Source organism: Salmo salar, chromosome ssa01 (genome assembly GCF_905237065.1).
Source record: "Salmo salar chromosome ssa01, Ssal_v3.1, whole genome shotgun sequence".
NCBI classification, from domain to species: Eukaryota; Metazoa; Chordata; class Actinopteri; order Salmoniformes; family Salmonidae; genus Salmo; species Salmo salar.
In genome coordinates, this window is record NC_059442.1 from 19,553,256 (window position 1) to 19,841,613 (window position 288,358).

The following is a 288,358-nucleotide window of genomic DNA, read 5'->3' on the forward strand; positions in this document are numbered from 1 at the left end:
TTGCGTATCAGACCTGCACAACGGTCAGGAGTAATTTTGGACCATTCCTCTTTACAAAACTGTTTCAGTTCAGCAATATTCTTGGGATGTCTGGTGTGAACTGCTCTCTTGAGGTCATGCCACAGCATCTCAATCAGGTTGAGGTCAGGACTCTGACTGGACCACTCCAGAAGGCTTATTTTCTTCAGTTGAAGCCATTCTGTTGTTGATTTACTTCTGTGTTTTGGGTCATTGTCCTGATGCATCACCCAATTTCTGTTGAGCTTCAATTGGCGGACATATAGCCTAACATTCTCCTGCAAAATGTCTTGATAAATTTGGTAATTCATTTTTCCGTTGATGATAGCAAGCTGTCCAGGCCCTGAGGCAGTAAAGCAGCCCCAAACCATGATGCTCTCTCCACCATACTTTACAGTTGGGATGAGGTTTTGATGTTGGTGTGCTGTGCCTTTTTTTCTCCACACATAGTGTTGTGTGTTCCTTCCAAACAACTCAACTGCAGTATCCAGGTGCACTTTTGCAAACTTCAGACATGCAGCAATGCTTTTTTTGGACAGCAGTGGCTTCTTCCGTGGTGTCCTCCCATGAACACCATTCTTGTTTAGTGTTTTACGCATCGTAGACTCCTCAGAGATGTTTGCATGTTCCAGAGATTTCTGTAAGTCTTTAGCTGACACTCTAGGATTCTTCTTAACCTCATTGAGCATTCTGCGCTGTGCTCTTAGTCATCTTTGCAGGACGGCTACTCCTAGGGAGAGTAGCAACAGTGCTGAACTTTCTCCATTTATAGACAATCTGTCTTAATGTGGACTGATGAACATCAAGGCTTTTAGAGATACTTTTGTAACCCTTTTGTAACCCTCAGCTTTATGCAAGTCAACAATTCTTAATCCTAGGTCTTCTGAGATTTATTTTGTTCAAAGCATGGTTCACATCAGGCAATGCTTCTTGTGAATAGCAAACTCAAATTTTGTGAATGTTTTTTTACAGGGCAAGGCAGCTCTAACCAACATCTCCAATCTCGTCTCATTGATTGGACTCCAGGTTAGCTGACTCCTGACTCCTCTTAGCTTTTGGAGAAGTCATTAGCCTCGGGGTTCACATACTTTTTCCAACCTACACTGTGAATGTTTAAATGATGTATTCAATATAGACAATAAAAATTCAATAATTTCTGTGTTATTAGTTTAAGCACACTATGTTTGTCTATGGTTGTGACTTAGAAGAAGATCAGATAAAAAAATGTATGACCAATTTATGCAGAAATCCAGGTAATTCCAAAGGGTTCACATACTTATTCTTGCCACTGTATATATATATATATATACAGTGGCAAGAATATATATACTGCTCTTACTGGCTGCATCATGATGCTGATTTCTAATGCAGTTGTCTTATCAAAATAAAAGATGTGAAATTCTGCATTCAGATTCTGTAAACAAGAAAGAAAAAAGTAGGCAGCCAGTATGATGTAGAAAACTGCCCACTACCCTGACCTTTCACTGCCCCCACCTTCCACTGCCCTGACCTTCCACGCCCTGAATTTCCACTGCCCTGATGTTCCACTGCCCCCATCTTCCACTGCCTTGACCTTCCACTGCCCTGACCTTCCACTGCCCCCACCATCCACTGCCCTGATCTTTCACTGCCATGACCACCCACTGCCCTGATTTTCCACTGCCCTGACCTCCCACTGACCTCAACTTCCACTGCCCTGACCTTCCACTGCCCTGACCTTTCACTGTCCTCACCTTCAACTGTCCCCTCTTCCACTTCCTTGACCTTCCACTGCCCTGATTTTCCACTGCCCTGACCTTCCACTGCCTTGACCTTCCACTGTCCCTACCTTCAACTGCCCCCCACCTTCCACTGCCCTGACCTTCCACTGCCGCCACCTTCCAAAGCCCCACCATCCACTGCCCCCACCTTCTACTGCCCTGACCTTGAACTGTCCCCACCTTCCACTGCCCTGACCTTCCACTGCCCCCACCTTCCACTGCCCTGATCTTTCACTGCCATGACCATCCACTGCCCTGATTTTCCACTGCCCTGACCTCCCACTAACCTCAACTTCCACTGCCCTGACCTTTCACTGTCCTCACCTTCAACTGTCCCCTCTTCCACTTCCTTGACCTTCCACTGCCCCACATTTCTACTGCCCCACCTTCCACTGTCCTTACCTTCCACTGCCCCCCACTTTCCACTGCCCCCCACTTTCCACTGCCCCTACCTTCCACTGCCATGACCTTCCACTGCCATGACCTTCCACTGTCCTCACCTTCCACTGCCCTGACCTTGCACTGCCCCTACCTTCCACTGTCCTGATCTTCCACTGCCCCCACCTTCCACTTCCCTGACCTTCCACTGCCCTTACCTTCCACTACCCTGACATTCCACTGTCCTCACCTTCCACTAACCCCCACCTTCCACTGCCCTATCCTTACACTGCCCCTACCTTCCACTGCCCTGACCTTGCACTGCCCCCACCTTCCACTGCCCCTACCTTCCACTGTCCTGATCTTCCACTGCCCCCACCTTCCACTTCCCCGACCGTCCATTGCCCTTACCTTCCACTGCCCTGATTTTCCACTGCCCCTACCTTCCACTTCCCTAACGTTCCACTGCCCCTCACCTTCCACTGCCCCACCTTCCATTGCCCTGACATTCCACTGCCCCGAACTTCCACTGCTCTGACCTTCCATGGCTGACTTTCCACTGCCCACCTTCCACTGTCCTTAGCTTCGACTGCCCCCCACTTTCCACTGCCCCACCTTCCACTGCCCCGAACTTCCACTGCCCCGACCTTTCATTGCCCGAACTTCAACGGCTGACTTTCCACTGCCCACCTTCCACTGCCATGACCTTCCACTGCCCTGATCTTCCAATGCCCTGACCTTCCACTAACCTGACATTCCACTGTCTTCACCTTCCACTAACCCCCACCTTCCACTGCCCTCACCTTCCACTGCCATCACCTTCCACTGTCCTGACCTTCCACTGCCCTGACTTTCCACTGCCCTCCATTCATTGCATGATGATTATAAACATTGTATGTTTTCAGTTGTAGTTATAAACTAACTGTTAAAAGAAAATATATGCAAAATAAATCCCTCTGGTCTCTCTCTCTCCAGTGTGAGGACATGTTGCAGTAGAGACCAGTGAGCTGTGAGACCATGGGGGACTGGAACCTGCTGGGCAGCATCTTGGAGGAAGTACATGTCCACTCCACCATCGTAGGAAAGATCTGGCTCACCATCCTCCTCATCTTCCGCATGCTGGTGCTGGGCGTGGCGGCCGAGGACGTGTGGAACGATGAGCAGAGCGAGTTCATCTGCAACACGGACCAGCCGGGTTGCAAGACCGTCTGTTACGACCAGGCCTTCCCCATCTCCCTCATCCGCTTCTGGGTCCTGCAGGTCATCTTCGTGTCCTCACCCTCCCTCGTCTACATGGGCCACGCGCTCTACCGCCTGCGCGCCCTGGAGAAGGAGAGGCACCGGCGGAGGGTCCAGCTGAAGGCAGAGCTGGGGGAGATGGAGGCGCTGGTGGAGGAGCACAAGCGCATTGAGAAGGAGTTGAAGAGGCTGGAGGAGCAGAGGAAGGTGAAGAAGGCTCCACTGAGAGGGTCCCTGCTGCGGACGTACGTCATCCATATCCTAACACGCTCCGTGGTGGAGGTGGGCTTCATCATGGGCCAGTATATCCTGTATGGCATCGGACTGGAGCCTTTGTATAAATGTGAGAGGATGCCTTGCCCCAACAGTGTGGACTGTTATGTGTCAAGGCCCACAGAGAAAACAGTGTTCATGGTGTTCATGATCGTCATTGCCGGGGTGTCTCTCTTCCTGAACCTAATGGAGATTTCCCACCTGGGCATCAGGAAAATCAAACAGACTCTGAAGGGAGACAAGTACCCAGCAGACAATGACAATTTGATTTACAAGCTGAAGAAGAACGCGACGATACAGCATCTGTGTGTGATGAGGAACCTGTCTCCTCACAATGCGCCCCTGACTCAGACCATCTTCAAAGTCATTCCTGAGAAGGACCTGGACCCAATGGACCCACCTCCCCACTACATACCCAACCATGAGGTGCCCAGGCACAACAGCATGGCTTCAGGCCATTATCTTGCCAACTGCACTGGCCTCCAGCCCCATCAGCAATACCAGCAGCAGCAGCATCAGCAATGTGAGCCCAGCCAGGGGATGATCCAGACCCTGCACCTCCAGGGAGCCCCAGAGAAACAAACCACCGCCATGGTGGACCAGCTCCCTCAAGCCTATAGAGGAGCTGTCTTGAATGGGGATAGTGGGCCCAGGAACCTGCAGGGCCAGTCGATCCATGAGGACCCCAACTTACACCCCCAAGACCACTACCAGCCCAGCCACATGGAAGTAGTGTCTATGGCAACGCACAGACCCAGCATCATGACAACACACAGACCCAGCTTGGCTCTGAGGGACACAGACCTGGAGGAGGAGAGGAGGGACTCCATGGGCAGCGACTTCCTCTTCCCCAACCCAGGAAGAAAGCAAAGCTTCAAATCTCGTATGCCCTCTGAGAGCATGTCCACCATCAGTGATTACAGTAGCAACTCTCCACGGAGCTCAGATTCCGAGCTGGGCGACATGGTGGACATGCCAATGATGCCACCCCCTGGAAGGAGAATGTCAATGGCAAGTAGAGCCAAGAGACAGGCAGCATCTGACCTGGTGGTTTAGAGAGCCATTACCACTGTGTAAAATGAGCTTATAACAACATTGCATAAGAGTATGACTCAAAGCATGAGAGAGAGCGAGAGAGAGAGAGAGAGAGAGAGAGAGAGAGAGAGAGAGAGAGAGAGAGAGAGAGAGATCATCACTCCACCTCCACGAACCAGGGGGGAAGACTTCACCACTGTAACTAGGAGAAACAGTGAAAAAGCGAGGGAGAAAGAGAATGCTAACATTGTGAATATTTTGTCTAGATTTGCCCAGTAAAGCTGCAATAGATACCTTTGAGAGACTGCATAGACATTTTTGAAATCTTGCAGATAGAAAGTCATGATGACTAGTGTCAATGTGTTATCTATAGCCTCTCTCAATCCCACATGTTTTCTCTCTTTCAGAGTGTATTCTTGGACATCTCCTCTATCATGAAAAAGTGAAGAGGGACGAGAGCAAAAATAGACCCAGGAGTTGCCTACGAGTGAAACAACACACAGGAGATATCAATAGCACTGCACCCATCATTGATTGGCTCTCCAGATTAAATTGGGCCAAAAACAGCCACCAACCCATGCCAAGTCACATGTGGGCATAGGCAGTGCTGTTTCCCCAGTGTATTTTAAATTCAAAGCACCTCATTAAAATGCCTACAATCTCCAAATGAGTGACATTGTATGTGGTTGATTGTGGCAGAAAGGGAAAATGATTATGCACATCAAGAGGAACGTGTGAAGTGTGAGCACTTAAAATTATTGTGATAAATGAATGTTGGTGAGCATGCAAACCATGGAAAATGTAATCTTGTCCCTGGAAAAACTTTTCTATGCTTATATAGAGCATTCACTTTTATAAACCTATTATTCAGTTTGAACTTTTTTAAGTTAAACATTCAACAATAGATTCTTATGAGTGTGTAGTTGTTTGATATACAATCTTAATTCATGACATTAAATGCTTATTTACTAAAACTGAAAATCACTTTTTTGTCATCGTCTTTGATGGGTTATTTTTTAGATATATCATAATTTTACAGTAAAAAATATACAAAGAATTGGCGCATGCTATTTGTTTTAATCCATAAACAGAAATTGCGTCTTGACAAAAAGTTTTCTTCCAAAACATTTGCATGTCAAATTAACAAAAACAACAGTTACATAATATTTACAATATAACGAACTTTGAACATTAAAAGCTAAAAAGGGAAAAGTGAAACAGCTGATATCTGTCGTCTTGCAATTTACTCAAATTACACATTAAAAATATCTCACCAAAAATCTACAAATACAATAATAACCATAGAAACAAAACCACACACAACGTATTCCAACTGTACAGTCCTTGACCCAAAATGAGAGGTATGCAGAATTGCAGGTAGATAAGTGTAAGAGTCCATTATGTTCATGAGGCATAACCTCTGCATACACTCAGGCTGGGATTCAATCAAACCTGCACTATGGAAAAATAACATTGTTAATGCACATTAAGAGAAAATGCGATTAAGTTTTTCCCCCAACAAGTAAACATTGTGGTTGTACTGAAATCAGTCATTTCTTTCATAGTATGGACAGAACGTTATTTTTCCACGGTACGGTTTTAAATTGACACCTTCCGTTCCCTTTCACGTGAGTTTGGCCTATGAAACCTCTAAGGCAAGACTTGGAGCTGCATTTGTCAAACATACGTTTAAAATCTTGTGTGAACCCATCATCCACTTACAATTGTATGTTCCATTTTAAAAATCGTTAAAAACCCAAACTTATCAATCCAATGATGCAAAGTCTCTTGTCATGGAAAAATCCTTAAAAAACACAAACATGTTACACAGACTTTTGTAAACACTTTTACCTCTTTAAACGTTTGCTTAATTTGTACTGAATAAGGACATTGTGAATCATAAAACACAGAAAAGACTTGTCTTTCATCCAAATTGTCAGTAAAAACAACAACCATTAAAAATCACAAGAATCAATGTTAGGAAATTTACAGGCCAACATTTTGTGCCAACAAATCAGCCCCACAGAAACGTTGTCAAAATAAATAACTGAACATGTTCATATTTATTTTTCAAATTCAAAAATATCAAAATGGGGTGATCGGTATATTCAGTGTACTCAGAGTAACAGTACATTCTGTGGAGCTCTGTCATTGGTACTTCATACTGTGAGGAAAACTAAAGGATGTCAATTGAAATTCCCAGAATGTGACATTGGAACGTTCCAAGAGAAAACAACAAAGAAACCACTAATCTAACCATGACACATGCTACAGAACGATCTTCCACAATGGAATCATTTGGCATTACCATGGACCAATAACTATCTAAGCATCTCTTTGAATTAGTATTCAACATTTCACATGATAATACACCATTAGGAATACTGGACAAGTTTAGAGGATAAATTGCACTCTTATATTTAAGGATTATCAAACCAGGAATATGTGGTGACTTCCACCCCAATTCTTTAATACATCTGATTTACACTAAATGTAATGGAAAATACCTCAGAACAAAATATTACATTTTCACCACGTACATTTCTACCCCTAAAAGAGCAATATGGTTTAGATAAGAATGATAGTCTTTGACACCATTCATATTTGTTGAATATAATTTAAGTAAGTACTTGGCTTGGGAGTTTTTCATTTCTAAGTGCCAATGTCAATGCATTTGCTAGTGTAAATGCATTGTTAGTGTAAATTAGATAGATTACCTCTTGAAGGTGCTGAACGGTGCAATACGATTTTGTTTTTCTTCTATTTCCCACTTTAGCTACAGTATGTTGATTCCTTTCTTTCTTTCACCATAGATGCTACTGTGTGTTAAAGGCAAAAGAGGAATGTACATAAACAATGCAGGAAAAAGAAAGTGAGAAATTAGAACTGAAGGAAACTTTGCATATGAGAGTTCATTCTACTCGCAGCTGTATAGAATAACTCTTCAGATGTACAATTTGAAATTAAATAGCTTTTTACAGAGACATTATTGAACATTATTAAACATTCAGAGGAATTCCTGAGTTTATACTCCCATGATGGGAGAGAGTGAGGGTGAGACAGAAATAGAGAGAGAAAGCTGCCAGAGCAATGTTGTATGGAGTTTGATAACTCCAAAACACCTGTTTAACAGTATTGCTGATAAGACAACTGTAGTGTCATCCTTTAAAAAACACAGAGAACAAATGTACTTCAAACTTTATACATATCAAGGTAGAGATGTGTGTCATAATAACAATAAAAACACACCCTGTTACCAGCTATTCATTTTCCATTGCTAGCTAGATACAGATCCTGTCTGGGCTGTTCTTCTGTTGTACATTTCTCAGTCATCTCCTGAGAGAAGTCCACAGAAACAGTGGGGCTACACACACCCGTAGATGCTCCAGGCTCCAGGGAAGACTCAGGGTCCTCCTGCCCTAGGACAGACACATCTATCTTCCCACCGCCCTGCCGCCTCTGCCCAGGGCCAACGGCTCTCTCCATGGGGCTTTCAGAGGGGCAGGGGGACTTGACCTGGCTGCCCTCTGAGGTGGGGGAGCCTGGGTTGGAGGTGAGGTCGATGCTGGCCGTGATGGAGATGCTGTTGGTGGTGGCAGTAGGATCTCTGGACCTGTGTGTAGGGAGCAGAGCGTGGGTCTTCTCGTGGTTCCCCTGTACCTCCCCGCACACCTCCTGGGACACAGCTTGGGACAGGTAGGAGAGGTTCTGCCACAGCTCACCCATACACACCTTCAGCTGGTTCCTCTCACTCAGCAGCTTGTCCTTGTCATGCACCTGCAAGGACACACATACAGTACATGAATGTTATGGGTACACTGAGAATACACACACAGCTTACACACATTGAATACACACATAGCTAACACACATTGAATACACACACAGCTTACACACATTGAATACACACACAGCTAACACACATTGAATACACACACAGCTTACACACATTGAATACACACACAGCTTACACACATTGAATACACACACAGCTTACACACACAGCTTACACACATTGAATACACACATAGCTTACACACATTGAATACACAACCAGCTCACAGCTTACACACATTGAATACACACACAGCTTACAAACATTGAATACACACTTAGAGAATCCATATGTACACAGTACATAACCACAAACACACAGACAGCCACATGCATAAGGAAACACAAATAAAACCTATTTTTTTAAACTGACAGTACGACAAATGCTAACAGTAGAGATTCAACTTTTTATTGTATAATAAGTAGACCTGAGTCTTGACATTTACATTTTAGTCATTTAGCAGACTAATCTAGAGTGACTTACAGTAGTGAGTGCATACATTTTCGTACTAGTCCCCCGTAGGAGTCGAACCCACAACCTTGGCATTGCAAGCGCCATGCTACCAACTGAGCCACACAGGACCGTTAAAACAGTGTATGTACCAGTCTGTGTATCTCCACCTCCAGGTTCTGGATGCAGTCCAGCTTTCTCTTGCGGCAGCGCTGGGCGGCGATGCGGTTCTTACTGCGCCGCCGGATGTCGTGGATGAACTCCAGCTGCTCTGAGGTCAGTTTGTGCATCTTTATCATGATCTGGAAGTCATTACGCGGAAGATTGGTGATCTGATCCACCGGGAAAGGAAGTTTGACCTTAACAAAACACAGAGGAATGCATTAGGGATATACAGTAGTTTCTACCTGGTGTACAACTTTCTTGTCCATGATACAGCAAGCAATGGACATTTGTCCTCTTCTCTCATTACTCAACTCCCCCAGACAGCATCCATCTCACACAGTTGTACCCACCCAGCCCACTAGGTGGCACTGTTATTCTACCTCTAGTAGATGGTCATAGCCTGTGCATGGTACTCCACTTATTTGAAATCAATCGCTTACAGTGTAATAGACAATAACTGTGGGACAAAATTATTCATTTACTTACAATTGACACAAACTATTGTAAAAAAAAAATACAGATTGACTGATGTTCTCAAATTGATGGTTGAGATACAATAAAGTTCTCAGTTTACGTCACAAGGAACTCCTCCAACGTCTGCATGATGTCCCCATTTGAAAGTGCTATCATTCAGTGTTTAATAATGGGTCAGTATACGCTGTGTGACGTTCTGCCATGTGACGTTCTGCCTTGTGTCTCACAGAGAGTTGGGTAGAGGCAGGGGACTGAGGGAGTGCTCCGTTTCAGCTGTGATCTTGGGGGGCCTTCTCTGTCTCTCTGTGTCTCTCTCTCCTCTCTCTCTCTATTGTTCTGGTTTCTCTTTTTAACTCTACATCCCTCCAGTCAGTTCATTACTCTGCTCTGTGAGTGGGCCAGCACTGACAAGATGACCTCATCTGTGTCAACTGGTGTGTGTGTGTGTGTGTGTGTGTGTGTGTGTGTGTGTGTGTGTGTGTGTGTGTGTGTGTGTGTGTGTGTGTGTGTGTGTGTGTGTGTGTGTGTGTGTGTGTGTGTGAGAGTGCGTGCGTATTATATGGGCCAGGTTCTGGCCCTGGAGGGGGCTCGCCTAGCGCACTGTCCCAGTTAGGAGGGTCTAAACTGGGGGAGGGTGCCAGATGGTGGAGGGTACAGGGACACCTGTCCGTTCTGTCTGAACCAAGTGTCAGCGCTGAGAACTGCTATGAGCATATGGAGACACATGAACACGCACACATGCACACAAACACACATTTCAGCTCCTTTTCAGACTTGAGAGAAAAAAATTGCGACCGCATTAAGCCTCATTATGAACTAAATATAATTCACTAAAAAAATGACACCTCTACGGAACTCTACCTACCTGAGCATTATATCCATTGCCTTCCATTCATCTAAAAACAGCTGTGACAAAAAGCTCAATGATTCTGTCTATCACTGTTTGTGTATTTTCAGCAGTCATTCATGTTATTACATGAATCTCTTTCCCACTCACACCGTTCCACCAGCCTCTCTCTCACTGACTCACCATCGGTTCTGAAATAAAGCTGATATAGATGAGCTAATAGAAGACGCTGCTGATTGTATGTGAGTCTCTCAGAGCGGCTGAACGACTTCAGCCCACAGTGTAGCACAAGAAGAATTGTCTAATTTCTCTCTACACAGCAACATGAGAGATGGAGTGGGCGCTTAAGCATTGCCATGGCAATCCCTGCAGTTCTCTTAAAGTAAACAAAGAGTTTGAAATCAAGGTCTTATCCTTAGAGGCTTTCGGCTGTGAATAGAGGAGGGATGTTGTATGGACGGATGGTGTGTGCATGGATGGGCCATGACTATAGCTTTAGAGGTGAACAGCATCCATGACATTTTGTCAAACAGAAATCTCACAGATGACTAAGACTACTACTGTTCTAAGCTCTCCAGGCTCTTCTTCCCCAGAACAACAGTTGTTATATACTGTACAGATAACTCGTCTATTAAATTCCCTGTCTCTCTCTCTCTTTCTGTCTTAAGTCTTCACCACTGCTTTTTTAGCAGGTCATAAAGAGGACTGGTCCTAGCTATTTGTTCAGATATTTATCCCTTTTGGTTTTAAGAAGTAACTCTGACAACCATCAAAACATAATTATTACAACACAGTTCATCTTCCCAGCCATAACACTAACCGTGTGGTATCTCTCTGACACAGTAACATTTTGTCAGAGCAATTTTAGTTGTTGGCAAACCCCATTGTGAATAGTACAGATCACAATTTCAATATGTAGTATAGATAGATAAATTATACTGACTTCGGGACCTGGCTCTCTGGCAGGGCCAGACTCACTGTCTCCCTCTGAGAAGGACCCGGATTCATCACTGGAGTTGGCCCCATACGACCGTTCACACTTGATCTTGGTGCGGCCCTGAGAGAAGATGGCTTCCCCTACCACCATCCCACCGTGCTCCCTCTGCTCCCCCACCAGGCAGCGAGCCAAGCCTGAGCCCGACACAGAGCATGGGGAAGAGGAGAACTCAAACTGGGGCAGGCTGGAGGGCGAGTCCCCACTGCCCCAGTCCTCCAGGTAGGAGAACGATGAGCAGGAGCTGGAGGTGCGTGTGCGGGTCTCGCAGGCAGGGGAGCAGGGGGAGATCTTTATGGGCAGAGGGCAGCTGGTGGTGGGCCGCGGCCGGCAGGCCATAATAGGCAGGGGGTCCTGGAGGGCCGTGGGGGGGGTGGTGGAGGAGGGTAGGGGAGAGTATGTCTGGTGGAAGGGGAAAGACTGACTAACATCTGTCCACAGGGATTTCGAGGTGATCTCCAACAGATCTTTTTCCAGAGACTTCCGGTCAGAGTAGGATTGAGACGGTGTTCCCAGATGGTCACATACCCCGAGGGAGAAAATGACGCTGCTGCGGCGATCCAACTCTACTTCCTGTTTGTTGACTCCGTCTGAGACAAGGGGCTTCATTGCCATGCCCTCTACTAGCCCCTCTATGTCTCCAACAGAAGATCCCACTGTCTCTGCAGACACCGCCCTGAGGTCCCTTCCACCCTCCGCCTGAGATGCCTCCCTGTCTCTGTCCCTGTTATGGGCTAGTGAGAGTCTGTTGGTCAGTAGCTGCTGGGTGAGAGGAGTGGAAGGTAGGGTGCTGGCTGGGTTGTTGAGATCCAGGAGGCCCCTCTGGAGGTAGGAGTGCAGGCAAGATGGAGAACCTCTGCTGGGGGGATGCGCTGAGGGCTCCGGCCTCCCCACCAACTCCATCTCCAGGACATTCTGGCTATCCTCTGACAGTCCTGGGGGGCTCTCCTCTCCCTCGCCCCCGGAGCGGGGCTCCTCTTTGATTCTGGAGGGGGAGAGGGGGTGTGTACCTTGGTGGGTGCTGCTGGTCTCTGAGCGGCCTGGGGAGGCTGAGGCATGGCATAGTGACGAGGCGGCCGAGGTGACGCTATCATCGTCCTCGTTCTTTCCGTTGTGCTTGGCGCAGGCCTGCTGGTACTTCCTGTATTTGGGGCATTGTGGGAGGTCAGAGGTCAGGCTGCTGGTGAGGGGCATGAGGGTCGAGTGATTGGGTCGCCACCTCGTCGCAGAGGATGATGTCACTCTGGGGGTTTCGGACGACGCGGAAACACCACCGTCACCGTCCTCCTCCGTGATGAGGTCATCTGTGTGCGCCGATGGCGGCAGCTCCTTGCGACAAAGGCCATTGTTGTGATCAGTCGTGTCGCTATGCAGCTGGGCCTGTAGAAAGCGGAAGCAGGAGTCTTCTAGGTTGTGAACGCCCAGGAAGTCAGCACAGCGGATCACCTCATGGATGTTCTCTCTGCTCAGAACCAGTTTGGCTGTGTAGGCAAACTGTAGCAGCGGGGCAAACCCCCTGGCTGTGATCTGATGAGAGGAGGAAACACAGTGTTATCTGTTGTGTTGTTACTGGTCCTGGGGATTTCGTGTGGGGACTGTGAGAGTTGGGAAAAATCTGCTGCTTACACACACAGTTAAACAAACCCTGGAGTGTGGACTACACATTCATGTTTTATTTTGACACATTTTGACAAAAAATTGAGATGGGAGAGAGAGCAAACTAACTGGAGCACATCCCCTCCCACTCCCACCATCATCCCAATGAGTGCCTAGGGGCGCATCCCTCTCTGAAGGTGAAAGTCACCCATCCTTAAAATATGCCTCTCACTTGTTGTCCTCTCCCCCTTCAGCTCACCTACTCCCCCATCCTCTCCCCCTCCTTTTCCCCTCCTAGCCCCCTCTATCCTCTCCTCTCCCCATCCTCTCCCCTTCATCTCTCTCCTGTTCTCTCTCTTAGTAGCTGATAGCCAGCAGGCCTGGTGTATGTGTGTGTGTGTGCCCATGTGTGTGTGTGTGTTTGTGTGCGCAGTGTGTGCTTGCCTGTGTGTGTGTGTGTATGTGTGAGCGCAGTGTGTGCGTGTGTGAGCGCAGTGTGTGCGTGTCTGTGTGTGTGCTGTGCGTGCTTGCCTGTGTGTATGTGTGTGTGTGTGTGTGTGTGTGTGTGTGTGTGTGTGTGTGTGTGTGTGTGTGTGTGTGTGTGTGTGTGTGTGTGTGTCGGTTGCTGGGGGGGAGGTAGAGTGCCGTTAGAATGCTGAGTGTTCTGAGGGTCTATTTTCAGCTAGTGTCAGCAGCTGCCTCATGTGCCTGCAGAAGCATGTCTTTATGAACACACAGAAGATTGTCTTATGAACACACAGAAGATTGTCTTATGAACACACAGAAGATTGTCTTTATGAACACACAGAAGATTGTCTTATGAACACACAGAAGATTGTCTTTATGAACACACAGAAGATTGTCTTTATGAACACACAGGAGATTGTCTTTATGAACACACAGAAGATTGTCTTTATGAACACACAGAGGATTGTCTTTATGAACACACCAGAAGCATGTCTTTATGAACACACCAGAAGCATCTCTTTATGAACACAGAAGATTGTCTTTATGAACACAGAAGATTGTCTTTATGAACACACAGAAGATTGTCTTTATGAACACACAGAGGATTGTCTTTATGAACACACAGAAGATTGTCTTTATGAACACACAGAAGATTGTCTTTATGAACACACAGGAGATTGTCTTTATGAACACACAGAGGATTGTCTTTATGAACACACAGAAGATTGTCTTTATGTACACACAGAGGATTGTCTTTATGAACACACCAGAAGCATGTCTTTATGAACACACCAGAAGCATCTCTTTATGAACACAGAAGATTGTCTTTATGAACACAGAAGATTGTCTTTATGAACACAGAAGATTGTCTTTATGAATACAGAAGATTGTCTTTATGAATACAGAAGATTGTCTTTATGAACACACAGAAACCAGACAAGCCTCTTTTAATGTTACTACTGTACCAGCCCTTCTAATGAGGACAGGGAGAGAAAGAGAAAACAGAATGAGAGAGAAAACAGAGTGAGTGAGAGAGAGAGAGAGAGAGAGAGAGAGAGAGAGAGGAAGAGATTGCGAGAGATACTACAAAGCAAAAAGGAGGCAAGCGAAAGGATGGATAGACAGAAAATTATTGTGCGTGAGAAAGAGAAAATCCACACTACAAAGAGACCGGTAGAAGGAGAGGGGATGTCTGTAGAGAAAGAGAAGAGAGAAAATAAGCAATGCTTTCTAGTCATTAGATGATGGATTTTGACATGTAAAGTCGTTGATAGTGATTACTGTATGAGGTAGAGTCAAAGAGACATACAGTATTAATCAAATTGACAGATCTAGGACATTACATGCTAATGGAGGCAGTGGAATGTGGGCCGGGGCTGTTCTGCCCACGATTAGTTACAGAGGCAGAAATATAATGTATCACTGATTCTAAAAATTCCCACAGGGTTTTCAGGAATCCTGCCAACACTATGTACACAAGCAAAGGAATGCTAAAGTGTGATAACTGAGCAAGCTACCCGGCCGCCTCACTCCATCTTACCCCCTCTTACCCCCTCGTTCTCCCCCTCTTACCCCCTCTTACCCCCTCGTTCTCCCCTCTTACCCCCTCGTTCTCCCCCTCTTACCCCCTCGTTCTCCCCCTCTTACTCCCTTTTACCCCCTCTTACCCCCTCGTTCTCCCCTCTTACCCCCTCGTTCCCCCCTCTTACTCCATCTTACCCCCTCTTACCCCCTCGTTCTCCCCTCTTACCCCCTCGTTCTCCCCCTCTTACCCCCTCGTTCTCCCCCTCTTACCCCCTCTTTCTCCCGCTTACCCCCTCGTTCTCCCCCCTCTTACCCCCTCTTTCTCCTTCTTACCCCCTCTTACCCCCTCGTTCTCCCCCTCTTACCCCCTCGTTCTCCCCCTCTTACCCCCTCTTTCTCCCGCTTACCCCCTCGTTCTCCCCCTCTTACCCCCTCTTTCTCCTTCTTACCCCCTCTTACCCCCTCTTACCCCCTCGTTCTCCCCCTCTTATCCCCTCGTTCTCCCTCTTACCCCCTCGTTCTCCCCCTCTTACCCCCTCTTTCTCCCGCTTACCCCCTCGTTCTCCCCCTCTTACCCCCTCTTTCTCCTTCTTACCCCCTCTTTCTCCTTCTTACCCCCTCTTACCCCCTCGTTCTCCCCCTCTTACCCCCTCTTTCTCCTTCTTACCCCCTCGTTCTCCCCCTCTTACCCCCTCTTTCTCCTTCTTACCCCCTCTTACCCCCTCGTTCTCCCCCTCTTACCCCCTCTTTCTCCTTCTTACCCCCTCGTTCTCCCCCTCTTATCCCCTCGTTCTCCCTCTTTCTCTTTTTCTCTCTCTTTTTCTCTCTCTCTCTCACACTCTCTCAATTTCAATTCAATTCAAATTGCTTTCAATTCAAATTGCTTTATTGACATGACATAACAATGTACATATTGCAAAAGCGTACTTTGGATATTTCATGTAAGTTATTAATTGACAATATTAACATAATTAAAATAATAATAATATTAAAGATTTTCAATGGGGCAATCATTAACAATAATAATCAAGAGTAAAAATAACCATACAATGGACAATAATAATGGCATAGAGAACATGCAGGTTGATTGGTCTGTCAGACACTGTCCCTCAACTTATGGCAGGCAGCAATGTAGTACGCTGCCAACACACAGCTCTCTGCGTCCTCCCCCAACAGGACGGGAAGCCTATTCTCATCAGAGAGGTCTTTTAAATCTTGAATATGGGTTTCAAATTTGGGGAAATTACACTCTCTAATTGTTTATATTTTTTTACATTTTGTCAGGAAATGCAGCTCCGTCTCAGGTTCTGCTGTTGTGCAGTGGTTGCACAGCCTTTCCTCTACAGGGAGCCAGGTTTTCCTGTGTCTACCCTTCTCAATGGCAAGGCTGTGCTCACTGAGCCTGTACTTTGTCAAGGTTTTTCTAAGGTTTTGTACAGAAACCCAGGTCAAATAGTTTGCCATGGTGTACTGTCCATTTAGGGCCAGATAGCACTGTATTTTGCTTTGTGCTTGTGTTTCCCAATAGGTAGTGTAGTTTTGTTTGACTGTGTTGTAATTTGGTTTTTATTCTGATTGATTGGGCTTCAGTGTGTTCAGTGTGTTAGTAGAACAGGTTTGTGAACTCAGCCCCAGGACCAGCTGGATGAGGGGACTGAGGCTTCAGTGTGTTAGTAGAACAGGTTTGTGAACTCAGCCCCAGGACCAGCTGGATGAGGGGACTGAGGCTTCAGTGTGTTAGTAGAACAGGTTTGTGAACTCAGCCCCAGGACCAGCTGGATGAGGGGACTATTTTCTTTGCTCAGCTCTTGGCATTGCAGGGCTTGGTAATGATATGAGAGGGGATCACTGTATTTTAGATGTTTCCAAAACTTAATTGCTCTTTTTTTCTGTTTTTATTATTAATGGACATTGACCTAATTCTGTCCTGCATACATTGTTTGTAGTTTTCCTCTAGACATAGGAGAACCTCTCTCTCTCTCTCTCTCTCTCTCTCTCTCTCTCTCTCATACAGACACATGAACACAAAAGAGAGTGTATTTTGAGACTCAATAAAAGTCTAGATTCTCTCTCCTTCTCTCTCTGACTGACACGCCCATTTTACCACACTAGGACGGGTCTCTGAATGTAATGGAAGGGCTGTTATAATATAGCAGCATAACAGTATAAAAATGGCCACGCCGAGGGGAGCCTAAAGTCTGTCAAGTCAAGTCAGGTAATTCATGCTTTCTCAGGGTGTTACCATAGACATACATATACAAGTGCATCATTGGTCATTACTCACCTTGTCAGACAGGCTGATGATTGGCTCCTGCTCGGGTTGTGTGTGTCCCAGCAGCACCTGTAGGAAGTATCTGCTGCTGGCAGCCAGGACGGCCCTGTGGGCCCTGATCTCTGTCCCCTCCACCACCACCGTCACATCACACAGGATGTTCAGCCGCCGCTGGTCCTCCAGACTCAGCAGCACGTTGGCACAGTGCACCGTGGACTCATACACGTACATGGGTGTCTCCCTGGACCCAGCGTGGGCCCCCTCATCCAGAGACATCCCGCTTACACCCTGCAGAACAAACACACACACACACAGAGACAAGACATTGGTTGGATGCACAGTCAATGGACGCCAAAGATGAAAAGGACCCAATTACTTGGAGGTTGTAGAAATGCCATTTCTTATATATGGAGAAAATAAAACGTTCTCTCTCTCCTCCATACGCGTACATACGTGTCCATGTGCATGCACTCGCACACAAAATTGACAGGGGACATACCACAGGAATGACAAACCTCAAACATCTTTCTATCACCTCTCCGCCAATAGCTTCAACAGAGAATCCCAGATTCAACACCTCTTCAAGGCAACCTGACACACATCATCTGGTACTTCCTAATAGGATACAGATGTAGTCTCTGTACCAGTCTCTCTTGACCCACATTCATAGCTCAGACGTTCATGGAGATTTGTAAGCAGGCTTGTGAGATTACTAGCCTACTGCACAAACAGCATTATCTTGTTGTGTGCTGATACCTAGGTAAGGACAACGATGACATTAGAGATAAAGGCTGTAACGAGCTGTTTGTTTAGAGCACATTGGAAATCATCCAATGTGACAATAAAAGTATTGAAAATTAATATATTATGTATGTGCAGGAAATCTTAGTCGGTGCCACTCAAAATGGTTCCACATTGATTCAAAGAGGTGCAATGCAAAGCCTTGCACTGTGCTCACCTCAACACTGTCCCACTTAAAGCTCCTGTAGCCTATAGTACAGACAGCTAAAGCTGCAGTCTGTCTGTCTGAGCCCAGGAGTGTGTGTGCACCTGTGGTTGTGTGTGTGTATGTGTGTGTGTGTGTGTGTGTGTGTGTGTGTCTGTGTGTGTGTGTGTGTGTGTGTGTGTGTGTGTGTGTGTGTGTGTGTGTGTGTGTGTGTGTGTGTGTGTGTGTGTGTGTGTGTGTGTGTGTGTGTGTGTGTGTGTGTGTGTGTGTGTGTGTGTGTGTGTGTGTGTGTGTGTTTGTGCATGTCCGTGTGTGTGTGTATGGACTCATCAGGCTTGGAGGGCTTTCTTTCTGCTGAGTCATAGTGTTGTAATGTGCAGAGCCTGGAGCCAGTGGCCTGCAGCAGAGGAACAGACTCCTGGTGGGAATCATCTCAGAATTCTAAATCTGCTATTCACCATCAGGTTTCCTTTATAACTAAAAGAGACCCAAACACAATCCAAATCAAAGGAATATGGGAGAGAAGGCTCACATCATCATCATCATCATAAAAGGAGGAGGATCAGACTGTAGGCCTCTTTGTATCTCAATAAAGAAACTGTGATGCTTGCAGATATTATTAATAAGACACTTTGGTGTTCCTCTCCTCATAATAGTTTAGTTATTGCAGAAGATAGATTTTAGCACTGATGCGTTTTCTCCTGGTCAACATTTAACATCTAGTGTATTTCTCTAGTGCAGTGTTGTTCAGTATGACTACAGTAATACACCTTATTCCATTCATCAGAATCTTGATTGAAAATAATCAGAACTTGATTGAACAGATTGACTGCTCTAGTCTCGAGTTTCTCTCTGTGTGCTAAACAGGCCAGCAGCAGAACATAACTAATGTCTCTGTATCAGTTTGAAATGTGGAGGACAAAACCACAAATTAGCCACAGGCAAAGAACTTGTAACACACCGATATGTCAATGGAAATTTGCCATCACTGCAACCCAGTGACAATACCTTCACAATACCTTTGTAAATTAGACTAACAAACTCCCAAGCCATACCTTTGTAAATTAGACTAACAAACTCCCAAGCCATACCTTTGTAAATTAGACTAACAAACTCCCAAGCCATACCTTTGTAAATTAGACTAACAAACTCCCATGCCATACCTTTGTAAATTAGACTAACAAACTCCCATGCCATACCTTTGTAAATTAGACTAACAAACTCCCATGCCATACCTTTGTAAATTAGACTAACAAACTCCCATGCCATACCTTTGTAAATTAGACTAACAAACTCCCATGCCATACCTTTGTAAATTAGACTAACAAACTCCCATGCCATACCTTTGTAAATTAGACTAACAAACTCCCAAGCCATACCTTTGTAAATTAGACTAACAAACTCCCATGCCATACCTTTGTAAATTAGACTAACAAACTCCCAAGCCATACCTTTGTAAATTAGACTAACAAACTCCCATGCCATACCTTTGTAAATTAGACTAACAAACTCCCATGCCATACCTTTGTAAATTAGACTAACAAACTCCCATGCCATACCTTTGTAAATTAGACTAACAAACTCCCAAGCCATACCTTTGTAAATTAGACTAACAAACTCCCATGCCATACCTTTGTAAATTAGACTAACAAACTCCCATGCCATACCTTTGTAAATTAGACTAACAAACTCCCAAGCCATACCTTTGTAAATTAGACTAACAAACTCCCATGCCATACCTTTGTAAATTAGACTAACAAACTCCCAAGCCATACCTTTGTAAATTAGACTAACAAACTCCCAAGCCATACCTTTGTAAATTAGACTAACAAACTCCCAAGCCATACCTTTGTAAATTAGACTAACAAACTCCCATGCCATACCTTTGTAAATTAGACTAACAAACTCCCATGCCATACCTTTGTAAATTAGACTAACAAACTCCCAAGCCATACCTTTGTAAATTAGACTAACAAACTCCCATGCCATACCTTTGTAAATTAGACTAACAAACTCCCAAGCCATACCTTTGTAAATTAGACTAACAAACTCCCAAGCCATACCTTTGTAAATTAGACTAACAAACTCCCAAGCCATACCTTTGTAAATTAGACTAACAAACTCCCATGCCATACCTTTGTAAATTAGACTAACAAACTCCCATGCCATACCTTTGTAAATTAGACTAACAAACTCCCATGCCATACCTTTGTAAATTAGACTAACAAACTCCCAAGCCATACCTTTGTAAATTAGACTAACAAACTCCCATGCCATACCTTTGTAAATTAGACTAACAAACTCCCATGCCATACCTTTGTAAATTAGACTAACAAACTCCCATGCCATACCTTTGTAAATTAGACTAACAAACTCCCATGCCATACCTTTGTAAATTAGACTAACAAACTCCCATGCCATACCTTTGTAAATTAGACTAACAAACTCCCAAGCCATACCTTTGTAAATTAGACTAACAAACTCCCAAGCCATACCTTTGTAAATTAGACTAGATATCATTGTTATTCATGACACTTGCTCTTGGCTGTCAAATTCCTTAACTCACCACAACACCGGATACATTTTTTTAAATAGTCTGTTTCTGTAAACAAGCGGTTGCAGATTGTTTCATCATGTTGCCTGCTGTGTGTGGGTGATATATTTCAACATCATGTTTGTCTGCCAGACAGACAGCTTATAGGCAGACAGGCAGCTATAATCTCACAAGCTGTAAACTGTATAATCATTACTCCAGGCTTCTGGGAGTCCGACTGTTAATACTTGATGAGAGTCAGGGGAGTAGAGTGTATCCTCCTACTCACCCCTCCTCCTCACCCCCTCCTCCTCACCCTCCTCCTCACCCCCTCCTTCTTACCCCCTCCTCCTCACCCCCTCCTTCTTACCCCCTCCTCCTCACCCCTCCTTCTTACCCCCTCCTCCTCACTCCTCCTCCTCACCCCTCCTCCTCACCCCCTCCTCCTCACCCTCTCCTCCTCACCCTCCTCCTCACCCCCTCCTTCTTACCCCCTCCTCCTCACCCCCTCCTTCTTACCCCCTCCTCCTCACCCCTCCTTCTTACCCCCCTCCTCCTCACTCCTCCTCCTCACCCCCTCCTTCTTACCCCCTCCTCCTCACCCTCCTCTTCACCCCCCTCCTTCTTACCCCCTCCTCCTCACCCCCTCCTTCTTACCCCCTCCTCCTCACCCCTCCTCCTCACCACCTCCTCCTCACCCATCCTCCTCACCCCCTCCTCCTCACCCTCCTCCTTCTTACCCCCTCCTCCTCACCACCTCCTCCTCACCCCTCCTCCTTCTTACCCCCTCCTTCTTACCCCCTCCTCCTCACCCCTCCTCCTTCTTACCCCCCTCCTCCTCACCACCTCCTTCTGACCCCCCTCCTTCTTACCCCCCTCCTCCTCACCCCCTCCTCCTTCTTACCCCCTCCTCCTCACCCCTCCTCTTCACCGCCTCCTTCTAACCCCCTCCTCCTCACCCCCTCCTTCTAACCCCCTCCTCCTCACCCCCTCCTTCTTACCCCCTCCTCCTCACCCACTTCTTCATATAGGGTGTGAACTGAGGATGGGTATTCACAGTATAAATCTATTAAGACTTTGCCTTGGTTTGTCTGTAGGCGACTATACTGCAATAGGATACAGTGTACCAAGACGTTGTATAGGCAAAAGCAGACACAAACTCAGTGATATACACCAGTCGTCATTTTAGAGCACAGCAGGCTGATATAGAGGACGAGAGAATCAGTCTCTCAGATGATGAGAGAGATAATCAACTGATGATAGGCTACTCTATTATATGAGCAACGACTATCAGCCAAGTGAGGAACTGTGTGTGTGTGTGGGGGGGTGACATTACAAAGGCAATAAACAAACACATTAACAAAGCCCCCCCCCCACAAATCCCCTTTGTAGATGACTTATGAATCTGTATTAGTGACAACAATTAAATATTGAACAGCTCTTCTGGGCCACACTGTCTCTGCCTGCGGTGCAAATGAACAAGATCAGCACTAGATAGCACAGCTGTGATAAAACCTCAGAAGCTCAACTCAAAGGAAAGCAGCGGTGTAAAGTACTTAAGTAAAAATACTTTCAAGTACTACTTAAGTAGTTTTTTGGGGTATCTGTACTTTACTATTTATATTTTTGATTACTACTTTTACTTTTACTTCACTACATTCCTGAATAAAATATTGTACTTTTTACTCCATACATTTTCCTTGACACCCAAAAGTGCTCATTACATTTTGAATGCTTACCAGGACAGGAAAATTGTCAAATTCACACACTTATCAACCGAACATCCCTGGTCATCCCTACTGCCTCTGATCTGGTGGACTAACTAAACAGAGAACATCCCTGGTCATCCCCTGGGCCTCTGATCTGGTGGACTAACTAAACACACATGCGTTGTTTGTAAAGGATGTCTGAGTGTTGGAGTGTGCTCCTGGCTTTCTGTAAATAAAATAAAAACAAGAAAATGGTGCCATTTGGTTTGCTTAATATAAGGAATTTGAAATTATTTAACTTTTACTTTTGATACTTAAGTATATTTTAAACCAAATAAAAATATACTTTTACTTTTACTTGAGTCATTTTCTATTAAGGTATCTTTACTTTTACTCAAGTATGACAGTTGGGTACTTTTTCCACCACTGAAGGAAAGCCACGTAGACCCACATCATCTCCCATAGTAACAATTCCCCAAAAAATCGATACAAAAAAATAATAATCACAATGTAAAATAATTATCCAGGTGAGTCACCGAAAATAAATGCTCTAGTATACATTTTTCGACCTGGAATTTCCACAGGGAATGCACGGAAACGTAGGAGTAATTTAGGGAGCAATATTATAACAATATTATAACATGATAGTTAAAAGTGAGGCTAACCTATATTCAACCTATCTGCATCCATCAAACAGCCACACATCTAAGGCTGCCCCATGAGTGAGAGGGAGAGAGAAAACACACCACTCGTGGCCATCGGCAGATCTGATAGAGATTATCAGCAAACAAACGTAAATTATTTATCACAGAGCACAGAGAGCGGGGCCACAGTCTTCCTCTGGGCTGGCAGAGAAATATTAATTAACAAACAGTAATAATTCAGGGCTCCCCACTCGAGGGCCGATAGTGGTGGTACACTATACACCACTGACAACTGTATGCCCTACTTCCCTCCCTCTTGTCTTCTCCCTGCCCTGATTATGTCTTATTTTCAACTCACCAAAATGTGTGTGTCTGCATGTGTGTGTGTGTGTGTGTGTGTGTGTGTGTGTGTGTGTGTGTGTGTGTGTGTGTGTGTGTGTGTGTGTGTGTGTGTGCGCGCTCATTGGGGGTGGGTGTGAGAGAGTATAAGAAAAGGAGGGTTTGAGAGTGGGTTTTATGTGAGACCCAGCTCGACGGCTACATCTGAAATCAATAACACAATGTTTGACTTATTTTCTTCCAAGACATAATCAGTAAACAATAGGGCCATTAGGTTGCATGAGACATCACGCAAAGAGTGACATTAAGAACGCAAAGGGATCTGGGCAACAGAGTACATTACCAGGGCCCTTTTAGTCCACCAGATCAGAGCCCAGAGCTGCTGGGCCGGAAATGCACCAGTCGCATCATCTGTGTTTAACAATACCTCTTTGTTCCAGAATCAGGGTTAGGATGTCTCACTTTCAGAAGGTCAGTGTAACCCATGATATATGTCTTCTGAGGTCATTCCTAACACTGTTTGTGCAACTCTCAATCTTCTTTACTGCTATAAGTCACCCTGGCATTGTCAAGTGAAATTGAATTTACTGCAAACGAGCTCTCCACTGGCCCTGCAGACAAGATAATGGCATATTTAAGGGTTACTCGAGAAGCAACTGAAGGGCGAGATGACCTGTGCACGGCCAGCCTGTTCAATTTAAGGGACTGATTCATTTCAAATGGACTAAGTAAGAGCATACGTCATGTGAAATGTATACATCATGAAGAATAGAGATCATACTTTATGAGTAGTTCATGATTTAACTACAGAGTAGAGAGAAAGAGCCAGCGAGAGACAAGGAAAAAGAGGGAGTGTGTGTGTGTGTGTGTGTGTGTGTGTGTGTGTGTGTGTGTGTGTGTGAGTGAGTGAGTGATTGCACAGTAGTAGTAGTGGTGTAAGTTACAATGTACTCCCATCTAGACGCTGACATGATACAGTGGCTCCCATCCCTGGTCACTCACTATCAATACTCAATTTCACCTTGTTCGCTACTTCAGCATCCACCACAACCATGACTCATGCAATGCATACCTCAGACAACTTTACAGAGAAGTATCATGATGTCTCTCTCTAGTCCACGGCAAGGTCAGTGACTCCAGTTAAATATGCCATAGTAAACCCTCTCCCTCAGAGGGCCTGGGCAGGTATTTCTCATGGCTAACAGCAGGAAGGCATCCATGCTAACCAGCCAGTCAGTGGGGAGTGCGGTCACGGTGTAGTAGGCAGTAGAGTATTTTTGCCGTATGGTGGTGACTAAACTAAAGTGAACTAAACGGAGGGTGCAGGAGGAGTGAATCATGACCTACCACAGCTAAGTGTTATGTTGGTCAGAGCCCAGCCAACCCGGGGTGATTCACAACCACAGCCCAGTTTAAAACGGTAACTGAGAGCTCAGCTAGCCCACCGGCCATGTGATAGAAACACAAAATGCTGCGCTGGCCAGGAATAACCCCAGCAGTCAGTGAGTGTAGAGAACTATTCATTCATGGTCAAACATGGACCGGCTACTGAATGGGTGTGTGTTTGTGTGTGTGTGTGTGTGTGTGTGTGTGTGTGTGTGTGTGTGTGTGTGTGTGTGTGTGTGTGTGTGTGTGTGTGTGTGTGTGTCTGCATGGCTGCTTCATGACTGACAAAAGCCAAGTCAGTACAAACAACAGATATTTTCTCTGAATGCATCAGTTTCGCCTCGCAAAATGCAAGAACCTTATAAATTGAAGATTTATACATTGAGAACGATTCCACAAATACAGTCCACACCTACGTATTTGGATGAAAACGAATGGAAAAAGAAATAATCTCAGATTCAATGGTGCATAAAACCTCAGAGTTTTCACCCTCGGCCCCCTGGGAAGTGTGTGGTCCCTGGCTGGTGCTGGCAGCACACCAGGAGATCTGTGGCTGATCATGTTTCACCCCAGAGCTGGGTGACGACCTCACAACAGCTGGTGTGTGTGTATGTGACAGAGAGAGTGAGAGGGAGAGAGAGACTTCACTTACTTTGGCAATGTTAACATATGTTTCCCATGCCAATGAAGACCCTTGAATCGAACTGAATTGAATTGAAAGAGAGAGGAGTGAGGAGAAGAAGAGAGTGAGTGGAATGTGACTTCAAAACATGAAAACATCAAATATCTGTAAATTGCAACAACAAAAAATGAAATGCCATCAGGGGTCCACTCATATCTGCAATGCCCTGTGGTTAACAAGTTAAACACAGTACAGGTCAGGAACAACAACGACATGCTTTCACAGTTTATCGCGCCTCCATTAGTATAGCATCCGTTGTCAGATCAAGTGGAAATAGTCTGGGGGAGGAAAGGAGGTTTGGGCTGTGACAGAAAGCACAACCTTAATGTCACTGTGAGGGAGGACCTGGTGAAATATCACAGCAGGGAAAGTCAAGAGGACATTAAGGGCCAAAAACGTGAAGGAAGTGAGAGAAAGTCTGTGAGACAAAACCACAGGGTGACTTTCTGTTGAATACATTCTGGTTTTGGGGTACTTTCAGAGGGAGAAGAAATACAGGGAACTGGGTCTTTGGCACCTCTGAGCGTCAGGCCAACAGCCACCGCTTCCACTTCCTCTAAAACATACATGGAAAACAGAACATCACTCAAATAATCATCTTGAATCAATATCATAATCCATAGGGACTATTAATTGGGGTGGCAGGTAGCCTAGTGGTTAGAGCGTTGGACTAGTAACCGAAAGGTTGCAAGCTTGAATCCGCCGAGCTGACAAGGTAAAAATCTGTTGTTCTGCCCCTGAACAAGGTGGTTAACCCACTGTTCCTAGGCCGTCATTGAAAATAAGAATTTGTTCTTAACTGACTTGCCTAGTTAAATAAAGGCTAAATGTATCTGGATATTTTATAATTTTGCTCATGTGGAAATGATCAGAACTAATATTGATGTATGGGGACAAAATAAATGTAAAAATAGTCAATGTAAAAATAGTTTGAGTGATTACCATGAAGGTGTAAAACCTCTCTGTTAACAAATGGTCACAAAGAGAGGAATGTTGTGCCAAACCACTTTCATGTAGGATATTTCATTCACTGGTTAACACTATCATTCTCTGCAGCTGAAAGCAAAAGTACACGAGTGGGTCGTTCCACACCTACAGTGTTTCCATAAAGGGAAATATACCTGGCCAAATCCTAACTCAGATATTTGTGTCAAATCATGCATTGACGTCAACAGCACATTTAGGTTACATGTGTGTTTAGGTTACACGCGCGTTTAGGTTACACGCGCCTTTAGGTTACACGCGCCTTTAGGTTACACGCGCCTTTAGGTTACACGCGCCTTTAGGTTACACGCGCGTTTAGGTTACACGTGCGTTTCAGCCCTAAAAAGAGAAGATGTAGACTTTTCATTTATGAAATCAGAGCGTAGTCAATTGGTGTATTTCATCCAGGGACTGAGTCACTGTGAACTGGTTACTGGATCCTAGGATATTGCTAAGAAGAGATATTCTTAAGAAGAGACACCTCACCCCCCCTCCCTCTCTCTGTCTAATCCTCCCTTCTCACATGAAGACAGTGATTATGACAACTACTGACCCTAATAAAAGCTGCAGGCTGTGGCTCAGTTGGTAGAGCATGGTGTTTGCAATGCCAGCATGGTGTGTGCAATGCCAGGGTTGTGGGTTTGATTCCCACAGGGGTCCAGTACAAGAGAAAAAATAAATAAATAATATGCATGAAATGTATGCATTCACTACTGTAAGTCTCTCTGGATAAGTGTGTCTGCTAAATGACTAAAATGTAAATGATGATCAAGTCCCAAACCAACAAGGTGAGTGTATACATTACACATGTCCTAACCCAAACAGGGGTGTTTCCATCTGTAGGGACCTACTCTTCAATGGCTATCAGTGCGTTTCCTGACCGAAGTCATCCATTCTCCTCTTCTTTCAGCTCTGCGGCTGACATCCTTTATGGCCTGGGGCTTTTGCTTCTGTCTCCATGTCGTGCACACTAGGGTTTCAGGTAAACTCAGGTGTTCCTCGAATATGATTGGATGTCTCACATCTGTGGAGTAACGCGATGGGAGAATTCTAGAGCATCTAGTGCCATCACAAAAGTTATCGGCTGGGAACCAAAATGAGTTATGGGTGATATTCAAACAAGTAAGAAAGAAAGGTTACGGATCACACGGTATCAATGTACTTCCCCAACAATCCTCAACATCTTCCCGACTAACTGTATCTTTTCGATCTCTCTCCTTCTAGCCTAGGGGTGCCAAAACTTATTTTGACCAGCGGTCCGCATTCGGTCTTCACCAAGGTCTGGAGGGCCATACTTAAAATGCAGAATATTTCCTCGCCGGGAGAAAATGGCATGTTTTTACTCAAACCTCCCACAGAACGTATTGATGTTTGACACCCCTGCTCTAGCATATGCATCAAAATATGGAATTTTCTCTATAATCGCTGTCCCTACCAAAGTCATTAGATTACGCCCAAAGAAGCGCCTTTTAGGGCCTTCACAGCTCCATCAATGTTAATGGGCCATGATGAGGAACATTAACACGAGCTCCAAAGACCAACTAACTGCCTTGTGTCATCGCAAAATGAGCAGATTATGCACCGCACACATCGCAATTAACATGACACAGCAGCCATTTCTGCATCATTATCTGTAATATATTCACAGCTGGCCAAAAGATTCCAGGCTATTTCATAGAGAAACATTAATAATGTCAATCTCTAAGGGACCTCTCAAATGTGGTTATATGTCATATATTGGATGTGTATGACAGTGCTGTGGGGGCTTGTGAGAGCTCTTACCAAGAAACTAGAAAAGAGACAATGTTTGGCGGCAGGTAGCCTAGCGGTTAGAGGTTGGGCCAGTAAACAAAAGGTCACTTTTCGAATACCTGAGCCGACAACAGTCTGTCGATGTGCACTTGAGCAAGGCATTTAACCCTAATTTGCTCCAGGGGCACCGTACTACGATGGCTGACCCTGTAAAATAACCCATTTCACTGCACCTATCCAGTGTATGAGACAATAAAAACTAATCGTGAGCATTCCAAGTAAAAGGTTAAAAAAAAATACTTGTAGGAGGATGTTGTAGGAGGATATAGCATGTTGTAGGAGGATATAGCATTTTTAACCTAAGCTTGTTTTCATATTGGAGGGTGAAAGCATGGTGGTGTATGACTGCATGCGAGTATGACCAAGTGGTTGTTAATTTACCTCCTACTGTACTATATAATCTGTCCCAGGGCTGTCGAGGCTCACAAACACTAATCCCCTCACATCAAAGACCAAACCATGTCTTGTTACAGTCACAAACATGAAAATGAATGTGAGAGCATAATAATGTGAGAAGACAGGTGTAACCACCACATAGGGCACAGTCTCACATCCTTCAGTATTGGCACATTATTCTCCACGGTTACATCAAACATTGCTATGATCCGTAGTCTTATTTCAAACCGAGGGCAGGGAGGGAGAGAAAGAGAGAGATCTTTCATCACTCCACCTCCGCTCGGCACGAACCAGGGGGAGATTTCACCACTGTGACTGTAACTAGGAGAAACAGTGAAAAGGTGACATCACATCATGGATTCAGAAAAACTAGCGGACTGAAAAATCTAAATAATTTAGCAAAGTAGTTTCAAGTTTAGTTTAGTTTATTAGGATCCTCATTAGTTACTGCACATGCAGAATCTACTCTTCCTGGGTCCACATAAAACATACAAATACATGACAAAGTACAGAACCGTTAAAGACAAGAACAACATAAGATATTACATTACATTCAAAAAAATAAAAATAAAAGAAGAGTTATATATTAGAAAGACACCAAGAGACAATTAAAATACTATTTACACAATATTCATATACGCATATTCAGATTCTTATATATAGTAAAGTTAAATTAGGCACTGTGATAAAATGTGTTTTTAAAATGTTTTTTTTAAAGCTAAACTTGCTTTTTGCCTGAGTAACCTCTGGTGGCAGAGCATTCCATGATGGCATAGCTCTATACATAACTGCACGACGCATTAAATGTGTATTTGGTTTGGGTACCGTGAAGAAACCCATAGTGGCGTGTCTGCTGGAATATGTATGTCTGTTTGAAGTGTATGCAAATATATTATACAAGAGGTTAGGCAGTTTCAATACACAAATGTTTTTTTTAAAGACTAGAAGGGAAGAAGTCAATTTCTTTTTAACCCTTAAACCATGCATGTTGTTGATGTTAGTTCTGTGTGTGTAGTTAAGGGCAAGACGTGCTGCTTTGTTTTGAGCCAGCTGCAACTTGCTAGGTCTTTCTTCGTTGCACCTGATCTTATTAACAGTTATTAACTGTAATAAAGATGGGACAAGTTCAGAACCATCTTTTTTGTAACAGACATTATAAGGGCACAAGGCGAGACCCAGATGCAGACATGGGAGGCAGATGGTTTGAGTCTTTGATATTTATTAATCAATCCAAAAGGGGTCGGCAAGAGAATGGTCGTGGACAGGCAAAAGGTCAAAACCAGTTCAGAGCCGAGGAGGTACAGAGTGGCATGCAGGCTCGAGGTCAGGGCAGGCAGAATGGTCAGGCAGGCGGGTATGGTGTCCAGAAACAGGCAAGGGTCAAAACCGGGAGGACTAGCAAAAAGAGAATAGAAGCAGGAGAACGGGAAAACACTGGTTGACTTGAAAGACATACAAGGCGAACTGGCACAGAGAGACAGGAAACACAAGGATGAATACACCAGGGAAAATAAGTGACACCTGGAGGGGGTGGAGACAATCACAAGGACAGGTAAAACAGATTAAGGTGTGACAGACATACCTCTCCCCATCTTCACAACTTTGTCAATATGACTTGACCATGATAACTGACCATCCAATGGTACTCCTAGGAGTTCAGCTACTTCCAACTTGTTCAATGGTCACACCCTTTATACACAACTCCAGTTGAGGTTTAGGTATAAGAGAATGCTTTGAACCAAATACAATGCTTTTGGTTTTAGATGTACTTAAGACCAATTTATTGTTAATTACCCATTCTGACACTGACTAACTACTTGGTAAGATTCTCAATGAACTCCCTGGCTTCAGGTGCTGATGTGTAGAGTGTGCAATTATCAGCATACATAGTCATTTTAGCTTCTTGTATGACAAGTGGCAAATAATTTGTAAAAATAGAGAAGAGTAACGGCCCAAGACAACTGCCCTGAGGGATACCACACTGTACATATCTGATGTTAGAGAAGCTTCCATTGAAGAACACTCTCTGGGTTCTATTCGATAAGTTACTCTCCAACCATGTGATGACAGGTGATATAAAGCCATAACAAGTGAGTTTTTACAATAACAATTTATAATCAATAACATAAAAAGCTGCACTGAAATCTAACAATACATCTTAAACTATCATCTTATTATGCATTTATTTTTGCCAATCATCAGTCATCTGAGTCAGTGCAGTACAACTTGAATGCCCTTCCCTATATGCATGCTGAAAATCAGTGGTTATCTTGTTCTTTGAAAAATAGCATTATATTTGTTCAAACACAATTTTGTCCATCAGTTTACTAAAAACAGGCAGCAAACTGATTGGTCAGTTGTTAGAGGCACCAAAGGGTGCTTTACTATTTTTAGGTAGTGGAATTACTTTAGCTTCCTTCCACGTCTCTTGACACACACACTCCTTTTCGCTTTCGTTAAAAACATGGCAAATAGGGGTGACAATACAGTCTTCTACCATTCTCAATAGTTTCCCATATAGGTTGACTATACCTGGTGTATTATCATTACTGATGGATAAAAATAGTTTTTCCATCTCTTCCACACAAACTTCACCAAATTCAAAACAGCAATCCTTCTCTTTCATTATTAGATCTTCAATACACAAATATGATGGTTGTCACGTCCTGGCCAGTATAAGGTTAATTGTTTTTGTAGTTTGGTCAGGACGTGGCAGAGGGTATTTGTTTTATGTGGTTCGGGGTGGTGTGTTTGTGTAAAGGGTGTTTGATTTAGTATTTCCGGGTTTTTGGTTGATGGTCTATGTGTTTGTATTCTATGGTTAGTCTAGTGTGTGTGTTTCTATGTTTGGTTAATTGGGGTTGGGACTCTCAGTTGAAGGCAGGTGTTGTCTATCTGCCTTTGATTGAGAGTCCCATATATTAGGGTGTGTTTGTGTGTGTGATTTGTGGGTGATTGTTCTGTGTTGAGCTTTGCTTTGCCAGACTGTTTGTTAGTTGTTCGTTTTTTCGGTTTTGTTATTTTGTATGTTCATTTTTGAAGATAATTAAAAATCAAGATGAGCATTCACGTACCTGCTGCGTTTTGGTCCTCCATTTCTACCAACGACAACCGTGACAGAATCACCCACCAACTATGGACCAAGCAGCAGAAGAAGGAGCAGAGGGATTTCGAGTTGGACTGGCGGGAGAAGTGGACCTGGGAGGAAGTTCTGGACGGGGCCGGACCTTGGCACCAGGCTGAGGATTATCGCCGCCCGCAGTGGGAAATTGAGGCAGCCAAGGCAGAGAGGCGGAGGTACGAGGCCATGGACGCGCTGAGGGAGAAGCACAATAATTTTTTTGGGGGGGGCACACAGGTAGTTTGGCTAGGCGTAAGAAGAGCCGGAAGCCAGCTACCCGTGGTTATATGGAGGAGCGTATGGGGTGGAGAGCGCTATAGTGCGCTCCTCAGCGCAACATCTCACCCATATGCACGCACAGTCCGGTGCGCGTTATTCCAGCCCCTCGCAGGTGCCGTGCTAGAGCGGGCATCCAGCCTGGTAGGAGGATGCCTGCGCAGCGCATCTGGTCGCCGGTACGCCTCCGAGGACCAGGCTACCCAACTCCCGCTCTACGCACGGCTACCATCAGGCCCCTGCACAGCCCAGTCTGCCCTGTACGAGCACCCCGCTCGTACAGGGCTACTAGTTCCATCCAGCCAAGGCGGGTTGTGCAGGAGGTAAGCTCTAGACCGACTGTGTGCCTCCATAGCCCTGGGTTTCCAGCTCCTGTCTCTCGTGCGAAACCCGGAAGTGCGTCAACCCAGTCCGACTCGTCCTGTTCCCGCTCCCCGCACTAGCCTGGAGGTGCGTGTTAATAATCTGGTAAGCCCAGTACCAGCACCAGGCTACAAGTGCGTAAACCCAGCCTCACCAGTCAACAGTCATCAGAGCTGCCCGCCAGTCAACAGTCGTCATCAGAGCTGCCCGCCAGTCAACAGTCGTCATCAGAGCTGCCCGCCAGTCAACAGTCGTCATCAGAGCTGCCCGCCAGTCAACAGTCGTCATCAGAGCTGCCCGCCAGTCAACAGTCGTCATCAGAGCTGCCCGCCAGTCAACAGTCGTCATCAGAGCTGCCCGCCAGTCAACAGTCGTCATCAGAGCTGCCCGCCAGTCAACAGTCGTCATCAGAGCTGCCCGCCAGTCAACAGTCGTCATCAGAGCTGCCCGCCAGTCAACAGTCGTCATCAGAGCTGCCCGCCAGTCAACAGTCGTCAGAGCTGCCCGCCAGTCAACAGTCGCCAGAGAGGTCAGACTGCGCTGAACTGCCGGAGTGGCCAGACTGCGCTGAACTGCCGGAGTGGCCAGACTGCGCTGAACTGCCGGAGTGGCCAGACTGCGCTGAACTGCCCGGAGTGGCCAGACTGCGCTGAACTGCCCGGAGTGGCCAGACTGCGCTGAACTGCCCGGAGTGGCCAGACTGCGCTGAACTGCCCGGAGTGGCCAGACTGCGCTGAACTGCCCGGAGTGGCCAGACTGCGCTGAACTGCCCCGAGTTGCCAGACTGCCCAGACTGTCCCGAGTTGCCAGACTGCCCAGACTGTCCCGAGTTGCCAGACTGCCCAGACTGTCCCGAGTTGCCAGACTGCCCAGACTGTCCCGAGTTGCCAGACTGCCCAGACTGTCCCGAGTTGCCAGACGGCCCAGACTGTCCCGAGTTGCCAGACGGCCCAGACTGTCCCGAGTTGCCAGACGGCCCAGACTGTCCCGAGTTGCCAGACGGCCCAGACTGTCCCGAGTTGCCAGACGGCCCCAGACTGTCCCGAGTTGCCAGACTGTCCCGAGTTGCCAGACGGCCCAGACTGTCCCGAGTTGCCAGACGGCCCAGACTGTCCCGAGTTGCCAGACGGCCCCAGACTGTCCCGAGTTGCCAGACTGTCCCGAGTTGCCAGACTGCCCCGACAGCCTGGAACGGCCTGAGCCGGAGCCACCTCCAGAAATAGGTGGGTTGGGGAGGGGGGGTGTAGCACAGTGCCGTCGTTGACGGCAGCCACCCTCCCTTCCCTCCCTTTAGAAAAGGGGAAACATTTTTTGGTGTTGCTTGGGGTTATTTTTTGTTAAGGTGCTTCTGGGGTAGCACCTTTAAGGGGGGGGGGTACTGTCACGTCCTGGCCAGTATAAGGTTAATTGTTTTTGTAGTTTGGTCAGGACGTGGCAGAGGGTATTTGTTTTGATGTGGTTCGGGGTGGTGTGTTTGTGTAAAGGGTGTTTGATTTAGTATTTCCGGGTTTTTGGTTGATGGTCTATGTGTTTGTATTCTATGGTTAGTCTAGTGTGTGTGTTTCTATGTTTGGTTAATTGGGGTTGGGACTCTCAGTTGAAGGCAGGTGTTGTCTATCTGCCTTTGCTTGAGAGTCCCATATATTAGGGTGTGTTTGTGTGTGTGATTTGTGGGTGATTGTTCTGTGTTGAGCTTTGCTTTGCCAGACTGTTTGTTAGTTGTTCGTTTTTTCGGTTTTGTTATTTTGTATGTTCATTTTTGAAGATAATTAAAAATCAAGATGAGCATTCACGTACCTGCTGCGTTTTGGTCCTCCATTTCTACCAACGACAACCGTGACAATGGTTCACTCTTCAATGTTGTCATTTCACTTCTGTTTGTCTACTTTACCAGTGAAAAAGTCATTGAAATGATTGGCTATATCAAAAGGTTTTGTTATAAATGACCCATCAACTTCAATGAACGATGAAGAGGAATTGGGTTTTCTGATCATAATATCATTTGAGGTGCTAAAAAGTATTTTTCCATCGTTTTTTATATGATTTATCTTATTTATGTAATATCATTTCTTATTATAAAAAGGTTTATTCACAACATTTCTCAATTGACAGTATGTCAACCAATCAGCTGAACAGCCTGACTTGACTTATAATTTCTTTCAACTATACAATTTAGCAATTCATCATCGATCCAGGGGGCTTTAACAGTTCTCTGCATGTTTGTCAATAATTGGCAAGAATAATTTGACAAATACTCCAAGTGCTGCATCTGGATTCTCCTCATAAACATCAGACCAACATACAGTACCAGTCAAAAGTTTGGACACACTTACTCATTCAAGGGTTTTTCTTTATTTTTCCATTTTCTACATGGTAGAATAATAGTGAAGACATCAAAACTATGAAATAACACACATGGAATCATGTAGTAACCAAAAAAGTGTTAAACAAATCAAAATATATTTTTGGAGATTCTTCAAAGTAGCCACCCTTTGCCTTGATGACAGCTTTGCACACTCTTGTCCAAACTTTTGACAGGTACTGTACATGTTTTACATCTTCAACAAAATAGTCCTGAGAAAACATTTTGAATGATCTCTTATGAAAACTTGGTACTTTGGCTTTCCTTGTTATTGCTACATTTGTTATGGTCACCTAAGCCAATGGGGACTGATATTGCTTTGGAGCAAAGCTCTGCAGCATTAGTGACGATATGATCTATACAAGTGGATGTCACAGATCCAACACTATTGGTATAGACTAGTTGGTTGTGTGATAACCTGGGTCCTGTTAATGGCATTAGTTACAGTAAGAAATGATAATGCAATTTTGTATTGTATTGCATTGTATTAACATGAGGTTATTCCTCGATAACTTATCAACAGTTACCACAACTCCTGTAACAATATTATTTTTAGAATAAGAATCCGTGAAGAGAAGTGGAGCTGGACAACCATGTTCTTTCCACATTCAAATAAAAGAGGTGGAGACGCTGACTAAGTGATCAAACATAACAAAGATGACCTGTGTTTGTTTACTTGATTGGACTGGTTTTCCCTCTCAATAATGTTTTATTTTTTAGCTTTATTTAAGTCAGTTAAGAACAAATTCTTAATTTTAATGACGGCCTAGGAACAGTGGGTTAACTGCCTTGTTCAGGGGCAGAACGACAGATTTTTACCTTGTCAGCTCGGGGATTCGATCTTGCAACCTTTCGGTTACTAGTCCAATGCTCTAACCACTAGGCTAACCTGCCGCCCCTCAACGACCCCTCGGTGGTCATAGAGCACATGACTCTACGTCACAGAGCCTGACTGGTCGGCTGGCTCCCAGGAGGAACCTCACAGCCCTACTCAGGTTGGTTAATAACTGACAGCATGTCGCACATAGCCACAGTTAAAGTGCATTCCAAGGACCCAGCTTATTCTCTCAAGCCCTGCCTGTGTTCCTTCCCGTGGTTCTGTAGGGTTTCCATGCCTGTCTGCCTAACTCCTCTCTCTGCATGAAGCTTCTCAAGGTTTCATCTCTCACTCTCTTCGCTCACACACTCACAAAGAGCTTGATGAGTTCTACAGGCCTCTTTCCTAGTGACATGTTCTCTGGCTTCATGCTGGCTCTTCGACTGCAAGGCCTTGTCACTGTTTTGCCCAGTGGTGCCGAGACTCATTCTCATATCAAATACGGCCCATCTGTAACTGGAGGTCCCATAGAGAATGATAGAGGATGGGGATAAACAACATGGGATTTGGCTTATCTGGAGGCTCACCCATGAAATGCATGGATTAACGCACCCCCCAAAACAACAATGACCCAGGGTATGATCATCTTACCATCTGATCCCCGGCTATACTAATCATGCCCTGCCATGCCAGATGGGTTGCCAGATCAATGGAAAAGTTATCCAACCCCAACCCAGTAGCCATGAGCTGTGCCAATATTGGGCCAGAATGCCCAGACTTGGGACATAATCGGTAAGCTTGGTGCAGTCAATGGCAGAAAGTAGCTACAATGGGGTGGAAGCCTGGTGTAAATCAGTGACGCGGCGCACAATTGGCCCAGCGTTGTCTGGGTTTGGCCAGGGTAGGCCATCATTGTAAATAAGAATTTGTTCTTAACTGAAAAATTATAAACATATCAAACCAATCAAATGCTTTGCTTGGGCGGAGCTCCAATAGTGCGTGATGGCAGGGAAATCGCAGATTCTCGATTTCCATAAATCACAGACTGTCGGCCACACTTGATACAGTAAACGTTTACCATAGCCTGTAGGTAGACATGCCATAATGTCTATATACACTACCATTCAAAAGTTTTGGGTCACTTAGAAATGTCCTTGTTTTTGAAAGAAAAGCACATTTTTTGTCCATTAAAATAACATCAAATTGATCAGAAATACAGTGTAGACATTGTTAATATTGTAAATGACTATTGTAGCTGGAAACTGATGATTTTTTTATGGAATATCTACATAGGCGTAGAGACACCGATTATCAGCAACCATCACTCCTGTGTTCCAATGGCACGTTGTGTTAGCTAATCCAAGTTTATCATTTTAAAAGGCTAATTGATCATTAGAAAACCCTTTTGCAATTATGTTAGTACAGCTGAAAACTGTTCTACTTTAGACTAGTTGAGTATATGGAGCATCAGCATTTGTGGGTTCGATTACTGGCTCAAAATGGCCAGAAACAAAAGCCTTTCTTCTGAAACTCATCAGTCTATACTTGTTCTGAGAAATGAAAGCTATTCCATGCGAGAAATTGCCAAGAAACTGAAGATTCCGTACAGCGCTGTGTACTACTCCCTTCATAGAACAGTGCAAACTGGCTCTAACAAGAATAGAAAGAGGAGTGGGAGGCCCCGGTGCACAACTGAGCAAGAGGACAAATACATTAGTGTCTAGTTTGAGAAACAGACGCCTCACAAGTCCTCAACTGGCAGCTTCATTAAATAGTACGCACAAAACACCAGTCTCAACGTCAACAGTGAAGAGGCAACTCTGGGATGCTGGCCTTCTAGGCAGAGTTGCAAAGAAAAATCCATATCTCAGACTGGCCAATAAAAAGAAAAGATTAAGATGGGCAAAAGAACACAGACACTTGACAGAGGATGGTTGCTGATAATGGGCCTCTGTACGCCTATGTAGATATTCCATTAAAAAATCTGCCGTTTCCAGTAGAGGTCGACCGATTATGATTTTTCAACGCCGATACCGATTACGATTTTTTTTCCCCCCCCGGCGGCGATACCGCTGCCGATTATTGGAGGACCAAAAAAAACGATACCGATTGAATCGGCCAATTTGATATATATTTGTAATAATTACAATTACAACAATACTGAATGAACAATGAACACTTTTATTTTAACTTAATATAATACATCAATAAAATCAATTTAGTCTCAAATAAATAATGAAACATGTTCAATTTGGTTGAAATAATGCAAAAACAAAGTGTTGGAGAAAAAAGTAAAAGTGCAATATGTGCCATGTAAAAAAGCTAACGTTTAAGTTCCTTGCTCAGAACATGAGAACATATGAAAGCTGGTGGATCCTTTTAACATGAGTCTTCAATATTCCCAGGTAAGAAGTTTTAGGTTGTAGTTATTATAGGACTATTTATCTCTATACCATTTGTATTTCATATACCTTTGACTATTGATGTTCTAATAGGTACTTTAGTATTGCCAGCCTAATCTCGGGAGTTGATAGGCTTGAAGTCATAAACAGCGCAATGCTTGAAGCATTGCGAAGAGCTGCTGGCAAATGCAGTAAAGTGCTGTTTGAATGAATGCTTACGAGCCTGCTGCTGCCTACCACCGCTCAGTCAGACTGCTCTATCAAATCATAGACTTAATTATAATATAATAACACACAGAAATACGAGCCTTAGGTCATTAATATGGTCAAATCCAGAAACTAGCATTTCGAAAACAGAACGTTTATAAAATACGGTTCCGTATTTTATCTAACGGTTGGCATCCATAAGTCTAAATATTGCTGTTACATTGCACAACCTTCAATGTTATGTCATAATTACGTAAAATTCTGGCAAATTAGTTTGCAAAGAGCCAGGCGGCACAAACTGTTGCATATACCCTGACTCTGCGTGCAATGAACGCAAGAGAAGTGACACAATTTCCCTAGTTTAATATTGCCTGCTAACCTGAATTTCTTTTAACTAAATATGCAGGTTTAAAAAAATATACTTCTGTGTATTGATTTTAAGAAAGGCATTGATGTTTATGGTTAGGTACATTCGTGCAAAGATTGTGCTTTTTTCGCAAATGCGCTTTTGTTAAATCATCCCCCGTTTGGCGAAGTTGGCTGTCTTTGTTAGGAAGAAATAGTCTTCACACAGTTCGCAACGAGCCAGGCGGCCCAAACTGCTGCATATACCCTGACTCTGTTGCACAGAACGCAAGAGAAGTGACACAATTTCCCTAGTTAAAAGAAATTCATGTTAGCAGGAAATATTAACAAAATATGCAGGTTTAAAAATATATACTTGTGTATTGATTTTAAGAAAGGTCTTGATGTTTATGGTTAGGTACAGTGAGGGAAAAAGTATTTGATCCCCTACTGATTTTGTACGTTTGCCCACTGACAAAGAAATGATCAGTCTATCATTTTAATGGTAGGTTTATTTGAACAGTGAGAGACAGATGCAAATCATTTTATAACATTTTTGACATGCGTTTTTCTGGATTCTTTTGTTGTTATTCTGTCTCTCACTGTTCAAATAAACCTACCATTATAATTATAGACTGATAATTTCTTTGTCAGTGGGCAAACGTACAAAATCAGCAGGGGATCAAATACTTTTTTCCCTCACTGTACACATTGGTGCAATGACGGTGCTTTTTTCGCGAATGAGCTTGTTAAATCACCCGTTTGGCGAAGTAGGTTATGATTCAATGATAAATTAACAGGCACCGCATCGATTATATGCAATGCAGGACAAGCTAGATAAACTAGTAATATCATCAACCATGTGCAGTTAATTTGTGATTATGTTAAGATTGACTGTTTTTTATAAGATACGTTTAATGCTAGCTTGCACCTTACCTTGGCTCCTTGCTGCACCCGCATAACAGGTAGTCAGCCTGCCACGCAGTGTCCTCGTGGAGTGCAATGTAATCGGCCATGATCGGTGTCCAAAAATGCCGATTACCGATTGTTATGAAAACTTGAAATCGGCCCTAATTAATAGGCCATTCCGATTAATCGGTCGACCTCTAGTTTCCAGCTACAATAGTCATTTACAACATTAACATTAATGTCTACACTGTATTTCTGATCAATTTCATGTTATTTTAATGGACAAAGAAACGTGCTTTTCTTTCAAAAACAAGGACATTTCTAAGTGACCCCAAAATTTTGAACGGTAGTGTATAATTCAAGAGCATTGAAACAGAGTTGTAATGCCTTTATCAACTTGATTGGTCAAAAAACACTGACGAACATTAGACTTGACGCAGCACCCATTCTACGGGCATGTGGGGGGAGGGTTCTGATGTGTTAAGAAGCACAAATATTCAACCACAATGTCAAAACAAATGTCATGCTGTGAACATGAATTGTCAACAGTTGATGACTCAACCAAAAACAATGCCTATTGAATATGATGAACTTGCAGCACAGATACAGATACGAATGCATGGAACAGCATGCATCAGGACTTTGGAGGTGCTTTAATGTCAGGAACACATACTTTCAACACATTTCTTCTGTGCAAGTGACACATTTTCCTTGTTGCAAGGTGCAAACAGATGGATTCATCAAATATTGAATGAGCAATAGTAGAAAAGGCCAACACGTTTTATCAATGTGTGCACTTTTATCAATCTTGGATTAAAATGCATAAATGTTTATGTCATATAGGAATTTGAAGGAATATAGGTTTAGATGTAGGTTTGCGGACAGTCATGATGAAAAATCAAAGGATATAGGTGTGAAATAGACAGAATCACATGACAGACCACTGCTAGAGCACCACAGAAAGATTGTTTATGGAGGAGAGAGAAAGAGAGAGTGCGAGAAAGAGAGCGAGAGAGAGATAGAGAGAGAAAGAGAGTGAGCGAGCGGGAGAACGAGCGGGAGAGCGAGAGAGCAAGAGAAAGAGTAAGAGAAAAAGAGAGAAAGAGAAAGATAGAGAAATAGAGAGAGAGAGAGAGTGTCTGTCCTTATCACCTTGGACGGGTTGATGGGAGTAGTAAAGGGGAGAGGAGAGGAGGCGAGGCATCGCTCCAATCGCTTTTCCTGCACCTCAGCAAACCTTTCAGACAAAAGGGAATCCTGATACACCCTACGCTTGACTTTCACTACACTGTAAATTATACATGCACCTCACAGTATTGTCTGTACTCTGTACATACTAAGCAGCTGTGCTTCAAAACTGCCTGCCAGACAGTGTGTGGAAAAATAACATGTGAGGTGATGTCTCATATTGATAGATTCTGTACTAAATGGGTAGATTCTGTAGTAAAATGCCAGATGTCTTTCTCTGGTTGGGTTGAATCCAATGCATTGGTTTCACTGTCTGCATCACAAAGACCTTATCCCTCTCTGTGTGACAGCACTGAGAAACACCTCACAGGGCTTCATCATACATAACGTAATGCAGAAATTAGATATGCAGAAAGCCCTCCTCAAAAAGATAGCCTTCTGAGGACGGCTATAGATATACAGTGCATTCGGAATGTGTTCAGACCCCTTCCCTTTTCCACATGTTGTTATGTATGAAATAAAACAAATCCTTATCAATCTACACACAATACCCCATAATGACGAAGCGAAAATAGTTTTTTTTATAAAAACAGAAATACCTTACTTACATAAGCATTCAGACCTTTTTCTATGAAACTCGACATTGAGCTCAGGTGCATTCTGTTTCCATAGATCATCCTTGAAATGTTTCTACAACTTGATTGGAGTCCACCTGTAGTAAATTCAAATGATTGGACATTATTTGGAAAGGCACACACCTGTCTACATAAGGTCCCACAGTTGACAGTGCATGTCTGAGCATAAACCAAGCCATGAGGTCGAAGGAACTGTCCGTAGAGCACCGAGACAGGTTTGTGTCAAGGCACAGATCTGTCTGCAGCATTGAAGGTCCCCAAGAACACATTGGCCTCCATCATTCTTAAATGAAAGAAGTTTGGAACCACCAAGACTCTTCCTAGAGCTCGCCACCCAGCCAAACTGAGCAATCAGGGGAGAAGGGCCTTGGTCAGGGAGGTGACCAAGAACCCGATGGTCACTCTGACAGAGCTCCAGAGTTCCTCTGTGAAGATGGGAGAACCTTCCAGAACGACAACCATCTCTGCCGCACTCCACCAATCAAGCCTTTATGGTAAAGTGGTCAGACAGAAGCCACTCCTCAGTAAAACGCACATGACAGCATGCTTGGAGTTTGCCAAAAGACACCTAAAGGACTCTCAGACCATGACAAACAAGATGTTCTGGTCTGACGAAACCAAGATTGAACTCTTTAGCCTGAATGCCAAGCGTCACATCTGAAGTAAACCTGGCATCATCCCTACGGTGAAGCATGGTGGTGGCAGCATCAAGCTGTGGGGATGTTTTTCAGCGGCAGGGACTGGAAGACTAGTCAGGATGGAGGGAAAGATGAACGGAGCAAAGTACAGAGAGCTCCTTGATGAAAACGTGCTCCAGAGCACTCAGGACCTCAGACTGGGGCAAAGGTTCACCTTCCAACAGGACAACGACTCTAAGCACACAGCCAAGACAATGCAGGAGTGGCTTGGGGTCAAATCTCTGAGTGTCTTTGAGTGGCTCAGCCAGAGCCCGGACTTGAACCCAATCTAACATCTCTGGAGAGACCTCATTCATCACAAAACCAACTGATGTTGCCAACTACTTTAATGATTTTTTCATTGGCAAGATTAAACAATAATTGTAATTTTAAATTCGGTAAAGGTAGTGTGGAAGAGCTGAAAAAATAATTGTTGTCTATCAACAATGACAAGCCACTTGGGTCTGACAACTTGGATGGAAAATTACTGAGGATAATAGCGGACGATATTGCCACTCCTATTGGCCATATATTCAATTTAAGCCTACTAGAAAGTGTGTGCGCTCAGGCCTGGAGGGAAGCAAAAGCCATTCAGCCACATAAGAATAGTAAAGCCCCCTTTACTGGCTCAAATAGTCGACCAATCAGCCCGTTACCAACCCTGAGTAAAGTTTTGGGAAAAATTGTATTGACCAGATACAATGCTATTTTACAGTAAACAAATTGACAACAGACTTTCCGCATGCTTATAGGGAAAGACATTCAACAAGCACAGCATTTGACTGATGATTGGCTGAGAGAAATTGATGATAAAAAGATTGCGGGGGCTGTTTTGTTAGACTTCAGTGCGGCTTTTGACATTATCGATCATAGTCTGTTGCTGGAAAAACGCATGTGTTATGGCTTTACACCCAGTGCTATATTGTGGATAACAGAGTTACCTGTCTAACAGAACATAGAGGGTGTCCTTTAATGGAAGCCTCTATAATATAATCAAGGTAAAATCAGGAATTCTCCCAGGCATCTGTCTAGGCTCCTTAATTTTTTCAATCTTTACTAACGACATGCCAATGGTTTTGAGTAAAGCCAGTTTGTCTATGTATGCGGATGACTCAACACTATACACATCAGCTGCTACAGTGACTGAAATGACTGCAACACTTAACAAAGAGCTGAAGTTAGTTTCATGCTTTGTCCCAAATAAAAGCATTGTATTTGGGACAAATCATTCACTAAACCCTAAACCTCAACTAAAACGTGTAATAAATCATGTGGAAATTGAGAAAGTTGAGGTGACTAAACTGCTTGGAGTAACCCTGGATTGTAAACTGTCATGGTCAAAACATTTTGATACAACAGTAGCTAAGATGAGGAGAAGTCTGTCCATAATAAAGTGCTGCTCTACCTTAATAGCACTATCAACAAGTTAGATCATACAGGCTCTAGTTTTGTCACACCTGGAATACTGTTCAGTCATGTAGTCCGGTGCCACAAAGACGGACTTAGGAAAATTGCAATTGGCTCAGAATAGGGCAGCACAGCTGGCCCTTGGATGAACAAGTGAGAGAAAACATTAATAATATGCATGTCAATCTCTCCTGGCTCAAAGTGGAGGACAGATTCATCACTACTTGTATTTGTGAGAGGTATTGACATGTTGAAAGCACCCAGATGTCTGTTTAAACGACTAGCACACAGCTCAGACACCTATGCATACCCCACAAGACATACCACCAGAGGTCTCTTCACAGTCCCCAAGTCCAGAAAAGACTATGTGAGGTGCACAGTACTACATAGAGCCATGACTACATGGACCTCTTTTTCACATCAGGTAACTGATGCAGGCAGTAGAATCAGATTTAAAAAACAGATAAAAATATGGAACAGCGGGGACTGTGAAGCAACACAAACATAGGCACAGACACATGCATACACACACGTACACATGTATTTTGTGTTGTAGATATGTGGTAGTGGAGTAGGGACCTGAGGGAACACACTTACTGTGTTGTGAAATTTGTTATGAATGTATTGTAATGTTTTTAAAATTGTATAACTGCCTTAATTTTGCCGGACCCCGGGAAGAGTAGCTAACGGGGATCAACAATAAATACAAATACAAAATAGCTGTGCAGCAACGCTCCACATCCAACCTGACAGAGCTTGAGAGGATCTGCAGAGAAGAATGGTAGAAACTCCCAAAATACAGGTGTGCCAGCTTGTAGCGTCATACCCAAGAAGATTTGAGGCCAGTTGTGCTTCAACAAAGGTGCTTCAACAAAGTATATATATTTTTTATTTATTTCACCTTTATTTAACCAGGTAGGCCAGTTGAGAACAAGTTCTCATTTACAACTGCGACCTGGCCAAGATAAAGCATAGCAGTGCGACACAAACAATAACACAGAGTTACACATAAACAAACATACAGTCAATAACACAAAATAAAATAAAAATAGAAAGATCTATGTACAGTGTGTGCAAGTACTGTGTGTGCAAAGTACTGAGTAAAGGGTCTGAATACTTATGTAAATGTGATAAATATATATAATTTTATATATAAATTACAAAAAATGTCCACAAACCTGTTTTTGCTTCATCATTATGGGGTATTGTGTGTTGATTGATGAGGGGAAAAAACTATGTAATACATTTTAGAACAAGGCTGTAACGTAAAACAAAATGTGGAAAAAGTCAAGGGGTCTGAATACTTTCCAAATGCACTGTAGATGTATCTGTACGCTGTATCTCTATTTTGGAGTTGAAACTAGGGCGATATGGCCTAAAACTCATATCTCAATATTTTCACATTTATTGGCAATTCACGATATACATTACCAGTCAAATGTTTGGATACACCTACTAATTTTCTTTATTTTTACTATTTTATACATGGTAGAATAATAGTGAAGACATCAACACTATGAAATAACACATAAAGAATCAAGTGATAACCATTTTTATTTTTTTTATCACAATATATTTGAGATTTGAGATTCTTCAAAGTAGCCACCCTTTGCCTTGATGACAGCTTGCACACTCTTGGCATTCGCTCAACCAGCTTAATGAGGTAGTCACCTGGAATGCATTTAAATTATCAGGTGTGCCTTGTTAAAAGTTAGTATGTGGAATATATTTTAGTCTTCAGCCAATCAGTTGTGTTGTGACAAGGTAGGGGTGGTATACAGAAGATAGCCCTATTAGGTAAAAGACCAAGTCCATATTATGGAAAAAGCAGCTCAAATAAGCAAAGAGAAGTCCATCATTACTTTAAGACATGAAGGTCAGTCAATACAGAAAAGTTTCAAGTGCAGTCGCAAAAACCATCAAGCGCTATGATGAAACTGGCTCTCATGAAGACCACCACAGGAAAGGAAGACCCAGAGTTACGACTGCTGCAGAGGATAAGTAATTAGAGTTAACTGCACCTCAGATTGTAGCCCAAATAAATGCTTCACAGATTTCAAGTAACAGATATCTCAACATCAACTGTTCAGAGGAGACTGCGTGAATCAGGCCTTCGTGGTCAATTTGCTGCAAGGAAACCCCTACTAAAGGACACCAATAAGAAGAAGAGACTTGCTTGAGCCAAGAAACACAAGCAATGGACATTAGACCGGTGGAAAGTCCAACTTTGAGATTTTTGGTTCCAAATGCTGTGTCTTTGTGAGATGCAGAGTAGGTGAACGGATGATCTCCGCATGTGTGGTTCCCACCGTGAAGCATGGAGGAGGAGGAGGTGTGATGGTGTGGGAGTGCTTTGCTGGTGACAGTGTCTGTGATTTATTTAGAATTCAAGGCACACTGAACCCGCATGGCTACCACAGCATTCTGCAGCGATAAGCCATCCCATTTGGTTTGCGCTTAGTGGGACTATCATTTGTTTTTCAACAGGACAATGATCCAGCACACCTCCAGGCTGTGTAAGGGCTATTTGACCAAGAAGGAGAGTGATGGAGTGCTGCATAAGATGACCTGGCCTCCACAATCACCCAACCTCAACCCAATTGAGATGGTTTGGGATGAGTTGGACCGCAGAGTGAAGGAAAATCAGCCAACAAGTACTCAGCATATATGGGAACTCCTTCAAGACTGTTGGAAAAATCATTCCAGGTGAAGCTGGTTAAGAGAATGCCAATAGTGTGCAAAGCTGTCGTCAAGGCAAAGGGTGGCTACTATAAAGAATCTAAAACGTACAATATATTTTGATTTGTTTAACACTTTTTTGGTTACTACATGATTCCATATGTGTTATTCATAGTTTTGATGTCTTCACTATTATTCTACAATGTAGAATATAGTAAAAAGAAAAGAAAAACCCTTGAATGAACAGGTGTGTCCAAACTTTTCACTGGTACTGTATTTCTCCATTTTTTAAAAAGTTTTCTCTAAATAAGCTTTGCTGTACAATTACAGGTAAAATACAATGCATTTCAAACAGTCAGCAATAATTTAACGAATTCAGAGCTTATACCTAGGCTGAATATATGCCTTCCACAACCATAAGATCCACTAATAATTCAATTATTTTATCAAAATAGTTGTATCTGGCTTTCAGGTCTGTCCATAAAAATGCCCTTTTTGTTACAAATGTAACCAGAACCATGCATAATGCAAATTCACTAATAATGTAGCAGGCATTATAGAAAATTAGCATCAGTCTCATAAACATTCTATCAAGCACAAGCCCACGTGCTAGTGAGTAGCCAGCTATTTTTTATATTTCAAGTTTGGAAAATGTGGATATAGGTGTAATTTCACAAGCTCTGAATTCAGCTAACAAGGCAAAATAGTTGATTGTTAAGACCTGTCTCCAACCGTCTGAACAGCATGCTTGCCGCCTACCTTATTTCTCAGAATGAGAACTAGTTGCCAATTCCTTATATAATTGTTTTACACTTATAAAACACAGTCATCCAAACAGCTAGTATAACAATCTTTATTTGACTAAAATGCTGATAGCTTTACGTGGTACCATAAAGCACGCGCGACCAAACTGCCCATACATTTTCCAGAATGAATGATCATTGACACATTCGTTTGAGTAGTGTATGCTCTGCTCGGAATTTGAGGAGTTGAAACAAACAGGGTATGGTTTGAAAGGTTAACTTCTCCTCTATTACAGTAAAAGAATGTCTCCATGTGTTTTGATGTCCATATGACCGATTCTGTTGGACCAAACGTCTAATGCAAGTAGCATGTTGAAACAGTTTGTCAGAGATGAAGAAGTGCTCTCTCATCTTTGTTGTTGTGAGTGGTAGGGGGAGGGGCTTGGGAGAAAGAAGCGGAGTGAGATGCTTCACTCAATTCAATTTCAATTCAATTTAAGGGCTTTATTGGCATGGGAAACATATGTTAACACTGCCAAAGCAAGTGAAGTAGATAATAAACAAAAGTGAAATAAACAATTAAAATTAACAGTAAACATTACACTCACAGAAGTTCCAAAAGAATAAAGACATTTCAAATGTCATTTTATGTCTATATAGTGTTGTAACAATGCGAAAATAGCCAGAATCCGTTCAAATAAAGCCCAATGCGTTTCTATGTGCTTATTTTGAACCAAAGCTTGTCGTCTGCCTTCCCGCCTTTGGGACGACTCCCATTGTTAGGGCGGAGACATGAGCATCTCGTCATTACATACAAATCTCTGGTGTAAATTGGAAGGTGCACAGCACAGAATGGGCGAACGAGACGTGACCAAAAATACACATGAGAACAAGCGGACATAAACGCTCATAAAAACAAAGAAATACACCAAAAAACTTGATTCTGCGATACAGGCATTTAGAATATCGCGCAAAAACATATTCAAATTGTAAAAAAAAAAATAAAAGTTTTTCCTTTATTTAGCTAGGCAAGTCTGTTAAAGAACAAATTCTTATTTACAATGACGGCCTACCAAAAGGCAAAAGGCCTCCAGCGGGGACCGGGAATAGGATTAAAAATACAAATACATTGAATAAAAATATTGGACAAAACACACCACGACAAGAGAGACAACACAACACTACATAAAGAGAGACCTAAGACAACAACATAGAATGGCAGCAACACATGACAACACAGCATGGTAGCAACACAACATGACAACAACATGGTAGAAGCAACATGGCAGCAGCACATGGTAGCAGTACAAAACATGGTACAAACTAGGGTTGCACATTTTGGGGAATATTCAGAGGTGGAAACTTTCTGTGGGAATTAACGGAAATATATGCAAATTAATGTAGATGTTTTTGCATTGGATATATTCACCATATCATACGGAGACAGAAACATAAACCTTTTACCTTATCATAAGTAGACATAATTGCAAATTATTAAATCCTTCCAATAGAAACTTTAATTAAATGAGTTGACTCTTCACATGGGATGATTTCACTGAACAACAAAAGAAAGGGAATAATGAATGATCCCCAATGATCCATCTCATCTCCCAAAAACGTTTTCAACATACATCTGTAAAATGATAGTCTAGAAACTAAAGCTTTGGTTGTCTTCCTCTCAGGCTTCCATGTCTTCTCCCTGGACCTCCTCAATGTCCAACTCTTGAACATCAGACTCTGAGGCCTCATCTTCACTGTCACTTTCCAACCTTGTTGAGGATGGCTCGTTGTCAGGCTCCAAAAGCCTCAAATTTGCCCGGATGGCCACCAATTTTTCAACCCTTGAATTGGTCAGCCTGTTGTGTGCTTTGTGTGTTCCAAAACAAGGACCAGTTGCGCTCTGAGGTGGCTGATGTTGGTGGGATTTGGAGGATGATGGAGGCAACAGGGGAAAGAGCCTCAGATCCACAAAGTCCATTCCACCAGGTGGCTGATGAGATATGTTGGCACGACTGCCATATCGCATCTCCATCCCAAAGCCCTTGCTTGGAAGTGTACCTCGCCAGACTGCCAAGAACCTTGTCCTCATCCAGGCCAAGGTGTCGAGACACGGTAGTGATGACACCATAGGCCTTGTTGATCTCTGCACCAGACAGGATGCTCTTGCCAGCATACTTGGGGTCCAACGTGTACGCTGCGGCATGTATGAGCTTCAGGCAGAAGTCTTCACGCTTGTTGATGTATTTCAGAACTGCAGTTTTCTCTGCTTGGAACAACAGTGAAGTGGGCAGGGCAGTATGGATTTCTTCTCTTACATCTGCAAGCAGAGTCTAAACATCAGACAGGATGACATTGTCTCTCTCAATCCATGCCATGGCTACTGCTATAAGTTTCAGGAGTTTCAGGCTGCTTACCACTCTCTCCCAAAATACAACATCCAGGAGGATTCTCTTGATGGGGCTGTCCATATCGGCAGACTGTGATATGGCCATTTCTTGGAGAGACTCCTTCCCCTCCTGGAGACTGTCAAACATGATGACAACATCACCCCAACGGGTGTTGCTGGGCAGCTTCAATGTGGTGCTCTTATTTTTCCCACTTTGCTTGGTGAGGTAGATTGCTGCTATAACTTGATGACTCTTCACATACCTAACCATTTCCTTGGCTCTCTTGTGGAGTCTATCCATTGTTTTCAGTGCCATTATGTCCTCGAGGAGCAGATACAATGCATGAGCAGCACGGCCAATTAGTGTGATGTGAGGGTAGGACTCCTCCACTTTAGCCCAAGCAGCCTTCATGTTCGCAGTATTGTCTGTCACCAGTGCAAATACAGTTGAAGTCGGAAGTTTACATACACTTAGGTTGGAGTCATTAAAACTCGTTTTTCAACCACTCCACAAATTTATTGATAACAAACTATAGTTTTGGCAAGTCAGTTTGGACATCTACTTTCTGCATGACACAAGTCATTTTTCCAACAATTGTTTACAGACAGATTATTTCACTTATAATTCACTGTATCACAATTCCAGTGGGTCAGAAGTTTACATACACTAAGTTGACTGTGCCTTTAAACAGCCTGGAAAATTCCAGTCATGAAAATTATGTCATGGCTTTAGAAGCTTCTGGCCGTCCCAGTGGGGATAGGGTGTTTATGTGGTGAGGAGAAGGGATCTGTAGCTTCAACCTCATTCTGAACGGACCTGGCCTGGGTCAAGAAATGTATGCACAAGGCAGACACGGTGACTTATTTGTTTGTTTAACCAGGACTGTGTGAAAACAAACAGACTAAAAAAAGAAAAAGATTTGTACTGAAGTTGTGTATAGTTTTCTCTGTGCGGTATAGAAAATCCCTGCTGGCACAGGACCAGTAGCTCCTGCCCGGTCTATAATGAGCCGTGTCCTGGCACTGAGCTTTTCTTTCAGCCATAACTAGCCATTTTCCCATGTCTGACTGCATATGTGTGTGTGTTTGTGTGGTGGTTCCAGACAGGCATCTGGCTCTCATCTAGGCTCTTACACACTGGATAGTAACCATTGGTGGCAGGCACACTGACAAGGTGATAAGGTATTCTGAGCCACACACACCCACATACACAAATACGGACACAAACACAAAGACAGTCTCACACACAAACAAACACACACACACACACACACACACACACACACACACACACACACACACACACACACACACACACACACACACACACACACACACACACACACACACACACACACACACACACACAAAACACCCTCTGGCGATGTTCTCACATGATGGAGCTAAGATGAAAATAGACCTGCATTCAGTTCAGCCAGTCCTAGTTATTCAGTTTACCATCAGTGACTCAATATGCTGCCACAAAATATACAGACGCAATCCACAGCCTACACTCTGTATACCAAGGGTCTCCAACCCTGTTCCTGGAGAGCTACCCTCGTGTAGGTTTTCGCTCCAACCCCAGTTGTAACTAACCTGGTTCAGCTTATCAACCAGCTAATTATTACAATCAGGTGGATTAGGGTTGGAGTGAAAACCTACAGGACCGTAGCTCTCCAGCAACAGGGTTGGAGAGCCCTGCTATACAGTATGTGACTGTCAAAATGCTTCTGTGAGATTTATTTGCTTTTCTGTAAGCTGTCCACAAATCTACAGTGTGTTGCTGATGTGACAAAAAACTAAACCTTGCACATGACTTTTCCTACTAGCACTGACTTTCCTCATTATTGAGGAAAAATGTGCTTACGACGACTGTGCTATGTGGTTGTATCACCTAGCTATCTTAAGATGCATGCACTAACTGTAAGTTGCTCTTGATAACAGCATCTGCTTAATGTCTGAAATGTAAATGACAAGGCAGTGAGAAGTTACAAGTGAATCCTGTTATTTTACTGAGAGACAGTGACAATATGCCTCCGTACATACACAGCGCAGGAAGTGTGTTTCACACCTTCCTTCTCCTCCCAACCACCTGTATGCCGGTCACAGGATGCAAACCGCCAACCAGAACCTGAACACCTCACACTCACTCACTCAAAGTCACTGAAGTAGAACACAAGCCACACATGTACATTTTAGTCATTTAGCAGACGCTCTTATCAAGAGCAACTTACAGTTAGTGCATGCATCCTAAGATAGCTAGGTGATGCAATCACATATCACAGTAGTGGTAAGCACATTTTTCCTCAATAAAGAACTTATCAGCAAAGTCAGTGCTAGGGCTGTTACGATGATCGTATTACCGCCACACCGGCAGTCAAGAGACATGACCACAGTAAAATTCTACATGACCGTTGAATCACGGTAATCTCCGCTAATGCACTCTGGACATGCCTTAGTAGTAGCCTACCCAACTTGCTAGCAATCATCAGGTCCTAATGGTCTGGTACTCAGGGATCTATTGTCCCTCCATCAGGTCTTAATGGCCTGGTACTCAGGGCTATATTGTCCCTCCATCAGGTCCTAATGGCCTGGTACTCAGGGCTCTATTGTCCCTCTATCAGGTCCTAATGGCCTGGTACTCAGGGCTATATTGTCCCTCCATCAGGTCCTAATGGTCTGGTACTGAGGGCTCTATTGTCCCTCCATCAGGTCCTAATGGCCTGGTACTCAGGGCTCTATTGTCCCTCCATCAGGTCCTAATGGTCTGGTACTGAGGGCTCTATTGTCCCTCCATCAGGTCCTAATGGTCTGGTACTGAGGGCTCTATTGTCCCTCCATCAGGTTCTAATGGCCTGGTACTCAGGGCTCTATTGTCAATGCAAATGAAAATCACATCAAACACTGGTCATCAAAACAGTATGTGCTTTTAAAACTCACCTTCCTGTGATCTATCAATTTGAAGAAAGAAGTTTAACCGGTTGAAACTGAGTAGAAAATATGGTTCTTGTGGAGGTTGTTTCAAAGCCTAACAACTAAATGGACAGTGCTTTCTAAGGTAATGATTCATTCAAAACACCCATATGCAAATTAGAGCTTATGCATAAGCATAGGCCCATACCATATATGAGCCCAAGTCCGAAAAAAACCCTGAATTAAAATAATGATTGTGCCTTTATACAATACATAGCCAACAGCATATTACACATGTCAGAAAAACATATTACTGATTTAAGATATCTTTGGTACATAATTGGTCTGGCCTAAATTCATCTAATGCAAATAAAGCCTACAATTATAGTGAATTTGTTTTAGATTTTGAATTGCCTAGTAATATGGCATTTTTATAAAATGTCATAATTAATAGACTGGCACATTACCTTTAGCTACAGAATATCTCACCACCATGAGTTTCCATCTCTTCACCTCTCTCCTTCATTCCTTTCTCCAGCACGCAGAGGGGCTGTCAACAGTTAAATTAAATATGCTTCGTTGTGAAAACATGTTACTACCGATGTTCCCGAACATATTTCACTTGGTTTCACAAATTAAGCACGGGGTAGTTGCAAGAACAGAGCCCATTGGGAGAATAGAGTTTGGGTGGAATATCACCTGTGGCACAGCGAAATTACCGGAGTAGCCCACCCAACATGAGTGAAAAACTTACCGGCAAGAAAGTGGCCTCCATTCGCTATTCCAGTGCATATGTATAACATGTATTTTTCAAATTGCCCCTGTTCTTGCCCATTTGATAATGGACCATTCTATACCGATCAAAAATATAAATGCAACATGTAACAACTTCAACGATTTTACTGAGTTACAGTTCATATAAGTAAATCAGTTAACTGAAATAAATTAATTAGGCATTAATCTACGGATTTCACATGACGCAGCCGTCGGTGGGGAGTCAGGCCCAGCCAATCAGATTGAGTTTTTCCCCACAAAAGGGCTTTATTAGACAGAAATACTCCTCAGTTTCATCAGCTGTCCGGGAGGCTGGTCTCAGACGATCCCGCAGGTGAAGACGCCAGATGTGGAGGTCCTTGGCTGGCGTGGTTACACGTGGTCTGCGGTTGTGAGGCCGGTTGGACATACTGCCAAATTCTCTAAAACGATGTTGGAGGCAGTTTATGGTAGAGAAATGAACATTCAATTCTCTGGCAACAGCTCTGGTGAACATTTCTGCAGTCAGCATGCAAATTGCACGCTCCCTCAAAACTTGACACATCTGTGGCATTGTGTTGTGTGACAACGGCACATTTTGGAGTGGCCTTTTATTGTCCCCAGCACAACGTGCACCTGTGTAATGATCATTCTTTTTAACCAGCTTCATGATATGCCACACCTGTCAGGTGGATGGATTATCTTGGCAAAGGAGAAATGCACACTAACAGGGATGTAAACAAATTTGTGCACAACATTTGAGAGAAATAAGCTTTTTGTGATTATGGAACATTTCTGGGATCTTTTATTTCAGCTCATGAAACATGGGAACAACACTTTACATGTTCTGTTTATATTTTTCTTCAGTATAAATCTAAACTAATTTTACATATTAGTAAAGACAAGATTAAATTGAGAATAGTCTGATAGGTGAAAATATGATCTCTTGATGAGAGAACAGTGTGTGCAGCCTGAGGTAAGGAACAGAGAGCAAGCTTTTTTTTGCGATTTTCTGAAATCATCAATAGCCTGTAGTCACATCATGCAGCCCATACAGTATATATTTTGATTTCTAATGCATTCTAAGGTTTGTATCATTCACAACTAAAGATGCCAAATAACTCTAAATCTAGCATATAGGACCTGTTTCAAATGATCCCTTTTACGCTCAACATAGCCACTTCATATGCGCACACTCTCACTCCGGAATGGGAAATATATCCATTCTATTTTATTCAGCTGTCCAAATATATTCTTCTTACTATAAAATTATATAATATAAAATAATGGCATGGGACTTATAAGCATATCTTGCCTGCTAAATGAACAAGCCTACAGCCTATGGCATGGTACATAACCAGATAACATACAGTAGGCCAACTCATATTCTGTTCTTCTGAAATACATTTTCTTCATATCATAATGTTTCTTTAGACCTGCCTAAAATAAATAATGAATTTATTGTGATGGTGTATATTCAATTGACTTATTAGACTTTTTAAAATGTAGATGTTACAATGGCGTGCATCAGAGGATTGTTTGCTGCTTGTATGAGTGGAGCCTAGAGATGCTAAACATGTTTATGTTAATTAACGGTCAATTACCTTGAGACCGGAAGTCTTTTGCATGACAATAACCAGCTGACAGAATTTCATGACCGCCACAGCCCTAGTTGGTGCTTGTTGGAAAAGTCAAGTGCAATGTTTTGCTTTTTTATCATATCAGCAACACACCATAGATTTGTGGAGCAAGATTGAGCTTTGACAATACGCCTTAAGGAGGATATAATTGTATCAAGTGTGGCGTGTGTTCTACTTCAGTGACTTTGAGTGAGTGAGTGTGAGGTGTTCAGGTTCTGGTTGGCGGTTTGCATCCTGTGACCGGCATACAGGTGGTTGGGAGGAGAAGGAAGGTGTGAAACACACTTCCTGCGCTGTGTATGTACGGAGGCATATTGTCACTGTCTCAGTACAATAACAGGATTCACTTGTAACTTCTCACTGCCTTGTCATTTACATTTCAGACATTAAGCAGACGCTGTTATCAAGAGCAACTTACAGTTAGTGCATGCATCTTAAGATAGCTAGGTGATACAACCACATAGCACAGTCGTCGTAAGCACATTTTTCCTCAATAATGAGGAAAGTCAGTGCTTGTAGGAAAAGTCATGTGCAAGGTTTAGTTTTTTGTCACATCAGCAACACACTGTAGATTTGTGGACAGCTTACAGAAAAGCAAATAAATCTCACAGAAGCATTTTGACAGTCACATACTGTATAGCAGGGCTCTCCAACCCTGTTCCTGGAGAGCTACGGTCCTGTAGGTTTTCACTCCAACCCTAATCCACCTGATTGTAATAATTATCTGGTTGATAAGCTGAACCAGGTTAGTTACAACTGGGGTTGGAGCGAAAACCTACACGAGGGTAGCTCTCCAGGAACAGGGTTGGAGACCCTTGGTATACAGAGTGTAGGCTGTGGATTGCGTCTGTATATTTTGTGGCAGCATATTGAGTCACTGATGGTAAACTGAATAACTAGGACTGGCTGAACTGAATGCTGGTCTATTTTCATTTTAGCTCCGTCATGTGAGGAGATTGCCAGAGGGTGTTTTGTGTGTGTTCGTCCGCCTGTGTGTCTATGTCCGTCTGTGTGTGCAAGTGTGTGTGTGTTTGTATGTGACCAGATTCCACTGGTGGCTCAGAATACCTCATCACCTTGTCAGTGTGCCTGCCACCACTGGTTGCACCCCAGTGTATTAGAGCCAAGATGGGAGCCACAACCACACACACACAAGCAATCAGACAGGGATTTTCTATACCGACAGAGAAAATTATACACAACTTCTGTACAAATCAACACATTTTCTGTTTGTTTTCACACAACACTTCTTGGGTAGCTCAAGTATTGTCTGTTAATGAGAGAACAGTCCTGGTTCAACAACCAACTAAAGCATACATTTCTTGACCCAGGCCAGGTCCATTCAGAATGAGGTTGAAGCTACAGATCCCCTCTCCTCACCACATAAACACCCTATCCCCACTGGGACGGCCTTAAAGTTAGCCTCCCTCCAAATACACTGTCCCCGAGTCATCCAAGTTCAAGTACAGAGATAAAGAGTACAGAGACACTGTACATCACAAGGGAAAGGTACAACCAAAGGGGAATTGAATGGGGGTAGGCAGTACAGTACGTGAGGGGGTGATGGGAACTGACTGGGAATGGGGATTGGCAGAAGAAGATCCACTGGTTGTTGTGGTCCTTTGTTGGGTCATCTAGTGTCACCTCCAAAATAGAGATACAGTATACTGATAAATCTATATCTATAGTGGGGAAAAAAAATCCTCAGAAGGCTATCTTTCTGAGGAGGGCATCCTGCATATCTAATTTCTTACATTATGTATGGTGAAGGACTGTGAGGTGTTTCTCAGTGCTGTCACACAGAGAGGGATAAGGTCTTTGTGATGCAGACAGTGAAACCAATGCATTGGATTCAACCCAACCAGAGAAAGACATCTGGCATTTTACTACAGAATCTATCAATATGAGACATCACCTCATATGTTATTCTTCCACACACTGTCTGGCAGGCAGTTTTGAAGCACATCCCCTTAGTATGTAGAGTACAGACAATACTGTGAGGGCATGTATAATTTACAGTGTACAGTGTAGTGAAAGTCAAGCGTAGGGTGTGACTGAGGGTGTATCAGGATTCCCGTTCGTCTGAGAGGTTTGCTGAGGTGCAGGAAAAGCGATTGGAGCTACGCCTTGCCTCCTCTCCCCTTTACTACTCCCATCAACCCGTCCAAGGTGATAAGGACAGACTGTCTCTGGGGGCGCCTTAGCGCCGGACCAAACTGTGGAGAGAAGGATGAATGTCCCTCTCTCTCCATCTATTGCTTTCATTTTCTCTCTCTTTCTGGACTCTCGCTATCTTCAGCTTTCCCTCCTTTATGCACCTTGATGCGTTCTCTCTCTCGCTCAATTCAATTCATTGGCTTTATTGGCATGGGAAACATATGTTAACATTGCCAAAGCAAGTGAAGTAGATAATAAACAAAAGTGAAATAAACAATACAAATTAACAGTAAACATTACACTCACGGAAGTTCCAAAATAATAAAGACATTTCAAATGTCATATTATGTCTATTTACAGTTTAGTAGCTATGTGCAAATAGTTAAAGTACAAAAGGGAAAATAAATAAACATAAATATGGGTTGTATTCTCTCTCTCTCTCTCTCTCAATATGTTCTCTCTCGCTTTCTCTCGCTCTCTCTCTCTCATTATGTTCTGTCACTTTCTCTCTTTCTCTTTTCTCTGTCGCTCTTTCTCTCTTTTCTCTGTTTTTTATGCCTGCTGTATTTACAACATTACATTTTACAGTAGAATTTGTGGTTTATTAGTTAAGTTGCTGAGAATATTGTTTAGAATAGTGAGGTAATATGAAACAGGTAGGTTCATTTGAGGCAAATTCCCTTCAAAACAATGATGTAAGTCTGCTTCCCGGGAATCCAGTAACTCAAGTATTTGAGTTACTGGTGCACCCAGTCACCCTTTCCCCATCATGTGAGACCTTAAACAAGGAAAGATAAGGTAAAGCAAATGACCTTATTAAGATCAGATGCAAAAAACAGGGCAGGGAGTGACACCACATTTCAGATTGAAAGATTACAATATTATTAGATGGCCAGAAGGGGTAGACCAAGAGGAACATTGAGGTTCATGCATGGCACTGAAACTAAATCCATTATATTCAATACAATTTCAATCAATCCATAGAAACATTAGGTCATTCAATCAGTAATTCAAAAAAGTATAAATAGAAATCAGGCATTCATCTGCATTTGTTAAAGACTTATTGTCAGCTGTAATTGGTGTTTGTAGCCTAACACGTGGGGAGCAGAGCGACATCTAGCCGTGACACAGTTCTCTATGGAAATTCTTATAGTAGCCTATTTCAATAGCTGAGCATATCACAGCGGTTTACTGACATCTAGCAAGCACAAAACATGTCCATGTGCAATCTATTTACCGTTTTGTGCGTTAAAATCAACACTGCATTATTCCAAGTCACTAGAAATGTCTTTCTATAGCGGCCAATGGCGGGAATACGAGCTACTCGATGAGATCCTTTGTCCCGCTCTACTCCCGCTTTCCGCAAAATGACAGTGCCCTTAACATGTCATATTGACCATGCAGCGACCACTCAGCCTCGTTCGAAAACATTCCCTGCACAACAAAGCGCACTGTCACCGTTCTGCGCAATGGGAAGACCACCTCAATGTATTTATAGCGAAACAAAGGCTATTGGTGCGCTAAGATGATAATTAAACAACAAAACACAAGCGTCCCCATGCATAATTATGTTATGCATGCATATTTACGATTTTATATCAACAAATGTATAAGAAATGTAATACATCAGCATCTAAAAATCACTGCAAATGGGAAAATGCAATAAAGGGGAAAGGGCGCACTCTAAACCAAAGCCATAATGTAATTAGATATAGGCCTAGGTAACAAAACAGTAATAAGCTCACCTTAACTTTCCTGTTTTCTTGCACGTCAGCGCTCCGTCGGTCTTACAAATTAGATTGATTCCACATGGTGACTTCAGCAGCACCCACTCCAAAGTGCTGAAAGCGCGTGTTTAGCAATAGTCATCAATATTTCGTATTATAACGTATAACGCGTGGTTATGCCTAATATGTGTTACGACTGCTCTTAAGTGAATGTTATCGTTTTTGTCTCTTTGAAAAACAGCGTGCAGCTTCCTCTGCTGTTAGTATCCCTCGTATGAAATGCTTCCGCCCAGCTCTACATTGTTGACATTCGAGCGCTGACGTCACCCTGTCCCTCATTCACAACATTGCGCTGTGCAGAAATTACACCACAGCCTCCGTACATTTGAAATTTTACTCCAAATGGTGGGCGCATTTTGGATTGGTGAATTGCCTTTGCAACCATGTCACCGTAAATTCCGTTATTATTATAGATGTGTGTGATTCACCGCGGAGCGAGGAACGGGAGAATGGCTAGAGGATAATGAAGAGCCTACAAATGATGATCCTTTGAACCACCATCAATAGGCTAAAATAACACCCTCTGGATGCATATCATCATGCCAACCCGAAGACATAAAAAAAGAAACACTATATTTTGACAGCATAATTTAAGAATATTCCATCTCACTTATGACATTTATTACTAACCCCCCATTAACTGATTATCATCACTCAGAGAAAAACAATCCCATAGTACACATCATCAGCTTCCCCTTGAGTAGATGCTCTTCAGACTCATTCACATCCCTGTTAGCCTACACCTAGGACGCTGAAAGCATAATCTCATCCTTGACTGACTGAACAGTCTCCAGCCTTTTATTGCATTTTTTAAAAAAACTTTATTTAACTAGGCAAGTCAGTTAAGAACAATTTCTTATTTACAATGACGGCCTACCCCGGCCAAACCCTACTCTGAGTCAATATTCACATCATAAAAATGAATTCCCTTCGACCACACCCACAAATTGGGGAAAACAGACATTCTTTCCCATTGAGCCCCATTGTAAAATAGCTGACTTTGTCTTCGATTTTATGTTATACAGAACTTATCAAACATTCAGAAAAGCTGCTGTGTTATTCAATGTACATGTAACCTGGTAAAATATCCAAACCTATGGTTTGCAATGCTCCCCAGTAGAGAAACAGAGCCTGCAATATGAGCCCTGTAGCTTCAGGCTATTCGGTGTGGGAGAGTTGGAAATGTGGGGATCCGGTAGGCCACACTTAGCTATGTATGAAAACGTTTCATCACAGGTAAGACATTTACAGTGTCTTCAGAAAGTTTTCATACCGCTTGATTTATTCCACATTTTGTTGTGTTATAGCCAGAATTCAAATTGATTAAATATCTGTTTTTTCTCACCCATCTACACACAATACTCCATAATGACAAAGTGAAAATATGTTTTTAGAAATGTTTGCAAATGTATTAAAAATGAAATACAGAAATATCGAATTTATATAAGTATTCACACCCCTGAGTCAATACATTGTAGAAGCGGCGATTACACCTTTGGAGGCGATTACAGCTTTGAATCGTCTTGGGTATGTCTGTATCAGCTTTGCACATCTGGTTGTTTTAGGAATTTTCTTCTATTCTTCCTTGCAGATTTTCTCAAGCTCTGTTAAATTAGATGGGAAGCATCAGTGAACAGCAATGTTCATGTCTTTCCACAGATTTCCTATGGGATTAAATTCAGGGCTTTGGCTTGGCCACTCAAGGACTTTCACATTCTTGTTCTGAAGCCATTCCAGCATTTCTTTGGCTCTATGCTTGGGGTCATTGTCCTGTTGGGACATAAATCTTTGCCCCCAGTCTAACGTCGTTTGCACTCTGAAGCAGCTTCTCATCAAGGATTTCCCTGTATTTAAATCCATTCATTGTTCCCTCAAACATTGCCAGTCTCCCAGTATCCCCATAGCATGATACTCCCACGACCATGCTTCACAGTAGGGATGGTGTTAGACGAGTGATGAGCTGTGCCTGGTTTTCTCCAGACATTGCGCTTTTCATTGAGGCCAAATAGTAAATGTTTGGTCTCAGACCACAGAATCTTTTGCCTTATGATCTCAGAGTCTTTCAGGTGCCTTTTTGCAAACTCCAGGTGTGCTGTCATGTGCCTTTTTATTAGGAGTGGCTTCCGTCTGGCCACTCTCCCACAAAGCCCAGATAGGTGAAGTTCTGTGGAGACTGTTGTCCTTCTGGCAGGTTCTTCCATCTTAGCCAAGGAACTCGGTAGTTCTGTCCCAAAAAATAATCCTCAGAGACAATTATTTGGATGTTATGTGCACAAAGGTGATGACTATAATGTCTTATTAGCAATTTTCAAATCTGACTTCTCTTTGGTCGTCTATGGAAATTGTCTTCTGCAGTTCGGAAGCAAAACTGTAGGAGCAGTCGAAACCGTGCTTCTAGACTGGAACCCTGGCCCCTTGGCGCGGTGGTCTAGGCAGATTGGTGGTGGTGCTCCTGTTCCCTATCAACACTCAGAAGTTATGTAGCAAGCTAAGGTGACAAAAAGGCCTGCCATGGACGTTACCCAGTTGCTTTGAATGTTCAAAATCATAGTGTCATTGGCAGTTTGAAGTGACTTAAATTGTTTTTCATATCCAATTCAAATCTGTTCTGCTTCCTGCAGTCTGAACAGCCAAAAAGCACAAGGAATCCGATATTTCAAACCACATTTCAAACCTCCTTCTTAAGTGGTTTGAAATCAGATTATAAATCAGATTCCTGGCCATGCAACTGATTTATTTGCTCTCAAGTGGTTTTTAGACTGCTATTTGGCATATCTTGTTGCTTGCTAGCTACTCTGTTCACAGTTTGACAAGAACATGTGGTAGCTAGCTAACTAACTTGTTAATTATTTACAGACAAATTAGTGAATGCTAGAGAGCTAAACAGCTGCTTAGCTAGCTAGTTGACTGCTGTGGCTTGTTTTGAAAATTGGATCAACGTATCCTTTGAGGCTTTAAAAGTGTTCTTACACTGTGATTTTGAACACCTAAAGCAACTGGGAAACATCCATGGCAATGTTGTCAACGTATTAGCTTGCTAGCTACCTCACTTCTGAGCGATGGGAAGCATGAGCACCACAACCAATCATCCTAGACCACTGCGCACACACCCGCCATGACAATTAGCGTAGCCATGTAAACAAATGACTGCTGGCTGAACACACACCAACCAGATTTAGTCACTTGCAGTTTGGGCAGTCAGTATTCCAAAACGGATTTCAACAACAAAACTGAGCATTTGAGCATTAAGCCTTTGATCATTAAGGCCTGTGAACAAGGCTTTAGTCACCCACAGTGAAACATCCAGACAACATATTTCAAGATAATTGTTCCAGGCTATTAGACAGAATGTGTGAGTCTCCACCAGAACAAGAATCTCACCTGGACAAACAACAGAGGTACATTTCATATGAATGATCAATTATAGACAATCATAATTTCATTCATCATTTATGGCCATATGTTACATAATTAGACATATGATTCAGAGGTTGAGAGAGTGTCCTCTCCTCTGCATTATGCAGAAACATAGGACTATTGGTCCAGTAGGGAGGCTGCATTAGTCAGGCAGAGAGAGCGTGATTTATAATATAGAGACAGCAGATCCCCAAGGAGCTGGCAAGCTATTACGTTTTATCAGGTTGCCACAGACTTGCTGCTCCTGGAGCCCATTTATTTTCCCTGGGTGGTATTCAGATCAGCCCACATTCTCAATGTCAAGTGGTATAAATAACCAAAGCTGATTCTATCTGCTCAACAGCAGGAAATGATGTACAAAGTGGTAATGCAAGGAGCCAGTGATGGGGATAATCACACAATTTACCTATGCTTTAAATGCAGTGTAAAATTGACAAGGAAGAAACACAGATTTTGCTTTGCTAGTCATGTCCCATATACGCTACTGCCAACAATGCATTTCTACAACAGATACTGCAGACAAAATAGACAGGGAGTCACAACTACACACAGTCAAACTGACAAGGCTCTCAGAAAACTAAACAACAGGAGACCATTGCCTACGTTTGAACATGACCTGATATTGAACAAGACATTTCTGCAAGTGAAAGAAAATAGGAGAGCTCTCGATAAAAGGAAGTGGAGGACTAGGCTTAGCCACACTGGGGGGCTTTGAGGAATTAGTCTGTCACCAAACCATACTGTCAATTCCCTCGTTTCCTCTACTCCTTTCTTTTTAAAGGAGAGATTACAGATGACACAGCAGTGACAGACAAGCTTGTTATTTTTCTTGATGGAAACATGTAGGCTACATTCCTGCGTGGGCAGGTTGGTGGGTGGGGCCTTGGGTTCAAACTCTGTCCAAATGTTTTGTTGAAGTGTGAATGATTGTATGGAAGCATTCATACAAAGAACTTGAAATTGAACAACCATATCAAATTATTGCATCCAAGATTATCATACTCCAATTTTGACCTAATCAAGCTACTGAAATATGATGTTAACTATTGAAACACTGTCACGGCTGTCGAAAGGATCGGACCAAAGTGCAGCATGGTTGTAGTTCCACATTTTATTAAATCCGTGAAACTTTGCAAAACATAAATAACTGAATTTACAAAACAACAAACCGTGACGCAGAGAGAAACAAACACTACTCAAAAGATAATCACCCACAAAACCCAGGAAGAAAAACCCCTACTTAAATATGATCTCCAATCAGAGGTAACGAGGACCAGCTGCCTCCAATTGGAGATCAACCACAAAAAACCCAACATAGAAATAGAAAAACTAGAACTAAAACATAGAAATAGAAAACATAGAAAAACACAAAACACCCCCTGTCACGCCCTGACCTACTCTACCATAGAAAATCACATCTTACTATGGTCAGGACGTGACAGTACCCCCCCCCCCCAAAGGTGCAGACTCCGAATGCACCTAAAACAAAAGAAACAACAAAACAAAGGGAGGGTGGCAATTGTCTATGGCGGCTCAAATGCAGTCCACATAACCTTAACCTCCGCAGAGGAGGCGGCTCCGGTGCGTACTCCCCGCTCCACCCGCTGATCCTACTGCTTTATTACCACCTGACCGTGTATCTTCGTCGAAAGAACCGGACTGTAGATCATTGCTGGAGGTTCTGGGCTGCAGGCCGCCGCTGGAGGCTCTGGGCTGCAGGCCGCCGCTTGAGGCTCTGGGCTGCAGGCCGTCGCTGGAGGCTCCGGACTGGGGAGCGTCGCTGGAGGCTCCGGACTGGGGAGCGGACTGGGGAGCGTCGCTGGAGGCTCCGGACTGGGGAGCGTCGCTGGAGGCTCCGGACTGGGGAGCGTCTCAGGAGGCTCTGGACTGGGGAGCGTCTCAGGAGGTTCTGGACTGGGGAGTGTCGCTGCAGGCTCCGTACCATGGATCATCACTACAGGTTCCGCGCCATGGATCATCACTGGAGGCTTTGTGCCATGGATCATCAATACAGGTTCCGCGCCATGGATCATCACTGGAGGCTTCGTGCCATGGATAATCTCTACAGGCTCCGGGCCATGGATCATCCCTACAGGCTTCTTGCCATGGATTATCCCTAAAGGCTCCGGACCATGGATAATCCCTACAGGCTTCTTGCCATGGATTATCCCTACAGGCTCTGGGCCATGGATTACCTCTGGAGGCTTCGTGCCATGGAACATCCCTACAGGCTTCGGGCCATGGATCATCACTGGAGGCTTCGTGCCATGGATCATCTCTACAGGCTTCGGACCATAGATTATCACTGGAGGCTTTTCTCGTCACCGGACTGGAGAGTCGCATTGAGGACCGGGTGCTCAGAGCAGGCACCGGCAGTACTGGTCTATGGAGGCACACTGGAGGGAGAGTGCGAGGAACATGCACAGGACGTACTGGGCTATGGAGGCGCACTGGAGGGAGAGTGTGAGAAGCAGGCACAGGACGTACTGGGCTGTGGAGGCGCACTGGAGGCCTGATGCGTGGGACTGGCATAGGTGGCGCCAGACTGGTAACACGCACCTCAGGGCGAGTGCGAGGAGCAGGCACAGGACAAACCAGGCTGGATAGACTCACTGAAGGCCGGGTACGTGGGGCAGGCACAGGGTATACTGGGCCGTGGAGGCGCACTGGAGGTCTGGAGCTTATTGCTGACACAACCATCTTTGCTGGATGCTCAACCCAACTCGACAAGTGCAAGGTGCGGGCACAGATCGCACCGGCCTGTGAGTGTGCACTGGCGACACAGTGCGCATCACCGCATAACACGGTGCTTGCCCCGTCACACGCTCCCCACGGTAAGCACGGGGAGTTGGCTCAGGTCTCACCCCTGACCCCGCCAAACTACCCGTGTGCCCCCCCAAAAAATTATTTGCGGGCTGCCTCTCTCGTTCTTCCCCGGCAGGCTTCGATATCTGTCCAATACCTGGTCCCCTGGGAGGCACTCTTCTCCTGCCCTTAAATCCTCCAAAGCCCTGGATATTCTCCTCCTTATCTCCTCAAATGTCCAGAGGTCCATATCGCGCTGCTTGGTCCCTTGGTGGCGGGTGATTCTGTCACGGCTGTCGAAAGGATCGGACCAAAGTGCAGCGTGGTTGTAGTGCCACATTTTATTAATTCCGTGAAACTTTGCAAAACATAAATAACTGGATTTACAAAACAACAAACCATGATGCAGAGAGAAACAAACACTACTCAAAAGATAATCACCCACAAAACCCAAGAAGAAAAACCCTTACTTAAATATGATCTCCGTTCAGAGGTAACGAGGACGAGCTGCCTCCAATTGGAGATCAACCCCCCCCAAAAAAAACATAGAAATAGAAAAACTAGAACTAAAACACATAACACCCCCTGTCACACCCTGACCTACTCTACCATAGAAAATCACATCTTACTATGGTCAGGACATGACACACTTTCAAGTAAATTGGTTTTGCAAAAAGTATGAACACAATATCTATCATACATACTTCACAAAATAATGTTGTCATTTTTGGATATAACATCATACTCGGAAACAAGTCAATGTAAGGGTTAAAGACAAAGCATATTCACCATGCAGGGTATATCCCTCAGGTTAATGTCAGGCAGCTCATCATACTGTAGCCACACATTTACCTTCCAGAGAAAAATATAACATTTACAGGAAAGAAACAAGTGAATGCTCCATGTGATGAAGATACTGTAGTAGGTTTCATACTTTAACTATATTTTCACAGTAGTTAGCTTGTAACAGGAATGCCAGGAATGACGGAGAGTGAGATCATCAGTCTTCTTAGCCAACACAAGCCAGTCATGTTAGTCACTAGTCACCTTTCCAGAAACAAGTGTTGTCGCTTGCTATAGACCTCCCTCGGCCCCCAGCTGTGCCCTCGATACCATATGTGAATTGATTGCCCCCCATCTATCTTCTGAGCTCGTGCTACTAGGTGACCTAAACTGGGACATGCTTAACACCCCAGCCATCCTACAATCTAAGCTTGATGCCCTCAATCTCACACAAATTATCATGGAACTTACCAGGTACAACCCCAAATCTGTAAACACAGGCACCCTCATAGATGTCATCCTAACTAACTCGCCCTCCAAATACACCTCTGCTGTTTTCATTCAAGATCTCAGTGATCACTGCCTCATTGCCTGCATCCGTAATGGGTCTGCGACCAAACGACCACCCCTCATCACTGTCAAATGCTCCCTAAAACACTTCTGCGAGCAGGCCTTTCTAATCGACCTGGAATGACAATGACCTCATCCCGTCAGTAGATGATGCCTGGCTATTCTTTAAAAGTGCCTTCCTCACCATCTTAAATAAGCATGCCCCACTCAAAAAATGTAGAACTAGGAATAGATATAGTCCTTGGTTCACTCCAGACCTGTCTGCCCTTGACCAGCACAAAAACATTCTGTGGCGTTCTGCATTAGCATCGAATAGCCCCCGTGATATGCAACCTTTCAGGGAAGTTAGGAACAAATATACACAGGCAGTTAGAAAAGCTAAGGCTAGCTTTTTCAAACAGAAATTTGCATCCTGAAGTACTAACTCAAAAAAGTTCTGGGACACTGTAAAGTCCATGGAGAATAAGAGCACCTCCTCCCAGCTGCCCACTGCTCTGAGGCTAGGAAACACCGTTACCACCGATAAATCCACTATAATTGAGAATTTCAATAAGCATTTCTCTACGGCTGGCCATGCTTTCCACCTGGCTACCCCTACCCCGGTCAACTGCCCGGCACCCTCCACAGCAACCCGTCAATGCCCCCACCATTTCTCCTTCACCCAAATCCAGATAGCTGATATTCTGAAAGAGCTGCAAAATCTGGACCCATACAAATCAGCCGGGCTAGACAATCTGGACCCTCTCTTTCTAAAATTATCTGCCGAAATTGTTGCAACCCCTATTACTAGCCTGTATCATCTGAGATTCCCAAAGATTGGAAAGCTGCCGCGGTAATCCCCCTCTTCAAAGGGGGTGACACTCTAGACCCAAACTGCTACAGACTATCTATCTACGCTGTCTTTCTAAGGTCTTCGAAAGCCAAGTTAACAAACAGATTACCGACCATTTCGAATCCCACCGTACCTTCTCCGCTATGCAATCTGGTTTCAGAGCTGGTCATGGGTGCACCTCAGCCACGCTCAAGGTCCTTAACGACATCATAACCGCCATAGATAAGAGACATTACTGTGCAGCCGTATTCATCGACCTGGCCAAGGCTTTTGACTCTGCCAAAAAGAATGTGGTGATTGACAGACTCGACAGCCTTGGTTTCTCAAATGATTGCCTCGCCTGGTTCACCAACTACTTCTCTGATAGAGTTCATTGTGTCGAATCGGAGGGCCTGTTGTCCGGACCTCTGGCAGTCTCTATGTGGGTGCCACAGGGTTCAATTCTCGGGCCGACTCTCTTCTCTGTATACATCAATGGTGTTGCTCTTGCTGCTGGTGATTCTCTGATCCACCTCTACGCAGACGACACCATTCTGTATACTTCTGGCCCCTCGTTAGACACTGTGTTAACTAACCTCCAGACGAGCTTCAATGCCATACAACTCTCCTTCCGTTGCTTCCAACTGCTCTTAAACGCAAGTAAAACGAAATGCATGCTATTCAATCGATCACTGCCCGCACCTGCTCGCCCGTCCAGCATCACTACTCTGGACGGCTCTGACTTAGAATACGTGGACAACTACAAATACCTGGGTGTCTGGTTAGACTGTAAACTCTCCTTCCAGACTCACATTAAGCATCTCCAATCCAAAATTAAATCTAGAATCGGCTTCCTATATTGCAACAAAGCATCCTTCACTCATGCTGCCAAACATACCCTCGTAAAACTGACCATCCTACCGATCCTCGACTTTGGTGATGTCATCTATAAAATAGCCTCCAACACTCTACTCAACAAACTGGATGCAGTCTATCTCAGTGCCATCCGTTTTGTCACCAAAGCCCCATACACTACCCACCATTGCAACCTGTACGCTGTCGTTGGTTGGCCCTCGCTTCATACTTGTCGCCAAACCCACTGGCTACAGGTTATCTACAAGTCTCTGCTAGGTAAAGCCCCGCCTTATCTCAGCTCACTGGTCCCCATAGCAGCACCCACCCGTAGCACACGCTCCAGCAGGTATATCTCACTGGTCACCCCCAAAGCCAATTCCTCCTTTGGTCGTCTTTCCTTCCGGTTCTCTGCTGCCAATGACTGCAACCAACTGCAAAAATCTCTGAAGCTAGAGACTCATATCTCCCTCACTAGCTTTAAGCACCAGCTGTCAGAGCAGCTCACAGATCACTGCACCTGTACATAGCCCATCTGTAAACAACCCATTTATCTACCTACCTCATCCCCATACTGTATTTATTTATTTATCTTGCTCCTTTGCACCCCAGTATCTCTACTTGCACATTCATCTTCTGCACATCTACCATTCCAGTGTTTAATTGCTATATTGTAATTACTTCGCCACCCTGGCCTATTTATTGCCTTAACTTACCTCATTTGCACTCACTGTATATATACTTTTTGTTTTATTTTGTTCTACTGTATTATTGACTGTATGTTTTGTTTATTCCATGTGTAACTCTGTGTTGTTGTATGTGTCGAATTGCTATGCTTTATCTTGGCCAGGTCGCAGTTGCAAGTGAGCACTTGTTCTCAACTAGCCTACCTGGTTAAGTAAAGGTTCAATTAAATAAATAAAAATATATAAAAAATGATATAGCCGTCATCCTCACTGCACTGCAGACAAAGCAAACCCCCTCTATTGTCACTGTGCTGTTTCAACTGGGAGACACAAAAACATTCTTCAGAAACATAAAAATGCTTTCAGATTTTGTTCCATACCTTCCTCATATACTTAATTTACACTGAACAAAAATATCAACGCAATATGTAAAGTGTTGGTCCCATGTTTCATGAGCTGAGATAAAAGATCACAGAAATGTTCCATACGCAGAAACCAGGGAAGCTCATCTGCATGCCCGTCGTCCTCACCAGGGTCTTGTCCTGACTGCAGTTTGACGTCGTAACCGACTTCAGTGGGCAAATGCTCACCTTCGATGGCCACTGGCATGATGGAGAAGTGTGCTCTTCACGGATGAATCCCGGTTTCAACTGTACCGGGCAGTTGGCAGACAGCGTGTTCGGCGTCGTGTGTGCAAGTGGTTTGTTGATGTCAACGTTGTGAACAGAGTGCCTCATGGTGGCGGTGGGGTTATGGTATGGGCAGGCATAAGCTACGGACAACAAACAGAATTGCATTTTATTGATGGGAATTTCAATGCACAGATACCGTGACGAGATCCTGAGGCCCATTGTCGTGCCATTCATCCACAGGTATCACCTCATGTTTCAGCATGATAATGCACGGCCCATGTCGCAAGGATCTGTACACAATTCCTGCAAGCTGAAAATGTCCCAGTTCTTCTATACTGACCAGACATGTCACCCATTGAGGATGTTTGGGATGCTCTGGATCGACGTGTACGACAGCTTGTTCCAGTTCCTGACAATATCCAGCAACTTCGCACAGCCATTGAAGAGGAGTGGGACAACAGTCCACAGGCCACAATCAACAGCCTGATCAACTCTATGCGAAGGAGATGTGTCGCACTGCATGAGGGAAATGGTGGTCACACCAGATACTGACTGGTTTTCTGATCCACACCCCTACTTTTTTTTTAAGGTATCTGTGACCAACAGATGCATATCTGTATTCCCAATCATGTGAAATCCATAGATTAGGGCCTAATGAATTTATTTCAATTGACTAGTTCCTTATATGAACTGTAACTCAGTCAAATCTTTGAAATTGTTGCGTTTATATTTGTGTTCCGTGTAGCTTTAAAGGAGTTCATAACTTTACTCAGTAGTTTTGATAAGCACACATGTGAACAGGGGCTACCAAAATGTTTTGTTATGCATCAAGCGCATGACAGAGCACAAAACTGAAATAAAGGAGATTAAAACAGTGCTCACGGGTGTCACCAAGTGGTTTAAAAAAAGGGACAAGTCAATTGAAATAAAGGACATTTGTGCAGATATTATTCTACAGAATATACAGAATATACCAAAACCATTGAAATCGTAGATATTAGGAACTGTTTTATGCACTTAGGTATACAGGCATTTCAGATACACTGAGTGACACACAAAGTGCAAATTAAATAAAAAAGATATGCTAGGGTAACTTTATATTAGCGATGTCCTTTATACAAATAATGTAAAAAATAGCCTTTTCTTGTGTGCATTACCTTTTATTTGAGTACTTTTGAAATCCTTAGATATACCGTGAGCTCCAAATGTATTGGGACAGTGACATCTTTAATTTGAGGGTAATTTCATCCATATACGGTGAACCGTTTAGAAATTACAGCACTTTTTGTACATAGTCCCCCCCATTTACAGTTCTATTGGGCACAAAATAACTATGCACTATGTACAAAAATTGATGTAATTTCTAAACGGTTCTCCTGATATGAAAATAAATAAATACCCTCAAATGAAAGCTGACAGTCTGCACTTTAATCTCATAGTCATTGTATCATTTAAAATCCAAAGCGCTGGAGTATAGAGCCAAAACAACAACAAATGTGTCAATGTCCCAATACTTTTTGAGCTCACTGTACGTTCAAAAGTGCATTGACGACATCTGGTTTTGCAAGTCAAAATGCTATTTTTAAAAATACAGTACAGAACGTGAGATATAGCCTAAGGCAACTTGTGAACATGCGCACACAGAGGGCAAATAAAGCGAACAAAAGTGTATAACACATTGGTGGAAGTGCTAGAACAAGACCAAACTCTTAGTCCACAACCAGCACATGAATACAAAAGTGAAATAATTGACTAAATTAACAAAATATAAAAACTAATATTTAGTGGTTGTGGCATTCTAAATTTAGAGAATGAGAAAAAAAATATCTAAAACCTCCAAGGCAGAAAGATTGAGAAAGATCTCAAAACAAATGTAAAACTTTACTGATTCACCGAACATGGAAAAGTATAGGCTATATAAAAATCATAAAAATTAAGATTCATTTAAAATAGTAATAATTACTTCTCAATGAGCCAGTGCATATGAAAAGGGGAAAAGATATAAGAATGCCATAGAAATGTAAAAAGACGCAAATATATATGAAATGACAGCCTTTTGTGTACATCTTAGTCATCTCCATACAAAGCTAGTGTCACAGAGAGGTCAGAGCCAGAGAAGAACAACAAGCTGAGCCACTTCTTTCAATACTAGCACCTCTACAACAGCCCTGGGGAGGGGACAGACATCTGCCACAAGACAGGAAACACCTCAAGTCGTCTGAGGTGTTACTGCAAGTCATCCAACTTAACAACACCAACAACACTCTGATACTTCCTGGATGTCACACTAAGAGCAGAAATTAAACTTAGGCACAGATCTAGGATCAGCTTGTCCTCCTCAAATCCTAACTTTAAACATTGGGGAGGGGAATACAAAACTGACCAAAGATCAATCTCTAGAGGAAACCGCATTTTATTTTGGATGTCAACAGCTACAGTAGAAGATGTTACAGGGCCTCCAGGCTTCCCTTGTTCAACGAGTCCACTGTTCGTCTAGCAGAATAGAATAACGTCTTTGCGAGACATGCGTGCAAATGAACTGAGCTGTTAATGAGACATCTTGCACAATATTATTGTTGTACTGAACGCGGCAGAGTATCTTAACTGTACAGCGCATTGGGGAGCAAGGACCTGAGGGGAGACCTGCTGTGTGCAGTCTGCTGCTGACTGTGGATCAGTTGAGGATCTACAAAACATTCATAATAGTATGGCTTTCCTCTTTGGCCAATGATCCAAGAACAGTTTAAGAGCAACAGGGAAGTGTTAACAAACGGCCAGTCTCTTTAGCTGCTCATCCGAAAACAGTTGATGAGTAATATAAAGCATTCATTACAAATATGGTAGGCATATTTGGCTGCAGCCGATCCCAAAACCGCTGAGGGTCAACAGAAGAGACATCACAAAATGGCCACTTGACAGACAGTGTCTTCGGCTGCTGCTGATCTGAGGACAGTTCTAGGGCAACAGGCACACACCAGGAGGCATTCTAACTCGTCTGTTGCTGACTCTGGATCCGCTCCAGCTTGTTCTTACAAATGTGGAAGTAGGTGGAGAGACTCTTGTTCTCGTCCAACAGTTTGGTGTGTTCCTGAATCAGACGGGACGTGTTCTGCTGCTGCCTCTCATCCTGGTGCAGCTCAGAGATCAGCTCCTTCCTACACATCACCACCACAAAGGGAGAGAGAACATGTTTAGCGTTTAGGTAGCCTATATTCACTGTAACTGTACAATAAATGACTACACAGTAAAATACTAATTCTAATGAATTTACTCATGTTATTAAGAGTAACTGGTATCACAACAGATACAACAAGTAAACCAGTAAGTCATTAGTCACACAAGAGAACAGTGCCATCTGAGGTACAGTGTCTGCAAATTGGATGAACATCTTCTCTCAAAGCATAGGGAATGCTGGATAAATATTTATTTATTTGAAATTGTGCAGGATGAAATCTCGAGATGCACCATCTCTTTTTCAAGAGTACCCCCCCCAAAAAAACTGTTCCAAGAATAATATGCAATTACTGTTTAATAATAATAACAATTAAATAATAATAATAAAAAACAGAAACTTACATTTACACTATAAAAAGTTGTTAACTACTAATAGGCCTAAAACTAATAAAAACTACTGCTACAACTACTAAGAACTAAATACCTATAATTAATATACATAAATAATGTGACTTAAGTGACTGTGAATATATACCGTGCCTTCAGAAAGTATTTATACTCCTTGACATATTCCACATTTTGTTGTGTTACAGCCTGAATTCAAAATTTGTATTTATTTATTTCACCTTTATTTAACCAGGTAGGCTAGTTGAGAACAAGTTCTCATTTACAACTGCGACCTGGCCAAGATAAAGCAAAGCAGTTCAACACATACAACAACACAGAGTTACACATGGAACAAACAAAAGTAGAAAAGGTCTATATACAGTGTGTGCAAATGAGGTAAGATAAGGGAGGTAAGGCAATAAATAGGCCATGGTGGCGAAGTAATTACAATATACCAATTAAACACTGGAGTGATAGATGTGCAGAAGATGAATGTGCAAGTAGAGATACTAGATACTATAAGATGTACTGTACAGTTGTGGCCAAAAGTTTTGAGAATTACACAAATATACATTTTCATAAAGTAGAGATACTGGGGGGAAAAGGAGCAAGATAAATAAATAAATACAGTATGGGGATGAGGTAGTTGGATCGGCTATATTACAGATGGGCTATGTACAGGTGCATTGATCTGTGAGCTGCTCTGACAGCTGGTGCTTAAAGCTAGTGCGGGAGATATGAGTCTCCAGCTTCAGTGATTTTTGCAGTTCGTTCCAGTCATTGGCAGCAGAGAACTGTAAGGAAAGGTGGCCAAAGTAGGAATTGGCTTTGGGGGTGACTAGTGAGATATATCTGCTGGAGCGAGTGCTACGGGTGGGTGCTGCTATGGTGACCAGTGAGCTGAGATAAGGCGGGGCTTTACCTAGCAGATACTTGTAGATGACCTGGAGCCAGTGGGTTTGGCGACGAGTATGAAGCAAGGACCAGCAATGGTGGGTAGTATATGGGGCTTTGGTGACAAAACGGATGGCACTGTGATAGACTGCATCCAATTTGTTGAGTAGAGTGTTGGAGGCTATTTTGTAAATGACATCGCCGAAGTCGAGGATAGGTAGGATGGTCAGTTTTACGAGGGTATGTTTGGCAGCATGAGTGAACGATGCTTTGTTGTGAAATAGGAAGCCGATTCTAGATTTAATTTACACTCTAGATTTAGTTTACACTCTAACCAGACACCTAGGTATTTGTAGTTGTCCACATATTCTAAGTCTGAACTGTCCAGAGTAGTGATGCTGGACGGGCAGGCAGGTACAGGCAGCGATCGGTTGAAGAGCATGCATTTAGTTTTACTTGCATTTAAGAGCAGTTGAAGGCAACGGAAGGAGAGTTGTATGGCATTGAAGCTCGTCTGGAGGTTAGTTAACACAGTATCCAAAGAAGGGCCAGAAGAATACAGAATGGTGTCATCTGCGTAGAGGTGGATCAGAGAATCACCAGCAGCAAGAGCGACATCATTGATGTATACAGAGAAGAGAGTCGGGCCGAGAATTGAACCCTGTGGCACCCCCATAGAGACTGTCAGAGGTCCAGACAACAGGCCCTCCGATTTGACACAATGAACTCTATCAGAGAAGTAGTTGGTGAACCAGGCAAGGCAGTCATTTGAGAAACCAAGGCTGTTTAGTTTGCTGATAAGAATGTGGTGATTGACAGAGTCGAAAGCCTTGGCCAGGTCAATGAATACGGCTGCACAGTAATGTCTCTTATCGATGGCGGTTATGATACCATTTAGGACCTTGAGCGTGGCTGAGGTGCACCCATGACCAGCTCTGAAACCAGATTGCATAGCGGAGAAAGTACGGTGGGATATCGAAATTGTCGGTAATCTGTTTGTTAACTTGGCTTTCGAAGACCTTAGAAAGGTAGGGTAGGATAGATATAGGTCTGTAGCAGTTTGGGTCTATAGTGTCTCCCCCTTGGAAGAGGGGGATGATCGCGGCAGCTTTCCAATCTTTGGGAATCTCAGATGATATGAAAGAGGTTGAACAGGCTAGTAATAGGGGTTGCAACAATTTCGGCAGATAATTTTAGAAAGAGAGGGTCCAGATTGTCTAGCCCGGTTGATTTGTAGGGGTCCAGATTTTGCAGCTCTTTCAGAACATCAGCTATCTGGATTTGGCTGAAGGAGAAATGGTGGAGGCTTGGGCGAGTTGCTGTGGGGGGTGCTGGGTAGTGACAGTGTTTCCTAGGCTCAGTGCAGTGGGCAGCTGGGAGGAGGTGCTCTTATTCTCCATGGACTTTACCGTGTCCCAGAACTTCTTTGAGTTTGTGCTACAGGTTGCAAAATTCTGTTTGAAAAAGCTAGCCTTAGCTTCCCTATTGGTTCCTAACTTCCCTGAAAAGTTGCATAATGCAGTTCGCCACAGGATGGTTTTGTGCTGGTCAAGGGCAGTCAGGTTTGGAGTGAACCAAGAGCTATATCTGTTCCTGGTTCTACATTTTTTTTTAATGGAGCATGCTTATTTAAGATGGTGAGGAAGGCACTTTTAAAGAATAACCAGACATCCTCTACTGACAGGATGAAGTCAATATCATTCCAGGATACCCCGGCCAGGTCGATTAGAAAGGCCTGCTCGCTGAAGTGTTTTAGGGCGCGTTTGACAGTGATGAGGGGTGGTCGTTTGACCGCAGACCCATTACGGATGCAGACAATGACGCAGTGATCGCAGAGATCTTAGTTGAAAACAGCAGAGGTGTATTTGGCGGGCAAGTTGGTTAGGATGATATCTATGAGGGTGCCCGTGTTTACAGACTTGGGGTTGTACCTGGTAGGTTCATTGATAATTTGTGTGAGATTGAGGGCATCAAGCTTAGATTGTAGGATGGCTGGGGTGTTAAGCATGTCCCAGTTTAGGTCACCTAGCAGCACGAGCTCTGAAGATAGATGGGGGGCAATCAAAAATGGATTCAACAGATTTTTTTCTCACCCATCTATACACAATACCCCATAATGACAAAGTGAAAACATGTTTTTAGAAATGTTTGCAAATGTATTGAAAATGAAATACAGAAATAACTCATATACATAAGTATTTACCACCCCTTTTCTATGACACTCCAAATTGAGGTCAGGTGCAAACGATTTCTAGAGTTTCCAAGAACACAATGGTGTTCTTTGAAAAAATATGGAACTACCCAGACTCTGCCTAGAGCTAGCAGAAGGAGTTCAGTCAGGGAGGTGAGCAAGAACCCAATGACCACTGGCTAAGATGGGAGAACCTGCCAGAAGAAAAGTCTCTACAGCACCAATCTGGGGTTTATGGGAGAGTGGCCAGACGGAAGCCACTCCTGAGAAAAAGGCACATGACAGCACACCTGGAGTTTGCAAAAAGGCCCTTGAAAGACTCTGAGATTATCAGGCAAAAGATGATGTGGTCTGATGAGACACGAATTGTACAATTTGGCCTGAATGCAAAGCACTATGTCTGGAGAAAAACAGCCACAGCTCTTGACCAGTCTCCCTACTGGGAAGCATGGCGGTGGCAACATCATGCTATGGGGATGCTTTTCAGTGGCAGGAAATGGAAGACGGGTAAGGATAGAGGGAACAATGAATGGAGCCAAATACAGGCATATACTTGGATAAGGACCTGCTTCAAAGTGCAAGCAACTTTATACTGGGGCGACGATTTACGTTCCAACAGGACAATGACCCTAAGCATACAGCCAAAGCAACACTGTAATGGCTTCCGCAAAAGATATGAAAGTCCTTGAGTTGCCTAGCCAAAGCCCAGACTTGAATCCCATAGAAAATCTGTGGAATGGCTTGAAGATTGCTGTTCACTGCCACTCCCTATATAATTGAAAAGATCTTGAGAACATCTGCAAGGAAGAATAGGAGAAAGTCCCCAAATTCAGATGTACAAAGCTGATACAGACATACCCAAGATGACTCAAAGCTGTAAATTTCCTACAAAGGTGCTTCTACAAAAAAAAGTATTAACTCAGGGATGTGAATATTTACAGTACCAGTCTAAAGTTTGGACAAACCTACTTATTCTAGGGTTTTTCTTTATTTTTACTATTTTCTACATTGTAGAATAATAGTGAAGACATCAAAACTATGAAATAACACATATGGAATCATTTAGTAAGCCAAAAAGTGTTAACAAATCAAAATATATTTGAGATTTTTCATAGTAGCCACACTTTTCCTTGATGAGCTTTGCACACTCTTGGCATTCTCTCAACCAGCTTCATGAGGTAGTCAAATAAAGAAAAACCCTGGAATGAGTAGGTGTGTCCAAACCTTTGACTGGTACTGTATGTAAAAAATATATATTTCTGTATTTTACTTTCTTTTAAATTTGCTAAAATGAAAAAAACATGTTTTTTACTTTGTGATTATGGGGTATTGTGTGTAGAGGGTGAGAAAAAAAAGCTATTTAATCGATTTTGAATTCAGGCTGTTCGACAACAAAATGAATAAGTCAAGCGGTATGAATACTTTCTGAAGGCACTGTATATATGGTAATATGTGACATACTTTCTTTGGGTGAGAAGGGCGATTTCAGTCTGCACTTTAAGGTACTCCTGGGCCATTCTGCAGTGCTGCTCAAACACAGCCATGGACTCTTTGGAGTTAGAGAATGGGGCCAGGGGCTAAACACAACCCAGAAACACACATCACCGTCATGCACTTACAATTTATCACATTGTTCTTATTGTACATTTCTTAACTTCTTTAACATATTTCCTATTTCAAGTAGAGGACACATAAAATCCCCAAAAAGGAAGTAAGTAAGCTTTTAGATAGTGTGTCAAATGTGACTGGTTGGTTATCAGCATCAATAGGATTTAGTATCAGTCAGCATTGAAGATGAATGGAGAAAGAACTCCCCATTCCTGCAGTACCTGCAGCTGGTGATCCAGTGTCAGATAAGCCATGGGGATGGAGCTGTCCAAACCATTCATATCTGAAGACATAGAAAACGTACTGGTAAGTATGACATGTTAACTGTATGTTGTACGGTACTGCCCCCTGGTGAACACTGCAGTGACATATTGTGTCAGACATACAGTAGATTCCGTTCATATAACATCTTTTGTAAGCTGGCTCTATTACGACAACCAAAACTAAATAGGGCCCATACCTGTGGGACTGATAGGCACCCTCAGCTCTGGCCCCGATTGGCCAGCACATTGCCCTTTGATCTCAGTGGGGGCAGGACTCTGGGTATGCTCACGATCAGGCAGGCTCTCCACACTAGCCCTTCTGGACGAGGGCAGGCTGGAGCGTAATGTTCCCCCCTGAGAAGGAACATGAACAGCATGAACATTGGTATGGATGAGATAACTTAATACTCCAACTATATCTGCATCACCTTTGATGGTTTGAACTGAAGTGGAAATCTAGCTTCAATGCTTTTCAGGGTGTCATCTCTCCCTTGACAGTTTGTTCTGTGTTCCATGTTGCTTTCAGTTCGGTAGCTGTTGATAGTGTTGTCTGCATAGGAACCTACAGAAGAGACGATGGCGTTTTCAATCTGTTTTTACAGAAACTTCTGCAATAACAGAATCTTCTGAATTTCATGAATATGCATTTTGAAAGCAATTACTACATAGCACAATGTTAGTACAATGTAAAGTGATACTTGTCAACAACTGTTTTTAAATCTATGGGACTGGCCTGTGCTTGTGGCTGAGGATGAGCCACTCCTACTGTTGCCTGGACACTGGTGAGGGTACTGGAGAGGCTCATCAGACCCTGGGAAGTACTGCATACACATGGAGGAAGAGTACACAATGCTAACAGGAATCGCAGATCTAAAATCAAACTCCCATAAACTGTGGAACAGACACCATTTGATAATAACTAAGAAATAAGTTGTTAAATTGCAGGTTTTTACTAACATCTATGGGTTATTATTAGTGCTGTGAATGTGAAGTTCTGACCCTGGGTCTGTGGGGTTTTCCAGTACTGTACCTTCATGAGGCTTGCCATGGTGTTCCTGACCTCCTCCATGGAGGGCCTCTGGGCAGGGTCTTTGTCCCAGCAGTGTGTCATCAGATTCTCAATGGGTTCCGGGAGGTCCTTTATCATGGGGGGCCGGGTCCCTGATAACCCATACAAGAGAATGGCATGTCACTGGGGGAATATCAATAGCCTAAAGTGTCTTCCTCTACTCATCTTCTTTCCTTCATCTAACAACTAGGTAAGATTTTCTTTCAAACTTATATTCCACTTCACTACACAGACATTTTGCGGTTTCGGTTTTATTCCTCTGTGTGTATGTAACTACACTAAGTGTCTATGGCTCGGTAACCTCTTACCTCTGTGCACGGCCCACATGATGCAGAAGGCCGATCCTCCAATCTCGTCAAAGGGCTTTCTACGAGTGATCCCCTCCCACAGGATGATGCCCCAGCTGAACACATCACACTTCTCACTGTAGTTACTGCCTGGACAACAAGAGTCACAGAGAGATACAGGTGAGTGAAGGAATACAGGTTAGAGTGAGATCATAGATTGTTCTATTGGCGAAACAGAGAGACTTAGTGCTTGGTCCATTTTGGTCTTCTGCTTTTGAATGAAAGGAGGAAAACCCCTTGCTAAAGGTTACTTGCCTTCAAACACTTCTGGTGCCATCCAGGCTGCACTTCCTTTGCTGTTGGTCATGTGTGTCTGGATGTCACAGGCTGTCCCAAAGTCGCAGATCTTCAACACTGTGCCACCCTGTACAAGTAGCAGACTGAAACACATTGCTATGGTTTAGGTTCAGAGAGTACAACCTCATTAACCTCTAGAAGTCTAAGCTGTTGGGGGGAATTGTTTTACGAAGGTGGTCTTAACATGGATCATTTAGCTATTTGATTTTGAATTTTGCCTTTACTACTACCACTACCACTACTACTACAGCCCATAGAAACACACTGAATAACACAGAAATAAAAAAAGACTGTCAAACAAATAAATCATAAGCAGTAAGGTTTTGAAGTGTCTGTCCTATATCTAGGATATATAAGAAAGCTCAGAAAATATTTTAGTTTTTTTTCGACACATATTTAACCCCTTATTTTTGTTGGCACAAAACTACCTCCATTTGTTTGTATGGGTTACCTTCAGACGAGTACCATGACACTTGCGGGGGTCATAGAGCAAACGTGAGTCTCTCCTTTCCATAGTGGGGTCATATTAGTTTGTAGCGCAAATGGTTCAGACGCTACAGACAGAAGTTGGCACATCAGCGTTACTGACTTCAGATGAGTCCAGTGACACTTGTGGGGGTCATAGAGCAATGAGAGTCTCCCCTTTCCATAGAGTGGTCATAATAGTTTGACGCTATAGACATTTCGGACGCTACTGACATTTTAGTGAGACTACCGATTTTCGGGATGTCTCATGATCTGAAAAACACAGCTGTAGCTCGGCCACTTTCCACCCCAGATGCAGAAGGCTGACATTGGCGGATGCAGTGGATTGAGACGCAGCCTATGCAAAAAAACTGATATCTCTAGCTTAAACTGAAGGATTCTGATGGGATTTTTTTAAATGTTACTTAGATGTGTTAATAGACTCTTCAGGATTAAATATACAGTACCATTCAAAAGTTTGGACACAGGTACTTATTCAAGGGTTTTTCTTTATTTTTACTATTTTCTACATTGTAGAATAATAGTGAAGACATCAACATGTAGTAACCAAAAAATGTGTTAAACAAATCAAAATATATTTTATATTTTAGATTCTTCAAAGTAGCCACCCTTTGCCTTGATAACAGCTATGCACACTCTTGGCATTCTCTCAACCAGCTTCACCTGGAATGCTTTTCCAACAGTCTTGAAGGAGTTCCCACATATGGTGAGCACTTGTTGGCTGCTGTTCCTTCACTCTGCGGTCCAACTCATCCCAAACCATCTCAATTGGGTTGAGGTTGGGTGATTGTGGAGGCCAGGTCAGCTGATGCAACCCTCATCACTCCCCTTCTTGGTCAAATAGCCCTTACACAGCCTGGAAGTGTGTTGGGTCATTGTCCTGTTGAAAAACAAATGACAGCCCCACTAAGTGCAAACCAGATGGGATGGCGTATCGCTGCAGAATGCTGTGGTAGCCATGCTGGTTAAGTGTGCCTTGAATTCTAAATATATCACTGACAGTATCACCAGCAAAGCACCCCCACACCGTCACAGCTCCTCCACCATGCTTCACAGTGGGAACCACACATGCAAAGATCATCCGTTCACCTACTCTGTGTCTCACAAAGACATGGCGGTTGGAACCAAAAATCTCACATTTAGACCAAAGGACAGATTTCCACCAGTCAAATATTTCTTGGCCAAAGCATGTCTCTTCTTCTTATTGGTGTTGTCATGATGTTGGTACCATCAATGCGATGACGATTATTTTATCAAATTATTTAACTATGTTTAATTATTATGGTGATTAAACTAATCATGCAACAATTAACTCATTAGCAATCTTGGGTAACCACGGAAAAAGTTTGTTTAATGAATTACCGTTTCCAAAATTAACTCTACAGATGTAATTTAATTATCATTATTACCAGTCTCATTCTGAACGTCGTTGACTTCAAATCTGCACCAACGCTAGTCTCCAGGATGAATCAGTCAGCGATACACAAATTGGCTTAATTATTTATTTACTAACTAAATAAATAACACAGGATTACATAAACACACACACAGGATAGATTATACATTGGTTACTAACATGATGCAATGAAATGTCCCGATGGACTAACCCGATATGATGGCTGGTTACACAATTTATCATTTTTTATTTAACCTTTTTTAAACTAGGCAAGTCAGTTAAAAACAAATTCTTATTTAAAATGACAGCCAACAGGGGAACAGTGGGTTAACTACCTTGTTCAGGAGCAGAACGACAGATTTTTACCTTGTTAGCTCGGGGATTTGATCCAACAACCTTTCGGCTACTGGCCCAACGCTCTAACCACTAGGCTACCTGCCACCCCAATGAAAGGGGACGGGGAATGAAAGAGCGGGAGGAGGAGAGACAAAGGAATTCAACTATCGTACATACAGTTGAATAATATGGTCATTGTAAACATGGATATTTAACACCCTAACAACCGCTCATTCGGATTTAGAAATACAAAGTACATATTTACGCTTGTATGTCTTTGTCGTCTCACTCTGGTGAAATCACTCGATCAGTCTGTGGAGAGTAATTCATCAGATAGTCTCTGGTTGTGTAAGTCTCTGGTTGTCCACCAGAGGTCACCATGTCCTTTGTAGTTGTAGTAGGTTGGTCTCTGAGTGTCTGATGGAACGCATCTTTCAGATGTGTACCACGGGGTGTTCAGCGGGCCTTATTCAACACTCTGTTTGTTTAGAATAGATACCCTAGAGCAGGTATTCCCAAACTGGGGTACGTGCAATGCCGTCGGGCGTTGGCCAAATTAAAATGTGATTCACATTTGTTTTTGTATTATTATTTCTTTTTTTTCCTTCACATTTTCAAACAGTATATTTATATTTTCCAATGGGGCTATACATTTGGGTGAGTTTTTTCTCTCTCCTGAGTAGCCTCGTTTCACTGGCAAAAATCAAATTAAACTATATAGTGTTCAGCGAAATAACAACACAATGTCAAATATAGGTAGCCTATTCAAATAATTAACATCCAATCACATTAACCGTTACTCTCTCGTGGGAAATCTTCACTCTTGCACAGACATTTAGAAACGAAACATGACAATTTTAAAAAATAAGCCACGGGAGTTTGAGTGAGAATAAAGACGACTTTCGAGTAGTCGCAAAGCAACAGATACCATTTTTGTATAGATTTTTGAAATTTAACTAGGCAAGTCAGTTAACAGTGGGATAACTGCCTTGTTCTGGGGCAGAACAACAGATTTTTACCTTGTCAGCTCGGGGATTCGATCTAGCAACATTTAGGTTACTGGCCCAATGCTCTAACCACTAGGCTACCTGCCACCCCATTAACCGAGTGGCTAGGACAGGCAAGCCCCATACTATTGTAGAGGACTTAATTCTTCCTGCTTCCACGGATATGGCTGGGTCAATGCTGGGGGAAAAGGCCAAAAAAACTATACAGACAATATCTTCATCAAACAACACTGTTTCACAACGCATCAGTGACATTGCAGGAGATGTTTTGAAACAATTACTGCTTCGCATTCAAGCCAGTGAATTATACGCATTACAGCTGGATGAGTCAACAGAAGTGGCGGACCTGGCACAGCTCCTGGTAAATGTCCGTTATGTTTATGGGGGGTCAATTAAGGAAGACACCCTCTTCTGCAAACCACTGAAAACCAGAACAACATGAGAGGATATTTTTAAAGTACTGGGCATCTTTGTGATATCAAATGGACTTTGGTGGTCAAGATGTGTTGGTATCTGTACTGATGGTACAAAAGCCATGACAGGGAGACATAGTGTAGTGGTAACGCGCATGCAAGCAGTTGCTCCCGACGCCACTTGGGTACACTGCAGCATCCACCGAGAGGCTCTTGCTGCCAAGGGAATGCCTGACAGCTTGAAAGACGTTTTGGACACTACAGTGAAAATGGTTAACTTTGTTAAAGCAAGGCCCCTGAACTCTCATGTATTTTCTGCATTTATGCAATGATATGGGCAGCAACCATGAAATGCTTTTACAACATACAGAAATGTGCTGGTTATCAAGGGGCAGAAATGTGAAATGTGCTGGTTATCAATTCTTTTTTTGCTGAGTTTAGGATTACAGGGACTCTCCACAACTATATTCAATGTGCGGGACAAAATTGAGGCTATGATTAAGAAGTTGGAGCTCTTTTCTGTCTGCATTAACAAGGACAACACACAGGTCTTTCCATCATTGTATGCTTTTTTGCTTGCAAATGAACTCAAGCTTACGGACAATGTCAAATGTGATATTGTGAAGCACCTGAGTCAGCTGGGTGCGCAATTACGCAAGTACTTTCCCGAAAAGGATGACACAAACAACTGGATTCGTTATCCCTTTCATGCCCTGCCTCCAGTCCACTTACCGATATCTGAACAAGAGAGCCTTATTGAAATTTCAACAAGCGGTTCTGTGAAAATTGAATTTAAATCAGAATCCACTGCCAGATATCTGGATAGGGCTGCGCTCAGAGTTTCTTACCTTGGCAAATTGCGCTGTTAAGACACTGATGCCATTTACAACCACGTACCTATGTGAGAGTGGATTCTCGGCCCTCACTAGCATGAAAACTAAATACAGGCACAAACTGTGTGTGGAAAATGATTTAAGACTGAGACTCTCTCCAATACAACCCAACATTGTAGAGTTATGTGCATCCTTTCAAGCACAACCTTCTCATTAACCTGTGGTGAGTTATTCACAATTTTTGATGAACAAATAAGGTTTTATATGCAAGATGGCTAAATAAAGAGCAGAATTATTGATTATTATTATATTATTATTTGTGCCCTGGTCCTATAAGAGCTCTTTGTCACTTCCCACGAGCCGGGTTGAGACAAAAACTCACACTCATTCCTATGTTTAATAAATCATATAGTGTGTGTATAGTGTCGTATAGTGCGTGTGTGTGACAGGCTTACGATGATGGCAAAAAACAACATTTGAGAGTGCGCTGACCCTGGTGCTAGAGGGGGTACGCATAAAAAGTTTGGCAACGACTGCCCTAGAGATACCTATAGTGGTGAGAGAAATTTGTTCTTTGTCTCTCGTCTTCAGTCCAGTTTCCTAGGCTAACATTGCATAAACAGCTGCAGACTGAATGCTCCTGTGTAGTCTTCTTTGAGTTTCAGAGGGTCTTACCATTTTCTGGTATTGTAGTTTCAAACCATTTTGCCATATCCAGCTTGCGCTGTACTTTGGCTGGTCTTTAGTTTTAAACCATTTTTCAGCAGTGTAGTCACCTCTTCACGCTGTCTGGTCTGGTAGAGATGTTCTTGTTCTCCATTGAAAGTTTCCGAGTTTCTAACCATTTCGTACCTTTCAGCTTACGCTGTCGGTCACGCTGGTCTAATGTAGTCTAACCATTTTACACGTCCGGCTTACCGTCCGTATACTGGTCTGTTGAGATTCCAACCATTTCAACATGTGGATGGTACTCACGTTCTCCGGTCGAATGTAAATGTTGTTAGCGGTTCTTTTATGCCTTTACCGTGGAGGGCGGTTCCATAACGGTGCTACAAGGTCTGTGCTCACGTGGGCGTGGTTACTAACTGGGTAAAACCTTACATGAACAACAACTCTCATTTAGAAGGCTAAAATCACATTTCATCTTCTCACAAATAGTTTCATATTTAATCATATATGTTCTACAACATTTAGATGTAAATCTGATAACTGGGACATATACATTTATAGAGTTACCGTTATTTGGTTATACCATCCTTAAAGATATCACAAACAACAACTTATTTGACATGATTATTGTTTCGAGCCCCACCAACTGTTTCCCACATAATTTTTGTTAGGAATATTGTGTCATTATCCACATTCGGATGTTGTAGTTTGGCGGGAGAAATCTCCTTGTAACAAAAGGGTTCTTTCCCCTCAATCCTGCAGAGCCCAAAGGCAGAGATTCTGCAAGGTAACCTCAGCAAAAAAATAAATGTCCCTTTTTCAGGACCCTGTCTTTCAAAGATAATTCGTAAAAATACAAATAACTTCACTGTAAAGGGTTTAAACACTGTTTCCCATGCTTGTTCAATGAACCATAAACAATTAATGAACATGCACCTGTGGAAAGATCATTAAGACACTAACAGCTTACAGACGGTAGGCAATTAAGGTCACCGTTATGAAAAGTTAGGACACTAAAGAGGCCTTTCTACTGACTCTGAAAAACACCAAAAGAAAGATGCCCAGGGTCCCTGCTCATCTGCGTGAACGTGTCTTAAGCATGCTGCAAGGAGGCATGAGCGACTGCAGATGTGGCCAGGGCAATAAATTGCAATGTCCGTACTGTGAGATGCCTAAAACAGCGCTACAGGGAGACAGGACGGACAGCTGATCGTCCTCGCAGTGGACGACCACGTGTAACAACACCTGCACAGTATCGGTACATCCGAACATCACAACTGCGGGACAGGTACAGGATGGCAACAACAACTGCCCGAGTTACACCAGGAATGCACAATCCCTCCATCAGTGCTCAGACTGTCCGCAATAGGCTGAGAGAGGCTGGACAGAGGGCTTGTAGGCCTGTCGTAAGGCAGGTCCTCACCAGACGTCACCTATGGGCACAAAACTACCGTCGCTGGACCAGACAGGACTGGCAAAAAGTGCTCTTCACTGACGAGTCAAGCTTTTGTCTCAACAGGGGTGATGATCAGATTCGTGTTTATCGTCGAAGGAATGAGCGTTACACCGAGGCCTGTACTCTGGCACGGGATCGATTTGGAGGTGGAGGGTCCGTCACGGTCTGGGGCGGTGTGTCACAACATCATCGGACTGAGCTTGTTGTCATTGCAGGCAATCTCAACGCATGCGTTACAGGGAAGACATCCTCCTCCCTCATGTGGTACCCTTCCTGCAGGCTCATCCTGACAAGACCCTCCAGCATGTCAATGCCACCAGCCATACTGCTTGTTCTGTGCGTGATTTCCTGCAAGACAGGAATGTCAGTGTTCTGCCATGGCCAGCGAAGAGCCCGGATCTCAATCCCATTGAGCATGTCTGGGACCTGCTGGATTGGAGCGTGAGAGCTAGGGCCAATCCCCCAGAAATGTCCGGGAACTTGCAGGTGCCTTGGTGGAAGAGTGGGGTAACATCTCACAGCAAGAACTGGCAAATCTGGTGCAGTCCATGAGGAGGAGATGCACTGCATTACTGGTGGCCACACCAGATACTGACTGTTACTTTTTATTTTAACTCCCCCTTTGTTCAGGGACACATTATTCCATTTTTGTTAGTCACATGTCTGTGGAACTTGTTCAGTTCATGTCTCAGTTGTTGAATCTTGTTATGGTCATACAAATATTTACACGTTTGCTGAAAATAAACGCAGTTGACAGCGAGATGACATTTCTTTTTTTGCTGAGTTTATTTACGACCGTCATAAAACTGCCCAACTCCATCCCTCTCCCCCTCTGTGGGAGAGAAGAGGGCTCTGTAGACCTGCCCCACTGTAACCTGATCCTTCGGATCCGCACAGGAAAGTCATGAGTGTCCTTTAGTTGTGGTTTCTTTGCAGCAATTTGACCATGAAGGACTGATTCACACAGTCTCCTCTGAACAGTTGATGTTGAGATGTGTCTGTTACTGGAACTCTGTGAAGCATTTATTTGGGCTGCAATCTGAGGTTCAGTTAACTCTAATGAACTTATCCTCTGCAGCAGAGGTAGCTCTGGGTCTTCTTTTCCTGTGGCGGTCTTCATGAGAGACAGTTTCATGATAGCGTTTGATGGTTGGTTTTTGGAACTGCACTTGAAGAAACTTTAAAAGTTCTTAATTTTCTGAATTCACTGACCTTCATGTCTTAAAGTAATGATGGACTTTGTTTATTTGAGCTGTTCTTGACATAATGGACTTAGTATTTCACCAAATAGGGCTATTTTTTGTATACCAAACCTACCTTGTCACAACACAACTGATTGTCTCAAACACATCAAGGAAATAAATTCCACAAATTAACTTTTAACAGGCACACCTGTTAATTGAAATGCATTCCAGGTGACTACCTCATGAAGCTGGTTTAGAGAATGCCAAGTGTGCAAAGCTGTCATCAAGGCAAAGGGTGGCTACTTTGAAGAATCTCAAATAGAAAATATATTTTGATTTGTTTAACACTTTTTTAGTTACTACAAGATTCCATGTGTCATTTCATAATTTTGATGTCTTCACTATTATTCTACAATGTAGAAATTAATAAAAATATAGAAAAACCCTTGAATGAGTAGGTGTGTCCAAGCTTTTGACTGGTACTGAGGTTATATATATATATATACACACACACACACATTTTATAAGTACTGTAAACAGATTGCAAAATTATGGTAACTTTGCCACAATTCCCTGGTTTTCCAGAAATCCTGCTTGGAGGACTCCTGAATTTTCTGCTTATTCCCTCGTAATTCCAGGAATCTTCCCACCAGGATTTCTGGAAAACTGAGGAAATTTGGGAAAGTTCCCGGAATTTTGCAACCCTGAAACAGGCAGTTAAGCAACAGCACAAACAAAAGGGCCATACTTGGGTGGTTTGAGGTCTCTGTGAATGAGGGCCTTGGGTTTCATGGCGTGGAGATAGGATACACCCTGAGCACACTGCAGACACCAGCTCATAGCGTGGGATGCACTGTACTGGGGCAGAGGCTCAGCTCCATGCAGCACTGGGAATGGGACAGACAACAGACAGAGGGAGGGAGACAGACAGACAGACAGACAGACAGACAGACAGACAGACAGACAGACAGACAGACAGACAGACAGACAGACAGACAGACAGACAGACAGACAGACAGACAGACAGACAGACAGACAGACAGACAGACAGACAGACAGACAGACAGACAGAGAGAGAGAGAGAGAGAGAGAGAGACAGAAAGTCGGGTGGGGCGCACAGAACAGACAATATTAACATGGTAACTGGCACAGACCCTCAAAGATCATGATTGAACAACAACATACAGTAAGAATCACTTGCACAAGACACCACACGGAACTACACAGAAATATAGTGGGAGATTGATACACTGTTAATTGCATTTCGACTAAGATGAGGGATTCAAGCTATGGTTGGCAAATAGACGTATGAACAATACACTTATTGAAATAGGTAAGAAATTACATGAAAGAAAATACTGTTGAAATGAAACTGAATTGATTTCTTACCATTGTATAAGGAGCCACCCTCAGCATATTCCATAACAAGACACACCTGTGTGAGAATGTTACAATCATTTTGATAAAAAGGGAAAAACACTTAGTGTATGAGATTGCAAATGTGGTGTCAATATAGAGGAAAATCTGTAGGCCTAGTAATGAATAATAAATAACTAATAAATGAATAATTACACATGGGCCTAAAGTATATAATTGAACACCAGGCAAATCATACTAAGACGACAACTCTCCTGAATGTACTTACTGGATTATCACATGAGCCATAGAGCTTGACAATATTTGGGTGATTTACTCTAGAAAGCTGGCGGAGCTGGGTGAAAAAGAGACATGGATAAGTGAACTCACCATCTTAACATTCATGTATTGCTTCATTTACATTGTAATTGGATATCATTTGACTGCTGCTACCTAATATCAAAAGAGTCCATAAATGTTAGTGGGAATTTTTATATTGGGATAACAAAACTTATTTCAACAATAGACTAGACCCAAAAAACAGGGTTAGACGAAAAACTATGCTTTACAGCAGGTAAGGAGAGGATGTTCCTGTACCTCTACTACAAAAGCTTTCCTTTCAGATTCACTCTCTATGGTCTTGATGGCCACATCTTTGCCTTTCCATTTGGCCTTGAAGACAACTCCAAATGTCCCTCTGCCAACAACCTGGAGAAACACAAAAAACAAATGTCACACATATAAAACACAACAGCTCTAGTCTAGTAACATGCTTTCAAGGAAAATGTTGTGTTTTCACAATCATGTATATAAACCCTGGATTGCTGATGCTATGTATTGGCCAATGATAGGCTTTGATGCTGCCAGAAGAAGCAGTCATCCATAGGAATTAATGGAATTCTACAGTATTAAATGTTAATGTTTAATTAATTAATCAATTAAATGTTTAAGGTAAAAAATATACAGTACCAGTCAAAAGTTTGGACACACCTACTCATTCAAGGGTTTTTCTTATTTTATTTTTTACTATTTCCTACATTGTAGAATAATACTGAAGATGTATAAAATGTATAAAATTATAAAAATAAAGAAAAACCCTGGAATGAGTAGCTGTCCAAACTTGACTGGTACTGTATTTTTTTATACTTTAAAGAAAATGTTTTTATATTTTGTTTAATGTTTAGCTTAGATAATATAATTTGAAACTATGCATTAAGGTGTCTGTTATAGAATAAATATGGAAAAAACAAATGAAGACATTAATAAATGCATTTCTATAACTTCCAAAATATTTTTTACAATGGTGGGGTAGTGCCAAGATGGAGGCGCGGTGGAATATATAAATAGTGTATATATAAATAATTGTGTTTTCATTTCTGTCCCTTCTGTGAGTCCTGGACAACAGGTCCCCTCCTAGGTTATAATCTGACATGTTGCTGAGTGGTGGTCGGTCTCATAATTTTCTGTATAATCTACTTAAGCAATAAGGCCAGAGGAATTATGGTATATGGCTAATATACCACGGCTAAGGGCTGTTCTTAAACTCGAAGCAACGCGGAGTGCCTGGACACAGCCCTTAGCCGTGGTGTATTGGCCATATATCACAAACCCACGAGGTGCCGTATTGCTATTATAAACTGGTTACCAACGTAATTAGAGCAGTAAAAATACATGTTTTGTCATACCCATGGTATAAGGTCTGAAATACCATGGCTGACAGCCAATCAGCATTCAGGGCTTGAACCACCCAGTTTATAAAAATCATTAGATAATGCTGGTGTTTTGAAAGAGGTAGCCTATCTTGGCTCCATAGTTGAAACTGGCACAGAAGTGACATGGATGATCACAACACTAAACTTCTATTCAACAAGGTTACTGTAATTTCCCCTCACAAAAGGCTATCATACGACACTTACCTCTTCAACTTCTATGTCCTCATATTCTATCTCTTCGAAGGGATAGCCAGGAGGTGTCTCAAGCATCTTGAAGGCTGTAAGGATTCCGCAGAGCAAGCTAGAATACAACAACAGACTGTATTAGCATACTGTCTGCCGTTAAACTGACCAGTCAGTCATTTAGACACAGGATTTACTGTCATGTTGAAGCCCTAGATATTTCATGCCACAAACTGGGTTGCACAACCCCTCCATAATAATTTCCATTCGCTGTTGAAACATACATCAGGAAGTATGAAGCTGTCCACTCCGGCGAGCCGCTGTTTCGAACACTCAGGACGAAGAGTTACATTGTATCAAAAGCGATAAACTTGGACAAGCTGTTTATCATCATTATGTATGAAGTTTTGTTACATCCAACGTGGAAAAATCAAATGGCATGAACAGCAAATTAGAACGAGTTTGAACATGTCAGAGTCAAAACAAATGCCGTTTGTTCCATGGTTTGCGCAATGAAATGTTCGCAGCCTTGGGGTGCATTCAAGAACAGTACACGGTTCATATTATGCAAAAGCCGGTGCGGTCCTCTCAAGATGCATCCCAAGTTTAAACCCCGTGTGAAAAGGCAGAACCAATAGATATCACATATTATTATTTTACTGGCACCAATGTAATGATCGATTCAAGCTTGAAGGGTAGGCGTTTTTTCTGTATTGGATTGTCAACCTTTGCTGACCTTGAACATAGCTCAATTGTATTATTTTATGCCTTCCTGAGCGATAGAGGGCGACGTACACGAAATCGTCTCTGTAAACGTGCCTCGAGATTGTATTTTATGGTTAGCGATGTGTCGTCACAATACAGTCAGTCATCGGTCATCAACAAAACACTTAAAGTAAAGGGTTGAAACGGTGCAAATATTAACGGAAACCACTGACAGCAACATCCTGTACATGTAATTTTTTTACTGACATTCTTGCAAACTATACATATTTCAACGCAAAGGATCCCTGAGGAGTCTTGTCTTCTTGATTAGCGCTAACTTCATCATACTGCAACGTTGTTGTTTCCCGTTTGGACTGCAGCTGCTAGCTAACGTTAGCTTAGCTGGCTAATTCCCTGTATCCCCTCTGCCTGGTCGGGACGGGGTCGACATGTCCTGCTGCCTGCTCGAGTTCTGCCGGGTCCAAGAACTCAAAGCAGTCCGGGAGTTCTTGTTCCAGAACCAGCAAAACAACCCTTCTTTGGAGGACAAGAAAACAGGTAAATTAACTAGCTAACGCTCAGCTCTGGGCGAGCTAAATTGCTGGTTATGACCAACTTGTTTGATTGCTTTGAAAAAAGAGACGAGGATACAAACAGCAATGTTAGAGTAGCTATGATAATTTGCTATAGACTTGTATAAAGTGTGTGTGTGTGTGTGTGTGTGTGTGCGTAAAAAAATAGAGACCAAATAATGGTTCAGAAATTGCACAACTTGTAGATAGTGTTGTTAACAATCTAGTTGAAATTAGACTGTAATTTGTAATATGGGCTACGTCACTTGTCATCTCATGCCTGCAGAATCTGACAACTCTCGAAGTGATCTAAGTGCTACAAATACCTACAAATACCAGGGAGTGTAAAGAATGCACGTATTCCTATGTCTCTTTAAATCTTTGACCTGTCACATCATGAATAATAGAATTAGAGATTATAGCAGTTGATGAGCGCAAGGTGTAGTGAAGGTGAGACCTGGAGAGCTGCAGTACCAGCGGGAGGCAGATGAGGATGGAAAGAGGGAGGGGTGATTTGCCCTTTGTCATATGAGTCATCCTACAGGAGGGCACTTGAACAGATTACCGCATGATACTGGACAAAGGAAGAGACACATAAGCATACATACTTACATACACATACTCAAAGCCCTGAGCCATTGTACATGCATGTTGCAGTCAGACTATGTCAACAGGAGTCCCACCGTCAATGTGAGTTCTGTCAATCTCTTTCCTCCTCCCACTTACTGATATTTATAGCATCTCCAACTTCATCCCTTTTCTCTTTGGGTCGGGGGAGGTCTCTTGTCCTTGATGCTCATCTTTCTCTCCGCCTTCTTGTTAGTTTGCCCCTGCCAGTCCAAAGATGTGTGTACAAGTGTGTGTGTATCATGCATCACCTGATTTTAATAAATGTTCTGCTTTATAGCCTAACTATAATAATAATATATGCCATTTAGCAGACACTTTTATCCAAAGCGACTTAGTTATGTGTGCATACATTTTACTTATGGGTGGTCCCAGGAATCAAACCCACTGCCCTGGTATTAAAAGCACCATGCTCTACCAGCTGAGTTACAAAGAACCACTAACATTTTAACTGACAATTGACTCTGGATTGCACCACCTAATAATTGTGATTGCTCTCTCTCGCTCAGAGAATGAGCTGGCCTGGGACGACTCAGACTGGGGGTCATGGGATAACCCTGAGGCCAAAGAAGATAGCAGTGGCACCACCACGGTCAGTTTGTCTGTCTCTTACACCATTTCTCTTCTTTAACTAAAGACTAGCTTAAATCAGACAGCACCCTTCCATAGCCCTCTGTGATCTATAAGGTTTTGTCCTGTTGTGTTGTGTTCCTTAGGGGGTGGAGGAGGACAGTGCTGCAGTGAGCGCCCCCTGGCTGCAGGACTGTGTGGTTTCTCTGTCTCCCTGCTCAGACTTGATGGTCGTTGCCAAAGACCACAAGGCTGTGTTTCTCTCAGGTGTCCCAAAACACAGACACGCTCTCTACCCTTATTAAAGCTACATGAAACAAAGTCAATGACCTCAAATACATAAACATCTCCCCAATGACACATACACTGCTGTTGGCGGGGTGTGTGCTGACATTGTCTCCTCTTTCTTGCAGCGAAGTGGCGGACAGATGATGGCGGCCGAGAGGAGATGACCCTGGCTGTGTCCTGGAGTGGAACTCTCAGCACTGAGGAGGGGTGAGAGAACGGGGGAGGAGGGGATGAGAAAACGGGGGAGGAGGGGTTGGAGAGAACAGAAGGAGGAGGTAGGAGAGAGAACAGAAGGAGGAGGTAGGAGAGAGAACAGAAGGAGGAGGTAGGAGAGAGAACAGAGGGAGGAGGCGGAAGAGAAAGAACAGAGGGAGGAGGCGGGGGAGAACAGAGGGAGGAGGAGGGGGGAGTACAGAGGGAGGAGGAGGGGGAGTACAGAGGGAGGAGGAGGGGGAGAGTACAGACGGAGGAGGAGGGGGAGAGTACAGAGGGAGGAGGAGGGGGAGAGAACAGACGAGGAGGAGGGGGAGAGAACGGGAGGAGGAGGAGGGGGAGAGAACGGGAGGAGGAGGGGGGAGAGAACGGGAGGAGGAGGGGGGGAGAGAACGGGAGGAGGGGGGGAGAGAACAGAGAGGAGGAGGGGGAGAGAACAGAGAGGAGGAGGGGGGAGGAGGGGGAGAACAGGAGGAGGAGGGGGAGAGGAGGGGGAGGAGGACGGGAGGAGGAGGGGGAGAGAACGGGAGGAGGAGGGGGGAGAGAACGGGGGAGAGAACGGGAGGAGGAGGGGGGAGAGAACGGGAGGAGGAGGGGGAAGAACAGAGGAGGAGGTGGGGGAGAGAACAGGAGGAGGTGGGGGAGAGAACGGGAGGAGGAGGGGGGAGAGAACGGGAGGAGGAGGGGGAGAGAACAGAGGAGGAGGTGGGGGAGAGAACAGGAGGAGGAGGGGGGAGAGAACGGGAGGAGGAGGGGGAGAGAACGGGAGGAGGAGGGGGAGAGAACGGGAGGAGGAAGGGGAGAGAACAGAGGAGGAGGAGGGGAGAGAACGGGAGGAGGAGGGGGGAAGAGAACGGGAGGAGGAGGGGGAGAGAACAGAGGAGGAGGTGGGGGAGAGAACAGGGGAGAGAACGGGGGAGAGGAGGGGGGAGAGGAGGAGGAGGAGGACGGGAGGAGGAGGGGGGAGAGAACGGGAGGAGGAGGGGGGAGAGAACGGGGGAGACGGAGGAGGAGGGGGGAGAGAACGGGAGGAGGAGGTGGGGAAGAACAGAGGAGGAGGTGGGGGAGAGAACAGGAGGAGGTGGGGGAGAGAACGGGAGGAGGAGGGGGAGAGAACGGGAGGAGGAGGGGGAGAGAACAGAGGAGGAGGTGGGGAGAGAACAGGAGGAGGAGGGGGAGAGAACGGGAGGAGGAGGGGGGAGAGAACGGGAGGAGGAGGGGGAGAGAACGGGAGGAGGAAGGGGAGAGAACAGAGGAGGAGGAGGGGGGAGAGAACGGGAGGAGGAGGGGGGAAGAGAACGGGAGGAGGAGGGGGAGAGAACAGAGGAGGAGGTGGGGGAGAGAACAGGGGAGAGAACGGGGAGAGAACGGGAGGAGGAGGGGGAAGAGAACGGGAGGAGGAGGGGGAAGAGAACGGGAGGAGGAGGGGGGAAGAGAACGGGAGGAGGAGGGGGGAAGAGAACGGGAGGAGGAGGAGGAGGGGGGAAGAGAACGGGAGGAGGAGGAGGAGAGAACGGAGGGGGGGAGAGAACAGAGGGAGGAGGGGGGAGAATGGAGGAGGAGGGGGGGAGTCAGGAGGGAAAGAAACATAAGGGTGGATGAATGAGAGAGGAAGGGGTTAGACTGAGAGAATGTGAGGAGAGGAAAGGACACAGAAAGAAGTCAAGATTAGATTCCAGATTCACTGTGTGTGTGCATGCCTGCCTCTTTACAGGGAGAGTGTGAGCAGTGTCATCTGTATACCTCTCGCCAGCCAGAAAAGGTAAGCCACCTAGTGTGTCCGACACTGTCCGTGTGTGTGTCCGTCCTCCATGTGTGTTCACTTGTGTGTACATATCAACGTGTATGTAGGTTTGTGTTCTAATGACAAGTATTAACTCTGTCTGTCTGTCTGTCTGTGTGTGTTCAGGAGTTCCACAGGTCGGCCAGACTGGACTTGTATTGTAGTGGGCTTCTCATCTGGTTATGTCCGCTTCTACACAGAGGTGCAGTACAGCAGTATTGACTTGTTACCTGGAAGTCTGGCTGGTGTGGTAATGTTATTCTAACAGTGGTGTTGTGTGTGTTGGTCAGAGTGGGGTCCTACTCCTAGCCCAGCTGTTGAATGAGGATCCAGTCCTGAGGCTCAAGTGTCGCACCTATGAGATCCCCCGCCACCCTGGTGTCACCGAGCAAGTACGGCTGTAGCACACACCAAAACACTGACAGCTGTCTGGGCCTGGGTATCAAGGTTCTTTTGATGACACTTTGTATTTATGAATTTCTCTCTCTCTCTCTCTCTCTCTCTCTCTCTCTCTCTCCTCGCTTAGCATGAGGAGCTGAGCATTCTTTACCCAGCAGCCCTGGTCACTATTGATGGATTCAGTCTCTTTCAGTCTCTACGCGCCTGCAGAAACCAGGTGGCTCGAGGTACTGCTCTGTGTGTGTGTTTTGTGTCTGTCGAGGTACTGCTCTGTGTGTGTGTGTTTTGTGTCTGTCGAGGTACTGCTCTGTGTGTGTGTGTTTTGTGTCTGTCGAGGTACTGCTCTGTGTGTGTGTGTTTTGTGTCTGTCGAGGTACTGCTCTGTGTGTGTGTGTTTTGTGTCTGTCGAGGTACTGCTCTGTGTGTGTGTTTTGTGTCTGTCGAGGTACCTGCTCTGTGTGTGTGTTTTGTGTCTGTCGAGGTACTGCTCTGTGTGTGTGTGTTTTGTGTCTGTCGAGGTACTGCTCTGTGTGTGTGTGTTTTGTGTCTGTTGAGGTACTGCTCTGTGTGTGTGTGTTTTGTGTCTGTCGAGGTACCTGCTCTGTGTGTGTGTGTTTTGTGTCTGTCGAGGTACTGCTCTGTGTGTGTGTGTTTTGTGTCTGTCGAGGTACTGCTCTGTGTGTGTGTGTTTTGTGTCTGTCGAGGTACTGCTCTGTGTGTGTGTGTTTTGTGTCTGTCGAGGTACTGCTCTGTGTATGTGTGTTTTGTGTCTGTCGAGGTACCTGCTCTGTGTGTGTGTGTTTTGTGTCTGTCGAGGTACCTGCTCTGTGTGTGTGTGTTTTGTGTCTGTCGAGGTACTGCTCTGTGTGTGTGTGTTTTGTGTCTGTCGAGGTACTGCTCTGTGTGTGTGTGTTTTGTGTCTGTCGAGGTACCTGCTCTGTGTGTGTGTGTTTTGTGTCTGTCGAGGTACTGCTCTGTGTGTGTGTGTTTTGTGTCTGTCGAGGTACTGCTCTGTGTGTGTGTGTTTTGTGTCTGTCGAGGTACTGCTCTGTGTGTGTGTGTTTTGTGTCTGTCGAGGTACTGCTCTGTGTGTGTGTGTTGTTTTGTGTCTGTCGAGGTACCTGCTCTGTGTGTGTGTGTGTTTTGTGTCTGTCGAGGTACCTGCTCTGTGTGTGTGTGTGTTTTGTGTCTGTCGAGGTACCTGCTCTGTGTGTGTGTGTTTTGTGTCTGTCGAGGTACTGCTCTGTGTGTGTGTGTTTTGTGTCTGTCGAGGTACCTGCTCTGTGTGTGTGTGTTTTGTGTCTGTCGAGGTACTGCTCTGTGTGTGTGTGTGTTTTGTGTCTGTCGAGGTACTGCTCTGTGTGTGTGTGTGTTTTGTGTCTGTCGAGGTACTGCTCTGTGTGTGTGTGTGTTTTGTGTCTGTCGAGGTACTGCTCTGTGTGTGTGTGTTTTGTGTCTGTCGAGGTACAGTGCTGTCAAGTTTTTTTATATTTTTTGATACTGAATGTTATCAGATCTTCAACCATAACCTAATATTAGATAAAGGGAACCTGAGTTTACAAATAATAACCAAAAAGTATACTTATTTTATTTATTTAATTAACAAAGTTATGAAACACCCAATTCCCCTGTGTGAAGAAGTCATTGCCCCCTTACACTCAATAATTGGTTGTGCTACCTTGAGCTGCAATGAATGCAACCAAATACTTCCTGTAGTTGTTGATCAGTCTCTCACATCACTGTGGATTAATGTTCTGCTCGTTTAAAGTCCTGCCACAACATCTCAATTGGGATTAGTTCTGGACTTTGACTAGGCCATTCCAAAACTTCAAATGTGTTACTTTTTAACAATTTTCATGTAGACTTGATTGTGTTTTGGATCATTGTCTTGCTGCATGACCCAGCTGCCCTTCATCTTCAGCTCACAGACAGATAGCCTGACACTCTCCTGTAGAATTCTCTGATACAGAGCAAAATGTATTCTTGACCGTTGGTATAAGGTTTTTACTGTGGAATGCAGTGTTTGGTTTTCGCCAGGCATAATGGGACCCATGTCATCCAAAAAGTTATGCTTTTGACTCATCTGTCCATTGAACATTCTTCCAAGTGTCTTGATGATCATCCAGGTGCTTCCAGGTGCTTTTTGGCAAACTTGAGTCAACTGTCTGGATGAGATGGGTCCCATTATGTCTGGCGAAAACAAAAAACTGCATTCCACAGAAATCAAATTGTATTGGTCACATACACATGGTTAGCAGATGTCACTGCGAGTGTAGTGAAATGCTTGTGCTTCTAGTTACGACAGTGCTGCAATATCTAACAAGTAATCTAACAATTCCACAACAACTACCTAATACACACAAATCTAAGTAAAGGAATGGAATAAATATAAATATATGGATGAGCAATGACAGGGTGGCATAGGCTAAGATGGTATAAAATACAGTATATACATATGAGATGAGTAATGCAAGATTTTTATGTATTTATTTATTTCACCTTTATTTAACCAGGTAGGCAAGTTGAGAACAAGTTCTCATTTACAATTGCGACCTGGCCAAGATAAAGCAAAGCAGTTCGACAACATAAAAAAACACAGAGTTACACATGGAGTAAAACAACATACAATCAATGTGATATGTAAACATTTTTAAAGTGACTAGTGCTCCATTTATTAAAGTGGCCAATAATTTCAAGTCTGTATGTAGGCAGCAGCCTCTCTGTGTTAGTGATGGCACTGTGTTGCCATACCAACGGCCAAGCATTGTGGTGGCTGTGTGATGGTTTGAGGATGCTTTGCTGCCTCAGGACCTGGATGACTTGCCTGAATAGAAGCAACCATGAATTCTGCTCTGTATCAGAGAATTCTACAGGAGAATGTCAGGCCATCCGTCTGTAAGTTGAAGCGCAGCTGGGTCATGCAGCAAGACAATGATCCAAAACACACAATCAAGTCTACATGAACATGGTTAAAAAGCAACACATTTGGAATGGCCTAGTCAAAGTCTAGATCTAATCCCTTTTGAGATGTTGTGGTAGGACTTGAAACGAGCAGTTTATTATTGAAAACCCACAAATGTCGCTGAGTTAAAGCAGTTCTGCATGGAAGAGTGGGCCAAAAGTCCTCCACAGTGACGTGAAAGACTGATCAACAACTACAGGAAGCATTTGGTTGGAGTCATTGCAGCTAAAGGTGTCACAACCAGTTACTGAGTGTAAGGCAATTACACACAGGGGCATTGCTTGTTGCATAACTTTGTTTATAAAATATGTATGTCATTGTTGTGTTACTTGTACACTCGGGTTCCCTTCATCTAATATTAGATTTTGGTTAAAGATCTGATAACATTCAGCATAAAAAATGAGAAAGGGGGAAATACTTTTTCAAAGCACTGTAGGTTAGTGTTAGTAGTTGTAAAACTAGTTGTAGTACCATAGTAATTGTACTATAAAGGTTGCATGATGTTTAATAGAATCATGTTCTCTATTTGCTGGCTGGGTTGACAGAGTTCGCCAGAAAGGATGCAGGTACTGACACACGCACAAAAGCTAGTATTTGACACTTAGTGTAGTACATGTAGTATTTTTTGGGGTATATTGTGTGTATTGTGGCTTGAGGTGATATACTGTCAATCTACACCATTTACTCAACTCTTTCCCTCATCTCTTCTTTCTCTGTCAACCCTCTCTTCCTTAATCTCTTCCTCCAAACCACTTCTCTTACTCATTATCCCTAACTTTCTGTGTCTTACCTCTCTCTCCCTACTCCCCTCCTCAGCGGCGGCAGCAGGCAGTGAGGTGGTCCATCCTCCTCCTCTGGCCTATAAGAAGTGGGGTCTACAGGATATGGACACCATCGTAGACCACAGCAGCGTGGGTGAGAGAGTCGTGGAGGGGCACACGGAGTGTCTGTGGGGGGGGGGGGCAGGAGGACAGGGAGTTGAGCAGGAGGACAGGGAGTGGGGCAGGAGCACAGGGAGTTGGACAGGGAGTTGAGCAGGAGGACAGGGAGTGGGGCAGGAGCATGGTGAGCAGAAGGTGGAGAAGATCATGGATACTGGTTTTAAGACAGTGGAAGTGTAGCTATGTTCTCCATTGTAACGGTGCTCTCTCTCCGTCCCTCCCTCCCTTGTCAGGTATAATGACGCTGTGTGTGTTTGACCAGATGAAGAATGCGTCTATCCTGGGGGGTTTCCATGCCTCTGTGAAGGGCAGCCCCCCAGCCATGAGTCAGTACATAACTGTGGGGGGAGGACCCTACACAGGCTTCTACTACGCCATAGAGGTGTGTGTGTTTGTGTCGGTTTGTCCATCTTTTTCTCACCTCATGCCTGTCTATCTCCTTGAGAGAATGGTAGTTACTCTTTAATAAGTGAACACAGTCGGCATTAGTTCAGACCAGTAGCAGTGATTTTTGACTTTTCTATTCCCTCTAGAGCAGGGATGGGCAATAATTTTGGCTCGTGGGCCACATCAGGATTTCTAAATTCAGAGGAGGGACGTTATTTTGAAAAAGGGCAGTTATTTGAACATTATAAAGGTCCATTATAATTTCTACATAGCCTGTAGTGTATTTTAACCCAAAATAATTTACCCCCCACCGCCAAAAAAATGTTTTTTACTCAAATCTCCCTCAGACTGGATTGGCTTATTTTGCCCACCCCTGCTGTAAACAGAGCAGAGATTTCCACCAAAGCAGCACAAAAATGTCCAGTCAGAAAATATTGTTTTTGTCTCTCTCCAGGGTAGCTCCCAGCCTCTCCTCTCCCACGTGGCTCTGGCTGTGGCGAGCAAACTCACATCGGCCTTGTTCAGTGCCGCCAGGTGCGTGTGATTTTCTTGGTGATTGTATGTATGAGTCTTTTCCCGGTTGTCAGTATCTTGGCCTGTACTCCCTTTAATCATGGTGAGTATTCCCTGAGGTGCTGTGTGAGGGTGTGTTGATACTGCTGTGGCCTTCACTGAGCCATGCTACCACTGATACAGCCACATAGGACACAAAGCAGCAAAATCAATACACTGACATATAGCCTCTCTTTCCTCACAACTAATTCATTATAACTCTGTATTCCCTCATCTCCCTCTGTCTTTCTTTTGCATTGCTTCTTTCTTTCTGTACCCTTTCTCTCCCCTCTCTCCTTTCCTTTCTTTCACACTGCTCTCTTTCGCTCTCGCGTCAGTGGGTGGCTGGGCTGGAAGAAACAGAGTGAGGAGGAGCCAACTCAGAAACAGAAGCCCAAGGTGGAGCCGGCCACGCCCCTGGCAGTCAGGTGACCAACACCATCCCTTTTGTCAGAAGAACTAGGGAACTGTTTGCTCTGCACATGCAATCTACGCAGTGAAATTGCCAAGTTAACTTATCACTTTAACAATAATCAATTAGCCTTTGTTTTTTGTTTTTTTACATTTCTCACTTAACTGATTGCCTAGCCCAAACTCACCCTTTCCTCCCTCTCGTATCCCACCCTCAGGTTTGGTCTCCCAGACTCGCGGCGTCACGGGGAGTTCATCTGTCTGTCCCCCTGTAACACTCTGGCTGGGGTCACGGACGACTTCGGCAGGGTCACGCTGCTTGACGTGGGGAGAGGCATAGCTATCCGCATGTGGAAGGGTGAAAGAGAATTCTCCCTTCAGCACTCAACAGTAGGGCCGGAACGATATCAGTATCGTTAGTATCGTGGCAAGAAAACAAAACATGAACACAGGCCTAATGTTGGAAACAAACATCATTATGATGTCATCCAGAGTCACATGTTTTTATTTCCAAGCACACAATATGTTACATTCAGCAGGTTTTTAAAGGACCAAAGAGTTTAGTCTGCTTCGTGTTTTCATTTTTGCCATAGAAAAAATATTGCGATACTGGTATCATCACAGCCCAACTCATCAGTAAATGAATTATCCTGTTTAGTATAAAGACACCTAATGTTGAGTAGGGTCTAGTTTTTGACTTGGATAAAGGCCCTACTTATATATCTAGTTATATTAACCTATTTCTGTGTGTTCCCAGGCTACCGGGATGCCCAGCTGGGTTGGGTACAGGTGTCTGAGGGGCGGGGCGAGCGCGAGTCCTCACCCTCTGCGCCCCTCCCTCGGCGCCACGCCCAGTTCCTGGTCATCTATGCACCCAGGAGAGGCATCCTGGAGGTGTGGGGCACACAGCAGGGGCCCAGAGTAGGAGCCTTCACTGTAGGGAAACACTGCAGGTACACACACACACACACACACACACACACACACACACACACACACACACACACACACTCAGTTCTAATCGTGTGTTTCTAAACCACTTGAACTACTTTAACCAGTAACCATTTCCTTCTCTCCTATGTGTGTATGTGTCAGGTTGCTGTATGCAGGCTACCGGCTGATGGGGGTGAACAGTGTGACTAGTCAGGGCTGGCTGCTCCACACACAGCAGGTGTGTCTGTTTGACCCTGCTACTGGAGCACTACGCACTGTCACTGTCCCCTTCCATCTGGCCCTCAGGTGACTTTTCACACTAACACACACACTTCGTAGTACGGTTGGGACATCTTGGGAAGATCAGGAGTACAATTATTGTATTGTGAAAGATTCTACACATACAGTGCATTCGGAAAGTATTCAGACCCCTTGACTTTTACCACATTTTGTTACGTTACAGCCCTGTTCTAAAATGAATAAAACCATTTTATTTAAATTTTAGCAAATTTATTACAAATAAAAAGCTGAAATATCACATTTACATAAGTATTCAGACCCTTTACTCAGTACTTTGTTGAAGCACCTTTGGCAGCAATTACAGCCTCAATTTTTTGGGGGGTATGACGGTACAAGCTTGGCACACCTGTATTTGGGGAATTTCTATCTTCCTTCTCTGCAGATCCTCTCAAGCTCTGTCAGGTTGGAAGGGGAGTGTCGCTGCACAGCTATTTTCAGGTCTCTCCAGAGATGTTCGATCAGGTTCTTGTCCGGGCTCTGGCTGGGCCACTCAAGGACATTCAGAGACTTGTCACGAAGCCTCTCCTGCGTTGTCTTGGCTGTGTGCTTAGGGTCGTTGTCCTGTTGGAAGGTGAACCTTTGCCCCAGTATGAGGTCCTCAGCACTCTGGAGCAGGTTTTCATCAAGGATCTCTCTGTACTTTGCTCCGTTCATCTTTGCCTCAATCCTGACTAGTCTCCCAGTCCCTGCCACTGAAAAACCTCCCCACAGCACAATGCTGCCACCAACATGCTTCACCGTAGAGATGGTGCCAGGTTTTCTCCAGGTGTGACGCTTGGCATTCAGGCCAAAGAGTTCAATCTTGGTTTCATCAGACTAGAGAATGTTGTTTCTCATGGTTTGAGAGTCCTTTAGGTGCCTTTTGTCAACTCCAAGCGGGCTGTCATGTGCCTTTTACTGAGGAGTGGTTTCCGTCTGGCCACTCTACCATAAAGGCCTGATTAGTGGAGTGCTGCAGAGATGGTTCTCCTTCTGGAAGGTTCTCCCATCTTCACAGAGGAACTCTGGAGCTCTGTCAGAGTGACCTTTCTTGGTCACCTCCCAGACCAAGGCCCTTCTCCCCCGATTGCTCAGTTTGCCCTGGCAGCCAGCTCTAGGAAGAGTCTAGGTGTTTCCAAACCTCTTCCATTTAAGAATGATGGAGACCACTTTGTTCTTGGGGACCTTCAATGCTGCAGACATTTTTTGGTACCCTTCCCCAAATCTGTGCCTCGACACAATCCTGTCTCGGAGCTCTACGTACAGTTCCTTTGACCTCATGGCTTGGTTTATGCTCTGACATGCACTGTCAACTGTGGGACCTTTATATAGACAGGTGTGTGCATTTTCAAATCATGTCCAATAAATTGAATTTACCACAGGTGGACTCCAATCACGTTGTAGAAACATCTCAAGGATTATCAATGGAAACAGGATGCATAGAGCTCAATTTCGAGTCTCATAGCAAAGGGTCTGAATACTTATGTAAATAAGTTATTTCAGTTTATTTTTTTATACATTTGCAAACATTTCTAAAAACTGTTTTCGCTTCGTCATTATGTGTATATTGATGAGGATTTTTATTTATTTAATCAATTTTAGAATAAGGCTGTAACGTAACAAAATGTGGAAAAAGTGAAGGGGTCTGAATACTTTCCGAGTGCACCATACACACAGCCTGTGTAGTTTTACCAAAGGGACGTAATGATTATGTTCCCTATGTCAGTGATAAGAAGAGTGAGAGGGCGAAGGACATGCACCTGCTGAAGAGACTGACCACACTACTGAAGAGCAGAGAGGTGGAACCAGGTACGACAGAGATGGAGGGGAAAATGAACAGATGGGAGGATACCCTTTACAGAAGTATTTGAACAGGGCAAACCAGAAGAGCTCTTTCTTACCTTTTGACCTCCTCTCCACAGATATCCTGGAGAGCGAGGCCCAGAGTGCACTGCTGGACATCAAACACCCTGCCGTTAAGAAACAGGTCAACACACACCATACATATGCTCACACATAGATACACACGCGCAGACACGCTCACACATAGATACACGCGCGCAGACACACACACACACACACACACACACACACACACACACACACACACACACACACACACACACACACACACACACACACACACACACATACATAGTGGGGTCAGCACACCCAGGGAATGTGGTGTACTACTACTTACCGCTCTCTGTCCTGTCCTTTAGGCCCTGGAGTCTTTGCTAGCCAATAAGAATGCTCCAGTCTCCTGTCTGACCAACATAACCCGAGTCTTACTGGCCAGTCTCAAAGGGCAAGGTACCGTGTATTTCTGGATACTTATTGAGGTTGAATATTATTAAACCGTGTACAAATGTGTCTTAATGCCTGTGTGGGTTGTCCCTGCAGACCCTGAGGCGGTAGATGAAGTGTTGTTCCAGATGTGTTCCTCCCAGCTGAAACTGCTGCAGCTCTACACAGACATCCAACAGCTGCACTGTACTAGGGAGGCCACCACAGACTCACACACTGAACCTGTGAGTACAACAAACACCACTGGTTGTAAAGCAGTCTGACACTGACACTTAACTAGCTACATTCAGAGCAGTAAACGGCAGGCCAATGCTGAGTTGTCAGCAACACTCACCAATTTAGAATCTAGAACCACTCTTCTATTTTCTCTCTCTTCTCTTGTTCCACATCCTCCTCTTCCTTTTCAGACGGAGGTTGCAGGTATAGAGGAGGAGCTGGCCCGTGTCTCCCCTACCCTGCAGCGCTATGCAGAGCTCACGTCCGGCTCCCGCCCCTCCGTTTCATTCGCTCAGGACTCCCCCGACGCATCACTTCCTGTGCAGAGCTTCCTGTCCCAGATGGAGTGTGAGGGAGAGGAGATCAGAGTGGTGCCAGGGCCCAACGCAGACTGGACACAGCTGGGTAGAATGAAAACGCGCACACACACACACAACACAAAGACACGCACAGACACACACACACTATTACCTATAAGTGTATTAGAGGTTAGTTTGGGTGTGTGTGTTTTTCCCCTGTAGGGAGCTTTCTGTTCTGGGGCTGTCTGACAGGAGAGAGCCCTCTACAGAAAGTCTGTAACACCCTGCAGAAGACCGGCATTAGCCCACAGCAACTACTGGTGAGGAGGGTGAAGAGGTGGTGGAGGAACAAGAGGAAGCCGATTCTAGGAAGGGATGATTTGGGTATGGGAGGAAGAATAGACTGTTTGAAATAGAATGAAATGTAACTCATCCATGTTGTCTCTCCGTGTGTGTTTTTCTTCAGTCTCTGCTGCTGAGTGTATGGCTGCACAGAGAGAAGGAAGTATTGAAAAAAACAGAGGCCGTCAGACACCTACACACACTGCTCACTGCCCTCAGCTCCATGAAAGGTGTGTGAGCACATCTTATTTCCAATGTGGTCTGTGCTGCGATGACATTGAGTTAGCTTGTGGTTAGACTCCCATTGACTTCTGTAGACGGCTGTGTTCCTCCTCTCCCTAGGTGCGGTGGAGGAGTCGTGGGACATGCAGTGTGTCTCCCCCTGGTGGCAGCAGGTGCGGTCTGCGTGTGTCCAGTCCCACAGTTCTGCTGCCGCCCTGTTGGCTGCAATAGTGGCTCACCGCGCTGCTAAGGCTAACATCACCATTCTGGCTGAAACCAAGGTCACACACCATACACACACATATACATATACATCACCTGGATATGGCAAAGAAGAGGGTGAACACACACACCCTAGCACACACACACTGATATGTGTGCTTCGTCACTGACTCTTTGTGTGTGTGTATCAGTTCCAGTCGGAGTGGGAGGCGGTGTCATTGGAGCTGGAGCAGTGGGCGGTGTGTGTGAGACAGCTGGAGGACGTGTTGTCCCTGCAGACACTGCTGTGTGTGCCTCCTCCTCAGGGAACACCAGGGAGCGCCACACCACACTGCTCAGTCAAAGCCCTGCTGGAGGGGGGCCGAGGTACTATAAGAAATAAAAAGTCCATAATCCCTGAAGGAATCTCAGATCTGAGAGGGTTGGGATTGGTGAGAGTGATACAATACAATCACATATACAGTAGATCAGTGATTACCTATGCTCTCTCCCCTTCGTCAGGTGGTATAGCAGACAGCGTGGCTAAGTGGGTGTTCAGGCAGGACTTGGCCCCTGAGCGGCTGAAGGACATGCTGCAGAGGAGGGGGGAGGCCGAGAGCACGGGACAGCCCTCTCAGCCAGAGCAGGGGAGGGAGAAAAGAGTCGGGAGGATGCAGACTTCAACAGGGCAGCAGGTGAGTGTGTACTCCTGTGGTCACTAACCTGATTCCTCCAAAGGGAAGTGTATTTGTTGTTGTTATATTAAAGTGTGTGTTCCTGTGTTCCTCCAGAGCTGCTGGTGTCTGTGTGTCAGCGTTTCCCAGACTCCCTCTCTCCTGACCTGCTGTTTGCCCACTGCTGCTGGGAGTACGTGGTGCAGTGGAACAAAGACCCAGAGGTGGGGCTCCATACAGTACCGGCACACAGACCTTCACATCCATACACACACTCACATCTATACACACAGACATCCATACATATCTATTTACACATGCACATACATGCACATCTACAGTACCAGTCAAAAGTTTGGACACTTCTTAAACAATGTTTCTTCTTTATTTTTACTCTTTTCTACATTGTAGAATAATAGTGAAGATGTCAAAACTATAAAATAACACATGGTGTTATGTGGAATCACATGGAATCATGTAGTAACCCAAAAAGTGTTTTAACAAATCAAAGTATATTTTAGATTATTCAAAGTAGCCACCCTTTGCCTTGATGACAGCTATGCACACTCTTGGCATTCTCTCTACCAGCTTCACCTGGAATGCTTTTCCAACAGTCTTGAAGGAGTTCCCACATATGCTGAGCACTTTTTGGCTGTTTTTCCTTCACTCTGCGGTCCAACTCATCCCAAACCATCTCAATTGGGTTGAGGTTGTGTGATTGTGGAGGCCAGGTCATCAGACGCAGCACTCCATCACTCTCCTTCTTGGTCAAATAGCCCTTACACAGCCTGGATGTGTGTTTTGGGTAATGATAGTCCCACTAAGCGCAAACCAGATGGGATGGCGTATTGCTGCAGAATGCTGTGGTAGCCATGCTGGTTAAGTGTACCTTGAACTCTAAATAGATCAGACAGTGTTACCAGCAAAGCACCCCCACAGCAACACACCACCTCCTCCATGCTTCATGGTGGGAACCACACATGTGGAGATCATCCGTTCACCTACTCTGCATCTCACAAAGACAAAAATCTCAAATTTGGACTCATCAGACCAAAGGGCAGACTTCCACCGGTCTAATGTCCATTGATCGTATTTCTTGCCCCAAGCAAGTCTTCTTCTTATTGGTGTCCTTTAGTAATGGTTTCTTTGCAGCAATTCGACCATGAAGTCCTGATTCACGCAGTCGCCTCTGAACAGTTGATGTGTCTGTTGCTTTTATTTTGGCTGCAACCTGAGGTGGATAATTTTAATGAACTTATCCTCTGCAGCAGAGGTAACTCTGGGTCTTCCTTTCCTGTGGTGGTCTTCATGAGAGCCAGTTTCATCATAGCGCTTGGTGGTTTTTGCTACTGCACTTGAGTTCTTGAAATTTTCCACATTGACTGACCTTCATGTCTTAAAGTAATGATGGGCTGTCGTTGAGCTGTTCTTGCCATAATATGGACTTGGTCTTTTACCAAATATGGCTATCTTCTGTATACCACCCCTACCTTGTCACAACACAACTGATTTTAGCTCAAACACATTAAGGGAAGAAATTCCACAAATGTACTTTTAACAAGGCACACCTGTTAATTGAAATGCATTACAGGTGACTACCTCATGAAGCTGATGTCCAAACTTTTGATTGGTACTGTATATACTGACAGTTTGAGGTGTACAATCAAATGTTTTGTTGTCCCCCTCTCTCTATAGGAGGGGAGATATCTTTGTTGGGCGGTGGAACACCTGAAGCTAGTCTCAAGTCCTCACATCCAGCTGGGTGAGACTATACTTCACGTTATGCAATATTCACTCAGTGTGTCCCTTCGTTTGTGCTATAAGATGGTTCTCTCTTTCTCCTGCAGGCATCTCTTCAATGATGTGGAACACGTTCATCGTTAAATGTTTCTCAGCTGCTGCTTTCCTTATAGAGAAGGTGAGCAGAATATTAGGGATTTCAACACACTAACATTTGTTGCATAAACACATACATTTTCCATTCTAAATTTAAATCTGCTGCTGATGGATCTGAGCTGTATCTGTCTGAGCTGACTTTTCTCTGTGTGTGTGTGTGTGTGTGTGTGTGTGTGTGTGTGTGTGTGCTGTATCTGTCTGAGCTGACTTATCGCTCTCTTTGTGTGTGTGTGTGGAAAGTATGTACATGTACACTGAACAAAACTATAAATGCAACAAAGATTTTAGTGAGTTACAGTTCATATAAAGGAAAATTGAAAAATTCATTAGGCTCTAATCTATGGATTTCACATGACTGGGAATACAGTTCTGCATCTGTTTGTCACAGATACACTATATGACCAAAAGTACACGTTTGTCGAACATCTCATTCCAAAACCACAGGCATTAATATGGAGTTGGTCCATTCTTCTGGGAAGGTTTTCCACTAGATGTTGGAACATTGCTGCAGGAACTTGCTTCCATTAGTGAGGTCGGGCACAGATCTTGGGCAATTAGGCCTGGCTCGCAGTCAGTGTCCAAATTCATCCCAAAGGTGTTTGATGGGGTTGAGGTCAGGGCTCTGTGCAGGCCAGTCAAGTTCTTCCACACCGATCTCGACAAACATTTCTGTATGGACTTCGCTTTCTGCACGGGGGCATTGTCATGCTGAAACAGGAAAGGCCCTTCCCCAAACTGTTGCCACAAAGTTGGAAGCACAGAATCGTCTAGAATGCCACTGGAACTAAGGGGTGTCGTGTCTTTGGGCATCATTAACTTGAAGACATGTTTATCAAATAACTCTCTAATTATTATTACGCGATTAACTGCTTAATCGTGTAACTGTAATTAACTAGGAGGTCGGGGCACCAAGGAAAATATTCAGATTACACAGTTATAATTTTCCTAATATAACTGTCAGATATTATAACATTACCGTCATTTCTGGACTATAAGCCGCTACGTTTTTCCCACGCTTTGAACCTCGCGGCTTAAACAATGACGCGGCTAATATATGGATTTTTCCCGCTTTCAAATAAAAATAATTTTAAAAAACACATTCTGTGACGTGCTCAGTTTTTTGGCGGCATGAAGCTTTCATTAGACCAATGAAATTGCCGAACGGGTTAAGGTCAAACAACTTTTTTGTTTACTGTTTAGATTAAATCGAGCGCGCTCAACCTTCCCATCATTCTGATTACGGTAGTCATTTTGTCACCCTCATCATGGCATAGACACGGAGAAATGCATATGATGCAGCTTTCAAGTTGAAGGCGATTGATCTGGCTGTTGCAAAAGGAAATAGAGCTGCTGCACGGGAGCTTGGTCTCGAGCAATGACTTTCTTGGTAGGCTACTGTTTACTGCAAATTGTTTATTTTTTGTTACAAGCCGTGTTTCGTTAAAGCCTATTTATTTTTGTTACAAGCCGTGTTTCGTTAAAGCCTATTTGTTTTTGTTACAAGCCGTGTTTCGTTAAAGCCTGTGTAAAGTTAATTTGTTTCACTGTACCGGTAGGCACCTGCGGCTTATAGACATGTGCGGCTTATTTATGTTCAAAATAAAAACATTTTTTTAATTCAGTGGGTGCGGCTTATATTCAGGTGCGCTTAATAGTCCGGAAATTACGGTATATATTATATTATAAGATCTGATATATTATCTTCTTGTTTTAATGAGGTGTTATATTCCAAACGTTATCTGCACGAACCCAGTCTTCACTAAGTCATCCATACATTAATTGTCTTAAAATCATTTATTTACTAAGCTAAGTAATTCACAGAAAGCATACAAAACAGTAGGTATCGTTACAAAGCAATGGTAGAGGAACTTTCCCTAGTGGGCTAAACCGGCATGGTGGCTTGTTAAACAAAAGATGATAAAGGGCAGCTGAGGAGGCACAACAGAGTTGATAAATATTAACAATTGATATGCTAAACCTTTGCACATGAACGCTCACTCATTCGGAAACAATTGCAATAAATATATATATTTACGCTCAGTGTGTCGTCGTGATCTTTGTTGGAGAGTTTCGTCCTCTCTCTCTCTCTTGGTTAGAATGGATCTTTCAAAGCGACATTCATTAATGTCGTTATAGAATGAATGTTTCATCGGTCTTCGCGTTCAATGATACCGAATTTCTAGCTGCAGACTAGTAATTAATATCAAAGACTTGTTATTATTCTGTTGGTATCGATAGTCTAAAAGTTTAACCACGTGGTATGGTTAAAGTTCAGTAGAGGAATGCATGGTCAAACCTTGGCTCTCTCTCTTCTCGAGGTAAGCTGGTCTGCCGAAAGAATCCCTGGGTGGGGCTTATATACTGAACGTAGAAAAGGCTGTCACATGACGCCTTGTCCTGTCTATGTCCCTGGGGGCATGCCGATGACTTAGTTAAGCTTTGAACAGACATACAATTCTCTCACATTAACATAAGTACATAGCATCTCAACATATTCCAAATAGCTTTATCCTTATTCATAAATGTTATACAACCATTAGATGTAAGTCTCATCGCTGAGGCTAGTATATAAACCTTAGTATGGTAATATGGCCATATTGTCTCTGAGTTTCACAAAATTGTACCAAACGGACCAGTTTGTAGCTGGATTCTTCACCAATCTTTTATACCTTCTCCAGAACCAAAATGTCGTTCGGTTCTCCAATCCTGTGAGGTGGAATAATCCTTTGTTCTCTATATGAAACCCACTCTGTCTCAAAACTGTGGCCTGTGAGGCAGGACATTCCCTTTGGAATTTACGACCGCCTTCACACAGCCTTGTGTCAGAATATAGAGGTCGGGGGATGGTGCATAGAAAACCCAGAGGGCAACGTCATGACAGGGGCCTAGCCTGAATCATGAAAAACAGTCCCAGACCACTATTCCTCCTCCACCAAACTTTACAGTTGGCTCTATGCATTGGGGCAGGTAGTGTTTTCCTGGCAGCTGCCAAACCCAGATACCTCCTTCGGACTGCCAGATGATGAATCGTGATTCATCACTCCAGAGAACTCGTTTCCACTGATCCAGAGTCCAATGGCGGCAAGCTTTACACCACTTACACCACAAGCTTTACACGCCCTTCTATTGCCAATGTTTGTCTATGGAGATTGCATGGCGGTGTGCTGATTTTATACATCTGTCAGTAACGGGTGTGGCTGAAATAGCCGATCCAATAATTTTGAAGGGGTGTCCACATACTTTTGTATATATAGTGTACCTTAAAAAAAGGTAGGGACGTGGATCAGAAACCAGTCAGTACAACCATTTGCCTCATGTGGCGCAACACATCTCCTTTGCATAGAGTTGATCAGGCTGTTGATTGTGGCCTGTGGAATGTTATCCCACTCCTCTTTTAATGGCTGTGCAAAGTTTCTGAATGTGGTGGGAACTGGAACACGCTGTAGTACATGTCAAATCAGAGCATCCCAAACATGCTCATGTCTGGTGATTATGCAGGCCATGGAAGAACTGGGACATTTTCAGCTTCCAGGAATTGTGTACAGGGCCTTGCGACATGGGGCCGTGCATTTTCATGCACGTGATGGCGGCGGACGAATTGCACGACAATGGGCCTCAGAATCTCGTCACAGTATCTCTGTGCATTCACATTGCCATCGATAAAATGCAATTGTGTTCGTTGTCCATAACTTATGCCTGCCCATATCATAACTCCACCGCTACCATACATGCGGTTTGCAATCTACCCGGGACAGTTGAAACCGGGATTAATCCATGAAGAGCACACTTTTCAGCGTGCCAGTGGCCATCGGAGGGGAGCATTTGTCCACTGAAGTCGGTTACGACGCCGAACTGCAGTCAGGTCAAGACCCTGGTGAGGACGCGAGCACGCAGATGAGCTTCCCTGAGACGACGGCTTCTGACAGTTTGTGCAGAAATTCTTCGATTGTGCAAACCCACAGTTTCATCAGCTGTCCGGGTGGCTGGTCTCATACGATCCCGCAGGTGAAGAAGCCGGATGTAGAGGTCCTGGGCTGGCATGGTTACACGTGGTTGTGAGGCCAGTTGGACGCACTACCAAATTGTCTAAAACAACATTGGAGACGGCTTATGGTAGATAAATTAACATTAACTTCTGGTGGACAGACATTCATGCAGTCAGCCTTCCAATTGCATTGTGTTGTGTGACAACTGCACAATTAGGAGTGGCCTTTTATTGTCCCCAGCACAAGATGCACCTGTGTAATGATCATGCTGTTTAATCAGCTTCTTGATATGCCACACCTGTCAGGGGGATGGATTATCTTGGCAAAGAAGAAATGCTCACTAACAGGGATGTAAACAATTGTTTGCACAACATTTGAGAAAAATGTTTTTTGTGCGTATGAAAAATGTGTAGGATCTTTTATTTCAGCTCATGAAACATGGGACCAACACTTTACATGGTGTGTTGATATTTTTGTTCAGTATGTATGGTGTATGTAGGGCTAAGCCACAAGGGAGACTGGGCACCTACCACCCCACTATCAGATAAGGGGGGTTTGCTTTTTGTACCCCCCATCACCCACTTATTAATTTATCATTTTTGCAGATTCAAAGTGTTTGAGCTAGTAAGCATGTGCCAATTGAATCTCAACAAAGAAAAAGTCAGTGGTTGTATTTGATTAACATTTATTGAAAATGTATGGATTTCAGCAAACAAAGGCACGCAACTACAGAGGACAAACATAGGTACAAGGTAGGCATTCGATAATTAAATGCATTTGAAGTATTGACCTTGGGTGAATCGATGTAGTTGGTGCTAGGTTCCACAAAGCCAGGTCTCTGCTCCACTGTTTGTGGAGTCATCAGAATCTTCCTTCACCATGGAGTGGAGTTTAGTCCACTATAGCCAAATGAGAGTTGTCTCCAGCGGTAGCTTAGGCTATTCCGGTAAAATGACGTTTTCAACAGCACCTTTGAAACAATAACCTTGAAATTACATTGGTTGAACTTGTTACTCAACTAATAAAGCCAAATATTGCGCAACCATTTTACAAACATTTGAATGCTGAAGGTGACAGGTGGCCTACCTCTCGTTAGGCAATGCGCAGTTTGACTAGGCTACTGATATTGCCTGGACTTGTTGATCAATGACTGTCAACACAGTTACATGCTCGACACTGAAGCAGAGGAAATAAAGTAATATGAGCCATGTTAGTGAACCGGCGATACGTAACATTTGAATCGAGTTTCTTACCGATTCAGTCGTATCTTAAACATTTGAACCTTGGATCGATGCGTATCTGTGAATCGTTACATCCCTACAGAATATGTTCATCAGAACTCTCACATACTTAACATTCTGTAGGGATGTAACGATTCACCGATTCACATCAGTGTATCCTGATTCTGATCATGATTCTCTTTATAGTGCTCCAATTGATCGTCTGTTTGCGTTTCCTCTCCACAGGTGGGGAAGGCCCCTAAGGACCGCCTGTGTCGACGGGTGAGCAGCCCTGCCCTATTCAGCCTTACAGCTACATGTTTGCCTCTCTGATTGGGACTTGTTGCGTTTTGGTTGTGAATAGACGTGTACATAACGTCTGTCTGTGTATTCAGGATGTGGGAATGGGAGACTGCGCCATGACATCATTCCTGGGCTCCTGTGTTCAGCTGCTACAGATTCTGATGGAGGTACGGATCAAAAAAGATGGATGGATGCATACAGTTGGGCAGATTAAAATGTTTCCCTGCGCTGCAGCACAGGTAAAAAGCATGTGCTGCATGCAAAGTGGGTATATGTGCATGTCACCATGCAAGAGAGTTTGTCACAGTAACGGTGTACCATTACTGCAGCACTAGGATTTAGAAAAATGTTTGAACTAAAGCATCTGTAGTTGCACAGAGACTGTGCTCTGGATGGTTTTTATAGTGATACTGGCAAGTGAGGCTGGTCCTTGGTTACTCTGAACCCATCTCCCCTCTCTCCTCCAGGCAGACTCAGGGGTAGAAGAGGTGACCCCTCCAGAGCTGTGTGTGGAGGAGGTGTGGGGGGGAGCAGAGGGACCTGCCTCCATAGCAGAGTTAGCCCTGGAGCAGAAGGGAGTTCACTACCCCCTTGTACAACACCACTATCTCCTGGCCTCTCTACTCCACACTGCTATGACCTTCAGTCTCAGGGTCAAACCACTCAGCCTGTTCGACAGCAAGGTGAGACAAACACGTAGTGTAAACCAGAGTACACACGTAACATCTACAGCAGTGTTTCCCAACCCTCTCCTCAGGCCCCCCCCAGATGTTTCACATGTTTGTTTTAACCCTAAACTGGCACACCTGATTCAATTAGTCACAGGCTTGATGATTAGTTGACTAATTGAGTCAGGTGTGCCAGTTTTTAGGGTTAAAACAAACATTTGAAACGTGTGGGAGGCCCTGAGGAGAAGGTTGGGAAACACTGACCTACACTATACACTGCAAGTCTTTCCTTCTTCCAGGGTAAGAATGCCTTCTTTAGAGAGCTGTCGTCCATCCAGCTGATGCCCAGTGGAGACATGGATCCTGGCCTGGTCTCCCTCAGACAGGAGTTCCTGCTCAGGGTGTTGACAGGCTGGGTGACGACCCAGAGGGAGGCGGTGGAGGGCCCTGGGTCAGGGGACAAGACGTGGCCCTCTCTGTGTCTGGACCTGGGACTCCTGCTGCAGGTCAACCCGGACCTCCTGCGCAGACATCTGGTGTGTGAGCTGTACAACCAGGGCCTGGACCCCCGGGCAGAGCAGGTGGGTAGTCATAAACACCAACAGGTCCCTCAATACACATCTGCTGGTAACTGGATAGAAACTGATACACTCACTGGGGGGTTTATGTTATATGTGTATTAGGTACACCCATCGAGTACCGGGTCGGAGTCCCTTATGCCTCCAGAACAGCCTGAAATCTTCATGGCATTCTACAAGGTGTTGGAAATATTCCACATGGATGTTGGTCCATGCTGACGCGATGGCATCACGCAGTTGCTGCAGATTGGACGTTGGTACATTCATGTTGTGAACAGCCCATTCTATCTCATCACAAAGATGTTCTATTGGGTTGAGGTCTGGGGACTGACCAGGCCACTCAAATAAACGGAATGTTCTTCCACTCCTCAATTGTCCAGTGTTGGTGACCGTGTGCTCACTGGAGCCCTCTTGTTTTTATCTGGTAGGAGTGGAACCCAGTGTGGTTGTCTGCTACAATAGCCCATCGGTGACAAGGATCGAGTTGTGCGTTCCGAGATGCCATTCTGCACACCACTGTTGTACTGTTCCGTTATTTGCCTGTTTGTGGCCCGCCTGTTAGCTTGCACGGTTCTTGCCGTTCTCCTTCGACCTCTCTCATCAACAAGCTGTTTTCGCCCAAAGGACTGCTGCTGACTGGATGTTTTTTGTCAGTCGCACCATTCTGGGTAAACCTGTGTGGCTGTTTCTGAGATACTGGATCACACCTGACACCGACGATCATACCACGCTCAAAGTCGCTTAGGTCACTGGTTTTACACATTCTAACGTTCAATAGAACAGCAGCTGAATGCATCGATGCCTGTCTGCTTTTTATAACAAGCCACAGCCACTGTCTGTAGGAGAGATCCATTTTCGTGAGCGGGTGGTGTACCTAAAACTATCCTATGAGTGTACATATTCATACACATGTCATATTTAATAACTTTTATACACACAATGAGTATGATCACTCACACAATATATGACATTGATGCCTGCGGTGTGTGTGTTGTCAGGTGATGTTCGAGGTGGAGGATAAGGACGTGTTGGGTTCCCAGCTGTTGGTTCTAACAGGCCAGAGGCTGAGCTACTCCCTGCTCCACACCCAGACCCAGACCCGGCCCGCCATGGAGCTACTGGCACGCCTCCCCCCCACACTCTGCACCTGGCTCAAGGCTATGGTGAGATCAACCTCTGTGTTACGTTATAACCACTGTAGAACACCTGGCTCAAGGTGCTTAAAGGCATCTGTCTCAAGCCTATAGTGAGACTTACCAGCCTCCTGAATACATGTTATGGCACCTTCATAACACCTGTCTTAAGGCCATGGTGAGACCAGCTAGTTTTCTGCATCAACCTATAACCACTGAACATCATATTGTGGAACTAATTCAACCCCCTAGTTGTGTGGGCTACTGATGCTATTCATGTGTGTGTGTTGTCCCCAGGACCCCAGTGAGCTGGGGTGCCCGTCGGTGCCCCTGAGTCAGACCAGCAGGCTGGTGAGCCGCCTCATAGAGATCCTACCTGAGAACCACGGCCAGTACAGCCTGGCACTACACCTACTGGAGGCTGTGGAGGCCCTGCAGGGAGAGGACTGAAAGAGGGGGAGGAGGAAGAGAGGACAGAGGGAACTAGATGGCTTCTGTGCATTTTCGTTCTTGCTTTCCTTGCTAGCATCCAATATAGGAGTAGTGAACTGGTATATTTACCCATCATGTACAGGAAGTAGAGGTACCCTGTTTTTATGGGAGGGAGGCTTGTGTTCAGTTGGATCTAATTAAGTGTAAATGATAGAGGGGGTAGGATGTGTTTTTAATTTAATCCAGTGCTCACTCATCTTATTCCGATTCAAATAAGTAGCATTGTATTAGGTTGATCCAATGTCCAAGTCTGTATTTCAGAATGGAATATGGTGGGCTAGATGGAGTTGGATATGTCCTGTCACTTTCTACTTGGCAATTATTTTTACTTTGTCTCCCAGCTATACCTAGCAGCCCCTGTGCTCTTCCTTTTAACATACTTAACGACCCACTCAAAGGGGGTGTGCCATATTGTTCAGTAAGCATCCCTTCCTCAGATTAGTGATGTATGATAAACAGACCTGTTATTTATACATGCTGCAGTACTACTAGCTGTGCCTGTACCCACTGTACTGTTCTGTAGTTGTAATCTAGACACTGACTGGGGGCAGACAGCAGAATAAAAAAGTTGAATGCTCAGCATGGTTTCTCTCTGGGCCTGGGGTAAGAACAGTTAACACTGGTCATTTCCAAATGGTAGCAGTACATGGCTGCGTTGAGTACGGGGGGAAAAAACTGGGGAGAGGTTGGGTTGTGGGTTCAATGCATCACTGCCCTTAATACGTCACTCTTTGCTTCAAGCCACACACCAAAAGTACTTCAATGAATGTTCAAGAACGTTTTGGGGAAACGTGGTGTTCAGTACAAACCGCCATGGGATTCTCTCTAGACCATTCAGGTAGACTCATACATTTGTACCCTACTGAATGACGCCGTGATTTCCAAAGGGTGATAGGAATCACTGGTTTAAGAGGCTTTTTAGGAATATTGCACCTACTTGGCTTCCGAGTGTATTTGAATGATAATCCTTTAATATATTTGGTACAAGTGGACAGGAGTACTATACAGATTATCATTAAACATGAATACAAATAAAAAAAACTAAGCGCTCAGTGTTGTACCTTCCCCTATATATCCTTTTAATACATACAATAATCTGACCCGATGACTTGATTCTCTTAGTAGGTATATTACTGCACTCTGTGCCTCATAGGAGGGGTCCAGGACTATCAATTCATGTCCCTTTCTAGGAAACATCACTGAAACCTTACTGAGGTGTCTTAAGGACTGCATGACAATTCCCTCTCAAAATAAAATGTGTGCTTTGTTTTACAAAGCCTGTCTTGTAAACCATCCATCCTCACTGCATGCCAGCGTCAATGTCAGTTGAAGAGCTGAAAAAAAAATGTAGGTAATGTCATTTAGGTAACTGCCAGACAGTCTGGCTGTTACCCCTCTCAGTGCGTTGCTAAGCAGGGTCTTTGTTGACCCCTGGTTGTCTGGAGTCAGTTCAGCAGACAGACCGGGTCAGAGGGCAATTTGCAGGTTGTCATGGTGACAAGGGTGCGGGTGGACGTGTCACTGCGCCCTAGCAAGGACGGTCTGGCAGCGGGGGCAGGGGCAGTCTGGAGAGTCTGAGGTGTACCGGCGGCACCTCGGGCACCGGGCCATGGAGGTGGGCACTGCCGCTACTTGGTAAGCACTGTCCTCACGGATAACCCCACCTGATTGGACAAAGAGAAAAAGGTTACTAGGGGCTATGATTAGGGAGGTTACCAAGGTCATATTCATTAGTGCACCCCAGACACCATATTAAAACAAACATTTTTCAAGGGAAAACGTTTCACAACAAAAATAAGTTTCTTATTCGACAAGTTAAGGTTTGGTGTCTAGTGAACACGACCCCGGTTACTGTATCACCCCTAAAACACTTGGGTGTTTTGAACAGACTATGATTGCGTTAAACCGGCAGCCCAATTTTGATATTCTTTACACTAATTGGTGTTGACCAATCACATCAGCTCTTTTTTTTCCTTTTTTCGAGCTGATCTGATTCGTCAAAAGACCAATTAGTGAAAACAAAGTTCAGAATTGGGCTGCCAGTTAAAAAAAAAAGCCTAAGGCAAAGATTCAATCAGATCAAGTGTTAACTGGCGATAGCAGACACTCGCATAGCTGAAGTTTTGGAGGTAGTGGTCACGATACCAGAATTGACTTAGATACCGATAACAGGTTTAGTATCACAATACAAAAACAAACCACAGTGTAAAAAAAGGCATATTAGCCAAAGTCACAGAGAGAAACTCAGCTACTGCTCTGTTCAATATTACATTAGTTTTTTTAGGACAATTGTTTTAGAGAGACAGCCATGTATACATTAATAAATCAACTACACAATCAATTTAACTACATAATGGTCATTTATTTGAACGGTAAATCAAGATGTAGCCTAGGCCTATTCAATAAGAACGTGTGCATGCATTGAGTTATTGAGCTTGTTTTGGCTGATTTCATGGTGCTACAGATTACAAATAATTTCGCCTTAATGAAAAAAAGTATATAATAATAGCCAATCAGTATTGAGAAACTGAGTGAGCTCAACTGTGAATGGTCCTGGCACACCAAAACAAAAAGTGTAAAGGGAAACCAGTTTGGACTTGGCTTCACACCAATCACATCAACCCAAACTTCATTGGCAGAATTTTTTTTAAATTGTTGCCCTCTGGTGGCTAGCTAGCTAAAATTGGACATTTCCTAAATTAGCTATGGACGGATATAGGGATTTGGACTTGTGGTTTCACTTAATTTTAAGTACTTGCCAATGAATATAACGGCAAATCTGCTCCAACCATAAATTCATACATTGTGCCTCTGGCCTGGCCAGGTAGCCTAGGACAACAAAAACTAAGTGTGTACTGTATGACAGAGTCACAAACCGTTTCGGCAACATGAGAGGATGGCATTGGCGTTTCTCTTCAAGTAGGGTAAATCAACTGTTTTTTCTACTTACGCACACACAGAAATCAGTGCCATGGACAGCCACTTGATCTTACGCTGATTGGACTAAATTGTTTTTGGAATGTTTTAGTTGTCACTGTATTAGACTGCTTTTAATACTGTTCAACATACCTTGTCTCAATTGAAGCTTATCCTCAATACTGACAAAACTAAACTAATGGTGTTTTCTAAAGCAAGAAATAGACCTCTGAACCTTTCACCTATTACTACCTGTCAGGGCAAGGAGATTGAGGTTGTAACCTCATATAAATATCTTGGAATTTTGATTGATGATGGACTCTCTTTTAAAATGCATATTCAACAACTTACAAAAAAATTGAAGCTGAAATTAGGATTTTATTTTAGGAATAAGGCTTGTTTTTCTTTTGAAGCCAGAAGGAGGCTAGTATCAGCTACATTTATGCCTTTACTAGACTATGGGGATATTTTATATATGAATGCTTCCGCTCAGTGTTTGAGATCACCCTTTACCATGGCACTTTGAGATTTATTTTAAATTGCAAAACCCTTACGCACCACTGCACTTTATATACCAGGGTTGGCTGGCCTTCTCTAGTCACTCGTAGGCTCAGTCACTGGTATACTTTTATTTACAAAGCCATTTTGGGTTTACTACCTTTTTATTTGGGCATTTTAATTGTTCAGAAATGTGGTGGGTACTCTCTTCGTTCGAGGGACTTTATCTTGCTAACTGTTCCAAATTTCCGAACTGAATTTGGTAAAAGGGCTTTTATGTACTCTGCGCCATCGTCTTGGAATGCCTTACAAAATACTTTTAAACTGGAAGAACTTGTCCCGATTGGTATTTCTAAATCACTGATGAATGATCTTGAGACTGATTCCCTGACCTGTCAATGTTTTTAATTTGCTGTTTTTGATTTTGTTATACTCTTGTGAATTCTATGGTTTTTACTAGATTACTTGTAGTTTTTCATGTTGTCTGTCTAATTTTTGTAACGACTTGGCGCTGCCTATCTTAGCCAGGACGCTCTTGAAAAAGAGATTTTAAATCTCAATGAGCCTTTCCTGGTTAAATAAAGGTTAAATAAATAAAAAATAGACTAAGCATAAGTGATTTGATAATGTTGAAATGTTCACAAAGCATTTTGCTGGAATAGTGGAGGCAGCTCCTGTTTTCTTTGTGACTTGCGGTACCTCTCCATGGTTCTAAATCAATAGTTGTTTAGTAGTCTGAACATGTTGGAAACATTAACTTGCTTGACCATGCTGTAGGTCATGTAACTGTTTGTTACATGCAATATGCTTTGCTTTGTGGACTAAACCAGATGTTGCCCTCTGGTTTTGTGATGAAACAAAGGTGTGGCTGAATTTATTCTCTCTCTTATAGTCTCTGACTTAGGCCTATATTATCACGGTGGGAAGGAATATGAACTAACAGGTTATAAAGCAAACAATGCAATTATCACAACACAGGTTGTAATCAGGGATGTAGTGGTAGAAAAAAAGGGCAGGGGTAAACTAGATAAGACTAACAACCACCGATATAAACCAAAACATGACATTTTTAGAACTGTATTGTTTGATTGCATTTTCATGCAGGTCTATTGGGAAGGCCTAAATGTAATTTTCTGTAGTAAAAAAATGACAAAAAACGCATATCGCGTTCATGTTCTTAGCATCTCATGTAATTCAGTTCTGTATTGTAAACACCTAAAGTGCACCCGTATAAAAAGCCCTTAGTTGAATCTAAAATGTTGTAGTTTAAACTGCCCTACCAAGCAAAAAGGCAGTTAACTGCTCATTTGGTCAAAAATGAGTTAGTCATTTTTGCTAAATTAAATACATGCTTAATTATGTGGACAAGTATCCTACCTCCATTGTATTGTGTTTTGGAGAAAATGGGGGTCATGTTAGCAGTAACTGCATAAAGTTACTGTGAAACCAAGGTAAATAAAAGCTATTTTTCTCATTTCCACACTATGAGCAGTTACTGCCTTTTTGCTTGGAAGGGCAGTATACCCATTTGAAGATGAACAAGTTGTGTTTGTTAAGATTAGATTCTCTGGGGACCCCATTTATATTTCAGGGGACCCCACCAACCAAGTTTGGGAACAACTGTAACCTCTGTTTGCTTCCCCTCTCTGCCTCCTGCATTGCAGCCTGCATCAGCCTCGCCACTGTTTGTGTCACTACTATCTGTAAAGCAGTTTTATATTTAAATTGTTTTTATATTTCAATCAAATTTAGGTCCCACAGGCTGTCCCAACACATAATGACATTAAAGTGCATTCTCACAGTAAAAGTTTACTCTACTCTAAAATGTTGGATTCTATACCCATTTAAAGATAAACAAGTTATTGTGTTTGATAATTTCAACTCTAGGGGACCCCATATGAATCCCCGACCCCAAGTTTGGGAACCACTGTACTACTAACCTGTCTCTGCTTGCATCCGATCTGTGTCTCCAGCACCCAAGAAAGCAAAGGTAACTGAACTAAATGACTATCGCTCCGTAGCACTCACTTCTGTCATCATGAAGTGCTTTGAGAGACTAGTCAAGGATCATATCACCTCTAACTTAGGCCGTCATTGTAAATAAGAATTTGATCTTAACTGACTTGCCTAGTTAAATAAAGGTTACACATAACTTACCTGACACCCTAGATCCACTTCAATTTGCTTACCGCCACAATAGCATCACCATCGCATCGCACTGAACCCAGCCCTCTGCAACTGGGACCTGGACTTCCTGACGGGCCGCCCCCAGGTAGTGAAGGTAGGAAACACCACCACTTCACTGATCATCAACACGGGCCCCACAAGGGTGCGTGCTCAGCCCCCTTCTGTACTCCCTGTTCACCCATGACTGCGTGGCTACGCACTCCTCCAACTCAAATCATCAAGTTTGCAGACAACACAACAGTAGTAGGCCTGATTACAAACAATGACGAGACTGCCTACAGAGAGGTGGTGAGGGCCTTGGGATTATGGTGCCAGGAAAATAAAACTCACCCAATGTCAACAAAACAAAGGAGCTGATTGTGGACTTCAGAAAACAGCAGAGGGAGCACCCCCCCCCCCATCCACATCGACGGGACAGTAGTGGAGAAGGTGGAAAGCTTCAATTTCCTCAGCGTACACATCACTGACAACTGAAATGGTCCACCAACACAGACAGTGTGGTTCTTCAACCTCAGGAGACTTTAGAAACTTGGCTTGGCACCTAAAACTTTTACAGATGCACAATTGAGAGCATCCTGTATCAACGCCTGGTATGGCAACTGCACTGCCCACAACCGCAGGGCTCTCCAGAGGGTGGTGTGGTCTACCCAATGCATCACCGAGGGCAAACTACCTGCCCTCCAGGACACCTACAACCACCTGAGCCTCTGCCTGTTCACCCTACTATCATCCAGATGGCGAGGTCAGTACAGGTGCATCAAAGCTGCGACAGAAGCTGTCTTTTAGGCTCTATCTCAAGGCCATCAGACTGTTAAACAGCCATCACTAGCACATTAGAGGCTGCTGCCATACATACACATATGACTTGAAATCACTGGCCACTTTAATAATGGAACACTAGTCACTTTAATAATATTTACATATTTTTGCATTACTCATCTCATATGTATATACTGTATTCTATTCTTAGTCTATGCCACTCTGACGTCGCTCGTCCAAATATTTATATATTCTTAATTCCATTCCTTTAGATGTGTGTATTGTTAGATATTACTTGTTAGATATTACTGCACTGTTAGAAACACAAGCATTTCGCTACACCCGCGATAACATCAGCTAAACACGTGTATGTGGCCAATAACATCTGCTAAACACGTGTATGTGGCCAATAACATCAGCTAAACACGTGTATGTGGCCAATAACATCTGCTAAACACGTGTATGTGGCCAATAACATCTGCTAAACACGTGTATGTGGCCAATAACATCTGCTAAACACGTGTATGTGGCCAATAACATCTGCTAAACACGTGTATGTGGCCAATAACATCTGCTAAACACGTGTATGTGACCAATAAAATTTGCCACTTAGAATTATCAGCCCACCAAGTGAAGCACGAGATTGAACTTCACTCAACTTTCTAGAGCAGTGAACAACCAAAAAGGTGAAAATGCTTTTTCACAAAAAAAGAAGGTGTAAACAGTATTTACCCTCCACTACATCACTGGTTGTAATATGGCTTTTTAGTTTTTATTTCTGGCTTGGCTTCCCGTGTGATTTTACCTACGCGCCACTACTGGAAAGTAACAAACATTATAGTACCGAACCCTTTTCATATTCTAGTTTCCAAAAGTACAGAAGTTTCAGTATAAAAGTTTCAGTGTAAAAGACAATTCATGCTTGCTCCGGGTTGGCGATCCAGAGGCTCCGTAAGGTGGGTGTGATGCAATTTCGGAGTCTCTGGAGCGTCATCGCCGTGCGCCTCCCAAAATTTGTAACAATGTGGAGGGCTCCTTATAGCTCCATATGTACATGATTAGTTGACGGTAGGTGGGGAGCAGTAGGTCCTGTATAAACACAATATAGGTGTAGGCCTAAAAGGTCAATCCGACGCCTGCAGTGGCTGTACAGAATATACTGCGATGCGGCCTCCGTAGAAGTAGTCAGAGCATTCATACTTCTTGAGCTTCACTGAGCAGAGCTGTTGTGAAGGAAGTTGTCAAGAAAGTGAGTGTTTTATACAGGACCTCCTGCTTCACCTACCGTCAACTGTGTCAAACCCTCCATACGGAGCCTCCGGATCGCATTGCTAGAGCAAGTAGAAATTGGCTATTAACTGTGTTGGAGCTGTCAAATTGGTGAGCAGCTTATCTTGATCAGTGTCACGAAGCCACACCCATCCCACTCGCGTTAGAAGTTCAGAATGAGAAAGTGTTGGCTATATAGAAATAATGACGCTCAAATAAAAAAAATCCTTAAACTAAATAATGAGGATTTGCATCATCTTAATAAAGGTGTAGATTACATCTCACATTCCAGTGTTCGAACTTGTAAACAAGGCTGCATGGGATTTCTTAATGGGGCTCCGTGCAGCCAATGGCAATGTCCGCTTTAGGTATAATGCCAGGAGCTGCCTGTGGATTTGACAGCTCTAACGCAGTTCTACCTCCTACTGCAGATGTAAAAAAGCGGATATGATTGTATATAAAAACATTTTTTAAAGTAACCTTTATTTAATTAGGCAAGCCAGTTAAGAACAAATTCTTATTTACAATGACGGACTACCCCGTCCAAACCTGGATGACGCAGGGCCAATTGTGCACCCCCCTATGGGACTCCCAATCACGGCCGGATGTGATGCAGCTTGGATTCGAACCAGGGACTGCAGTGACGCCTCTTGCACTGAGATGCAGTGCCTTAGACCGCTGCGCCACTCGGGAGCGCTATAGAACCCCGAGTTTTTTTTTGGATTCAGCATTGGAAATGTGCTAGTGTTAGCTTAGCTGGGACTCACCCTCAAGGTTGATGAGGAAACTGCCGTTGCTGATGAGGGCATCATTGGGCAGGTCTCTGGGCAGGGCGCTGGTCAGGGTTGTCCGCGATGACATCATCAGCTCTGTTAGCTGAGAGTAAGAGGAAGTAGGTTCTTCTTGGAGAGACTGAGAAAGAGCGAGATTAGATAGGTAAAGTTTGTGGTAGCCAACTTGGAGTCGCCTTTCTGAGACGTGAAAGACCGTCACTTCCATACAACTACATCTCAGCCATTTCTGCTATAGTGATTATGAGGACATCAGAGAGCGCATTCTGCCCCCTTACCTCAATGAGTTCAAACAGTAGGCCAGGCTCAATCTCTATGGTCAGCTCATACTCGGCTGCATTGCGTCCTGGGATAGAGGACAGGAAGGAATCCCTGATAGCGCATGCCCCCTCCACGGCTTCCTCCAATCCCGGCCTCCGCCACACAGGACTGCTCTTAATCCAGCCACTCCTGAACAGGGTCTCCCCCTCTGAAGATAGAGACTTTCAGAGTCACTGACACACACAGGTACAGGCAGGCAGGCACGCGCACACAGAAGGCCATACCGTTATGTCCTGGGGCGTGTAAGTAGACCTCTTCGGCCAGGTGAGGTAGGATAGGAGCGATGGAGCGCGTCACTCCGTCCAGAATCTCCTCTAGAACCGTCTGACAGGACCGCCGACCCAACGAGTCCTCAGGATCACAGTACAGCCTGGGAGAGGGAGAGAGTAACACATTATTAATAGTGCCATATAGTAGCAATGACATTAGTCATTATTGTGTTGTCATAAGTGTAACAGAGTAGTAGTAGACAATGTAATAACAATAGTAGTGGTGGTAGTAGTATTTAGCAAGAGTATCAGTACCTGTCCTTGATGATGCTGAAGTAGAACTTGGAGAGGTCTCTGGTGATGAAGGCTTGGAGCAGGCGGATGGCCCTGCCCGCACCAAAATCATTGTAGGCATCTGTCATCTTCATACTGTAGTTCCGTAGAAGGTGCAGTAGGTACTGGTCGATGTAGTGCATTTCTTTAGGGTCCACTGCCTGGGTACGAGGGTCAAAACCCTGCAGATTCCCTAGCAAGAACTTCAGGGTATTCCTCAACTAGAAAGAGACGAGGAAGAGTTATTACAGCAGTGTGGAGAAGCAGGTAACAAGACTTCTACACAGATATACTTTTTTTCAGACAGACTGACAAACCCACAGATAGTAGACACCATGAGACTCACCTTATTGATGCTGTCTCTGGCTGAGTTGAGCACGTTGGGGCCGATCTGGACCTCAGAGAAGACGTTGGACTCTGCCACCCACCAACGCAACACATCCACTCCATAGGCAGGAGACACACTGGGGTCCTGGGAGAAATAGAGGGAAAGAGATAGGAGAGTGGGGTAGGGTGAAAGCCTTTAAGGACTAACACTGTTGACCACCCCGGAAGTGTGTGTGTGTTTCTCCAGAAAGTTTAGGTCTCATCCACAGCCTCTCACCTCCCCCCCGTGGATGACTGTATCGGGGTCTACTACGTTGCCTAAAGACTTGGACATCTTCTCTCCTTTTTCACTTATCACAAAGTCATGTATCATGAGAGCCCTGAGAGAGAAAGTAATGCATCATCAGAGCCCTGAGAGAGAAAGTTATGAATACCGTTTCTTCACTGGCTTTCTTACAGACACATTTACAACAAGCACACATAGACATAAGAAGTATTTCACTGACTTGTAGGGTGCCCTTTTCAGCACGGCGACACTGGTGAGCAGAGACGACTGGAACCAACCGCCTATCTGGTCCTTTCCCTCCACATACACATCAGCCCTCGAGTCTGACGAGAGAGAGGGAGCGAGTGGAAAAACATGTTTAGTTCTTTGCAGTGTTTTGTTCTTAACCAATTCATGCGAACAGAGATGAAAGCCAGATGGTTAGTATCAGGGGAACATCACTGACTTTGTTCACAAGAGGTAGGACAAGTCTAGAGGGACAGAGAACACAGCCACTGCTAGTGAGGACATTGAGACAATGCATGACAAGTATACCAAGATTATGCAACCATGCCTTGACCAATGCCCTGCGTGAAAGTAGTAGCGACAGACATTCCACCTTGGCCAGCCTTGGGAGAGACAGTACAGGAACGTTACATGGCGAGGCAGCCTTCCAAAGCCACGGGGTACTGTAGAGGTTAGAGAGAGGCTTAGAGACCGTAGTGCTCCTGCCTTAGACAGTAGCACAGGTACAGTCACCAGGCTTTCAGGGGGAGATCCTCCCTTGCTGCCAAAGAGAGAGACTGCTGACTAAACAGAGAGCGCAGCCAGGGAGTGAATCTTATTGATAACCAATCTTTAAGGTGCTCAGCTCCCAAACAAGGTGCTCAGAGTCCCACATGCTGTGGAGAGAAGGGGAAGAGAGCAGGACAGAGTCAGGGGGGGAATAGTGAGAGAAAGAAACAGAAATCAATAGAAAAAAGGAAATGGAGAGAAGAGATGGAGAGGAAGTAAGAGGGATGAGCACAAGAGGGGGGAAGGAGGGATGAGTAGAAAAGGGGGGAGGAGGGATGAGTAGAAATGGGGGGGAAGTAGGGATGAGTAGAAAAGGGGGGAAGGAGGGATGAGTAGAAAAGGGGGGGAAGGAGGGATGAGTAGAAAAGGGGGGGAAGGAGGGATGAGTAGAAGAGGGGTCTGGGGGTTATTAACCTGGCACCAGGGGTTTGCGTAGGGAGGTAGGGAGCCAGCTGAGCCGTGACTCAGAGTCAGTGTCACTCTCCTCCTTCATTTCTGAAAACACAACACAACCACTCACATGGACAACATGGGTAAACCTTGGAAAATTGTGTGGCTGTATGTTGGATGTCAGTCTTGCCAAAGGCCACAACAAGAACAATATCCAAACAAATTAAAGACTTCCTCATTATCTGACTATAAAACACTTCAGTAAGGTGTCACAGCGTGTTCCAGAGAGAGATAAAGCTAATGGCTGATGTACGAGGACTAGACACGCTTCACACGAGATAGAAGTCATTTCTAATGCATAAACAATTCAAGATAAGCCATGTGCCAGAGAGAGATAGCATTACCAGGCAGTTTGTACAGTATTCAATAACTGGTTAGTGCAGTAAGGACACTTAGCAAATTGTGATTTAGCTAGGCCTAGCTAAGAAAACAACCTTCAGACACAGCCTTGAATTCGAAGAAAAGTGTAATCACTAGTGTAAGAATACTTGGCAGATGTAGTACGTAGCTTCGCCAGGTTAGCTAAACACAGAGCCTCACCTTCAAGAACAGCAGCCCAGGAGGTTCCACTGTCAAACCAGATGTCCAACACATCATCACCACGCTCGTAGTCCGTTACCTCTCCTGCTTTACTCTGACAAACACACACATACCTTAACCTTCACACAAACACAAGGTGCTAAAATCCTCTTTTAATCATACAACCAAATTCACTGACTTGTGAGTGAAAGTGCTGCGGTGACTCACCTTCTTGAGCACCTCTGGTGGCAGTAGAGATTCCAGGGGCAGCTCCCACCAGCAGTCACTGCCCTTCTCTGAGAACAGCTGGGTCACATGGGATACAGTGTGCCTTTAGGGGGAGAGTGCAGGGGTCAGAGCGGGGTGGCGTTGAGTGTGTGAATGTTTGTGGGTGTGTGTAGTTACTTGTTAATGAGAGGCTCTCCTGTCTCCTTGTGGTAGAACACAGGTATGGGCACACCCCAGCTCCTCTGGCGTGAGATACACCAGTACGGTCTTCTGTCCAGGTGGGCCAACAGACTGCCCCTCGCCGATTCTGGGATCACACGCACCTTAGCCAGCACTTCCTACACACAAAGAGTTTCTTAATTCTCTAGAGCAGGGTTCCACAACTAAATGTTTTAGTCAAATATCCTCTCTCTTTGGGCTTCTTGCAGTCTACAAATGATTTGTAATTATGTTCCGGCCCCCTGACCATCCGCTGAAGAAGAAAAAAATCATCCCGCAGCTGAATTTAGTTGATCCCCGCTCTATAAGAAGAATCATTCTCAGTTTCTAAGAGTCTAACTTAGTGAGTGGGACCTGTTCTAAGTGTATGGCAGTGAGAATCATCACCTGTTTGAAAAAATCCTTCTCAATGTATCTCAGTGAGAACTGAGATTCATCCCTGTTTGTAAGAGTTATCCTCAGTGTGTGATTCCTACCTTGGCCTTGTCTTTGAGGCTGGTGATGTTAATGAACCACTGTTTGCTGGGTCTGATGACTACAGGCTCTTTACTCCTCCAGTCGTACGGGTAACTGTGGACACACTCCTCCTCCTTCACTAGAGAACCGACAGCCTTCAGCATGGAGATCACTGACATGCACACAAAACACACACAAAAGCTTATACAAAGAGAGCAAGAAGTTGAACTAGACAAAACAAGTTAAGCATTCTCATCCCTGTCTCTCTCACAATCGTTTCTTCCTACCTGTATCGTTTCCCTCCCCCATCACAGAGAGACTCTGTAGCTCAGGCCCTGCCAGCTCAGTGAACCTGCCTTCCTCATCCACGATACACTCCTAGACCAGGGAAAATACACACACAAATAATATGACATTCAGATACACGGAGTCGAAATTGACATTGTTATTTAAAGAATTACACCAAAAAAAAATGATAGACTATCGACCAAATCAGAGCGACACAAATGCACACGGCAGGTAAACAGCAGACATGCTGCTTGACTTCAGTAGTTTGGCTAACAGCAACAGTGAAAGAGAAGTGTGACTTTCGCTAAGATATAACTGATTGTTACAAAACCTTTTTCTGGTGAGTGTTTTGCGTTGATTTGTGTCAGGTATTGTGGAAACTCTTAGATGAGCGCCTGTAATTGCCATTTGAAGTGGGGCAATAGCAATGTAACGCACCATTATAAAAACTACACTCAAAAGTTTGCAGTTTCATTAAATTAGGAATTTCAAATGTAGTGGTTATTAAACTCTTTGGTATATCATTGCAGGTAAAAATGTCACAAGGATAATGTAATTTAGACAAAGCTTTTTCATTGTTAAAATAGTCCTGAAATTTGTTCACTCTGAAAATGAACACCCACTCAAGTAATCGAATACTACCATCCGTTCGGACATTTGATTAACCCCAGGAAGAGATTGGACCCCAGGAAGAGATTGGACCCCAGGAAGAGATTGGACCCCAGGAAGAGATTGGACCCCAGGATGAGCTAATGGGAATCCTTAATAGAAATACAAACCGTGCCCATCTCTAGGACAGATGTCATTGGAAGTTCATGAAGACTTAAACTATTAGCCTGGAAGCCAGAATGTTTTTGAAGTTGGCCAACTTATATTGTTCTGTCAATCCCATTGATATATTAGTCAACTAAAGGAACGCACCACTGACAGTTTAAAGTGTGAGGCCACACTGTAGTCCTCCATCCCATGGGCAGGAGCTGTGTGGACCAATCCCGTTCCTTTGCCCATGGTCACAAAATTAGCTGGAAGCAATGGAACCTCCTTCCTGGGAATGGTGGGATGCTGGCAGACTCCTCCCTCGAGTTCTGCACCTGGAGGTGGGGATGGGAAGAGAAAGTGAGAGTGACATGACAATGTTTAGGTGTCTGTCTGAGTGTGTGTCCAGTTTACCTGTGAAAGTGCCCACATTCTCCAGCTCTGTGCTCAGCAGAGTTGCCAGGCTGGAAACACGCTCAGTGGCCACTAGGAGGAGCTGTGAGCTGTCTCTCCTCTTCACTACTGAGTACCTGTGTGTGAGATATTAGAACACATTTACAACAGATTGGAGTTATACCGTATAGTACTGAAGGTGCAGGTGTGTGTGTGGAGGGGATGTCTGTTGACAGTAGCACTTACTGGGCATTGGGCATAAAGCAGACAGCCTGGTTGGCTGGGATGGTCCATGGTTGGGTGGTCCACACCAACACAGAAATGCTGCCCAACTCCCCTACAGCTTCCGCCATCTTAGGGGGCAGAGTGGCCAGGGCGAAGGTGACGTAGATTGCTTTGCTCACGTGCTTTGGGTTATACTCCAACTCTGCCTCCGCAAGAGCTGTCCTGGGGAGAGCGAGAGGGGAAGAATTAGAGGTAAAGAGGAGGAGAATGAACGGAGGGGTGGGGGGGAGATACGCAGCAGAGATACACTACATGGCCAGAAGAATGTGTACACCTGTTTGCTGAACATCTCATTCCAAGACCATGGGCATTATTATGGAGTTGGTCCCCCCCTTTACTGCTATAACTGCCTCCACTCTTCTGGGAAGGTTTTCCACTAGATGTTGGAACATTGCTGCGGGGACTTGCTTCCATTCAGCCACAAGAGCATTAGTGAGGTTGGGCACTGTTGTTGGGCGATTAGGCCTGGCTCGCAGTCGGCATTCCAATTCATCCCAAAGGTGTTTGATGGGGTTGAGGTCAGGGTTCTGTGCAGGCCAGTCAAGTTCTTCCACACCAATCTCAACAAACCATTTCTGTATGGACTTCGATTTGTGCACGGGGGCATTGTCATGCTGAAACAGGAAAGGGCCTTTCCCAAACTGTTGCCACAAAGTTGGAAGCACAGAATCGTCAAGAATGTCATTGTATGCTGTAGCGTTAAGATTTATCTTAACTAGAACTAAGGGGCCTAGACAAACCATGAAAAACAGCCCCAACATCCTGGAAAAACAGCCTCAACATTATTCCTCCATTACAAAACTTTACAGTTGGCACTATGCTGACATCCGCCAGGAGCACGTTATTGGTGGATTCGGAAAATAGCCGAATCAACTAATTTGAAGGGCTGTTCACAATCTTTTCCATGGAGGAATAATTGTCTATGGAGATTCGTCTGTCAGAGTGCCAAATGCTGAAGCGTGATTCATTACTCCAGAAAACGTGTTTCCACTGCTCCAGAGTCCAATGGTGGCAAGATTTACATCCCCCCAGCCAATGCTTGACATTGCGCATGGTGATCATGGTTACCGATCAATTCATTTATAATTAGAAGTTTTGTTATCCGTTTTAAAAACTTTATTTTTGTACTCGTGTACGATATCCTAACCGCCATCGATAAAAGACAGTACTGTGCAGCCATCTACATTGACCTGGCCAAGGCTTTCGACTCGGTCAATCACCACATTCTTATCGGCAGACTCAATAGCCTTGGCTTCTCAAATGACTGCCTCGCCTGGTTCACCAACTACTTCTCAGATAGAGTTCAGTGTGTCAAATCGGAGGGCCTGTTGTCCGGACCTCTGGCAGTCTATGGGGGTGCCACAGGGTTCAATTCTCGGGCCGACTCCTCTCTCTGTAAATATCAATGATGTCGCTCTTGCTTCTGGTGATTCTCTGATCCACCTCTACACAGACGACACCATTCTGTATACATCTGGCCCTTTCTTGGACACTGTGCTAACAAACCTCCAAACAAGCTTCAACACCATACAACACTGCTTCCGTGGCCTCCAACTGCTTTTAAATGCTAGTAAAACTAAGTGCACGCTCTTCAACAAATTGCTGCCCGCACCCTCCCGCCCGACTAGCATCACTACTCTGGACGCTTCTGACCCAGAATATGTGGACAACTACAAATACCTAGATGTCTGGTTAGACTGTAAACTCTCCTTCCAGACTCACAATAAGCATCTCCAATCCAAAATTAAATCTAGAATCGGCATCCTATTTCGCAACAAAGCATCCTTCACTCATGCTGCCAAACATACCCTCGTAAAATTGACTATCCTACTGATCCCTGACTTCGGCGATGTCATTTACAAAATAGCCCCCAACACTCTACTCAGCAAACTGGATGTAGTCTATCACAGTGCCATCCGTTTTATCACCAAAGCCCCATATACTACCCACCACTGCGACCTCTATGCTCTCGTTGGCTGGCCCTCACTACATATCCGTCGCCAAACCCACTGGCTCCAGGTCATCTATAAGTCTTTGCTAGGTAAAGCCCCGCCTTATCTCAGCTCACTGGTCACCATAGCAACACCCACCCGTAGCACGCGCTCCAGCAGGTATATTGCACTGGTCCTCCCCAAAGCCAACACTTACTTTGGCCGCCTTTCCTTCCAGTTCTCTGCTGCCAATGACTGGAACGAATTGCAAAAATCACTATAGCTGGAGTCTTATATCTCCCTCTCTAACTTTAAGCATCAGCTAACTGAGCAGCTTACCGATCACTGTACCTGTACACAGCCAATCTGTAAATAGCACACCTGACTACCTCATCCCCATATTATTATTTACATTAATGCTAAATTGTAATTATTTTCACCTCTAGGGCCTATTTATTGCCTACCTCCCTACATTTGCACACACTGTACATAGATTTGTCTATTTTCTTTTCTATTGTGTTATTGACTGTACGTTTGTTTATGTGTAACCCTGTGTTGTTGTTTTGTCGCACTGCTTTGCTTCATCTTCATGGGCAGCAGGTAGCCTAGTGGTTAGAGCATTGGACTTGTAACCGAAAGGTCTCCGAGCTGACAAGGTAAAAAACTGTCGCTCTGTCCCTGAACAAGGCAGTTAAGCCACAGGCCGTCATTGAAAATAAGAATTCGTTCTTAACTGACTTGCCTAGTTAAATAAAGGTAAAACAAAATAAAAATAAAAAATCTTGGCCAGGTTGCAGTTGTAAATGAGAACTTGTTCTCAACTGGCCTACCTGGTTAAATAAAGGTGAAATAAAAATGTATTGTTTTTTGTGGTGTGGTTTACATTTCAGCCAATGGGCTTCCAACCACACCTGCACACCGTTTTTTTATTTCAATGTTTTTATCTGTATTGTTGACAATAAGTTGTTTCTTTGGTGCAAATAAATTAAACATAAACCTATAAGGCTTGTGTGTGGCTGCTTGGCCATGGAAACCCATTTCATGAAGCTCCTGACGAACAGTTCTTGTGCTGACGTTGCTTCCAGAGGCAGTTTGGAACTCGGTAGTGAGTGTTGCAACAGAGGACAGACGATTATTACGCACTATGCGCTTCAGCACTTGGCAGTCTCGTTCTGTGAGCCGTTGTTGGTCCTAGACGTTTCCACTTCACAATAACAGCGCTTACAATTGACCGGGGCAGCTCTAGCAGGGCAGAAATTTGACAAACTGACTTGTTGGAAAGGTGCCACTTTGAAAGTCACTGAGCTCTTCAGTACGGGCAATTCTACTGCCAATCTCTGTCTATGGATATATTGCATGGCTGTGTGCTCGATTGTATACACTGGGTGGCAGGTAGTCTAGTGGTCAGAGCGTTGGTCTAGTAACCGGACGGTTGCTAGATCGAATCCCCAATCTGACAAGGTAAAAATCTGTTTTTCTCCCCCTGAACAAGGCAGTTAACCCACTGTTCCTAGGCCGTCATTGTAAATAAGAATTTGTTCTTAACTGACTTGCCTAGTTAAATAAAGGTTAAATAAATAAAATACACCTGTCAGCAATGGGTGTGGCTGAAATTATGGAATCCACTAATTTGAAGGGGTATCCACATACACTACATGGCCAAAAGTATGTGGAAGAGCTGTGTAGCAGAGACTATATCCAGAAGTCACTAAGTGCTGCCTACCTGGAGGAAGGAGACCAGAAAACTGGCTTGTAGTCCTGGTAGATCAGACCCTAGAAATTATAACACAAGAACAAACAGTTAGCTCCTGGGGGAGAGAGAGCGAGCGAGTGAAAGAATGAGTGTCAGATCTTCTGGAGAGGCAGGCTGACCCAAATTGATAGAATATATCCCACCTTGCTGTGCATGTCCTGGAAGACCTTAAGCTGAGCTGCCTCATAAGTCCCATCAAAGGTGTAGTAGCACTTATCCCAGTCCGCCATCACGCCCCAGCGCTGGAAGGCAGCGCGCTGACGAGTGATCGCCCCCTCTGCAAACTCCCGAGCTGGAGAGCAGAGGGACCAGAGTTCATCAACAGACACAGCTGATTTTCTGGTGTTATACATACACAGGGGGATATCAGATTCTATTAAATCAATAGGCAGAGTTGTTTTTGTGTTTCAGTGAACCATAGTCATGTGATGAGTCATTTTGTCTGAGACCTGAATATTTGTATAAGATCCAAAAGCGAATGCCTACGCTTTTAACAGCCTACACTTTCAGCTCAATAGGCTAACATGATCCTAGCCAGGTCTCGCTGGTGACCTGTGTTTGATACCTAGTCAGTTCCATCCATCCACAATAAGTGTTCCCTGCCCCACTGACCTTTCTGTCTTATCTGCAGAGGGCTCAGTCCACTGGTTCCCAGCTCTCCCAGTGCCTTCAGCTCAATGGGCAGCCCATGGCAGTCCCAGCCTGGGACAAAGTGAACCTGTTTCCCCCTCAGCATCTCAAAGCGGTTCTGGATGTCTTTGAGGATCTGGAACACACAACACCAAAGAATCATTATGATAAAGGCCTTGTCTTGCCAGTGAGAGCCAGCACTGACTAATCTCTGTTCTGGTTTCAAGTCCAGTTGAGAAATATTGCACAGCTGGATTACCTGCTAAATGACTAAAATGGCAAATGTAGCAAATAACAACACCTTATTGAGGGCATGTCCCACATGTGGGTCCCCGTTGGCGTATGGGGGGCCATCGTGGAGACAGTATTCCTTCTTGGCCTTCCTCTCTCTCTGCCATGAGTAGAGTTCTGCAAAGCCACACTCCTAGACACAGAATCAATACACTGACATATTACTGTCAAGTCTGAAGTCATAACACAGGCACATAGCTGAATTTCAGACACCGTCTCATTGAGAAAGGTTAGATAGCTAACCAAAATGAGTCTTGCAGTGGCTTGTAAACCTCTTGTTTGTTTATCTGACATTCCTTAGCAATCGGTCACACGCGCCCGTTTCGAAACATGTGGCTCACTGGTAAGCTAACTAGTTAGTATGACGTTAGCAAGCTAGACTAGAGCACTCTTCTTACCTGTTGTATCTGTACCTCCCGGTCTATGAGTTTCTGTCCGGTTAGTTTCATGGGGAATTCAGTACGGGGAAGCAACACACTGTCGCGGTACGGCCCCGCACCCTGGGCGGCTGCAGGGTGAACCGTACCTTCGGTGGAGCTGACATTTTGACAACGGCTGGAGTTGAAGGAGAGTGCGGGGTGGAGAAGGGTGCCTCTCCGAACACTCGTTCCCCATCTCGCTACGCTCTGGCTCACTGCTGAAATGCGACACAGCAGCATGGAGAGGCAAACACTTCGTACTATTCCACCTACCAAAATTCTAAACCAAGTTCGTTGTTGTGATATTGTCTTCGATCTGACTGCGACCTCTTAGAGCTTTGGATTGCTTTTTTCTTGTTTTCCGGAAGTACTGGACGTAAAACACTACTACGGAAACTGTGGAGGGACAAATTAGTTGTCTTCTTCGATTAGGTTTAACAGCGGTTGGCATCCAATAAATGTTGCGTTACCGCCATCTACTACACTGGAGTATAACTCCCTTATACTTTGCAAAATGTTTTGTGTAAAACATTTATTTGGAATTTATCATCAGGATATAACATAATAGCCAATATTTTGAACATCCTAAACTAACTATAGGCCTAGTGTAGAAAATGCCCCCAATATGTTCAGGGAGGACAACCGGTGATAAACTCTGAGGAGAGATCATAATAGTATCAAGCTCTTCAAATGATAAACTTGTGAATTAATAGGCATATTCACTGACCGTGATATATAGGCATAAAAAAGACAGTGATAAAAAAAACACAAAGGCTATTATTTGAATTGCTGACAGTAAATCAAAGACGCTGTAAAGCACGTGTCAAACTCATTCCAGGATGGGGCCGAGTGTACTTGATTGATGAAATAAAGTCGCTACACTAATTAGTGATGAACTACCCTCACCTGGTTGTCTATGTCTTAATTGAAAGGCCAGGACCAAGTTGGCGAAACCATGTTTTATGGGACGCTTAGGGTAAATTGTAGGTTTCCATTGGAGGGGCAAGATAGATAGGTGGTTTTGGGGACGAGCCTGTTGACCTTGACGTCACAATCGGTGGGGGTATAAAATCCCCTGGATTTACACTCTAATCATGTACCGTGAGAGGGGAAAAAGCCATAGACAGACCGGTTACGCTACTCGCCTAATTGAGGATAAGAACGAACCCGACAAAATGACTAAAATGGCGATCACTTACATTGGCTTCCTTCTCCTTGCCATACAGTTATCACAAGTAAGAATTTTTCTTCTGTAATTATTTGCTGTTTGCCATGTTTGATTTGTGAAATATACCCACTTTATTTAATTACACTGACGTTAGGCCTACCAAACATTCTGGGGGCTAGGCATTACAAATAGCATAGGCTATTCCATATAGTTTACAAATAGACGCGTTCTATTATATAGATTATAAAGTTAATGTATGGGAAAACTGCCTCTTTCATAAGGTGATGACACTTAAATGTAATGTCTCAATTAAACATATTGCCATAGCAGAAACGTGTGAAGTTAACCCTCTTTTGATTGGTCGGACGTAAGTGAGATTTGTTAAATTGGGAAAAAATGTGTATTTCTATACGAAGTTTGTTGCCACTGACGCGACCCTATGCTCATGTTTTTTAGGTCTTCTCACAAAACATTAGGCGTAGGCCTACAACAAGGTCCCCGGCGATGACTGTGAACACTACCAAAGTTGACGGCGGCACGCGTTCCAATATGACCAAGGTACCCGATGTTGTCAGTACCACCAACATCACCATTCCCAAAGGAGCCTGCGCGTCCTTGCAGTCCAGTGCGTTCACGCTGCTCATTCTCATTGTGGCGGGCTCGCTCCTACAGGGCCGCTTATAGAGGGTTCATATGCACTAAATACACTGCCACGAATAACATCGGCGGCACACTTTGTACCTTTGTACCTTGTACGTACTTAAACAGTGACTGCGCGGAAGAGAACACCTTTCTACTCATGGGAATTATTTGGATCACACCTCCCCGGCCACTTCAACCCAGTATAGGCAGGCATACACTCCCTGCCCTATGGTGTGGTCCCCTCAATGGAGGCAGGCCATGATGAGGATGTATTAAACTCTGCTCTTTGACTGTTGGTTCCTGTGTCCAGACAGCAGGCTGTCGTTCTGTAACTTCTGAAGCGTAAATGTTGGTTGTGCCTTGGAAATCAACTGCATATAATGACATGTTGGTTGAGATGCATTCTGGAATTAACGTAACCTATATTTTGTTTTCTCTGGCACTTGAGTCCTAACTCCAACCTGGGCTTGTACCAGTGACCCTCTGAACACAACTGCCTCCCACCGTTAACCAGCTAGTCACTTCACACCTGTTACACTTGCAATTTCTACTCCTGAAACTGCATTGTATACTTTGTCAGAGGCTTGATGTAGTCTTGTGATTTGAAGAATGGCTACATTTTATAGGTCAAGTTCTCGGCCTTTCATTTTTAACTTAAGCGGTGTTGTAATATGCTTAGATTTATTTTGTATTGCCAGATTTAATAAAGCTATGATATGTACAATTAATATTCATTGTTGTACAATAAAATGAACAACCTTACTACTTTGTGTCAATTCTAAAATTAGTTTACTGTCAAATGAAGTCCTTATTTTAGCATGGTGTGGAAAACTTTTCTTCCACTAAAATGACTAGTTTTTGGTCGCTGGCTGTGAGTAGAGTTACTGTTGTGGCTGATGGCTCAAGCTTTAATTTCATGACACTTTGACCGTAGGCCTACTTAAAAGCTGCTACGCAACATGTACAAAAGTATGTAGACAAATTGGTGGATTCGGCTAGTTCAGCCACAGTGCATGCAGTCTTACTAAAACAACTTGGCAGCAGAATGATCTGTACTGAAGAGCTCAGTGACTTTGAATGTGGCACTGTCCTCGGATACCACCTTGCCGATAAGTCTTATTTGCTGCCCCGATTTTAATTAAGTGCTGTTATGGTGGCGCTGACACGTCCTAAAGCAACAATGGCTCAGTGTTAGGCCACAAGCTCACAGAATGGGACAGCCAGGTGCTGTAGCGTGTAGAAATCTTCTCAACTTCACTAGGGTTCCAAATTTCTGGTGGACAAAACGTCGGCACGAGAACTGTTCAGGCGCTAAATGAAACTAGTTCCCATAGCTGAGTAGCCGCACACGAACCTAAGCTCACTATGCTCAATGCCAAGCGTCGGCAGGACTGGGGTAAAACCTGTCATTGAACTGTGGTGCGGTGGAAAGGCGTTCTCTAAAGTGAAGAATGAGCCCCTTCAAGTGTAAGGAGATTTTAACGCTACAGCATACAATGACATTCTGGGGGAAGGCCCTTTCCTCTTTCAGCAAGTCCAGGTTTGATTATCGGTGTAGAACGTGACTGACCTCAACCCCATAACACCTTTGGGATAAATTGGAATGCTGACTAATCGCGCAAGATCAGTGCCCGACCTCACTAACGCCCCTGTGGCTGAATGGAAGCAAGTCCCCAACATCTAGTGGAGGCTGTTTATAGCAGCAAAGGGGAACAACTCGATGGCCATTATTTTGAAATAATGTTCGACAAGCAGGTGTCCACATACCATGTAATGTATCTTGGTCAATATGTTTTTACTAGACCTTAGGGAAGTGTTGCTTCCATAATGTGAGTCATGGTTCTTTGATATGAAGCAATCACATATTACAAAACAAACTCTTTAATCCCATCACTCAGCCCATCCCACCTATCACCGTAGACCACCCTCGTTTGGTTTCCATGTACCGTATTTTTCAATTGTGCTGTGATGTTTTACATTTTGAACCTTTCTAATCGTATCCAAAAATTGTGAACTAAAGATAAACCCTTCCTACGAGTGTTATTTATTCACTGTGTATTTCCAAATTACCCAACACTGCTATTTATAAGGTTCATGAATTTAATATTATGTATTAACCATTCCTCAACCTGTGACCAGAAACAAGCTACATAGGGGCAATACCAGAATAGATTTTCTTTTCCATTCATGTTTTTTTATTAATTATAGTTTAACCATAACATTTGTAATATTTGTTCTACCTTTTCTGGAGGATAAAACTGAAATTGTAACCAGCAATGTATGACTTGTTTAAGAAAGGGCGATACTTGAAACAATTAAATTTTCAATTATTCGAAAATGAGAAGTAATCTGTATAAAGGCAATTTTTAAATAAAGGATGAGCCTTAATCTACTGGAGAACCATTTTGGCTCTAAGTATAATTTATGCATGAGTGAAGCTTTTAGTGAGAGGTTTAAAGCATTAATATTTAATTTTAGCCCCCCAAACACACATTCATTATATAAATAGGCACGTTTAATTTTGTCTGGCTTAGGATTCCAAATAAAAAATTTTTTTTGCTCATACGATTAAAAAAGGAGTTGTCTGGAGTAGGCAGCACCATTAGTAAGTAAACTGTTATAGGACCAAAGAGTTCATAAATGTGATTTTCTTTCCCCCATTAATAGACAAGTATTTACCTCTCCATGGTTGCAAACTTTCTACTTTCTACTGAAATTGATTACGGTAAGTTCATTAATATTTTTTGAGATTTGAATACCAAGTATGTCTACTTCACCACCCATTTTATTGGTAAACACTGTCTTTTAACGATCCAATACGTAATATGTATTCTTCTCATAATTAGGTTTTAGTCCAGAAAGGCTAGAAAAGTGATCAAGATCTTCAATGAGACTATGCAGGGATCCAGTTTGCGGACTTAAGAAAACTTGAGTCATCGGCATACATTGACATTTGTTTTTATCCCCTGGATTTCTAATAGCAAGCATTTCAATGGCCATAATAAATAGATATGGAGACAACAGACAACCTTGTTTTACTCCTTTTTAAAAGCTCAATACTTTCTGAGAAGTAACCATTATATACTATTTTACATCTGGGGCTGCTGTACATAACTTTAACCCATTTGTATAAGAGATTCAACAAAATGAACGTAATCCAGGCATTTATATATAAATTCTAGTTGTACTGTTTTTCTTTTGATTTTCCCATGATGTCAAGTGAAGAGCCACTGAGTTTGAAGGTAGGCCTTGAAATACATCCACAGGTACACCTCCAATTGACCTCCAATTAGCCTATCAGAAGCTTCTAAAGCCATGACATCATTTTCTGGAATTTTCCAAGCTGTTTAAAGGCACGGTCAACTTAGTGTATGTTAACTTCTGACTCACTGGAATTGTGATACAGGGAATTATAAGTGAAATAATCTGTAAACAATTGTTGGAAAAATGACTTGTGTATTGCACAAAGTAGATGTCCTAACCGACTTGCCAAAACTATAGTTTGTTAACAAGAATTTAGTGGAATTTAGAATTTAGTGTACTTGATGAAGGCATGTCATCCAGCAAAGGCAGCAGCACAGTCATCAACTACATGCGCCATTTCTTCACCAACTGCGGAGTTGGGGAAACACATGTGCATCTGAATTGTGATAACTGCAGTGGCCAAAACAAGAACAAGTTTGTGCTCTGGTATTGTGTTTGGCGGACCATGCACAAGCTCCACCACAGTCTGGAACTTCACTTTCTGATCACAGGCCACACCAAGTTTGCCCCCGACTGGTGCTTCGGGCTCATCAAGCAGCGCTTCAGAAAGACCAGAGTGAACACTTTGTCTGAGATTGCTGGTGTTGTGAAAGACAGCACTGTGACGGGTCAACATCCCACAGCTGGTTGGACTGGAGGCTGGTACAGTGCTTTTGGAAAGCTATGGCTTGCAACAACACCTGACTCTGTACTTCAGGCCACTGCCACAGATCAAGCAGTACCAGCACTTCAGGTGAATATCATTTTCATTGTATTGTATGAGGTTATTCTTATCTAAACTTGGGAGGTGAATTGATGTTGGGCAAGGTTGTAATGTCTTCTCATTTTATTTTATTTTTTGTTATTTCCTGTTTTACAGCTTCAATGCTCTGGAGTCTGGTGGCGTTGTCGCCAAGGAGCATTCAGACTCAGTCGGGATCAGGTTTCAGCTGCTGCGCAATGCTGACATCCTTCGTCCCTGAGATGGTCTGCCTTTTCATGCACCATCTGGACTGGACACAGAAACCTATAGATTCCCTTGTTCATTTGTGGTTCGGACGGAACAGTCATCAGCACTATCTGCAGTGTCTCATTTCAAATGACTCTCTCCTAACACATGCCATATGTTGCTGCTATGATTTCTTTTATCCTGCTGCTCAGCCACTTTACCCCTGATTGTATGCATATAACTACCTCGTTTATCACTGATATTGTTCTTGTAAATACTGTATATTTTAGTTACATTGACACTAACTATTTCTGATACTGCTACTATGCATGTAACCATTTGGCTGTACCCGTTTACACCTTCTGCAAGACTTAGCAAAATATTGATATGTGTGATCGTAACATGATTTTGTGACATACCACAACAATATAATGTGACTGTTTCAAGTGTCCACCGCATAAATATATGGGGCATGATCTGTTTATGTACTGTACATGTGCACCTTATGCAGGTTTCAACTCAGGATGCATGGCCTTAACTTATGGATTACTATGTGATAAGTGCATGTGTAACAGTACGCTAATGTACTGGTGTGAAGGCATTTGGGCAGTGGTGTAAAGTACTTAAGTAGTATTTTAAAGTATTTTTACTTAAGTAGTTTTATGTGGTATCTATACATTACTATTTATATTTTTGGCAACTTTTACATCACTACATTCGTAAAGAAAATAATGTACTTTTTACTCGATACATTTTCCTTGACATTGTCACAAGAATTTTCAATCCCAATGATGATAACTAACAGTTATTTAAGCTTTGACCAATAATTAGGCAAAGACTCAGCTTCTGCAAAAGGTCAGTAAAGTTTATTCAGAGAACGTTCTAAAGTCAAAAATGCAAAGACATGACATTTTATAACTCCCATTTCCCCCACCTCCTTACACGCACATACAGACACACAAACAGTAGGTGGGCTGTATCTTTCCCCACAGTCCGCATTCCTCATTTATCACTACCAAGCTGGCCGTTCTATCCTCCCGAGATTAGAGGGACCTTGACAGGACTCCCTTTCCTGTTGTGAGTTCTAACCAGGTCAGGTCATGAGTAGTTTAATTGTCCTCTGTATTTTCTTAGTCACACACACACACACACACACATTTCTCTCCCTTACTAGTCTCGACCAAACCTTATTGGACTTAAGTTTATCACTCTAATTATTCATTATACATGTTACATAATCTAATAATTACTAATAGTTACGTTTGTCTAATTATTCATAATACATGTTACATAATCACATTTCAGGGTGGAATTCTTTAGTCATTACCTTAGACATATAAATTCTCACACACCTATCAAGAGAACAACCCTGGTCATCCCTACTGCATCTGATCTGGCAGACTCACTAAACATAAATGCTTTGTTTGTAAATTATGTCTGAGTTTTGTAGTGTGCCCCTGGTTATCCGTCAAAAAAAAAAATACAATTGTGACGTCTGGTTTAATAGAAGGCATTTGAAATGATTTATACTTTTACTCAAGTATGACAATTTAGTACTTTTTCCACCACTGGATGTGGCTGGGGGTTATAGCATTTCTTTCACACGACCCATCAATTTAGACAAGTGTGTCTGGGTAAGTGTCATCTAATATTTATAACATATTGTTATCTGGACACTTTCTGTTTACATGGAAGTGCTCCTTATTGTAGGCTAATACCACTTTTAGTCTTAATCTTTACTACACTATTCACTGTTTAGCACATGACCTCACATGTGAACCCTTAAAGAGTGTGTGTGTGGGGGGGGGGCTGGCTTAAGAGGGTGTGAACAATGCTGAATGGGTGTAGACAAAGGAGAGCTCATCAGTAGATACCTAAACTTTCAAAGGCCCTTTTCTCAAAAGTGAGTTTAAGTTGATCAGCTTTCAAAGCAGAATTACTTTCCCATTGTTCCTCAAAATGCATTGTATGATATACAATTTCGTAGCTCTGAGTCTCTGCTTTTATCCAATGTAAAAAAAACGATTTCAAATTTAGCTTCATAAGACCGATTTGAGCTGGTCAGTCACATATGCTTTTTGCCCGTCTCTCTAACAAGGGTTAGTCCTATATCCTCACATACCCCCTCAATTCGAACCCTGCTTTTAACCGAAATAAATCTCCACAGAAATGTATAGCCAAAGGATTGTATGGTGACTGATTGTGTCTGTTAATCCGGTGAAGTGGGGAAAAAACGAGGTCAAATCATGACATCAGTGATTTTCAGGTCAGAGAAAGATGCCAGAGTTTCTGAATTGGAATTCCGAGTTGGATGAGCGTTCAAAACAAAAACAAAAAATCCCAGCCTAAGCTCGCTTTTATCCAGAGTTCTCAGTTGTCTTGAACGCACTGTCGGAAGTCAGAGATTACCGACTTCCAAGTTGTTTTGAATGCTCCACTAGAGACCAAGGCTACCTCTTGTTTCTGAATAGGGCTACCTCCAACAAAGAAGCCCTTGTGTCTGTATTGATGTGAGAAATAGGCATATCTACACAGTAATGATGGCTGGCTGCGATATCAACTAGCCTAATAAGTTTTGTACTGAGGTGATAGCCCTAATTTAGCTAAAACGACTAATGAAATTCATTAGATTATCTGGCAATGAAAAATATGTACAAAAATGTACATGTGGAAGTTTCAAATCAAATTTTACATTTTACATTTACGTCATTTAGCAGACACTCTTATCCAGAGCGACTTACAAATTGGTGCATTCACCTTATGATATCCAGTGGAACAACCACTTTACAACAGTACATCTATATCTTTTTTGGGGGGAGGGGGTTAGAAGGATTACTTGATCCTATCCCAGGTATTCCTTAAAGAGGTGGGGTTTCAGGTGTCTCCGGAAGGTGGTGATTGACTCCGCTGTCCTGGCGTCGTGAGGGAGCTTGTTCCACCATTGGGGTGCAAGAGCAGCGAACAGTTTTTACTGGGCTGAGCGGCAACTGTGCTTCCGCAGAGGTAGGGAGGCGAGCAGGCCAGAGGTGGATGAACGCAGTGCCCTTCTTTGGGTGTAGGGACTGATCAGAGCCTGAAGGTACGGAGGTGCCGTTCCCCTCACAGCTCCGTAGACAAGCACCATGGTCTTGTAGCAGATGCGAGCTTCAACTGGAAGCCAGTGGAGTGTGCGGAGGAGCCGGGTGACATGAGAGAACTTGGGAAGGTTGAACACCAGACGGGCTGCGGTGTTCTGGATGAGTTGTAGGGGTTTAATGGCACAGGCAGGGAGCCCCGCCAGCAGCGAGTTGCAGTAAACCAGACGGGAGATGACAAGTGCCTGGATTAGGACCTGCGCCGCTTCCTGTGTAAGGCAGGGTTGTAGTCTGCAAATGTTGTAGAGCATGAACCTACAGCATTGGGTCACCGCCTTGATGTTAGCGGAGAACGACAGGGTGTTGTCCAGGGTCACGCCAAGGCTCTTAGCACTCTGGGAGGAGGACACAATGGAGTTGTCAACCGTGATGGCGAGATCATGGAACGGGCAGTCCTTCCCCGGGAGGAAGAGCAGCTCCGTCTTGCCAAGGTTCAGCTTGAGGTGGTGATCCGTCATCCACACTGATATGTCTGCCAGACATGCAGAGATGCGATTCACCACCTGGTTATCAGAAAGGGGAAAGGAGAAGATTAATTGTGTGTCATCTGCGTAGCAATGATAGGAGAGACCATGTGAGGATATGACAGAGCCAAGTGACTTGGTGTATAGCGAGAATAGGAGAGGGCCTAGAACTGAGCCCTGGGGGACACCAGTGGTGAGAGCACGTGGTGCGGAGACGGATTCTCGCCACGCCACCTGGTAGGAGCGACCTGTCAAGTAGGACGCAATCCAAGAGTGAGCAGCGCCGGAGATGCCCAACTCGGAGAGGGTGGAGAGGAGGATCTGATGGTTCAAAGTATCAAAGGCAGAAGATAGGTCTAGAAGGATGAGAGCAGAGGACAGAGAGTTAGCTTTAGCAGTGCGGAGAGCCTCCGTGACACAGAGAAGAGCAGTCTCAGTTGAATGACCAGTCTTGAAACCTGACTGATTTGGATCAAGAAGGTCATTCTGAGAGAGATAGCAAGACAGCTGGCCAAGGACGGCACGCTCAAGAGTTTTGGAGAGAAAAGAAAGAAGGGATACTGGTCTGTAGTTGTTGACATCGGAGGGATCGAGTGTAGGTTTTTTGAGAAGGGGTGCAACTCTCGCTCTCTTGAAGACGGAAGGGACATAGCCAGCGGTCAAGGATGAGTTGATGAGCGAGGTGAGGTAAGGGAGAAGGTCTCCGGAAATGGTCTGGAGAAGAGAGGAGGGGATAGGGTCAAGCGGGCAGGTTGTTGGGCGGCCGGCCATCACAAGTCGCAAGATTTCATCTGGAGAGAGAGGGGAGAAAGAGGTCAAAGCATAGGGTAGGGCAATGTGAGCAGGACCAGCAGTGGCGTTTGACTTAACAAACGAGGATCGGATGTCGTCAACCTTCTTTTCAAAATGGTTGACGAAGTCATCCGCAGAGAGGGAGGAGGGGGGGAGAGGGGGAGGAGGATTCAGGAGGGAGGAGAAGGTGGCAAAGAGCTTCCTAGGGTTAGAGGCAGATGCTTGGAATTTAGAGTGGTAGAAAGTGGCTTTAGCAGCAGAAACAGAGGAAGAAAATGTAGAGAGGAGGGAGTGAAAAGATGCCAGGTCCGCAGGGAGGCTAGTTTTCCTCCATTTTCGCTCGGCTGCCCGGAGCCCTGTTCTGTGAGCTCGCAATGAGTCGTCAAGCCACGGAGCAGGAGGGAGGACCGAGCCAGCCGGGAGGATAGGGGACATAGAGAGTCAAATGATGCCGAAAGGGAGGAGAGGAGGGTTGAGGAAGCAGAATCAGGAGATGAGTTGGAGAAGGATTGAGCAGAGGGAAGAGATGATAGGATGGAAGAGGAGAGAGTAGCAGGAGAGAGAGAGCGAAGGTTGCGACGGCGCAATACCATCTGAGTAGGGGCAGAGAGAGTAGTGTTGGAGGAGAGCGAGAGGGAAAAGCATACAAGGTAGTGGTCGGAGACTTGAAGGGGAGTTGCAGTGAGATTAGTAGAAGAACAGTATCTAGTAAAGATGAGGTCAAGCGTATTGCCTGCCTTGTGAGTAGGGGGGGACGGTGAGAGGGTGAGGTCAAAAGAGGAGAGGAGTGGAAAGAAGGAGGCAGAGAGCAATGAGTCAAAGGTAGACGTAGGGAGGTTAAAGTCACCCAGAACTGTGAGGGGTGAGCCATCCTCAGGAAAGGAACTTATCAAGGCGTCAAGCTCATTGATGAACTCTCCAAGGGAACCTTGAGGGCGATAAATGATAAGAATGTTAAGCTTGAATGGGCTAGTGACTGTGACAGCATGGAATTCAAAGGAGGAGATAGACAGATGGGTCAGGGGAGAAAGAGAGAATGTCCACTTGGGAGAGATGAGGATTCCAGTGCCACCACCCCGCTGACAAGATGCTCTCGGGGTATGCGAGAACACGTGGTCAGACGAGGAGAGAGCAGTAGGAGTAGCAGTGTTTTCTGTGGTAATCCATGTTTCCGTCAGTGCCAAGAAGTCAAGGGACTGGAGGGTAGCATAGGCTGAGATGAACTCTGCCTTGTTGGCCGCAGACCGGCAGTTCCAGAGGCTGCCGGAGACCTGGAACTCCACGTGGGTTGTGCGCGCTGGGACCACCACGTTAGAGTGGCAGCGGTGACGCGGTGTGAAGCGTTTGTGTGGGCTGTGCAGAGAGGAGAGAACAGGGATAGACAGACACATAGTTGACAGGCTACAGGAGAGGCTACGCTAATGCAAAGGAGATTGGAATGAAAATTATTAACTAAACAACTGGGGAAGCAAGAGAGCAGGGCCTCCCTCACTAACCATTCACTGAAACACTCAAATATAACTTTTCCAACTTCCACTTTAGAAATTATAATTGATGTAAACTACAGTGGTTTAATGTTTCCAGGAATAGGCTCAAACTTAGTTTATTCAGTTAGTAATCTTGGTACAGTATTCTTCTGTGAAACCCACCCAGTGCACCGTATCCTATGACGCCGTAGCTAACTAGCATGCTAGCATCCAATAACACACGGTTAGCACCAATACTTGGTTACAACAAACTACCAATGGATCATTCGTGTCCGTGTCTAGTTCCTTTCATAACGCAGAAGTAATTAAACGTTGGCTAGCTAACACAAAGTCAGTCCTGCTAGCTACACAAGTGGACTACACGTCTCGAAAGTTCAGAGAGTTAAGCTTACGTTGCAAAAATCTTATTGACAAAAAATTATACAGTACTGCTAGCTGGTAGAGTTGGCTAGCTAGCAATGGCTGCGTTTATCTTTATCTTTGATACAAAGACAACTATGTAGCTAGCTAACATTACACAAATCAAAACGTTACGTTGTAAGGTATTTAGTTTCTACGGTACTGCTAGTTGGTAAAGTTGGCTAGCTAGCAGTGGCTGTGGTGTTGTGGTGTTGACGTCGTTTGGTAAACGGCGTCGCTGCGAACGAATACAGCTGGCTAGCTAACCTTGTTAGTTTCTTAAAGCTACACCTTTACCCTTGATACAAAGACAGCAAAGACAACTATGTAGCTAGCTAATCAAATCAAATTGTTCCGTTGTAATGTAATATTACCCGCGGAGCGAAGTACAGCACGACTACTCACTCCTGCATCCGGTCCATACCGGAGGCATTGTCTATGAAATTGGTAGGCAAGGTAGAGGGCAACACAAATCACATTTTATTAGTCACACGTGCCGAATACAACAGGTGTAGACCTTACAGTGAAATGCTTACTTACGAGCCCCTAACCAATAATGCAGTAACATTGAAAATAAATATAAGAATAAGAAATAAAAGTAACAAGTAATTAAAGAGCAGCAGTAAAATAACAATAGCGATACTATATACAGGGGGGTACCGGTACAGGGTGAATGTGCAGGGGCACCGGTTAGTTGAGGAAATATGTACATGTAGCTAGAGTTATTAAAGTGACTATGCATAGATGATAACAGAGAGAAGCAGCAGTGTAAAGGGGGGGGCAATGCAAATAGTCTGGGTAGACATTTAATTAGATGTCTTATGGCTTGGGGGTAGACCTATGCTTGGGGTTATACCTAGTTTTGTAAGCCGTTCATGGTGAGATCTTTAATAATAAACTAAACCGACACTTAAACTAACACGTGACGTGTAACACATGTAGACGTTCTTAAGGCGTTCATGGTAAGATCATTCATAATAAACTTACATGCAAACTGACACCACGAACACCATGAAAACAAACTGACACCACGTGAACACCACGTCTACATGACCTGTACGTGTCACGTGACGTGAACTCGTCGGCAGTTTGACGCCTTAGAAACAAACTTGTCTCCATTGACAGTCCATGTTAATTCATGGTGGTATTTTATGGCGCCAGGAAGATGTTAGGTGACTTAGTGACAGGTATCAGTAGCTTCACGAGGCTTAATTCTGGCATGAATCACCCCCCATATAGGTCCATGCACAAAACACTACAGAGCCCCCGGCAGTGACTGCGAGTTCAAACAAGATGCCCTCTACCACGAACAGTACCAGTCCCAAAGGAGCCAGGGAATTCTTGCAGTCCAGCGTGTTCCCCAATGTTTTACAGAGGCCATTTCATACATTTTCGAAAGGCAGTAATGTGCGTAGCTATTGGGCATATTCAGTGGAATTGGGTGGTTGAAATGCTGTTATTGTATACATTCTCGGCATATGTTTGATTTAATTATGTAAATCAGTGAAGTAACATGCATTTGGATTCATTGTTTTTGTATTGTGTCATTCAATAAAACGTTGAAATGTAGCCTACTTGTACAATAAAATGCAAAATTAACGTAACATTGACGTTTCCTGTGTTATGAACTCTAAAGTTTGACATGCCAACACACTGGTTGACTCATCATTGTTTCCACATAATTTTTATGAAATTTGTCTCCAGTCCCTATATTGATCACATATCTATGCGTAGCAGGGATTTACAAATGTAAAACTGGTTTGACTTTCCACAATTGAAATCCTTATTTTTAACATGGAGTATAGAGTGGGAATGTTTTCCATTTGGGCAGTCTTTTCAGCCATGTCAACTAAATTTGACCTGTTTCATTTGGTGGCCTACTCGGATCAGCTTTCATTTTCATGACACTTTGAACTGCTTAAAAAAAAGACATACTTTAGCTTACCAGTGATCTGTTTCTTCCATGAGAGACCAGTCTTTATTTGCAAAGATGTTCATTGTAGGCCTGGCTGTCTGCATAGTGTGTTTGAACTAAAACTGAATTATTTCTCCCTCTACTGCCTGGTTCATGGACTAGACGTGACATGGTAAATGTAAACCCAGGACATCGAAATTGGTGTTTGCTTTGGTTCTATAAGACGGATGGTTACATAAGGCGGGAGCATTTCTGTCCATAATAAAGCCCTTTTGTGGGGGAAAACTAATTCGGATTGGCTGGGCCTGGCTCCCACGTGGGTAGATTTATGGGGGAAAGGGGGATACCTAGTCAGTTGTACAACTGAATGCATTCAACTGAAATGTGTCTTCCGCATTTAACCCAACCCCTCTGAATCAGGCTGCCATAATCGACATCCATGTCTTCGGTGCCCGGGGAACAGTGGTTTAACTGCCTTGCTCAGGCAGAACGGCAGATTTTTACGTTGTCAGCTTGGGGATTCGATCCAGCAACCTTTTGGTTACTGGCCCAACGCTCTAACTACGCCCACCCATGGCTGTACCCCTCCCAGTTATGTGACATCCGTCGATTCGGGTGTAATTTATTTCTGTTGACTGATTTCCTTATGAACTAACTCAAGAAAATATTTCAAATTGCATGTGTTTATATTTTTGTTCCGTGTAGGGAAAGTAACATATCATACTAAATGGAATGTCTCAGATTTACATACAGAATAATACAAAATGCTCTGACAACAGGTTGCCCTCTACCTTGAAGCTGGGTCTTGCTGGTTGGCTCTCATCCAAAGGAAGGGTAGCCTAAACCACATTAGAATGTGTGTCCAGTTTACCTGGGAAGGCCAGTCGTGAAGTCATTAATACCAGTTGTAAATTTGTTGAGAAACACCGATTGGCTAATGGCCAACAAGTCAACCATAAACTAAAAGTACACTACAGCTATCAGGCTCGCAAACAAATCATAGTTTTCAAAAACCATAGTTTTTCATAAATGTTGTGATACATTTACCTGCCGAAAATGCATTTTTACAATTTTTTGTTTTTATTCTTTATACAAAATTATCAACAACTTACATCCCTACATCAGACATGTCTAACAAAATACTAAATGCATATAAAAAAATATAAATATATATAAATAAAAAAATATGACAATTCTAGTGCAATTGTATTCATTCAGAAAAAATCTCAATGATTCAGGAAGATGTTATTATTATTGTTATTCACTATGGATAATGTCTTAACAAGATGATAAAATTAAATAAAAAATATTTGTGATTTTGGTATAGAATTCTGGAATTTTTGTTTGTGTATAAAGTATTTGGCAACAAGAATAAAACAAAATCACAATAATTTTCATCATTGCAATAGTAACATATTATATCCTTTATGTCAAAAACATGGGTAGTGTTCAAAAAGGTAAATAAGTATTCTGCAAGGTTTTTCAAAAAATCTATCACAGATTTACATTCATAGAACAAGCGAGTCAGATTTTCACATTGTTCGCAGAAAACGCAGATATAATTATCTGTTTTTTTTACTTTAGTTTATTTAGTAAATATTTTAACTTAACTCTATTTCTTGAACTGCATTGTTGGTTAAGGGCTTGTAGGTAAGCATTTCACTGTTGTGTTCGGCTTATGTGACAAATAAAATTTGATTTGATTCAACAAATTTGGACAACATAGAATTATATAGATATATCTTATGCAGAATCTTAAAGTACACTTCCTTAAATGTGTTTGTTATACAATATTTGTAAGGCATTAAGCAAGCTTTTTTCCAGACAATGTCAGGAATAAGCATGTTCCAGAACATTTTTCCTCTAGGCGTAAGTTGGTTCCGTGAATGGAAAATTTGTCTTATGTATTTGTTACAACAAGATTTCTCAAGTAAGCCCATGCCTTCCAAACTGAGTTCTGGATAACTCTGTGATCTTCACCAAAGTTTAGATGAGTTTTCATTAGTGTAGTAAGACCACTGGGAATGGCTTTGATCACCGAAATAAACTCTCTGAAAGGTATTGGAAACTCATTCAATGTTATATATTGTTCATATGACATAATATTACTCCTGTTGTTGAAAACATCAAGAACAAAGTCGATATTCCTCTCATGCCAGCTAGGGTAGAACAATGACTTATTCCTTACAGGTATGTCTGAATTATTCCTCAAAAGAGCTTTATGTGGCGTAGCCAATTTATCGGGTAATCTTTCAGGGATATAATTACATTTCAGTAAAAGACCTCCCAACGTATTAAACACATTGTTTGGAATTAAATACCAAATTGATTCTGTATTGACCAAACATCTTTTTAACCAATTGATCTTGGAAGTGTTATTTATGTCAACAAAATCCAACACTTCCAAACCTCCTTTGGATCTTTTATTTGAGAGGACTGACATTTTCAGTTTGAGATTTATTTTTCCAGATGAAGTCAAGAAAAGTCTTGTTGATCTCTTTACAGGTAGAGGGATTTACAAATAAAGATAATGAGGGGTACACAAAGCGAGACAGTCCTTCTGCCTTGGACAGAATCACTCTCCCAAGTATAAAAAGATCCCTTTGTAGCTAATTATTAAATATATTCTTAGTTTTATTAATTTTAGGAGAGAAATTAATATGTTGCCTGACTAAGTGTATTTTTATATAGATATATTCCTAAATATTTAACAGTCCTTTACAGGAATATTTTCAATTCCTTTATTATCAGAGTCATATAAGCATGAGATTTCACATTTAGAAATGTTCAGTTTTAATCCAGATGCAATAGAGAATGCAGTGATAGCATTAAGGGCATGGGCGACCTGGTCTTTGTCTTTAAAAAAAGAGTAGTATTGTTAGCCAGTTGGGACATTTTGAGTTCTCTGTTAAACATGGATAAGCCATGCAGATTTGCATTATTCAGAATATCTAGAGATAGAAGTTCCACTACCAAAATAAATAAAAAGGGTGAAATTGGGCATCCCTGTCATATACTTCTGTTGATACTGAATCACTTGGATGTATTTAGGTTTAGTATCACATAACTATTTATATCTTTGTATACATGCGAATGACTTTGATAAAATTTTCCCCAAAACCCAAAAGTATAAGAGACCTAAAGAGACATTCATGTTCAATTGTGTCAAAGGCTTTACAGAAGTCCAAAAATAAAACAACAGCATCTGAATCAATTGCATCTGAATAATGTAAAAGGTCCAAGACTAAACGAATGTTGGAGCTTATGTGACGCCCTTCATAAATCCTGTTTGAGTCTCATTTATAACGGTATCTATTCCTTTCCTTAATCTTTTGGCATAAACCAGAGCAATCAATTTGTAATCAATATTTAATAAAATAATTGGTCTCCAATTGTCAATGAGAGAAGGGTCTTTATCAGGTTTCGATATCAGTGAAATAAGCCCCTGTTTCATAGTGGAGGCCATTTCACAATTTTCAATGCAACCTTGAAACATATAAAAAATAGGGGCTTCTAGCAACTCCCAAAACTGTCTATAGAATTCAACTGACAGGCCATCAGGGCCAGGTGATTCCTTTTTTAGTTTTCCTTTTTTAATTTAATTCAGAACCTCTTGACCCAGGTGAATCGCAAACTGAGTGGAAATCATCCTCAATCACAGCTCTGGCTCTTGTCGTAGCTAGCTAGCATGCCTGCCGTCTTTTGTGAGGCTTGGATATTCCGTCTTCTGTTGTCTTTCTGTCATGTTCTTCCCATTCAACTTGACAAAAACAAACTCTAAACTTGCCATATGTAGCTAAAACAAGTTATAGTTAGTTTCTTGCTACATTGATAGCCAATATTAGACTGTTTACCCCCTAACCGTCAAAGTTGCTTGGACAAGAGAGAAAATGCTCCCTCTCACAGCGACGCCATCTTGGCTGCCCCGAAAATGCCGTTATCGAGGTCATTTCCTTCACAGGTGATGTCAGTGGTCAGCATGTGGGAGAAGTCGGGGCTCAGGGATGATAGACGAGTTACCCACGGGTAATTATGAGTTGTAGGGGCATTCAAGTGATTGGGCTAAATTTAATTAGATCTACAAGGATATTTTATTGATCTGCCAGTATTTTTTATGTAGGGATTCCGGTAAACTCTGTTGTCTTTCATGTCTTACCAATTAGTATTGGATTATTCCCCATGGAAGCCAATTGTTAGATTAGAACCAGAGCTAACATTTTTTCTTAGTTTTCAGTTGGCTTTGGTCGAGACCAGACCATTTTTCCTTTGCAGGGAGAAATGTGTGCTTTTGACCAAATATTTCACATTTATAATATTCCTGTTGCTATTGTTATGCGTAAATACAAGTAATTTGTTTGTAGAGGATTAACTTTCTTTACCAGTTCTCTTACCATTTTTTACTATTATGTGATTAGCTTACCAGTTGGTGTATCGGTAGGCCGAATGTTAATTCTCCTGAGAGGAATTATGGTCTGTTATTTTTCTCTTATTATAAATTGTGTATAGAGATTTGCTGACATTACTATTTAACCTGTTAGGGCTAGGGGGCAGTATTTACACGGCCGGATAAAAAACGTACCCGATTTAATCTGGTTACTACTCCTGCCCAGTAACTAGAATATGCATATAATTATTGGCTTTGGATAGAAAACACCCTAAAGTTTCTAAAACTGTTTGAATGGTGTCTGTGAGTATAACAGAACTCATATGGCAGGCAAAAACCTGAGAAGATTCTGAACAGGAAGTGGCCTGTCTGACAAGTTGTTGTTCATCTTGGCTCTTTTTATTGAAGACTGAGGATCTTTGCTGTAACGTGACACTTCCTACGGCTCCCATAGGCTCTCAGAACCCGGGAAAAAGCTGAATGATATCGAGGCAGCCCCAGGCTGAAACACATTATCGCGTTTGGATAGTGGCCGGTCAGAGTACTCTGAGACTCAGGCTCGTGCACGAGGGCACGAGATGTTTTTATTTTCTCTCTCTTTGTACGTATACACGCTTTCCCGGTCTGAATATTATCGCTTTTTTACGAGAAAAATGGCATAAACATTTATTTTAAACAGCGGTTGACATGCTTCGAAGTACGGTAATGGAATATTTAGAATTTTTTTGTCACGAAATGCGCCATGCTCGTCACCCTTATTTACCCTTTTGGATAGTGTCTTGAACGCACGAACAAAACGCCGCTATTTGGATATAACAATGGATTATTTGGGACCAAACCAACATTTGTTATTGAAGTAGAAGTCCTGGGAGTGCATTCTGACGAAGAACAGCAAAGGTAATAACATTTTTCTTATAGTAAATCTGACTTTGGTGAGTGCTAAACTTGCTGGGTGTCTAAATAGCTAGCCCTGTGATGCCGGGCTATCTACTGAGAATATTGCAAAATGTGCTTTCACCGAAAAGCTATTTTAAAATCGGACATAGCGAGTGCATAGAGGAGTTCTGTATCTATAATGTTTTTTGTGAACGTTTATCGTGAGTAATTTCGTAAATTCACCGGCAGTGTTCGGTGGGAATGCTAGTCACATGCTAATGTAAAAAGCTGGTTTTTGATATAAATATGAACTTGATTGAACAAAACATGCATGTATTGTATAACATAATGTCCTAGGGTTGTCATCTGATGAAGATCATCAAAGGTTAGTGCTGCATTTAGCTGTGGTTTGGGTTTATGTGACATTATATGCTAGCTTGAAAAATGGGTGTCTGATTATTTCTGGCTGGGTACTCTGCTGACATAATCTAATGTTTTGCTTTCGTTGTAAAGCCTTTTTGAAATCGGACAGTGTGGTTAGATTAACGAGAGTCTTGTCTTTAAAATGGTGTAAAATAGTCATATGTTTGAAAAATTGAAGTTTTTGCATTTTTGAGGTATTTGAATATCGCGCCACGGGATTACACTGGCTGTTGAGTCGGTGGGACGGTTAAATATGCTCTCTCTAATTCTCTCTTTCTCCTTCTTTCTTTCTCTCTCTCGGAGGACCTGAGCCCTAGGACCATGCCTCAGGACTACCTGGCTTGATGACTCCTTGCTGTCCCCAGTTCACCTGGCCGTGCTGCTGCTCCAGTTCCAACTGTTCTGCCTGCAGCTATGGAACCCTGACCTGTTCACCGGACGTGCTACCTGTCCCAGTCCTGTTGTCCCAGACCTGCTGGAACCCTGACCTATTCACCGGATGTGCTACCTGTCCCAGACCTGCTGTTTTCAACTCTCTAGAGACAGCAGGAGCGGTAGAGATACTCTCAAAGATCGGCTATGAAAAAGCCAACTGACACTTACTCTTGTGTTGCTGACTTGTTGCACCCTCGACAACTACTATGATTATTATTATTTGACAATGCTGGTCATTTATGAACATTTGAACATCTTGGCCATGTGCTGTTATAATCTCCACCCGGCACAGCCAGAAGAGGACTGGCCACCCCTCATAGCCTGGTTCCTCTCTAGGTTTCTTCCTAGGTTTTGTCCTTTCTAGGGAGTTTTTCCTAGCCACCGTGCTTCTACACCGGCATTGCTTGCTGTTTGGTGTTTTAGGCTGGGTTTCTGTACAGCACTTTGAGATATCAGCTGATGTAAGAAGGGCTATATAAATTGATTTGATTTGATTTGATTGACAACGAAGGGGCTGTAGTGGAGCGGGTCGAGAGTTTCAAGTTCCTTTGTGTCCACATCACCAACAAAATATCATGGTCCAAACACACCAAGAAAGTTGTGAAGAGGGTATGACAACGACGGAAAAGATTTGGAATTTTTTACTTTTAAATTTGGACAAAACAGAGATGCTAGTTCTAGGTCCCTAGAAACAAAGAGATCTTCTGTTGGATCTGACAATTAATCTTGATGTTTGTACAGTCGCCTCAAATAAAACTGTGAAGGACCTTGGCGTTACTCTGGACCCTGATCTCTCTTTTGACAAACATACAGTGGCTTGATATAATATTCAACCCCCTTGTCATTTTTCCTATTTTGTTGACTTACAACAATGGATTTTTGTGGCGTTTGTATCATTTGATTTAAACAACATGCCTACCACTTTGAAGATGCAAAATATGTTTTACTGTGAAACAAACAAGACAAAAAACAGAAAACTTGAGCGTGCATATCTATTCAGCCCCCCAAAGTCAATACTTTGTAGAGCCACATTTAGCAGCAATTACAGCTGCAAGTCTCTTGGGGTATGTCTCTGTAAGCTTGGCACATCTAGCCACTGGGATTTTTGCCCATTCTTCAAGGCAAAACTGCTCCAGCTCCTTCAAGTTGGATGAGTTCCGCTGGTGTACAGAAAACTTTAAGTCATACTACAGATTCTCAATTGGATTGAGGTCTGGGCTTTGACTAGAACATTCCAAGACATTGAAAATGTTCCCCTTAAACCACTCAAGTGCTGCTTTAGCAGTATGCTTATGGTCATTGTCCTGCTGGAAGGTAAACCTCCGTCCCAGTCTCAAATCTATGGAAGACTGAAACAGGTTTCCCTCAAGAATTCTCCTTTATTTAGCGCCATCCATCATTCCTTCAATTCTGACCAGTTTCACTGTCCCTGCCAATGAAAAACATCCCCACAGCATGATGCTGCCACCACCATGCTTCACTGCGGGGATTGTGTTCTTGGGGTGATGAGAGGTGTTGGGTTTGCATCAGACATAGCGTTTTCCTTAATGGCCAAAATGCTAAATTTTTGTCTCATCTGACCAGAGTACCTTCTTCCATATGTTTGGGGAGTCTCCCGTGTTTGCTTATTTTTTCTTTAAGCAATTACTTTTTTCTGGCTATTCTTCTGTAAAGCCCAGCTCTGTGTAGTGTACGGCTTAAAGTGGACAGATGCTCCAATCTCCGCTGTGAAGCTTTGCAGCTCCTTTAGGGTTATCTTTGGTCTCTTTATTGCCTCTGATTAATGCCCTCCTTTCCTGGTCCATGAGTTTTGGTGGGCAGCCCTCTCTTGGCAGGTTTGTTGTGGTGCCATATTCTTAAAAAAAAAATTATAATGGATTTAATGGTGCTCCGTGGGATGTTCAACGTTTTGAATATTTTTTTATAACCCAACCCTGATCTGTACTTCTCCACAACTTTGTCCTTGACCTGTTTGTAGAGCTCCTTGGTATTCATAGTGCCACTTGCTTGGTGGTGCCCCTTGCTTAGTGGTGTTGCAGGCCTTTCAGAACAGGTGTATATATACTGAGATCATGTCACAGTTCATGTTACACTTAGATTGCACACAGGTGCACTTTATTTAACTAATTATGTGACTTCTGAAGGTAATTGGTTGCACCAGATCTTTTTTAGGAGCTTCATAGGATAGGTGGTGAATACATATGCACGCACCACTTTTCTTTTTTTGTTAAATTTATTGAAACAAGTAATGTTTTTCATTTCACTTCACCAATTTGGACTATTTTGTGTATGTCCATTACATGAAATCCAAATAAAAATCCATTTAAATTACAGGTTGTAATGAAACAAAATAGGAAAAATGCCAATACTTTTGCTAGGGGGAATACTTTTGCTAGGCACTGTATCAAGACTATTTCAAGGACAGCTATTTTCCATCTACGTAACATTGCAAAAATCTGAAACTTTCTGTCCAAAAATATGCAGAAAAATGTATTCATGCTTTTGTCACTTTTAGATTAGACTCCAGTGCTAGCCATATTACTCCAGTGCTAGCCTCTCTACACTGGCTTCCTGTTAAGGCTAGGGCTAATTTCAATGTTTTACTGCTAACCTACAAAGCATTACATGGGCTTGCTCCTACCTATCTTTCCGATTCGGTCCTGCCGTACAAACCTACATGTACGCTACGGTCACAAGACGCAGGCCTCCTTACTGTCCCTAGAATTTCTAAGCAAACAGCTGGAGACAGGGCTTTCTCCTATAGAGCTCCATTTTTATAGAATGGTCTGCCTATCCATGTGGGAGACGCAGACTCGATCTTGACATTTAAGTCTTTATTGAAGACTCATCTCTTCAATAGGTCCTATGATTGAGTGTAGTCTGGCCCAGGGGTGTGAAGGTGAATGGAAAGGCACTGGAGCGACAAACCGCCCTTGCTGTCTCTGTCTGGCCTGTTCCCCTCTCTCCACTGGGATTCTCTGCCTCTAACCCTATCACTGGGGCTGTCACTGGCTTTCTGGTGCTCTTCCATGCCATCCCTAGGAGGGGTGCGTCACTTGAGTGGGTTGAGTTACTGACGTGATCTTCCTGTCCTGGTTGGCGCCCCACCTCAGGTTCGTGCCATGAGGAAGATCTTAGTGGGCTATACTCGGCCTTGTCTCAGGGTAGTAAGTTGGTGGTTTGAAGATATCCCTCAAGTTTTTCCTAGCCACCGTGCTTCTTTCACATGCTTTGCTTGCTGTTTGGGGTTTTAGGCTGGGTTTCTGTACAGCACTTTGAGAATATCAGCTGATGTACGAAGGGCTATATAAAAATAAAATTGATTTGATTTGATTTGAAGTGGTGTGGGGTTGTGCTTTGGCAAAGTGGGTGGGGTTATATCCTGCCTGGTTGGCCATGTGCGGGGGTATTGTCGGACGGGGCCACAGTGTCTCCCGATCCCTCCTGTCTCAGCCTCCGGTAATTATGCTTCAATAGTTTATGTGTCGGGGGGCTAGGGTCAGTCTATTATATCTGGTGTATTTCTCCTGTCTTATCCGGTGTCTTGTGTGAATTTAAGTATTTTCTCTCTCTCTCTCTCTCTCTCTCTGAGCCCTAGGACCATGCCTCAGGACTACCTCGCCTGATGACTACTTGATTATTATTATACTACTACTGTGGTTATTATTATTTGACCCTGCTGGTCATCTATGAACGTTTGAACATCTTGGCCATGTACTGTTATAATCTCCACCTGGTACAGCCAGAACAGGACTGGCCCCCCCTCAGAGCCTGGTTTCTCTCTAGGTTTCCTCCTAGGTTCCTGCCTTTCTGGGGAGTTTTTCCAAGCCACCGTGCTTCTACATTTGTATTGCTTGCTGTTTGGGGTTTTAGGCTGGGTTTCTGTATAACACTTTGTGACATCGGCTGATGTAAAAGGGGCTTTATGAATACATTTGATTGATTGATGGGTCCCCAGATCCTCAAAGCGTTCTAGAGCTGCACCATCGAGAGCATCCTGACTGGTTGCATCACCGCCTGGTATGGCAACTGCTTGGCATCTGACTGTAAGGCGCTACATAGGGTAGTGCCTACGGCCCAGTACATCACTGGGGCCAAGCTTCCTGCCATCCAGGACCTATATACTAGGCGGTGTCAGAGAAAGGCCCAAAAAATTGTCAAAGACTCCAGTCACCCAAGTCATAGACTGTTCTCTTTGATACTGCACGGAGTATATGCAGGGTCAGTTCCAATAGACTGCTGTATTTACAATGTGCAGGCCAGGGATACTGGATCGATAGAGGTAGATACAGTATGTATATGGGTAAGGTGAATAGGAATAAGGATATATGATAAACAGGGTAGCAGCAGCCTATATGATGACTGTATGCAGAGTGTGAATTGCACCATGACATTCGGGGGTCTCGATTGGGCCTAATAGCAAACATGTCATTTAAATGGTAAAAATGTATTACCTTTTTTAATAATATTTAATATTTGATAAGCAATACAAAACATACACAGATAAACCACAACTTCATACAAACATCAACTACATCACACCTTCCCAGACCCACTAGCACCCCCCCCATCTCCAGGGCCAGCATCACTTTCTGCCACAAACCATAGCGACGGGAATTAGTTTGGGGATGGGGGTGCTGCATATACAGCTCTGGGAAATGCAAAATGATCAGTTTCTATGGTTTTACTATTTATAGGCACGTATGTGTTTGAGTAAAATGAACATTTTTGTTTTATTCTATAAACCTCTGACAACATTTCTTCCAAATTTCAAATAAAAATATTGTCATTTAGAGCATTTATTTGCAGAAAACCACAACTGGTCAAAATAACAAAAAATATGCAGTGTTGTCAGACCTCGAAAAATGCAATGAAAACAAGTTCATATTCATTTTTAAACACCCCAATACTAATGTTTTATCTTAAGAAGAGTTCAGAAATTAATATTTGGTGGAATAACCCTGATTTTCAATCACAGCTTTCATGTGTCTTGGCATGCTCTCCACCAGTCTTTCACATTGATGTTGGATGGCTTTATACCACACCTGGCGCAGAAATTCAAGCAGCTCGGCTTTGTTTGATGGCTTGTTACCATCCATCTTCCTCTTGATCACATTCCAGAGGTTTTCAATGGGGTTCAGGTCTGGAGATTGGGCTGGCCATGACAGGGTCTTGATCTAGTGGTCCTCCATCCACACCTTGATTGACCTGGCTGTGTGGCATGGAGCATTGTCCTGCTGGAAAAAACAATCCTCAGAGTTGGGGAACATTGTCACAGCAGAAGGAAGCAAATTTTCTTCCAGGACAACCTTGTACGTGGCTTAATTCATGCGTCCTTCACAAAGACAAATCTGCCCGATTCCAGCCTTGCTGAAGCACCCCCAGATTATCACCGAATCCTTCACTAAATTGCACAGTGGGTGCGAGACGTGGAGAGGCCTACGAGCCACAGTGTCTCGCACCAACTGTGAAATTTGGTGGAGAATCGGACCCAGACAGAGGGACCAGGTGAGGGCCCTGGATCAGGAGGTCGGGCCTCAGCAGCAGAGCTTGATGATGGTCTCGGCATGGCAGGCGGGGGAGGTTCGGCTGCAGGTCTCGACAAAGCTCTCAGGACTTGAGAGCAAAGGTCCGCAGCAGAGAGCTAGTGTCTTGGGGCCTGACTGGGCTACAGACTGTGAGCAAAGGGATGTTAGATCTATCAGGACAGAACGTTCTGGGCCTACTGGGATAGGAAACTGGGGACCCAGCTTAGCAGAAAACTGTGAAGCCACTAGGTGATCAGGGAACTGAGGACTAAGATACTCTGGACCTACGGGGGCTATAGACTGAGGACCTAGTAGGACAGGCTCTCAACGAAATGAAGGGTAGCCTAAACCACATTGAACGTGTGTGTCCAGCTTACCTGTGAAGGTACCACACTCGTAGCCTGGCTGACGCGCGACCCAAGTCACTACACAGCGAGCTGTGAGGCTGGTGTTAACAAGACTACCACACTCCAGCTCTGTGCCCAGCAATTGCCAGGCTGGAAACGCCCTCAGTGGCCACTAGAAGGAATTGTCTACATTCTTCAAATCAAATGTTATTTGTCACATGTGCCGAATACAACAAGTGTAGACCATACCGTGAAATGCTTACTTACAAGCCCTTAACCAACAGTGCAGTTCAAGAAGTATTAAGAAAATATTTACCAAATGAACTAAAGTAAAAAAGAAAAAAATAATAAAAAGTAACACAATAACATAACAATAACGAGGCTGTATACAAGATGTACCGATAAACGAGTCAGTGTGTGGGGGGGTACAGGTTAGTTGAGGTAATTTGTATATGTTGAAGCGACTATGCATATGTCGTGTCTTTGGCATCATTAAAACTGAAGACATATTTAAGAAATAACTCTGTAATTATTATTACGCGATTAACCTGATTAATCATGTAACTGTAATTAATTAGGAAGTCGGGGCACCAAGGAAAATATTCAGATTACAAAGTTATAATTTTCCTAATATAACTTTCAGATATTTTAATATCTGATCAATTAGTCTTCGAATTAATGACTTATTTAGCTCACGTCAGTCTCATTCCAAATGTCGTAAATTGTTGGTTATCTGCACGAACCCAGTCTTCACTATGAGTCATCCATACATCAATTGTCTTAAAATCATTTATTTACTAACTAGGTAATTTACAGAAATGCATAACAAACAGTAGATATCGTTACAAAGAAATGATAGAGGAATGTGCCCTAGTGGGCTAAACCTAAGCTTGTTAGACAAAAGGGGAGTGGGGGGGTCAGCTGAGAAGGCACTACAGAGTTGATAATTATAACAATTGAAATGCTAACCCTTTGCACATGAACGCTCACTCCTTCGGGAACAATTGCAATCAATATATATATATTTACGCTCAGTGTGTCGTCGGGATCTCTGTTGAAAGTTTGTTTCTGTTAGAGAGTCTGTCCGCTCTCTCTCTCTCTCTCTCTCTCTCTCTCTCTGTCGTGGTTAGAATGGGTAGTTCAGAGTGACATTCATTAATGTCGATATAGGACAGATATTTCGGCGGTTGTCGGTCTTCGCGTTCAATGATACCGAATTCCTAGCTGCAGACTAGTAATTAATATCAAAGATGTTCTTATTCTGTCGGTATCGATAGTCTACGAGTTTAACCACGTGGTATGGTTAAAAGTTCAGAAAGAGGAATGCATGGTCAAACCTTGGCCCTCTCGTTATCGAGGTAAGCTGGTCTCACACCTTTAGCCATCTCGTAATTGAGGTAAGCTCGGTCTGGTGATAGAAAACCTAGGTGGGGGTTTATTCGGAAGAGCAGAAAAGGGCCTGTCCCATGATGCCAGACCATAAATGTGCTCATGGGCGGTCCTCTGATTTAGTTAAACTCCAAAGGGAATTGGAGTTTCCTTCATTAAACAGTCCAAAATCATATTACACAATTTCACAAACAGTTCCATCCTTATTCATTCATTTTATATAACCATTTAGATGTAAGTCTCATAGCTGAGGCTAATGTATAAACATGATTATGGTAATGTGGCCGTATTGTCTCACATGAGTTTCACAAAATTGTACCAAACGGACAAGTTCGTAGCTGGATTCTTCACCGATCTTTTATACCTTCTCCAGAACATAAATGTTGTTCAGTTCTCCAGTTCTGTGAGGAGGAAGAAATTCCTTTGTCTCTCTTTGAAAACACTCTCTCTCTATTGGCCATGAGGAGAGGACCTCCTCATAGGAATTTACGACCTCTTCTGACCACAGCAGCCTGGGTGTAGGAGACAGAGGGAGATGGTGCAGAGGTAGGGGGATGGTGCTCGCAGTGTCCAAAGAGGGCAACATCATGACACATACTATGCATTGATAACAAACAGCGAGTAGCAGCAGTGTACAAAATAAATAGAGGGTGGGGGAGGGGGTGGGGGTGTGGTAAATGTAAATAGTCCGGCGGCCAGTTGATTAATTGTTCAGCAGTCTTATGGCTTGGGGGTAGAAGCTGTTAAGGAGCCTTTTGGTCCTAGACTTGCCGTGCGGTAGCAGAGAAAATAGGCTACGACTTGGGTGACTGGAGTCTCTGACAATTTTATGGGGTTTCCTCTGACATCGCCTATTATATAGGTCCTGGATGGCAGGAAGCTTGGCCCCAGTGATGTACTGGACCATACACACTATCCTCTGCAGCGCCTTACTGTCAGATGCCGAGCAGTTGCCATAAAAGGCGGTGATGCAACTGGTCAGAATTCCCTCGATGGTGCAGCTGTAGAACTTTTTGAGGATCTGGGGACCCATGCCAAATCTTTTCAGACTCCTGAGGGGGGAAAAGATTTTGTCGTGCCCTCTTCACAACTGTCTTGGTGTGTTTGGACCATTATAGTTCGTTGGTGATGTGGATACTCTCGACCCACTCCACTACAGCCCCATCGATGTTAACCTGTTAGGGCTAGGGGGCAGCATTTGCACGTCTGGATAAAAAAAATGTACCCGATTTAATCTGGTTACTAATCCTACCCAGTAACTAGAATATGCATATACTTATTATATATGGATAGAAAACACTCTAAAGTTTCTAAAACTGTTTGAATGGTGTCTGTGAGTATAACAGAACTCATTTGGCAGGCAAAACCCTGAGACATTTTCTGACAGGAAGTGGATACCTGATGTGTTGTATTGACTTTAAACCTATCCCATTGAAAAACACAGGGGCTTAGGAATATTTTGGCACTTCCTATTGCTTCCACTAGATGTCACCAGCCTTTACAAAGTGTTTTGAGTCTTCTGGAGGGAGATCTGACCGAACAAGAGCCATGGAACGATGATGTCCCATTAGACACCTGGCGCGCGAGTTCATGTTGGGTACCCTCGTTCCAATACGTTATAAAAGAGTATGCATTCGTCCACCTTGAATATTATTCATGTTCTGGTTAAAAAGGCCCTAATGATTTATGCTATACAACGTTTGACATGTTTGAACGAACGGAAATATATTTTTTCCCCTCGTTCATGACGAGAAGTCCGGCTGGCTTAGATCATGTGCTAACAAGACGGAGATTTTTGGACATAAATGATGAGCTTTTTTGAACAAAACTACATTCGTTATGGACCTGTGATACCTGGAAGTGACATCTGATGAAGAGAATCAAAGGTAATGGATTATTTACATAGTATTTTCGATTTTAGATCTCCCCAACATGACGTCTAGTCTGTATCGCAACGCGTATTTTTCTGGGCGCAGTGCTCAGATTATTGCAAAGTGTGATTTGCCAGTAAGGTTATTTTTAAATCTGGCAAGTTGATTGCGTTCAAGAGATGTAAATCTATAATTCTTTAAATGACAATATAATATTTTACCAATGTTTTCTAATTTTAATTATTTAATTTGTGATGCTGACTTGACTGCCGGTTATTGGAGGGAAACGATTTCCTCAACATCAATGCCATAGTAAAACGCTGTTTTTGGATATAAATATGAACTTGATAGAACTAAAAATGCATCCATTGTCTAACATAATGTCCTAGGAGTGTCATCTGATGGAGATTGTAAAAGGTTAGTGCATCATTTTAGCTGGTTTTATGGTTTTGGTGACCCTGTCTTTGACTTGACAAAATATTACACACAACTCTTGTAAATGTACTGTCCTAACATACTCTAAATTTATGCTTTCGCCGTAAAACCTTTTTGAAATCGTAAAACGTGGTTAGATTAAGGAGATGTTTATCTTTCAAATGGTGTAAAATAGTTGTATTTTTGAAAAATTTGAATTTTGACATTTATTTGGATTCAAATTTGCCGCTCTTGAAATGCACCTGCTGTTGATGGAGTGCACCACGGGTGGCACGCTAGCGTCCCACCTAGCCCATAGAGGTTAATGGGGGCCTGTTCGGCCCTCCTTTTCCTGTAGTCCACAATTAGCTCCTTTGTCTTGCTCACGTTGAGGGAGAGGTTGTTGTCCTGGCACCACACTGCCAGTTCTCTGACCTCCTCCTTATAGGCTCTCATCATTGTCGGTGATCAGGCCTACCACTGTTGTGTCATCAGCAAACTTAATGATGGTGTTGGAGTTGTGTTTGGCCACGCAGTCATGGGTGAACAGGGAGTACAGGAGGGGACTAAGTACACACCCCTGAGGGGCCCCAGTGTTGAGGATCAGCGTGGCAGATGTCTTATTGCCTACCCTCACCACCTGGGGGCGGCCCGCCAGGAAGTCCAGGATCCAGTTGCAGAGGGAGGTGTTTAGTCCCAGGGTCCTTAGCTTAGTGATGAGCTTCGTGGGCACTATGGTGTTGAACGCTGAGCTGTAGTCAATGAACAGCGTTCTCACATAGGCGTTCCTTTTGTCCAGGTGGGAAAGGGCAGTGTGGAGTGCAATTGGGATTGCATCATCTATGGATCTGTTGGGGCGGTATGCAAATTGGAGTGGGTCTAGGGTGTCTGGGAAGAGGCTGTTGATGTGAGCTATGACCAGCCTTTCAAAGCACTTCATGGCTACCGACGTGAGTGCTACGGGGCGATAATCATTTAGGCAGGTTACCTTTGCTTCCTTGGGCACAGGGACTATGGTGATCTGCTTGAAACATGTAGGTATTACAGACTCAGTTAGGGAAAGTGGAAAGTGTCAGTGAAGACACTTTCCAGTTGGTCAGCGCATGCTTTGAGTACACGTCCTGGTAATCTGTCTAGTCCAGCGGCTTTGTGAATGTTGACCTGTTTAAAAGTCTTGCTCACATCGGCTCCTGAGAGCGTTATTACACAGTCATTCAGAACAGCTGTTGCTCTCGTGCATGCTCCAGTGTTTCTTACCTCGAAGCGAGCATGAAAGGCATTTAGCTCATCTGGTAGGCTCGAGTCACTGGGCAGCTCACGTCTGGGTTTCCCTTTGTAGCCCGTAATAGTTTTCAAACCCTGCCACATCCGACGAGCATCAGAGCTGGTGTAGTAGGAGTCTATCTTAATCCTGTATTGACGCTTTGCTTGTTTGATGGTTCGTCTGAGGGCATAGCGGGATTTCTTACAAGCGTCCGGATTAGTGTCCCGCTCCTTGAACATGCCAGCTCTAGCCTTTAGCTTGATGTGGATGTTGCCTGTAATCCATGGTTTTGGGTTGGGATATGTACGTACGGTCACTGTGGGGACGACGTTGTCGATGCACTTATTGATGAAGCCGATGACTGAGGTGGTATACTCCTCAATGCCATTGGATGAAACCCGGAACATATTCCGGTCTGTGCTAGTGTAAGGGGCTTGATACAGTTGTATTCCAGCCTCTAGGGGGTACTCGGGTGAAGCCCATGGGAAATAAAGAAATATAGTTTAAGTGAAATGGGGAGAGGAAGAAAAATGAACAAAAAGTGCTGTAAACTGCTGTTACACGTACTGATATGATTAAAAGTAAAGTAAACAGTACCTTTTGTGTTATAGTTTATATTCCCTGTGGCTCAGTTGGTAGAGCATGGTGTGTGCAACGGCAGGGTTGTGGGTTCGATTCCAACGGGGGCCCAGTACAAAAAACAAACAAAAAAAAATTATGAAATGGTATGAAATGTATGCATTCACTACTGTAACTTGTTCTGGATAAGAACGTCTGCTAAATGACTAAAATGTAAATTATAAGCTCATAGAAAGGGTAACAAATTTGTAGGCACTGCTGAGATTTATTTTCATGTGAGCCCATATTCCTTGAACAGACAACGAGTGAGAGACATTGGGAGAGTAGCTAGCTAGCTAACATTTGCGGGCTAAACACCTAACGGATTGTACCCATCTTGCCATTGCCTGCATTGTCGTTGTTGCCACGTGAGTAGGACAATATGAGTCGAGAGTGGGAAACGTGGATGAAATCGAACAGGGTTTATAGACTAACTGAGGACAATTTACGGCACTTGTGTGTACGTTGTGGAATCGGAGATGTAGCTGACTCTGAAGTAAAAGGAAAGAGCCATCGTGCTTTGCTGCGCAAATTGATGGAAGATTACTGTGAGAAGGAGGATTTAATTGAATCAGAAGATGAGGGAATGTCTTGGCTGCTTCAACTAAAAGACGAAATCAAAGGAATATCGGACTCTGAGGATACTGCGAAAAGTCTGCCTACGAGTCGCAGTCAGTCGGCGCCAACGATGCAAGTGGACAGCTAACCCAGCGGAGAGACGGGAGTTACGGCAGGACGAAAAGAGAAAGTAGGGTCTCCTCAGCCCAGCAGAGAAGTGGTCTCAGCTCCAGAAAGGCACACGCCACAGAGAGAGAGAGAGAGTGGAGTGAGTGTGTCCAGTTATAAAGACTTTAAAATCCATGGACAGATAGGAGATCAGAATCAGAAAGATAAGCTCAGCTTCAGCAGCCTAGAACATCAGATTGAAAATGGAAGGAGAAAAGGGTACCATGAAATAGAAATGATAGAAGCAGTAATCTGAGCTGTGAGCCCAGGGCTAAAGATGAGCAGTTATCTGGAGGGAAAACAGACTTGACACTACATACTGTACTAAGGCAAATCTTGAGGACACATTATGCAGAAAAGGACGCTACTGAACTGTATCACAAGTTGGCTAAGACAACACAAGAGTCGGGAGAGTCTGCCTTGGACTTCCTAGTCTGAGTCTTTGACCTGAGACAGAAAGTGTTATCAGCCTCAGCTTGTGCCCAATCAGGACTGAAATATTGCACAGAGTCAGTCAAGAGCCAATGCCTGCAGGCCATTGTTACTGGATAAACAAAATGATAATGTCAGGGCAGAGATGAGAGCATCTCCAGAATATTAACACCAGAGATGAACTGGCCAGGCCAGGACTTCACGTAAGTTCACACCCACACGAGTGAACGCAGTACAGAGTGAGGATAGCGGGGATAGCGGAGAGGAATGTGCACAGGCAGAGCCCCCACAGACCACAGCCCAAAAACAAAAGAAATACAATCCCCTGAACCGGACGTGAAAGTGATCTGTTGCCTGGACCTACAAAGTCAGGTCGTGAAAACATCAAAACGGCCATCTTGAAAAGTTGACATTACAGTACTGAATACTACCAAACATGACATTACCAAGACAAAAAGTGATAGGGACATTACAGAGAGTAGTAACGTGCCACCCGGGATCCTGTGCCCAGTGGAGAAAATGTTACTGTAGCACAGGTCCAGGACAGATCCCCACTGGAGCCTGGCCCTGACACCGGCCACATAGAGTGGTGGGTCCCACCTGTAGATGTTCAGCACATGAATTCGTCAAACAGATGCTCAGAGAGGAATGTGGTGGCTAATTTCTGCATTACCAAATGAGGAGAGTTACAAACACACCAGTCTGAGTTAAACTACATCTTTAATACGTAAGATACTTTTGCAAAAGCACTTGACCTTCAATGATGCCATTGCAAAGGGTGACTACACCTTCAATATAAAGAGCTTTTATACTCAAGGTCCACCCCTCTCAACGTATATGACAAACCACAGATACATAGAATGGGTCACAAGGTTAAGTTTTGTATGAAAAGATATCTATCTCAACAGTGTTCATTATATAGACCAGTGTCTGGTCTCCCTAGAACTGTCTCTCCCTGGTATGGTATAGAACAGAACCATTAGCTCATGTCCTCTGGAATGCTTTTTAGGCGTTCTTATTAAAATACATCATAAATCTCCTCTGTCAGTGCTATCTCATAGAGGCCCATCCTCAGTAAGACACCTCTTGTTCCCACTCCTGGACAAGCTCACTGAGGGGAGTGACCTGCACACAGACATTATGGAGACAAATAATTGGTTCCCATTAATCACGCCATCCCGTCACATGGTTTAAGAATAGGTAAAGATACATTCACATATAAAGACAGTTTCATTCTGTCCTCCTCTCTTGCTGATATTCTGCATAGCAACAGAGACATGTAAAAACAAGTCTGACCTGTCCCCTCTCTGGGCCCCAAGTGACCTCTCCCCAGCTAAGGGAAACGTGCAACTGAAAAATACCAGAGTCCAAAGGACACGTTCTAATGACAAGTATCTCACATAAGCATATTATATTAATAAAACATCTTAATTATCTATGTTACCCAACTAATTCTGATTCATCCACCTGTCACGTCCTGACCAGCAGAGGGCGTAATTGTATTAGTTTTGGTCAGGACATGGCAGAGTTTTGTGTTATGTGTTAGTTAATTGGGGTTGGACTCCCAATTGAAGGCAGGTGTGTTGAGTTGCCTTTGATTGGGAGTCCTATATAGTAGTGTGTGTTTTTCTTTGGAGTTGTGGGTAATGGTTTCTTGTTTAGTGTGTTTGCACCTGACAGGACTGTTGGCTGTCGGTTTTCCCAGTTTGTTTTGTATAGTGTTCTCTTTTGCTTTATTAAATATGACGAACACTAACTCCGCTGCACCTTGGTCTTCTTCTCTCCATGACGACAGCTGTGACACCACCACAGGAATCAGCAATTTTCGCCAAAGATGACATGGACATAGGGTGTATTGAAAATCTCAGAATGGAGATAACATTGACTGATAACATACCAGTGGCAAAGAGATACAACAGTGTGCCCCGCCCATTGTACGCTGAGGTGAAAAGCCACCTTCAGGGGCTCCTGAACAAAAACTTCATCAGGAAGTCAACTTCATCATACTCATCACCTCTGGTCTGTGTACGTAAAAAGGATGGGAGTTAAAGACTTCATGTTGATTACAGGGGAAGGGACAAGAAGACTGTTCTGGACCGGCATCCCATACCCCGTAATACAGGAAATACTTGACGGTTTGGGAGGAAACTCATGGTTTCCAGTTTTAGATCAAGCAAAGGCATACCACCAAGGCTTTGTGGGAGAGGAGTCCAGAAAATACACTGCCTTCAGCACCCCTTGGGCCTTATATGAATGGAATAGAATTCCCTTTGGCTTATCAAACAGTCCCTCTGCCTTCCAATGAAGCATGGAAGAAAGTTTAGAGGGTTTAAGAGATAGAATCTGTATACCATATTTGGATGACATTTTTATTTTTAGTCAGTCATTTGAACATGTGGAAGATGTCCGTCAGGTACTCAGGCAGCAAAATGAATGGAGTATTAAACTCAGGGCTGATAAGTGAGATCTATTCAAGAATGAGGTCCGTTATTTAGGAAAAGTTATTTCTGCTGAAGGTTACAGAATGGATATTAAAGAAATTGTAGCAGTGCAAGACCTGGTAAACAGGCCACCAACAAATATGAGAGAGCTGAACTAATGGGGTTTCTAGGGTACTATAGGGGTTACAGTATGTACAGAACTTCTCACAACATGCAAAATGTCTCTATAACTTACTAGCAGTGAAGTCGGAGACCCCAGCCTCCGGGAAGAGAAGGACCAAGATAGCTATGCAGTCGGGACAGGCTCTGCCCCACCAGAAAGTTATATGGGAGGATGCTCACCAGAGAGCATTAGAACACTTGGTGAGTGTGCTGACTTATCCACCTGTGCTTGCTGACCCAGATTTCAAGGACCCTTTTATCCTTCATGTTGTCACCTTCATTCAGGGAAACTGGAATTCTTGGCCCTCAAATTGGCAGTGACTGAGCGGTTCAGAGATTACCTATTTTATGCTCCCTCTGTGACAGTGTACAGTGATAATAGCCCCTTGACATATCTACTAACTACAGCGAGACTGAATGCCACTGGTCATCGCTGGGTGGCGGAGCTGTCTGGCTTTAATCTCACACTGAAGTGTCATCCTGGAAAGGTAAACACTGACGCAGACTCCCTGTCACACTCTCCTTTGCATGCTGAACATTACATGGAAGAATGCACAGGGAAACACTCACCTGAGACGGTAAAAGCAACACTCAATAATGTTCAGACATAACAGAATGACTGTGTAACTTGGATATGCGCGGTCACAGTAAGGCCATCAGCGCAAGATGAGCTGTCATGGTGGGGGGGGGGAACAGTTACAGACCGACTTTCTCCATACGATCTCATGCAGGCTCAGTTAAAGGATGCAGCTGTATCGAGAATCTTGGAACTGAAAAGTCAAAGGACTAAGCCTAAACCAACAAAATGTCAACAAGAGTCATACAAAGTCAAAGAGTTACTTAAAAAGTGGAACAGGCTCCATGTCTCACCAGAGGGATCATTACAAAGGAAAACAGCAAAAAGGACACAAGTTGTGGTACCAAGTCAGTATAGAACACTGATTTACAAGAACTTACACACTGAAACGGCCCATCTAGGAACAGAAAGTGTTGAACTTAGCACAAGATCGCTTTTATTGGCCACGCATGCAACATGACATTGAACACTTTATCACTAAAGTGTGTAAGTGTATCAAACAAAAGAAACCCAGTGTAATAACTAGGGCCCCAATGCAACATGTACAAGCTACAGCTCCTTTCCAGATGATTTCAATTGATTGTGCATTTGGAGAAAAGCAGAGGGGGCTATGAGTACATTTTAGTTATTTTAGATAGCTTTACAACATTTGCACAAGCCTACCCACCAGAAATAAGTCAGGGAAAACTGCAGAAAAAAAGCTTTTCAATTATTTTTTTCCCGAAGTTTGGCTTTGTCTCAAAAATCCATCATGATCAGGGAAGATCAGGGATCCTGCTATGCCTTGCGACGAACCATCAAACAGGCAAAGCATCAATACAGGGCTAAGATTGAATCATACTACACCGGCTCCGACGCTCGTCTTATGTTGCAGGGCTTGCAAACTATTATGGACTACAAAGGGAAGCACAGCCGCGAGCTGCCCAGTGACACCAGACGAGCTAAATCACTTCTACGCTCGCTTCGAGGCAAGCAACACTGAGGCATGCATGAGAGCATCAGCTGTTCCAGGCGAATGGATGATCACTCTCTCCGTAGCCGACGTGAGTAAGACCTTTAAACAGGTCAACATACACAAGGCTGCGGGGCCAGACGAATTACCAGCACGTGTGCTCCGGGCATGTGCTGACCAACTGGCAGGTGTCTTCACTGACATTTTCAACATGTCCCTGATTAAGTCTGTAATACCAACATGTTTCAAGCAGACCACCATAGTCCCTGTGCCCAAGAACAAAGGCAACGCTACAGACCCGTAGCACTCACGTCTGTAGCCATGAAGTGCTTTGAAAGGTTGGTAATGGCTCACATCAACGCCATTATCCCAGAAACCCTAGACCCACTCCAATTTGCATACCGCCCAAACAGATCCACAGATGATGCAATCTCTATTGCACTCCACACTGCCCTTTCTCACCTGGACAAAAGGAACACTTACGTGAGAATGCTATTCATTGACTACAGCTCAGCGTCCAACACCATAGTGCCCTCAAAGCTCATCACTAAGCTAAGGAACCTGGGACTAAACACCTCCCGCTGCAACTGGATCCTGGACTTCCTGACGGGCCGCCCCCAGGTGGTGAGGGTAGGTAGCAACACATCTGTCACGCTGATCCTCAACACTGGAGCTCCCTAGGGGTGTGTGCTCAGTCCCCTCCTGTACTCCCTGATCACCTGACTCCCTGATCCCTGACTGCATGGCCAGGCATGACTCCAACACCATCATTAAGTTTGCAGACGACACAACAATGGTAGGCCTGATCACCGACAACGAAGAGACATCCTATAGGGAGGAAGTCAGAGACCTGGCCGGGTGGTGCCAGAATAACAACCTATCCCTCAACGTAACCAAGACTAAGGAGACTATTGTGGACTATAGAAAAAGGAGGACCGAGCACACCCCCATTCTCATCAACGAGGCTGTAGTGGAGCAGGTTGAGAGCTTCAAGTCTCCACATCAACAACAAACTAGAATGGTCCAAACACACCAAGTCGTGAAGAGGGCACGACAAAGCCTATTCCCCCTCAGGAAAATAAAATGATTTGGCATGGGTCCTGAGATCCTCAAAAGGTTCTACAGCTGCAACATCGAGAGCATCCTGACTGGTTGCATCACTACCTGGTACGGCAATTGCTCGGCCTCCGACCGCAAGGCACTACAGAGGGTAATGCGTACGGCCCAGTACATCACTGGGGCTAAGCTGCCTGCCATCCAGGACCTCTACACCAGGCGGTGTCAGAGGAAGGCCCGAGAAATTGTCAAAGACCCCAGCCACCCCAGTCATAGACAGTTCTCTCTACTACAGCATGGCAAGCGACACCGTAGTGCCAAGTCTAGGACAAAAAGGCTTCTCAACATTTTTACCCCCAAGCCATAAGACTCCTGAACAGGTAATCAAATGGCTACCCGGACTATTTGCATTGTGTGCCCCCCTCCCCCAACCCCTCTTCTTACGCTGCTGCTACTCTCTGTTTATCATATATGCATAGTCACTTTAACTATACAATCATGTACATACTACCTCAATTGGGCCGACCAACCAGTGCTCCCGCACAGTGGCTATCCGGGCTATCTGCATTGTGTCCCACCCACCACCCGCCAACCCCTCTTTTACGCTACTGCTACTCTGTTCATCATATATGCATAGTCACTTTAACCATATCTAAATGACTAACAGGTGTATGTAGCCTCGCTACTTTTATAGCCTCGCTACTGTATATAGCCTGTCTTTTTACTGTTGTTTTATTTTTTTACCTACCTATTGTTCACCTAATACCTTTTTTGCACTATTGGTTAGAGCCTGTAAGTAAGCATTTCACTGTAAGGTCTACACCTGTTGTATTCAGCACATGTGACAAATAAACTTTGATTTGATTTGAAGAGAGTTTGAAAATCAGTTATTCAGAGCATTGCAGAACTGTATGGGACTAGCCAATTCCAGAACCTCTCCATATCATCCACAGGGGAATCCTGTGGAGAAATGTAACCGTACACTATTGACAATGTTGCGCACACTAGATGAAGAGAAGAAGGCCAACTGGGGAGATTATCTGAACAAGGTCATTCATGCATATAATTGTACCACCAGTGATGCTACTGGGTTCTCACTGTATTTCCTGCTATTTGGAAGGGCTCCACTGCTACCTGTTGACCTTGTCTTTGGGTTACAGATAAAGGAACAGGAGAAATCATACCAGTAATATGCTAAGAAGTGGCAGCAACAGATGGCGGAAGCCTATGACATCGCCATTAGAAATATGGAGAAATCAACAGCAAGGGAAAAGCCTACTACGATCAGAAGAAAATGAGTTTGGTTCTGGTCTCAGGGGATCGTGTACTGGTGAGGAACATGTCAGAACGTGGGGGGCCAGGAAAGCTAAGATCACACTGGAAGGACCAAATACACGTGGTGGTAAGCAGGAAAGGTGATGACAACCCTGTCTATGAGGTAAAACCCGAGAGGGGTTCTGCATCCCAATATGCTAATGTCATTCTTATCCAGTATTCATCAACAGGCCACTTAGGGATGAAGAGAGCCGACAGAGTAGCACACAGCTAGTATCAGATAATATTGAGGAACGGGGTCAGACTGATAGAAACCTCACTGTGAAGGAGTGCCAGCCAGTCCTCAGGGAGAGCCCAGAGAGGACGGGGTAAATATGGAAACAGCTGAAGGCTCAGAGGCTCAATCATCTCATGATGAAGTGGGCACTAATTCATTGGGGTCACCCATGACCTTGCCCCGCCGTTCAGCCAAGGAGGCCCAGAGAAATTCTAACCTATAACACTTTAAGGCTGCCAAGCTCTTATCAGGATACAAACTAGAGATGCTCAGATGTGTATATATTTTCTTGTTTACCTTTACTATTCCCAGTGTGATAATACTTAGTGGGGTTGCGTCTTTGCCCATAAAGGTAGCCTGGGGATGTCTATATAGTTATATGACTGTGAGCCCAGTTTTCCCAGGTGTTCTCAAGACCAGAACTTGCATCCTCTGTGTTTGTTTTGAGGCCAGTGAAATATTTGGGACAACATTTCGTTTTTGCAGGGGGGTGTTGTAAGGCCTTAACACAGTTGTGTTCCAGCCACTAGGGGGTACTCTGGTGAAACCCATGGGAAATAAAGAAATATAGTTTAAGTGAATTGGGGAGAGGAAGAAAAATGAACAAAAAGTGCTGTAAACTGCTGTTACATGTGCTGACATGATTCAAAGTAAAGTAAACAGTCCCTTTCGTGTTGTAGTTTATATTATAAACTCATAGAAAGGGTAACACTAGAAAAACAGTCCTGTAGCGTAGCATTCACGTCATCTGACCATTCTTCAATTCACTACTGAAGGGACACATGAATGAAATTGTATTATGGTAAATAGTTTATATTTACCGCAAGAGGTCGATATAAGAACTGTTTCTGAGTAATTGTTTTGCCATTTATCAAGGAAAATATATTTTATTTTGAACATAAGCTAGACTAACTATAGGCCTAGTATTGTAGAAAATGTCCCCATCACATTCAGGGAGGACAACCGGATAAACTCTGAGGAGGAGAGACCAAATCAAATCAAAATCAAATCAAATTTATTTTTATATAGCCCTTCGTACATCAGCTGATATTCTCAAAGTGCTGTACAGAAACCCAGCCTAAAACCCCAAACAGCAAGCAAAGCATGTGAAAGAAGCACGGTGGCTAGGAAAAACTCCCTAGGAAAAACTCCCTAGAAAGGCCAAAAACCTAGGAAGAAACCTAGAGAGGAACCAGGCTATGAGGGGTGGCCAGTCCTCTTCTGGCTGTGCAGGGTGGATATTATAACAGAACATGGTCAAAATGTTAAAATGTTAAAATGTTCATAAATGACCAGCATGGTCAAATAATAATAATCATAGTAGTTGTCGAGGGTGCAACAAGCACGTCCGGTGAACAGGTCAGGGTTCCATAGCCGCAGGCAGAACAGTTGAAACTGGAGCAGCAGCACGGCCAGGTGGACTGGGGACAGCAAGGAGTCATCATACCAGGTAGTCCTGAGGCATGGTCCTAGGGCTCAGGTCCTCCGAGAGAAAGACAGAAAGAGAGAAAGAGAGAATTAGAGAGAGCATATTTAAATACACACAGGACACCGGATAAGACAAGAGAAATACTCCAGATGTAACAGACTGACCCTAGCCCCCCGACACATAAACTACTGCAGCATAAATACTGGAGGCTGAGACAGGAGGGATCAGAAGACACTGTGGCCCCATCCGATGATACCCCGGACAGGGCCAAACAGGCAGGATATAACCCCACCCACTTTGCCAAAGCACAGCCCCCACACCACTAGAGGGATGTCTCCAACCACCAACTTACCGTCCTAAGACAAGGCCGAGTATAGCCCACAACGATCTCCGCCATGGCACAACCCAAGGGGGGGGCGCCAACCCAGACAGGAAGACCACGTCAGTGACTCAACCCACTCAAGTGACGCACCCCTCCCATGGACGGCATGGAAGAACACCAGTAGGCCAGTGACTCAGCCTCTGTAAAAGGGTTAGAGGCAGAGAATCCCAGTGGAAAGAGGGGAACCGGCAAGGCAGAGACAGCAAGGGCGGTTCGTTGCTCCAGCCTTTCCGTTCACCTTCACACTCCTGGGCCAGACTATACTTAATCATAGGACCTACTGAAGAGATAAGTCTTCAGTAAAGACTTAAAGGTTGAGACTGAGTCTGCGTCTCTCACATTGGTAGGCAGACCATTCCATAAAAATGGAGCTCTATAGGAGAAAGCCCTACCTCCAGCCGTTTGCTTAGAAATTCTAGGGACAATTAGGAGGCCTGCGTCTTGTGACCGTAGCGTACGTGTAGGTATGTACGGCAGGACCAAATCGGAAAGATAGGTAGGAGCAAGCCCATGTAATGCTTTGTAGGTTAGCAGTAAAACCTTGAAATCAGCCCTTGCCTTAACAGGAAGCCAGTGTAGGGAGGCTAACACTGGAGTAATATGATCAAATTTTTTGGTTCTAGTCAGGATTCTAGCAGCCGTATTTAGCACTAACTGAAGTTTATTTAGTGCTTTATCCGGGTAGCCGGAAAGTAGAGCATTGCAGTAGTCCAGCCTAGAAGTAACAAAAGCATGGATTAATTTTTCTGCGTCATTTTTGGACAGAAAATTTCTGATTTTTGCAATGTTACGTAGATGGAAAAAAGCTGTCCTTGAAACAGTCTTGATATGTTCTTCAAAAGAGAGATCAGGGTCCAGAGTAACGCCGAGGTCCTTCACAGTTTTATTTGAGACGACTGTACAACCATCCAGATTAATTTTCAGATTCAACAGAAGATCTCTTTGTTTCTTGGGACCTAGAACAAGCATCTCTGTTTTGTCCGAGTTTAAAAGTAGAAAGTTTGCAGCCATCCACTTCTTTATGTCTGAAACACAGGCTTCTAGCGAGGGCAATTTTGGGGCTTCACCATGTTTCATTGAAATGTACAGCTGTGTGTCGTCTGCATAGCAGTGAAATTTAACATTATGTTTTCGAATGACATCCCCAAGAGGTAAAATATATAGTGAAAACAATAGTGGTCCTAAAACGGAACCTTGAGGAACACCGAAATTTACAATTGATTTGTCAGAGGACAAACCATTCACAGAGACAAACTGATATCTTTCCGACAGATAAGATCTAAACCAGGCCAGAACTTGTCCATGTAGACCAATTTGGGTTTCCAATCTCTCCAAAAGAATGTGGTGATCGATGGTATCAAAAGCGGCACTAAGATCTAGGAGCACGAGGACAGATGCAGAGCCTCGGTCTGACGTCATTAAAAGGTCATTTACCACCTTCACAAGTGCAGTCTCAGTGCTATGATGGGGTCTAAAGCCAGACTGAAGCGTTTCGTATACATTGTTTGTCTTCAGGAAGGCAGTCAGTTGCTGTGCAACAGCTTTTTCAAAAATTTTGGAGAGGAATGGAAGATTCGATATAGGCCGATAGTTTTTTATAATTTCTGGATCAAGATTCGGCTTTTTCAAGAGAGGCTTTATTACTGCCACTTTTAGTGAGCTTGGTACACATCCGGTGGATAGAGAGCCGTTTATTATGTTCAACATAGGAGGGCCAAGCACAGGAAGCAGCTCTTTCAGTAGTTTAGTTGGAATAGGGTCCAGTATGCAGCTTGAGGGTTTGGAGGCCATGATTATTTTCATCATTGCGTCAAGAGATATAGTACTAAAACACTTTAGTATCTCCCTTGATCCTAGGTCCTGGCAGAGTTGTGCAGACTCAGGACAATGGAGCTTTGGAGGAATACCCAGATTTAAAGAGGAGTCTGTAATTTGCTTTCTAATGATCATGATCTTTTCCTCAAAGAAGTTCATAAATTTATTACTGCTGAAGTGAAAGCCATCCTCCATTTGCGAAGGCTGCTTTTTAGTTAGCTTTGCGACAGTATCAAAAAGAAATTTCGGATTGTTCTTATTTTCCTCAATTAAGTTGGAAAAATAGGATGATCGAGCAGCAGTAAGGGCTCTTCGATACTGCACGGTACTGTCTTTCCAAGCTAGTCGGAAGACTTCCAGTTTGGTGTGGCGCCATTTCCGTTCCAATTTTGGTGTGGCGCCATTTCCGTTCCAATTTTCTGGAAGCTTGCTTCAGAGCTCGTGTATTTTCTGTATACCAGGGAGCTAGTTTCTTATGACAGATGTTTTTAGTTTTTAGGGGTGCAGCTGCATCTAGGGTATTGCGCAAGGTTAAATTGAGTTCCTCGGTTAGGTGGTTAACTGATTTTTGTCCTCTGACATCCTTGGGTAGGCAGAGGCAGTCTGGAAGGGCATCAAGGAATCTTTGGGTTGTCTGAGAATTTATAGCACGACTTTTAATGCTCCTTGGTTGGGGTCTGAGCAGATTATTTGTTGCAATTGCAAACGTAATAAATGGTATCAAGCTTTTCAAATTATAAACCTGTTATAATATTCACTGACCGTTATATAAAAAAATGCAGGCTATTTGTATTACTGATGTCACACCCTAAGATGTAAAGGAAGAGACCTAATGCTGCATTCATAATCAAGTGTGAAGGTGGTAATTACCAGTTGTGAAGTCGTAGATACCAGTTGGATGCATTCACATGCTTTGAACTCATTTGGCTAATGGCCAATAAGATGTGTCAATCATAAACTAAAAGTAGGCTGCCGCTATCATAATCGCAAACAAATTATAGTTACATTTAACTGCCGAAAATGCAGTTATCAAGGTAATTTCCTAAGAACATGCTATCAGAGGTCAGCATGTGGAAGAAATTGGAGCTCAGGGAATTATAGACTAGTTTCCACTAGTAATTACAAGTTGGAGGGGCGTTCATGTGGATTCCCACTTGTGCGGTTTATGGGAGGTTTCGGAATAAACTCATAAAGTTAAATAGACATCCCATCATTGTCCCATTATGGCATATGTGAAAGCACAGGCAGCACCATTGAGGCCATCTCCATTTTGAAGTAGTCAATGTTCTTAAACTACTACTTCTGAGTTGGCAAGCAAACATAAAGGGTGTGTACTGCCACCAGGAGTGTGCTGTTTGAACAAAAAGCCAAGGTTGGCGATTTCCTGCCACTTGCAGTTATGTAATGTTTGCTCATGAAATCAAACCAAATTTTATTGGTCACATACACATACTTAGCAGATGTTATTGTGGGTGTAGTGAAATGCTTGTGTTCCTAGCTCCAACATTGCAGTAATATCTAACAATTCACAACACACACAAATCTAAAGTAAAACAATAGAGTTAAGAAATATATAAATATTAGGACGAGCAATGTTGGAGTGGCGTTGACTAAAATACAGTAGAATAGAATATAGTAAATACATATGAAATTAGCAAAGCAGTATGTAAACATTATTAAAGTGACTAGTGTTCCATTATTAAGTGACCAGTGATTCCATGTCTATGTATATAGGGCAGCAGCCTCTAAGGTGCAGGGTTGAGTAACCAGGTGGTAGCTGGCTAGTGATGAGTGTAATTTATTGGCTGATCCTTCCGTAACCTATAGGATGTCCCTCCCAGTTGACTACTTAAAAATTGTGAAAGTCCTCAATAGCGCTTGGGGGACTAGAGTCCTCTATCTATCTCTATGGAGACAGGGAGACAGGATAGGCAGTTGGTTTTGGGGATTCGCACTGTTGACCCGACGTCACAATCGGGGGGGTTATAAAATCCCCTGAATTGATACCTCAAGTCATTCGCAGTGAGAAAAGCCATAGACAAGGCAGTCACACCGTACGTAATTGGAACAGAGAAAGAAACAGCCAACAAAATGACGACTGTTTACATTGGATTCCTTCTCCTTGCCATGCTTTTTTCATCACAGGTAAGAGCGGTTCTTCTATAATAACAAACTCGTTGCCATGTTTGATTTTAAGTGAACCCAGTTGATTTCATTAGGCTACCTACCTACCCATTCTGGAAAGTAAAGGCATTTCAACAAGTGCAACATGGCTATTCCTCTTATTTTTTTATTTTTTACGGTTTCAATCTAAAATGTTAGCTTTACTTCATGTATTTTCTCATTGACAAACTAATGATGGCGCGGGTAATTGGCCTTAGTAGTTTTCAGTTCGTCGTTTAGAATGTTTGGCGACCTAGTGTGCCATAATGAGTCCAGAGGCATGTGAAACCGTAATTCCTCGTTTCAAAAGTCTTGACATAAAGTGACTCAAATTACATAAACCTACTTGAAGAGCGACTACTTTCTCTCCACTGCGCAATTCAACTGCAGGATGTTGTCCGTCACCCTTTAGACCTAGACTAGCATTTCCCAGAAGGTGATGCCACTTAACACTACGAATGTTATTGGTGTTAAGTACATCATGTTAGAAACACATTTCCATAGGATTGTCTTATGCCGCACCCATTTCTGTGTGCCTAAATCTAAACTTTACAATATTTTTTTTTTGCTCTTTGAAATGAGTTTGACAGTGATTAGATGTATTGTTTTCCCGATTCGTCAAATGTTTCAGTTTAACTTTTTACGTTTCTCACATCTGGCCAATGCCAGTCAGTGACGTGCCCCTCTGCTCTCGTTTTAGGTCCATGCGCAAAACGCTACCACACAGTCCCTTGCTACGAATGTGACCAAAGCTGACTTGACGAATTCCACGATGTTCAACGTCACTACCACGAACGTCACTACCACGAACGTCACTACCACGAACGTCACTACCACGAACATCTCCACCACGAACCACTCCACTCCTCAAGGAGCCAGTGTGTCCTTGCAGTCCAGTGCATTCACACTCCTCATCCCTGTGGTGGGCTCGCTCCTACAGGGCTGCTTCTAGAGTGTTCATCTGCACTGAACAAACGCCAAGACTAACATCTGCAGCCTAGATGTGCAAATGTTTTACAAAGAGCACATTATTAATTCTCGGAATGTAGCCATTTGCGCACCTAAGCTGTGGGATTCGGTGGCACGGGCAAGAACACTTGTTTTTTCATTGATGGGATTCTTGTTTGTGCTCGCACCTCCTGGCTGCTTCAAACCGTAGGCCTACACTCTGTGCTCACTGGCCCCAAGCCCATGGCGTGGCAACAAGCTGTCTCACTGCAGAATGGGACATTTGTCCATATACCTTTGCGGTTGTTTAGGCATTAATTCACAAATGGTTAAGGTTTGGGATAGGGTTAAGACATTTAAAGTGCCTAGCACTGGGATTGAACACATGACTAATTAATGGTAATAGTGCTCACCATTGCCCCTAGTGGCCAATTTCGAAGTAATCTCCTGACATCCTGCTTACCTGGAAAGATGTCTAATTTAGCAGTGGTTCTTCAGTGACCTGGCTGTTGCCTCCATGGAGGCAGGCCATAATGAGGATCTATTAAACTCTATTCTTTGACTCAATTATGGTGTAATTGCAGACCGCAATTCATGGAGTTTCTAGATATCAGGAAAAGCACATTGGTGCCTGCTTTTCCTGATAAAGAAACACCCTGAATTTGTCAGTTCCGGTGTTGAGACTGATGGTTTCTCGACATTTGTTTACATGGCAGGTAAGGATAATTAACGTGGCTGGTTAGGTGACTTGGTGTGCCAGGTTAGGAGAATGAGGTAAAGGGTTAGCTTTAGATAGTGTTGTCCCCAACGTTAACTACATGGCCACAGACCAGTGGTGAGCATCAATGGGTGTAACTTGATTTCAAGAAACGCACATCTGAAACACCCCTACTCCTTTCATTCACTTGGTCCCACTGTTCCTGATTTCAGACAGCAGTTTAACTTGTGTACATTTTGGCTGTGCCTGGAGTAATCAACTGAATAACTGATGTTTGAGGTGCGTTGTGGAAAATAACAGCCTGTCTGATCTGTGGCACTTATGTCCTTAACAGTGCTATTTTTACTCCTGCAACTGCAATGGATACTATGTCAGAGGCTTGATGAAGCCTACACTTGTGATGAACTTATTGAATTTTATATTGTAAACATGTGACTTATGTAAGTCAGTGATGCTTTTAGATCTCGTATGTCAGGTTCAATAAAGCTTTGAAATGTACTTGTCATGAGATTTAATGTCCTTGTACAATAAAATGTGACATTTAATATAACTGACTTATCCTGTCAATTCCAAAGCTTGGCATGTCAACTCATTGGCTTTTCCATCTGTCTTACAAGTCCAATGCAGCAGGTCTTTCTCAATCAAATTACTGGTTAACAATTGTGTGCCTTACAGAGATTTTTCTATAAAAATGGTCAAACTATTGGCTGCTTAGCAAAGGGCAAGAATTTTGCTAGAACTGGTGGGGAAAATTCTGTTTAATGGCAAATGTTTGGAACTTATTAGTCTAACCAATTTAGTGGGACTTCACCATGGGAATCCATGCTGTCTACCACAACGGGCTGCCTTTTCAAATGGCGCTTATTCCAACTTCTGTGGCAAGGCATAACACAGTAATCCAATTTAACTGCCTGGGCCTTTTTTAAGCCCCTATTGATTACATGCAGTGCATTTGGAAAGTATTCAGACCCCTTAAAAAAGTTAGACTTTATAAAATACATTGAGGATAATCTACACTTGGTTGACTGTCCACAAAGTGAAAACAGGTTTAGACATTTTTCTGCAACAAAAGAAATCCCTTGAAGTATTTGAAATTGTGCTCAGGTGCATCCTGTTTCCATTGATTTGTTTCTACAACTTGGAGTTCACCTGTGGTATATTCAATTGATTGGACATTATTTGGAAAAGGCACACAAGGTCCCACAGTTGACAGCATATCAGAGCAAAAACCAAGCCATGAGGTTAAAGGAATTGTCTGTAGAGCTTTGAGAAAGGATTGTGTCTAGGCACAGATCTGGGCAAAGCTACCAAAACATTTCTGCAGCATTGTAGTCCCACAGTGGCCTCCATTAAATGATAGTTTGGAACCAAGACTCTTCCTAGAGCTAGCCGCCCGGCCAAACTGAGAAACCTGGGGGAAAAGGGCCTTGGTCAGGGAGGTGACCAAGAACCCGACGGTCACTCTGACAGCTCCAGCATTCCTCTGTGGAGATGGGAGATTCTTCCAAAAGGACAACCATCTCTGCAGTGCTTCACCAATCAGGCCTTTTATGATAGGGGCCAGACAGAAGCCACTCAGTAAACAGCACATGACAGTCCTCTTGGAGTTTGCCTAAAGGCACCTAAAGACACAGACCATGAGAAACAAGATTCTGTGGTCTGATGAAACCAAGATTGAATGTTAAGTGTCACGTCTGGAGGAACACTGGCACCATCCATATAGTGAAGCATGGTGGTGGCAGCGTCATGCTGTGGGGATGTTTTTCAGCAGCACGGACTGGGAGACTAGTCAGGATTGAGGGAAAGATGAACGAAGCAAAGTACAGAGAGATCCTTGATGAAAACCTGCTTAGGACCTCAGACTGGGTCGAAGGTTCACCTTCAATAGTTCAATGACCCTAAGCACACAACCAAGACAACGCAGGAGTGGCTTCGGGACAAGTCTCTTAATGTCCTTGAGTGGCCCTGCCTGAGCCCGGACTTGAATCCGACCGAACATCTCTGGAGAGACCTGAAAATAGCTGTGCAGCGACGCTCTCCATCCAACCTGACAGAGCTTGAGACGATCTGCGGAGAAGAATGGGAGAAACTTCCCAAATGCAGGTGTGCTAAGCTTGTAGCGTCATACCCAAGAAGACGTGAGGCTGTAATCGCTGTCAAAAGTGCTTCAACAAAGTACAGAGTAAGGGGTCTGAATACTTATGTAAATGTGATATTTAATTTTTGTATACATTTGCAAACATTTCTAAAAACCTGTTTTTGCTTTGTCATTATCGGGGTATTGTGTGTAGATTGATGAGAGAACCCCCACCATTTTTAGAATAAGGCTGTAACTTAACAAAATGTTGAAAAAGTCAAGGAGTCTGAATACTTTCCGAATGAACTGTATCTAGGCCTCCCAGTGGTTTGAGTTAAAACTGGTTTGACTGTCCACCTAATGTCCTTATTTTAGCATTTGCCATTGAAGGGCAGCTATTTTTCAGCCATCTCAAACCATGTGACCAATTTAATTTGGTGGCCTACTTGGCACCACTTTAATGACTCTTAACATGCTTACTGGCTGTCTGCATTTTGTATAGCAGGTTGTTTGTCATGAATCTTGCCCTGGAGGCAGAATTGAGCGATTTTTCGGCTGCAAAGTCAGAATTGGCTACAGTGTAAAAATGTATGCAAACAAAAATGACCTTTTTGGTCTTAATTTAAGATGAGATTTAGGTTTTATGATTCTGGCTGTGCCAGTTATCAACCACTGCAGAGCTGCCTCCAGTGTAAGATTCATGACAAATGCCAACCTGCTTTTGTATATTTGATCTAAATCAAAGAAGTGGGATTCTACATCCTTCGAATCCTTCCATTACCTTGATTTTGGGTCTCGCTTTTTGGTTCTCGTCCAAAGGAAGGGTAAACTACATTCTAAATCACTTGACAAGATTCTTATTGTTTCTTCAGATTTAGAAGCGGAGCCTGAAGTTCTTTCCAATGGTTCATTTAAATGACAAGATTTTGATTGTGGTAACACAGGCTACTGTGGCAATTTAAGATTTGTTTCAATCAAGTAGTTTTGTCTCCCTCTGCTCCCTGTAAGCAAAGCATCGTATGAGTCACTTAAACCACCCACACCTAGGATTATATGCATCAACTAAACATGTTCATCTCCTTAGTTTCGAATAATCCTGCTTTGGATCACAGTGAAGCTCTGTAAAGGTTGTGTACTGTATTGGTTGGCAACAAGACGAGTGCTGATGGTGCACCAGGGGAATTGTGTTTTGTATGAGGTGTTTAAGGTTGAGTTATTTAATTCAGAGTCAGAACATTTTTGCCGTTCATAGGGATGGGAAATGAAAGGAAACGGTGGGTTAACTGCCTTGCTCAGGGGCAGAACGACACATTTGTACCTTGCCAGCTCAGGGATTCGATCCAGCAACCTTTCGGTTACTGGCCTAACGGTCTAACCACTAGGCTACATGCCAGATGTGCGGTAGTGTTGCTCAAGAAACAAAAAGATCACGTGTCAAGATTAAACCCTGACAATTCTACATGAGCCTTGCTAACAGGGCCTGGTAAGTGAGTATCATCAAGCATTAGTGTTCCCTCTCAAGATCACGTTCATAGGCATGTCCTCATAGCTCCCATTTTCTACAGTCTGCGCTTTGCAGGCAGTCATTTTCTGAGGAAGGAATTTGCATTGATTTACATCCATTTGTTTTCATTTGTATCCCATCTCCTACCTGCATGCAGCGGTCTGTTGGTAAAATCACTGTGGAAGCCAGTGACAACTAAAAGATACCAAAAACTATTTAGTCGTCAACATAAGCTAAATATGTAGCTGTCCATGGTTCTGATTTTTGTTTGCGTGTGTGCGTGTTCATGCAAGAAGAAAAACATGTTGACTCACCCTACTTGTAGAGAAACGCCAATGCCACCCTCCCCTCTTTCATGTTTACGAAATGATATATCACTTTGTCATACAGTACACGCTTTTATTTTTTGTTGTCCTAGGCTAACTGGCTAAAATGCTTGCTCGATTGCCTAACTTCCATTCATGGGAAACGTTAGCTAGTTAACATTAGCATTCTACATCTAGCTACATATTGAACTTCCATTCTCTCAGGCCAGGGGCACAACAATGTATGAATTAATAGTTGGATCAGAGTTGCCGTTATAATCATTGGCCAGTACAGAGAATTAAGTGAAACCACAAGTCCAAATCCCTATCTACATCCATGGCTAATTAAAGAAAGGGCCAATTTTAGCTAGCTGGCTGGCTAGCCACCGGAGGACAACAACACCACGAGATGCAACAGTTCACATTTTTCTGTCAATGACATATGCTCTCATATGCTACTTTTTTCGTCAAGGAACCCAGATTCTCCGCTGGCTTCGCTTGCCGTCAAAGCTACGGGCGGCAACAATGTCATACTCGTTTGGACCAGACAGCATCAGATGGCTGAGACAGGGGCACTGTTTCGCTCGCTCGGATGCTTTCTCCTCCTGTGAGATTCATAATATTCCTTCAGGCTAAATGTAACACAGAGACGAAAAATAAATTATACATCCGTTTTTTTTTTATTGGTGAATTTTTGGGGGAAGCCTGGCTTCCCTTGGCATCCATGACTGCATGCCACTGCCTGCATGGTGTTTACTGTTGTAGTTAGCATTGAGGTAAAGTAGGCTGTTTCTATAAACATCTATAAAAGAACAGCAGGAAAGCTTTCATACCTCTTGGTCTTACATGATTGTGGCCTTAGCATTTTAGAAAGTCAACATGTGAAGTGAAACAAGTGTTAAGCACAGTGGTGTTGGAGGCTAAAAAACACAGACTAGATGAACTGGCAGGTGATATGTATAAAGGTCCTGTAAGTTATTATGAGTCTTTAAAATCTAACTTGGTGGTAACCAAGACCGAAATAAAAAAAAGGAAGTATGAAAATGTATGCACTCACTACTTTAAGTCGCTCTGGATAAGAGCGTCTGCAAAGTGTACAAATGTTACCCTTATCCATGCACGTCACAGACCTGAGTGGTATACTATGAAGCAAGGTACAGTAGATCTATTGAGGCTTTTATAAAGCAAGCTAGCTTAAGTTAGCTTCACATTCCTGCTCAGGCTATATCCGTATTACAAAGGTGGATATTGATCACGCACCCACCGCTTACTCAAACCATCATTCCATGGGTGAGTCAGTGCCACATTTTCTTTTGTGCCAAAATCAAAAAGTTATCTTGCAAATTCAGCAGGATATGGTGTGAAATAGGGTGTTAGAAGTGCGGTCTTCCTTTTATTAGGTGTATCATTAATGCCCTCTTTGGTGTGCTTTACAATGCTTTATCCAGCCAGCTCACCTGTGATACAAGTCATTATTCGATGACTGAGGACATCGGGTGATGATGTAGAAACAGGTCAATAGGGCAACAGTGAGCACTTACCTTCAAGTAGGTTTCAGTTTTGCTAAGGCGTTGTGGACGGGGATGACAGATCCTCTGATTCTAAAGGTTTCATGTTCGATTCCAGCAATACAACATTTTGTTTTAAGCCTATCCCTAACCCTTCAGAGTTCATGCCTAACCTTAAGATTTCTGAATTAATGCCATAACTTAACCTTAAACTCTTCGAAATTTGACATTTGCAACAACTTTGAAATTTGACATTTGAGAAACATGGATGAATGTCTAATTCTGATGTGAGACAGAGCTAGTTGGCTTTATCAATGCTTTTCCCCCCCCCCCACTCCTATTGATCAAATAATTGTATTAGGTCATACAAAAGTTTTACTCTGGTGAATTTTCAAATGCAATCCGTCATTACTAAATGTGTAATGTGATAGGTATTTTAACATTACTATTTAACACAAAAAAACATTTGTTTAATAAAATATTTAATCAGTCATCTTCCTCAAGTAAAGGGGATGATATCTTTGTTAGAGGAAGATAATCTGAATTAATGTGTCCTCAACTGGCAACTCAGACACTTGAATCAATGGATCAATGAAGTTAGCCTGTCCCAGAGTAGGTTAGTTCTGAAGGAGTCATTGCCATAGAAATGTACCTGACTTAAAGGTGAGCCACATTCGTGTGACTGGTTATCCTGAGTTGAACTCAGAGTTGACCAAAGTTACCTCAGTAAATCCTCAAACTAATTCATAGTACAGGGCTCAGTTCCACTCACTTGAACATGTGTTACTGTGCCTCAGTGGCGCAACATTATAACTTCTTTACCACTCTGTGGTGTGAAAACAAACAGTAATTGGAGGCTTGAACCAAACGCCTGATAACTTTTAATTATTTTAAAGGCTAGGAGGGAGCATTAGAACCAGTGTGAACCAGATTTGCTTTTGTGGGCATGTTGGGGAGGTAGGCCATCCTGAAAGGTCAACTGATAGGATCAGGGAGCAAACCACCATATTTCCCATGCATGACCCAGTGAAATTGTTTAACAAAAAAAGGCATCAATCACTTCCTATAGAATGCTACATGCCTTTTCATTTTACTGAGGGTATGTCTGCGTAAGCATAAATCATGCATCATTTTCTGGTTATTAGAATCCCCAACGCCAGTGGTGACAGCTAGTCTTCCTGGGGTCCTATCACATAAAATAAATAAAAATACAGACAAAAAGACTACAATTTACATACATACACAGTTAAAGTCAAACGTTTACATACACCTTAGCCAAATACATTTAAACTCAGTTTCACAATTCCTGACATTAAATCCCTGTCTTAGGTCAGTTAGGATCACCACTTTATTTTAAGAACGTAAAGTGTCAATAATAGTAGAGAGAACGATTTATTTCAGCTTTTATTTCTTTCATCACATTCCCAGTGGGTCAGAAGTTTACATACACTCAATTAGTAATTGGTAGCATTGCCTTTAAATTGTTTAACTTGGGTTAAATGTTTCGGGTAGCCTTCCACAAGCTTCCCACAATAAGTTGGGTGAATTTACCTGTTTCCTCCAGTATCTTCACAAGGTCCTTTGCTGTTGTTCTGGGATTGATTTGTACTTTTCGCACCAAAGTACGTTCATCTCTAGGAGACAGACTGCGTCTCCTTCCTGAGCAGTATGGCTGCTGCGTGGTCCCATGGTGTTTATACCGGTGTACAATTGTTTGTACAGATGAACATGGTAACTTCAGGGATTTGGAAATTGCGCCCAAGGATGAACCAGACTTGTGGAGGCCCTTCTTACCTAATTATGATGTGCACTTTGAAGATGTTAGAATAACTGTCCACATTTACTTTTCCTCAGCCAACAAGATGAGTAACAAACAGAAAAATCACTAGCCTATGTTAATCTACTATCCCCCATAGTAGAAAAGTTGACCTATTCTATTGTAAAAAAAAAAAAGTGGGTCCCAACCTCCCATCCCATCCCCCAACCCCACCCAGCTAACATGTCTCCATCCAACCCACAGCCCTCCCGAAAATCATGTTTCCCACCCCTTTCCAACCACCTCTAGCAACTAGGGTTGCTCTTCAGTCACCCATGGTCACCCACCATGGATGTCCTTTGGGTGGTGGACCATTCTTGATATACACAGGAAACTGTTGAGCGTGAAAAACCCAACAGCATTGCCTACTAACATACCCTGTTCAAAGTCACTTAAATCTTTTGTCTTGCCCATTCACCCTCTGAATGGCACACGTACACAATCCATTCTCAATTGTCTCAAGGCTTACAAATAATTGTTTAACCTGTCTCGTAACATTCATCTACACTGGTTGAAGTGGATTTAACAAGTTACATGAATAAGAGATCATAGCTTTCACCTGGATTCACCTGGTCAGTCTATGTCATGGAGAGAGCAGGTGCTCTTATTGTTTTGTACACAAAGTGTATATTGTTTTTTGTATGTGTTGGGCTTTAGCTGAGATTACTCTTTACAGGGACAAGTATATTTGTCCAGGCCTCAATTGTTCCTTGACTAGCACCATTCATTCTCGCTGTTGATAATTCTAATAATTCTGAACGAAACAGAGCAGGCATTACCTGTTATTGCGGCTGAGGGATTGGCATATAGTATTTGAATCATATTCATGAAATTGTAGCCCCGCCCCATATGTTCCAAAACCGAACAAAGATATGACCATTCTAGTCTATCAAAAGCTTTTTCTGTGTCGAGAGACAGAACTGCCCAAGGAGCTTTGGTTTCTGATGACGCATGTAAGATATGTAATAGATGACGGAGGTTATCTGAGGATAATCGTTTTTTAACAAACTCGCTTTGGTTCGTGTGTACCAATTTGGGTATGCATGCTTTGAGACGGAAGGACAGAAGTTTAGAAAATAGTTTAATATCTGTGTTTATCAAAGTGAGAGCACTGGGTGGCATCCTTTTTTAAAAATAAACGCAAAATTAGTGCTATATTTACATCCCTTTCAAATTAATCTTTGTGAAAGTTGATCATTTTAAGTAACAGTGGACCTAAAAATGTTAAATATACAGTACCTCAGAAGAAATACTGTCACAACCAGGTGATTTTCATTTATTCACGTTATCCAATGACCTTTTGACTTCATGGAGAGATATTTGGGCTCCCAGCAAGCCAGCTTCCTCAGTAGAGAGAAGAGAAGATCGTATATCTTTTAAAAAGGACTAATTTTACATTTACTGTACATTTGACATTTTTGTCATTTTTATCCAGAGAGACTTACAGTTAGTGCATTCATCTTAAGATAGCTAGGTGGGGAAACCACATATCACAGGCATAGTAAGTACACATTTCCTCAAAGTAGTTACAATAATTACAATGTTTTTCTTTAATTATTAGGTATTTTATGCATGAATGATGGCTCACAGTTTGTTGTTGGCATTTCATGTTTGAGTTTGCTCACTTTGCCAATGAAATAGTCATTCAAATAATTGGTCATATCGAAAGGTTTTGTGATGAAGGAGCCTTGAAAGATGAAGTTGAAGTAGCATTTCTGCCCATCATTTCAATGAAAGTACTCCAAAGCTTTTTTCCAACATACAATTATATGATTTATCATAGTTCATAAGACACAGTAAATATGAATGATGTCAATGTGAATGTTACACATTGGCTTGAAGTTAGAATTCAGGTCTCAGTGGATAATAATATTTGTTTAACCCGGTGCCCAATATAAACTCAGCAAAAAAAGAAACGTCCTCTCACTGTCAACTGCGTTTATTTATAGCAAACTTAACATGTGTAAATATTTGTATGAACATAAGATTCAACAACTGAGACATAAACTGAACAAGTTCCACAGACATGTGACTAAAAGAAATGGAATAATGTGTCCCTGAACAAATGGGGGGTCAAAATCAAAAGTAATAGTCAGTATCTGGTGTGGCCACCAGCTGCAATAAGTACTGCAGTGCATCTCCTCCTCATGGACTGCACCATATTTGCCAGTTCTTGCTGTGAGATGTTACCCCACTCTTCCACCAAGGCACCTGCAAGTTCCCGGACATTTCTGGTTGGAATGGCCCTAACTCTCACCCGCCGATCCAACAGGTTCCAGACGTGCTCAATGGGATTGAGATCCGGGCTCTTCGCTGGCCACGGCAGAACACTGACATTCCTGTCTTGCAGGAAATCACACACAGAACGAGCAGTATGGCTGGTGGCATTGTCATGCTGGAGGGTCATGTCAGGATGAGCCTGCAGGAAGGGTACCACATGAGGGACGAGGATGTCTTCCCTGTAACGCACAGCGTTGAGATTGCCTGCAATGACAACAAGCTCAGTCCGATGATGTTGTGACACACCGCCCCAGACCGTGACGGTCCGTCCACCTCCAAATCGATCCCGCTCCAGAGTACAGGCCTTGCTGTAATGCTCATTCCTTTGACGATAAACGCGAATCCGACCATCACACTTGATGAGACAAAACCATGACTTGTCAGTGAAGGGCACTATTTGCCAGTCCTGTCTGGTCCAGCGATGGTGGGTTTGTGCCCATAGGCAACGTTGTTACCGGTGATGTCTGGTGAGGTCCTGCCTACAACAGGCCTGAAAGCCCTCAGTCCAGCCTCTCTCAGCCTATTGCGGACAGTCTGAGCACTGATGGAGGGATTTGTGCATTCCTGGTGTTGTTGCTATCCTGTACCTGTCCCACTGGTGTGATGTTCGGATGTACCGATCCTGTGCAGGTGTTGTTACACGTGGTCTGCCACTGCGAGGACTATCAGCTGGCCGTCCTGTCTCCTTGTAGCGCTCTTAGGCATCTCACAGTATGGGCATTGCAATTTATTGCCCTGGCCACATCTGCAGTCCTCGTGTCTCCTTGCAGCATGCCTAAGGCATGTTCACGCAGATGAGCAGGGACCCTGGGCATCTTTCTTTTGGTGTTTTTCAGAGTCAGTAGAAAGGCCTCTTTAGTGTCCTAAGTTTTCATAACTGTGACCTTAATTGCCTACCGTCTGTAAGCTGTTAGTGTCTTAACGACCGTTCCACAGGTGCATGTTCATTATTTGTTTATGGTTCATTGAACAAGCATGGGAAACAGTGTTTAAACCCTTTACAATGAAGATCTGTGAAGTAATTTGGATTTTTACAAATTATATTTGAAAGACATGGTCCTGAAAAAGGGACGTTTCTTTTTTTGTTGAGTTTATAAGCCATGTATTAATCAACACGCTCCAAAAAGAGGCTTCTTTTTTTTTGTTCTTCAAATCCTCTGTCTGCAAAACTTTGAGAGGAGATGAGGTCTGATCTGGATTTTGTGTCAGTAATCTGCTCTTACCCTCAATCACATTTAGATGCTCGAGTTATAGTCACTGGGAGAGCTCACTGTAAGATGCACAGCCAGCAAGTGGGGCTCACATGTTAGTGTTTTCCTGTTGCTCTTGGTGACAGGAGAAATAAAAAGACCTCAATAATTTACATAGGCCGATTAATAATTGGATGTGAGGAGACCCGTGTTTCCCTCAGTCACTACGTCCCTGGTTTTCCCCTCTGGACAGAACAAGGTCCCTTTTAGACCTGACCTGCACCCCCAAATACAGAAACAACTACCCCATTTACAAATAGACACACACACACCATGCATTCTCACCCCCAGTTTTCATCACTGTGGGAACTTCATCCCTCCCTGATTGCATAACAAAAGCCCCATTGTCCCTCCAAGGCTCCCATCTTATTTTTCAGAGGTAGACTCATTCAGGAGACGTGGAGAGAGGGTTTGGCCACTCTTTCACTATAGTCACCATTGCATGACCCCTTTAATCCAGTGTGTGTTCCACTCTCCTTAACCCGCAGACACCCCCCACCCCCCACCCCCACCCCCACACACACACACCTGAAACCTATAGAGAAACCTGAGTGGTGGTGTGGGGGTTTGTGGTTGGAAGGTGGAGAGTGGGGAAAGAGTAAAGGTTGGGGATTAAAAGCAAGTGAATGAAAGAGAGAGAAAAAGTGGAGGGGAAGGGGAAGGGGGAGAGGAAGGGTGGAGGGGGTTGGGAGGTATGTTATCAGAGTGGGTAGAGGGCAGGTGAGGGCATATGGTCTGAGGGACACTATGTACTCTCACCACTTGATGAGAACCCGATACAGGGTCCTTGAGCCAGAAATCCGCATTCCAGAAATCACCAGCGTCATCAAAAAGCTGCAGTACTGTATGTGTTTGTCATGCACATCCTGTGATGATTTTGTCTTTGTTGCTACGGTGCCTAGGGCTGTTATAGTGACGGTATTACTGGCACACCGGCAGTCACGAGTCATGACGGCAGTCAAAAGCCTAACTGGCTGGCATGAAAATGAACCACAAGAAAAGCATCCTCTATTCACAATTTATGTTAATAGATTAAAAACATTCCCCCCATGCCCCTGTCCCGAGACAGGTTCATGATAATGGTCCAGTCTAAATCAAAACTAATTTCACACATATATCAATTAGTATTTGTAAAGACAACAATAAATACAAAATTGTCTGATGGGTGACAATATTAGCCTATCACTTGTGAATGATGTATTATCACTTGTGAATGATGTATTATCACTTGTGAATGATGTGCAGTTTGGCAAGAAACAGTGCATGCCTTTTTTTAGCCACTTTCTCAAATCGTAGTCAAACACCTTATGAAGCCTAGCCCATAGGTTGATATGTTTTGTTACTGTTTGTATCACTAGTAAAGTGGCCAAATAACTTCTTAAAATTAAGCACATTAACTGACTTGCCTAGTTAAATAAAGGTTAAAAAGGATTGGACCAAAATGCAGCGGGTACATGAATGCTCATTTTCTCTTTATTAAATAAAATGAACACTGAACAAAAAGAACGACGAAAACAGTCTTGTCAGGCACACAGCTAAACAAGAAACAACTACCCACAAAAAAAACATGAAAAACACCCCTACTAAATAGGACCTTCAATTAGAGGCAACGAGGAACAGCTGCCTCCAATTGAAGGTCAAAACAATAAACTAGACATAGAAAACAGTGGGCTTGCTTTGTAAATCATACATAACCCAGCATAAAGACTATTGAATTTCAAGGACCTTCCAAAAATCACAAACCGTATCCTTGGAGAAGGATTACACTGACATTATGTCACTATTCAATCAGGCTAAAATCACTCTAGATCTTTTAAACACATACTTTAGGCACAATGTCAATGAGTTGCTCTGTAACGGTGACTGGTCAGAGCCAATATATCAGCAGTTTTCCCCTGATGTTCTCCTGTTCTCATTCAGTACAGCTTCTACGGAGACATCATTATGAAAAGTTAACTGATTACTGATTGTTCAGGCAAATAACATGAAGGACAGTGACTTACAACAACAGTCAGGCAAAAGGGAGAGGTAATTTGACTACTAAATGTACATGAAATAGGGGTGTGGATATTCCCTTCTCAAGAACAAAACAATACAAAAACAGAACGATACACAGTATGTCTCTAGTAGTCTGAATGAGATCTGTGCCTTATCTTCTCCCTGTGTTCAGCAAGTGTTTACTCATTAAACAGAGAGACAGCCGAAACTGAAATCAATCCTTCTAGAGACCACCTGCTGCTGGAAAGAGAGGGAGGGAGGGATGGACAGCAGAGGAGAGAGAGAGAGAGAGAAAGATGAAGGGAGACAGAGGGAGATGGAGAGAGAGTTGGAGAGAGAGAGATCCAAGGTGAATATCCAAAGGAAGCCCCAAAACAATAGAGGCTTGTTATAGCTGAGTGGGTATTGACTATAGTCAGCATACCTGAGACACCTTGGTGATATACATGGAACCTCCTCACAGTCTCTGACTGAGAGAGGTACACTACATTACCAAAAGTATGTGGACAGCTGCTTGTTGAACATCTCATTTCAAAATAATGTGCATTAATATGGAGTTGGTCCCCCCTTTGCTGTACACTCTTATGGGAAGGCTTTCCACTAGATTGGAACATTGCTGCAGGGAATTGCTTCAATTCAGCCACAACAGCATTCGTGAGGTCGGGCCCTGATGTTGAGTGATTAGGCCTTGCTGGCAGTCGGCATTCCAATTCATCCCAAAGATGTTCGATGGAGTTGAGTTCAGGGCTCTGTGCAGGCCAGTCAAGTTCTTCCACCATTTCTGTATGAACCTCGCTTTGTGCACAGGGGCATTGTCATGCTGAAACAGGAAAGGGCTTTCCCCAAACTGTTGCCACAAAGTTGGAAGCACAGAATCGTCTAGAATGTCATTGTATTCTGTAGTGTTGAGATTTCATTTCACTAGAACTAAGGGGCCTAGCCTGAACCATGAAAAACAGCCCCAGAACATAATTTTTCCTCCACTAAACTTTACAGTTGGCACTGTGCATTGGGGCAGGTAGCGTTCTCCTGGCATCCGCCAAGCCCAGATTCATCCATTGGACTGTGAGATGGTGAAGCGTGATTCATCACTCCAGAGTCCAATGCTGGTGAGCTTTACACCACTCCAGTCGACGCTTGGCATTGTGCATGGTGATCTTAAGCTTGTGTGCGGCTGCTTGGCCATGGCAATCAATTTCATGAAGCTCCAGACAAACAGTTATTGTGCTGACATTGCTTCCAGAGTGCTGCTACCGAGGACAGACAATTTTTATGTGCTACGCGCTTCAGCACTCGGCGGTCCTGTTCTGTGAGCTTGTATGACCTACCACTTCACAGTTGAGCCATTGTTGCTCCTAGACGTTTCCACTTCACGAAAACAGCATTTACAGTTGACCGGGTCAGCTCTAGCAAGGCAGAAATTTGATGAACTGACTTGTTAGAAAGGTGGTATCCTATGATGATGCCACATTGAAAGTCACTGAGCTCTTCAGTAAGGCCATTCTACTGCAAATGTTTGTCTATGGAAATTGCATGGTTGTGTGCTCGATTTTATACACAGGTGTGGCTGAAATAGCCGATTCCATTAATTTGAAGGGGTGTCCACATACTTTGTTAAGAACATGTGGGCTATGTCATGCATGTGAGATTTCCTGTTCTTCTTCTTCTTAACACAGTGGTGATTCTATTTAACACTCAGGACACAAAGTGCACCAGGGTTCTAATCAAGTCCTCCACTTTTGATTGGGTTCCCTGCTAGTAATGACAGGGCAATCATCCAATCATCTGTACCTAAGCCAGATTGTCATCGACAACCTTCTTGTCACCATTGTGATCTAATGACACCAGACATACGCACTAGCCCTTTCTGTAATCCATCTATCTGACACCAGAGTGCTACAGTGGGCCTAATGTAACTCAGCATGAGGGTGGAAGGAGATAGGAGAATGTTATTGGAATATGATATGGACATTTTATGTGTAGCATGACCATAAGGCACAGTTTTATAAGGGTGTGTGTGTGTGTGTGTTTGTGGCTTTGTCTTCCAAATCTGTATTGAAACCAATGGAAGGGATAGCATCCAAACTAAGCTTCTCCCCACGTCCTGTTCCCATTCTCAGACACAATCAGAATCCATTTCTACATGGGAAACCAGACCAGCCCTAACCATACGATAGTAATGCAGATATACAGCAAATTCCTCAGGACAGTGGAGAGATCAAATCTCTGTACAGCTATTGGCTGTTTGCAGAAAGATAACCCAGCCTGCGCCTTTGCCATTTCCCTGTGACATTTTGCAATGTGCTACAGACTATCATGCTGCTGGCCTCCATTGCATGGCAGGGCTGTCAACTGTGGCGGAAGGGAGGAGAGCTTACCGCCACTGCCCAGTCCATGGAGGTTTGGAAATGAGATGGTGTTGACGTTTAAGTGGCTGATGGTGGATGGCAGCTCTCGTCACAAACAGTAGGTTTCTCTATCGTTTCATCACCACCACTATAATAGCACACAGTGTTGGTTTGTAGGCTGCATTTACATGGCTTAAAAATACAACTGACTTTATGTCAGTTGTTTTCTTTAGAGATAGGCCTGACTGTTTATCTTTGGAGTGAGGATAGGACAACCACATTCAACATCCCATCACCTGGACGGTGCCCAGCGCACGCACGCACACACACACAGTCCCCAGCTCTAACAGGGCTTAGACACACGCAGATACATACACACACACGCACACACACACAATCCCCAGTTCTGACAGGGCCTAAACACACTTCTCAAATTTGGTTATTATCATCACCTGCTTTCCACTTAAATGAGCAGGAAGAAAACATCCTGTTCATGGGTTATTTTTGCAGTGCAAAGTCCCCAACTCTGTCCGTGCAGACAGAAATATGTGTTAATATGGGCTCACGTGGTCATTGGTTTTCATCGCTTTCTTTCTTCTTGCTGTAAAAGCAGGTGCTGGCATCCACCTCCGAGAACACTGAGATGATCAAGTTTCTCATTTTCCCATGCAATCAGGAATGCTCAACTGTCAAGAATGTTTCCTGGTAATGTATATATATTTTTATTGTGGTGTGTGGTAAATGACTATAACGTTAACAGTCAAGCAACTAGCATGTGTGAGAGTGAACAGGATTCGATTGTCTAACATGGGGGCTGTGAACCATGAGTGGTGGCGTGACTGACCACACACTGTGGGCATCTGTCAATCAAAATACCACATAAGAGAAATTTGAATGCATGTCACATGTCCACCATGTGGATAGGAAGCATTGTTGAGATCAAACTGTTTGGAATTCTGTGTTGAGTGCATGGACACCCACTCTAGTCTTTGGACAATTGCACTCAGAGTGGAGACTGCTCAGTCATAGCAGTTGTTGTAGGAGGCCCCTTGTTTGTTTTTATCTCTCCCACGACCCCAATGATGTGTCTCGCTGGCAGACTTTTCACCAATTTATCGGATTATGTGAGTCCGTTCTGCTCTTTTCCTTAAAATCCTCCCACCTTTTGGAATTTACAAGACTGATCATCTACATGACATGTGAGAATTCAAGACTTGCTTTTGTTGCAGGCTATAAAGTGAAAGCAGTTTTGTGCCATATACTGTATGCCATAGTATGCAAATCACATGGGCAGATGACTATAACGTTAAATGTAGGTAGTTCATTTGCACATGATCTTGATGATAAATCAATATAGTGTGGAAACAAGCCAAAACACAGTATCTACTGTTACAGAACAAAGATTTTATTAACATGTCCATCTCTCTCCCGTCCGTCACTGCGGCAGAGCGCGGGTGACATTTGCATAATGAGTGGTGATGGGGTCAGGACTAAATGGGGAGTGCTGGAAAGAGCACAGGGGGGTGGAGGAAGGGGTACGGAAGAAAGAGGGGAGAGGGGGATACAACACAGATCCACATGTCTGACAGAGAGAATGTCAAAGGTAACAAGAGGAAAGGCAGGGCTCTGAGTTATCCGCTGTGTCAGTGTATGTGTGTGTGTACCTGTGTGTGTGTGTGTGTGTGTGTGTGTGTGTGTGTTCTTCAGTGCAAAGATACTGCATTCATGTCGCTAGTGAGTTTTCACTACAGCTCTGTAACTGCAATGAAAATTACTGTTCATGTGATATGTAGGCTACTACAGTTTGGGTTGTGGTTGTGAATACGTGCCCAGATTATCCTACACCTAATCCTAAACGTAAACTTTACGGGGATGAAATTAGCCCCCCTATACGTGGGTTAAAATTAGACAGAATCTCTATATCAGACTCCGTGTTTATGTTGTGCCCTGTTACTCGACCATGCCTCAGGGTATGGTAACCTAGCTTAAGGCAAACAAATCTTCTCACAACCGGCTCCTGTGCAGTGTTTGGAATTGCACACATGAACAACCCTTCTCAAAGTTACAAAAACGTCTTCTGAAACATTTGTTACGCTAATCTTATCAGGTCAAATGAGGTAGACATTAGTATATCAGATTAATATTGCCTTGGAAAGTTTACCTAGCTGAACTGTGTATGGAAAGTTAGGACCAAAAATCAGCTCCGGCATTTCTAACACACCTGCCCATTTTATGTTTTTTTCCAAGGCCCCCACTATTAACCATGTTAGGGTTTAACCAAATAATTGTTTGCATAACCAATATAATGCAACTATTTAAACCTATATAATAAAATTAGTTGTGGTGCATAACTTATGAATACTAATGCTAAACATAAGAGGTTTATATTGTATTAACATAGATTGAGCGACATATAATAGACATGACTAACTGGAGGATTGCTGGCTAGTAGGAGTGTAGGCTGAGTAGGCTCGTGACACACACACAATGCCTGGTTGTGGGGCCGCTCAAGGACAGGTGTACGGGAGGGGCTGGTAGAATGGAAGATAGCTGTAGCACAAAAGCAGAAACTGTCCTAACTGTAGCACAAGAACAGGCACTGTCTTTGGGTGTCTGACTCGGGTACACACATGAAGATAAGCTAGAAGACAACTATGCTTGGCAACAAAGATGCGTCTAGAGGCTGGGACCAGCCTGCACGCCAACGATAGGCTGGAGTAAGTCTAAACCACACCCAAGCCTCTACTATGACAGGCCCTCAGGGAGAGGGGCCTACGTCTGTCAAGAAGTATTTAAGGAAGAACTTATGTCATTTCAGTTCTCTGTTTGCCATGCGAGGTGTTACAGTGAACCCGTATATACGAAGATTGCATTTACCATTTATTCTGCTTGACTAATTCTATTAATAAACAGCTGAAAATATATTCAGTAGCCTAGTGTTAAATTTTGTTCTGATGCCAGAATTGAATTAACGCAGCCCTAACAACCAGAAATTTTTTATTTTGCACAAAAAAACTGAGTTAAACAGGTTGCAACTCATGAAAGGGTTCTCTCTGTACAAATGAAACTACTTGTGTTTATCTTCAGACATGGGAGCAGGTTTATTTGGACAAACAACATCTCTTAGCCAAGGCCAACTTCCGCATTTCATGGTCACGTTACACCTGAAATATAGCAGTTGTATTACTGTATGTAATGAATGGATTTCCCTCAGCTCAGAGGAGGCTGCATGTCCAATGTTATAGACTAATGGGATGTGAGATTTTCTCCACCCCGCAAGGTCTGATCAAGCCCCCCATTTTTTATGGGGCAGAGCGAAAAATGTGCAGTATTATAGCTAATCTCATGCTCTTTTACACATTTTGCCATGAGGCGGAGAGAAAATGTTGCCATTTTAGAGCTCAGGGATTCGTGAAAGATAGGACAATCTCAATTTAACATTAATATGAAAAAAATTTGAAATATATATTTTGAGAGACCTAAGTATCAGCTATCACACGATAAACAACCTAATTTAGGTTTTTTCATAAATTGCAACTAACTGGATTTATGTAAACTCCGTCAGACACCATAAAAGGCATTTAACAATTATTGACCAACAACTGTTTAAAAGGCTTTGGCTTGTTTAATTTTAACATTAGATTATTCAAATATGTAGCACAAATCTCCAAACTTATTTTTGTTTTATAGCACTATATAATGCTCCAGGGCTAATTTAGTTAGCATTTTGGCATGTTTTTCTACATTTAGAACACAAAACATTTATAAAGCAAACATTATCCCTTAGGTTTAGCACAGCAAATACCTCAATAATTTAAGCATATGGTGCAGAACAGTGATTCAAATATTTTTTTCCTGAATATTGACTCAGTGACAGAGTTGACAAGCCACAGACAGAGTTGACAGATACTCAAAACAGACATATTTTTGCCTCTAAAAATAAAAGTTCAATACAAACATCTGTATGTAAAATGCTTTATTTGAAAAACCCCAATAAAAACAACCATTCTATCAGCACTCTGACGGAGTTGACGTTGTCAGATATTTGTCAAGAGTTTTTTACCTAGTTGACAAAAATGTAATTTTTCTTATTCAAGCCTCTCTCAAAATACAACACTGCCCCTTTAATGAAGACAAACAAGCTTTATACCCAACTAGCTTTTCAAAGACAGCTTGAAATGGAGCCTACACGTTTTGTGCTAGGAGGCAGTAAATCCCTGTTGCTGACCAATATTTAAAACTGGGATAATAGCTCGCTAACTAACAAAGAATATCAACAAACGTGCACATGCTATGCTCGCTGACCTGAACAGCACATTCACTTATGGGTGATTGAAAGACCGCTCACGGGCTACCTGTCAATAGAATTCTATTCCGATGCACTCTGGCTCTGCCTCCAACAAAATCACAGACTCTTGCAAAGTTAGATTTGTTTTGTTCCATTGAAAAGGGGCAGATATGTTTATTCGATCACATTAAATGGTGCAATCTAATGGGGCGAACTCAGTGAAGTTTAATCTCGTGTCGCTGCGAGGCCTGGCATTTCTTCTGCGCAACAGTCCAGGAGGTCGTCCACGCCGCATGCGGTTTAGATGGAAAACTGTTGTGACCATGGTGATTCAAATATTGTTTGTTGAAATCTTTCTTTTACACGTTTTTGGATAGTTTGAAATCGTAATCTATGCATAGAGCCGACATGGAAATAAATCATATTGAAAGCATTTTTGAAAAATTCCAAAAACAAATCTTTTCACTTATAAAATTCCTCTAAAATTTACATTTTAAGCTCAAATAATGCTACAAAATGTAAAAAAATAAATACGTTTCCCCGCCGGAAAAGGATTGACCCGACTTTCAAGAATCTATGAGCTAATTTCCTGCTATTTTACACATTTTGCCATGAGGCTGAGGGAACATTTTGCAGTTTTAAAGGTAATTTCCTGTAATTCTAAACATTTCTTTCATGGCTTATGATGTGTTCATATGCTTTCTGGGGGGCTCGACAAAAACAAATATTAATAATACTTTTTTGAGGAGGGTTGAGGGCCCCAAAGCTCATGGGCCCCCCCTGCCTTGCGGGAGATGCATGCTACGCCAGTGCTTACCACTGATGTTCAACACCCAGGTTCACAATACTTGTCTTCTGGATACGACATGACCTAATCTTTTTAAGTCATTCATTCAAATTCATATTTGGAACCGCCAGACAAACAGCAAGTCATAAAGTGTCTTCAATGGAAGTCAGTAACTTCAGAACAAATCCAGAAAAGGCCATACATCTTTGAGTATGTCCTTTACATGACCATGATGTCACTCATCTGAGTAGCTCTGTATTCATTAGTTTCACCTCATACAACTGAGGTCTGCTCTCGCTTATGGACCTCCGCACCTCGCTCCCCCTGTCCGTCATCTCCATGTTAATGGATAGGGGTAAAGCCCACCTTCTGCTTTATCCACTGGGCTACTGTCAGCAGCTTCCTGTCCTGGAGGGCGGGGCCTATTAGCTGCAGGCTAATAGGTATGCTCGATAACGCTGTTGGCACTGTTCTGTTGGCACAGAAACAGCAAGGAGTCCTGGGGCAGAAAATGAGAGAGTTGGAGGGATAAATGTGAGAAAGTCGAGAGTGAGAGCGGTTGGCAGGGTAAGGTTGTTTGAAGGCCAGACTGTGGGGGGGATAAAAGATGGGTTAAACTTTAACTGCCCGCAAAGTTATCGGCTTCCCTGTTGGAGATTATCTGTTTCAGATAGACCTTTATCTGGATTTGTAATCAAAGGGTTGACCGAAATAGGAATTCCAACCCAATTCCTTTGAAAAGGGAGAGTTAAATATTATTTCCATTGAAGTATGGATGGAGTATCTGTGTGTGTCCTCAGTACCTGCCATGTTGACGGGCTGTGTGAAGATGTCCTCCTGGGCACTACGTGTGGGGTTGTCTTCCTGCATGAAGTCCGTGTTGCGCATTGCGTCACTCAGTGTGGTGGGCGTGAGCAGCACGTCAACACCCGAGATGAACACTCGCTTGAAGTCCTCTGCTATCAGACAACGCACCTGCTGGGCCATCACAAAGTAGTGCTCATAATTCCTATTAGAAGGGAGGCAACCATGAGGGTCTGTCTTAACTTTTGTCCAAATATTCAAGTTCATGCTTCCATCCCCAACACGACCATCGATCTTACAGTAGTAGAAAAGTCTTGGTTTATACTGAAAAATGTGTTTGCTGTGTCTTACTGTCTGAGCAGGAAGTAGTTCCCTGAGAGGATTCTTCCTTGTACGACATTGTTAAATCGCTGGTGGCGTACATGGCCACAACGGTGTCCTGTGGAGAACAATTCACAAATAATTCCATATCAATCTTGCTTTACAATAACAAAATCCTTTGTAAATGTGAACAAATATGAAGTACACATACAGCAACAATTAAAATAAACAAAGGTCGCCATCATGGGCTCTGCTAGTTATAATAGCAGCATAATATTTAGAATCCATTCATGGTCAATTTGACTTTATTTGGCTTTCATAGCAATGGACTTCTGTCTTTGTCTTGCATTAAATGAACACTATTAATTCACATCATAGATCAACAATGAAACAACAGCATAGCCAGACAGACAAACAGTCTGACAGATAGATGAGATGTTCAACGTTTTACCAACAATCTCCATGTTAATGTTAAACCACTGGGATGAACTGAGATGCCTGATCCTACTGGGAGGATAGGGTGATCTCACCTTGGGAATGCCCACATAGATGTTCCTGACATCAAAGTCACCCGGTAGGTCTGTCAGTGTGGAGGGGCTATGGGTTATGGTAGTAGAGTCTGACATCATGGCCTTGGAGAATACCTGTGACACAACAACCCGCACCCCAGGTCAAGAAACCCCACACTGCAGTTTTACATGCCATAAAATTAACATTTCAGAGTAATACTTTTTACCTGGTCAGGAAAAAATACAGGCCTCATGGGATGGCCATATAACATGCCAGACCCAGGACGGTGGCTGAGTCATGAACACTCCGAGTCATGATGCCTGGGACGTCCATCGAGTTGACCAGGCGGATGAGGCCGTGTCTGGACACCAGGCCGTAGGTTGGCTTCGGGGTCACTATGCCACAGGGCCCTGGGTTACAGGTGGAGCCACCTGTATCCGACCACAAAGAGCTGTCAGGGGCCAGAACCAGGAGATAACATACCTTTAGTGTTTCACAGAGTTCAATAAAGGTGTTGTTGAGTCTCTTTGCTCCACTTCGAACTAAAAGTAAAGTAGAATGCTTCATAGATACATTAACTACGGTATTAGTCAATGCTCAGGAAGTAGTATTGTTAGTCACAGTGGTTGAGTATGTTCCTATTATGCAGCATTTTGCAACAGTATGGGAAATTTGAACTCAGCCCTGTGTCTGCAGACTCACAGGAAGCTGGTGAGAGAGGCCACAGCTGCAGCACTTCCTCCAGAGCTGCCTCCAGTGATGACCCAGTCAGAGTCTGGGTCAGCCCCAGTCTGCTCTCTGTAAGGGGCGGCATAGCTCCAGGTGTTTCCCGGACAGGTCCAAAAGCACTGTCAGTACTGCCTGCACTGGAAAATAATGGAGCGAGGGTACAATACACTGCCTCTGTACTATACACTCACTTTCAGTCATGAATGCAGGTTAGGGTAGTTTACACATATGATAATACTTTGGTAATTCTGCAAATGCATGTATTTCCTAAAGGGAGTTTGAGAGCCTTAGCCCATAGCAAACTCATCCAGGTTAGTTTTTCCAATGAGAACAGCACCCTAGTCGAGGAGCTTTTGAACCACTGTGGCATTGTATGGAGGAGTGTATTCTACAAAACAGATACTATAATAATAAATCCATCCAGATAAAAAGAGGAGGAATGAATCCATTTTTAGGCCTGTTTGCACGGACGGACGGACGGATGGACGGACAGACGCTTTTGAGGAGCCTGCTCTCGGCCTCCTCTGCCTGTTTCAATGCCAGCTCCTCTGTCAAGGTGATGTAAGCATTGAGATTGTGGGATTTCTTGATCATTTTCAGGCATTTTTTAGAGCCAAGGAGACCAATCAAATAATGTTGAATGGTACTGTATAATTATTTCCATTTGTTATTATTACCAGTATGCTAGCTGAATCAACATGACTGAGTGGACTGCTGAAAGGGTGGGTCTAATTTGTCTAAAGTTCCAACAGGAATCTGTTCCAAAAACATTGTAAAATATAATGTTGCCAACAAACAACACTGACAAATAGGCATCAACTCACCACGTAGCTTATTCTTAATGCTTGTCCATAGGCTACCAGAGTGAGGATAGAACCAACCACCCTACTCCACTATTTAAATCTGTCTAGTCCTACCTCAGGCCAACAGCCTGAAAGGACAGGACAGGACACCACCACTCAACACAACCTGTAACACAACCTCGCGTCAAATCTCTTACACCCAAATACTTTTCTGCAGCTGCCACCACAACCTCTATCTGCAACTTGCGTTCCATACCTGCAGTACAGTTGATAACCATTGCTATGAACGCTAAAAAGCCAATCTTACTGAAGCATATATCATTTATTGGTCTATCTATCTCTCTGTACTGATACAGATCTACTACTCACACGAATACTCTCAGGATCCTTCCCCCTTGACCCATCTTCCTCAACTTTCTTCAATGCCTCCTCCGCTCTACTCTAACCCTGGTAACCTCAACCTGCCTCTCTCACACTGGACATTTCTGATCCCTAGCCCCATGGGCACCCTTACAATTAACACATACCACTACTTTCCCCAATGTTACACATTCCTTTGTCTCTTGCCCTTCTGCATACCTAGGAACCTCCCTCCTACACACTGCTGCCACATGCCCATAAGCTTGACACCTGTAACAAGGTAATGTATTCAGCACATAAGCTCATACAGGATAACTGAAATAACCTAACAACACATTGTCGGCCAGAGACTCAACATCAAAACTCAATAGAACAGACAATGACTCTTCTGCTTCACCACTCACCCGATAGATTCCCTTGAAGTGACCTTATTTTTATAGGCTAACTCTTCATTTCAAGCCAGTGGTTTTCCTATGACCTTCTCAGAGTTCTTAAAGAAGATAGACTATCAGATCTTTTATAGATAGCTTATATGAAGACAGTTGTGTGACATCTTCACAATAGCCTTTTTGTGAAGAGGAAACTGCCCTCTTTCAGAGCTGACTAAGCATCTGTTGTTTTACTATTCAAATTTGGTCTGTGTGTGAGAGAGAGATCTGAGTGGGCATAATAGATCACCCCTGGAGACGAGGAGAACTCTTCTGACACAAAGGGAAAGTTGACTGCTATGGCACATTTGGTTTGGGTGTTAAATTGAAACTGTGAATGTTAGGCTAAACCTCACACTTAGGCCTAGATGTGCTCTTTGAAGAGGTGGGGGCCTGCTGTTTCTTATGGTTACCTCTCAGTCTAATCAGTGATGATCTTCCCAGCTAGTTTCACTGATCTCGTCATCTTGTGGCCTCTGTTCGTATCTGAATTCACTTGTCTCAAAGTCTACTTTTTCTGATTGCGTTTTGCCTAATTTCTGTGTTGTTTCTGCCCTCTCAGGTGGGTATGGGGCTGCCACCATGGCCATGAAGAGAGACCTCCTAAACATCAACCAATCCGGCAGTGAGTTCCCCCTGATCCTGGGCCGTGACGTGTCCGGAGTCATCATCGAGTGTTTTCTGGATGTGGCACCAGACTACTTCAAATAGGTGGATGAGGTAACACACAAACAGACAGGCCCCAGGATGCAGTAGAATAGGGTGGTACTCTCTGTGAGAAGGGTTGGGGTTGTGTGCGTTTGTGTGTTTTTGTGTTACTGCTTTGTTTACTTGATCCAAGCGCAGCTGAAATGTGAAGCACCTCATTGTATCATCGTCATTGTCAGTGGTTTTCCTATGATGTTTCTCATAGCTCTCAGAGAACATAGACTATCAGATCTTTTACATAATAGCCTATAAGAAGTCAAATGCGAGACATGTTCACAATAGCATGTTCACAATAGCATGTTCACAATAGCATGTTCACAATAGCCTGAATTTCCCTTTCACCTAGTGAAAAGGAAATTCAGCAACCCTTGGAGGACAGTGATAAAAGAGCTTCTTTATTGTCAAAAAGTAAAACCAACGCGTTTTGTACCTTGGCCTAAGGGAATTACAGATGGTGATGAGCATTTTATAAATGTATGTATAATGTTACATCATCACACCACCTTGGGGCCAACTGGTCGACTCGTCGTCAGTGTCTCAGTGAAACACTATCCCATCATATGGATGTGAATATATACACAAACAGAGAATTCAAAATGTCACAATCTTGGTATCTGTGCCATCAATGCAGGGTATTACAAGTGCTTGGTTGGTTAAGCCAGTGTTTTTTTCCTTCTCAGGTGTGGGCAGCCATTCCCCCTTGGAAACATGGAAGCCTGGCTGAGATTGTGGTGTTGAGTGCAAATGTGGTACTGTTTTGTTTATGATCCCTTTATGTTTTGTAGTTTGTTTTCCAAACCATTGTTTGCTTGTGGTTATTTCTATAATAAACATGCAAATATGTGTAGTTGAACATTACTACTGCCCGGGATACTCTACTTTCTTTAGCATGTTCAAAAGAGAATGCATTTGGATACATTAGTATAGGAAATATTAGGTGTCTCCTGTGGGCTAAATGCTATTGCTAGGCTAGAATGGAATTTTGGGATGGTTTCAGATTTGAGAATAAAAGCTACCGGCAGAGTTAGACTCCATGGTGCTGCTCAGTGAGGCCTGGTCATTAATGACAGACTCATTAAATAGGCTTTCTGTGTGATGAGGAGCCAAATGAGGAGCAATCAGGACTGCAGACAGACTAGCCAGCTCTGAGTTGGTATCGTTACGCAGGGCTTTTTAATGGATGATGATGACTCAACATTTTCAGATAGTGACAGGTTTGGTTGGAGGTTTGTGAGGCTCAAGGTAGAAGTTATCTAGGATCAGATTTCCCTTCCCTCTTATCCTACCTAACATTTTGGAGGATGAACCGATATCTTTGACCTACTCTTTAGTCCTGAGTGTGACGGGGTCCGGTGCCCAAAAAGCCCACATTTCTGAGTCACACGGAGGTGGCGGCAGCTCCTTACATGTCTGCCACAGCCTGGTCTGCCCTGGTCAACACAGGAGGCCTTAACAAGGACAACTGTGCCAAGAAACGGCAAACACACACGCGCACATGCACATGCAAACACACACACACATCTCCTGCCAATTTGAGGTCAACTTGTCTCTTTCCCCCTTTAACCCCTGCTGTTGTCCCTATTCATCCCATATAATCCTCATGTCTTTGATCTTGTTGATTATTCCACTTGGTTATTTCATAAAAAGCCTGTCTGTATGAGACCAGTGGGTTATGAGCATGGGGAGGGAATTGTACTGTGGCATAGTGGGCCCTTTGGAAATGGGCTTCAGCAGTGGCTGGCATGGCATGGGACTTGGCACTCTGAAGCTACTGGTTCACATGCAATAGATAGAAGAATTTAACACGTTTTTGTGTTGGATTTGTATTAAATGTATTTTATTTTCTCCATTTTCACTCTGTGTCTACTTATCTGTGTTTTTAATCTGGTGTTTTTCCGTCTCCATACAGCACTCTGATCATGGGAGGTTCAGGAGGAGTCTGAACATTTTCCATACAGATGTACATACTGATGATGACGATGACCATCATGTTCTGGTACTGTAAATTCATGACTTAATTTTCACTGTGAAAATGTTTACCGGCAATCTTAGGTATTCAAACCCCATCGCCATGACAACAGCTACATGGACATAATACAAAGCCTTAATTAATAACAAATAACAATGACATATCAATTCCATAAAAAGCTATTTATATTTGTGTGAGTAACATTATATGTGTGTCTGGGCCCGGCTGTCCTATTGTGTCACCCTAACCCATTGCTGTGACCTCAATCAGCACATCTAGCAGTGGGGTAAAAATACTTTAAAGTACTACTTAAGTAGTTTTTGGGGGTATCTGTACTTTACTTTACTATTTAAAGTTTTGCCAACTTTTACTTTTACTTCACTACGTTCCCAAAGAAAATAATGTACTTTTTACTCCATACATTTTCCTTGACACACAAAAGTACTCATTAGATTTTAACACGAAAATTCCTACACTTATCAAGAGAACGTCCCTGGTCGTCCCTACTGCCTCTGATCCGGCGGACTCACTAAACACAAATGCTTCGTTTGTAAATTATGTCTGAGTGTTGGAGTGTGCCACTGGCTATCCGTCAATAAAAAAAAGAAAGAAATGATGCTGTCTGGTTTGCTTAATATAAGGAATTTTAAATGGTTTATACTGTTACTTTTACTTTTGATACTTAAGTACATTTTAGCAATTCCATTTACTTATGATACTTAAGTATATTTAAAACCAAATACTTTTAGACTTTTACTCAAGTAGTATTTAACTGGGTGACTTTCACTTTTACTTGAGTCATTTTCTATTAAGGTATCTTTACTTTTACTTAACCTCTTATGGCTAGGGGGCAGTATTTTCACGGCTGGATAAAAAACGCACCCGATTTAATCTGGTTACTAATCCTACCCAGTAACTAGAATATGCATATACTTATTATATATGGATAGAAAACACCCTAAAGTTTCTAAAACTGTTTGAATGGTGTCTGTGAGTATAACAGAACTCAAATGGCAGGTCAAAACCTGAGAGATTCCTTTACAGGAAGTGGCCTGTCTGACCATTTCTGGAACTTCTTTGCCATCTCTATCTTTTACAAAGGATCTCTGCTCTAACGTGACACTTCCTACGTCGTCCATGGGCGCTCAGAGCCCGGGAAAAAACAGAATGTCGTCATCCCAGCCCCAGGCTGAAACACATTATCGCCTTTCTCAAGTGGCCGATCAAGGGACTGTGGGCTTAGGCGCGTGACCTGGCCGCCCCCGTCTTTGTGATTTTTTCCTCTGTTTGCCGAAAAGGAGATTCCCGGTCGGAATATTATCGCTTTTCTACGAGAAAAATGGCATAAAAATTGATTTTAAACAGCGGTTGACATGCTTCGAAGTACGGTAATGGAATATTTAGAATTTATTTGTCACGAATTGCGCCATGCACGCGACCCTTATTTACCATTTCGGATAGTGTCTGGGACGCACGAACAAAACGCCGCTATTCGGATATAACGATGGATTATTTTGGACCAAACCAACATTTGTTATTGAAGTGGCAGTCCTGGGAGTGCATTCTGACGAAGACAACAAAAGGTAATCAAACTTTTATAATAGTAAATCTGATATTGGTGAGTGCTAAACTTGCCGGGTGTCTAAATAGCTAGCCCGTGATGGCTGGGCTATGTACTTAGAATATTGGAAAATGTGCTTTCACCAAAAAGCTATTTTAAAATCAGACATATCGAGTGCATAGAGGAGTTCTGTATCTATAATTCTTAAAATAATTGTTATGCTTTTTGTGAACGTTTATCGTGAGTAATTTAGTAAATTGTTAGCAAATTCCTCCGGAAGTTTGCGGGGGTATGCTAGTTCTGAACGTCACATGCTAATGTAAAAAGCTGTTTTTTGATATAAATATGAACCTGATTGAACAAAACATGCATGTATTGTATAACATAATGTCCTAGGTGTGTCATCTGATGAAGATCATCAAAGGTTAGCGCTGCATTTAGCTGTCTTCTGGGTTTTTGTGACATTATATGCTAGCTTGAAAAATGGGCGTCTGATTATTTCTGGCTTGGTACTCTGCTGACATAATCTAATGTTTTGCTTTCGCTGTAAAGCCTTTTTGAAATCGGACAGTGTGGTTAGATAAAGGAGAGTCTTGTCTTTAAAATGCTGTGAAATAGTCATATGTTTGAAAAATTGAAGTTTTTGTATTTTTGAGGAATTTGTAATTCGCGCCACGCCTATCATTGGATATTAAAGCAGGTGTTCCGCTAGCGGAACGTCTAGATGTAAGAGGTTTTAAGTATGACGGTTGAGTACTATTTCCACCACTGACATCTATCTCACATTAGAGTGATTCAGAGCTGGTGCCCCTGATCTCTCCTCTTATAAGAGATGATATGTGTACCTGCTGCACCCTCGCAAAGAGTGACTGTCGTGGTGTGTGTTTGATGATGACGTAGAGTCAGTTTTCTCATCTCAGATGCTAAAGGCCTGGGCTGGGTTAGCCCATGTGACAGTAACCTGCTCCCAGAATGCCAAGCGGCTGGTGAGGGGGCTGGAGGAATATCACGTGGTGGACTACACAGCTGGGCCTGTTGAGGTGCCCCTGAGGGCGCGGGAAAAGTAATCCCACGCAAACACGCACACAAAAGCAGACACATTTTAATGGGATTCTGTGAGATTCTGGCATTTAACCCCTTGTTCTACTTACCCAAAGCAATACTACTGTACAGTCGTGGCCAAAAGTTTTGAGAATGACACAAATATTAATTTTCACAAAGTTTGCTGCTTCAATGTCTTTAGATATTTTTGTCAGATATTACTATGGAATACTGAAGCATAATTACAAGCATTTCATAAGTGTCAAATGCTTTTATTGACAATTACATGAAGTTGATGCAAAGAGTCAATATTTGCAGTGTTGACCCTTCTTTTTCAAAACCTCTGCAATCCGCCCTGGCATGCGGTCAATTCACTTCTGGGCCACATCCTGACTGATGGCAGCCCATTCTTGCATAATCAATGCTTGGAGTCTGTCAGAATTTGTGGGTTTTTGTTTGTCCACCCACCTCTTGAGGATTGACCACAAGTTCTCAATGGGATTAAGATCTGGGGAGTTTCCTGGCCCCAAAATATCAATGTTTTGTTCCCCGAGCCACTTAGTTATCACTTTTGCCTTATGGCAAGGTGCTCCATCATGCTGGAAAAGGCATTGTTCGTCACTAAACTGTTCCTGGATGGTTGGGAGAAGTTGCTCTCTGAGGATGTGTTGGTACCATTCTCTATTCATGGCTGTGTTCTTAGGAAAAATTGTGAGTGAACCCACTCCCTTGGCTGAGAAGCAACCACACACATGAATGGTCTCAGGATGCTTTACTGTTGGCATGACACAGGACTGATGGTAGCACTCACCTTGTCTTCTCTGGACAAGCTTTTTTCCGGATGCCCCAAACAATCGGAAAGGAGATTCATTAGAGAAAATGACTTTACCCCAGTTCTCAGCAGTCCAATCCCTGTACCTTTTGCAGAATATCAGTCTGTCCCTGATGTTTTTCCTGGAGAGAAGTGGCTTCTTCGATGCCCTTCTTGACACCAGGCCATCCTCCAAAAGTCTTCGCCTCACTGTGCGTGCAGATGCACTCACACCTGCCTGCTGCCAATCCCGAGCAAGCTCTGTACTGGTGGTGCCCCGATCCCGCAGCTGAATCAACTTTAGGAGACGGTCCTGGTGCTTGCTGGACTTTCTTGGGAGCCATAAAGCCTTCTTCACAACTATTGAACAACTCCTTGAAGTTCTTGATGATCCGATAAATGGTTGATTTAGGTGCAATCTTACTGGCAGCAATATCCTTGCCTGTGAAACCCTTTTTGCGCAAAGCAAAGATGACGGCACGTGTTTCCTTGCAGGTAACCATGGTTGAATGAGGAAGAACAATGATTCCAAGCACCACCCTCCTTTTGAAGCTTCCAGTCTGTTATTCGAACTCAATCTGCATGACAGAGTGATCTCCAGCCTTGTCCTCGTCAACACTCACACCTGTGATAACGAGAGAATCACTGACATGATGTCAGCTGGTCCTTTTGTGGCAGGGCTGAAATGCAGTGGAAATGTTTTTTGGGGGATTCAGTTTGCAATTAATTGCAATTCATCTGATAACTCTTCATAACATTCTGGAGTATATGCAAATTGCCATCATACAAACTGAGGCAGCAGACTTTGTGAAAATTAATAATTGTGTCATTCTCAAAACTTTTGGCCACGACTGTACTTGTAGACTTCCAGTCATTGCATTAGTGCTAGTTAGCGTTGGCTCGCAAAACGATCGCTAACTTCCTTCATACTGCACGCTGTCACGATTCCCACTGACGGTGGCGCCCCCTCCTGCTCGGGTGGTGCTCGGCGGTCGTCGTCACCGGCCTATTAGCTGCCACTGATTCCCTTTTTTGTTTTCCCCCTGTTTGTGATTGTGTGCACCTGTTCTTAGTGGGGGTGATTAGCGGGGCTATTAGTATTAGCTGGTCCGCCTTCTCATTGTGCGGGATTATTTCCTGTTGTGCTTGTGTTTACGCTTGTGCGTTTGTTTTGCGCCGCATGTTGTTTCCCCTGTGTTTGGGACACTTTATTTTGTGTGCGCGTTATTTCGCTGTTTGGGGTGGCTTGTGTGTGCTCGCCTGTTTGACCCATTAAAAAGCCACTACCCTGTGCTCGCTGCTTCCTGCGTTTGATTCCTCACTCACGACGCCCGAGCCTTACACACGCAGAGACATACAAATGGTATCCACAAGTTCATCTGACTCTGGGTAAGTAGAACACAGAATCTCGCAGCATCCCTTAAAAACCTCCATGGTGGCATTTATCTGAATAGGATGAGGATTGTTCCCCATGGGTCAGTTAACTGTAATCAAGGATTGGGCACCTCTCTCTCACTGCCACAGTAAACTCTCATTAGTGTGTGGGAAAATAAGTCTCTCCAGTTAATGAAATAAACTCTCTCTCCCGCTCTCTCTCTCTCTCTCTCTCTCTCTCTCTCTCTCTCTCTCTCTCTCTATCCCTCTCTTTCTCTCTCTTCCACCGTCCTAGTTTTGATCTGGTTCTGGATAATGTGGGCGCGGACACAGAGAGCTGGGCTCTGGGCCTTCTGAAGCCGTGGTTTGGTACCAAGCACGTAACCCTGGTAACGCCCTAACTCCGGAACACCGACCTGCTGGACATCGCTGATGGAATGCTCCATACCGGGGTCTCCATGTCATCCAAAGCACTCAAGGCAACCATGGCAGCATTTCTGTATTTAATATAATGCATCCTTTATTTACACAGGTTGACTACAGAACCATATACAACGCCTACCATGAACATGTACAGCAAAGCACTTACTAGACGTTTGAAATGTCCCCTTATAAGGCAACACCCAATCTCACTCCCCTTGCTTGTCATCCCGCCCTCACATAGTAACACCAACATCCTGTTGGCATTTGTGGTGTACAGTGTGCAGTGCATTTGAGGTTTTGTGCAGTGCAAATGTGCAGTGCATTTGAGGTTTTGTGCGTGCCTTTTTTCTCTCATTGTCATAGTCCCACCCACCACATCACCACACGATCCACAAGATGTACTGATAGCTGTATGTTTAAGTGGGTCTCATCATGGAGAACCAGAGCAGTGCTAATTACATTTATCACTGCTCAAGTACTGTAGCAGGAATAGGTAGAACTTGAACACAACATTTGTTCCTGAACTGCAGTGTATGATATACCATTTTCTAGCTCCGAGTCTCTACTTTTAGCCAATGTAAAAAAACACATTTCAAATTTTGCTATATATGATTGAATCCAGGTGGTAGGTCACAAATGGTACTCCAGTGCCATAAGGTAATCACTTTATCAGCAATGTAGTCGTTTCTAGGAACGGAAATGGAAAACCATTTACTCTGGGAAATAGAAACTTAAGACGAGGTGGATGTGTGTGTGAAGACATGGTTTGTCTTGGGGGAGCCCCATAGAAACATGCACTGTCCCTGTCCCCCACTATAGGTAGAATGACACGGTGGATCTGAACCATGGGGTTTGTCCCGTAGCAGTGTTGACAGTAGTTAGAGATAGACCTTGGCTAGAATATAGAAGAGGTGGGGGAGTAAAGTGTAAACACACATGATCTATTTCAGCCCCATACTGTCGATCACTTTTCTCCCCCTATTTCTCCCCTCTATCCCTCACCCTGTCTCTCTCCACTCACTCATATGATCTCTCATTTCCAAGACAAAGTGCAACCAGATCTGTAAACCATGTGTCTTTTGCTGCATTTCCTCTCCCTAGCTTCTCCTTACCAGTAATGGAGCCCCCTCGGCCCTCTGTGCTTGGCCAACACTGCGATAAATGATAAAAGGTTCTGGATCTTCAACACTCAATGGCCTACATCCTACTGTTGGTAAAAACATGCCCCCCAGGCTTTAGATAAACAAAGCTGGCTCCATCGGTGTGGGAGCGTCGAGCTGATCTCGCAACCAGCCCGGTATTAGTGGGCCTTGGGTAGTTTGGGTAGAGAGAAGGCCTCTGTACCCAGAGAGAGAGAGCATGTTACAACAGGGTACAGTTAACTTCTCAACCCCAACCCCTGGCCTAGCATATCCATGGAAACTGCCCTCAGGCAGGACTGACAGAGGCAGAGTTAACAGATTTGGTTAATCTTTACATTTTTACCTTTGGTTTGGTGATTGTACACTTTGGAGGCATCTTTTGTTTTAATATTACTAACAGTGGTGGAAAAAGTACCCAATTTCATACTTGAGTAAAGGTAAAGATACTGAAAGTCCTCCAGTAAAATACTACTTGAGTAAAAGTCTACAAGTATTTGGTTTTAAATATACTTAAGTATCAAAAGTAAATGTAATTGCTAAAATATACTTAAGTATCATAAGTAAAAGTATACCCATTTCAAATTCCTTATATTAAGCAAACCAGATGGCACCATTTTCTTGTTATTTGAATGTACAGATAGCCAGTGGCACACTCCAACACTCAGAAATAATTTACAAAATGTGTTTAGTGAGCCTGCCAGATCAGAGGCAGTAGGATGACCAGGGATGTTCTCTTGATAAGTGTGTGAATTGGACCATTTTCCTGTCCTGCTAAGAATTCAAAATGTAACAAATTATTTTGGGTGTCAGGGAAAATGTATGGAGTAAAAAGTACATTATTTTCTTTAGGAACGTAGTAAAGTAAAAGTTGTCAAAAATAGAAATAGTAATGTACAGATACCCCCGAAAAACTACTTAAGTAGTACTGTAAAGTATTTTTACTTAAGTACTTTACACCACTGATTACTAATACAGCTACAGTATGTTGACCTTGTGTGACAGGTGTCAAAATGAGTTCCAAAGGAACAGAGGAAATCCTATTCACACACAGTGGCTCTCAACAAGATCTCTTTCTCCTTCCAACCATTGAAACGCTGTAAACTGTGTGCGTCATAGGTATGTATGTATCATTGAGCAGCAGTGAAAGCAGGAGCTCAAACTGGAAAAGAATGGATGGCGGATGTATTGTGTGGGTACAGACAGGAAATTACCCACTCTATCAGTTTCAACCTTAGTTTCTTCGCAAACTCTTAGTGTTCATAGTGCACACAGTGTACACAGATGTCTGAAAGTTAGAAAATTACATAACAATAATGAGGCTATATACAGGGGGTACCGGTATCTCCCCCAAGGCTTTATGTTGAGTAACGTTCCTCTGGACCACGCCCTCCAGGGACACGACCCACAAACCTTAGCAATCAGCCGTCTCCTTTTTCCTTTTGGAATGGAGCTGGGAATCTCATCTTGATGCTGGGAAACTAAATAAATAGGGATTGGCTTCCTGAAAGAGGGATACTTCACTTTGGCGCTTAGACTTAGGCAGTCCTCTTTGGGTTAGAATGTCACCTCATTAAAAAATTAAAATGTGTGTGTCTGTGTGTGTGCATGCTTGTTTGTGTGTATGGTGTCTGTGACAGAAGGTAGGAGGTACAGCCACGGAGGGCATGGTGTCTGTGACAGAAGGTAGCAGGTACAGCCACAGAGGCCATTGTGTCTGTGTGGGTCTTGACTTGTGTGTGCCAACACTGGCTCACAATGGTATAGTGAGTGATCAACTGCAAAAATAAAACCAATGCATTTGTAATGACATTAATTATTAAACACGTATACCACATGCAACGAAGGAAAATGCAATCAGAGATTCAGACTGAGGTGGCCATCTACATATGAATGTTTCTATTTTACAGACCCATAGTTAGGAGTGAGTTATAAACTGGTAATAAACTCTGATTATGGATAGTTTGAATGAGATATGGTATACAGTACATCTCAGACACAGATCTTTACTTAAGCATCTGTACTTTAGTCTGTGTAAGGGCGGACAACACCACCAACATACATGTCTTTATTTTATTTGAGTGTAACAAAACACCAAATGAATCATGAGTTTGGCACGTATACTGCATGTGGTTTCCTGTTTAACCTTGTTCCTATCGCTGGGGGAAGTTTGCACCCAATGGACCCACACTCAATGACATCAGCGAGATGGTGGTTAACATGCACATGCATCTCTGTTGAACCACCAGCTGTATTCCCTTTTATAACAGTAACCAAGCTGAATAACAGGATATTAAATCTTCCTGACTGAATGGTTAGTGGTACAATATTAAACTATACAACCATCCAAGAAATTATGAATACTTACTAGCAATGGCTAACAGAGCCACAAGCATGAAGATAATCAGACAGTGACGGTTCAAGGTTCTGTTCGACTCGACTCGTAACCTAACTTTTTTAATCTGAATCAAACAAAGATACATTTTAGTGTTTCTCTCCTGTCTCATTTTTTGTGTATTTTATAGACTTGTTTTAGTACTGGTGAATCATGATTCAGGATTTGACGATATGCCTCTTCCCAGCACCAGCAAATTAACAGAATTGAACCATGTTCCTTGCCAAAACACTTTCTGACAAATAAAGTATTTCACAGCAACAAGGAAGTTGACTTGTAAAAATGCTAAAGGCTAAACACAAGTCAAATTTTGAAACTTTATTCACAAAATTAATTTCTAATTATTGTACAAATTATGTGAATTATTTATAGTCCATTAAATCAGGGGTTCCCAAACTTTTCACTCAGGCCCCCCTTCCAGCATTGGGTAGCACCCCCCGAACTCTGGTCCTGTATGTACCTAACTGACCCGCTCTGCCCATTCATCGCCATTTACCCGTTGCTGTCTTAGCTCTCTTGATCAGCACCTGTGATTGCTTTATGCCTCTCTCTAATGTCAATATGCCTTGTCTACTGATGTCTTGGCTAGTTTTTACTGTTTTATTTCAATGTAGAGCCTTCAGTCCCGCTCAAAATGCCTTAGATAGCTCTTTCGTCCCACCCCACATACATGCGGAGACCTCACCTGGCTTAACTTGTCCCTCCAGAGACTAAATCACTCTCATCATCACTCAACGCCTAGGTTTACCTCCATTGCACTCACATCCTACCATACCCTTGTCTGTACATTATGCCTTGAATCTATTCTACCACACCCAGAAATCTACTCTTTTTATTCTTTGTCCCCAACGCACTAGACAACCAGTTCTTATAGCCTTTATCCGTACCCTTATCCTACTCCTCCTCTGTTCCTCTGGTGATGTAGAGGTTAACCCAGACCCTGTAGCCCCTAGTTCCACTCCTATTCCCCAGGCGCTATCATTTGTTGACTTCTGTAACCGCAAAAGCCTTGGTTTCATGCATGTTAATATCAGAAGCCTCCTCCCTAAGTTTGTTTTATTCACTGCTTTAGCACACTCTGCCAACCCTGATGTCCTAGCTGTGTCTGAATCCTGGCTTAGGAAGGCCACCAAAAATTTAGAAATTTCCACTACAACATTTTCCGCCAAGATAGAACTGCCAAAGGGTGTGGAGTTGCAATCTCAGAGACAGCCTGCACAATTCTGTCATGCTATCCAGGTCCGTGCCCAAACAGTTCGAGCTTCTACTTTTAAAAATCCACCTTTCCATAAATAAGTCTCTCACTGTTGCCGCTTGTTATACACCCCGTCAGCCACCAGCGGTGCCCTGGACACCATATGTGAATTAACTGCCCCCCATTTATCTTCAGAGTTTGTACTGTTAGGTGACGTAAAATGGGATATGCTTAACACCCCGGCCGTCCTACAATCTAAGCTAGATGCCCTCAACCTCACACAAATGATCATGGAACCTACCAAGTACAACCCTACATCCGTAAACACGGGCACCCTCATAGATATCATCCTGACCAACCTGCCCTCTAAATACACCTCTGCTGTCTTCAACCAGGATCTCAGCAATCACTGCCTCATTGCCTGCATCCGTAATGGGTCCGCGGTCAAATGACCACCCCTCATCACTGTCAAACGCTCCCTAAAAAACTTCAGCGAGCAGGCCTTTCTAATCAACCTGGCCCGGGTATCCTGGAAGGATATTGACCTCATTCCGTCAGTAGAGGATGCCTGGTTTTTCTTTAAAAGTGCTTTCCTCCTCATCTTAAATAAGCATGCCCCATTCAAAAAATGTAGAACTAAGAACAGATGTAGCCCTTGGTTCACTCCAGACCTGACTGTCCTTGACCAGCACAAAAACATCCTGTGGCGTACTGCATTAGCATCGAATAGCCCCCGTGATATGCAACTTTTCAGGGAAGTTAGGAACCAATATACACAGGCAGTTAGGAAAGCAAAGGCTAGCTTTATCAAACAGAAATTTTCATCCTGTAGCACAAACTCCCAAAAGTTCTGGGACACTGTAAAGTCCATGGAGAATAAGAGCACCTCCAGCCAGCTGCCCACTGCACTGAGGCTAGGAAACACTGTCACCACCGATAAATTTACGATAATCGAGAATTTCAATAAGCATTTTTCTACAGCTGGCAATGCTTTACACCTGGCTACCCCTACCCTGATCAACAGCTCTGCACCCCACACAGCAACTTTCCCAAGCCTCCCCCATTTCTCCTTCACTCAAATCCAGATAGCTGATGTTCGGAAAGAGCTGCAAAATCTGGACCCCTACAAAATCAGCTGGGCTAGACAATCTGGACCCTCTCTTTCTAAAATGATCCACCGCAATTGCTGCAACCCCAACTACAAGCCTGCTTAATCTCTCTTTCGTATCGTCTGAGACCCCCAAAGATTGGAAAGCTGCCGGGGTCATCCCCCTCATCAAAGGGGGAGACACTCTAGACCCAAACTGTTACAGACCTACAGTTGAAGTCGGAAGTTTATATACACTTAGGTTGGAGTCATTAAAACTTGTTTTTCAACCACTCCACAAATTTCTTGTTAACAAACTATAGTTTTGGCTAGTCGGTTAGGACATCTACTTTGTGCATGACACAAGTCATTTTTCCAACAATTGTTTACAGACAGATTATTTCACTTATAATTCACTGTATCACAATTCTAGTGGGTCAGAAGTTTACATACACTAAGTTGACTGTGCCTTAAAACCTGTTGGGGATACAATCCCGTTAACGGGGTTGGTTGGGCAACAACCAGTGAGAGAACACGGCGCGAAATTCAAAAAAAAAAAATCTCTAAATTAAAATTCAAGTATTATACAGCATTTTAAAGATACTCTACTCGTTAATCCAATCACATTGTCCGATTTCAAAAAGGCTTTATGGTGAAAGCAAAACATTAGATTATTTTAGCATAGCACATCACCAATTTAAAAAAAAAACCACGATAGCATTACAAAACCAGATATACAGCTAAAATTAAGCACTAACTTTGACAATCTTCATCAGATGACACTCCTAGGACATCATGTTAGACAATACATGCATTTTTTGTTCGATCAAGTTTATATTTATATCCAAAAACCCAATTTTTACATTGGAGCGTTAAGTTCAGAAAATGTTCTCCCCCGATAACTTCCGGTGAAAAGGCACATTTAATTTACGGAAGAACTCATAACGTTGAAAAAAAATTATAACAATTATTTCAAGAATTAGAGATAATCTACTCCTTTAAGCAGCCACTTTGTCAGATTTCAAAATAACTTTACGGATAAAGCACATTGTTCAATATTCTGAGTACAGAACTTAGCCTTCAATGCTAAGCTATACAGTTAGCCTACAACCCCGACGTCGACAAATATCTAAAAATATGTTCGAAATATTTACTTACCTTTGCTGATCTTCGGCAGAATGCACTCGGATGGGCATCCACTTCCACAAGAAATGTTCATTTGTTCTGCAAAGCCCATAATTTATTTCCAAATATGTCCGTTTTGTTGATCCATCCAGAACACTTTACAATGCCATGTGGCATGGACGCAAATCCGTAGACGAAATGGCCAAAAGTTCCATTACCGTTTGTAGAAACACGTTAAACGATGTTTCCAATCAATCCTTTAGGGTATTTTTTTACGTAAAATTGCGATAATTTTACAACCGGTCTATAGGTATTCGTCATACAAGAAAAATAAAACAACAGCTAAGTCACGTGGATGCGCGTCTCAAGACACCTGTGCTCGGACTGGCCAGGGATTGAACGAGCCAGAATTTTCTGCCCGGTTACAGATGACGGAAGAAAGCAGTTCCTAAAGATTGTTGACAGCCAATGGAAGAGTCAGGAGGTGCAACGTAAATCCTATGTCATTGTAGTTTTTCAAGGGATTCAAAAGAAAACTACATTTCAAATTTCTCCCACTTCCTGACTCAATTTTTCTCAGTTTCTTTGCCTGCCATATGAGTTCTGTTATACTCACAGACACCATTCAAACAGTTTTAGAAACTTCAGTGTTTTCTACAAGTCTGGTTCACGACCTCCACAAGTCTGGTTCATCCTTGGGAGCAATTTACAAATGCCTGAAGGTACCACTGTCACGCCTGACCAGTAATAGGAGTTATTTTGTTATTATAGTTTGGTCAGAATGTGGCAGATGCCAAATCAAGCAACTTACTGCTCCAACCAGTATCGATGGGCATACTGTATTGAGCCGGAGAGGCCAGAGGGAAAATCTGGGTCGTTGCGTTTGAGCAGGTCTAGGTAACAAAGGTCCAACACGACTCTGAGGCCTGCTGCCTAGATCTCCATGAGAAGACGTTGGATCTGAGCCGCTGTCACCACCCCCTCGTCCATCTCTGTGTCCCGACGCCCCTCCAGTATCAGAGTTCCCACCCTGAGGGACTTCAGGTAGGGCATGCTGATACCCCCTGGTCCCTAGTTCTCTGTGTCCATGAACGAGGCTAGCTGCAGGCGGTAGAACAGTGTCCTCTGCCACCAGAGAATAAGTGGTTGAACAGTGTCCTCTGCCACCAGAAAAAAAGTAGTGGAACTGGCCGAGGGCTCCGCGCCTGTCCTATGATGATGATAATCAGCATGGCCAGCCAACCCAGTCAGAAGAGCAGCACCAGGCTGGAACACACCTTCCTCCATCCTAGTCCCCCAGCTCCAAGCCTCTGTTCCTCTTTGGACATGGGTTGCAATTTGGACTGCTCTGGTTCAGTCTTCAACATCAACAGAGGGAGCGAACCACCCAGACGGGCCAATGGCCTGGCGCCTGCTCTGGTTGCTATGCTGCCATAACCAGGGTCTCAATTCAGATTCAAAGGTGTAACGCCCTGGCCATAGAGAGGGGTTTTTGTTCTTTATTTTGGTTAGGCCAGGGTGTTACATTGGGTGGGCGTTCTATGTTCCTTTTTCTATGTTTTTGTATTTCTTTGTTTTGGGCCGTGTGTGGCTCCCAATCAGGCACAGCTGAAGTTCGTTGTTGCTAATTGGGAGTCACACATAAGGAGCATGTTTTTCCTTTGGGTTTTGTGGGTAATTGTATTCTGTTAGTGTGTTTTCCTGACAGGACTGTTTCTGGTCGTTTTTGTTTCATTTTTGTAAAGTGTTCTCTTTTTGAATTAAAATTCTAATGATGAACACATCCTCCGCTGCACCTTGGTCTAATTCTGACGACGGCCGTTACAAAAGGCATTCTGAAAGGTGGTTAGGTGAAGGCTGTTGGCTTGGTGAGGAGTGCAATTAGTGCTACTCCCAATATAGAAGTTCTCTCAAAGGGGGAAGTAAATTAATCAGCAAAATTTGACCCGTTTCACAATCCCTATGGGTGTTCTGGCTCGGCAAAGGCTTACTTACTACTTATCCTACTTCACAATCTCTTAAACCCAACTCATTCAATTTTTGGCTTCGATTTTACTGTTACTTTAAAACTGAACAAATACTGTTTTCTCACTGCCATTTTATTCTGCAACATGAAAGCACACATCAAGACTAGAGATTCAAACAGAGATTTGAATCAAATGAGGTGGACAAGTTGGCCATGATAGTATGAATTGCCAAATTAGGAATCTAGCCAAGACACAGGGATTAACATCCCTACTCTTGGAGAATGTACCATGGGATGCTCAGTGACCAGCATCAAGACCATGTTGTCTATCTTCTGAAAGAGAAGACCAATAAATGTGATTTGGACAAGTATGCAACATTCATAACTGTATAGAAAACTCAACATGGAATAATACTACCCCTAAAATCAGTTTTGGTCATTGATAAAGATACTTTTTCTCATATCCACATCCCTCTTTGCCAATGTCATCAAGGTATTTACTGGCCTCCTGTACAGCAATGCAAAGTAGAGATGATTTTCTGCCAAAAACAGTTATCAAAGTTCTGAATGATTGTCTATGTTTTTACAGTATAACAATATGGCTGCTCACCTGCATATTTCAAATTTTGAGCCCCAATCTTTTTGCAAAAAAGTCTTGCCTGTTTTGCATGTTATTTTGGCATTAATACGCGTCACATATCAGTTTGCAAACAATATAAAAATAATAATAACATCATTGAGTTAATAAATCCGCAGACAAACATGGTCTCTTTTTTGTTTTCTTGGGTAAGACAGCTCCAAAATGAAGATGTTTCAGCTTTTCTCAGTGCTTTCTGTGGTGGTGGGGCAAGCCAGCAGATAATACAGAGTGTTGCGCCGTGATTGGCTCAGTGTTCTGTCACTCATGGGGACACTACGTCACCACCAAGTCTAAGGGGAGAGCTAGAAAATTCTAGCCCCTTGGGCGCTGCCATAGAGTTACATTAGAAGTGCCCATCCAAGAAGGCTCAAGGTCACTGGCCACAGATATAATGATGTCAAATCATGTTATATGTACAGTAGCTTTGATTGGACTGATCATGTTAACGTCATACGTCATCATGAATCAAGTCGACAATCTACTGGCAAATCCTTTTTAATCCTTGTCATATGAAGAGAAATGATAGATAAAACATATTGGTGCTCATCAGCCATTGGACATAAACATTACACAACAAGTTGGAAATCGCAAATTCAACAATGAGTGGTTTGGAAGGAATCAGCGACAGTGGCTAAGATGAACTGCAAACATTCCAAAGCAATCACTAGCCTGCTATTCAGTGGTGTGGCTGTGTGGTCCCAAATCTGGGATTAAGGGGCTCTTTTCCAAGTTTAAAATTATAAACATTCAACATTGGCCATGCTGTCAATGAAGCATGATTTGTGCTGCGCTCAAAACAACTGTTAACTCGGAACTGCAAAAACTTGACTTCAGTGAGTTCAAGACAACTGGGAAGTTGGGAATAAATTACCTCCGACTGGGAAAATAACTTTTGAACGGTCATCCAACTCGGAATTGTAAATCCGGCCTCTTTCTAGAGCTATGACCTGAAGATCACTGATGTCATCCTGATTCGACCTTGTTTTTTTCAGAGTTCCCAGTTGTTTTGAAAGCACCATAAATACAGAGAATGCCTGATTTTGATGACAAAATTTGCCCATGAAGGACCTTCCTGTTCAAGTGATCACAGCACAACAAGGTGAGTCCAAAAATTGTAAGAGCTTTCATCGTCTGCTTATATGCCCCCTTTATTTATCCTGTGGTTCTGACTTGGTGTACAGGGAGAACACTGTAAGAACGGCCCATGTTTTTCAATTCTGTCGCTGTACATTTCAAGAGTGCTAAACAAATAGTTATATTGACTACGTCCGTCCTAGCTCGCTCATTAATGTTTTAATGAAATTACGGATTGACTCTTATCCGCTTGACGTCCCCTTACGCCATAGTTTGTACATCTCAATTGTCATTAGAACCCACATTTGTTTAAGCAAGTCAGCCGTCTCAGCTATGTTTTTTTTTTAGTAAATGAGGCTGAACTGTTTCACTGCCAGACAAGGCTCCGCTGATAGCCAGGTGTAGCAGTGATACAATGTTGCTCCTTTGACCCATCAGATTAGCCCTGAAAAACATCTGATTTGTCAAAAGACAAAGTGGAAAAAATATCAGAATTGGGCTGCATGTCTAATCAAAGCCTAAGAGATGCCGGTTGGGCATCTGGCCAAGACACAGGGGTTAACACCTCCTACTGCCCCTATTCCCTAATCTTGCTGAACGTTCCATGGGATCCTCAGTGGCCATTGTCAAAACGCTGGCCAGTATCATTTTACCATTTACAGCATCTGAAAGAGAAAGCAACCATTTATGGCTCTATGTAAAACATTACATATTACTGCCCCTACCGTATTTACAGGAATACAGTAATTGGAATGTGTTTGAAATTCAAAATGGGACATTGCATTTCTGTTTTATCAAGTCAGTTTTGGTCATTGATAAACTTAAACACACCCTCTGCACATCCCATTTTTGCAATGTCATTACCACCAGAACCAAGGAACAATGTCATTACCACCAGAACCAAGGAACAATGTCATTACCACCAGAACCAAGGAACAATGTCATTACCAACAGAACCAAGGAACAATGTCATTACCACCAGAACCAATGAACAATGTCAGTACCACCAGAACCAAGGATCAATGTCATTACCACCAGAACCAATGAACAATGTAATTACCAACAGAACCAAGGAACAATGTCATTACCACCAGAACCAAGGAACAATGTCAGTACCACCAGAACCAAGGAACAATGTCATTACCAACAGAACCAATTAACAATGTCATTACCAACAGAACCAAGGAACAATGTCATTACCACCAGAACCAAGGAACAATGTCATTACCACCAGAACCAATGAACAATGTCAGTACCACCAGAACCAAGGAACAATGTCATTACCACCAGAACCAAGGAACAATGTCATTACCAACAGAACCAAGGAACAATGTCATTACCACCAGAACCAATGAACAATGTCAGTACCACCAGAACCAAGGAACAATGTCAGTACCACTAGAACCAAGGAAAAGGTCAGTACCACCAGAACCAATGAACAATGTCATTACCACCAGAACCAAGGAACAATGTAATTACCACCAGAACCAATGAACAATGTCAGTACCACCAGAACCAAGGATCAATGTCATTACCACCAGAACCAATGAACAATGTAATTACCAACAGAACCAAGGAACAATGTCATTACCACCAGAACCAAGGAACAATGTCAGTACCACCAGAACCAAGGAACAATGTCATTACCAACAGAACCAATTAACAATGTCATTACCAACAGAACCAATTAACAATGTCATTACCAACAGAACCAAGGAACAATGTCATTACCACCAGAACCAAGGAACAATGTCATTACCACCAGAACCAATGAACAATGTCAGTACCACCAGAACCAAGGAACAATGTCATTACCACCAGAACCAAGGAACAATGTCATTACCACCAGAACCAATGAACAATGTCAGTACCACCAGAACCAAGGCACAAAGGAAGGTTTCTGCACCCTCTCCCCACTAATGACGCATAAATATAGAGATGCAGATCTCTCTTGTATTCCATCTGGAATTACCGGAAAAATCTCAATCTCAATATTTCTTTATATATAGCACAGTTCTCAAGTTTTTACAGTTTACAAAAACAGTTTAATTTACACATATACTGCCTTTTCGGAATGAATTTTATTTGAAGACTTACAAGCAATGCCTAAAATATCCACAAGCATGAAGATCATTAGGATGTTCATGGTCTTTGATTTGATGAATATTACTCCCGTTCTCTGTTTAGAAGAATGAAACAAGGCTGTATTGCAAATGTCTTTTCCTATCTTTATGTGTTGTCCATTATAACCTCATTTGAGTATCATCCCTACTCAGCGGTGGAGATGATTACGATCCAATTAAACGAGAGGCTTAACTGATCAGTTGTTACGTGTTACATTTTTCTTGTTCCCCATTTTCCCCTGTTATTGTGTTTGTGTCCTGAGCATTACAGGTGTACCGAGTTGCGGCTAACGATGGTGGGCGTGGCTGTAGCTGATTACAGAGAGGATATCTGTTTGCCGTGTGAGAAGAGAGGGGGAGAGAGAGAGAGGACACTTGTTTTTTGTTTGATTGTTTGTGTTAATTTCTTTGTTTGTGGTTCAGCCTGTCCTCCTGAGGTGCTCCACCCTACCTAGGTCCTGGAGAAGGGAAAAGGTAGATCTGCCCATGGGTGTACATTCTCACGTAGATAACCCATTGTTTTATACACTAGGTTAGCCGGGCGGGTGTCACCCTTGTATTTTTCTTGGAACCAGGTAGGACAGTGGGTTAGGGTTTAGAGTGTGTTAGGAAGGATTAGGTGTGTAGAAGAGGAGGGACCTTTTGTTTATTTTCATTACTTGGACCCCGATCCCAAACATTCCCTTCTCTTACCTTCCCTTGTTGTGGTTTTGTTTCTTACTGATTTTATTTATGGGTGTTTTTTTATATTGTTTATTTAACTAATTCACTAAACATCCCCTGAGGGTTCAAATTGAGTTCTGGTTGTGGTCTGATTTATTTATCGCTCATTGCAACCCACATTTCTTCCCCTTTCATCCGTGTTACCTGGTGTGTTTAGGCCCAGGCATTTACGTCTCCTCCTCAGACGAGCTACACCCGAGGGGAGAACGTAAGATCAGTATTGAACCACATTCCTAAAATGGCAGTTTGGGCATTCCCCACCGCCTTCTGTCAAAAGCGTCTCACACTGGCAAGGAAGTTGATCCATACATTTTCTTTTGAGTGAAAAAGTATTATTTTATAAAGTTGAGAGACCAGCTATTATGGAAGTTCTTCATGGAAATGAATATGCACCATGTGTTCAGACAGAGAATGGCAACAACAATAGAATTGGTGGTACACAAAAATAAAGTGAGAACATGTTCTCCTCTAAGGATTGTGGTTGTGGCATTAAAACGGGATAGTAACAGAAGGGAATAGATAGTGAACAACATGCCATATTAGTGTGAGAGTCAATTAATATGATTATGACAATTAGTCAGTCGGACACACACAAAGACACACACACACACACACACCCACATACAGTGACACGCGCACGTACAGTGACACACACACACACAGTCGTGCACACACCCACAGAGACCGACACCGAGACACAAACACACAGACACACACCACACACACCGACAGTAGGTAACTTGGCCATATCTAATCTAGCACCTACTACAGTGGAGCAGCTTGGTGATACTTGATCATCTCTGGGAGTGTTGACACAAAAGTGTTAGACGTCCAAAGATCTGGATGGGTTTTTGCCCAAGGAGGGATGTGACACACCGTGCCAGCGAGTCAATGGGCACCCACTGTATTTGTAAAGCTGAAGAGAGACATTATATTATTACAGTTAATATGGTTGGCAAAATATGTCATATTGCGGCATATTGCAGCTTGGATAGAATTACATTGGTCAATAGTGGCACATTATTTTGGCCAATAGTGGGATTTTTATGACCCCCTTGTCCAAGTGGAGGAAGTTAATCAGTAAGCAATTGTCTGAAGCCACACACACACACACACACACACCTATTCTGCTCTCTCTGTCAGACAGACAGTAAGGCAGGCTAGGTTTGATTTGGTATGGTCAGTCAGTGACGGTCAGACCAGATGATGAACCGCTGTCTAGGGCTGTGCTGACCAGCCAGGCTGCAATGCTAGTGTAATCCTGGTGCTAGGCCCCTAATCCAGTCCCTTTATTCAAGCCCTTTGTCTGTGGCCCTGTCGGGGCTCCCGGGTCCGCTCCCCAGCTTGGAGGCAGAACAGATTCCTGTCTGCCTGGGCATTATGGAAGCGTTCCACCATGACATCATGGCTCCATTTTGTTCTGATGAAACAGCAACAGCTAGCCTGGTCACCAGATTCTCTATTGGTTGCAATACCATACTGTTTGTAAGTTTGCCATGACAACAGGATGCAAATGTATATGTTGAGTGGGAGGACATAGGCCTTACTTCATTACAATGTTAGGTTAGAGAAAGACTAAGCAGCATACTGTATCAATTATGTAATTTTGTCTTTAGTGATCTCTTTACTTTCCACATTTTCTACTCTTTCAAATACCTGATACTACGTACGATGAGAGCAGATTTGTACAGGTCAGGTGAGGCTGAACAGGGTATTGTTGTGTATGGCGTTGGTGTGCATCATAGGTTGCGGTCTGATAAGGATGTCAGGGCATCCTCACCAGTTCAATACAGTTTCTTCAATCCACACCGACGTACACAGATCATTCTGTGTAGAAGAGGAACTAGATACCCATGTGCTGGTCTAATCATCACCACAGCCATCCTCTCCATTTGTCAATGTAGGCTACTGTGTTGACAGATAAACATATCTGACCCCATCTATTTCTATGATCTATTATTCATTTATTTTTTGGAAGATGGCCGGGTATTCATTCAATGCCGTGTTGCAGCACTGCACTACCGACAATTTTGCATTTAAAAGGCAATTTTCCTGACATTTGCACCCTGCGGATGTCAGCTCAAGCATAAATTATCTTTAAATGTCAAGTGCAATGCACTTATTGACAACAAGCCTTCTATTGAATCTCGACCGTTGCCCCTTCACACAGCTCTAAAGTCAGGTTTTTTTTTTTTTTTACTCCTTGTGACCTCACTTCCTGTTCCTGGTGGAGGAGGAGTTCACAATCTCCCAGGTGCCTCAGGCCATGCTGAATGTAGAGAAGGATCACGTTCAGGGAAAGACTTGTCAAAATCAGCAGCGGAGAGGACTCATCTGACAAACCACTGGATGACTCCACTGCCGCCTAGGGGCACTAAGTGTTTCCTAAAAATGCAGGGGAACAACACCAACCACTGCCACTCCTAAAAACTAAGGTTTTCCTTAAGCCTACATCGTGAGGCGTTTCTGAGCGACAAACAGACTTGTGGGCATAGAGCGTGGCCTGATATGGCAATGCTGGGTGTGTTTCAGTCAGATAATTTGTATGACTGCCTTTAGTATTGTCTGTGCTAAGCTTGTGAGTGTGTGTCTGTTTGAGTAGAGCTGTTGTAGTGGATGTGTTAAGGAAGTTGACGATAATTCAAGTCCTTGACTTTGGAAGTGTTATTGAGATACCTCAACAACATAACACAAATCAAGAAAAGGAAAAAAAACGTTTATTTTTCTGTAGATCGTAGATTGACATTACATTTAAGACACAGTGGTTAGCATGATATTGTAGCACAGTGTTGAAACGGATCTTTAATCATTTGACATATGAAATACATGCACCCGTTGCAGCTAATGTTCTGTGAAGTGATGTTTGTAGTAAAGTATAAATCCAGACAAGGAAAGTACTTCTGAAACATGAAAAAAACATATCAGTAACACTTTACTTGACGGTCTTAACCATGTCATAATATAGCATAACTGACATAACTTGTCATAACCTGTCATAATATGGTCATAACACTGTCATGGCCCGTATAGTTATACCTATTGTGACATATTGCATTATTTTTTGGCTGGTTATGACATTTACATAAGCGTGTCAAAACCCAAATGTATTCAAATGTGTTTTTCCCTGCCAAGAAGTTTCCTTTCGTTTGAAAGTTTGTTTGTTGTCCTTTGTTGTTGTTATGAATTCTTAAGTCATTTTTTTCATAATATTTGAAATAACTTGTCATAAAACATTATGACCATCCTATGTCACTTTACTTGGACTAAGAAAATGCACTTTATGAAACAGTCCAAACGCATTATGACCATCCTATGTCACTTTACTTGGACTAAGAAACTACACTTTATGACACTGTTAAGAAGCATTATTATCATCATAATCATCTAAGCCATATAGGCCTATCACGCACATGCCCTTATGTCAGTCATCAGTCACAAAGAGGGTGTCTTGTAATGTTCCTGAAATCTGCTCCTGCATTTATCCCAGTCATCAGAAACAGAGCATTGGGGTAGGTGCATGTCTGACATCAATGTGTGTGCAATTACAATGATAATTGTATATGGTCAATTTAAAAATGAACAACAAACATACTGTTGACAAGTAGGCTATGGTGTAATGGAATGTTTTGCCTTGTGTTATTTGACACTCTTATATACATGTCCACTACCATGCTAGGTTTTATGTGTTTTGACACTCTTATGTAGGTGTCATAACCAACCATAAAATAACTATCATGGTATGTTTTATGGGGTTGACACCGTGTCATAATGTGGTATGACGCTGGGTATCAAGTGTTACCAACATATCTACACAAAACGTATAATTTGGAGAATTCAAGGAGTGTTCATCTATGACATTAAGAATGTGTGACTTCATAGACTAACCCTTGTGTGAAAACATATACATTTCAGTAATTGACTGGTGAAGCACACTTAACTCATTGTAAATGCTATGAATATAGTAGAGACACACACATATTCCACTACCGTTATTCTTTGGTATGGTCAATGAAAGAATGAATTGTGGAATTTGTAAAGCATCATTCAAGTCCTGACAGTACATTGCAGTGCTCCTTAAATTTACTTTAAGTTATTTATCAGATTCTCTTATCCAGAGCAATTAGGGTTAAGTGCCTTGCTCAAGGGCACCTCAACATTTTTCACCTAGTCGGCTCGGGGATTCGAACCATGCTCTTAACCGCTAGGCTACCTGCCGCCCTTGCTCTGTAGATAGTTCTGTAGCCACATGTTGTTTGGTTTCTTTCTCGTTGCAGTGACTTGGAAATGTGTAGTTTACTAGTTTATAGTTGTGTTTCACAAAGACAGTCTAGCATGGATGCGCACAAGCTCAACAATTGTTTCAGAATATCTCGAGGCCCACTGCAGACTAGAATCACAGAGCACTAAGGCCCTTGTAGGAACTTCATAAAGAAACAAGAGTATGGGTCCCACGGTGGAACTGCATCACAGAGCTCTGAGTCCCATGGCCTTCTGATGCAAGAAAGCTCTTAGACCCTTGGCTTAGCTGCACCAGAGAGCTCTGAGGCCCACGCCAGAGCTGCACCAGAGAGTTCTGAAGCCCATGGCAGAGTTGCTGTAGAAGCCTATTGACACTATATTACAGGATCTCCAAAGACCATCTTTGGTTGTGTTTTCTCTCATCAAATGTGTTGAGAATCACTTGAGTTTTGTCATAACTTTGTCCACCTGTGAGTAGAAGATATTATACAGTTTAGTGTAGGCTACATACTCAATGGCATTGCAACAGATGGGTAATGAAAATAACTAACTAAACACTTCCTAAACTTACCACCAGATAGAGCCAGATAACTGGGGACTGAGCTGAACGTCAGAGCTCCTATACTCTATGTATGTTGAATGAAAATATAAATTCAACATATAGTTTTGGTCCCATGTTTCATGAGCTGAAATAAAACATCCCATAAAATGTTCCATATGCAGAAAAGGGTAATTTCTCTCAAATTATGTGCACAAATTTGTTTACATCCCTGTTAGTGAGTATTTCTCCTTTGACAAGATAATTGATCCAGGTATGGCATATCAAGAAGCTGATTAAACAGCATGATCATTACACAGGTGCACCTTGTGCTGGGGACAATAAAAGGCCACTCTAAAATGCGCAGTTTTCTCACAGATGTCTCAAGTTTTGAGGGAGCATGCAATTGGCACGTTGACTGCAGGAATGTCCACCAGAGCTGTTGCCAGATAATTTAATGTTAATTTCTCTACCAGTAAGCCACCTCCAATGTCTTTTTGGAGAATTTGGCAGTACATCCAACCGGCCTCACAACTGCAGACCACATGTAACCACCCCAGCCCAGGACCTCCACATACGGCTTCTTTACCTGTGGGATCGTGAAAGACCAGCCACACGGACAGCTGATGAATGTGAGGAGTATTTCTGTCTGTAATAAAGCCCTTTTGTAGGTGCTCATTCAGATTGGCTGGAACTGGCTCTCAAGTGGGTGGGCCTATGTCCTCCCAGGCCCCCTCATGGCTGCGCCACTGCCCAGTCATGTGAAATCCATAGATTAGAGCCTAATGCATTTATTTCAATTGACTTATTGCCTTATATGATCTGTAACTCAGTAAAATCATTGAAATTGTTGCATGTTGCGTTTATATTTTTGTTCAGTATAGATGCTACTGTAGCTGAGAGAGCGAGAGCAGGAGAGCGGATCTGACCTTTAACCTCAAGCACCAGATCAGGTTTGAGGTGGCATCGGACCAGGCCGTCTGGGGTAATGTTCCACAGCTGGTTGTCTTTCCCTGGCTCCGGAGGAGACACACTCAGCCTGCTGCCCGCCATGACAACGCTCCCCGTGATCTGCAGGCAACAGTCCTCCACCAGCTGTAGAGACAGGGAATAGGGGTTCAGATGTGGGTGGATTCTATATTGAATACATACTTATAAGCATGATACAGATAAAGTTTTGCAATGTTATATGAGAGACAAATGACAATTGTACTGGGATATGCTCAACACGTGACATGAAACTATGTTGAAATAATGAGGAAGCCAGTTCTGTAACACTTGAAGGTGGTGATGATGGAATGAATAAGGATGTCTGTGGAGTTAATGAGTGGAAAAGATGATCCATTGCAAAATCTTGAGCCCATGCAGTACCTTGCAGCGTAGGACTCCGTCATGGAAGAGCCAGACCTGGTCCACTCCCCCAGTCTCCTCCAGGGCCTGGACCCGCAGCAGCTTGATGTCATCCAGAGGCCCTGACAGGGACATCACGTAGCCCGTCTCCCTGCTTCGCAGACGGAAGTACACCTGCTTCTGTAGGGGGCAACAACACAGATAATATGATCTTGTCTAGACTAGGCTAGATAAGTTCTTCTCCCCTGAAAGTGGTCATTATGAGTTATAGGGCTTGCTGTGGCTCTGTATAATTTCCATTGTGTGATCATTTGCATTGATGACTGAATGAGATTAGTGCAGAAGTTGAGTTGTAGTCAATAAGTTTGAACATTAGTCATGAAGATTAGGCTATTTTGTATGTGGCCGATATGGGCCGATTCCAACCCGAGTTAAGCGAGCGTAAGTGGAACGCATTTCCCTTTTTATGCACTTTTCACTATATGCGTATTCTATATTTTTGTATTTTTTAAAACTTTTTACCTCTTTTTCTCCCCAATTTCGTGATATCCAACTGGTAGTTACAGTCTTGTCCCACTGCTGCAACTCTGCACTTGCTTCTAGACACACTGCTCACTTAACCCGAAAGCCAGTTGCACCAATATGTCAGAGGAAACACTGTGCAACTGAGGTCAGCGTGCATGCGCCTGGCCCACCACAGGAGTCACTAGAGCACAATGGGACAAAGACATCCCGGCCGGCCTAACCCTCCGCCAAACCGGACAATGCTGGGCCAATTGAGCGTAGCCTCATGGGTCTCCCAGTCGCGGCCCACTGCGACTCAGCCTGGTATGGAACCCCGGTCTGTAGTGATGCCTCTAGCACTGTGATGTAGGGCCTTAGACCGCTGCGCCACTCAGGAGGCCCCTATATGCGTATTCTGACCTTGAATTTAAGCATGAGAATAGCATGCTTTTCGTCCAGGGTGGAGATAAAATAAATGAAGGTGTGACGGAGGTGTGTCTACAGATACGGCATATTCTGACCTTGACTTAATTCCCCAACAAATCCACCACCTTTATGTGTGAATGAAACCTTGAATAAGGTCAAGTGAACCTACCGGTTCCAAGTGGAAAAAGCATCCATTTTATTTTTTCCAATAGAAATAACACCATTCTCTATGCACTGTAATTTACAACTTGATAAGAGCTATTGATAAGAGCTAGGCATATGATTAATCCGTTTGGATAAGGGAATTGTAAATATAAATTACACTTGTTTTAGATATATTTGACCTTATAATCCCTGGAGACAAATGTGAAACCAGTCATATGGCAGCAATCTGAAGCATATCAACTTTCCCACAGTAAAGCCTATGAAATGCTGTGCCATTATGCAGAATTTTAATTGTATGGCCTTTTAACTTAAAGGGATGAGCACTCTCTAATGTCGGCTTTCTCTCTTTCCTATTTCTATCATGTTAAATATTAGCCACTATCTGTATTGACCGTCAGTAGGCCTAATAACCACACAGATTCAACTGCCAATTTACCGTTAGTTCCCTTCAGTTGGTATACATTATACACACATTTAATTACATTATTTTGATTACCTTCATTTGCTTGCTCTGAAAACATTGTCACAGCTGTGTGGTTGTTGCTGTCGATCATTAGTGAGAGTGTCACGTCCTGACCAGTATAAGGGGTTATTTGTTATTGTAGTTTGGTCAGGATGTGGCAGGGGGTATTTGTTTAGAGCGTTTCGGGGTTTGTTGGGCTAGGTGTTTATGTAGAGGGGTGTTTGTTTAGAGTGTTCTGGGTTTTTGGTTATGTTCTTTGTTAGTATATTTCTATGTTCTGGTCTAGTCTTTTTAGTTCTATGTTTAGGGTTATTGGTTTGACCTTCAATTGGAGGCAGCTGTTCTTCGTTGCCTCTGATTGAAGGTCCTATATAGAGGGGTGTTTCTGTAACGGCCGTCGTATGAAGTAGACCAAGGCGCAGCGGGTTGAGTGCTCATTTTAACGTTTTATTTTAATAAACTTGAACACTTAACAAAAATAACAAAACGAACTACAGCTAAACAGTTTTGCAGGCTAACCCTAGCAGTGCAAAAACAACTTCACACAAAACCCATTACAAAAACACCCCTCTATATAGGACCTTCAATCAGAGGCAACGAAGAACAGCTGCCTCCAATTGAAGGTCAAACCAATAACCCTAAACATCGAACTAAAAAGACTAGACCAGAACATAGAAATATACTGTTGGCCCGCATGCCCTGCCTCCATACCTGCAATAGTGGTCGCAGGGATCCGATTCGCGGCCAGCTGCTGAACTTGAACCAATCACCCAATTTGCTGGGCGGTAGCAAGATCTGACGGCCGCGGTGATGACACCCCTCATACAGCACCCACCTGTAGAGCAGGAATTATCAAATCACACACAGTCAGTTGCTCTACTTACACAAACCTCAAACACACCTTAAATGTAAACAATCCACATTCCTACAGCATTCCTGTTTACAATAAGCTAGAAAATCTAGTTGCTAGATTAATAGGTGCAAATTGCTTCAACCAATTTGAATAGTAGGTGCAACTCTCGCTTTACAATGTTCTGTTTTGTTTTATTGCCTAATAAAAACTGTCAAATCCATTCAGGTGTGACTTACATTCCTCCGTCAATAACCAGGGAGCGTATGCGTCCGTCCACCCCAGCCAGATGCAGGTTCACCACCCCTCCCGTCAGCACCACTCTACGGCCTCTACAGCCAACCTTACTGAACAACGTTATGGACGGGAGGGAGAACTCCTGGAAAGATAAGGTGGAAGGGATGCGTGAAGCATGAGATTATACATCATTATGGTATTGTAGGTACAGGACATATCCAAGATATGCTGTCACTTCACACCGACATGACTTAGGTTTACAAATACGGTACACATGCATGCCATGCCAACAGGGTTAGGTAGGTTACCTGTCCCAACTTTTGGATTACCCAAACTCAGTAACGTAATCTGATTACATTCCGTTACTTTTAGATTACTTTCCCCTTAAGAGACATTAGAAGAAAGCAAAAATGTGTGTTACCATTTGAACGATATCTATTGCAGGATAAATCATTGTTAAAGTTTACATAGCTGGCCATATATGGATGTTAAATTTTACTTGATGGGTTGGTTAAGTAGGCTTTTTCCATTGCTACTACATATAATAATACGATGAAATTATTTCTTGACATTAAAAACCAAAGTCTATCAGAATTCTAGTCATTCCAATAAATGTTAAACCGTTTGATCTTCAAGAATAGGACTTGGAAGTATGAAAGTATAGATTAGCCAAATTGTTTTACCTGAGGATGACCCCAAAACTAAGGACTTATTAGCCAGCCCTACTCTGTTGTTTATGATTTTGTTGGAGGACTGACTGGGCTCATTCATTTGAGTTGAAAAATAAATGCTGCGCTTTGAGCATGACTGAAAAGTGCTATTTACATGTGAAAAATGAATGCCATATGCTGCATTTGCTATAGGTATATATATATATATATATATATTAAATATAAATATAAATATAAGAGAGAGAGAGAGAGAGAGAGAGAGAGAGAGAGAGATGAAGTCGGAAGTTTACATACACCTTAGCCAAATACATTTAGAGAATGATTTATTTCAGCTTTTATTTCTTTCATCTCATTCCCAGTGGGTCAGAAGTTTACATACACTCAATTAATATTTGGTAGCATTGCCTTGAAATTGTTTAACTTGGGTCAAACGTTTCGGGTAGCCTTCCACAAGCTTCCCACAATAAGTTGGGTGAATTTTGGCCCATTCCTCCTGACAGAGCTGGTGTAACTGAGTCAGGTTTGTAGGCCTCCTTGCTCGCACATGCTTTTTCAGTTCTGGTGCGAAAAGTGCAAATCAATCCCAGAATAACAGCAAAGGACCTTGTGAAGATGCTGGAGGAAACAGGTACAAAAGTATCTATATCCACAGTAAAACGAGTCCTATATCGACATAACCTGAAAGGCCGCTCAGCAAGGAAGAAGCCACTGATCCAAAACTGCCATAAAAAAAAGCCAGACTACGGTGTGCAACTGCACATGGGGACAAAGATCGTACTTTTTGGAGAAATGTCCTCTGGTCTGATGAAACAAAAATAGAACTGTTTGGCCATAATGACCATCGTTATGTTTGGAGGAAAAAGGGGAGGCTTGCAAGTCGAAGAACACCATCCCAACCGTGAAGGACTGGGGTGGCAGCATCATGTTGTGGGTGTGCTTTGCTGCAGGCGGGACTGGTGCACTTCACAAAATAGATGGCATCTTAAGGAAGGAAAATGATGTGGATATATTGAAGCAACATCTCAAGAAGTTTGGTCGCAAATGGGTCTTCCAAATGGACAATGACCCCAAGCATACTTCCAAAGTTGAGGCAAAATGGCTTAAGGACAACAAAGTCAAGGTATTGGAGTGGCCATCACAAAGCCCTGACCTCATCCTATAGAAAATGTGTGTGCAGAACTGAAAAAGCATGTGCGATCAAGGAGGCCTACAAACCTGACTCAGTTACACCAGCTCTGTCAGGAGGAATAGGCCAAAATTCACCCAATTTATTGTGGGAAGCTTGTGGAAGGCTACCCGAAACATTTGACCCAAGTTAAACAATTTCAAAGCAATGCTACCAAATATTAATTGAGTGTATGTATTCTTCTGACCCACTGGGAATGTGATAAATGAAGTAAAAGCTGAAATTAATCATCCTCTCTACTATTATGCTGACATTTCAAGTTCTTAAAATAAAGCGGTGATCCTAACTAAGACGGGACATTTTTATTAGGATTAAATGTCAGGAATTGTGAAAAACTGAGTTTAAATGTATTTGGCTAAGGTGTATGTAAACTTCTGACTTCAACTGTATATATATATATATATATATATATATATATATAAGTCCAAAAATGGATGTAGCAACTACAGATTGCCCCTTTAAGCCAATCAAAAGTGTGCAAGTTTGAGCATGTGTCCATTAGGCCTATGGATCATTTTTTTTTTTATCGGCATGAAGTAGACTGAGTAATAAAAGCCCCCCTTTTATTCCATAGGCTTGGATTCGCACTATGCAGCTGTTGCAAGAGCGCATTTTTCACTGGCTGTCCACTAGTTTCAAAAACAATGAATGATAGGCAGCTTAAACTTTTTAAACCGCGATTCATGAAACACATTTGGTGTGTCATCATAGTGGTCTCTGACTTGTGGTCAGACTCGCTCAGGTGGAACAAATGTAAATTTGTGCCTTTTTTCAATGCTGATTTGAATGTCATTGAGAAAACAGAGAAGTGTCAAAGATACATTTTCCGCAAACATCCTTTCTGAATTTAAAAGTAATCCTCGAAGTAATCATCTAGTTTTTCAAAAGTATCTGTAATCTGATTACAATATTTTAGCTGGTAATGTAAGGGATTAAAGTTACTGTTTTTTGTAATCTCTTACATGTAACAGATTACAAAAAAACCCTGCATGTCAACACACATAACTCCAGGATCTCCTCTGTACTCACATGGCTGATGGTCTGTATGGAGCGGATGGTAGAGTCAGGACCCAGACAGCCCATGGACTCAGTGTTGGGGTAGTCTCCCTCCTCCAGGACATACATGTGCTCTGTGAACTGGGATCCCTTATACGCCACCCAGCTGGAACACAGCACAGAGGCACACAGTCAACTACAGCTCTCTCCAGTACTAAGTCCTCTTTGAGTGTAATATACAACTAACATTTCTGTATACTAAATGTCACTCTATAACAAGTAGAATGAACATGCTGTGATTAAAGTTGATGTTCTGCTCACCTCCCAGCCAGTACTCTACAGGAGCCAGGGAAGAAGTCTTCCTCCAGGGCTACCACACTGTCCTCCAGTACCACCACTCTGCCCTGGAACCCAGGCTTTGAGAACAGCTGGAGCTAAGGTGCATACACAGGAGACAAACATGACCTACAACTACAGTGGATTACAGGTAGGCTACTTCATGCAAAATTATGGTATAATCACATCCATAGACTATTGACTATGTTAAGATAGTTAATATGATTTGTTTTTCACAATCAGAACTTACCCTGAACTTGCTTGATCCACCCAGGTTATCCTGAAAGTAATAAAGGAATTATGGGTAAACCAGTTCAAAGTTTCCTCACCAACCTCATAGTTTATCAGAGTCATGAAAGTACACTCTAAGTATGATCAAGTATGATACTACAAAGGTGGTACTACTGTGATTATTATTGTATCATAGTCTTGCCCTAGTCCACCCATTGACTGTGCTTAAATATGTTCTGTTTACCTGGAAGACTGGCTGCAGTGAGGATATCTTGAGGTTCGGTCCTCCCCAGTCCTCTGGGCTTCCGTAGAGGCCTCTCTCTAGAATGTAAAGTTCTCCGGAGAACCCAGGGTTCTCAAAGGCAACCCACCTGTTTAGAACAAACACACAACAGGTAAACTGGTACATTTATACTTAGGACACTCCATAATAATATTTTACAATACAACATGTTGTAAATAGCATCATTCCCATCCGTATGTCATAAACTTTAAACAGGTCTGAATATTATTATTATAATTTTACTGTAGTTTCTAATCCTGTAATATTAGATGTTTATAACTTGAAATCACTAGCTCTAACTCCATTTTATCACTAACCAAACACTGAACTATGGCATTTTAAAAGGCCATAAAACAATTAGCCAGGTAAACTACACAGGAAACAGTATACGGTTATAAAGAGATTATGTAAAGGCTATCCCTATTCAGTGGAGTTAATTTTGAACTACTTAAGCTTTAGGCGTATGCTCTACATAACCAGTTTGGAAAGATATATTAAAATGAAAGCTGATCATTCTAACAGAGAGACTTTTGTGATAGCTTATGAACCACTGAGACAACTGACTTTATCTATAAAAGAGATAGCCAATGAACTAATAGCCAATGAACTAATAGCCAATGAACTTCTAAGTGATTAAATTCAGGTATGTCTGGAACATGGCCACTCCCTTTCTTTACTGAAATATGTACAAAGCTTATACAGTTTGAATTGTGACTCCAGGACTGTGCCTTTACAATCTATTCTCCTCGCTAAGAATATATAGCCCCAAAGATTGATCTCATTTTCCCACCTATTGTCTAACCTTCAGTATCACTTTACTAAGCGTGACATTCACACCAGTCTTTCACGTTTGTGCCTGTGTGCGCATGTGTGTGTGTGTTAATTAAAAGCTTGCAATCAGAGAAAAGAGAATAGGAGTGACCCACCTATATTTCTCTAGCACAGCAAGCCAAAGCCCTGGTGCAGTTGTGACACACTGAGTTATTTTAATAGATGCTGGAGATTGCTACAAAGGACTGTCAGAGAAGTTGACTTACGCTCCACCCTGGACATTGATGGACTGTGTCTTTGAGCCGAAGCCGGTGTCCTCCATGTTAATGACAGGCCCTAGCAGATCCATGTTGACCCCTCGCTCCCCAAAGTCCCTCTCACTGAACAACTTCACATGGGGAGACAGGACATCCTACAACCCAGAGAATGTAAACACAAACACCCAAATGATCTCTATTTACAAAGACCAAACTGACTTTATTTTGACTAGGTACTGTCAATCATCACAAACATTCTATGTATTCTTTGTAGAAGCAAACGGATTTAAACCATGGCTCTGAATAGATGAGAGTTCCAGTACTTACAGTGCGTACAGGGCGTAGTGACAGGAGCTGGTCTCCGTAGCCTCCCCACTCCCTCCAGTCAGGATACTCCCCCTCCTCCAGGAGATACTGGTGACCTTCAAACTCTGGCTCATCATAGCCAACCCAGCTACAGGGACAATCAGGAACACAGATGGCTCTATTTGCGCTAGTGTCAAACGCACAGTAGTTTGCAATTTTGTCATATAAAAAGCGTCACACTGGCATGTTCCAGCCCTAACGCCAGATTCGGCCATTGACCTGTCTTATATCAGCTCGCTTGCACTCAGATGGGCGGGGTGGAAATATTTAAGGTGTGTCATTAAGAACATAATCCAAAGTGCTAATTTCAGGCAGCACTGATAGGGATATGTAAGACCAGCCAGAAGCTGATTTTAGCGGTAACGCAGTTGATTATGGCGTGAATTCTGACAGCGGAAAGGCAGCCTATCCAGACATGACGCACATTGCCCAGGTGCGCATGGAACAAGAGTAGCCTAATGTGCTTTTGGTGACTGTACAATTCGTATTTAGAAAAAACATCCCATTCCCATTTTGTTTTATTTGATTAAAAACCAAGCATAGCCTCCCCTCCTCTCAATGAAGGCTTTTTTTGTCTGCCCAATGCAACTGCAAATATCAAGTTTGAGAGGAGTAAAACAGTGAGCTAATATTCCCTTTTTGTCTATGCATTGTAAGAATTTTTGCCATGCAGGTCCCATTTTGGACATCGGTAAAACCCCTCCATGATGTAGGCTAAGTGTCAATGCCCATCATGTAACTAGAGATGAGAACTTCGGTGAATACCGGTGAATCTCGTATTTAGAAGTTATCTGTAACCTGTGAAAATGGCTTGTTTTCCGTTTCCTATGTTCAAAACCCAAGCCCTCCCTTAAGCCTACTATATCGAAGGCTGGTTTTCAAATCAAAATCAAATCACATTTTATTGGTCACATACACATATTTAGCAGATGTTATTGCAGGTGTAGTGAAATGCTTGTGTTTCTAGCTCCGACAGTGCAATAATATCTAACAGTTTCACAACAGCAATGTGTGTCTTTTTTAAGCCTGGGAATGATGTCATTACATTTGCCATTTATTTATTATTGTTGTTGTCTAACAAAAATAGATTGTTTGTTTTTCGTTTACATTTATTACAACAAAACTTATTTGAATGATTCACCTTTCCGGTTTCATGGTGACAACGTCCGTGGGGCGCTTGGATCGCAACTTCTGGAGATGTGAGAACGCGATCTGATCTGTAAAATGGTTCCGAATATATTCATAAAACATTTGGGGGCACTATAACGGTGACTGGACGTTCTCCATTTCTATTTATTTAGGATCCTTGTCCAGCTACTGTGAAAAGTTTGGATGAGCCATAAAACCCTCCATTGTTTTATAGGCCCACGGGGAGAAAGTATGGTGCCTGTAAGTGTGACATAGCCTATTTAAAACAAGTTGTTTCGTTTAGAATTTGATTCAAATTATTCATTCTCTTTTTAGGCTTTATCAATCAATTATTTAATCTTGTTTATTGACAATGTTTAGCATGTCCATGGCTCAGCCACAATGCAATTTACAGTAGACCTAGCCCCTATATCAGTGTGAAGGCTATTGATGCCATGCAATTACTTAGAAAATGTGAACTGCAAATGGGTTCAAGTTAACGTATTTAGCAAAGATAGGTTTACATTTTGTTATTTCGTTTCTGTAAGCCATTTAACAAACTATAACAGACTAACATTGGAATTGATTCCAAGGCAGTACATAAAAGACCGTAAATACACAACTTGGCGCAACCACATATTTTGTCATTGGGGCACGTTCTGATTGGCCAGTGAGGGGCCAAGCCTTGACATACCCACAACTTGTTCATTCATCATCAAAACCCAGCCCTTTCGCTCACTTACCGATAAGTGTGATAGTGAAAATAGCAAAAATATTTCTGACACACACCTGAACCATATAGCTCTACCTCCTACGCTTAGATTTACCATTGCTTTAAGTTTGTTAAAATAAAGCCCAGAGGGTGATGTTAGAACGGATCTGACCCAATACAGTATAAAATGAATAGACCGTTAATCTGTGTTATGGCAGGTCAATATGGGCAGAGGAGGGGTCATTCCATTACAATACTATTCCCTACTGTATGTCAGCTGAGATCAACCACAAGTACTTACAGTCCACGAAGGATCTTGATGGATCCCACAGAACACAACGTCTTCCTTCTGACTGGATTACCTTCTGCCTCCTCCTCCACCACCTCCTCCGCCCCCCCCTCTTCCTCCTCTCCTCCCTCTCTGAAGTCGTACACATCATCGTCAATCTCCACACACTCGCCCTCGAAGCACGGCCTCTCGTACACCAGAGCCTGAAGGAGAGAGAAGGGTTAAAGTTGAGGCTGATGTGCTGAGGTGGGCAAAGTGCTCTTGTCCATACCTGTCCACATCCCAGGGAAGCATGCTCCTCATACCACAGATTCCACCCCCCTAGGCCCTGTACCTCTGGACAGAACATTTCTCAACTGCCTGTCTGACAGTGCAATATTGAGCCCAGAGGGCTAGGTGGTACTTTTCCTAAACCATCAATCAATTGTTTATTTTAATGGTTAAACAAATGTTCAGCAGATATTGAGCCAAACTGCTACATTATTAGCCCCTTGAAACCTATGAAATGCGCTTGCATATTTCTACATTTTAGACCTCATCTGGTCTGCCAGAATGTCCTAAACAAACAGCTCTACTGGCAACCACAACCCAGCATGCAGAGACAACACACTTTTGTGCTATGCGCCCATAGATCTGCCAGGGCACACATAGTTCTCTCACTAGTCACTAGTCAATCCACCTGAAACAACAGGCCTGTTGGTCTGTTTCACAATTAACAGATTTTATAAGGCAGAGGACTTAGGATGACAGCTGTGCTATAATAATATGTCGTCCCATCATATCACAGCTAGTCTTCAGCCATGTCACCAGAAAAAAGCCAGGCATTTGGATATTGTGAGGTTTTGTTGTAAGAGGCTTCTGCTGTTGTTAAAAGTTCCCACTGTCATTCACAGACTGTTTTTAATTTTGTTTAATCCTTAGACGTTGATGTAAATATGAATGGTCATGGGAATAGCTATAAAAACAGAATAATTCAAAGAGGGGAAGCATACCTTTACTTCATTAGGATGCTCCACCTTTATCCCACCCTGTAAGAGATGGAAAACCACACAGGCCTTTAGCATCATGGAGATAAAACAGTAGAATATACAGTAAGGGGACAGTGTTTTTAAAAATATAATTAAGAAAGACATAATGATCCAGTACCATTTTGAGTGTTTTCAGCGATCCGATGAAGGGCTGAGGGAATGCCCAGGCCTCTGGACAGGGGTACTCGCCCGCCTCCAACACCGATAAGAGACCCCCAAACCCTGGGTCACCATACACCAGCCAGCTATGGGATAGCGACAAGGGCCACACACACACAAACAAAGATTAGACACTTGTACAAGACACTAAAATCCCACCCTTGTTCTTCAGCTGTCATGTAAATATTAACTTTAAAACACATCCAAATACGATTTCAGGGCATTAGCACTATGATTCGACAACACACCTAAGACAGACAGACATGAGCAGATTCACTAAACTATGTTCAAAATAATCAACATACACTGTTAGCACCTTTCTATCTAGAGCCTAAAAGAGTTATTCGGCTGTTCCCATTTGATAAACCTTTGAAGAACCCTTTTCGGTTCCAGGTAGAAACCCTTTGGGTTCCATTTAGAACCCTTCCACAGAGGGTTCTACATGGAACTCAAAAATGTTCTACCTGGAACCAAAAAGGGTTCTCCTATAGGGACAGTCGAAGACCCTTTTGGAACCCTTTTTTTGGAACCCTTTTTTTCTAAGAGTGTAGCAGCACCAATGTACTGTCTACAAAAAACAACAACATTTTTGTGACTGAGATAACATTTCCTAACAGCAAATTATGTCATACCAACAAACAATGCAGGCCAGCCTGAATTCCAATGAGAAAAGTGAAGAAAGATCAGCCTCCATGACAAGAGTTGCTAAAAATAACGCATACACACTATAGTGAGTGAAAATGCAAAATGATAGTTTGCACACTGTATCATCCATTTCAACATGCTTTTGAACAACAGCAAGCCTGCTGGGGAAAGTATAGTATATTGAATTTAATTTAATAATGAAGCAAATTCTTTACTAAGATTTGAACCTACAACCTTGTTAGAATGAAGGTAGAACTTACACTCCAGAGTGGACCTTGATGGAGCCGGTATTCTGTATGTTCCCGTAAGAGCAGATCTCAATAGTGTCATCGCAGAAGGATGTCATTCTCCCCAGACCATTCACTTCAGTGAACAGGTCAATCCGAGGTAGACTGTAGTCCCTCACTGCCAGGCGGATAGATCCGATGACCATGGGTGAGGTTGGCACAGGCAGACCCATGTGATCCAGTGCCCCTGGCGTCACCTCCTCTGCCCACACATTGACCAGCTCCATGGGCCCCTCCTCCAGGGCGATGGTCCGCCCCTGGAACCCTGGCTTCTCATACAGCAGCCAGCTACAGGGACAGGATGTGATGACACACTGAGAGGCATGTTCCCTAACAGTCACAAAATATTGAGTTGCTGTCATGCGTCTTTAACATGAGACATGAATCAATTAATAATGTAATACAGGATTGTGACAAGTAAAAAATGTAAGATTTGTATGAAATAAAGCATTAATTTATGAAATAGAGAGTGAGGGAATGAGGAATGAAGTTTGTCCCCGACAAACGATTGTCACTAGTTACCACAGCCACAAAGTCATAGCTTATTTCTACAATATATCTTCTTAAAATGTGATTTTAAACCTAACCTTAACCACACCACTAACCTTATGCCTAACCTTAAATTAAGACCAAAAAGCAACAACCAAAAACATACGATATAGACAATTCTTACTTTGTGGCTGTGGTAACCAGTGACAATCACAACAAATAGTCTTACCATCCCCTGATGACCCTGACTGAGATGACAGGAGACAGCTTCATTACGGAGGCATCCTCCACGTCCCCAAACACCTCGTAGGCCTCTCCTCCAAACTGAGCCTGCTCATGGAGCACTATCTACAACAGGATGTAGAGATTTACAGTAAGTACAGCTCATGGTCATTACAACATGTGACACTTGGTGATTGTATCATTGTCAATTGCAATTTCTGATACAACAGACTGAGTTGAATACTGCAGATGTTGTTTTATGAAATATCTTTCCAGATAATCACCATAAAATATCAAAAGTATATGAGAATAAATAATGTAGAACTCCCCAACACACAACTAGTTGTAGACCTTGCATCGTATCGTGCTACTATAAAACACTGAACGGTGGATACAGTATTTTGTTTTGAATGTAAAGTCAATCGTACCTTCCCAGGCCGTTTGTGGAACCCTCTCACTTCTGGAATCTGAAAAGGAAAAGAAAGCATGCTGACTTTCATTTTCCTCTGAGGGACTGGGGGGTGGAAAAGCACAAGTATCCTGTGTATTTTCTGTACTCCCGGCAGAACACTGGACTGCCTCCAGATAGAAATAACTCAACAAAAGACTACCAGTTATACATTTGCAAGCTTAAGAACATCAATAGTTAGCAGCCTACACGCCATGTACTGTACATTAGTGTGTAAGAGCAAACCAACATTGGTCTACACACGCACTGCTTGCTGGGCAGAATGTAAGATGGCAGTCATGTAAACAAAACAACATGAGAGAAGTAGGCTTATTTGCAGGTTTATGTGTCTGGTCTGAGCATTAAAATGTATGTACAAAATGGAGTGGTTCTGGCGAAGGTGTATACAAACGTTTATTGAAGAATGCCTCTTCTTGTCTTTACTCGCAAACAATTCATGACTTGTTTCTAAGAGCCATAACTTGTAAACGTCTAGAACTTGTTATTGAATTTCAACATTCTAAAAGACAAAGCTGGACCTGATTTGATTTAGTGGCGTGTTGCCATGGAGATACTTTAGATGCCTGTATAAAGTGAACAGGTTCTGAAGTATCTGCTCAGCCCATTAAACAATGCCCTGCAGGTCAGAACTCATTTAGTTGTAAAACTGAATCCTCTGTTTCCAGGAGTAAAGCAGTACTGAGAGAATATGAGAGACTCGGGCAGGTAGAGACAACCATAGTTATGTATCAATCATGCAATTTTAATCTCTATGGAAAAGAAAACCTATTTCTCAATCTAGTACAAAGTACCTGTGTATAGAGATTTTAGATGGATAAATAAAATAACATAGATACATACAGTACAGTAATGATGGAAAAGCCCAAACTGTCAGTTGGCTTCATGCAGTCTTGTCTGAGACTCTTACCTTAGGGTTGGCAGCAGGAACACCATTCAGAGGGGCCTGTGGGATGTGGTTGGTGGCTGGATGAAGTCCTAAGGTAAGTCCCTTTAGTCCAGTACCGTGACCTAAGCCCATTACAGGGCTAGCCATTGTACTCTGTGTAGCACTACTCTGTGAAGATCCTTTGTCTGTCCTGAGATACTGCTCCAGGGGATCTGGCAGCTTTAGCTCAGTGAACAAGGGGAGAGGAGGAGGTGAGGAGGGACTGATTATTGACTCACCAGTTGCAACCACACCCATACTCAGGCCCGGATTCATACCTCTCCAACCCGCCCTTTCTGGCACTGTGCCCTGGGTGGTAGGAGAGGGAGGAGCACCATTAGAGACTGAGGAGGAAGGATCCCCTTTGTTCCTTCTGGAAGTCCTGGGGGAGCTCAATAGGTTGGAGAGTAGGGACGTCCTTCCTAGCCGTGACGTGAGCTGACTGGTTTCTTCCCCTTGCTCCTCTTTCTTCTCTACTTCCCTCTTCACCTCTACCTTAATGTCCACCTCTCCATCTTTCCCATCTGTTTGACACCCTGGTTTTCTCCGGGCTCTAGATGGAGACTGGAGGGCTTTGAAGAGAAGACTGTCCTCTGCATTAGCCCTTCTTGTCTGTGTCTTCTCCTCCCTGGCCTGTTTCTTTATCAACATGGCCGGGGTTTCTTTATCCTTTGTCCTCTTTTTCAGGCCAAACTGGAAGCCATCAGCGTCAAAAGGGTTCTCGAAGCGGTCCTCCTTGATGGCGGGCAGGGCAAAGGGGGGCGAGGAGGTCTTGGCATGGTCGTGGTGCCTCTTGGGGGGCAGGGGAAAGGGGGTGCCCAGTTCCTTAATGCTCCTGATGAAGTCATCCACGTTGTCAGTCTCAGCCAGACTCTCATCCTCGCTGGCTGAACAGTCCAGCCTTCTCTTGGTCTCCCTCTTCTGCTCCTGTTTGGAGCCGCGCTCCACGTTCAGCCAGCTGGACGGAGATTCCTGTTTCAGAGGGAGAGGTTTAGGGGGAGAGGGGAGCTTCAGAGAAGTTGGCAGCTGAAGAGGCAGCTCAGCCTTGGGGTTTGCTTTTGTCGTTTTAGGGGGTTCTTTGAGGACCAAGACCTTCTTCTCCTGAGCTTTTGTTCTTATGGATTTTGAGTCCTGTTTTGTGTCTAATATCTTAGTCGCTCCTTCGCTGGGTCTTTCTTCTTGTTTTGTCACTTTCTCCTTCTGATCTTTTGTAGTTATGATCTTTGATTCCTGTTTTGCATCCATCTTAGTAACTGTGCTCTTAGTTGCCGCCTCACCCCGTTTGTCCTCTTTGTTTTCTTTGTGTGGCCCACTATGTGCATCTGCCAAATTCTGTGTCAGTGAAGGAAGCTCTTTGTTCAGTTGGACCTCACCATTTTTAATTGGTTTCAGAACAATCGCAGCCTCTGTTATAATGTCGGAGACCTTCACTGGCTCTCCCCCCTTCTGTACTTCAGTCTCTTTCCCAGACATTATGGATATATCAGAAACTATGCCATTACGAATAGGTACTATATCAGGGGTTTGAGCATTAGCTAGTTTCTTAGATTTTTCCTCTGAGCCAAAGAGAGTTGACTGTGTTGCCGTATCTTGACTCTCTCTTCTTTCAACTACAGTGGATGCGTTTTTGGGTGAGCTATCCTTTGCTCCATCCAGGCCATGTTCCACAGGCTGATTCGTATTGGATATCCCTTCCCCAGCACTAAGTATGAGCTTCTCTGAAGCTGTAGAAGCATTTTCATTATACTCATCACTTTTCTTATTAGCTTGGGTCTCAGTGTCAGTATGAATGCGGTCAGTCAATTCAGGCTTGGTGGATGTATATATTACTTCCTCATGGGTAGGTGTGCTTGAGGCAGACACAATGAGGCTTGGTTCAGTTGGGCGTTTCTCCAGGACTACACCTGGGCTTACAGGACCCATCTGCTGCAGTGGTGTATTGGTTAAGGCTTCCACATAGTTGTGGTCACTCTCTGTCTCGGATGAGAGATCTGGGTATGGTTTGGTTTGTTGTTCCTTTGTAATACAGGTAGTTTTGACTGATGTAGATTTTTTTGGTGCATTTTCAGATTTTGTATCCAGTTTTGTTTCAGGTGTACTACTACTGCTCCTGTCCTCTAGTGATTTCTTTGTTCCAGTGACTGCTGGTTCATCTATTTGATCATTTACAAACAGTTGCTGGTGTGTTGCTAGTGTGGTTTGTTGATCATCTATTTGAGAGTTATCTGTGACCAGTGACACATGATCTTGTATGGATTTAGATTGTGTTTCAGAGTTCATAGTTTGCTCGGATTTCTTGAGGGGCTTGCTGGGCTTGCCTTTAGGGGGGGTTATCTGACGGAACATTGCACGCTTGCTAGCCACAGTCACAGAATCACTTGGATCTTTCACTGGACTTTTCAAACTCAGTGGTGAAGCCTTCCTAGAATCATCAGCAGTCATGTCCATGGTGTGTGATGTGATGTTACTCTTCTTCTTAAGTCCAAGGGAGGTGGGTTTCTCTGGCTTGGTTGGTAACAGTGAGGGAGGGGTGGGTGTTTCCCCGTCATCACGGGGAGTGCTCTTATTGGAGGCCTGTTGGGGCAGGTTTGTTTGCAAAGGGCAGGGCAGCTTGCTTCCTGTTGGTGATACAATAGTTAGTCAGACAGTTAGTATTATTTATGTATAACAGTTTGTTGGTTAGTTTTCATAATGCATTGCAAAATGAGAGCTATCCCTCTCTCTTAAATATGTGACATTTACAATTCCTCTTGTCCATCAAAGAAATTAAACCATTGGATAATTCTGAAACATTACCACTTCTAAACACATATCTAAAACGTGTTAGCTAGACAGGGGCTATGAATAGGCAGACAGAATCTTATCAATATCCCATGTTCAAAATCCATGACATGTTTGTCTTACCCTTCTCAGGTTCAGTGGTCATTGTCTCATCTGGGGGCCTTTCCTCTGGTCTGAGAAGCTCCTGCTGCTTTGGGCTGGTTGGTGTGGAAGGCCTACTATTGACAACTGATGCTCTCTCAGTGGTTTTGGTAGTTTTACTCCCTGTGTCGATGGTTTGGATTTTGCCGTCTTTCATCTTTCTGACCAGAGACAAAGAGTTGTCTGGGGCTTTGGGTAACCGGCTCTTTGGTATCATGCTGCTGTTGGTGCTGTCTGGGCGTGTGGGAGCCTGCTTTTTGACATCTTTGGTTTCACTTGTTTTGGCTATGTCAGTCGTGTTGTCCTCAGGGTCTTTCTCCATCCCATTGAACAGGTTTACCTTATCTGAGTTCACAGGTGACATTTCTGGTTCTTTAGTAGGTGATGCCTCTTCTGACGTAACAGGCTCTGGAGTTGGTTTCCCCCCTGAACCCACTTCATTCACCTCCTCGGTGATAGGCTTTTTGTCTGTTTTAATCATTAAATGTTTAGGTTTAGGGATCTTCTGGGGTTTGGAACCAAGCACAGGTAGAGACACAGCCACTGAAACATCAACCACTGAGTTTGTGCCTGGTGACAGTGGAGGTTTTGATACAGCTTCTGTCTGTGACTTTTGGGGAATTTTCGACTTGGGGCTGTCGTTGACCTCTGTTTTTCCGGCGGTGGGTTGATCCTTTAATGTAGGTGACATAACCTCTGTTTTCTCACCACCATCTTTAGGTGTCCTTTGTGATGAAGCCCCACTAGAAATCCCTGCCTTGCCACCATCTTTGAGACCCTTTCCCTTAGCCATGCCCAGGACAGCTTTGGACTTGGGTCCAACCGGAGGAGGTGGGCACTTTGACCGACTGGTTACATTGCCTACTTTGTCACCTGGTTTAGACGGGGTGACCTGGGTCGTCCCCTGACATCTAACCCTTGAACCTCCTGTGTTGGGCTGTGTTTTACGTCCTGGCATAGTTGTGATTGGAGAGGCCTCATCCAGCTCTGGGGTTGGGGACGTTGGGCAACTGTCTACAGCCTTGGGGTGATGGTGTCTTCGATCAGAGTCTGTACCCTTGGTTATCTCTCCAGCAGTGATGATACAGTCATTGTTTGGTTCCTTGAGGTCTACATTAACTTGTTTGAGGCTTGGCGAGCTGTTTAGAGAAGAGAGAAAATGTGTGATTAACTTTGAGGACAGGAGGGTAAAATAATTTAGTGTGCAGAACAAACTTGTCACCACAAACAAGTGTTGTTGTTTAACTACATTGATATGGTACTTCATTTATACCAACCATTATAACATTTACATTCACATTTTAGTCATTTAGCAGACGCTCTTATCCAGAGTGACTTACAGTAGTGAATACATACATTTCAAACATTTCATTTTCATTTCATGCATTTAAAAAAAAAAAATGTTTTTAACCAAAAACCAAATAAACGTGACATTCAGATAAGGAAAACAGCCTTTAGCAATATGTGCAAAGTGAAACTGAAATGAATCTTTCTGCACTGAGTAGCTTGACCAAACAGATTGTGAAAAACTGCTCTCACTTAAAACTTCCAGCAATGCAGAACATCCCCTCAGGTATCAGTAGAACAATAAATCCATGAAGAGTCTTGGATGAATTCCAAGCATTTTCAAATTGATTCCATAAAGATATACATTTTAATCTAAAAAACAGGCTACATCACATTAATATGATACAACAACAAAAACATGCCTTGTGGCATTACTATGTCTGAAAGATATGTGGATATCAGAATAGTGTGCCTTACATTTGTCAGCCTTGTACTGAGTCTACTCATTAAACCCTTTAGTCAAACAAAGTGACTAGTTGCTTCTGCCATTAGTCATCATTCAAGATGGAAATAATGCCTGGAGTAAATCTCCATTTTGATTTAAATAAAACAGTTCATTTGAACAACTGACTTAACAATTTAAGGAAGTCTACTGACTGCGTTGTATAGACTAACTGTGCACACAGTATTTTGTGACAATCACATAGGAAGATACAGTATTGTTGCATAGTCGATGACCTATAGTAGTACTATCAGTAATCATGTAGCCCAAGTAAAGTATACAGTAAGTAATGTAAGTGACATTTTAATGACGCAGGAGTTTTTCAGCTGTACTAAGAACTGCTGTTATTGTTCTCCTCTGGTACAAATAGGCACAGCTCAGGTGTTTTTTTTCTTTCTCTCTCTCAATCTCTCAGTCTCTCTCTCAATCTGTCTCTCACACTTTAGGATCAAAGCACTCTTTAAAAAGACCAAAGAAAATGTAAAATAAAGATACTTACAGTTTCACCTCTGACTTCTGAGGAATCTTTGAAGCCAAGTCTGCGATGTCATTCTTTTCTAGCTCTGTTTTTGTCTGCTCGTCCCCGTCAAAACTGGGCTCAGGGCTCACATACACCTTCTTAGGGAAAATCTTCTCACTGCGGGACAGTTTCACACTCCTGCGCTTTTCCTCTTTGCTCAGGGTCATCTGGTACTCTAGAGGGGTGCTGCTCTCTGAGTCTGTGCCTGGACTGTTCGCCTCTGGCTGGGCTTTGTTTGTTGTTTTGGACTCCTTGGAGTCTGGTGCTGTGGATACAGCCATCTTTGGCTTTGGCTCTCTGCCACTGGCCTCTGCTGCTGATACTGCTGAAGGAGTTAGAGTGGCCATGACACCTGCAGTATCAGGGTACTCCACAGGGGCCACAGTCATAGGTATGGCCAGGACTGGATGCGAGTTTGCACTCTTCCTCTTTCCCTTCCTCTCCCCCTCCTCTTCTCCCAGGTGTGTTTCCACCCACAAGGCTTTATGTAGCTTCACTGGTGAGTCCTGCATCGTCCCCTCCTCTCCCCCATGTAACGTGGTCTGTGTGGGGGGAGCTGTTTCAGCCGAGCTGCTGCTGGTGGATTTCAGAGCCCTCCTCCTGTTTTTCTTCCCCATGGCTGGGCTGTCCTCCCCCTCCTCTCCCTCTGGCTGGGGATCTGAGGAGGACGGGGTGCGGGATTGAGAGCCTACAGTCACTCCCACCAGGTAACTCCCCTTCTCTCCAACAGATGTTTTCAGGGAGGTCTTTTTAGACTCAGTGACCAGAGGTGTGAAGTCAGTCTTAAGGTGAGATTGGGAGAGCTCAAATGACCTGAGGGTGTTTTGGACCACTGGGCTGCCCCCTCCCGACCCCTCTCTGTCTTTCACAGTGGTTTGTTCCAGATGTACCTGCAGCCTCCTGCTCGCCTCTCCCACTACGTCCTCGGTGGGGCTGAGCTCTGGGACTTGGTCTGCTCCGGTGGAGGACAAGTTCGTGGGAGTCAGATTCCAAGAATTCCTGTCTGCCTCTCCGTCTGACTCTGCCTCGGTCCAGCTCGCCTGCACCTCCCTCACGCTGCCACGACCGCTGCTGTCGCTGCCTGCAAACAAAAGGTCCCCTCCGTCCACCACCACCAGAGAGGCTAGGCTGGAGGTACCAGGGCTGGAGCTGGTACTGAACACCGATCCCTCCTCCTGGAGCTCTGACAAACTTTCCTGCACTGGCCCAGCTCCGGCTTCCACTACCTCCCCCTCTCTCCGGGTGGTGGTGGGGGTCCTTTGCCAGTCTTCCTGTGGAGGTTGGTGGGGGGAGAAAGGAGAACCAGGGGACTGGGGGGAGACGGGAGAACCAGGGGACTGGGGGGAGACGGGAGAGCCAGGACCCAGCCAAGATCCATCCTCTGAGTCTGCTGAGAGTGAACCGCTCCGGCTCTTCTTTTTCATGGAAAAAAAACTGCCGATGCGGTTCAACACTCTGTCTGAGCTCTTGGAGGAGACAGAGAAAAAAAAACAGAAAGATAAATACCCAGATGGAGAACCGACACACCTGTTGGTTTTGGCACAGCTATACAAATAACCACAGATGTTAGTTCCCATCTCACTTTTTTTCAGTCCTTAATATAAAGCAGGGTTCTCCAATCCTATTCCTGGAGAGCCACCGTCCAGTAGGTTTTCGCTCCAACCCTTATCTAGCACACCTGATTGTAATAATTAGCTGGTTGATAAGCTGAATCAGGTTAGTTACAACTGGGGTTTGAACGAAGACCTACAGGGGGGTAGCGCTCCAGGAACAAGTTTTGGAGAGCCCTGATATGAGATGTGCTCAATGATGTAGTACATTTACATAGAATAGATTCATTCTCTGAATAATGCATTAACCTTAAATCCTTAACATCTTCAACTATTACTACTAAGATTAGGTAAATATTCGGTCACACTTTATTTGGATAGTTCTTCTGTAGATGCTCTACAGATGGTCATACTATCAACAAATTATCTGATAATCAACTGACTAACTATTGATAAGCAACTGCCTGCTATGGTTACGGTTAGGGTAAGGTTTGGAATAAAGGTAAGGGTTAAGGTTAGGGCTAGTGTTAGGGTAAGGGTTAGTGTTAGGGTTAAATTTGTAGGTAGTAAGTTGAAATGTTACTGATAGTCTATAGTATATAGCATTCTTGTCAAAATCAAACTGGCCAAGCTGAATGGTATAGATCAGTGTTACCCAACTCTGGTCCTCAAGTACCCCCCAACAGCACACATTTTTGTTGTAGCCCCGGACAAAACCACCTGATTCAACTTGTCAAGTACTTGATGATTAGTTTACAAGTAGAATCAGGTGTGCTTGTCCAGAGTTGGGAAACACTGGTGTAGATGTCTCTCTGGTAACAGCCAGGTAGAAAAAGGATCAAACTGCTACAGCACCTGGGCAATGACTATAGAGATCCTATTAAAGTAATTTTCTAATGGCTAATTCTATGGTATTGACAACATTAGGCAGACCTCGGGAGACTGAAAAGATTTGCCGTGGGTCCTCAGATCCTCAAAAGGATCTACAGCTGCACCATCGAGAGCATCCTGACGGATTGCATCACTGTCTGGTGTGGCAACTGCTCAGCCTCCGACCCCAAGGCACTACAGAGGGTAGTGCGACATGGCCCAGTACATCACTGGGGACAAGCTTTCTGCCATCCAGGACCTCTATACCAGGCGGTGTCAGAGGAAGAACCTAAAAATTGTCAAAGACTCCAGCCACCCTAGTCATAGACTGTTCTCTCTGCTACCGCACGGCAAGCGATACTGGAGTGCCAAGTCTAGGTCCAAGAGGCTTCTAAACAGCTCCTACCCCCAAGCCATAAGACTCCTGAACATCTAATCAAATGGCTACCCAGACTATTTGCGTTGACCCCCCCTCCCCTTCTTTTACACTGCTGCTACTCTCTGTTGTTATCATCTATGCACAGTCACTTTAATAACTCTACCTGCATGTACATATTACCTCAACTAACCGGTGCCCTCGCACATTGACCCTGTGCCGGTACCCCCCTGTGTATAGTCTCGCTATTGTTATTTCACTGCTGCTCTTTAATGACTTGTTATTTTTATTTCGTATTCTTATCCGTACTTTTTTATACTGCATTGTTGGTTAGGGGCTCGTAAGTAAGCATTTCACTGTAAGGTCTACACACCTGTTGTATTCGGCGCATGTGACTAATAAAATTTCCCACAAGTCAGTATCCACAGGTTTTGAATCCCACTGCCGGACACGTCGAATGAGAACCAACGAGGCAAACAAGGAATGTGAGGATCACCAAATAATACTAGTTTTCTATAAGATCTATTGGATTACATACCATACCTAGAAGCAAACACAACAATGTACCTACCGTATGTCCATGTCTTATTCAATCTATACAGTGGGAATCATAAGTATTCACCCCCTTGGATTTTTTCAAATTTTGTTGTGCTACAAAGTGGGATTGAAATAGATTTAATTGTGATTTTTTTGTCAATGATCTGCACAAAATACTCTATAATGTCAAAGTGAAAAGAAAGTTCTATCCAGCCATGACGCACACTGCCTATATGCGCATGGAACAAGACTGTCCTAATGTTCTTTTGGTGTCTGTATACTTTGTATTCTGTCATTTCATTTATTTTCATTGATTTAGCCAGGATAGTCTATTTAGCCAGGATAGCCACTGTTCTCCAGGGAGTCCAGGATCCATAGAATCAATAAAAACATACACATCACATAAAGGCTGTCTAAACAAAAACACAGTACACACAGTAGTATACATACACAGTAGCATACATACAAAAGCCCAGCACACTCTGTTTGTCCGTTTCCTACTATAGTACAGGCTGGAAGAGTATACAGAACATCATAACTAAAGATAACACACACACACACACTTAAAATGAAATGAAACCGCTACATACCATTTTAGCGATACTTGCTGGATTTTAGCTTGTAGATTTATTTTCCTTACAGTCCCGGCATAATAACCATATCCTGCACCAATAGCAAATCAGGTGCAAAAAGTGAATGTTTATCAGCTTCTAACTTCCTGCTAAGCTGCTTGGTTGAAGATAACAATATACAATTACTAAGGTGGGATAAAAGTCAATGCCGCCAAATACAATAAGTGAACTGTCTACCTTCACAGACAGATAGAGAGACAGACAGAGAGTGTGTGATATCCGTGTGTATCTATATCTGTCTAGCCCTGAGTAGACTTGTATCAAACAAACTAAGGTACATTGCTTCAGGGCATAATTCCACTTCTATCACAGGTGCAGCATAAAGGCTATTGTGAAAGAGCTTTCACATAAAAAAAACCCCACATGAACTAATTATCCAATGAGAATGTATGGACACGGATGTCTGACTAACATCTCCACCCTTCTTCCCTCAATCAAACTGGGGCAAGTCAGTAGCCCCGGGACATCTTTATCAATATCATAATACAGTGGAAAAGACAAGGGGGAAAAAAACATATATTTTGGTTGTACCCAACACAATATGTACATTTGCTAATCATTGCATGATTTAGCTGTGTACAGTGTGAATGGTTCGACCAACTCTGACACACGAAAGGATGTACATTTTTGCCCTTTCGTGCCTATAACTGGCATGAGTTGAATGACTTGCTGTTGTTGTTTCATATGGACCTGTGCACATCCTTCTTCAGTAATAGAAACAGACTCTGGATCTCCACAGGACTTTCACCTATTAAAAAGTCCTGTTGAAACAGAGCTGATTGTTCTTTTGTTTCCAAATGGCCTCAGACCTTTCAGGAAACACATGACAGGTACAGGCACAAACTTAGTGGTTAATGTGTTCAAGTTCATGTTCCAAATTGTATGCCTAGCTTAGAAATTCTTAATTTTAATGAATAAAATAAAAGACACAGGATCCTATTCTTTCTACTCCAGTAACGAAGTTTCCAGGGAAAACATCATTCTTCTTGAACGGATTAATGTATTCAATTACGTATTTGTGAAAGCTGGATTGATATCAATAGAACATAGATAGTGAATCCTACCCCATTAATAATAATAATTCATAATTCATAACTACTATAATATACAGTGCACATGTTGGACAACAGGTTGGACAAGTAGGTGCCAATGGAGAATAACACAGGAAGAAATTCAGTCCTAACATATCATTTCTACCATCCCATCTCACCTACGATATCTATGATGTTATGTAATACAGGTGTAGGATTCTAATTTGATCACTCTTTTGGTGTTGAGAATTTTCCTGCACCGCAGGAAATGCAGATTATTTTAATAATTTATATACATTCACTGTAAGCCCACACTAGCACATGATTATATTAACAGTATAGCACTTTTCATGTAGCCTACTTTTGGCCAGAAAATAGCCGAACCACCGATCAAGCAACATTATGGAGTAAGCGTTCAAATCCTGTTGCTGCAGCATTATTTTGCTGTGACAATATAGGTCAAATTAAGATACTGCATCTGTAGGTGGGCATATATTTTACCCTTCAACCCTAATGATTTGTATACAACTTTAAGAGGCTTCTGATAAACGTCTCTTACATTTATCTTAATGCCCCAAGGCATTGAAGAAATTATCATATAGATCGGTATTCAAAACCTAAATATTGCATAATATGAAGCTATAAACTGACTCAAACTTTTATTGAGGGGTCTGTCTGAAGAATCTGAACTGCTGTACTGTTTATGTACATATCGCGGTGCGTGTTGGGATAGCACTTCGCCCTGAAGCCTGCGGCCTTGCTGGCTCGGTTGAAGTGGCTATCAAATGGTCTAATTAGCACCTACATCCTCAATAACACTTGATCGTGCAAATGGAGGGCCGAGGAGTGAGGAGGGAGGGAGGGACTGGTTTGTGATTTACCTTACCTCTTTTCCAGCTAGGGCCCTACAAAGTGAGTCAATACTGCCCTCATCTGCACACCTTCTATATGACTGCACAGCCAGGCTCAGTGCAAGCAGTGGCAAGCAGTAGTATGGGGTAAATGTCTCCAATCTAAGAGACAGATTCTGTCACTCTGAAATTATGTTTAGTCATTGTTTTGATCAATATCAAGTGTGTTGCATATGAATCTAACCACTCTGAAAGTACTCTCTGTTTGACACATACTTTTGACAATTGTAGAACAGAACTATGGTAAAACATGTATGGTACAGTATGTTTTGCTACTATGTATAGTATAGTCACATTTCATCATTACTCTTAGATGAGTCTGTCCTAAATTACTTTAGATTGGCCTCACAGAATGTAAAGAGGGTGGGGTTTAAAAGTACAGTAATTCAAATATAGAACGTATATTTCCAGATGACTTCTCCACAACACAACAGAGAACTCCTATTGTAGTCTACTATATTGTGACATACCTTATTTTTGGACTTGCTGGGGCTGAGGCTGTTGAAGGCTGACGTGTCATAGCTGATCATGGACGTAGCATCCCTGTCAGTCGTGGTGCTGTATTCTGTTTTCACGCTCAGTTGGTCAAAACTCCTGACGCACAGACAGACAGCGAGAGAGAGAGAGAGAGGTACTGTTAGGCTTAGAGTAGGCCGCTGTTCTCACCCAGTAACCACTGAAAAGATGCTGAAAAGAAGCTTGGTTTCTATCCCTCGCCCACTCTCTGAGTCTTTCTTTTGATTTCCTCTTTTCTATCATGGTTTTAACCAATCTGCATTCAGGATTAGACCCTCCTCAGGATTATAACATGTCCTTATCCTCTGGCCCACTTTCTCAGACACACATTCACAAACCCCATGGCATGGCTAATTGTGCCACCCGCGACCCATTCCACCTATATGTTGCTATCACATTAATGTTGTATGGCCTTTTCAAAATGAAAAGGTACAAAGGTCCAGTCATCGCCCATGACTGCTTGACACATTGAAAGTAACTCAGCTGTAAGTACACTTTTTTTTAAACATCAACACATCCAAGAACACAACCACAACGCTTCTGTTTCCTGTTTTAACTGTGACATCTGACACCCTCGTCGTGCTTTACATGACAGACAACAACGATTTATAGCAGAGAGAAATGGTACACTGGTCAGACGACTCTCACCCTGACTTAGTCACAAGTCACAATAGTGTGTGTGCAGTAGTTAGAATACCATCGTGCTTTCTGGGACACACATGTCAATAGGCCCTGGTCTGTTTTCAGGAGGTCACCACTGTACCCAAAGGCTTTTAAGTTGACTCTGTGTTGTCAATGGAAGCAGTTAGGCTAGCTCACACCCATTGTGGCATCCCAATATAGTGAGCTATGAGAATCACTCTTAGAATGCAGAATGGGAACCAGCATTCCACTGTTGATACTGTTGATCAGTGGAGGCTGCTGGGGGAGGACGGATCATAATAATGTCTGGAATGGAATGGCATCAAACACATGGAAACCATGTGTTTGATGGATTTAATACCATTCCAATCCAGCCATTACTACAAGCCCGTCCTCCCCAATTAAGGTGACACCAACCTCCTGTACTGTAGACACAGGTGCAACACCATGGGTGTGTTCAGAGGGGTGAAATGTTCGGAGACATTTTAGAAATGTTGAAGATAAATGCACTACATTTAAAAACACTTTCCCCATCAATCAATAAGATAATTGTCTTACTCTGCTACATGAGGGACGTTTCAACCACCTGAGTAAAACGGGCAGTCACGTACATTTTTCACCAAAAGAGGTTTGTTTGTTCATCATTGACTAGCATCTTCTGGCTTTGTTATACCATCTTTGCCCACAATAGGGTGTGTGCAGAATTTATTTTCATCATGACAAAGTTGCCTGATGAATCATACCATAAGCCATCAAACTGCTACTCTACAGGATCTATTGTTTCCGTTGGCATATGTTTAGTTACCCTGGCCATGCCTACTTTTCCAACACATTGAAGCCAGTCTCGTCAGTTAATGATTTATTTGTACAGTGACTTTGGGTAAATAACAAACTGTGCAGAATAGATTGCTGTGACATTGGGTCTATGAGCCATGAATTGGGGTTGAACCAGGGATGGTTTTGATTCTAATAGATTATTTTGCTAAATTATGCTGAGTTTGCAAGACTTCTACAGAAGAAGCATCCATAAAGTTTTATTCTCTTGTTTTCTCTTACTGCCCACTGGGCACAAACTGGTTGAATCAACGTTCCACGTAATTTCAACCAAAATAAATCTGTGACGTTGAATCAATGTGAAAAACTGATTGGATTTGTAAAAAAGTCAATTTTAAGGTAATTTTAGATTTTAATCTAAATCCAATGACATAGTGAAATGTTTTGCTGATTTCAAGTTGAATTCACATTTGTCGACAACTCAAACAAATGTAAATCAAAACTAGACATTGAACTGACGTATGTGCCCAGTGGGTGTCTACTTGCAGACAGCGGTATCTGTTCCAACTTCAAGCCCAAAGAGGAAGCACATCAGGCAGAATGGGTTCTCACATACACAGCTTGATCTGAAAGGATATGAATAAATATGAATGCTAATTGCTTTCTCATGTTTCATAATTAGGACCCTGTGTTTTGGACAATCATGTCACAGGACCTTTCTCATGTTTCATAATGGATAATGACTATGACATATCCAATGCAACAACTATGCACTGAGTAATTATAAAGACCACAGGAACCATCCACACTCCCATGTGGCGCAGTATACAGATGCAACATATTAACCATGCAGCAAATCAACATGACTTGAGATTTTACTGAGGTCAAATAAGTAAGATGGAACAAAGCACACAAAAGCAATCGTTCCGTAATTACATAAACTTAACCCCCAACCTTGCCCTTTGACCTCAGTAAGACATCAGTCACCAGTTTTGGGTAAACATTTCCTCAGTCTCTCTGTATCAGTTTGCAGCATCTGAACACGTCTGAGGCCTAAACCAACCAGCTCCAAACTGCTTGGAGTCTTTCTCTGTTACTCCATGCCATCTGATGCCATCCCTCCCCTACACTCTTAGGAAAAAAGGGTTTCAAAATAGTTATTTGGCTGTCCCAATAGGAGAACCCTTTTTGGTTCCAGGTAGAACTCTTTTGGGTTCCATGTAGAACACTGTGGAAAGGGTTCTACATGGAACTGAAAAGGGTTCTACCTGGAACCCAAAGGGTTCTTCAAAGGGTTCTCCTATGGGGACAGCCAAATTACCCTTTTAAGCCTTGTTTATACCTGGTTCTAACATGTGTCTTTTGTCCTGATCTTGTCCACATTCTGATTATGCCCACATTTTTAGACTAGTGTAGACAATTAAAATACTCATTGTGATCAGATCTTCCTGACCACCTCCGGAGGTAGTCAGGGACCCATTGTATCTGAATATCAATCAAGTATAAACAGATATGGATGGATAAAACATTTAAATAATTATATCGGCCTCAAACTCATTGACAAGTAGCACCATTGACTTATGGCATCAATAATTGTCTTAAAATAAATCAATATTATTTTGAAAGATATTTGTTAAATAATCTGCATACAGGGAAGCACCAGGAAATCTGGTTACATTGTGGACAGAGTGGATGGATAAGTGACACATATTATCACCATGTGTAGATGCAACGGCTTCAATGTGGGCACAATCAGAATGTGGATAAGATCAGGACAAAGGACGCATGTTAGCAACAGGTATCAATTTGGCTTTAGGCTCTAGATAAAGCCTTTTTTTACTAAGCGTGTAGCAGGTATTCAGATCTAGCACAATTCAATATAACAAGAAGGGTTATATTAAGTTATTTTAGATTTTCTGAAACACTAACATTCAAAACTTAAATGTTTTACAATGTTTTTAGACATATTGGAAGTTCAATGAACTGTTGTGCAACTCCTTTGGTCGCTCCCACTAGTTTCCTGGGTATGTTTAGGAAATATGGCAGCTAGCCTACAGTGAGTTATAGTATTACAGAAGTAGAACAGCCTCCCACGCAACATAACAGACGCTCTCAAGCAGACCATTTAGACAACACACTGTAATGTTGCAGAATAGTCAACAGAGGAGTTGACTGATAAAGCCAGCAACAGCCCACACACAGAGCATTATCCTCCTCAGTAAAACAATGGCTCGGTTGTTTTGCATTAACTGTATCGATACACTTTCACAATGGCAAAACTCAACACAGCAAGGCAGAGTATCAAGCACACACACACACACACACACACACACACACACTACAGCCTACAGCTTGGCACATGTCAATGGTATCAAAACAGTCACATGACTCGCATCACTCGTCATATAGAAACAGACACAAACATTTTTATTAAACGTATGCAGTGAACGAACCTGTGGGACTTCATAAAGTCAAACAAGGGATGGAGTGAAGTCAAGGCATGACTCATACATAATTCTACAGGTTATGAGTGGGGCTGGCTGGGTGAGTCACCAGTGGCTGTTGATGAAAGATATATTTGTTCCTGCCAGGCCCAATCTAATGCAAACTCCAAAACAAACTTTAACTGCTCTAGTTTGGACAGCAGCTAACAATAGCTGAATGATGCATATGTTTGAGTTTAATGAATGCATATAGAATATGAATATGAAACACTATATAGCACTCTGCGCACACACAGTACAGTACACAATTACCAGCTGAAAGACAGAGCTACTGAACCTGAAAAGATTACTGGAGGCTATAGATCCAGACCAGTACACTAGAGAGTAATAAAGACTCCATTTATCACTTTTGTAATCATCAAGGGACTGAGAAACAAGTGTGATGTTACCACAACAGCCCAATGCAGTGTGATCTGCTCGGATGACCTGCTTTCACAACTAGGCCTGTCGTAATCCTGAACGTGTTGCCTTTGGAGGAGGATGAGGAAAGAACGCACATTCATCCTGGCACTTATCTCTCTCTCCTGTTCACTGCTCCACATAAAGATAGACATCTTTGGGACATGTAATGCAACACTTGACATGATGATGTTATGTCCATAATAACAACCTATGCAATGGTATTTCGATTCGTTTAGCATGAATGTGCAAGCTTTCAATTTCTGACAAATGGACCATGTGTTGTATAGCTATATTGGAATAATTTGTATTTAAAATATCACCAGAAAAAAAGTGGGTGGCACAGAAACAAGCACACCATATCTCAAAGTAAGCAAGTAGCCATGTCCAAGCCAGAATGGACACACCAGATGTCTGATTGTTAGTAAAAACAGGGTAAAGGGGATGGTGATAGGAAACACATTTTTTCTTCAAACAGTCAGTTCTGTATGCTGCAATAATGACTAAGTCCAGAACTACCTTAACAAAGAAAGCTTTATTTCCACTGGAAAATTCGATACGATGGTACTTCGATACGATGGTTATTATATCATTATTTGCGCATAAAAGCATTTCCCCCGCCATTTCTCGCATAATTAATTTTAACGACACAAAAAGATCCCACCTTGTCTACAGTGGTGTAAAGTACTTAAGTAAAAATACTTTAAATTACCACTTAAGTATTTTTTGGGTTAATCTGTACTTTACTGTTTATTTTTATTTCACTATATTCCTAAAGAAAAGAATGTACTTTTGACTCGCATAACGAATTTTACCGACACAAAAAAGATCCCACCTTGTCTAGCAAATGTACTAGTTTTGTAGATATTTGGAAAGTTTAGTAACAAATTTGCTCTTTCCATCAGGCCTGTCATGACATTTTTTATCCAACATGCACTTTACGGGCATAAAAAGGTTGGATGGAAACCTGGTTAATGTAGTTTGTTTAGTCAAACTACAATTTATATAGATTCAAACCTCCGCCCTATGTTGTGGCACAGAGTCCCCTGTCTTACAGCTCAAGACATTAGGTAAGCAAATCAGTCCATTAAAACAAACTAATCCAGGTGTATGCACACACACACACACACGCAGGGATAACAGGATGTGCACACACGCACGCACACACACACACACACACACACCTATAATGCCCTCACCCAGATTGCTTTTCATTGGCTTTGGATGTAAAAACAATGCTACTCCTTTAATTTCAAGTCCTCTGTTCCTAGGTCAGATCATTGTCACAAGCCACCAGCTAATCTGGCCTTTTAACTAACTACAACTGAATCTTGTTGTAAAATGTTGCATATCTATCTAGACTCAGACCAAACCGGCCACATTCTCTTGCCTGATTGACTGTCTCTGCTGTAACCAAGAGGCTTGGTCTTGCAAGCTAGCCACCTCCCAACGTTGACTGTAAACACATCAGTCCATTAAACAGTGATGATGCTTCACAATGGAAACGATGCAGCCAGGTGGGCTGGGGCTCTTCAGCCTCAGAAGGCCTTCTTTAATGATCATACCAGTCATAGTCCTCCTCACCTGACAGATAGCCCAAATATACCGTATACAGGGGTATTTTGAAATACAGACGATATGATTTTAAATACTCACTCACTCATCTTCGCTCGCTGCTTGGAGCACAGTGATCGCCACGCCATCCTATTCTGAGCAAGGTCCCAGGCTGATGTGGTGTTGAGTCCCAGGTTGTGTAGGTCAACCTCCAACTGGTGACCAAACCAGACTCTCATTCTTTATCTTGGGTGTGGCCAGTTGGGGGATGGCTCCTTGAGGATAAGGGCAGGCTCCAGAGGTGGGTTTGATCTGACCAGGTGACCAAACAGTCGGAGTCGGGAGGTGGTTAGCTTGCAAGATCAACGCTTCTTGGTTACAGAAGAGACAATTAACCCTCTCCTGGATCAAGTGTGAGTAGCCTTTTGAGATAGTTGCATAACTTTATGAGCCAGGTTTGTCTGTCCTCGCTTGAGCTTGTGAGCATTTAGCTAGCGTCTGCTATGGGTAATCGCTAGTACTTTGTTAGCATAATATTTTTTTAAATAACGTTTGAATAGGAATAGCGGCCGTTGTGTGCACTGCTGGTAATACCGTATAGCCCGGTATGGTACAGGTACAGTATGAAGGTATGGGAATCTGGATACGGACCAACCCTGTTTACAAAGACCTAAATTATATAAAAAAATATGTAGTACAACCTTTTACTTCAGGTTATGGTAGGGTAAGACACTTGTACTAAGCTCAAGAATCGAAATGACCATTGAACAGCAAAACCTGCATTGTCTCAAAATTTCAAGAGTTGGCCTTAAAGAGACACAACAGCACCACCTACTCAATGCCCATCGGTGTCAGTACAAAGCTGTAGGCTACGTCCAGCCCCGTCCGTCCTTTGATTGTGTCAGTAATTATGCGTTGATGATAGAGTGATGCCTAATGCATCACTCTATCACCATGTTAATGAACACTCATTAATTAACGTTTGATCGCTTAATCTGTTTAAAGTCTATATTAGTAGGTCATGTTTTTTATGTATTGTGAACATTTTTTCTGCTTTCTGATGTAGTGTTGCTGAATTTTGTTTGTTTTGTTTTCTATTTAGTGTGGGAAATGCACTTTACAAATGAAATATTGTTATTATTATTGATTTAATCTGTGGATGTAGACAGACATCTGTCATCTTAGAAAAATGTGGGGAGGGAAAACAATAAAGACCAATTGAGCAGGGATCAACACTAGTGTCACTTAGACATAGTGGTTACATGGCTACTGACACCTTGCTAAACACCTCGCTCAATGGGTAAATGGCTGTTAAGCTAAGTATTTCCTAGTCCTTTTCTTTATGCATGCATTTTGTTTTTAAATGACCTAATAAAGGACTAGGCACACAACACATTTAATTCAGGAGAGAAAATTCTACAAGATCTCTCAACCTTGGTTCCAGGTTCATACCATACACATTCTATTTCACTGAAGACAAGATGCTTAAAGTTCTTAGTTCTATAGACTCCAGAACCAGTCAGCCATGGCGGTTAAATTACAAGCACATCGCCTTGCATCCTCCACTGTCCCACCCTCTCATTCCCACCCCTCCTCACTCTGCCCTCTGTCTCACTCCTCCCACCAATCACTCACTCCAACCCCTCCCTCCCTTCCTCCCTCTCGCCGACCCCACCCCGTTCTCTGTCTCTATCTGCAGGGCTCCGTCTGTTACTGTCTATTAATCCACTCAAACAAGCGCTCAAAATGATACTACTGATAATACAAGTTCTCAATATGATAATACAAGTTCTCAATATGATAATACAAGTTTTCAATATGATAATACAAGTTTTTAATATGATAATACTGATAATACAAGTTCTCAATATGATAATACTGATAATACAAGTTCTCAATATGATAATACAAGTTCTCAATATGATAATACAAGTTTTCAATATGATAATACAAGTTTTCAATATGATAATACAAGTTTTTAATATGATAATACTGATAATACAAGTTCTCAATATGATAATACTGATAATACAAGTTCTCAATATGATAATACAAGTTCTCAATATGATAATACAAGTTCTTAATATGATAATACAAGTTCTCAATATGATAATACTGATAATACAAGTTCTCAATATGATAATACTGATAATACAAGTTCTCAATATGATAATACTGATAATACAAGTTCTCAATATGATAATACTGATAATACAAGTTCTCAATAGGATAATACTGATAATGCAAGTTCTCAATATGATAATACTAGGATAGCACAGATAAGACTCAACCTTTGCTACGATTGATTAAAGTTTTTAATTGTACTTTTTTTTCATGATTTTGACAACTGTCCTTCGTGCTCTCCCCAGACAGGCCTCGTACCTTATAATAGTTTTGTTATTTTACACAACTACATGTATATATCCTGGTTATTCTTTAAATGTGCTTTCCTCACCATCTTAAATAAGCACGCCCCATTCAAAAAATGTAGAACCAGGAACAGATATAGCCCTTGGTTCACTCTAGACCTGACTGCCCTTGACCAGCACAAAAACATCCTGTGGCGTACTACATTAGCATCGAATAGCCCCCGCGATATGCAACTTTTCAGGGAAGTTAAGAACCAACATACACTGGCAGTTTGAAAAAGCTAGCCTTTGCTTTCCTAACAGAAATTTGAATACTGTAGCACAAACTCCAAAAAGTTCTGGGACACTGTAAAGTCCATGGAGAATAAGAGCACCTCCTCCCAGCTGCCCACTGCACTGAGGCTAGGAAACACTGTCACCACCAATAAATCCGCGATAATTGAGAATTTCAATAAGCATTTTTCTATAGCTGGCCATGCTTTCCACCTGGCTACACCTACCCGTTCAACAGCCCTGCGCCCCCCACAGTCCATTTCTCCTTCACCCAAATCCAGATAGCTGATGTTCTGAAAGAACTGCAAAATCTGGACCCCTACAAATCAGCTGGGCTAGACAATCTGGACCCTCTCTTTCTAAAATTATCCGCTGAAATTGTTGCAACCCCTATTACCAGCCTGTTCAACCTCTCTTTCGTATCGTCTGAGATCCCCAAAGATTGGAAAGCTGCCGCGATCATCCCCCTCTTCAAAGGGGGAGACACTCTAGACCCAAACTGCTACAGACCTATATCTATCCTACCCTGCCTTTCTAAGGTTTTCAAAAGCCAAGTTAACAAACAGATCACCGTCAATTTTGAATCCCACCGTACCTTCTCCGCTATGCAATCTGGTTTCTGAGCTGGTCATGGGTGCACCTCAGCCACGCTCAAGGTCCTAAACGACATCATAACCACCATCGATAAGAGACAATACTGTGCAGCTGTATTCATTGACCTGGCCAAGGCTTTCGACTCTGTCAATCACCACATTCTTATCGGCAGACTCAAGAGCCTTGGTTTCTCAAATGACTGCCTTGCCACAGGGTTCAATCCTCGGGCCGACTCTTTTCTCGGTATACATCAATGATGTTGCTCTTGCTGCTGGTGATTCTCCGATCCACCCCTACGCAGATGCCACCATTTTGTATACGTCTGGCCCTTCTTTGGACACTGTGTTAACTAACCTCCAGACGAGCTTCAATGCCATACAACTCTCCTTCCGTGGGCTCCAACTGCTCTTAAATGCAAGTAAAACTAAATGCATGCTCTTCAACCGATCGCTGCCCACACCTGCCCGCCCGTCCAGCATCACTACTCTGGGCGGTTCTGACTTAGAATATGTGGACAACTACAAATACCTAGGTGTCTGGTTAGACTCTAAATCCTACCTCATTTGCACACATTGCACACCTTTTCTATTGTATTATTGACTGTATGTTTGTTTATAAAGGCACCGAATTGATGTAACGAAACAGGGATCAATGAGCTGACATAGACAGAATGGCAAATCAATGTCTTATCTAATGGTCCTAAAGTAGGCACTATTTGTCAAAGCTTTGCTGGCTAAGTGCATTCCTCTGGAGTGACTCTGCCGATCTAGGGAACAAGGAGCAGGTATGTGAATAAATTATGTCACATCAGAGGAGATTTACTGCAGATTTCTCTGGTAAAGAAAAGCCGTTCAAGCCTGGGGGATATGAATCATGTGAGCAGGGAATATTTCAATAATTGAAAACTTGATTGGAACTACAGTAGAACCATCTAGAATGTCTTGCAATGGTGATCAATCAACACATTTTATTGATATATCTGAAACATCATGTCAGATGATGAACTTCACCACTGTGTCTGCATGCTGCGTCTCACCACAATATTATCAGTCAAACGTTGTGGCATCTTTCCTTTTGCTCTACAGGAAGTTGCGTACAAACACTCTCCCTTGGTCAGCTGGGATCAAAGTCAAAGCAGGGAGCTGGAGAGAGAACACTGACAGACTGACTCTGATCTGCAGCAGTTGGCAGTCAGGCTGCTTCTGTTTATTGTTCCCCTGGCAAACTCCATCAACAGACGTGCAAAGATCTGGTTATTACAGATACTATATGTGTCAGCTTCGTTTGTATGTACACAATCTGTACTTGAACTGCCACATTCCCACAAACCAATAGACAATAACATCCAATCATTCAAATGTATAATGAATCATAGGATATGAATCATACAGTATATGAATCATACAGTAAATGAATCATAGGATATGTGGTGTGTTACAAATTGCTTCACTTTATCATCCAACCTACCTGGCCCTGCTCCACATCCTCCCCCCAGGCACACACCACAACGTGGCTGTGACACATCATACTGGAGAGCCTGTCAGTACAGAGCCTAGTAGGAATATAAAACACGAGTCCACTCAGCGATACTGCTAGAGACTTGTCTGTAAAGCTCCTAGGCTCAAGTTTTGATTTAGTATCGTGGTGTCAGCGAAACATGCATGTTGGGGGAGTAGGCCGACATGAGAGAAATTAAACAAAAATACTCTCATTCATGCTCTGCTCTTATTAAGTTACTCCTGTCCAAAACATTAACTGATTACATAGCGTAAAATGTACAATGCAACCACAAAATGCATACACGGATGAACTCAAATACACATACAGTACTCATAGGCCTACACTGCAATGCACCAGGCCTAAGAAAACCCATCATTTTAGCAGTGACTCTTACAGTTGAAGTCGGAAGTTTACATACACCTTAGCCAAATACATTTAAACTCAGTTTTTCACAATTCCTGACATTTAATCCTTCTAAAAATTCTGTCTTAGGATCACCACTTTATTTTAAGAATGTGAAATGTCATAATAATAGTAGAGAGAATTATTTATTTCAGCTTTTATTTCTTTCAGCACATTCCCAGTGGGTCAGAAGTTTACATACACTCAATGAGTATTTGGTAGCATTCCGTTAAATTGTTTATCTTGGGTCAAACATTTCAGGTAGCCTTCCACAAGCTTCCCACAATAAGTTGGGTGAATTTTGGCCCATTCCTCCTGACAGAGCTGGTGTGACTGAGTCAGGTTTGACGACCTCCTTGCTCGCACACGCTTTTTCAGTTCTTCCCATACATTTTCTATGGTATTGAGGTCAGGGCTTTGTGATTGCCACTCCAATACCTTGACCTTATTGTCCTTAAGCCATTTTACCACAACTTTGGAAGTATGTTTGGGGTCATTGTCCATTTGGAAGACCCATTTGCGACCAAGCTTTAACTTCCTGACTGATGTCTTGAGATGTTGCTTCAATATATTCACATCATTTTCCAGCCTCATGATGCCACCTATTTTGTGAAGTGCACCAGTCCCTCCTGCAGCAAAGCACCCTCACATAATGATGCCGCCACCACCGTGCTTCACGGTTGGGATGGTGTTCTTCAGCTTGCAAGCCTCCCCCTTTCTCCTCCAAACATAACGATGGTCATTATGGCCAAACAGTTCTATTCTTGTTTCATCAGACCAGAGGACATTTCTCCAAAAAGTATGATTGTCCCCATGTGCAGTTGCAAACCGCAGTCTGGCTTTTTTTATGGCAGTTTTGGAGTAGTGGCTTCTTCCTTGCTGAGCGGCCTTTCAGGTTATGTCGATATAGGACTCATTTAATGTGGACATAGATACTTTTGTACCTGTTTCCTCCAGCATCTTCACAAGGTCCTTTGCAGATGTTCTGGGATTGATTTGCACTTTTCGCACCAAAGTACATTCATCTCTAGGAGACAAAACGTGTCTACTTCCTTGAGCAGTATGATGGCTGCGTGGTCCCATGGTGTTTATACTTGCGTACTACTGTTTGTACAGATGAACGTGGTACCTTTAGGCATTTGGAAATTGCTCCCAAGGATGAACCAGACTTGTGGAGGTCTACAATCTTGGCTGAAATCGTGGCTGATTTATTTAGATTTTCTCATGATGTCAAGAAAAGAGGCACTGAGTTTGAAGGTAGGCTTTGAAATACATCCACAGGTATACCTCCAATTGATTCAAATGATGTGAATTAGCCTATCAGAAGCTTCTAAAGCCATGACATCATTTTCTGGAATTTTCCAAGCTGTTTAAAGGCACAGTCAACTTAGTGTATGTAAACTTCTGACCCACTGGAATTGTGATACAGTGAATTATAAGTGAAATATTCTGTCTATAAACAATTGTCGGAAAAATAACTTGTGTCATGCACAAAGTAGATGTCCTAACCGACTTGCCAAAACTATAGTTTGTTAACAAGACATTTGTGGAGTGGTTGAAAAACAAGTTTTAATGACTCCAACCTGAGTGTATGTAAACTTCCGACTTCAACTGTACATTCAACAGTCCATTAATCAGTTGGTGTGTGTAAGTATGTGTGTGTGCTGCGTAGTTGAAGCTATGAACCCATAGGCTTGGCATTCTCATCCCTTCCAGGCTTTTGGGAGGGAGGATGGACAATGATCCTTTCATAGCAGATGTAAGCAATGAATGCATGCATATTTGCAAGGTAAATTACACTGGATAGCACCATGTGAGTCCCACCATGTACAATCTGTGGTGTAGAGGCTAAACGCAAGTAAATTTCAGTTTGTCCACCTTTATTTTGCGCGACAATTTACCCACCTTCAGCGAAAAAATGCATTGAAAGTATAGGAAGCGACTGGTAACAGAGTTTACCCACACCCCTTTTTTTTTACCACTACATCACACAATGAAATGTATTTGTCTGACAGTGGAACCCAGTTAGGTTGTGGTTGGTGGTTATCATCTATTGGGGATGTGTTATGGAATATGTTAATAGAAAACATATACAGTACACTTGCATAGCAATGAGAAGAGTCTATTGCTTGTTGAAAGTAATGTATTATCTTAACTTTACCTCCACCGTAAGAACGTCATAACACTGTCATAGTCATGAGATAACCGTCATGAATAATTAGCAGCTGTCATGACTGTTTATGCCATATGGTATGTCATGTGTAGCTTCAAAATACGTTTAAACTATCGAGAAACATTTCCTCAACCCCATTCCTCAGCTTTCCAAACAGTGGCAGGGTTAGGCTGTTTAAAACTACAGACTGCACATTTAAATCCACCAAACATTTAAGAACAAAAAAACTATAAAATACAGCTTAACATAATTTGTTTCCATTTTCATTTTCACCTCTTTTACCCCTATCACACCTTGCTGTTACTTCTCTTGCTTTTCTCATTGTTATGCTGTTGCTGCTTGCTGGTAAATTCCACATTTTGTCTCACAGATGGGTGGATGCCAGTCATGACCCAAACTTCAGATCAAACTTGTCTGCCTTCAACAGTTAACAAAACCTGCGCAAGCCTGAACTAGACAAGCAGGAACTAAACACCTCACTGGTTTACCTGTACAAACTGCCACAGGGGAAAGATTCGCTCTGCTCTGCGTTTAAAATGAAATTAATACATCAAAACACATTTCAGTCGACAAACACTCCCGGTGCGGTAGGACACACATGACCATAAGGAGGATTATCTGAGTTTAACTTGAGAAACATATGTCTGGTCTGGTGGTGTTTTGTTACAGTGTTAGTTGTAGTGTTACCTGGAAATACCACAGAGTTATTATGCATTGTAGGTCTGACTGAAATACAGGATTTTCATATTTTCTTATTTTTATTTATTTATTGTTTACTTAAGAATGTATTTACAAAAAAACTGAACACTTATTTTTTCTTAAAACTGCATTGTTGGTTAAGGGCTTGTAAGTAAGCATTTCACTGTAAGGTCTAGACCTGTTATTGTATTCGGCGCATGTGACAAATACAATTTGATTTGATTACCCGGGAGTCAGGATTGTAATCTACATAAATATTTGAGGAGCTCACTTTATCTTTATAAGTGTACAGAGTGCAGATGAAGAAGTGCATATTACCTAGCCTGGTCCCAGATCTGTTTGTGCTATCTTGCCAACTCCTCGTGACTCATTGTTTGGCACGAAAATTTCATAGAGTTGGCAATATAGCATAAACAGACTGGCACCCAGGCTACGTATTATTACCCAGCTCAATCATATCAGGTAGGCCTATATCTGTTGAAATCCAGTAGCTGATCCCAACTACATTGCTAACAAACACATGCACACACACAACTAATAGCTATTGTTACACTGTGTAGGTCATGGTGCAATCACACATTATTTGATAAAGAAAGTACACTGTAAAGGAGTTGTCGTGAAATTAACAGTAATTTACAGGCAGCTCAGTGTGAAGTAAAATTATGTATTTCATATTACAGTACACCTACTGTAATATAAATATGGTATCAAAGCAAGTACTGTGTAATGACACACAGTACAAAACTGTAAAATGTACTGTATTAGGACTATTCTGTCAAAAAGTAAATTATTCCGTAATGAATTAATGAATGGATAGATGAAATTCATTGAGGGAAGGGGTTTGTATTTTATTGTAATTACAAGGGATTGGTACAAGCAGCTTGGCCGCTAGGTAAAGTGTTTGCATATTACAGCGTATTAATGAATATATGGTGTTTTATATCACTTGCACTTCTTGAGTCCTTAACAAAGGCTTCCAGACTGGCAGCAACTACAAGGCAAAACAGACCAAAAGGACATGGCCTTTTTGGGATAGGGGGCGGTATTTTCACGTCCGGATGAAAAGCGTGCCCAAAGTAAACTGCCTGCTACTCAGGCCCAGAAGCTAGGATATGCATATAATTGGTAGATTTGGATAGAAAACACTCTAGAAAACACTGTTAAATTAATGTCTGTGAGTATAACAGAACTTATTTGGCAGGCGAAACCCCGAGGACAAACCATCCAGGAAACTTCTTTTTTGAGGTCACTGTGTTTTCTATTAGGTTTCTATGGGAAACTAGATTTATGAGGAACCTGGTTGAGGTTTCTATGGCATCCACTAGATGTCAACAGTCTTTAGAAATTGGTTGATGTTTTTCCTTTTAGAAATGAAGAAGTACGGCTATTCAGAATGAGTGTCAAGCCAAGTGGACTCTTCTGTTTGGGGAGCGCGACCTGGAGCTCGCTCCACTTTGATTTTATCCGCTATTGAACACAGTATATTCCGTCTTAAATTTTATTGATTATTTACTTTTTAGGATACCTAACGATGGATTAGGAAAGTTGTTTGAAATGTTTGGACCAAGTTTACAGGTAACTTATTAGAGAATTTGTAGTCATGTTGGGCGAGTTGGAACCGGTGTTTTTCTGAATCAAACGCGCCAAATAAATTGACATTTTGGGGATATAAAAAGGAGTTTATCGAACAAAATGACCATTTGTGATGTTTCTGGGGCATATTGGAGTGCCAACAGAAGAAGATCTTCAAAGGTAAGGCATGAATTATATCGTTATTTCTGACTTTCTTGTCGCACCTGCTTGGTTGAAATATGATTTTCATGTGTTTGTATGATGGGGTGCTGTCCTCAGATAATCACATGGTTGGTTTTCGCCGTAATGCCTTTTTGAAATCTGACATGGTGGCTGGATTAACAAGAAATTAAGATTTATTTTGGTGTATTGCACTTGTGATTTTATGAAAGTTAAATATTTCTAATAATTTAATTTGAATTTCGTGCTCTCCAATTTCACCGGATATTCCGCTAGCGGAATGTCTAGCCGTAACAGGTTCAAGACTTGCTGCTATGCAATCTGTCCCCTATATACTGTATTTCAAATGTATTGGGCACTATAACCACATACTGTACCAGTTAAATTGGTACAGCATTTTCACAGGCCGATTTATTTTCCATCACTCACAGCTGAAGATATTACCATTTTATATTCATCCAATGACTGCCATGTTTTTGGATGACGTGATGATATTGTCACTGCTCGCGCTGCTTCCTGTGTGCACTGAATACTAGTGTGCATGTAAAGTTGGGCTGTGTAAAATATAGACAGTCCATGAATCAGTGTATGTGAACGTGAGTAGATTATGTTGAAAACAACAGTCAGACATCTTGGACGCAGTGTCCAGTTCTTTATACCTCAGTGGTGAAATAACAGTACCATTTGAAACAGCAATTCTTTCCCCGCCCACCACATTTTCGCACAAGGCACCATCATTTACAATATGCTGCAGTAAAACGTTTCAAGGTATTTTACTGTTGATATCCCCCAAATTACTGTAGAAATTACAGTTTTCCATTTCAGTGTAGCCAGTTCTGATATTGCTTAAGATATAAGACAAGACAGTGGGATAAGGATTAGGCCATCAGTTGAGGATCTGGGATAACTCCATAGTGATTTAAAAACTAAGCTATTCTTAATCACATCTCTGATTGTGCAGAACTTGTTTAACTTGTTATGGATAGGGGGCAGTATTTTCACGGCCGGATAAAAAACGTACCCGATTTAATCTGATTATTACTCCTGCCCAGAAACTAGAATATGCATATGGCTAGAAAACACTCCAAAGTTTCTAAAACTGTTTGAATGGTGTCTGTGAGTATAACAGAACTCATTTGGCAGGCCAAAACCTGAGAAGATTCCAAACAGGAAGCGCCCTCTCTGACCATTTCTTGGCCTTCTTGATCATCTCTATCCAAAACAGGGGATCTCTGCTGTAACGTGACATTTTCTAACGCTCCCATAGGCTCTCAGAAGGCGCCAGAACGTTGAATGATGACTTTGCAGGCCATGGCTGAAAAACAGTAGCGCATTTGGTAAGTGGTCGATCTGAGAACAATGAGACTGGTGCACGCGTGCACGAGATGACTCCATGTTTTCATTTTCAGTCTTTGAACGAAAACAACGACTCCCGGTCGGAATATTATAGCTTTTTTACGAGAAAAATCGCATAAAAATTGATTTTAAACAGCGTTTGACATGCTTCGAAGTACGGTAATGGAATATTTTGACATTTTTTGTCACGAAACGCGCCGGGCGCGTCACCCTTCATTACCCTTCGGATAGTGTCTTGAACGCACAACAAAACGCCGCAATTTGGATATAACTATGGATTATTTGGAACCAAACCAACATTTGTTATTGAAGTAGAAGTCCTGGGAGTGCATTCTGACGAAGAACAGCAAAGGTAATCCAATTTTTCTTATAGTAAATCTGAGTTTGGTGAGTACCAAACTTGGTGGGTGTCAAAATAGCTAGCCCGTGATGGCGAGCTATCTACTCAGAATATTGCAAAATGTGCTTTCACCGAAAAGCTATTTTAAAATTGGACACCGCGATTGCATAAAGGAGTTCTGTATCTATAATTCTTAAAATAATTGTTATGTTTTTTGTGAAAGTTTATCGTGAGTAATTTAGTAAATTCACCGGAAGTGTTCGGTGGGAATGCTAGTTCTGAACGTCACATGCTAATGTAAAAAGCTGCTTTTTGATATAAATATGAACTTGATTGAACAAAACATGCATGTATTGTTTAACATAATGTCCTAGGAGTGTCATCTGATGAAGATCATCAAAGGTTAGTGCTGCATTTAGCTGTGGTTTTGTTTTTTGTGACATTATATGCTAGCTTGAAAAATGACTGTCTGATTATTTCTGGCTGGGTACTCTGCTGACATAATCTAATGTTTTTCTTTCGCTGTAAAGCCTTTTTGAAATCGGACAGTGTGGTTAGATAAAGGAGAGTCTTGTCTTTAAAATGGTGTAAAATAGTCATATGTTTGAAAAATGGAAGTTTTCGGATTTTCGAGGAGTTTGTATTTCGCGCCACGCCTATCATTGGATATTGGAGCAGGTGTTCCGCTAGCGGAACGTCTAGATGTAAGAGGTTAACATGATTACCTCATCTCGGTACCCCACACATACTGAATCTGTAAGATCCCTCAGTCAAGCTGTGAATTTTCAACCCTCAGTCAAGCTGTGAATTTTCAACCACAAAGACCAGGGAGGTTTTAAATCCCTCGCAAAGAAGGGCACCTACTGGTAGATGGGTGAAAAATACAAAAAGCAGACATTGAATATCCCTTTGAGCATGGTGAAGTTATTAATTACTCTTTGGGTGGTGTATCAATACAGCCAGTCACTACAAAGATACAGCTGTCCTTCCTAACTTAGTTGCTGGAGAGGAAGGAAACCGCTCAGAGATTTCACCATGAGGCCGATGGTGATTTTAAAACAGTTACAGAAATGATTGGCTGTGATAGCAGAAAACTGAGGATGGATCAACAACATTGTAGTTACTCCACAATACTAACCTAATTGACGGAGTGAAAAGAAGGAAGCCTGTACAGAATAAAAATATTCAAAAAAATATATCCTGTTTGCAACAAGGACCTAAAATAATACTGCAAAAAAAATTAGGAAAGCAATTCACTTTTTGTTTTGAATACAAAGTGTTATGTTTGGGGGAAATCCAATACAACACATTACTGAGTACCACTCTTCACATTTTCAAGCATAGTGGTGGCTGCATAATGTTATGTGTATGCTTGTAATCATTAAGAACTCCGGAGTTTTTCAGGATAAAAAATGTACCTCTATGGGATCAGTGTCCCGTCCATGGGATGGTTGAGCCAACGTAGGCTAATGTGATTAGCATGAGGTTGTAAGTAACAAGAACATTTTCCAGGACATAGACATATCTGATATTGGCAGAAAGCTTAAATTATTGGTAATCTAACTGCACTGTCTAATTTACAGTAGCTATTACAGTGAAATAATACCATGCTATTGTTTGAGGAGAGTGCACAGTTTTGAACTTAAAAAGTTATTAATAAATAAATGAGACACATTTGGGCAGTCTTGATACAAAAGTTTGAACAGAAATGCAATGGTTCATTGGATCAGTCTAAAACTAGTGGCCATAATCTAAATTCCACTTGGGCTGGAATAATACATTATGGCCTTTCTCTTGCATTTCAAAGATGATGGTACAAAAAAATACCAAAAAACAGTTTTTTTTCTTTGTAATATCTTTTACCAGATCTAATGTATTATATTCTCCTACATTCCTTTCACATTTTCACAAACTTCAAAGTATTTCCTTTCAAATGGTATCAAGAATATGCATATCCTTGCTTCAAGGCCTGAGCTACAGGCAGTTAGATTTGGCTATGTCTTTTTAGGCGAAAATTGAAAAAAAGTGGTGGATCCAAATACTTAAGGAATGGAGCTATAAGCGCAGGCAAAATCCTAGAGGAAAACTTGGTTCAGTCTGCTTTCCACAAGACACTGGGAGATGACTTCACCTTTCAGAAGGACAATAACTTAAATCACAAGGCCAAATCTACACTGGAGTTGCTTACCAAGAAGACAATGAACGTTCCTGACTGGCCTAGTTACAGTTTTGACTTAAATCTACTTGAAAATCTATGGCAATACCTGAAAATGGTTTTCTAGCAACGATCAACAACCAATTTTACAGAGCTTGAAGAATTTAGAAAAAAATGTATGGGCAAATGTTGCACAATTCAGTTGTGAAAAGCACTTAGACACTCTCAGCTGTAATCACAGCCAAAGGTGCTTCTACAAAGTATTATTATTATTATTTTTTTATTTTTTTTGTCATTTAGCAGACGCTCTTATCCAGAGCAACTTAGAGTAGTGAATGTATACATTTCATACATTCTTTTCCATACTGGCCCCCCGTGGGAATCAAACCCACAATCCTGGCATTGCAAACACCATGCTCTACCAACTGAGCCACACGGGTATTGACTCAGGGGTGTGAATACTTATGTAAATTAGATATTTCTGTATTTCACTTCCAATACATTTGAAAACATTTCTACAAACATGTTTTCACTGTCATTATGGGGTATTGTGTGTAAATGGGTGAGAAAAACAAATCCGTAAAATTTATTTTGAATTCAGGCTGTACAACAAAATGGGGAATAAGTCAAGTGGTTTTAATAATTTCTGAAGGCACTAAATGGTGTATCCAGGTACACAAATCAGGGTGATAATAGACCTACCCCAGTGAGTACAATTTCCATAAGGTAAATAAAGGTTTAATTTACATGTTACTGCTGAAGCTGTCGATCTCGTCAGCACCGTTATAGAACAGTGGGTTGTCGATGCGCCCTGCCTCCTTTGAGCCTTTCTTCTTGAGCTGCAAGGACAAGAACCGTTTCTTCTTCATTTTCTTCTCACTTGCTGGGCTCCTATGCAGCGTCCCATCCAGGGGGCTGACGGGGCTGACAAGTCCGGGACTCGACGGTAATCTCGGGCCTGGGCTCGCAAGCTCTCCATCTCCATATGAAGTTGCATCTTTACATGTGTGCTTTTCCCCTTCCTTGTTTTCTTTATCCGGTGACTTTGTTTTATGAAACAAATTCTTTATTTTTAATGTTCCAGATTTACTCATGGTTGCCCGAAATGCTACTTTTTTAAAAGTCTATAATACATTTATTTGGAAAAAAAAACTATACAACAATCGAAATGTGAAACAAAAAAATTTATAGAACCAATCTATGCAGACTATTTGTAGACTACAGCGATTGAAAAAGCGCATACCAAGAGCCCTAGCGCGCGTTTCCAAATGCGCAGCGATAATGATCTTCTACCCGTCTCAGTGAAACTCCTAAATGTTTAACCTCCCTCACTGCAGTGTGTCGTCTTCCGGGTCCTAACGGAGTTCAAGCACATATAGTAGGTAGTCTTGGTTCACTTTCAGAGCCACCTGCAGCTACAGGTAAAATCTGTTCATATCTGTCACAGTGATATATAACATAATTCACACATTGCTCATGCAGAGCTGTATGCACTTTTCTGCACAGCCTGGCCTCAGAGCAATACGAAATGTACTTTTCATATTTCTGAGCACCTCCAAGTCTATGATACCTATTATTAGTCTAATAAATTACTTGAAACAGAAACAAAAGTAGAGGTTGGACAGGCGGGTGTAATCCACAATCGTTTAGCAATCTTAAGGTTGTATGTTCGAGTCGCATCTGGAACAACTGTAGCATTTTAGCTAACCCTTCCCCTAACACTTATTATACTTTTATACAATGGGTGGTTCTAATCTTGGACGCTGATGGGTTAAAACCGTATTCCAGCAGGTGTCTATTCAACAAATTACCAATGGCTAAAGCTAGGATATTGAAATGCCTATTTACTCTGTTCCATCTCACTGCGCAATCCAGTGTCTCATCAGCCCAGCCAGCCAGTTTCTAAACTCCACTGTAAAAAGCATCTAGAAATTATCTCCCATTTCTTTTAGACTAACAATTGGTTTTCAATAGTGGAGATTTGTATAAAACTTGTGATCTGTCTCTGACATTTGGAACATTGTTTCAACATTGAAATTCGATCTCATGTCCCATAGTAATGAACGTGTAGGGGTTGGGATGAGACAGAAAGGCAGGGAGGCAGCTTTTCTCAGCCAGCTGAAATCATGAATCAGCATAAGTTTTATGGACATATACAAATAAATGTCAATCGAAAACAGGTAAAACGTTTATTAATGTTAGCGGTTGTTGGCTAGCTCCTCTGAACAACAGTGACCTGACGAGCGTGCATTTTTACTATGCCAGGTGAAATCGCGCATCATTAGCTCATTCTTATGAATGTATCCAAATAAATGTCACTAGAAAACAGCTTAAACAAATGCAAATGCAGCTACTTTAATGTTATTCTGGCTGCACAAGCAAGGGATAAGAACGCTGCCAGCCAGTATGGTAATAGAACATTTATAACCAACGTCCATAGATACAGAACAAAAGACTTAACGACTGGGTCGCGTCTCCGGCAACTGAACGATAGAACGAACAACCAGCCGGCTTGGGTAGCAACCCTAGATTTGTTTCAGGACTATATCTCGTGGAAGGATTAAATAAGGATCTGCCCCTTTTATTTCAAATTTTCGCCTAAAATGACATACCCAAATCTAACTGCTGTAGCTCAGGCCCTGAAGCAAGGATATGCATATTCTTGGTACCATTTTAACGGAAACACTTTGAAGTTTGTGGAAATGTGAAAGGAATGCAGGAGAATATAACACAATAGATCTGGTAAAAGATAATACAAAGAAAAAAACCAACCGGTTTGTGGTGTTTTTTTGTACCATCATCTTTGAAATGCAAGAGAAGGGTCATAATGTATTATTCCAGCCCAGGTACAATTTAGATTTTGGCCACTATTTGGCAGCAGTGTATGTGCAACGTTTTAGACTGATCCAATGGACCATTGCATTTCTGATAATAAAAAAAAAATCTAAACTGCCCAAATGTGCCTAATTTGTTTATTAATAACTTTTCATGTTCAAAATTGTGCACTCCCCTCAAGCAATAGCATGGTGTTCTTTCACTGTAATAGCTACTGTAAATTGGACAGTGCAGTTCGATTAACAAGAATTGAAGCTTTCTGCCAATATCAGATATGTCTATGTCCTGGGAAATGTTCTTGTTACTTACAACCTAATGCTAATCGCATTAGCCTACGTTAGCTCAACCGTTCCGTGGAAGGGACACTGATCCTGAAGAAGTTTATTGAAAATATTTCAGTCATTATTTGAATATGTTGGTAACCCGTTGTTTAAAACCTGTTGGGGCTCGGGGGCAGTATTGAGACATTTTGAAAAAAATATGTGCCCATTTTTAACTGCCTCCTACACCAACTCAGAAGCTAGGATATGCATATTATTAACACATTCGGATAGAAAACACTCTGAATTTTCTAAAACAGTTTGAATGGTGTCTGTAAGTATAACAAAACTCATATTGCAGGCAAAAACCTGTGAAAAATAGATCAAAAAAAATGTGAATTTTGTGACTGTACTATTTAGTGTCATTGTTTTATAGATACCATAGTGAGAAAGGATTCATTTCGCAACACCTACGGCTTCCACTAGATGTCAACGATCTTTATAAAGTTGTTTGAAGCGTCTATGATAAACAGAGAGCAAATTAGAATCCAAGGAAGTTGACATGTCATCACTTCATTTTTTTGCGCCTGCGCATAAATCTGAGAAACGTGAGTTTGTCATCATTTTTATCTAGACATAGGATAGGTTGTGTGAAAATATTACTGATGTTTAACGTTAAAAATGGACCAAAAGATTTATGCTAAACAACATTTGACATGTTTGAACGAACATAAATAGATTATTTACTAGGTTTTTTAGCTTTTCGGCGTGATTTTACCAGCCCCCCAACCACGTTTTGTGGGAGCATAATGAACGCTAAGTACTTGGTGTTATTTGGACATAAATTATGAACTTTGTCAAAAGAAACCACATTTGTTCCGGACCTGGAATGCCTTCCGGACCTGGGATCCTGCCTTCTGATGGAGATAATCAAAGGTAAGGGGGTATTTACAATGTTATTATCGATTTTAGATGATGCTAACTGTATAGCATAGCCTGTTGTTCTTAGCATAGCACCCCGTTTATTGCAAAATGTGATTTCCCAGTAAAGTTATTTTGAGATCTGGCCATTCGGTAGCAATTACGAGATGATAATATATTATTCTTTGAATGACAATATTATAATTTACCAATGTTGTCGAATAGTAATTTTGTTATGTTCACCGGAAGCATTTCAGAGAAGAAAAAATCTGAATTTCACGCTACTGTAAAATGCTGTTTTTGGATATAAATATGAACTTGATGGAACAAAAAATGCATGTATTGTATAACATAATGTCCTAGGAGTGTCATCTGATGGAGATTGACAAAGGTTAGTGCATAATTCTAGCTGGTTTCTGCTTTTGGTGACGCCTGACCTTGAATTGAAAATGGATGTTTGTACTTTTGTGGCTATGTACTGTCCTAACATAATCTAACTTTATGCTTTTGCCGTAAAGCCTCTTTGAAAATCGAACAATGTGGTTAGATTAAGGAGATGTTTATCTTTTAAATTGTGTAAAATAGTTGATGGTTTGAGAAATTGAAATTATTAGATTTTTGATGTTTTGAATTTCCAGCCTTGTTAGCAATCCCGACTCGGGGTTCATTGCTAACCTGTAGCCCCAACAGGTTAAAAGTGATAATGCGCACAAAGCCGATGTTTGGAGGATATATTGGCACGGTTGGCACAACAACACCCATGCCAATATCCTCCAAACACCAGCTTCTTGGGCATCATCACTTAATTAACCCAATTCACTTAACCTGCAACGTAAATTCACCTAACCATTGCATTTTAGCTAACCCTTCCCCTAACACTTATTCTAAACTTAACCCAATTCACCCAACCTGCTACGTAAATTCACCTGACCGTTGTCATTTTAGTTCTCCTAACCTTTGCCATTGGTTCCCCTAACCACCAACATTTGTCTTTAGTTCCCCTAACCACCAAAGTAAACTCCCCATAATTATCTTTGGTTGTTAGTGCAACAAGCAACCTGGTCTCAGATAAAGACGTGCATCCTCCAAGATGTATGATAAGTTATGGCATTCAATTCCTTATTTTTAGTTTATTTTTTATATATATTTACCCCTTTCCCCCCCAATTTCATGCTATCCAATTGGTAGTTACATCGTTGCAACTCCCGTACGGACTCGGGAGAGGCGAAGGTTGAGAGCCGTGCGTCCTCCGAAACACAACCCAGCCAAGCCGCACTGCTTCTTGATACAACTCCCACTTAACCCGGAAGCCAGCTGCACCAATGTGTCAGAGGAAACACCGTACACCTGGAGACCGTGTCAGTGTGCATTGCGCCTTGTCCCATCGTGCACTAGCGACTCCTGTGGCGGGAGTCTGTGACAGGAGTCGCTAGTGCACGATGGGACAAGAACATCGCTGCCGGCCAAACCCTCCCCAAACTCGGATGACACGGACTCAAACCAGGATCTCTAGAGGCACAGCTAGCACTGCGATGCAGTGCCTTAGACCACTGCACCAATCGGGAGGCCTGGCATTCAATTCTTATGCTATTGTATGACCGAGTAAGACATACGATACTATATGATATTTTTTTTAAAAACGCTATATCCAAACTGTGTCAAGTGGGAATTGTGTGCCATAAAAGCTTAATCACTGGGCAAAACCTGTCTCAATAGTTGTAAAAGCGTACATACATTTTAGATATGTTGGCCCTTCCTGCTGGCCATATTGGGGAAATTCAAGTTCAAATACATCTACAGTAATTCATTCACATGGCCCCCAGCCCTATTCACTTTTGGAAAGGATTTAATTAGTATAAGTAATGCTATTGCCATAAAGCTTATTCCCATCATATCCTTTCAGATGCTGTTCCTAGGGTGTTGGGCTAGGGGTCCATGTTTGCATGAATGTCAATTCATCTAATTTTAAACATGACCAGTGCTTGTTGTGTGCTCAAACTGTAAAAGTTAGATTTTAATATGAAGCTGGGAATGTCCCAGGGATGCCATACTGTGTACTGTGTTTTTCATTTCAGAGCGTGTCTTACATAAAAGCCTGTCTGTATCTTTGAACACAGGTGGGATTTAGATGTGCAGGAGACAAGACCAAAAGAGGAGAGATGAGATAAGCAACGATCAGATAAGCTATGCAGAAGCTGTTAGCTGCGGGGCTTCCACCTCCCAGTAAATACACAACCAACCACACTGAACCTCTGTGTCCACCTCCCCACCACACAAACAAACAGTAACTTCAGTCTGCCAAGAGTGTCAGGTAGCCTGTTGTTGTAGTTGCTATAACAGGAGTACTCTCAACTCAAGCTCATATTTCTAGGCATCGTAGTTTACAGGATTGACCAGCCTTTGTCTGAATTGATTTGGAGGACTTTATTTTGGAGATAATCTGACCAGAAAGTACTTCATCAATTGTTTTGTATCCCGGCAACCTGTTCTCTCAAGGACTTTTCTACAGGTATGTACTGATAATTTACTAAATGTATTTGAAATAATTTAGTTCTCAGTTACAACTGAAAATAAAAATGTCCGGCAATGAATGTGGCACGTCAAAACTCAAGCAGGGTTGAGTAGGTTATTTCCTAAATGTAGTCTGCTACAGTTACTATGTAGTTAGCTGTCCAAAATTGTAATCAGTAACGTAATTTTTGATTACCCAAACTCAGTAAGGTAATCTGATTACTTTCCGTTACTTTTGGATTACTTGCCCCTTAAGAGGCATTAGAAGAAGACAAAAATGATCCATCAAACACATTTGGTGTGTTATCATAGTGGTCTTAGACTTGTGGTCTGATACGATCGAACAAACTTAAAAGGTCTAATGCAGCCGTTTTTTTTATCTCAATATCAAATCATTTCCGGTACTTTGGTTAGATGACATGGAAATAGAGCTCTTTGGCCATGCACATCAAACTCCACAAATAAATGGTTAATTGGCCACAAAATTCGACATTTTGCAATGGCCATCTCAGTCTCCAGACTTGAAACCCATTGAAAACCTATGGTTTGAATTGAAGAGGGCAGTCCTGAAGCGCAGATGAAGGGTATCAAGGATCTGAAAGGATTCTGTATGGAGCAATGGTCTAAGAATCCGTCCCAGTGCCACTAGAGATTCTGGCCTCAAGTCTAGGCCTGTCGCAGCTGACCGCAACCGGGAGACCCATGGGGCGAAGCACTATTTGCCCAGCGTCTTCCAGGTTAGGGGAGGGTTTGGCCGGCAGGGATGTCCTTGTCCCATCGCGCACTAGCGACTCCTGTGGCGGGCCGGGCGCAGTGCACGCTGACACGGTCACCAGGTGCACAATGTTTCCTCTGACACATTGGTGACGCTGGCTTCTGGGTTAAGTGGGCATTGTGTCAAGAAGCAGTGCGGCTTGGTTGGGTTGTGTTTCGGAGGACGCACGGCTCTCGACCTTTGCCTCTCCCGAATCCGTAAGGGAGTTGCAGCGATGAGACAATTGGATACCACAAAATTGTGGAGAAAAAGAGGTAAAAGTAATAAATAAATAAATAAATAAAAGAACCGGCCCAATGTGCTCTCCAATTCATAAAACATTTTAGTTAAAAGGCTCAGTGCCATTATTGTTGAAGTATTGAAAGGTATTGAAAACAGGGGTGTCAATTTTGACCCCTACCTTTGTTTTGTTTTTTTGAGGTAGATCAGCTTTAATAGTGCAGATAGATTGTAGATTCCATCAATGTAATTGTCTGCATCATTTCCAATCCCCCATATATACTTTTTTCTTCATCACAATTTTCTTTAGACAATTTTGGTCCTTAATGAAGGGCCGACAGACACGTTTCTTACATTCCCCCATCCACTTGCCGCTTCCATTTTAGCTGCAATCTTGCAATTCGTTTGGTTGTAATTGAGTAGAGCAGAAATTGCCATATAATTTTGTTAGCTGCATGTGTGACATAACTATTACATGTTCAAGAAAATCTCTCCCTCTCTCTGAGCAAACGATTAGTATAAAATAATATAATTTACAAAAAAATGCGTACAATATAGCTCAGTGTTTGAATTATTTATTTTATACTGTCATTTTTGCTCTTCTTTATCAAAGGTGTCAATCATTTCAGACCCCACTGTATACACAGTTGAAGTCGGAAGTTTACATACACCTTAGCCAAATTCATTTAAACTCAGTTTTTCAAAATTCCTGACATTTAATCCTAGTAAAACTTCCCTGTCTTTGGTCAGTAAGGACCACCACTTTATTTTAAGAATGTGAAATGTCAGAAAAATAGTAGAGAGAATGATTTATTTCAGCTTTTGTTTCTTTCATCACATTCCTAGTGGGTCAGAAGTTTACATACACTCAATGAGTATTTGGTAGCATTGCCTTTAAATTGTTTATCTTGGGTCTGTAACGGTTGCCTTTAGAGAGAGTGGACCAAAACGCAGCGGAGTTAGTGTTCGTCATATTTAATTGAGAAAACGGACACTATACCATACAAAACAATAAACAGACAACCAAAACAGTCCTGTCACGTTAAACACCGTAACAGAAACAGAAACAATTACCTACAAAACCCCAACGGAAAAACATGCACTTATGTGTGACTCCCAA

The 288,358-nt window shown here is 42.9% G+C and overlaps 7 protein-coding genes, 2 long non-coding RNA genes and 1 pseudogene across 15 annotated transcripts in view; 5 read left to right on the forward strand and 5 right to left on the reverse strand.

The window, feature by feature from the left end:
• The first annotated feature begins 3,173 nt into the window (after nucleotides 1-3,173).
• LOC106572116 (gap junction alpha-10 protein) lies at nucleotides 3,174-4,724 on the forward strand. The gene has a single exon (XM_014146011.2). It carries the CDS (start codon nucleotides 3,174-3,176, stop codon nucleotides 4,722-4,724), a length of 1,551 nt encoding a protein of 516 aa, XP_014001486.2.
• A 1,036-nt stretch (nucleotides 4,725-5,760) lies between these two features.
• On the reverse strand, nucleotides 5,761-58,786 carry LOC106571989 (transcription regulator protein BACH2). Of its 2 annotated transcripts, none has more exons than XM_014145706.2 (5): nucleotides 58,485-58,786; nucleotides 17,341-17,616; nucleotides 11,418-12,995; nucleotides 9,141-9,347; nucleotides 5,761-8,480 (listed from the first exon to the last, which is right to left on the reverse strand). In XM_014145706.2, the coding sequence occupies exons 2-5, from the start codon at nucleotides 17,602-17,604 to the stop codon at nucleotides 7,968-7,970; spliced, it is 2,562 nt and encodes an 853-aa protein (XP_014001181.2). In that variant the 5' UTR covers nucleotides 17,605-17,616; nucleotides 58,485-58,786; the 3' UTR covers nucleotides 5,761-7,967. The 2 variants fall into 2 exon arrangements, with proteins under 2 accessions (XP_014001181.2, XP_014001263.2); XM_014145788.2 differs by lacking the exon at nucleotides 58,485-58,786 and adding an exon at nucleotides 24,572-25,014.
• Nucleotides 58,787-70,070: 11,284 nt separating this feature from the next.
• Nucleotides 70,071-90,889, reverse strand: LOC106572417 (mitogen-activated protein kinase kinase kinase 7). Its single transcript, XM_014146607.2, has 15 exons — nucleotides 90,628-90,889; nucleotides 90,365-90,461; nucleotides 89,046-89,156; nucleotides 88,738-88,803; nucleotides 88,482-88,527; nucleotides 87,841-87,979; nucleotides 79,271-79,395; nucleotides 78,977-79,105; nucleotides 78,630-78,760; nucleotides 78,333-78,420; nucleotides 78,028-78,161; nucleotides 77,797-77,953; nucleotides 77,558-77,619; nucleotides 77,190-77,305; nucleotides 70,071-72,237 (listed from the first exon to the last, which is right to left on the reverse strand). The coding sequence occupies exons 2-15, from the start codon at nucleotides 90,428-90,430 to the stop codon at nucleotides 72,069-72,071; spliced, it is 1,539 nt and encodes a 512-aa protein (XP_014002082.1). The 5' UTR covers nucleotides 90,431-90,461; nucleotides 90,628-90,889; the 3' UTR covers nucleotides 70,071-72,068.
• Nucleotides 90,890-91,173: 284 nt separating this feature from the next.
• Nucleotides 91,174-117,081, forward strand: LOC106572210 (rab3 GTPase-activating protein non-catalytic subunit). The gene is made up of 34 exons (XM_045714884.1): nucleotides 91,174-91,606; nucleotides 92,757-92,839; nucleotides 92,964-93,084; nucleotides 93,231-93,312; nucleotides 95,033-95,080; nucleotides 95,228-95,303; nucleotides 95,392-95,493; nucleotides 95,628-95,727; nucleotides 99,279-99,377; nucleotides 99,637-99,785; nucleotides 100,245-100,324; nucleotides 100,681-100,770; nucleotides 100,972-101,111; nucleotides 101,511-101,706; nucleotides 101,849-101,992; nucleotides 103,692-103,774; nucleotides 103,888-103,952; nucleotides 104,188-104,278; nucleotides 104,369-104,496; nucleotides 104,680-104,893; nucleotides 105,010-105,107; nucleotides 105,254-105,359; nucleotides 105,472-105,632; nucleotides 105,765-105,939; nucleotides 106,075-106,214; nucleotides 106,346-106,450; nucleotides 107,922-107,988; nucleotides 108,074-108,144; nucleotides 113,575-113,610; nucleotides 113,724-113,798; nucleotides 114,099-114,314; nucleotides 114,599-114,880; nucleotides 115,876-116,040; nucleotides 116,308-117,081. The coding sequence occupies exons 1-34, from the start codon at nucleotides 91,498-91,500 to the stop codon at nucleotides 116,458-116,460; spliced, it is 4,050 nt and encodes a 1,349-aa protein (XP_045570840.1). The 5' UTR covers nucleotides 91,174-91,497; the 3' UTR covers nucleotides 116,461-117,081.
• Nucleotides 117,082-117,451: 370 nt separating this feature from the next.
• iars2 (isoleucyl-tRNA synthetase 2, mitochondrial) lies at nucleotides 117,452-136,177 on the reverse strand. 2 transcript variants are annotated; one of them, XM_014146395.2, is made up of 22 exons: nucleotides 135,770-136,177; nucleotides 135,382-135,504; nucleotides 135,063-135,216; nucleotides 134,594-134,742; nucleotides 134,421-134,470; nucleotides 130,728-130,928; nucleotides 130,503-130,618; nucleotides 130,254-130,423; nucleotides 129,332-129,422; nucleotides 129,065-129,216; nucleotides 128,547-128,707; nucleotides 128,370-128,472; nucleotides 128,163-128,256; nucleotides 127,587-127,667; nucleotides 126,619-126,721; nucleotides 126,390-126,492; nucleotides 126,132-126,257; nucleotides 125,768-126,006; nucleotides 125,468-125,613; nucleotides 125,201-125,391; nucleotides 124,899-125,043; nucleotides 117,452-118,166 (listed from the first exon to the last, which is right to left on the reverse strand). In XM_014146395.2, exons 1-22 carry the CDS (start codon nucleotides 136,028-136,030, stop codon nucleotides 118,021-118,023), a joined length of 3,105 nt encoding a protein of 1,034 aa, XP_014001870.1. In that variant the 5' UTR covers nucleotides 136,031-136,177; the 3' UTR covers nucleotides 117,452-118,020. The 2 variants fall into 2 exon arrangements, with proteins under 2 accessions (XP_014001870.1, XP_014001952.1); XM_014146477.2 differs by lacking the exon at nucleotides 127,587-127,667 and having other exon boundaries at nucleotides 135,770-136,176.
• A 134-nt stretch (nucleotides 136,178-136,311) lies between these two features.
• LOC106572473 (uncharacterized) lies at nucleotides 136,312-138,365 on the forward strand. Its single transcript, XR_001321135.2, has 2 exons — nucleotides 136,312-137,025; nucleotides 137,415-138,365. It is a non-coding gene; the product is annotated as an uncharacterized lncRNA (long non-coding RNA).
• Nucleotides 138,366-180,782: 42,417 nt separating this feature from the next.
• On the forward strand, nucleotides 180,783-183,430 carry LOC106572523 (uncharacterized). The gene is made up of 2 exons (XR_001321144.2): nucleotides 180,783-181,201; nucleotides 181,920-183,430. It is a non-coding gene; the product is annotated as an uncharacterized lncRNA (long non-coding RNA).
• Nucleotides 183,431-202,875: 19,445 nt separating this feature from the next.
• On the reverse strand, nucleotides 202,876-206,491 carry LOC106570763 (glutamyl-tRNA(Gln) amidotransferase subunit A, mitochondrial-like; annotated as a pseudogene).
• Nucleotides 206,492-231,055: 24,564 nt separating this feature from the next.
• Nucleotides 231,056-281,007, reverse strand: LOC106572557 (mucin-12). 5 transcript variants are annotated; one of them, XM_014146879.2, is made up of 22 exons: nucleotides 280,465-281,007; nucleotides 260,186-260,309; nucleotides 253,788-255,274; nucleotides 251,482-252,638; nucleotides 248,560-251,195; nucleotides 247,612-247,650; nucleotides 247,191-247,309; nucleotides 246,446-246,802; nucleotides 245,500-245,626; nucleotides 245,346-245,381; nucleotides 244,366-244,556; nucleotides 242,186-242,312; nucleotides 241,868-242,013; nucleotides 240,792-240,918; nucleotides 240,567-240,596; nucleotides 240,302-240,414; nucleotides 240,014-240,146; nucleotides 237,130-237,269; nucleotides 236,752-236,875; nucleotides 234,504-234,662; nucleotides 234,062-234,227; nucleotides 231,056-233,062 (listed from the first exon to the last, which is right to left on the reverse strand). In XM_014146879.2, the coding sequence occupies exons 1-22, from the start codon at nucleotides 280,809-280,811 to the stop codon at nucleotides 232,974-232,976; spliced, it is 7,974 nt and encodes a 2,657-aa protein (XP_014002354.2). In that variant the 5' UTR covers nucleotides 280,812-281,007; the 3' UTR covers nucleotides 231,056-232,973. The 5 variants fall into 5 exon arrangements, with proteins under 5 accessions (XP_014002354.2, XP_014002417.2, XP_014002500.2 ...); XM_014146942.2 differs by having other exon boundaries at nucleotides 246,446-246,760; nucleotides 280,465-281,006; XM_014147025.2 differs by lacking the exon at nucleotides 280,465-281,007 and adding an exon at nucleotides 266,207-266,358.
• A 4,860-nt stretch (nucleotides 281,008-285,867) lies between these two features.
• LOC106572824 (C-C chemokine receptor type 6) overlaps nucleotides 285,868-288,358 on the forward strand; it is a 21,296-nt gene continuing 18,805 nt past the window's right edge. The window contains exon 1 of the mRNA XM_014147370.2: nucleotides 285,868-286,242. The gene's annotated coding sequence lies outside the window, so the exon portion shown is untranslated. The remainder of the gene's footprint in view (nucleotides 286,243-288,358) is intronic.

Excerpts from the sequence above, each read along its gene's own strand:
- LOC106572116 (XM_014146011.2), top strand. The coding sequence starts at position 3,174 with ATGGGGGACTGGAACCTGCTGGGCAGCATCTTGGAGGAAGTACATGTC.
- LOC106571989 (XM_014145706.2), bottom strand. The coding sequence starts at position 17,604 with ATGTCTCTGGATGAGGGGGCCCACGCTGGGTCCAGGGAGACACCCATG. Across the intron at positions 12,996-17,340 it reads TCATCAGCCTGTCTGACAAG|ATCACAGCCAGGGGGTTTGC; the intron begins GTGAGTAATGAC and ends TCCTCTCATCAG. Across the intron at positions 9,348-11,417 it reads CCAGAGAGCCAGGTCCCGAA|GTCAAACTTCCTTTCCCGGT; the intron begins GTCAGTATAATT and ends TGTTTTGTTAAG.
- LOC106572417 (XM_014146607.2), bottom strand. The coding sequence starts at position 90,430 with ATGCTTGAGACACCTCCTGGCTATCCCTTCGAAGAGATAGAATATGAG. Across the intron at positions 79,106-79,270 it reads GGCACCAGAAGTGTTTGAAG|GCAGTAACTACAGTGAGAAG; the intron begins GCAAGTAACCTT and ends CTTGTTGTCCAG. Across the intron at positions 77,954-78,027 it reads TTCAGTTCAAACCATCAAAG|GGGGGAACATTACGCTCCAG; the intron begins GTGATGCAGATA and ends GTTCCTTCTCAG.
- LOC106572210 (XM_045714884.1), top strand. The coding sequence starts at position 91,498 with ATGTCCTGCTGCCTGCTCGAGTTCTGCCGGGTCCAAGAACTCAAAGCA. Across the intron at positions 100,325-100,680 it reads GCCTTGTTCAGTGCCGCCAG|TGGGTGGCTGGGCTGGAAGA; the intron begins GTGCGTGTGATT and ends CTCTCGCGTCAG. Across the intron at positions 101,112-101,510 it reads AGCTATCCGCATGTGGAAGG|GCTACCGGGATGCCCAGCTG; the intron begins GTGAAAGAGAAT and ends GTGTGTTCCCAG.
- iars2 (XM_014146395.2), bottom strand. The coding sequence starts at position 136,030 with ATGCTGCTGTGTCGCATTTCAGCAGTGAGCCAGAGCGTAGCGAGATGG. Across the intron at positions 135,505-135,769 it reads GGGAGGTACAGATACAACAG|GAGTGTGGCTTTGCAGAACT; the intron begins GTAAGAAGAGTG and ends TTCTGTGTCTAG. Across the intron at positions 127,668-128,162 it reads CTGGGCTGCTGTTCTTGAAG|AAATGAAGGAGGAGAGTGAC; the intron begins GTGAGGCTCTGT and ends TTGTGTTTTCAG.
- LOC106572557 (XM_014146879.2), bottom strand. The coding sequence starts at position 280,811 with ATGAGTAAATCTGGAACATTAAAAATAAAGAATTTGTTTCATAAAACA. Across the intron at positions 260,310-280,464 it reads GACAGCTTCAGCAGTAACAT|GAGTTTTGACCAACTGAGCG; the intron begins GTAAATTAAACC and ends TCTGTGCGTCAG. Across the intron at positions 245,627-246,445 it reads ATCAAGGTCCACTCTGGAGT|CTGGCTGGTGTATGGTGACC; the intron begins GTAAGTTCTACC and ends GCTATCCCATAG.